At 37.5% G+C, this 288358-nt stretch overlaps 1 protein-coding gene and 1 pseudogene across 2 annotated transcripts; one reads left to right on the top strand and one right to left on the bottom strand.

The window, feature by feature from the left end:
- Window positions 1-130092: 130092 nt before the first annotated feature.
- On the top strand, window positions 130093-280656 carry CALCR (calcitonin receptor). Of its 2 annotated transcripts, XM_049715139.1 has the most exons (15): window positions 130093-130160; window positions 130345-130564; window positions 213298-213378; window positions 219232-219388; window positions 222714-222824; window positions 227758-227870; window positions 233557-233648; window positions 241556-241682; window positions 260018-260171; window positions 266263-266323; window positions 266404-266470; window positions 268710-268928; window positions 271346-271387; window positions 278394-278648; window positions 278721-280656. In XM_049715139.1, the coding sequence occupies exons 2-15, from the start codon at window positions 130535-130537 to the stop codon at window positions 278784-278786; spliced, it is 1575 nt and encodes a 524-aa protein (XP_049571096.1). In that variant the 5' UTR covers window positions 130093-130160; window positions 130345-130534; the 3' UTR covers window positions 278787-280656. The 2 variants fall into 2 exon arrangements, with proteins under 2 accessions (XP_049571096.1, XP_033276364.1); XM_033420473.2 differs by having other exon boundaries at window positions 278394-280656.
- Window positions 261323-262232, bottom strand: LOC117199833 (ragulator complex protein LAMTOR3-like; annotated as a pseudogene).
- Window positions 280657-288358: the final 7702 nt, after the last annotated feature.

The raw sequence follows: 288358 nt of genomic DNA, 5'->3' as shown, positions 1-288358 counted from the left end.
CCACTGTGTCACTTAACCAAGGCCTAAGAGATACGACAAGCTACTCCAACCACATTTTCTGAAACTAATATGAGTCTGTCTGAAATGTCACTTAGAATCACCTTTAGATAAGTCTACTTGCTAATAAGGCAGGGGATAAAATACAGTTTTGCACTTAAATGATTATTTTTGACTATGTAAGCAGCCAGTAATGTCAATTCATGACAGAAAGTCAATTCTTTATATCAATAATTTAGCTGCTCTTTTCATTGAGAGTGTACATACTTCATTCATTTAAATAAATATTTATTGTATATCTATTGTTTTTCCACTGAGGATGTACAGATGAATGAGGGAGCACAGTCTCTGTGTGTGTGTTACACAGAGAGCTTACAACTGTACAAAGGTTAAAAGGAAAAAAAGTGTCTATGAGAATTTCTAATGAATAAACCTTAACTAATACAAGGTATCATGGAAGCCTTCCACAGAGAAATTATCTTTAAACAAAGATGTGAAAGCTAAGTAGAATTTGTCCAGGTAATTAGTTAAAGAAAGATATTCCCAGGAAGAAGAAATAGCATATGCCAAGGCTCTGGTTGGGGATAAGGGGGGTTTAGGGAATTCAAGGAATGAAAAACTCTGTGGAAGAAGCATAATGAGGAGGGAGACAGGGCCAGATCATGAAGGAATTCATAGGCCAAGTAAAGTATTTTAAATCTTAAGAGACGGGGAAAGTCACTAAAAAATTTAAGTGAAGCAGTATCGTGGTTGATTTTTATTTTTAAAAGATTACTTCATATCAGAGCCATGTTGCATATAACTCAGGAGGCACCATTCATGTTCACCATTCACCATTCATAGGGGGTTCTGCTCCAGATACTATGTTCTGCTCCAGAATGGATCAGAGGTGATGAGAGTGAAAATAGGACTATCAGGGAAGAGAATGCATTGGTCCAGGCAAGAGATGACAGTGGCTTAGATTTAGGTGGAAGAAAAGTAGTGAAGAGAAGTGGAAGTATTTGCAACATATTAAGGAGATAGAATTCATGATACATAATGTGTGATTATGCGAGCTGATATAGAGAAAATAATCAAGAATGATTCATCGCTTCCTGGTTCACTGGCTGTGGGTACAATTTGGGGGTACAGGGAGCATAAGAGGTAGAGGGAATCATAACTTCTTTTGGAGGCATGGTAGTTTTGAAGGACCCATGAAACATATGGGTGGAGATTTAGAATAAAACGTTTGGTATTTTGTTCTGGAGCTCAGAAGATAATTTTGAGCTAGAGATATAAAGTTGAGAATAATCACTATAGAGATGAAATTGAAGTCACCCAAGTGGCAAAAATCAATAAGTTAAAGCAGGTAGAAAGAGAACAGACGGACTGGGGTAAAACCATCAGGACTCCTACAGTTAAAAGTCTAACAGAAGAAAAGTAGACAGGGAGGTGGAAGCAAAGCCAGGAGAGGGGCATGGAGTAAAAGGAATTGAGTCTTTTAAAGCAGAATGAGTGTTCAGCTATGCCTAAGGCTGCTGAGAAGACAGAAGGAGTTTCCATTACATCCTGTGACATAGAGGGCCTTATCCACAGGTGTGCCTAGGGCAGCAGTCATACTGGATTGAACTGAGGACTGAATGGGGGATGAGGACATAGGGAGGCCAAGAAACTTGACAGTGAAGTGAGCATGATAGAAACAAACTGGGGAACAATATGGAGTCCGAAGATTTCTAAGTGGGATGGGAAGTATCTAGTACAGAAGGAGGTTTTGAGTATACATGAGTAGCAAAAGATCACCCATGAGAGCAAGAAATAGAGAGGGAAGAGGATTCCAAGCACAAGAATTGGGCTTTGGGAAGAAGGAGGAATAATTCCTCCACTGGGTTAGGTGGAGAGGAATAAGGGAGGTATATTTAGCTGGAAGAAGTTGTACTGGGGGTGGTTGTGGGACCACTAGCTTCTGTTTTCTCTGCAAAGTATGGGCTAAAGAGTTAAATCACACATGCAAAAAAAATAGTGTAAAAGTTCTCAAGAGAGCAAAGAATTGTTTATCTTGCGTGGAGATTGGAGATAAGTGACAAGAGAAACATTGCATGGCCAGGTAATGTTCAGGGCCCAGTTTAAATTGGGAATCAAGGACCAAAATAGCTAGTACCTTAAAGAAAACAGAAGTGCAAAACCCCAAAATCCTGAAGAGTCAAAAAAAATTATTTTACTGAGCATCAAATACATAGGGCCTGGTGCATGTCTGTAGTACGTGGAGATGTTCCTGTGTATTACATGTGTCTGCGTGTGTACACATGTGTGTGTGTATATATATGTGTATATGCAGGAAGTATAACCCTAACACAATTTTGATCCAGATAACCTTAAACTTCCAAACTGGAACAGTGATACTGATTAGCGAATTATAAATTGTATCACATGAGAATGATCAGTAATTGCATACTATCAGGGTCTAGAAACCAGGATTCAGGATAAATGGAAGTGTTCTGGGATTCCCACAACACCATAATTGTTTCTTAACTACTTTCAAATGGCCATTGCAAGACAGAATTATTAAGGCCAAGGAACTCAGGTTTGTCATTTTTTTTTGTAATTGTGAGGAAAATTAATACTGCAAAGTCTCTCAGAAGTTACCATTTGGTTATGTGGAGAGTTAAGCCATGTCTCACCTCACAGCCAAGAGGAGATAAACCTTACTCTGTGAGTCAACAGGCTATCATCCAAGAAATGAGAATGAAGCAGATGAAGACGATTATCCTCCCTAAATCCAAATTCACTGTAATTATTTATTCCTTCCTCTGAATTTATTCAGCATATTATTTTTAACTCTGTTTAGGATATATATTAATCTTCCCTGTACAGCAATTGATTATTTATATGTCTTAGTCCTCTGCTACATTTTTCCTGGACTTGAATGACAATGTGTTGAATGAATATTTCCGCATGGTTTTGAAGAGTGCCTTATTCAATAATAAACCTTAATAATTCATTCAACAATTATTACTCATTGCCTTCCGTATGCCAGATATTGTGCCACACAGACAACACAGTAGGGAAACAAAACAGATATGTTTCCTGTTCTCATAGAATTCACAGTCTAGTGGGGAAAATAGGCAATAAATAAACAGATGCAGAACTGAATACGTAATTGAAAATTTAGATGAGTTGCTGAGCAAAAGAACAGCATGATATGAGAGAAAGTGAATTAATTTTATATTAAGTGAAAACTTTGAGAAAGTCACAGATAAACCAGGCTTTCTCAACCCCAGCATTATTGACATTTTAGAATGGATGATTCCTTGCTGTAGAGAGCTGTCCTGTATGTTGTAGAATGTTTGGCAGTTTCCTGACCTCTACCTACTAGATGCCAGCAAGCACCATCCCAGTTGTAACAACCAAAAATGTCTCAAGATATTGCCAAATCACCCCTGACAGAGAACCACTAATTTAAATTGAGACCAAATGTATAAGTAAGAATTTAGCAGGAGGAAAGAAGGTCAGAAGAGCGTTATTCTAGGAAGAGGAAACATCATGAGAAGTCCATGGGGGCAGAAAAGAGCTCTGAGCATTTAAATAACTACAAGAGGCTGGCATGGCAGGAGTATTTTGAATGAGGGAAAGATTGGTGCAAGTAGGGTGGGAAAAGAAGGCAGGACAGGTTTTAAAAAGGGTCTTTATAAGTATTATAGAGGAGTTCAGAATGGGAAGCTACAGGATAGTTTTCAGTAGGAGAGTGGCAAGATCAAGAGATGTAATTCATATTTTAAACTCTCCCTCTCTCTGTGAGAGTGGAAATGAGGAGGCCAGCTAGGGTCTACTGCCATTTTCCAGGATGATGGCTTGGCTTACGGTGGAGGATGAAGAGATGGTAAGGAGTAGACACAGCAAAGCTACATTTTGGAAGAAGAAACAGCAGGACTTACTGTATACATGACTGTTCAATGAAAGGAGGAATGAAAGGAAAGAGAATTATTTGAGACCTCCATTGATTTGTAAATGTATATATTGGATTTGTGTTACTTGTCCAAAATGATAAAATTTGGGTTTGGGCTTAGTCCTATGCCTTTAAGATATTAAAGATATTAAAATTAAAAAATTCAAACTTCTTTCATATAATAGCTTTACAAATATCCTCTAGCTCACTACGTATACCACACCTGATCTTCTCTACAGACTAAAATACGAAGGACTTTCAATAGCTCAGTTCATTGCATTGTTTGCTGTTCTCTTAACCTACTCTTGTATGTCTATTAAATTGTAGCCTCTAAAACAGAAAGATTTACTCTAGTATTGCTCTCAAAAAAGTATAAAGGGGAGTGAAAATATTTCTGATAGACATATTACACTATTCATTAATCTTGAAGTTTCATTAATGAATATTCCTGTCATTCAAACATGCTGCTAAGCCATATCTTTCTCATTCTATACATTTGCAATTGGAGTTATGCCTTTAAATGTAAGATTTCATGCTTAATGTCTTTATGGCATGTTGTATCTGTCAGAGTTCAATAATCAAAAGAAACTACTCTCTGCATTCCATGTATAAATTGTTATAATAAAGGGAATTATAGCTTTACATGGACTTGGTAGGAGAGGGGAGTAAAGGTCAGCAAAGTCACCACTAACAAGCTAGCCTACAACCTGCCCTCTGAAAAGGCAGAGAAAAGATATCATTATGTCCACCTAATTATTTTGAGCTCCCTTTGAATTGGATGACTCATGAGAGTGCACATAAAACACAAATATCTTTACACTCTGATCATTCTGAAAAGTCCACTCATATATTAGCTCTAGTATCTATCTATCCATCCATCCATCCATCCATCTCTCTATCAATCTATCTATCTATCATGTATCTCTCTATCTATCATTTATCTAAAGTTTCAACTCTTGCTCCTTCTCAACCATATCCTAAAAGTCAATGTAAAATCACACTTATTGCAATTTCCCTTTCCCATACTCCTTTAGGCCAACCATGGGATGTGGTAAGGCTGCAAATACTAATTTTCAGGTAGTACTACCATACCATATGGATTCTGTAAATCAGTCTTCAATTTCTTTTCTTCTATATATTATAAACCCTATACTATGTTTTTATTTGTTCTTGTTTAAGCAATCAGTAGTATTTTAAACAGATTTTCTAACGAAAAAAATATTATATTTACCCACACAGTCACACTTACTATGCTTTTTTGGACCTTTTTGTAGATTCATATTTTCATCTGGTATTATTTTCCATCTGACTGAAAAACTTCCTTTGACTTTTCTCATAGTGTGGGTCTACTTGTGATGAATTCTTTTGCTTTTGTGTGTCTGCAAACATCTTATTTTACTTTTGTTTTTGAAAGATGTATTTGCTGGGTATAGAATCCTTGGTCAACAGGTTTTTTCCTTTCATTAAAGATGTTGCTTCACTATATTCAAGCTTGTATTGTTTCTGATGAGAATTCATGATGTGCCTTGTGATTTCTTAAGCCTCTTAGATCTGTTGGTTTATAATTTGCATCAAATTTGGAAAATTGTTGACCATTATTTCTTCAAATATTTTTTCTCTCCTCCTTTCTCTTGATTATTCTTTAAACACTTGTTATTTGTATATTAGGCTGCTTGAAATTGCCCCACAGCTTACAGATGTTCAGATCATTTGGTTTTGAATCTTTAGTCTTTTTTTTTCTCTCTGTTTCATTTTAGATAGTTTCTATTGTTATGTCTTCAAGTTCATTTATCATTCCTTTAAAAATGTCTAATCAGCCTTTAAACTCATGTAGAATTTTCTTCATCTCAGTCATTGTAGTTTTCATCTCTGGAAGTTTGATTTGGGTCTTTGTACATATTCCCTGTCTCTATTTAACATGTTCTTTTAGCTTTTTTGACAAATGGAACACTGTTACAGTAACTGTTTTAATAACTCTGCTATATCTAACATCTGTGTCTGTTCTAGGTTGGTTTCAATTGATTGATGTTTCTCCTCATTATGGATTGTATTTTCCTGCTTTGGGGAATGCCTGGTAGTTTTTGACTGGATGCCAAACATTACACATTTTACCTTGTTGGATGCTGAATCTATTTCTATTCTTGAGCTTTGATCTGGACTCTAGTTATTTGGAAATAGTTTGGTTACTTTAAATTTTTCTTTTAAGATTTGCTAGATGGAATCTAGCTTAGTCTAGAGCTAATTATTCTCAATTACTGAAGCAAGATCATTCTGAGTACTCTATCCAGCGTCCTGTGACTTAAGAGTTTCTCCAGTCTGGTTAACAAGGAAAGACACCATTCCTGGATGCAGTGGTCTCTGGGTACTGTCACCTCTAATCCTTTTTGGTAGTTCATTCCTAGCCTAGGGAAGAGTCTATATTTACCATTAATCTTCTAAATACTATCCAAATCTCTCTCTCTATTCAGCTTTCTCCTCTCTAATACTTTGTCCATGAACTCTAACCACCTTCGTCTCTGCAGTTCTCCTTAACCAGTGAGACTGCTGGGCTCTACCTGGATTTCCCCTCCTCGAGCCACAGCTCGGTACCTTTCTCAGGGTGGCAGGCTGGGTTAATCATAGGGCTCACCCTGTTCATTTCTCGTATCTCAGATGTTATTGTCCCTTATAGTCTTATCTCTAAAGTTTTGAAAATTACTGTTTATATTGTTGTATACAGTTTTTAGTTGTTTCAGGTGGGAAGGTAAATCTGTTCTCTGTTACTCCATCTTCATTGGAAGTAGAAGGGACTGTGCCTCTTTTTCACTAGCAGTGATTGCAGGATGTAGTAAATTGCCCTTCACTTTAGGAGAATGTCTTCTGTATAATTCATCTTCATCCAGTTCATTCACAAAAATACTGAAGAGTTCAGGATCAGGGGCAAAGCTTTGTAACTTATCAGTGAGAATACACTTTCAAAACTTACATAAACCCTTTACTCAAAGTTTTTCATTTTATAAATTTACCTAATTGTCATATTAGCCTATATATTTGCATCTAGCCATTTGTTTTTCATTAACTAACTGAATCTATGTTTAATTCTACTTTAAATGATTAATTGTAGGAAAAATAAATTAATTCTCCTGTGTGGTAGGCATTAATTCTGTTCTCTGAATATTTCAGGTCCTTGGCCTATGGTAGAATTGCACTTCCTGATCCACTTATGGGTAAGAAGCACCATATGATTATTTCTGGACTTTCAGTTGTGAGTAGAACTTTTACAAGTACTTGTAGGTCAAAAATTTAATTGCCAATGCAAAACCACTAGACTTCCCATTATCCTCTAGCTTTTAAGACAGTGGCTGCTCCATCAGCCAAAGTTCCCAAGTAAATTAAATGAACAGTCACTTCTACCATCCCATGATAAACAAGCAACATGAGTATAAAATAAACCTTTGTTATTTTAAACCACTGATATTTAGTGTGTGTGTGTGTGTGTGTGTGTGTATCTTGTACTGAAACAGTTTACAAAAAAATTATAACATTGCAATAAAAATTAAAGTTTTATTTGAGTAACAAATACAATCCCAGTTTTCTCCACTCTGTCCCTGGAACCATTTAATAATAGTTATAACTTTTTGAGTCTTCTTCTCGGCATTTTTCCTACTTCTCTCTCAAGATATAATGGCTAATTTGCCTACTCTCATAAAAAGTATTTTGGATATGTCTCTGTTGATATATCAAGACCTAGTTCATTCCTTTTAACTATCATATAATATCCCATTATAAGAATATACTACTTTTTTCTATTCTATTTTGATTACCATGTATATACATTTGTCTGTTATAAACATTTAGGCCATTTTCAATTTCATATCTCCATAGTAGCAGATCATCTATCTTTCTGTCTCTCTTTCTTCCTTTCTTTCTTTCTCTCTTTCTCTCTTTCTCCATTTCTTTCTTTCCTTTTCTTTCCTTCTTTCTTTCTTTTTTCTTTCTTTCTTTCTTTCTTTCTTTCCTTCCTCCCTCCCTCCCTTCCTTCCTTCCTTCTTTCCTTCCTTCCTTTCTTTCGTTGGCCACGTCAGGTCTTAGTTGTGGCATGTGGGATCTTCATTGAGGCATGCAAGCTCTTTGTTGCGGCACACACGCTTCTCTAGTTGCAGCATGCAGGCTCTCTAGTTGTGGCACACAGGCTTAGTAGTTGCAGTGCACAGGCTTAGTTGCCCTGTGGCATGTGGGATCTTAGCTCCCTGACCAGGGATCGAACCTGTGTCCCCAGCACTGGAAGGCGGATTCTTAACCCCTGGACCACCAGGGAAGTCCCCAGATCACCTTTCTACCTATCTCCTTGTATACACATCAAAACAGGACCTCTGGGTTGTAGGATGTACCCATTTTCAGCTTTAATAAATACTGCTAAACTCTCCTCCAACGTGACTAAAGCACTTTATACTGCAACCATTTTTGTTAGGTTTATTCCTATGTTTATTGCTTTGGTTTATACAATAGTTAAGAACCTGATTTATTCCACATATAAAAAAACCCATTTGAATGGTGATTATGATCTGGCATTATTAAGGACTTTAGCAATATAAAGATAAAGGGCACAATTAAGGACCCATCACTACACAAACAGTGTCATCTTGAGATTCTTTGCATTATGATTTATTAGATAAAATTGGGCTAATATTTTCTTTAATTGTAGTTGCTCATGAAAATAAGCTTTCAAATATGGTACACTTATCTATAACCTATTTTCTCCATCTTCAAACTGAGTAACAACTTATATAAAATTAGCCACTTAAATGAAGAAGTTTTGTAAAATATTTTATATAAGCTTATATTTCATTGTGGTTTTATCAGATGATGGTCTTGATAAATGCCAGGAAGAGTTTACTTTTACTGAAAATGAAGACTGATTGGGAATATTCTAAGTTACTTTCATACACATGAAAAGGTACAACACTATTTGAAGATGGACTTAGATTATTTAAAAGGTATATTGTAAACCTTAGGGTTTATATATACACTACCAAACATAAAATAGATAGCTAGTGGGAAGCAGCCGCATAGCACAGGGAGATCAGCTCGGTGGTTTGTGACCACCTAGAGGGGTTGGATAGGGAGGGTAGGAGGGAGGGAGACGCAAGAGGGAAGAGATATGGGAACATATGTATATGTATAACTGATTCACTTTGTTATAAAGCAGAAACTAACACACCATTGTAAAGCAATTATACTGCAACAAAGATGTTAAAAAAAAGAAAAGTTTTAAAATGAAGCATGATTGATAAGTCAATAGATGAGAATCACAAAAGATGCTCAAATGAAATGAGAGAAATCAAAAAAAGAACAAAGACAAATGTAACAAATAGAAAATAGCAAAACAGTAGATTCCAATCCAACTATCAATAATCACTTTAAATGTGAATAGTCTAAACACACTTTGTTAAAAGAGATTTTAAGACTGGATAAAAAAGCATTACCTGAGTCCATACCACCTACAAGAAAGTCAATTTGAATACAAAAAGTTATATAGATTAAAATAAAGGGATGGCACTGCTGTAGAAAATAGTTTGGCAGTTCCTCAAAAAGTTAAACACAGAATTACCATATAACCCAGAAATTCCACTCCTAGGTATATATCCAAGGCAATTGAAAACTTGTTCACCCAAAAACCTGTACACAAGAATTCATAACAGCATTATTCATAACAGTCTAAAAACTGAAACAATCCAAATGCCCATCAACTAATTAATGGATAAACAATATCTGATATAGCCATACAATGGAATATTGATCAGCCATAAAAAGCAATGAAGTACTGATATATGCTGCAAGTGGAAAACCTTGCAAACATTTTGAAAAATGAAAGAAGCAAGAAACAAAATGCCACTTAAAGTAGGTTAGTGGTTGCCAGGATCTGGAGGGAGGGGGGAATTGGGATTAATTGCTGACAGACTTAGAAGTTATTTTGGGGTAATGGAAATATTCTGGAATCAGAAAATACTGATGGTAACACAACATTGTGAATATATTGAAAACCACTCTACTGGACACTTGAAAATGGTTAAGTTTATGTTGTGTGAAATTTATCTCAGTAAAAAACTTTAAAGGGATGCAGAAAGTTATACCATGCAAAACACAAATCAAAGAAAGCTGAAGTAGCTTCATTAATTTTAGACCAGGCCAACATCAGAACAAGGAAAATATTCAGGAATAAAAAGGGACATTACATAATAACAGAGGGGTCAGTTCTCTAAGAGGACATAACAATTCTAAACAAGTGTGCACCTAACAGTAGAGTATCAAAATGCATGAGGCAAACACTGACAGAACTAAATGGAGAAATAGATAAATCTACCTTTATAGTTGGAGACTTCACCACCACAAACAAGCAGGCAAAAACTCAGGAAGGACAAATATATAGCCTTGAACAGCACTATTAACCAACTTGGAGTAATTCACATTTATAGAACACTCTAAACACCAACATTAAAATGTACATTTTTCTCAAGTGAGCATTAAACAGTCACCAAGATAGACTATATATAGTTTATAAAATAAACCTTAACAAATATGAAAGAATATAAATCATGCAGTATGTTCTGATTCCATAATAGAAATGAACTAAATATCACTAACAAAACTAGAAAATGCTCAAATACTTGGAAAATATACAATATATTTCTAAATAATCAATCAGTTAAAAAAATCAAAGAAAATTTTAAAATATTTTGAACTTAATTATAATGCAAATACAACTTATCAAACATTGTGGGATACAGCTAAAGCAGTGCTGAGAGGGATAGCTACAGCATAAAATGAACGTATTTTAAAAGAAGAAAGACCTACCAATCAATCAATGTCCTAGGTTTCCATCTTAAGAAACCAGAGAAAGAAGTGCAAATTAAACCTAGCACAAGCAGAAGAATGGAAATAAAAATAAGAGCAGAAATCAATTAAACTAAAAACAGGAAAACAATAGAGAAAAATCAATGAAACCAAAATCTGGTTATTTGCAAAGAACAATAAAAACTACCAAAGTTCTGCCCAGGCTAACCAAGAAAAAATGAGAAAGACAAAAATTACCAATATTACCAAAAGATGAAAGAGGGGCTATCACTATTTATCTCACAGATATTAAAATGATAAAGGAATGTAAAGAACAATTCTATGACCATAAATTCAAAAATTTAGATGAAATGAAACAATTCTTTAAAAGATGCAAACTACTAAAATTCACTCAAGGGGAAATAGATAATCTGAATAGTCCTATATCTATTAAAGAAATTAAGTTATTACTTAAAAACCTTCAAAAATTGAGAGTAAAAATACCAAACCCAGATGGTTTCATTGGTGAATTTGTCCAAATATTTAAGGAAATCACAGTACCAGTTCTATACAATCTCTTTCAGAAAATAGAAAAGGGAATATTTTCGAGTTCATTTTATGAAGTCATAGTTACCCTAATATCAAAATCAGACTAAAAACATTACAACAAAAGAAAACTGAAGACTAATACCACTCATGAACATAGAAGCAAAGATCTCTAACAAAATATGTGAATTAAAACTCAGTGATATATAAACAGCATAATACATCTTGCCTAAATAGGGTTCATCCTAGGACTGCAATGCTAGTTTAACATTCATAAATCAATCAGTGTAATTTATCATATTAATAGACAGAAAAAGAAACATCACATAATTATATTAATCAGAGCAAAAAATTACTTGACAAACTTCAAAGTCCATTCATGATTAAAAACTCCCCCAAACTTGGAATAGAGTGCAACTTTTTTAAGCTGATGAAGGATATATAAGGAGAACCTACAGCTAACATCATATTTAATGCCAAGAAACTAAATGCTTTACCTTCAATATCAGACCCAAGTCATGGATATCCTTTCTCACCACTCATACTCAGCATTGTATCAGAAGTCCTATCAAGTTCAGTAAGGTAAGTACATATTGCAAAGGAAGACATAAAACTCTCTTTGTTGGCAGATGACATGATTGTCTATGTGGAAAACCCCAAAGTCTATAAAAACCTCCTGGAACTAATAAGTGAGTTAAGCAAGGACTCAGGAAACAAGGCCAGTATAGAAAAGTCAGTTGATTTCTTATATACTAATATTAGTAGCTGGAATTTAAAATAGAAAATAAACATTTACAATATCATCAAAAATGAATTATGTATAAATCTAAAAAAGAATATGCAGGATCTATATGCAGAAGAACTATAAAATACTGGTGAAAGAAATAAAAAATATCAAAATAATAATGCAGAATAAATGCTCACAGATTAGAAAAATCAATATGGTCAACATGTCAATTCTTCCCTATTTGATTTGATATTTAACATAATCCCAATAAAATCCGAGAAAGCTTTTCTGTTGACAGCGACCATTTTTAAAACTTATGTGGAAAGCAAATTACTAGAATAATCTAAAAATCTCTGAAGAAACCAAAATTAAAAGACTCATTTACCCAATTTCAAGATTTCTATAAAGCAGTAATATAGACAGTGTGGTATTACTAAAAGTATATATACACAGATGAACAAAACAGATCAACAACATAAATAGACCCCAAAAATATAGTCAAATGACTTTTGACAAAGGTGCCAGGGAATTCAATGGAGAAAGTGTACTCTTTTCAACAAATGGTAATAAAACAACTGGAAGAGCGTATGCACTTGGATAGGCTTTGACAGGCAGTTCTTTAGTCAAACACCAATCTAGATGTTACTGTGAAGGTAATTTTTAGATGTGATTAACATCTAAATCAGTGGACTCTGAGCAAAGCAGATTACCCTCATCCAGCAAGTTGAAGACCTGAAGAGAAGGAATTCTACCTCCAGACTGTCTTCCGACTTAAGACTAACATCAGCGCTTCCCTAGGTCTCTAGTCTACCTGCTTTCCTTCCGGATTTCAGACTTATGCATGTGAGCCAATTACTTTAAACCAATCTCTTGAGAGAGAGAGATAGAGAGAAACAGACAGACAGATTATTTTTTTCCGTTGAATTTTGGTGAAAGGTAAATCAATTTACTCCACTCGAAATTATTGGTTTTAGTCAAAAGTAGAAAGACTGGGTTGTTGGTTTAAATTTGATAAACACTATTATGTCATATTCCTAGTGTTTCTGAATGAATTAGGGGTCAGACATATGCTCCTCAGGAAAAAAAAGACATTTGCCAAAGGTAGAAAGAGTGTATTCTCAAAGAATATCCAGAAGAAGAAACAAATCTCCCCTTATCAGAATGGATACCAAGATCTGCAGTCTTTAAACAGGTGCTAAGCTTGTTATTTTGTACTCTAGGTCTCTCGCCAAAAATATTTTGTGGTGTTTTTAATTTATGCATTAAGAGTAATAATATCTAACATTCCCTCCTCACATCTGGCAAGAAACAGCTGCTGTAACAACAGATGACATTATCTTCAGCTGCTGAGTGGACATTGATTCCCAGGATGTAAATAAGAATACCTGAGGATTATCTACATACCCACACAATGGGTAATAAAACTGAAGGAAAGTAATGGTCATCTGTTTCCACAAGATAATCTTATTTGCCCCCAAATTCCAGAAAAAACACTCCACAAGCAAAACCTCAAAACCCTAACAAAGAAAGGTACCTTTCAACACTTCATGTGATTGCTTCCAAAAAGTCTTTAATCAAAATTAAGTGCTATATGCAAGCTCAGAGAAACACTGTGGCTGAGTTACACCTGCAGTTTCTAGTCCCCCAGGTAACTAGAATTTCTTCCCCCTTTATCACAGCTTCTGACTTCTCCAATGGAACAGTACAGAACTTGGAGCTTGTTTGCTTTAGGAAAGAGTAAATGAGCCCAAACGCTGATCTGTTTATAGCTTCATAAAAGCAAATATAGGCCAATTTCCCAAATCTAGGTGCTAACCTAAAATAACCTGAGGGATGAAATATACCCACATTCTTGCAGAGAAAAAAATCATCAGAGTAGTCAGACTTACTGGATAGTCAGTCATGTGATGCAGACACAGCTTTTTGGTCTTCTCATCATTTTCAACTGAAGATGTCCCAGGAGCCAGTCTGCAGTCAGAGATGGGTCAGCACTGGAGTACAAAAAGAAGTCTCTCCAGCACATGGAACCCTAAGGAAGGATCAGTAAGATTCACCATAAGAGATCCAAATAAACAGAGAGGAAAATGGGGAAAGGATGCACACTGTTAATGGTGGTACCTCTATTGGATAACCCATCCAGGCTCATCATCCTCTAGCAGGAAGCCTTAGGGCCTCAGTCTCTTTATATACCCATATGGTAGTTCCTTTGATTACTAGGATATACACCCAAAGCCCAGACTATTCTTTCTCCGAAGATCTAGCCATCCTAAGTGCCTCACTCATCTTAATTTCTTCCATTCCCCCAAAATGACCACTTCTCCATTCCTAAGCTGGGCTTACTTCCTAGTCTCAATTTTAGAATTCTGTTCTTTCTCTCCCGTTTGTGTTGCTGAAAAGGGAGAGTTCAACCTTAAGTTTTGGAAGAAAGAGAGGTGGAAAAAGTCACTGAGATGGTCTGGTCTTCTCTAGGAAGCTTATTTTTTTCTTCCTCTACTGAATACTCCAGATAGTTACTTTAAAAAAGAAAACATATTGTTAGATCCCTTATTACGCTCAAAGAGTTTTTTATTTTGCTTTGTTTTTGTTTTGTCCTAGTGGGGAAGTATGTTATAAAGTTCACTTGTGTTGCATCTTCCTGATTTGGGGAATAATTTGTTTGTTTACATGCTTGCTTGTCTACTGAAATTTATGGGAAATGCACCATTCTATCACATGTAGATTAATTAAATATCCCTGTATGTGGTAAGAAACATAACTAAACAATGCAACTACTGAAATGTCAGGTTCTTTGAATATACAGCAATAATGTATTATACCGATAATTCTTTTCCCATACTTTCACTGGACAACTGAATTCACAACAATAGCGTTCTTTAAGACAATAATTTGACATCAGAAAATAAAATAACCAAGGTGATGACTGTAAATGTTAACTGGGTGATTAGTGATTCCTGGCTAGCAAACAAATTTCCTCATCAGTATAATTCTTCTTTAGTATGGAACATCTTTCAAGTTATTAGAATCTCTTGGTAAAATACAAATTGAGAAAAAAAAAGAAATTGGCCTAGTTTAGCAACTGCTGTGTATCATCGTAAGCTAGACAGAGTCATTATTCCATATATATCAATTATCTAATATTTTCCCTAACAATAACACTTAAAAGCAGGGCAACTCAGTTCTGAGACTCAGATTATGCATTTTATACATAATGGTCACAATGACTGCCTACCTCAAAACTTATTTTGTGGATTAAATAATAACCATGAATGAAAAGAACCCCAAATCATGGGAAATATTATAGTGTTAAAAATTGCTCATATTATTTTTTTTACTTTCTGCAGAAATACCTATGTACTTTATGCTTATACTATTTTTTGCCATAAAGTGGAGTTTATTTTTATTTTACACAATGCCTCAATCTTTTCCTTTATAGTTCATGCTTTTACAAAGCTTAAGAAATCTTAAGCTTATAGTTTATACTTATTATGCTTAAAAATCCTTTCCTTCTCAAACATTATATAATATCCATGTATATTTTAATCTTAATTTTTTTCAGTTTCTACATTGTAATAGTTAACCCAGCTACAGTTTAATTTTGTTATAAAGTATGTAATTTAGTTATCTAAAATATTTTTTTTTCTGCAAATGATTACTTTTGAAATGGCAGGACCAAGAATGCTACCCCCATTTTACAGCTGAGTAACAAAAGCACAAGGAGGTAAAATGACAGACAGTGGTGTGAGAGCCAGCTCAAACCTGCTCTCAAGAGCTGATTGTAAACAGCATTTCCCAACACCACAGTCAATAAATCAGACATAGTGGAAATATTTACACCAGGGAAATCAGTAAATACTACAAACCAGCGTTTTCTTCCCTTTCTTCCTTCCCCCCTTCCCCCTTCTTTCCTCCCTCCCACCCTCCCAACTTCCCTTCCTTCCTTCTGGCAGCCAGTTTATCACATACCATTCGCAGTGGACCATATGCTATGCTAGGGCATTAACAGGGTGATAATATAAACATCGTCTATCTTCCGAGAGTATCATTTGATTTAATGGTAACATCTTTAATTATAAGAAACACAGTATATTATAAGGTAGGAAATAAAACTCACATGACTTTCCAAGATTTAACAATATTACCAAAAAAAAAAAAAAATTGTGTCCTGTGGCAAACAGGTTTTATCCATATCCCCAACTCCCAGTACAGAGGTAAAGAAGATGTATCAACCCTCCTTGTCTTTTAGGATATCTTCGGCAGAGAAGTTTGAGAAGCAGTAAACTAGAATATTTATAAGACAGTCCTCCTACAACCTCTAGCTTGTACATCCTATAGTTTTAAGTGATTAAGCTAGAACAAAACTGCAGGTCCTCTGGCAGTTTATCGGTCTTTCAAAGACAGTATATAATTTCCCACTGCCTCATTATCAGTGTACACTTAATGTAAATAAAGCAGAAAATATGTGCTGCTTGCCAACAAACTCTAAATATTTAGAGTATAAGCAATCATCTCTGCAACAGCAACCTCTAAGATGGTTTCCCATTGTCCTCACCTGTGTATTCATGACCTGTGTAATCCCCAACTCTTGAGATTGGGCTGGATTTATTGACTCACTTCTAATGAATAAGTATGACAGAAGTTATGGGATATCACATCTGTAATTAGACTATTAATAGTCTGTGGCTTGTTTTGGGCCCTCTCTCATTCTCTCTTGACTCACTCTCTGAGACAAACCAGTAGCTATGTTTTAAACTATAGAGAGATCCAAGTGGCAAGGAATTGGTATCTCCAGACAACAGCCAGCAAGAAGGACTGCTTACAGAAGGGCCCAAGGTGTACAACTGTGCAAGTATGCAGTGACCCCACTCTCAGTTTTCATATTTTTAATTTTTAATTTTGTCCTCTCCTATGTTTAAATGGCTTTGCAAGTACTGTTGCTCTGTACTTTGTGTTTGGGATGTAGTTTTAAAAATTAGCACAACTTATGCAGTGGTGATTCTCTCTCTTACTGTATTATGCTTCTCTAATTTGTCACTAGGACTTACTGGGGCCACTGGAGGGCTGGAGTTTCAGGACTCGATGAGTGTATGCTTAGGAAGAGATGCTGTCAGCTATTCATTAGAAGAGAAAGCTGCTGTCCAAAACTTATTAAGCCATTACTCATAGGTCAGGAATATGGCCTTGGATTTAATATTTTCTGTTTTTGCCTTGCAATGGAAAGAGCACACCAAATATTTCTTCTATTTTCTAATCCCTCACAAAATAGACTCCCTTCAGAAAATCATCCTGACCTCCACTGACATTGACTGCAAAGATTTTGAAAATTCAGATCACTTTTCTCTCTCTGGTCTGACACTACATGCTTGGCCTTGCTCAGCCCAATTGGCTGCCACTTTCACTGATGTTTATACTATATAAAACAGTTCTATTAATCAGTCCCCTTGCCTAATAGGTTCAAACAATTCTGAATCACTGTTGGTCATTATCACCCTGGTCCCTATGCCAGTGCGACCAACTTTTGCAAAGAGGTCTTTGTTACAGCTTAACCTTTGATGTGTAAAACTGAGGTGGAAGAAGCCTCTCTGACCATGTGCCTCTGATTTGTTGTCTGAACTGTCTAGGACTAAGACCTCTTACTCCTGTGAGGTAGCAAAACTTTCTTGCATGGGAGGATAAACCTGAAGCTACCACATATTCAGAGATGTGTTTAAGCTGGATGGTGGTGAGAGAGGACCTAGGTCTTCTATCTGCCCACATCTTTCTCCATCTTCAAAGCCCTAATTAAATACCAGCTTTTCATGAAATTATACCAAATTCTTGTAGTTGGAAGCAATGTCAACTACCTAGGAGTTCCTTACCATCTTGGTTGTCCCACTCTCATCTCAAAATATAAGCAGCTTGCTTTTTAGCTACTTGTATGCATCTTTACCTCCCCTACCAAAGCCCTGACTTGAAATCAATGACCAATATTTATTTTCCTTTGTATTGCCCCACAGCTTCTCACATAAAAACTTACTTATAGAAGGAGTCCAATAAATATTTGTTAATTGGATGAATGAAAAAATGAATGAGAAGAAGGAAGCTACCTTGACAAGGGAGGAAGCACCGGGCAATGAAAACCATGAGCATACCAGTTGAAAGTACAGATGAATCATGGAACAGGGAGTCAGGAGGAGCTGAAAGCAATGAGGGTACTGGGGAGGCAGGTGCAGGTACAGGACAGAACCCAAAGTTACACCTAGCTTCATCAATTTAAAAGATCTGGTCTATTTAAAGTGGTATATTTTCAGATTTTTGTTTGTTTTTTGCTGCCAGTAAAGTTTAGTGTAATAGTTAATTCCTGGGGTTGTCTAAGCAAAGGAAAAAGAAACTGTTAATAACTATCAAACATGTGAGTAATGGGCATTTATTTGAGCATTAGAATTGAGCTAATCTCCACAACAAAACACAAAGTAGCTATAATAAACATGTATTTCCAAAGATTATAGGCTATTATTATTATTACCTTGTGAAAATAATACTAGAGATTAGTACTTTCAATACTTGGATCACGCTCAGGTTGCAATGCTGTGATGTCACTTCTATGTACTGACCATCCTTGAGTTTCTAACAGTGTAAGACACTAGAAGCACTGATTAGATTTGGAGGATTATCCAATTGTGTGACTCACCAGCTGTATAATTTCAGATAAATCCTCTAACTTCTCTGGGTTTCATCTTCCTAATTTTAAAATGAGGACATAGGCTGGAAAATCCATCAATTCCCTTCCAGGTCTATTATTCATTGGTTCTAGGATCTAGGAATTAGCACACAAATGTGGACAAAGACGTCCCTTTCTTTCTCCTCCTTCCATCTGAACAGGCCTCTTCACTTTCCACCAGCCATGGATTTACTCAGGGTTAAGAGGCTTCCTGGCCACCTGGGGTACTCTCTCATTATATAGCTCTCCTTCTAGTTCCTAACCCTTGGGGGGATTACTGGCACCCTAGAGAGACTTCCTTTCTGTGATGTTTTTACTTAGCATTCAGATATTACTTTCTAAAATCTTTTCTCACATAACCATGTACTTTTTCTATTCTCTTCCAACTCTTTGACAATTACCTCAGGAAATACCTTTCTTTCTCTTTTCTTCCCTTCTACTCTTTATTTCATTTCCCTCCTTGTTTTACTTATGAGATAAAATAGGGTGACTGATTTCATTTTCTTAATAAATTGTTTTCTAAAAAGTTTAATAACTTTTTTTCTGATTATACAAAGACATTCATGTTTATTATAGAAAGTTTGGGAAACAATAAGACAATAAATTATCTACAACATTGTTATCTAGAGCTATTCACTAGAAATATTTCAGGATGTTTCCTTTTACATTTTTGTATATATATGTAAATAACTTTCAAACTTATAATTTGAATTATGCTACACTTTTGTTTTTGTGTTTTGTAACCAGGTATTTTTCACCTAACGCTTTATACTTTGTTTCCTAAGCATTTTCCAACATCAGCATTGATTAAACATTATATCTCATATCCTGAGTCTAATAATAATATTATTATTAATGTATTAATGTAATTAATATAATAATGTATTAATAATACATAATCTAGTGATTACTATGTGCCTGGCAATATCCTAAGCACTTTATATAGGTTATCGTCTTAAGTCCTCAAAATAACCATGTGATATTGACACCGTTATTATCCACATTTTAAAGATTTGGAAACTGTCACAGAGAGATATTAAATAACTCATTCAGGATAACACAGCTAGCAAATTCTAAAGTTGGGATTTGAGCTCAGGAGTTCCAGCTCTGGAGTTTGTATAAATAATTATTATATATACCACCTCTGGTCAGCATTCCTGTCAGCTCGAACTTCAAAATATATCCAGCATTTTACAACTTCTCTCCACTTTTTTACCACTTCCCTTGTCTAAGGTGCCATCATCTATTACCTGGATTATTTCAAAAGCTTCACATCTGGTCTTCCTGTTTCTGACTTCCTGCTTTTGGTCTTCAACACTTCTGAAGCTGCTTCCGCAACTGTCCGTCTATAGGTGTTTTCAACTTAGTAGCCAGAGATATTCTTTTAGAACATAAGTACTATCGAGTCAATTCATTGTTTAAAGCCTTTCAATGGTCTCCATTTGACTCAGAATAAGAGCCAAAGTCCCTTCTGTAATGGCTCTCTGTGTTCACTATTAAGCCCCCATTCTCCTCCTTACTCATTGGCTTCTCTACCCCCACCCTACACTGGCCTCTTTATTGTTCCTCACTTGCACCACAGGACATTTGTACTTGCTGTTCTCTTTGCCTGGAACATTCCTCCCCAGAAGAGCCATGTGACTTGCTTTCTCATCTCCTTAAAGTCTTTGCACACATGTCACCATCTCAACATAACTCTCTCTGACCATCATTTAAAAATTTTTTCAGCCTTATTGAGGTATAATTGAAAAATAAAATTGTAAGATGTTTAAAGTGTACATGTGATGATTTGATATACACATACCTTACGAAAGAATTCCCACCATGGATTTAACATATTCATCACCTCACATATTTTACCTTTTTCAAGAGTCTCCTATGTCACCATCTTGCTCCCTCACTCCCTAACCATTTTTCAAATTTCAAGTATTCTCACAATTCTCCCTTGCTGCCCCTGGCAATACCATCTCTCCTCGCTTAGTTTTTATTGCTATATTAATAAATTACTGTATTTAATATAAATATAGATATATATTATTATTATTCTTTGTTTTCTGTCTCTTCTGACTAGAACAGGTAGAGATGTATGTGTGTTTTCCCATCGCTTATATGTCAAAAATTTTCTTTCACAAAGATTAGCTCAATATTATATGTTCTAGATTTGTATGTTATTCTTAAAAATATTAATCCTTTAATGCATCTGGAACTTATGCTGTATGATACGAAATAACTTTTTTTTCAAACTATTTGATAACTATAGTTTATCTCATCCACATTAGGTTGTGATACTTATTTTACCAGATACTAACAAGTGTCTTTATTAATCTCTCTGGCTGGAATTATGTAAAGCCCATACTCTTTTTTTTTTTTTTTGCGGTACGCAGGCCTCTCACTGTTGTGGCCTCTCCTGCTGCGGAGCACAGGCTCCGGATGCGCAGGCTCAGCGGCCATGGCTCACGGGCCCAGACGCTCCGTGGCATGTGGGATCTTCCCGGACCGGGGCACGAACCCGTGTCCCCTGCATCGGCAGGCAGACCCTCAACCACTGCGCCACCAGGGAAGCCCCATACTCTTTTGATGATTGCAATTTTTAAAATGTTTAAATAGATGATAGGGCAAGTAAACTCATCATCAGTGGTGAGTTAACTTTCTCTTAAACATTTTCTCAGGTACTTTCATCACTTTATTCTTACAAAGTTAATTTAGAACTATGTTGCCTACTTCCAAAATAGAACTTTGATTAGAATTTCATTAAAACTATAAATTATTTGGGAAGAATCAATACCCTCAGGCTATCCAGTGTTTTTTATCAAAGAATAAGCTATATTTTATTTATTTATATCCATGATTTGTTCCAAAAGGACTTTAGGCAGATTATATCAACTCATAAATTATAAAATCTTCAATAAGAGGACGGGAATAATAGGACAAGAAGAAAAGAAAAACAAAACATAAGATGTAATTAGAAGTAAGCTCAATATACAAAATGCATTCAAAATGCTTCTGCACACTCAACGAAGTGGATTCACAAATCTGTTTAAGTTATGGAGAAAATATTGCAAGGACAGAGCTCAACTGTTGCAATAAGATTAAAAAATGTTTTGAAACCAGAGATCAGTTTCTCCCATTGCTGGACTGCAAGTGGGCCCTGAGTTGTAAGAAACAGCACCTTCAAAGACATTCTTAATCTAACAACAATTTATAAGTTAAATACCACATATTGTAGATTATCACATAATGTCAAAATTCATCTCACTTAAAGTAACACCACTCAGAACCAAAAGGATATGATCCACCTCCACAGCTCCTAGCGGACTGCCTTAATAGGCGAGAAGTTTTAGAATCCCTAGATTATGGGGTGGCAATGAGTTTCAACTATAAGCAACAGCTGACTAGTTACTGGCTTTGGTGAGAACACTTCTGAAGCTTCCCTGAGGCTTAACAAAATGGGGTTCTGAGATCAATTACTGATAACCAGTGGTGGTTCAGCAGTGAGTGGGTATCAATCCACAAGCCATTAGTTCACCTTATATTAGGAATGAATGTGTATACAGTTTCTAGAAAAGTATCTACAGAAGCAATTTGGTGAAAGATATAAAATTGCAGCTTGAAAAACTAGGCAACCCCAAACTCGATAATTCAAAGGAAACCACATCTAGAAATTTTATAATCAAACTTCTGAGAAATGAAGACAAAGAAAAAGATCTTGAAAGCTGCTGGGGGTGGAGGTGGTGAGGAGGCATCACATTATATATAACAGAATAATGTTTGAATGACTTCAAATTTTGCACCAGAAACCATGAAAGACAGAAAACAAATAACATTTTTAAAGTGTTGAGTAAAAAGAACTGTCAACCCTGAATTTTATATATAGAAAAAAAATCTATCAAGAATGAAGGCAAATAAAGATATTCTCAGATAAAGAAAACTAAGAGAATTTGTCTCTGTTGATCTTCCCATAAAGAAAGTCTCCTTAGGCTGAAGGAAATGACACCAGAGGGAAACTTGGAACTTTAGAAATGAAAAGGAATGACAGAAATGGTAAACATTTTGGAAAATAGAATAGGTTGTGCTTATTCTTAAGTTTTTTTTAACATATGTTTCATGGTTGTAATAAAAAAATTATAATATTGTCTGGGGAGAGTACTTCAATGTACATAGATGTAATATACTTGGAAACGGCAACATAAGGGAGAAGACTTGTTTCATGGCCTAACATGTGGTCTACCTTGGAGAATATACCACATACATTTAAGAAGAATATGTATTCTAGCGTTGTTGGATGAAGTGTTTCTGTTTATGTGTGTTAGGCCCAATTGGTCTATAGTGTTATTTAAATCCTCTCTTTCCTTGTTGATCTCCTGAATGGTTGTGTAAGCCTCTATTTTTTACACTAAGTAGTAAAATACTAACTGTAAGAAGGCTATAAAATTAGGTATGTATATTGTAATTCCTAGATTAACCATTAAAAAATAATACAAAGTGGTAGTAGCCAAACACCAATAAATAAATTAAAATTTAATTGCTTAAAATAATTCAAATACCCAAAAGAAGGTCTGAGCAGAACAAATATCAGAGGAGAAAAATAGAAAAATAATAAAATGGTTGACATAGTGAACCATATAAATTATTACATTAATGTGAATGCTTTAAATACAATTATTAAAAGACAAATATTATCAGATTAGATTTTTTTTTAAAGGACTCAACTATAAGCTGCCTATAAAAACCCAATTTAAATACAATTATATAGACTGAGTAAAAGAAAAAGGATAAAAATGTTATGCCATATTTATGGAAAATCAAAGGAACCAGAATGGCCAAAATTTTTTAAATAAAATAAAATTGGAGAATTTACAGTACTTAATTTAAACCTTTGAAACAACAGTAATCAGTGTGGTTTTAGCAAAAGAATGGGCATATAAATCAGTGGAACAGAATGGAATCCAGATATTGACCTGTACACAAAAGGGCAACTGAAGTTTGAGAAAAGTACAAAAACAATTCAATAGGGAAATGACAGTCTTCCACAAATGATATTGGGACAATTGGTCATCCATATTAAAAAAAAAAAAACACCTTAATATGTACTGTATATCTTACGTAAAAATGGACTCAAAATGGATCACAGACATAAATGTAAAATATAAAATGTTCTTAGACATGACATCAAATGCATAGTCCATAAAAGAAAAATATGATTAATTGGATCATCAAAATTAAAAATATTTGGTCTATGAAAGACAGGGAATGAAAAAAACCACAAGCTCAGAGAAAATATTTTTAAGTTACGTATCTGACAAAGGACTTGTATCCAGAATATATGAAGAACTCTCAAAACTCAACAATAAGAAAACTCAATAACAATGGGCAAAAGATTTAAACAAATACCTCACCAAAGAAAATACACAGATGGCAAATAATGACATGAAAAGATAATCAACATCATTATTGACTATGGAAATACAAATGATAAATAGAGTAAGATTCCACTACCCATTTATTAAAATGACCAAAAAACAAACAAACAACAACAAAAACACCTGCAAAACTAAGTTCTGGCAAGGGTGCAGAAGAGCAACTAGGATTCTCAGACATTACTGGTAGAAATGCAAAATAGTGCAGCCACTAAGGAAAATATCTTGTCAGTTTCTTATAAAGTTAAACATACTGTTACTCTCTACTCAGAAATCCCACTCATAGGTATTTATGCAAGAGAAATAAAAACATATGCTCACATAAAAACCTGCTGACAAATGTTTATAGCAGCTTCATTTGCCAAAAACTAGAAGCAATCCACATGTCCTTCATCTGGAGGATGAATAATCAAATTGTGTTAAATCCATTTAAAGGAAAACTACTTAAGAATAAAATGGTTTACTGAAAACAGTATGGTACCTACAACAACATGTATATATTTCAAATATCTTATACTGGCTGAAACAAGTTAGACTAAAAAGTCTACATACTATGTATGAATCATTTTATTTGACATTCTGGAAAATGCAAAACTATATGGGTAGAAAACAGATCAGTGGTATCAAGGCTTAAAGAAGTAAGTCTGACTATAAAGTGTCAGCCCAAAGGCATCTGGGGGGAGACTGTTAAAATTGTTCTGAATCTTGATTATGGTCATGGTTACTTGACGCTGCATTTGCCAAACCTCATAGTACCATGCAACATAAAGATTGAAGTTTACTGTTTATAAATTTAAAACAAATTTGAAAAGATTGAAATCCCCCCCGCCAAATTTCTATTTGAGCCAAAAAACTGAATACAGATGAATATATAGTGCTTTTTCTTAAAAGAGAATGAAAATTTCACTATTTTTAACCCTGCTTACTATTGTAACATTTCATCTTACCAAAGAAAATAATTCCTGTCTTCCTATTATAAAGACATCAGTGTACTCAGCAGTGTTGTTAAAACACTCTGTCAGAGAGATGGAGGCAGAAAAGAAGAGATTATGTGCTTTTTGATAAATCTTTGCTGCTGCATGTGTGGTTGCTCTGTAAGTAAGGGAACCTGCTATCCTGGTAGTTTTCTGAATAGAGCTGTCTAACAGGAAGGATCAGTGAAGTTACCAGCTGAATAATGAGCCTGAAAACACAGAATGCTGCTATCTTTATGAACAGTGAAAAAGTATAGACCTTAAGACTAAACAGAGTGAAAGACATATTGTGTGATTCATTTTCTCTAGCCCTAGCTCACTGTTCTCAGGAACCTACTTCTATCTGCATGGTGATGAAAAATAAACTTTAGTAAACAATATATGGGTTTTTTGTTTTTCTTTGGTTGGTTGTTTGGTGGGAAATGAGGTTGTAGTATTGTGGGATCAGGTTGATTCAACCCCATAAACAATGTCTGATGTAAGCAATGTTAGCCTTTGAGCTTCTCAGTGTTTTCCTATATCATTATCTACTTTACCCTATCTGTTTCGATTTCTTTTGTCCAGCAGAAGAAAAAAAAGCTTTAATTTTAGGTATGTTATGGATTTTGCTAATTCCTACCAAAAGCCACCAGTATTAGTGGAACAGGCAACTAACTCCATAAGGGTCTTAGCCAGCTTGAAAGCATTCCCTAAAAGTAGTTAGTCAAAAGGAAAATCATATATCAAAGTGGATATATAAAAATCATATTCAACTGTTTCCCTACCATTAATCTTCTGTTCTCCATCCTTTTCTTCCCAATGCCCAGGTTGTACTGTTGTGGCCATGAAAATATTGGGGATAAGAGGAATTGATAGAACAAAACTGAAAGCACAGACTTTATATACAAGTATATGCACAGAGCATAATCTCTTTCCTTTGCATCAGACCACTCTTGTTCACACAATTTCTCTAGAAACAAATAATATAATGATCAATTTTCTAACTTGAATAATTTTCTGAGTACCTAGGTGATGAACTCTAAATTTAGTGTTGATGAATCAATATGAGGAGTTATTAAAAGGTGAAAAACATGACATTTTCTCCTTTGACCTGATTTCCCAAGGAGCACCTCACACATATTAAGACCCATGTTTATGATGAATGCCAGTGTTTAGGACCCAGAGATTAAGGAGAGGAGATGTGTGGCCCACACAGGAGGAAAACATAAGGTGAGGACCACGGAATGGAAGAAGTGATCAACCTTGTAGACCTAGGGGAAAATGGGGAGACAGAGTGGCCCATCTGGAACCCAGCGTTCCCCTCAACGCTGCCCTACTAGAAAACTCAAATCTACACTCCTTTGCCTACTTCCAGAACTTCTGCCCACACCCATCTTTCCCCAATCTCCTCCCAATAATCTTGTTCCCCTTTCCTTCCAGCTCAAGTTCCTGTAACAGAACATTTTCAGTGGCTTAGATCACAGGGAGTCTCAGCTTTTACTACCCAGAAGGTGGTACATTAATGGAAAAGATCAGCTATTTCTCTACTAGAGTGGGATGTTTCTTTGACAGCCAACTTAGAATATCTGTTTCCCATAGAAACAATGCATTATTGTTATATTTATACAATACTATACTTCAGATATATTTAGACTTGACCTCACCAACAGACATAAATATTCTATATAATAGTTTCCCCCCCAAGAAAAACGTCTTCTGAACAACTGATACATAATCAAACTTTTGGAACCCTACCCATTTTCGTAGTAGAAATTTCAAGTAGTTATATTTGTATCTGCATTATTTTCTTCATTACTATAAATTTCTGGGCACTAGGGATAAAGCTAAACTTTTATTAGATTAGTAAGGAAGATAGAGTATCTACTTTGTGCCATAAACCAGGCTCTAGAGAAGAGAAAATTAATCACCATCAATTGTTTATTATGTACAAATTTGGCTGTGGTCTATGCTTGGCCATTTCAAAAGGAACTAAACAAATCTAGTCTCTTCCCTTTGGGAACTTAAAATTAAATACAAGCTATTCTAATAAAGCCATAGAAGTCCAGGAAACATGTAAATTAAATAAGAAGTATTTAACAGTCAAAAAAAAATTTAATTAAATGAGAGCTGATCTCAGAAAAATAATCCTCAAAGTGTCCTGAAAAGTTACTTTGCGACAGAGTGAAGGGCTGAATTAGCGATGCTCTCTTTGAGGCAGTTTGCTTTGCCCACCTCCCAAACTGAAGACTTTTCCCTGCATCTAGAGCACTGGGAACATCAAGGGTATGCTTTGTCTTAACACTGCACCTGTGAGGAGAGCATAACTCTTCTCTGACCAGCTCTTTATTTATAGTCATTCCAGACTTGGAACTTTTCCTTCCATTTTGAAAATAAGGAATTCCTTCCATTGTGACATGTTGATTTGGTTGAAGGACATAAAGAAGAAAATCTGGTTATACACAAATACACAATTAGAGAAGGGAGAAGTATTTTAGTAGCGTTTTTAAGGTAATCTGATACCAAACCAAAGCCTGATAAGTGGTAGTTTCTTAAAGGTTAGTTGCAATATAGAATCTGAAGCCATATCAAAAAATAATCTGTATGATTGATTTGTCTATGTTGAATTTTGAATAAATCTTTTATCCATGCAAGATTTGGTAACAGCATACATTGGTCATTTGGAAAACATTGGACCATTGAGTTATTTAGACCTTCTAAATGTTGACACATTTCATTACACAATGTAAAACTTACATTTGTTAATATCTCTAACAATCTTTGTGGAAAAGTCTTTATGTATTGGGAAGCTGTCAGACTCATGTTGGTGGATACTAATTTTCACTTAGAATCTCTAATTGTATCATTGGCACTGTTTTCAGTAGTGTGCAATAGTTGGTTTGCAATGGTTTATGAGACCCAATTATCTACTCTTAACTCTGTGTTCAGTGACATCAAGTTGGTAGTTTGAAATCAGCCATGCTGGGAGTATTTATAGCACAGAAATTGGCTATAAATCTACAAATTGGGACTTTCTTTGTCCCCCGAGGGCTAGTTGTTAAACATTTATCGGAACATCACTGGTTGGTTGTTTTCCTTGAAGTGACAGGTTTACGGTTTGTTGAAGATAAATTTTCTGCCAAGTCCCTTAAATTTGAATAATGATAGGCTGTCTGACAGTTTTTCTTTAAAAAAAGAACTGTTCCATGAAAAAGCAGTTTATTCATCTCACAGTTCAAACTATTGAACAAATGCTTTTCCTCTGGAAAACCTATGTAATTTTTAGTACGCAATATGCTTTATGCATATTTTCCCTTCCTTGAAAAAAGAATAATAAAAAAGACATGTTTTCAAGTGTCAAAATGTAATAAAATTAGTAATTTTTACTGCTTCATCAAAACATTCTTAAGGAGCCAGAAGTTTTACCCATCATTGCTTTTCAACACCTGTACAAATGTCAGTACAGTGGAAAATGAAAATAAGATCTTAGTATTTTTATGAAAAGTTTTATGAATCCTCTGAAAGTAACTCAGGATCCCGAGTTCTATAGTGTATACTTTGAAATCCACTGTTTTAGACAAACAGAAACCTAGAATATTTACTACCAATATACTCTCACTTAAGTCTAAAGAAAATAAAGCCTCAAGAAACAAATATCAACATCAGATGATATCAGAAGGAGAATTTGAGATGCAAGAAGGGATGATAAAAAAAATAAAATGGTAAGCATGTGTTAAATGAAAATAAATACGAAATAATAAGCATGAAATAAGAATGTATATGTTGAGGGATTAAATAAGAAAGAGAAACTAAAATAGCAAACAATAAAAGTATTTAACTCAGGAGAGAAGGTGTATGAAAATAAAATATTTGAAATTCTTGATTTGTTTCAGAAGATGGACAAGATAACTTGAAACTATAATTAAGTCAAATATGAATGTTAAAATTTTCAAGGGAACCACTAAAATATTAGAAATATCATATATATCTTACATTATATTTTGAATAGGCAGAAGAGAAAAAAGTAAAAGAGTAGGGCCTTCCCTGGTGGTGCAGTGGTTAAGACTCCATGCTCCCAAAGCAGGAGGCCTGGGTTCGATCCCTGGTTGGGGAACTAGATCCCACATGCGTGGCACAACTAAGAGTTTACATGCCACAACTAAGGAGCCCAGATGCTGCAACTAAGGAGCCAATGAGCCAAAACTAAGACCCGGGAAACCAAATAAAAATAAATAAGTAAATATTTAAAAAGAGAAAAAAGAGAGTAAAGGGAGGAAAAAGGACTGAAAAAGTCATAACAAGGCACCTAATATCTTTGTAATTAAAACTAACAAAAATCAATTAACTTATCAGGTTAAAAGGGAAATACTGAGAATTTTCACTTTCATCTATGATAGAGTACTTTGTAAAAGACTAACTTTCACATCAAGAATAATTGTTGACTGTAAGGAAAATGAACAAACTACTGTTTGAACATATCAGAGAGTAGTACCATTGACACCCAGAGCTTGAAACAGCCTACATGACAGAGAGGATGGAAACACTTTTTGACATGGCCATGACATTCTCTGCCCCATTTCTCCTTGAAACATATGCCAATAATAATTGTTGTCAACCTAGAGATCTTGCAGAAAGCAGTTCTGAACCTTTAACATTCTCACAATGCTAGGCAGACAAATAGAGTTTAATACTATGAAGTCAGCAAGAACTTGAGGGACCAAGATCCTGGAGTTTAAGAAACTAGAGAGAATAAGCCTGACATTCTGCACTTCTTTTTCTCTAGATACATTTTCCAAATCCCACACTTTGTAGGATAAGAGATCTAAAAGTTGAGAAACTAGTTCTCTTGTGAAATTTTCCATCATGACATCTATTTTCTTGAATATATTAATCACAATTATTTTAGAGTTCACATAAAATACTTCCAAAATGTAGTTCACCTATGAGTATATTTTTATTACTTTTTTTTTTAATCATTTTGTCACTGGGCTAGTCTCATACTTTTTTATGTTTTTGTTTTTTTTTTAATTTGGGGTATAGTTGCCTTACAATGTTGTGTTAGTTTCTGCTGTACAATGAACTGAATCAGCTCTATGTATACATATATCCCCTCCCTCTTGGACCTCCCTTCTACCCTACCCCATCCCATCCATCCAGGTCACCACAGAGCACCAAGCTGAGCTCCCTCTGCTATACACCAGGTTCCCACCAGCTATCTGTTTTACACGTGTCAGTGCACGTACGTCAATCCTAATCTCCCAATTCATCCCACCCTCTCTCCCCCTGTGCCACGTCCACATGTCCATTCCCTACATCTGTGTCTCTATTCCTGTCCTGCAAATAGGTTCCTCTGTACCATTTTTCTAGATTCCACATACATGTGTTAATATACGATATTTGTTTTTCTCTTTCTGACTTACTTCACTCTGTGTGACAGACTCTAGGTCCATCAACATCCCTACAAATGACCCAATTTCGTTCCTTTTAATGGCTGAGTAATATTCCATTGTATATTTTTACCACATCTTCTTTACCCATTCATCTGTCGATGGACATTTAGGTTGCTTCCATGTCCTGGCTATTATAAATAGTACTGCAATGAACATTGAAGTGCATGTGTCTTTTTGAATTATGGTTTTCTCAGGGTGTATGCTAGTAGTGGGATTGCTGTGTCATATAGTAGTTCTATTTTTAGATTTTTAAGGAACCTCTATACTGTTCTCCATAGTGGCTGTATCAATTTACATTCCTACCAACAGTGCAAGAGGGTTCCCTTTTCTCCACACCCTCTCCAGCATTTATTGTTTGTATGTTTTTTGATGATGGCCATTCTGACCAGTATGAGGTGATACCTCATTGTAGTTTTGATTTGCATTTCTCTAATAATTAGTGATGTTGAGCATTTTTTCATGTGCCTCTTGGCCATCTGTATGTCTTCTTTGGAGAAATGTCTATTTAGGTTTCCACTCATTTTTTGATTGGGTTGTTTGTTTTTTTCAATATTGAGCTTCATGAGCTGTTTGAACATTTTGGAGATTGATCCCTTGTCAGTTGCTTCGTTTGCAAATATTGTCTTCCATTCTGAGGGTTGTCTTTTCATCTTCTTTATGGTTTCCTTTGCTGTGCAAAAGTTTCTAAGTTTAATTAGGTCCCATTTGTTCATTGTTCTTTTATGTTCATTACTCTAGGAGGTGGGTCAAAAAAGATCTTGCTGTGATTTATGACAGAGAGTGCTTTTCCTATATTTTACTCCAGGAGTTTTATAGTGTCCTCTCTTACATTTAGGTCTTTAATCCATTTTGAGTTTATTTTTGTGTATGGTATTAGGTAGTGTTCTAATTTCATTCTTTTATATGTAGCTGTCCAGTTTTCCCAGCACCACTTATTGCAGAGACTGCCTTTTCTCCATTGTATTTCTTGCCTCCTTTATCATAGATTAGGTGGCCATGGGCACATGGGTAGTCTCAGACATTTTTATTTTAATACTGAACACTGCATGTAACATTGTAGAGTACCTATTTGTTGCCATTTTCTTCTGAGGGAATTTAATTTTCTTTTGTCAGGCAGTTAGAATAAGGCCACACCATACTTATAACAGAAACATTTGCGTATTGATGAAAAGTTTAAATCAACAGAAATATATAATATTTCTAAATTTATATATATCTAATAGCATAATTTAAAAATATATCAAGCAAATATATAAACAGAACAGAACAAAAATAAGTAATTAGACAATTTAACACTTATTCACTTATAGCTCAAGAAAACAGTCCCCAGTAAGCACAAAAATTGAACCACAGAACTAATAAGTTCAAACTAATGAAAATTATAAACACCATACCATGTGTGTATGAAGCCAGTACATACTCCTTAAAAATATACATTTTAGGTGGGGAGGGGGAAGAATGGACAGGGAGTTTGGGGTTAGTAGATGCAAATTTAGAAATCTGTATTCTAAATTACATTTAGAATGGATAAATAAAAAGGCCCTACTGTATAGCACAGGGAACTATATCCAATCTCCTGGGATAAACTATAATGGAAAAGAATATTTTAAAAAATGTATATATGTGTATAACTGAGTCACTTTGCTGTGCAGCAGAAATTAACACAACAGTGTAAATCAACTATATTACAAAAACAAATATATATATATATATATAGACACATTTTTAACTGAGCCTAGAACATTTCCTAAAATTGGCCAGGCTTTAGGCCATTAATCAAGTCTCAATAAATTTCAACACAACAGACTATTTTTTTATATCAATATGCAAATGAGATAGACATCAATAACAAAATATATATTTAAAAATGACACATATTTGGATATTTTAAAACCTTCTGAAATAATTCATAGAAATTCATAGAAAATAATAGAAAATAATCATGAAAAAATTAGAAAATATTCAGAACTAAATAATGAGGAAAACAGAAAATCTTGAAACTTGAGTGTGATAAATAATCTTATACGTCAACTTGACTGGGATAAGGGATGTCCCAAGAGTTGGTAAAACATTATATCTGAGTGTGTCTTTGAAGTATTTCCAGAAGAGTTAACATTTGAATTGTTGAACTAAAAAGAGCAGCTAGCCCTCCCTAATATGGATGGACCTCATCCAAGTTTTCAAGGGGCTGAATAGAACAAAAGGGCAGAGAAAGGGTGGATTTGCTCTCCCTGCTTAATCTAAAACAGCCACCTTCTCCTGCCCTGACACATTGGGGTGCTCCTGGTTCTACAGCTTTCAGATTTAAATGAGAACTTACACCATCAGATGCTCCCTCACCCTGTCATACTAGTCATTCTTAGGACTTCAGACCTGATCTGAATTACACTGCTGACTTTCCTGGTTCTCCAGCTTGCAGAGGGCATGTTATGGGACTTTTCAGCCTCCATAATAGTGTGAGTCAATTCTTAAAATAAATCCTTTCTTATATCTGCTTAGTTTGTTTCCCTTACTAATGAATAATGGGATGCATCCAAAGAAATATGAGGAAGAAATTTTATAGACATAAATACTCATGTTAAGCAAAAAGAAAAAAAACAAAAGAAAGAAAAAACGAAAGACTAAAAGTGAATGAGATAAGCTTCCAATTTACTTAGGAAAAGAATCACAAGATAAACCAGAAAAACTAGAGAGAAGAAATAAAAAGACCACATAAACAATTAATGAAGTAGAAAAAAAATAAAGAGAAAACATCAATGTAAACAAAGAATGTCATCTGCCCTATCAGTAAACAAAGGATGCTGTGGCCATCAAGCCATCAGCCACTGCAGCGAGCCCCACCACTGTGCAACCTGAGGGGATTCAGGGTGGAGAAAAACAGGATACTGGACCTGCAGAGTTAAGGCGCATATCAAATGAATGATTTCAATGAGCCCAGACTCTTGCATCTACCCATACATAGAAAACTACTAAATTCATTAACTTGAGAGGTCTGATTTTTCTTTAATTAACAGTAATCTTGGAATCCATATCAGAAAAGAAGTAAAGCTGTCACTGTTTGCAGATGACATGATACTATACATAGAGAATCCTAAAGATGCTACCAGAAAACTACTAGAGCTAATCAATGAATCTGGTAAAGCAGCAAGATACAAAATTAATGCACAGAAATCTCTTGCATTCCTATACACTAATGATGAAAAATCTGAAAGTGAAATTAAGAAAACACTCCCATTTACCATTGCAACAAAAAGAATAAAATATCTAGGAATAAACCTACCTAAGGAGACAAAAGACCTGTATGCAGAAAATTATAAGACACTGATGAAAGAAATTAAAGATGATACAAATAGATGGAGAGATATACCATGTTCTTGGATTGGAAGAATCAACATTGTGAAAATGACTCTACTACCCAAAGCAATCTATAGATTCAATGCAATCCCTATCAAACTACCAATGGCATTTTTCACAGAACTAGAACAAAAAATTTCACAATTTGTACGGAAACACAAAGACCCTGAATAGCCAAAGCAATGTTGAGAAAGAAAAACGGAGCTGGAGGAATCAGGCTCCCTGACTTCAGACTACACTACAAATAATCTTGATAATACTGTAATCAAGACAGTATGGTACTGGCACAAAAACAGAAATATAGATCAATGGAACAGGATAGGAAGCCCAGAGATAAACCCATGCACATATGGTCACCTTATCTTTGATAAAGGATGCAAGAATATACAGTGGAGAAAAGACAGCCTCTTCAATAAGTGGTGCTGGGAAAACTGGACAGCTACATGTAAAAGAATGAAATTAGAACACTCTCTAACAAAATACACAAAAATAAACTCAAAATGGATTAAAGACCTAAATGTAAGGCCAGACACTATAAAACTCTTAGAGGAAAACATAGGCAGAACACTCTATAACATAAATCACAGCAATATCCTTTTTGACCCACCTCCGAGAGAAATGGAAATAAAAATAAACAAATGGGACCTAATGAAACTTCAAAGCTTTTGCACAGCAAAGGAAACCATAAACAAGACCAAAAGACAACCCTCAGAATGAGAGAATATATTTGCAAATGAAGCAACGGACAAAGGATTAACCTCCAAAATTTACAAGCAGCTCATGCAGCTCAATATCAGAAAAACAACCAACCCAATCCAAATATCAGATAAAAAACCAACCCAATCCAAAAAACAGACCTATCTCCAAGGAAGATATACAGATTGCCAACAAACACATGAAAGAATGCTCAACATCATTAATCATTAGAGAAATGCAAATCAAAACTACAATGAGATATCAGCTCACACCAGTCAGAATGGCCATCATCAAAAAATCTAGGAACAATAAATGCTGGAGAGGGTGTCGAGAAAAGGGAACCCTCTTGCACTGTTGGTGGGAATGAAAATTGATACAGCCACTATGGAGAACAGTATGGAGGTTCCTTAAAAAACTAAAAATAGAACTACCATACGACCCAGCAATCCCACTACTGGGCATATACCCTGAGAAAACCATAATTCAAAAAGAGTCAGGTTCCACAATGTTCACTGCAGCACTATTTACAATAGCCAGGACGTGGAAGCAACGTTAAGTGTCCATCAACAGATGAATGGATAAAGAAGATGTGACACATATATACAATAGAATATTACTCAGCCATAAAAAGAAGCAAAATTGAGTCATTTGTAGTGAGGTGGATGTACCTGGAGTCTGTCATACAGAGTGAAGTAAGTCAGAAAGAGAAAAACAAATACCGTATGCGAGCACATATATATGGTATCTAAAAAAAAAAAAAAATGGTCATGAATAACCTAGGGGCAAGACGGGAATAAAGACGCAGACCTACTAGAGAATGGACTTGAAGATATGGGGAGGGGGAAGGGTAAGCTGGGACAAAGTGAGAGAGTGGCATGGACATATATACACTACCAAATATAAAATAGATAGCTAGTGGGAAGCAGCCGCATAGCACGGGGAGATTAGCTCGGTGCTCTGTGACCACCTAGAGGGGTGGGATAGTGAGGGTGGGAGGGAGGAAGACACAAGAGGGAAGAGATATGGGGATATATGTATATGTATAACTGATTCACTTTGTTATAAAGCAGAAACTAACACACCACTGTAAAGCAATTATACTGCAATAAAGATGTTAAAAAAATAATTTTTGTAGTTTTACTAACTTTAAAAAAATACATTTGAAAACTTAGGTCAAAATATATTCCAAAGGAAAAGATAACTTCACTAAAACAAAGCATAGAAAAGGAGAATCCTTGAACTGTTTTTAAAAAGTGAATAGTTAATATATACCCACAAATAAAATACCAGGTTCAGATGGTTTTACGATGTATTCCACCAAAATTGAAAGGCAGTTATGTCCATTGTTTTACAAAGCCTTCTAGAAGTTGTAGAAGACATTCTCCATAAGACAAGTCGTTTTATGAGGTAAGCATTATCTTACCCTAAAAGTGGATAAGAATCTTATGACAATAAAAAATTACAGACTAATCTCAAGTATGAACATAAATCTGAAATCTAAGTAAAATATTAACAGATATAATCCATTAATATGTTTTAAAAAGCTGTATTTTTTCCAGAAATACACAATTGAATCAACATTAGAAAATCTGTTTATGTTGCCAACTTAAAAAAAAAAAAAGCACAACATGGGAGCTGTGATTTAAGTTTTATTTGGGGCAAAATCAGGACTATCGCCTGGGATACAGTACCTAAACAGCTCTGAGAAACTGCTCTAAAGAGGTAGGGGGAAGGTCAGTATACATGTGATTTTGGTGAAGTGGGAGTACATGCAATCAAGCACATATTTCTGCAGGTTCCTGCTAGTCTCGTGACAGTTACTACTAGTCACAAGGAGCAGACGTAACCATGAAGGATTTTAGTGCTTTTCTAGATATGAGGAGATACAAGAATTGGGCATACAAAATTGTCTCCCGAAAATATCTACCTATCTGAAGACTTGTTCTGTGAGTTTTTCCCAGAGCACAGAGTGCCTCATTTCTGATCTCCACCCTGAACTCCTTTCAGGGGGTGTTGAAAGTCAGCAGCTTCAGCAGCGCATGATTTAATCCTTGTAGAGGTAGATGGTAAGTTCCCATGGCAAGTGCCAATTTGGTTTTGACAATGTTAATCTTCACATTACATTGTATGATCATCTCAGTAGATCGGGAGGGAAGATCAATACAATTAAACATTAGTTTGGTTAAAAATTAATCTGATACAGGATATCTTCAAAAACCCTAAAACAAACAGCATACTCAATATAAATGCAAAATCAGTCCTTTAAAATCAGGAACAAGACAAAAATGTCCATTAATACCCCATCAATCTCACATTGTACTGAAAGTACTAGACAGCTCCAAAGTACAAGAAATGGCAGGCACATAAAAGAAATAAATGGAAGCAAAACTAAGTATTTTGGGACTTCCCTGGTGGTGCAGTGGTTAAGAACCCACCTGCTAATGCAGGCGACACAGGTTCAAGCCTTGGTCGGGGAAGATCCCACATGCGTGGAACAACTAAGCCCGTGTGCCACAACTACTTGAGCCTGCGCTCTAGAGTCTGTGAGCCACAACTACTGAGCCCACATGCCACAACTACTGAAGCCTGCGTGCCGCAGAGACCATGAGCCACAACAAGAGAAGCCACCGCAATGAAAGTGCACCTCAACGAAGAGTAGTCCCCGCTTGCCACAACTAGAGAAAGCCCATGCGCAGCAACAAAGACCCAATGCAGCCAAAAATAAATAAATGGATAAATAAATTTATTAAAAAAAACTTAATATTTTGTAGTTGATATAAATGCCTACTTAGAAAACCCCCCAAAATGCACAAACTATTAAAATTAATAGGAGAGTTCAGCTGGAATAATAGACAGAAGATCAATATGCAAAAATCAATTGCATTTTGATACCAATAATAAGGTATTAGAAAATGTAATTTGAACAAAAGATACTATTTTCAATAGCAACAAAGGCTATAGGGTGTTTATGGTACCTAGGAATAAACCTAACAAAAGATAACATAAACACTTTTGGAAGATATTAGGGACCTAAATAAAAGAATAACCAGAGCATGGAGATGAAACTGACAGAAGATGAGCTGGAGATGTAGTCAGGACCATATCATGATGGGATCTGGGGGTCATATTAAGTGGCTGGAAATAATTCTGAGAGCAATGAGTATCCACTGAAAGGGTTTAAGTGGGGATAAATATGAACTACATTAGACTGTGATCATTCTGGCAATGGTATGGTAAATAGATTGAAGAGGGGTAACATTTGGGATCAGGAAACAAGATAAGAGGTTTTTTAAGCTGTCCTGTTAATAATGAAGGTGGCCTGAACTAGGGTGCCCAGAAGGTCCTTCGTGGTCTGGTCCTTGACTGCCTCTCCAGCTTCACTCTTTATCAAGCCCATCTCATACTCTGTGTTCTTGCAGTCCAATGAGCTCCATGTGGTTTCTCATACCTCCAGACCTGTTATGAAACCCTGCCTGCTGGGACACTTTCCAGACTACCTTTTCCTGACATTGGCTTGGATAATAAATAGTCTTTCAGATCTAAGCTTAGCTGTTGCATCCAATTGGAAAACTTTTACTGTTCCTCCAAAGCTGAGGCAGTTTGTTCAAATAATGTTATTTTCATACTTCCATTGTAAAATCTTAATCACTGTATTGAAAAGGTCTCTTTATTATGCTTCCTCCCCTATTGACTGAAAGCATCTCTATTTGACTGAAAGCATCTCTAAAGCAGAAACCTAGGTCATATTCCCCAATGTATCCCTAGAAACTTACATATATTTGGGCTTCAAAAAATATTTATTGATGTGAGAAAAAGAGATGGGGGGACAAGGGCAGAGGAAAGAGAGAAGGAAGGAAGAAGGGAAGGACAAACAGGGGTCAAGAAGAAAGAAATTCCATATATTGTTAGATATGCCAAAGGTCTTTTTCAGATCCTAAACAGAAGACTCTTGATAATCTGTTTAGTGCCACTGCAAAACTTAATCCTGTCTAGAAAATGTAGCTCATGGGATTTCTACCTGCACAATTTTAATCCTGGGTGGAGGAAATGGTAAATTTGGGCCCAAGTGAAAGTACAAAGCAGCAGTTGGCAAACCTGTAGGCCATGTATGATATCTGTTTTGTAAATAAAATTTATATTGAAACACAGTCATGTTTTAAAATTTTATTTACATATTGTCTATGACCACTTCCGTTCTATAACATCAGAGCTAAATAGTTGTGCTGTAGACTATATGGCCCACAATGTCTAAAATATTTATTATTTGGCCTTTTATAGAAACACATTGACAACCCTTGGTGTAAAAAGCCAGAGCTCACATGATCAACTGGGAGTGGATTAATTGAACAATTAACTGAACAACTATGACTATCTCCTGATGGCAGAATAGCACAACAGAACACCCACTCTCTTTCAGGTTCAGTCCTGGGTGTAGTGAATTGGGTTAGGCAATATGACAAGGCACCTTGGGGTAATAAATTATTGTACAAAATTTTTTTAAAATGAGACACAGAGACAAAGAAAGATGGAGAGAGAGGATAAATGACAAGAGTTACTGGCTGAACATCCTCTTGATAAAGAAAAAGAAATTCTTTCCACTGACGTAAAATAAGGTGTCAGACATAGTCATCATAACCAGCCTATGGTTTCCTCTTGTCATTTTAGAATATTTCTCATGCTTATGAAAGATATAAGAATGGTAGTCCTGGAGGCTGTTCTATTTTTATTTTAGAAAAATAGCTGATCTTGACTGAGGCTATGGAGCTCTTATTATCAAAGTGCTTCCTCTCATAAAGATTCAAAGAGTTTTTACTTTTTGTGGCTATGGCACATTTATATCAATTACAGTCACTTCTCAAAACAGGCCCCATTACACAGATATTTCCTTAAGAGATCTTGACTCAATGCAAGCAACAGAGCACTTCAAAAAAAAAAAAAAATTATATATATATATATATAGGGAGAGAGAGAGAGAGAGTGTGTGTGTGTGTGTGTGTGTGTGTGTGTGGGGCTGCAAGTTACCTTTTTCAAGAGTTCATATGGAAGCCTAGGACTATTTTATGATTGGGAAAGTCACACTTAGTACTATTTATCAAAAATTGGAAAATGATGACTCTAGAAATATACTGATTAGTTTTACTTGGATGCTTCAAAGAATAATTAAACCATCAATTAATCATTTTTCAGTGACATAAAAAATAACTCCATGAGATAAAAATTATCACAGTTCTGAGACAAGCTATTCCTTTCAGCTGTCCTTCTGGAGGTGCAAAATTACGTCTTTCAGTATTTCAAGAAAAACATTGGTACATTTGTTCTTTACTAAGCAGAGTTTATATCATTTACAGATGGATTTTTTATATATCTTAATGTCTTCCTAAAAAGTTGTGTATAAACAGAACTTCTAGTAACATGTGTCAAGAATATATGTGTGTGTGTATATATATATATATATGAAAACCAGATTAAAATCCTGCCTCTTGTAATGTGTTTTAAGAGGTTCTGTAAATTACCTAATCTCTCTGAATTTTAGTTTCTCATCTATAAAAGGGGGCTAGTGAGGGTATTTATCTCATAGGATACTGTGAGGATTTAAATGAGTTAACAAATGTAAAGCTATCTCATATAGTCTGGAATATGGTAAATGCTGAAGACAATGTTAATATTATTAGGCTACCTGCATTGGGGAAGCTAACTATGGTGTTTCACCACAAGTAAAAGCTCCTTGATGAAATCAGCTGTTATACCAATAAGTTTCTCCTGCTTGACTGAGTTTTGCTTTTTTGCGGTACACGGGCCTCTCACTGTTGTGGCCTCTCCCGTTGCGGAGCACAGGCTCCGGACGCGCAGGCTCAGTGGCCATGGCTCGCGGGCCCAGCCGCTCCGCGGCATGTGGGATCTTCCCGGAATGGGGCACGAACCCGTATCCCCTGCATCTGCAGGTGTACTCTCAACCACTGTGCCACCAGGGAAGCCCTTGATTAAGTTTTGATTTTCATGTTTGGTATTTGAAATTTTTTGTTTGTTTTGTTTTCTTGTTTTTAGTAAGTATGTGTTTCCTCAGTGGGTATTCTTAAAGTAGGCTAGCTTTACAAAGTATTATTGGTAGACTGAGCCTTGGACCATAACTACTTGGCAATTCCTTTAATAGATATGGCAGATCTATAGCACACGCACCACCACTTCACTCTCCCACTCCAGGAAAGACATCATTAATCGGTGACAACACTTCTTTTCCACCTGAGTTCTAATGCAGGCTCAGAATACTCCTCAATACATCATTCCTGGAAGGCAAGAGCAGTAGATCAAAGATAATATATGAACTTTCTGGTTGGCATCCCTGATGGTATGTTATATTTTCATCATATATATCATTTATCCTCTGATATCTTCCATTCCTTCTCTTTCATGCCTACATTTTTACTTGCCTAAGTCCTGGGTCTACCCGTGGTTGCCACCCACACCATAATATCTAAGAAGATCTACTGCTAACATTGATATTAAGATATTATTTACTGAATTTCTATACTATAGGGAGCTACCTAGAAAATCATACCTGCCCTTATGGAGTTTACAGTGTAGTATATCACATGAACATTGACAAATAGTTACATTAAAAATTTTATATTACAGTTGAATTAAATGCTATGAAGAAAAAGTATATAACAAAAGTCCTGACTAAATCTAGCAAGTCAAAAAAGGCTTCCCTAAGGTAGTGATGTTTGTGCAGAGGTGCAAAAGATAAACAGGACTTAAACAGAAATAGGAGTTGGACAGAGGTAAAAATATTCCAGGGAGAGAGGCCAGTGTGAGTGAAGGTTTAGGGACAGGAGGAATTCAGTATGTTTAAAGACCTGAGAAGGCCAGTAGTTGGGACTTAGATTGAGGGGAGGGGGAAATGCGGCTAGACAGGTAGGCAGGGGCCAAATCATTTAAGGGCACTGGGAGTATCTTAAGTATTTGTGACTTCATCATAAGGACAAGTTGAAAGCATTGAAGGGGTTAAGCAGGAGAGTAGCATGATTAGATTTGTGTTTTTAAAGATTATTCTGGGCACCATTTTGGTAGACTGATTAAAGTTGGTAAGAATGCAGGCAGGAACTCCAAATGGGAGGTGATAGAGTAGTCCAAATAAGAAATGATGTTAGCAGGTTATTTTAAAAAGTGGGGGAAGATAAAAGATATTTAAAAGAGAAAATCAACAGGGCATTATGATGCATTACATACAATAGGTGAGGAAAAGGGAGATCATGGATGATTCTCAGGTGTTTGTGGAATTGGGGGCATGTGATGTCATTCATTCACTGAGTTAAGGAATGTTGCATAGGAATCAGGCTTGGGTAGAAGATCATGAGGTCAATGTGGGGCAAGTTTAGCTGGCTATACATTGAGGTGTTCAAGTACTGTTAAGCATGCAGTTGAATACAAACATCTGAAACTCAAACAAGAACTCTGACATAGAGATAAAACTCTGTTAGTCATTGACGTATAGTGGCAATTTAAGTTGTACGTGTGGATGATATACAAGAAGAGAGTAGAAATTATAATTAGCAATGGCCATGGAACTCAGACTTGAGATCTCTGAAATTTAGAGGTCAGGTGGATGGAAAGAAGCCTATAGAGCGGTGAAGTGTTTAAATAATAAAAAAGAGAATTTGGAAGGAAACCTGAACAATGTAGCATCATGGAAACCAAAAAAAAAGAGTATTTCCGAAAAGAAGGGAAAATTAAGAGTATCAAATGCTGCTGAGGTAAGTTAAGGTGAAGGTTTAGATTTCAACATAGAGGTCATTGGGAGATCTTAAATGTGAGCTAAGTGGTGGAGTGGGAAACCAGATCAGAAGTAGCTGAAGACCGTGCGATACATATGAGGAAATGAGGACCACAAATTGGAAGAGAATTGAGGGAAGGAAGAGGGTCAAGAGAGCCTTGGCTTTTTTTCAGATGGGAAAGACTCGAGTATGTTCATACTCGTGAGAAAGAACCTACATGGAAGGAACATCTGAAAGTACAGTAGAAAGGAGAGTGACACTAATGTTCCTGGGAAGGAAAGGGCAGTGAGGAAGTCAGAGCATAAATGATGGTATTAGTCATAAGCAGGAAGAGGAGTACCTCCTTTAACATGAGATGAGGGAAAGAGGGGAGAATAGGACAGATGGAGGTGGGTGTGGCAGCACAATCAGAGGGTTACACGAAAGGCAGAGAATACAAGTTTGGGGTTTTCCTCACTAGACCAGCTTGAGGTCATCATTGCTTATGTGAGGTAAGTCTAAATCTGTGCTCTAGAGATAATAACATCCAAACTTCTCCTCCTTAAAAAAATAATCAGCAGACTCTTTTTCTAATGTGCTCTTAGGAACTCAGAAAGCAGGAGACAGAGAGTTCTAAAATCTTTTGGTCATTTTAAAACCTCCACATTTGCTCTTCTAAAACTACAGAGAAACTGAATCCTCTTCAAATTGGCGGAGGCGGGGAAAATGTTGATGTGGCTCTGCCTTCCCCCGTCAGCTGGTATAAAAAGTTTTGCTCTTTAAAGCAATACAGCTTGGCCTCAAAAGCTACAGGAAGGTTTACTTAATACAGGCAGCTCTTATAAAACAGTATTTTCCTTTGGACTTGAAAAGACACACCTTTTAAACTTGAGTAGGATAGAGATGTTACGGAGGCAACTTCAAAATTTATTTCTTTGGTATGGAGAGAAAGAAAGATGACAAAACAAATTAATATTTGATCAGGCGTGCATATGGAGGAGTATTAATTTTAGGAAAGTTGAGTCATATCACCACCTATCTGCTGTTGTGGCAACATAGGACTGGCCTTGGTGAGAAACTATTGCGCTGACTTGAATTTCACCAGTCTCTCATGTCCTTTTTTCCTACCTCATCTCAAAATAACTGACCACAGTATGTTTCAATTAGAAAAAACTTTGTGATCTCATTACCAAATAGCCAGAATTTTAAAGGACAATAGGTCTTGATACAGTAGTCCCAGGGTAGCCTACAAAAAGTTCCCCAATATTTTGAGCACTGGGGACTTTTCTGCAAAGGAATAAGGGAGAGAGTTTCAATTTCCAAGAACTTGCTGACAGAAACTTCCCTTCACCTGGGGTAGTTCCTCCTTCAGTGTCTATTTAACAGAACAAAATCACACATTTAAACTACTTTATTACTTTGTGGGGTACTCTCAGTAAATAATTTAGGTACATACTGATAAGCAGTATCATTAAATCCAGCCTGATGAATCATTAGATTGGGCTACTGACATAGCTTTGCTCTGGGTTTCAGTCTCTGGTCAGCTAAAACTCCCAACAATCCATTTACAGATTCCTTCTTGATGGCCCAATCCTCACTTCTTTCCCAGCTTGAGATTGCTTGTTCAGTTACCCAGACCCTGACTCATTGGGTCTATCTACTTGATTTCCAGGTGAGTAAAGGTCTTCCTGCCTAAGTTGTTCACAAGTTACTTTTGCCTTTATATTGAACTATGGGTCTGTGCAACTCCTAAGAAGTTACACTCCCTCCATCCTCTCTATTCTCTATATTGCCTCCAATTTGAACACTCAAATGTCTATAGACACCTAGCAGGTGTCATAAATAAGCGAAGTGATTGGGTTGTAAGGCAACAGGAGAACTAATAAATAGAAGGGGCTTGGCTACTCAGCTCCACCCCAATGCAGCCACAGTTTTGCTAAACTTTCCATTTTATCAAGAAAATCCAGAAATCCAGAGTATGCAAAATACCTTCGGTATTAAATGCAGACAAATAGCTCAAAATGTAGTGCAGTCAAATTTATGCATAGATTTGGTCCACTGGTTGCAGCTTTGTTGCCTTTGGCCATCACGTTCATGGAACAGGGCCAGTTCTGACGCTGTGGGCGGCTCAGACTCAGAGGCCCTTAGGACCCAGCCCCACTGATATATTATGTTTCTGAGAACTGTGACTGAGCAGGAAGGTAACGAGAAAAGTTGCAATTCAACCTGCACATGGTAGAACCAGCAAGGACCTCACCCCAGAGTGAACAAATGCCCATTGGACGGTACAGGTTCAAGCTCTCAACAGCAACTCTGGGTGGTGACAAGGGGCAGCAGTAGTAAATTGATCAGTCTTTCTCATCTTCTGTTTACTTGGTACCTGGAGAGAGGATTGATTCCTCCTTCATCCCCTAATTTTAGTGCCTGAATTAGCCTGTCATGTTCTTGGGAAATTGAGGAGGATGGATACCCTCAAGAGGGTAATGCTGAGCTACTACAATAATATGACATATTTAAAAGTTCATTTAAAACTAGGTATGATTATGTTTGTAAACATATTGGTGAAAAGCACATTAATAGTAAAAAGCACATCAATAATACATCTAAAAATTCAATATACTTTTAGATTATTCTTAGTAACAAGGTGACTGTCAAACTCATGTAAGTGAGGGCTTTTATTCGTCATATGTTGTGTAAGTTAGGATTGTTAACGAACACCACTATTGTGTTAGACAGATTCCATCTGGATCTCCATCTGCCATGCACTGATGTTTAGAATAAATTCCTTAATGTTTTGCAGCTCACTTAAGAAATAGGCTTTAACCAGGAGTTTGTAAGGAGAACTTACAAAACTAAGGTCATGTATATTTCAACCACCCATCATCCTCCTACCCACGGGCAAATGCGAGCCTAAGCAATCTTCTGAAACTCCAGATGAATCCAAGTTGAGTAGAGAGAAACTGTCTCCTACCCATTGCTCTCATTTCTTGTGGGGGAAGCAGGAAAGCAGCCTTCTCAGGCAATATGGAATTGAGAGCCAACTATGTATTGTCATGTAGTTCACCCAGACAAATTAATATTCATTAAAGAGTGATATTTATACTTTATAATGCCTAATATGAGCACCTGAATCTTGACCACAGTGGCAGAATACAGGTTCCAAGTTTGGAAATCTCTCTATATATTAATATTTAGAGAGGCTCTTTAACTGGAACTCCTGTAGTTGACAACATCACCGAACCTGTACTCTGAAAAGAGAACTATATTTAGTGTTCTTGACATTTAACACGTGCATAATTTTTTATAGAAAATGATGTGTTGATATAAACTTCCAATTCCTCTTCACCAGTGATTGGTAAACCCAATCTAAAATAAAACTAAGAGTACAGTCACTCTTCTGAGAAAATAAGGATTCCTATTCAAGTAGGCACTACAGACCCTCTTCCTTGTCTCTGCTGAGTTTGCCCTAGGACACTGTCTTTTTATATCAGATATCATTACCATCTGGAATAAAATTTTAATCTTGGCTTATGTGCTTCCTCAAAGTTCCATTTCAATATAGAAATTTTATAGCTTTGTTATTAAGGAGGCATTATTTTCTTCCATTACATTCAGAACTTGTGCTTCTCATCACCTATTAAGCTGGGAATGACTAGTTTCTTTGTGATGCATAGATGCTGTCTTTCTTTTCTCCTTTCTGAATATTTTGGCTTTGAATACTTTGTGTCCTAATCTGTTTGAAAATTCCATGTTCTACTTGAAAATTCAAATGTTCTGTTGTAGTATCTAATTAAAAATTGACCTCCATCTCACCTTCATCCTTATTCAATTGGTCAAAATTGTGGAAATGAAACACAACATATCAAAATTTATGGGATGCCACTATGCCACTAAAACAGTATTTAGAGAATATACAGAAAAGTTTCAAAACAATGACCACAACTTGTACTATAAGAAATTAGAAAAAATGAGCAATTAAAACACAGACTTAGGAGCTTCCCTGGTGGCGCAGTGGTTGAGAGTCCGCCTGCCGATGCAGGGGACACGGGTTTGTGCCCCGGTCCGGGAAGATCCCACGTGCCGCGGAGCGGCTGGGCCCGTGAGCCATGGCCGCTGAGCCTGCGCGTCCAGAGCCTGTGCTCCGCCACGGGAGAGGCCCCAACAGCAAGAGGCCCGCATACCGCAAAAAAAATAAAAAAAAACAAAAAAACAAAAAAAAAACCCCACAGACTTAGGGCTTCCCTGGTGGCACAGTGGTTGAGAGTCTGCCTGCCGATGCAGGAGACACTGGTTCGTGCCCCGGTCCGGGAAGATCCCACATGCCACGGAGCAGCTAGGCCCGTGAGCCATGGCCGCTGAGTCTGCGCGTCCAGAGCTTGTGCTCCACAACGGGAGAGGCCACAACAGTGAGGGGCCCGCATACCGCAAAAAAAAACAAAAAACACAGACTTAGCAGAAGAAAGAAAATAACAGATAAAAATAGAAATCAATAAAATGGAAAATAATAATATAAATAACAAATGCAAGCAAAATCTAGTACATGAAGCATATAAGTAAAGTTTACAAACCTCTAGAAAGACTAATCAGGAAAAATAGAAGATCCAATGAGTAAGTGATATACTAATAGATTCTACAGATATTAAAAAAGTACAAGGAAATACTAAAAACAACTTTATAATGTCATTAAATTCACCAAATTAGATGAAATGGACAAATGCCTTGAGAGACATGAACTACCTACCACATAAACTACCAAAGCTCACTTACAAAGAAATAGATAAAATAAATAGCCCTCTACCTATAAAAGAAATTCAATTTGTGGTTTAAAATCTTCCTATAAAGGAAACTCCAGGCCCAGATGAATTTGCTGGTGAATTTTAACAAATATTTAAAAAATAAATAATATCTATTCTACAAAAACTCTTTGATAAATTCAAAGAGGGGAAGTATTTCCCTACTTATTCATGAGGTTATGTTTACCCTGATAACCAACAGCAGAAAAAAACTATACAATAAGGAAAACTACAAATTAATAACTGGATCAATACAGATGCAAACAAAAAATTAATACATTGAGCTTTATAAAATATGAAAACGTCAATACATCAGAAAAAGTATCAATAATATCTGGAATGCAGAGCTGGTTTAACATTAAAAATTCAGTCATTATAATTCATCATATTAACTACCTTAAAGAGAAATCTCATAGATCATTTCAATGGAAAATATCCACCTTATAATCATAATAAAAACCTCCCGCAAGCTAGGAATAGAAGGGAATTTATTCAATCTGATAAGGGACATCTAAGAAAACCTTACAGCTAACATTATACTTGATGCTTTTGCCTCAAGATCAGGAACCAGACAGGATGTTAGTTCTTGCCACTTTATTCAATACTGTGCTGAAGATTATAGCCAGTGCAATAATCAAGAAACAGAAATGAAGGGGATTCAAGACTGGAAAAGAAAAAGCAAGATGCTATTTATTCACAGATGACACGATCATCTATGTTGAAATTCTGACAAGGATGAGAAGAAAATAAAAGCTTCATTTATTGCTAGCAGGAATGTAAAACAATACAGCCTCTTTGAAAAACAGTTCGAAAGTTTTTTAAAGTTAAAAATAAACGTACCTATTATTCTGCAATTCCATTCCCAGGTATCTACCTAGGAAAACTGTAAGCATATGTTCAAAGGCTTGTATACAAATATCCATAGCAGCATTATACATAATAATCCCAAACTGAAAACAATCCAATGTTCATTAACAGGTGAATGGATAATCAAAATGTATATCCCTACAATGGAATACTATTTGCGAAAGAAAATTAACAAACTACTGATACGTGCTCAACATGAATGAACCTCAAAAATACTACATTAAGTGAAAGTAGTACACTATATATTGTATGGCTCTATTTATATTAAATGTCTAGAAAAGGAAAATTTACAGAGACAGAGAGATCAGTACTTTCCTGGGGCTTGAGGTAGGAGCAGTGATTGACTACAAACAGGCATGAGAAAACTTCCTGGAGTGACAGAAATACTTTAAAATTTCATGATGTTAATGGTTCTACAACTCCATAAGTTTACTAAAAATCATTGAATTGTATAGTTACAATGGGTGAATTTTTTTGGTTGGTAAATTATATTTCAATAAAATCTTTTTTACAAAGTCAACAAGGGGTTGGGAGTGGGAGGTTTTGATGAAATAAATTTGGCAATATATTTAAATAATTGTTGATGCTTAGGTGAGGGGTAATTGGGATCCATTGTACTATTCATTTTACTTTTGTGTATGTTTGAAATTTTTCAGAAAAGTAAAAACAAAAAGAGAATAAGTGATTCATATTTAGATCTAATGTGCAACTTTTTAACATAGTCTGACCAGTGTGTTACTACTATATGCTATTCATACCCCTAAGCTTCCACATTCATTTTTAACCGATAGATATGTTGACCTAAACTTCCTAACATTTCCTATCTTGGTCATTTATCATTCTTAATAAGTCTAGAGAACCACTTTTTATTAATTTCTCTGTTCAATTATAAATGAACCAAATGCCTGATTTTCACGCATTTCCACATTTCAACAGTTTTATTCAATACACTATGAGACACTGAGGGCTTGGGCATTGGATGCTCTGTGCCAATGCCAACAGAATGGAAGAAAAGAAGTTGTTTTCCATACTGCTTCCAAGCTTCCTTCTTACTCTTATTTTAGCCATTGATTAATAGTTCCCTATGAAGTTATACTATGCCTTAAACTATTTTATAACCTTTTTCCATAAGGAAATTATGAATACTTGAATTCAATCCCATTCCCCCAGCTGCTCTGTTGGGAGTTCCTGCGAAGGAGTTGCTGATTTCTCACTCAGTTCTGCCAACAGCCTGTAGTGATCTTGGATAGGTAGTAATCTCACTTCTCTTTATCTGAATTGTCTCCAGGATTGGGCTTACAATTCTTAGATCCTACCTCCTTTCCTTAGAGACTGAATCTCTATCAATTTTGTACAGGCTAAATGTCACCTTTCTGAAGTCCTCTATGTTTTTATTCTACAATTAGAATTATTCATTCCTTCTGAGTTTTGATATCATTTGGATTATAATTCATCCTCAAATTCATCATAGTGTGACTTGTATTATAAGAAGAGAATTTCATGCCTGTCTCTCCAGTGAGGATGTGCACTCTTTGAAATACATGACTTTGGAAAAACCACATTCTATTAATCTTTGAATACCAGCAGTTAGTATAGTGATCTCTCAAAAATGTTTGAATTGAACTGAATTGAATTAGAGCTCATCTTGTCGAATGTCTACATTTCAGAGGTAAAGAAACTCAAGCCTAGACTGGATAGTATTTCCACATCTTTTGCATTTTTTCACAACATGGCACACACAGAAAATATTAACATTTGTGCAGTAAACTAAGGTAATTGGATGAGACCACACCAAGGAAGAAGCTACTTCCCTAGAAGCTCCAGGAAGCCCAGGCACTCCAATTCCACCCGCATTGTCCTCTAAACACCTGAAAAGCTAAGCAGATCATTATCTCACTCTGTTTGTAGCCCATTCACAGCATACCCCTGTGCCAGAGGGAGAGAGGCTCTGCCTCAAGGTATCCAACTGTCTAGCTTCAAATACGTTCCATGCTCAACTGCAATTAAATGTGCAATTAACTTTGTATAGCAATAAACTGATTTCTGAATAAAACACTTCCTTTTTCATTCATATGGTAGCCAACCCCTCTTGGTTTATTTCTAATAACACTCTATAAACAAAATCATCTCAAGCTATGCTCTCCAAAATTCAAGTGGAATATTTTGAATAAATATTGGATTTTCTGTATCCCCAAATGCAATGGTTCTATCCATCCTAGTTTCAGGTCATGGACCCTTTCCTTCATTAAAAAAATATGACAAATAAAAATGATCTTCTTTGGTTGTGCTGTATAAAGATGAATGTGATCCATGCTGGATTCATTCTTATATTTTTTCTTACTTTAAAGAAATTATACATAAAACATTTTCTTGGGCCCTATGCACTGTGCCTAATGGAAAAGTTGGCTCTGCCCAATCCATTAATGATTTCTGGCTTTGAAGTTCACCCACACAGAGACCCTTTAGTTAACCATCCCATGGGCTAAATTTCTGATGTCTCCAGCAGCAAAACAACTGGTCTTAGCAATGATTGGACAGAAAGGTACCAGAGTTGAATGTGCAAGACTGAAAACAATACATTCTAATCTCTATTTGATAGCACATTAATGTGCCCTTGGACAAATCCATTCAATTTAGCCTAATTACCTCTGTTTGTTCAATTAAAAATAACTCATGGGAGGCTAGGTTGGAGCACTCTGAATCATTATATAAGACTTTATATGGTGAATAAAGTTGCCTACCTGACTGCTGTTGAGTAATTGACATCTGTCACAGAAACTGAATAGAAAATCTGAATTCATAGGCTGTATAGAATCTGATCTCTCATGCTTCTTAGCTCATAATTATTTTCAGCTGGAAAAGGCTCTCGTATTTTCCAGCAAGCAAGTGGCCCTGAATTAGTGTAAAGCATGATAGATGGAGAGGAACAAAGCGGCTTAGTTTCTGTTCTTAGCTGCATTACAAAGGCAGAAAGCCCTTCCTTGCTTTTTCCTTTCACGCGCATTTTATTCAGAACTCTTTCTCAGCAGTGTGCCCACGTAAAAACTGATGTTAGGTGAAGACTTTCTTACCTTCACTCAAATTCCATTCTGGGAAGTATCACTTCCAGGTGGGCTCAGATCTCATCAAACACTGTTAGTCAAGCCCCCCCACCATAGCTCTTTTTTCTACGTTCTTTGATATGCACAATAGGGCAAAGCTGCTGCTGCTAGTGTCATAAAGCACTAATTTCCACAAGGAATCTGACTATTGCCAATCTTAATGCCAGAAAGACTGAAGTACTTTACACCATCATGTATCCCATTTACCTCAATGAACTGCTTTCTGAAGAGAGCTCAGCACCTCTTCACTGCTGGGGCCTCAGATTAGGTGCTGACTACTTGTGAGGGCTCTTTCTCCCTTCAAAATCCTCAGAAACTGCCTTTACTTCCTTTACAATGGCTCCCAGAGGTTGTTCAGACAACAGTTCTGCATTCACATGCATAACTGGACTGCAATCTTTTCTCAGTTGCAGTATCTGGGGTGCAGGGTTGGGGGGGTGGAATTGCTAATCAGAGCAGCTATTGTATCAATATTTGTGGATTTTAATGTATTCATTCACAACGTATTTGCGGATTTTAATTTACTCATTCACAACTTATTTATTGAATACTTACTAAATACCAAGGTTTAGATTCCAATACACAAAGAGGAAAGACAGTTTCTATTCTAAGAGACTTCATATAATCTGAGGGAAGAGACAATAAGAAACAACCCTTATACTGGAGAGAGAGAAACGCTATGATTAAAAGTCAGAAAAAGATCTGTGCATGCTCTACAAAAGAGAAATATCAAATTGGTGACAACTTATGGTTAACACCAGATATATTCAGATTATTTCTTTATTTGGGCTTAATGTTTTTCCTAATTCCTGGTTTCTATAGGTGGAATTCTATAGAATTCTCTGATTCCTGCTGTTTCAATTTTGTTTAATATCATCTGGTGTCCTGAATTCTGTTCATTTTAAAACTCATCTTTCCCCAATACCATTTTCTTATATTCCTCTAGATTTTCTACCAAAGAGGTAAAATGTTCACTTTAAAAGTTACATAGAAAAAATATATATGCTTTAAAGATGAAGAGGCAAGGAACTGCATTAGTTTCCCATGACTGCTGTAACAAATTACCACAATCTTGGTGGCCTAAAACAACACATTTTTTTTCTTTCAGTTCCAGACACCAGAAATCTGATGTCAGTTTCACTGCGATGAGGTTAAGGTGTCCCCAGGGCTGTGTTCCTTCTGGAGGCTGTAGGGAAGAATCCATTTCCAGGTCTTTTCAGCTACTAAAGGCCACTTATATTTCTTGGCTTGTGGCCCCTTTTTCTATCTTCAAAGCTCATCAATCCAACCTCTACTTCCAATGTCACATGGCCTTCTCTCAGATTCTGTTCCTTCTACACGCTCCTTATAAGATCCTTGTGTGCCACTTGGATAATTGATGATAATCTCAAAATCCTTAATTGCATCTGCAAAATTCCTTTTGCTATGAAAGGCAGTATTCACAGGTTCCAGGGATTAGGTTGTGGATGTATTTGTGTGGCCTTTATTCAGCCTACCATAGATATTTTGAGCTCAAGGAATTTATGGAATACATTCAGGGCTTATGTTTCCCAGTGGCATGTTCTATGCCACCACACACATTTTCCCAGTCCTCAGTCCATTCCTGGATCTTGGTTCTGTATCAAAAATAGATAACCCTGCTACGAGTGGTCATTCTTATTTATGTTTTCCATTGTGAACATTTCACAATTTTCTCATATTTTAATTTAAAATATATATGAACATTTAAAAAAATGCAATTGGGGTGATTCTGCTTCACTGACATTTAAGTCATCTAAAAATTTCACTTGGGAAAATGTCGTACATTCACAAAACTGGAGCTGTTTCTCCCTCAATTCATGGTCTTAAAAAGTAAATATGGTAGTTATTAAATCAGAGTTGAGGAACTTCCCTGGTGGTCCAGTGCAGGAGATGTGGGTTCAATCTCTGGTTGGGGAGCTAAGATCCCACATGCCTCATGGTCAAAAAACCAAAACATAAAACAGAAGCAATATTGTAACAAATTCAACAAAGACTTTAAAAGAATGGTCCACATCAAAAAAAAAAAATCTTAAAAAAAAAAAGTGAGAGTTGAGAGCCATGGAAAAACAGACACAGTTTCCAGAGTTTCACTTCTAGTGAGATTGACCTTTGCTCTAATTTTACATTCAGTTAGTCTTCAATGAGGAAAATTTTTTTTTCTAAATTAACATCATCTCAGCATCAACAAAAGAAGAGTGTGTGTGTGTGTGTGTGTCTGTGTGTGTGTCTGTGTGTGCGTGTGTGTTTCAAATGGAGAAGCACTTCTTGGTTTTTCACTGAGCAACTGCCCATGAGGTTATAGATTTAATCAGCATTTGATAAATCCAGCTTTGCTAAAGCTATTTATACCTCCTCCCTCCAGCACCTTAGTAGGCTTGCAATGGCGAGATCAAGTTATGCAAAACGGTTCCAGTATTAGGAATTCACCTTATTCTCATTTCAGTATCATTTTTTTAATCTATTAATGAGCAGCATCAATCGAAGTACTATGTACTGTTAGAAACCAAAATGTTTATTGCACATCACTGGTGATTAGAGAAATGTTAGTGATTTTTATAAGCAGTACATTTGCAAAAGATTAGGATGATAAAATGTGGACAAGGGCATCTAGTATTTAAAGTTAAAAATTACATGCACATTTACAATTCCTTTGGAAAAATCTGTTGTTTATATTACATATACTTTGCATTTTCAGTTTGGAGATCCACCATTAACCAAACTTAGCTAAATATTGATAGTTTTGGAAAATTTTGAACTTTAATTAAAATTGACTATTGCTATGACAATCTTGTCATTTTCTTTCTTACATTTCAATTCTAGTCTTTAGGGAGGCAATATTGGGAGGTAGCTAGAGCAAAAATAGGAGGCTGGATGCTGTCCTCAGCTTACCTGTCACCACTTGGCAAGTTGTTCAGAACAAACACTGCAAAGTATTCTTGCTTCCAACATCATAATGCCTGGTGAGATGCTATTCCCAGTATGTTTACCTGGGCTTAAAAGCCCTACAAAGATGCAAAGCATCTGCATTTATATTTAGACTAAATTATCATATTTTCTTTAATATTTATTGTATTTTACTTTCATATACACTTCAATGAGTGATCTGGACAGGCCTCACGGCATTTTAAAAAGAAATACCTCAAGAAAACGATTCACATTTGGCTTTGATTCTGACTCATTAAGTCCTCAATTGAATTGATACCAGTCTCTACCATTTTCAAGGTAATCAATTTTAGATGAGAAACAAAATCACCTTGGCCTCAGATGTGAAGCCACAATTACCATTTCCATCCTTAGTACAATTTCACCATGGCTATCTATACCTAAAAAACTGTCAGCATAACATCAAAATGTCATGAAAGAGAATATGAAGTCTCTATCTTTATACTAGTATTATCAGTTCTATTGCCACCCCCAAGTCTTACAAATCTTGTTGATAGGTTGACTCTGCCATCCTTAATTTCACTAATCAGGTGGGAAAAAAAATCACTGTATATATTTCTCATTTATTTTTTTCTTTCTACTTTGTTGGTTAATCCTAGCTTTACCATAGATTATGTAATTGATTAGCTTCAAGCTGTTTAAACAAACACACAACTAAGACTTTGTTCTCTCTGTTATGGAGTTTCCACTCGATTCCTTCCTTAAGCAAACATTTTTACACCGTCAATATAAATACTAATATGTGCTAAGACATAAGTGCAGTGAGTGCAATAAGGGAAAAACTCATGATCAGAGAATAAGAGACAATGCGGCAAGTTACTTTCTGAAGTCTGGCTTTTCAGATATAATGTGGGATTTATATCTACCTTGTAGAATTGCTGTGAAGATGAGATAAAATGCCATAAATGTCTTATGGCAGTACCTAAGGTCAGGATCAACCCCTCAAAAGTAGTAGCTCTGTTTATTATTAGTAGTAGTAGCATTATCAAAATCATTATTATTTCAGGGACTTCTCTGGTGGCACAGTAGATAAGAATCCGCCTGCCAATGCAAGGGACACGGGTTCAAGCCCTGGTCCGAGAAGATCCCACGTGCCGCGGAGCAACTAAGCCCGTGCACCACAACTACTGAGCCTACGCTCTAGAGCCCGGGAGCCACAACTACTGAGCCTATGCTCTGCAACAAGAGAAGACACCACAATGAGAAGCCCGCACACCGCAACGAAGAGTAGCCACCACTCGTGGCAACTAGAGAAAGCCCACACGCAGCAACGAAGACCCAATGCAGCCAAAAATAAATTTAAAAAAAAATCATTATTATTTCAGAGTCTTTCTAGGGAAATGAGTGAAATGAATGCTGAGGGAGATCGAAATGTGCCTATGATTTGGTTACAATAAAATTGCATAAAGTCAAGAATCTTTATAACCACATGTACAAGCCCCTTTATTCCTGAGAAATTCAGGCATTTCCCTCAAGATTTTGAGTATAACTGACAGGACTCTGAATATGCTGGTTTAAATAGTTTAAAAAAAGTGGTCACTGTCTTATGATATCTTTTGATCTTCTAACGAAGCTGTGCAAGCAAGCCTGTCACCTTGTCTTTTGTGCTTATTTTGTCTCCTTTATTTTTCACGAAGTGCCTAGAGAAGGGCACTTTCAATTTCAGCCACTTATTATTCTGCAGTAATCTCTGAAACATTCATAGGAACGTGGTTGAGGAACTGAATACAAGTGTGACTGAAGAAAGCAAGTAAGGTCATATTAGGACTCCTGGCTATGAATGACAGAAACTCAAACCAGCTTTTTTCAAAAAAAAAAAGGAAAGATAATTTATAGGCTCTCTTAACTGGAAAATTTAAGAGCTGAGTTTTGGAATTGTGATTGTTATGGAAGAGAGAAAATTCTTATGGTGATTAAAAATGAGTGTGAGAACCTGCATTAATATTGGAAATAGTTATAGGCCAGTGAAAGTTTCTGCTGAAGCAAGAATGGTGGTCAAATTTGAAGACAGTCTTTCCAGTAAGGAAGCAATTCATTTATTCAGCAAACTTTGATAATGTACATGGCTGGACCATATCTGGCTGCCCCTCTACATAGACTTTCTGCCTTCTCCACCCTACTATGTGCTTCGGGACTGACTCATATGAACCGGGCTTCCTTGTCCTCCACTTTCTGATTTGTTTGGTCAATGTGAGGCACTGTTTGAGAGTCTAAGAGTAGAAGGAAAAGAATTCAAGGTATTTATTCCCATAGCTCCTCCCTGCTCTGCTGTGGGTTGGCTAACACACTGTGTTCCTTGACCAATTCTTCAGCTTCTTTCAGATAGGTGTTTCCTACAGTTGTAGGTCTCAGAAGATTCCAGCAAACATTTGCTGCTTTGTCCTTTCAAGCCTACAGGTGATGGCTGCTTTCTGCTTTTGCAAGCTCATGGGTATTTTACCATTCTTTATTGGTTTTCTTTAAACCTGGACACATAATTGTAAAAAACTGGTTTATTAAACTATTTTCAATAACTCCTTATGATGTCGCTATCTTTTTTCCTGCTGATTTCATGCCTGATACAATAATTTATATCAGCTATGGCCCCTGAAAAAGACCTTCAAAGTGTAATTCTGTAATTGGGTTGCTCTCATGTTGGATGGGTACACTAACCTCATTGCGCAGATGGGAGGATGAGCTTTACTGATACCAATTCTTCATCTCCCTGCAATAGAATTGTGCAGCCATCCTCTTGCCATGACTCAAGGTGGGCAGAGTGAACTTCCTCACTCTTTTATGAAAGTAGATAAGTTTTCAAAGGCATAGACCAAAGACCACTAGGGTCACAGTGGTTTTGTGGGTTATATGTTCATAATCTTAAATCAAAGAAAGCAGTAGCATCTATCCTGCATGTCCCCTCAAGGTTCAGGAAGGCTTTAACCTCTATAAATCTTTAGCCAACAGAATAATTACTTTTAGATATCAATTCCACAGAACAAGAATTTAAAGAATTAAATAAATGCCTTTGCTCCATGTGGAAAAGTATAAGTATCTAAGTAGTCAAAGCAAGATGAAATTTTCCAGTAAGCATTTATGTGGAAAAGGGAGTAAATTGTTTGAGTTGCAAAGTGTTTGATGAATGTTTTTATACTTCTCTGGTAATGAGAGGACAGTGCTGTGAAGTGGGGAAAAGCCCTAAATCAGGCATAATGTCGACTTTGTTACAATCCTCAGATTTATATGTAGTATCATTTCTGTTGGGAAAATCACTTAATCTGTGTCATATCAGTTTATCTTTTTAAACTGAGAGTTTAAGGGACCTCTAAGTTTGCTTCTATTTTTATATTTCAAACGCCTAGGACAGTTTTTAATTCTTTTTGAAATTTGTACCTTCCAAGAGGTGCTCCAAGGCCTCAGCAACTTGGTGAAGTCAATCAGGAACACAGTGTTCCAAGTAGGAAGCGGAATGTAAACATAGGCTATCTCAGTGACCTTTAAAATAGTGGCACCATGCTGGTTGCAAAGTAATATCATACCACAGCACTGTCAAGACCATGAAACAAGACATTTAAACTAAATACCAACAAATCAAAAAAAAAAGGGCGCGGGGGGGGGGAGTACCACTGAATAATCTCCTTCACTGCATTCCAGTCAGAATCCAAATAGAAAGTTTTGGTAGTTACAGACTTCTCACAGGCAATTTCAACCTCATGCACAGGGAAAGTATGAATAGTCTATTGGCAGGATCGGAGAAAAGCAAAACATTTCCTCTAGCATCCAAGTAACTCCCAACATTGTTGGAAAGCTCTCTGGGCTAACAGAGAAAAGTCTGCAAAAACACAAAAAATGCTAACAGAGACAAGGCAGGGCAGCTGGTGTGCTGGCCTTCGTTTGCTAGAGAATGTGCCAACCTCATTTATTAGGAGGAGGACTTGTTTAGGGCAAATGTGCTGACCATCTGGGATCCCTCAAGGCTAGTGCTGGGGTTTGTGCTTTCTTCCCCAAAGTTAAAACGCACGGCATTGGGCTACCAAATGGTTTATAATGGAAAAGGGGGCTTGGAATGAGCATCGGGTGCCAAAACATAGACAAAAATGGGGGCCAGAGAACCAAGAATACAGGAATAAGGAATACTAGATTTAAATGGAGAAAAGAGGTGAGGAAAATGTGAACAAATTCTGGAGCCAGAGGGTCATTGCTCATGACAGAACTTTTAGACCCTCCCAACATATGTGTGCATAATTCTGGGATGAGAGAAAGGGATAATGCAATAAACATCACATCTCTTCACCATTCAGGTTCTGAACAGTTGAAAAATAAAATAAACAGTAGTTATGGAGGATAAATTACCACTTTTATGAACCAGTGTCTAGGCTGGAGGACTTTTAGGTGGGAGAGTGAAGTAGGATCACCAGTATTGGACCCCTGAATTAGACAGCCATAAGCACCCAGTTTTTAAGCCAGCAGAGGCCTCCTTGCAATGTGGAGATTTGCCCAAGTAGGACTCAAGTGTGAAGAGGTTGAGGAGGACCTGTCTTGTCGTAAGCAGGCTTGGTCCTAGAGAGAGATGTAGAGCTGAGCCAAACCTGTCTAGTAACCCTACCCAAGTTCACCACTCAGATAAATCATTCTTCTTCCTCAGGACCGAGCAAGTAAAGCACAGGAGAGAGATCTATGTTCTACTGGTTGAATTCCATTCTCAGGAAGCGAGTAGAAATAGGGAAAGCACCTTCTCTACTTACAGGAAGTGGCCTCAGTTAGATGGAGTGGCTTGGGCCAAGGTAGAAAGAGCTCAAAAACATATGGAGTATCAGCCAGGGAGGGCAGAAGTCACAGTGCTGTGCTCTAGGACCTGGAAGGAACAGTAATTTTCCCAGTACAACCTCTATGCAATTGATATGTTTTTAGGAACCTTGAAAACTGAGCCAAAGATAAAAGGTATTAATCAACCACAGTATTTTCATCATTGCATTCCCATGTCTGTTCTTCAACACTTCCCTGTAGCTGCTTGTTACTTAATACTTTTCAAAATACTTCCACGTATTATGATTTTGTTTATGCTAATAATCACCCTTTTTGGGGAGGCAAAACTTTCATGATCATTTCTGTTTTATAGAAAAGTACAGAGAGCTAACATGTCATTTGGAGGGATGATATTTAATAGAAGAACTAAAACAAGAACATGGGTTTCCTAAAAATTGTATGAGTGGAATACGAAACTCGATTTACTTGATAATACAAGTAGAAACTAACAAAGAAAACTAAGATATGTCTCTTACACATTGGCCTTATTTTCAGAATATAAAAATTCAAATATCTGGAGTTTCAGCTAGGGAAAAGTTGTCAATAAACATCTTGTGTGGAAATCTTTGACCTATTCAGTACATAAGCTAAAATTTTATACAGTACTATATAGAGAAAAATCAGTTTTGTTTTGTTTTGTTTGTTTTAACAGATCTATTAAAGGCAGATTTACAGATATTTTATTTCAGATTTCCTTTTGCTAACTCATGGTAATATAGAAAAACCTTTCTGACTATTATTTTTAGGAGAAAAAGAACATTTATGAGTAAGCCAGTCACTTACTCACTTATGCTGAATGCACAATAAATGCCAGGCTCTATGTTTAGGTGCCTATTAAAACAAAGAAGAAAAAGACTTGTATTTAACTGAGTATATTCAAGTCAGAGAAATGGACACACAGATGAACTTAACAAATTATTACAGCTTAAATAATTGGGGGATATACAGCCTGCAATGTAGCACAAAGGATAAAACAAAGATAATTTGATTTAAGGTCTAAACTTTTAAATTTTCTTGGAAATTTTATATAACCTATACATTCTTTTCTACCAGAATTTTACTTTACAAATTGTACAGGAGCTGGTTTTATCCGACTTAGCTTATACATAAAAATGATTTATTGTTACTATCCATAAAAATTGTTTTAAAAGAAAGAGTAAATGATTAGTATTATCACTGCATGATTCATCACTTTAGCATTTCACTGGTTATCACAGTATCATGAGGGTAGGGATTAGGAGAGAAAAACACTTGGATCCCAGAGCAGTTAGAATAAATAAGGACTGAATGATATGTTTCTAAAAGAAAGCATGTTTCATTATCCTAGCTGAGAACAGAGTGACAAGTCCCTGTAGAATCTCTACACTGACCTGGCAACAACACATAATTTAATGGATCCACAGAAAGGATATACTTTTATGATTTTCTCTCTGCCTATGGAAGTATTTTCAATGAAACACAGTATGTCCCTAATCACATAGGATCCTATGGAAATGACTGATGCCATGACTGAAATATTGAGTCATCTTTCAAAAAAACAAATACTTTAGTAGTGTTTACATTGCAGGACTCTTCATCTATGAAAAGTTCTTTAGAAAGTCTTATTCTGGATAGGAAAATAAGCCTGTGTTAGTTTGCCTGATGAAGCATTCTTAATCTCCCCTGTCAATTGAATAATTCATTCCATTCAAGCAGAGAAGATCCCAGGGGGTCTTGTCTATCTTATGATGAGAACATAAGCCATAGTTACAACACAACTGCCCAGTTCTGAAGCACTCAGTTCTAAAAATATTCCCCTCTGTCAATTGGAGAGCCACCTGAGAAGACATATCAGGCACAATTATCCACCGTTTTGTAAGGGCTCTTCATTATGATTCATTATCTTTTCCAAATGGGTTTATATCCCATCATGTCTTTTTGAAGTGAAAAATCTACCCATTGTGTGTTTCTCATAGACAACTGAGATAAAAACAAGTAATTCATCTACTTGATTTCCTGAGTTTGGTAAAACTCTTGAGACACTCACTGGCTTTAGTGCTAATAAATGTACTACAGTAGATTGGAGCATGCCCCAGTGAGGTCATGAGTGGCTCCACAAAGCCAGGTGGGGAAATATCTGAGGTACAAAGTCACTAGGCAGCATTTTTAGAAATGACAGGTCATTTGTCACATAGTGAGAAGTAAACAGCATTAGGCTGTAGGTGTAAAATTGGTAGCAGAAATGCAGAAGCCTCAGGAAGGGCAAAGAGAGAGGAAGGAAAGTATTAAGCCAAAGGCTTGATTTGGGGCATTCACTAACAGTCTGATAAGATCAAGCTTCACAGTGCCCAAATAAGGGAACTTAATAAGTAGACACTTAATCAGTGTTAGTTGATGATGATAATAAGCTTTGAGGACAGAACCAGCCAAGTCTAAGCTAGGTAGTGCAGGTAAAAATACTACAGGTAGCACTGAGTGTATAGGTAGTATTGAGGGTCCCAAGAATGGAAACCCTAAGTCAGGAGGAGGATGAGGAACTAAGAGGTCAGCAAGTGTTATGGACTGAATGTATGTGCTCCCCTCCCCAAATTTATATGTTGAAGTCCTAACCCCCAGTGTGGCTGTATTTGGAGTAAGGAAGTAATTAAGACTAAATGAGGTTATGGGGGTTGGGAAGTCGTGATCCAACAGGTGTCCTTATAAAAAGAGGCACCAGGGCTCCCTCTCCACTCAGTCACTCATTGCCACACCCTCAATTCCTAGAGCATTGGAGGTGTTTAATAAATATTGGCTGAGTAAATTTCACCTTGCCAAAACTGGCCAGAAACCTGCAATAAGGGCAAGTGGAAACAAAAGCAGAGGATAAAATAGCTCCCAGTACACTGTTTTGCATGCAAAAGACACTGGACTGCTATTATATCCCAAACAAACAGTTGCAGAAGCTATCACAATAACTTCTCCAAAGTTTCACAGTAAAAGTCATTCTTTAGACTACTAAACAAATGCCTACCAAACAAATGTCTTTGGGCCCATTTGGTTGTCTTTTGAAAGGCAAGAGGTAGAAAATGCAACTGATGAAAGGCAGCTCATTCAGGATGAACATAATGGACTTCCTCATTTTTCCAAGAAAATAGCCACTGAGTGATCATGACCTAACACTGAAAACAAATGTGGAAGCAATATGCAAAGGCCAAAAGTGTGTGTGTGTGTGCTGTATGGTGTGTGTGTGTGTGTTTATGAAACACCTCATAATTCACAGATTGTTCAGATAACTCAAATTAAATCAAAATACAGATTATTAATATAGTGAATGTCATATGCTATATGTACATGTAAAGGAATTTTATAGGGAACTACTGGAAAGCTTAGGAGCAAGCTCCACAGTATAAGTCTAACTTAAGCCACTGTTTATGTCATGTACACTTACATGCCATTAGTCAAAGTAAATCCTAAATAACAAGCAAAAAATCGAGGAGTGAATACATTCATTTTATACACCAAGAAGTCATGGCAATGATGTGCACGTGTAATCATATTACAGGGGAATGAAGTGTTGGAACCAGTAATTCGATCTAATACACTTGGTATTTCCTGACTTTTAAATTTTTTGAAAATCTTTATGATTATTTGTGTTATGCTACTGTAGCATTATTTTGTGGGAGTATTATGTATATATTCCCAAATCAAGTCAATTGTCCCTTATATGTTTTGTGTACATCTTCTCTCACATCTCCTAAACTGGTCTGTCTTCACTTTTTTCTAATACTTACAGAACCAAAAAATTTCACTGTTAAGTAATGGACTTTATCACTTTTATGATGGATGCTTTTTCTATTTTTTTTAAAGAAGTTCTTCACTACTTCAAAAATTACAAAAATATTTTTCTATATTAATGTCTTTAAAACAGCAGTTTTACCCTTAACAAGTAAATCTTTAATTCACTTGGGAATTTTGGAGGTTGTGGTGGTCCAAATTTTTTTCAATATGGATTTCACCTTTTGTTGAAATATCTGCATTTCTCCACTGATCCGTTACACCATGTCTCTCATATATCGTGTCCATTTACACATGACTTTTTTTCTGGGCTATTTGTCCAGCCCATTGTTCTACATGTCTGTCACTGAAGCATATGGTTTTATTTATTAAAAATTAATAATAATTTTGATATCTAGTTTAAAAAGTCCATGTGCTTTGGGAATAGGGCAAGTTACAATGTCCCAAAATTCACTGTCCTTACTGTGAGCATCTGTTTTTCTTGAAACTCACCTCCTCACTAAATTGTAATAATTTATCTATCAATATATTTGGAATGCCTATATGTACAATCATATCATTAGTGAATACTGACAATTCTGTTTCTTCTTTTCCATTCCTTATAATTTTTTTTTGCCTTGTTAATGACCTCCAATACAATGTTTAATAAATGTAGTAAGAGCAAGCTTTCTGGTCTTATTGCCAATCTCAAAGAAAACCTTTTTCATTTTGTTACTAGGTATAATGTTGCTATATATAGCTTTATTTAACCTCTTTCAGATTAAGAAATTTTGCTTTCTTCCTCAGATTTCTAACATTTCTATCTTATATGAATATTGAATTCGTCTACATGTACTGAAATGAAAATATAATTATTATCCTTTAAGCTCTTAATGTGGTGAATTGCATTAACTGATTTTATAATATTAAACCAAGCTTTGATTTCTTAGATAAATTCAGCATGGCTGTGATTTCTTATTCTTTTATGCTTTCTGTAGTATATTTGCTGATATCTTGTAGAATTTTTCATCCTTTATTCACAATAGAAATTGGTCTGAAATATTTCTTCTGCATTCTATCCTTTTCAGGTGGTGGTGGCATCAATATTATACCAGACTCAAAAAATGACTTGAGAAGTTTTTCACATAATCTGGAATATTTTGTGTAAAACAAATATTTTCTTCCCTGAGAATTTGATAATACTCAGCTGTGAAATCATTGAATCTTGGATTCCTCTTGTGAAACAACTTTTGATTGCTGGTCCAATTCTTCAATTCAAATTCAGGTTCTTTACTTCTTCTTAGTTGGTTGTGGTAGCTTATATTTTTCTAGGAATTTATCCACTGTGGTTAAAATTTCAAATTTGTTATTATGATGTTTTCCCTGGTTCACTGTTACATTTTTTGATGTCTGTGTCATTTATAATGACATCAGCTTTTTTATTCCTGATACTTGTGCCTTTTTTAAAATCAGTTTCACTGGAATTTTTTCAGTTATGTTAAGGGTTTTTTTCCCCAAAGAATCAAATTTTCTCCCTGTTGATTTTTTCAATTGTATGTTTATTTTCTATTTTATAATTTCTTGTCTTATGTTAATTTTCATACTTTTACTATTTTTTAATTCTTATTATGACATCTTGAGGAAGATCTCAGTTCTTTAACTTTCACCTGTTCTTTTTTAAATACTATACATATTGAAGGCTATTTTTCCTTTAATATGTAAAAATACATATTTATATTTTATCCAACATTTTGAGTTTTCAAGCAGAGATTTAATATGAATAACTTGATCCAACATTTTGCCTGAAGTCAATACTCCACTCCTGTTGATGGAACCACCACCTTGCTCTTGGCTTGTCCTATTCTTAAAATTGTTAAAAATATAGCATTTTCTATCTTTCTCCAACTTGTTTTTATTTTTCCCAATGCCTCCTTGATTTCAATAACTTACTATATTCTGCCTCTACCAAGTAAGCCTATTATACTTCTCTTATCCTATACAGTAGATTTGCTTTCTGATCAGTTTATCCAGCAATGATCATCTGGGATCATTGCATAAAGATCAGAAGATACTTCTAGATTTCCTGGTCATTTAAATTCCTTTAACATGTACAAGTATGTTTAATCCTTACATCCTGAGTTTCATTAATTCACATCATCTTTATTATGAGATTTAACTTATTTAATTTTAAATACAGAGCTTCCTAGGTTCATCTTCTTTTTCAGATTTTTCAAGTCTTAAGAGAATATCTTACTTACCCTAAAACCCCAAAACAAAACAATCTGGGCAAGTTTCAAAATCATAATAAGCTGAAGACACAGAGAAAAACAAATGAGCTAAAATAAAGAAAGGGATAAGATATTCATATAATTCTAGTGAGAAGAAGAATATGCCATGTAAGAGGTAAGAAGAAACAGCTGGAATTTTAACAGTTGCATGTAGGCTAGTGTGACATAGTAACATCCTGAGGAACCTCAGCTACAGATTAAATCTGTCAGCACCAGCCAATTATTTTCCTCAGCTCTTCACCAAATATTCAGCAGTAGTATACAAAAACCTGGGGATAGAAAAAAGGAGCTCAGAGAAAGCCTTCCTGCATGTTTAAGGCAGTAACCTTAGCAAGTGAGAGGTCAGGAAAAGAAAGATGAAAAAAATTTATCAGTGGTCACTCAAACTTTCAAATGTCAAAGACTGGGGACACACCAGTAGAATTGAGAGAAATACATCCAGGTCAAGCTAGGTCTTCACTGAGAGGACAGCAGCTGCTCTCTGAATGTCATGGTGAAAACTCAAGGCTCAAAAAGATCTACCAAGGACCAGCAAACACAGGGGTACAAGTAGAAGCCAAACACAGAACAAAACAAAAAACTCCATACCTGCTCTAAACCCTAGCAGCTGGAATGCAAAGCAAAAGAAGACAACCCACATAAACAAAAATGTGTAGCTCATTTGTAAAACAGGCAGATTTCCAGAACGTCACTAGTGCTCATATACCAGATTCTACTAAAGGGAATGCCCTGATCTTAGCCTCAATATGCTTAAAGTCAGTGGTAAAATAAACCAAAGCCACAATAAACCTCAGAGCCAACTCATCTATGGATCAGAATGACTTCGAGAACTCTCCAGCAGTCTGAAAGAAATGATGTGCCCTTTCTGAAGGTAAATACTATTTAATTCTGTCTCGACTTATATTTTATACAAAATTATCAGTATATAATTTTAAAAAGTATAGGACACATAAAAAAGGAAGAAAATAAGACCCTTGTTCAAGACAAGAAATAGCTAATAAATGCAACCCAGAGATTTCCAAGATGGTAGAACAGAAATTTTTAAATAATTGTGATTAAAATGCTATAAGTTCTAGTAAAAAAGGTAGATAAGATGTGCAAAGAGGTGGGTAAATTTATCAGTGTAATAAAAACTAAGTGGAAATGCTCATAGTGAAAATCACCAAGTCCAAAATGAAAAATTTATTTAATGGACTTAACAGCAGAGGAGATGATCAGAAAACTTAAAGATAGGTTAAATAGAAAGAATACCAACTAAAACTCAAAGATTTTTTTAAGTGAACATAAAAAAACAATTATATGTAATTGTAGTCCCAAGAAAAGTGAAAGGATGAGGCAGAATGAACATTTGAGATAACAGCTGAAAACTTTCAAAAACTAGTGACAGACATCAACCCATTGATCCAAAATTCTCAGTGAAGCGAAGCAGATAAATACAAAGAAAACTATACCTAGGTACAGCATAATCAAATTCCTAAAAATCAAAGATAAAGAACAATTCTTAAAAGTAGCCAGAGAAGAAGAGACTCAATATAAAGGAAGAAAACAATATAAATGATTATTTTTACCAGAAATAATAAAGGTCAGATGACAATGGAATGATGTCTTTAAAGTGCTAAAAGAAAAAGATAAAAATTGTCAAACCTAGAATTCTATCTCCTGTAAAAATATCCTTTAACTATGTAAGTAGTATAAAGATGTTTTCAGATAGCCAAAAGCTAAGAGAATTCATCTCCAGCAAATCCAAATTCAAAAGAGAAAGAAGGGAGAAAGGAAGGAAGGAAGGAAGAGAGAGAGAGAGAGAGAGAGAGAGAGAGAGAGAAAGAAAGAAAAGAAGTTATTTCAGCTGAAAAGAATGCCAGAGGAAACCCAAGATCTTCATGAAGGAATAAAGAGTATCCAAAAGAGTAAATTGCTGAGTAAATATAAAATGCTTTTTAAATTACCTAATTTACCTGAGTAAATATAAAATGCTTTTTAAATTAACTTTATATAATATTTTACATTTCTAAAAGACTTGATCTTGATTTAAAAATGGTAACAAAGATTTCTGGAGGTTTAGAGTATTTGTAGAAGTAAATTATAATAACCTAGGAAAGAGTGGGGAAAATAAATGGAATCATACTATTACAATTTTTATAAGATTTTTATGCATGTCTTGATATGACGCATTATTATTATTTAAAGGTAGACTGTGGTAACTTAATGATTCCTGCTGCAGTTTCTAGAGCAATGACTAAAAAATAAAATAGACATAGCTAAAAACACCAATACAAGAGAAAAATTAGATATAAAAAAGTTATTTACCAAAAGAAGGCAAGAAAGAAGAAACAAAGAAATAAAGTACAAATGGGATCCTTAATTGTTAAATGGTATATATGTGAAATTTGCTTTTAAGGCAATATTATTAAACATTAAATTCAAAGATATATACATATACAGATATACCATGAATTTCATGACATTCTGATCTGAAATTATGTAATATATTTGATTTAAATATAAAAATTCAAAAATATTAATTTAAAAAGTTTACAATAGATAAAAAGATTTTAGATAGACAATGATGGATAGATGGATAGATATATATTTGGGATAAACTTTTCTAAATTTGAGAATGCTGGTTTATGGTGTTAAAGCATGTAAGTATTATGGGAGAAGTCATATTCACAGATTAATAAACATCGTTATAGTTAGGGTTTTTTTTCATCTTTGATTGTTAGTAAGTGACAAAATGTAATGACTGGAGCTTTCTCCTTTTCATTCTTTCATTTAGTGCTCTTTGATATCAATAAACAGCTTAAAGAAGAAAGAAAATGACCCATAAGCTGTAGACTGCATGATCAGCCCAGGAATGATTTACATATAAGGAGTTTCCATTTATTCTTAAATTGTACTCTTTATTCTTGTACCTTTCTTTCTCTGTATGTTTTCCTTAAAAACAGCACAATGGACAAAAGCAACAAGGCTGCCATTTTGTCATTTAATTTGGAGTGGGTACCTGCTTACATTTCTACAATGTGTTAAACCATTTCCAAATTAACCTTAGAACCTGCTTCTGAGATAATCCAATTTTTATCTCAATAACTAAGGGATCATTTTATGCCCTGGAATCAAGGTTTCGTTTTGTTCTCCTTTTTTCCCATTTTATTAATGAATAACCTAAGCAGACACTCATGCCTGGCCAAACTAAGTTGCTTTATGTTCTTCTTATACGAGGCAGTAACGGTGATATTGATATTATTGGTTGGTGCTATAGACTGAATGTGTCCTTCCAAAATTCATATGTTGAAACCCAATGCCCAAGGTGACAGTATTGGGAGGTGGCCTTTGGGAGGAGACTAAGTCATGAGACTAGAGCCCTCATGAACGAGATTCATGCCCTTATTAAAGAGTCCTGAAAGAACTCCCTAGCCCTCCTACCACGTGAGTATACAGCTAAAAGTCAGCAATCTGCAACTCAGAAAATGGCCTTCACCAGAATCTGACCATGTCGGCGCCCTGATCTTGGACTTTCAGCCTCCAGAAGAGAATAAATTTCTGTTGTTTGTAAGCCACCCAGTCTGTGGTATTTTGTTATAGCAGCCCAAAACAGACTAAGACAGTTGGGATGTTCCCACATCAATTTTTTTTTTTTGCAGTATTTTTATAATAGAGCTCTTGACATAAAGTCCACCTACGTGAAATAAATAAATGAATTTATTTTTGTTCTGTAATGTCTTTTTCCCTTCAATAGGTTAAGAAAGAAAATTTTCTAAATATTCACTAAAAACATATCCTGAAATAGGAAAATCTTACTAAATAAATAAGTACCACAGAGAAACAACAGAAGATAGTGCTCAAAAACTTGGGGTTCTGAATTAGGCAGACCTGGATTCCAAAGAATTTTCCACTTAGTAACAGTATCACCATGGAGTCATTTAACCTCTCTAAGCTTTACTTTCCTAATCTATTAAATAGACAAATTAGGGTGGTTATAAGGACAAAATTAAATTATAAATAAGAAAATTAAAATGTACTTAGAAAAGTGAAAGAAGTGATTCGTTAGTGTTCAATAATGGTTAACTTCCATTCTTAAAAATTACTATAGCTCCATGAAATCAGTCTTTTTTGGATCTGACTCCACAGGCCAGGGCAACAAAAGCAAAAATAAACAAATGGGACTACATCAAACTAAAAAGCTTCTGCACAGTGAAGGAAATCATCAACAAAACCAAAGGGAACCTACTGAATGGCAGTAGATATTTGCAAATGATATATCTGATAAGGGATTAATAACCAAAATATATAAAGAACTCACACAACTCAATAACAACAACAAAAAAAACCCTACTAAAAAATGGTCAGAGGATCTGAATAGATATTTTTCCAAACAAGACATACAGATGGCCAAAAGGCACACAAGAAGATGATCAATATGACTAATCATCTGGGAAGTGCAAATCAAAACCACAATGAGATATTACCTCAAACCTATGAGAATGTCTGTTATCAGAAAGACAAGAAATCTCAAGTGTTGGCAAAGATAACAGATAAAAAGAAACTCTGTTCACTGTTGATGGGAATGTAAACTGGTGCAATCACTACAGAAAACAGAATGGAGGTTCCTCCAAAAATTCAAAATAGAGCTACCATATGATCTAGCAATTTTCTAATTTGAGAAAAATATATGCGTCCCTATGTTCACTACTGCATTATTTACAATAGCCAAGATATGGAAACAACCAAGTGTCCACTGATGGATGAATGGGTAAAGAAGATGTGGTATATACAAATACAGTAGAATACATACTACTTAGCCGTAAAAAGATGGAAATTCTATCATTTGCAACAAGATAGGTGGACCCTGAGGATATAATGCTAAGTGAAATAAGTCAGACAGAGAAAGACAAATACTGCGTGATTTCATCTATATGTGGAATCAAAAAAAAAAAAAAACCCAACCAAACAAATAAAACAAAACAAAGCCCAGATTCACAGATACAGAGAACAGACTGGTGGTTGCCAGAAGAGAGGGATGTTGTGGGGGAGGCGAAATGGGTGAAGGGGATCAAAAGATACAAACTTCCAGTTATAAAATAAATAAGTCATGGGGATGTGACGTACAGCATGGGAGAATACAATCATTAATATTGTATTACCTTTGTATGGTGACAGATGGTAACTACACTTACTTGGAGACCATTTTGCAATGTATCCAAATGTTGAATCACTATGTTGTACACATGAAGCTAATATGTTGTATGTCAATAATATTTCAATTTTTTAATTACTATTATTTTTTTATTACTTTTTGCCAGGTTCTAATAATAATATTTTGTTTTCATTATTTGATAAAGTATTGGAGTACAAAGATAAATGAAATTAAGACACCAGAAATGGTCTTGTGCAGTTCACAGCCTAATGGAGGAACAAGACATGCTAACAGATGGTTATCATACAGTGAGAGATCTCTATCTGGTATTTCAAGGGAAGAAGATATCATAGATTAGTTTCACCTCAGAGTAAGAGAAGGTAAAGGGTGACAGCTGCTGAAAAGTTGGAAAGAAAATCTTCATTAATTTTATGACATTTAAGCTTCCTCACAAACTACCTGGACATTCGAGTCCCCCGTTTTCCACAATGACTATTTTAGACCCTATCCACTCCTCCTCACACCTATAATGCCACCTTTCCTCCCCACATTCTCAACAGATGACAATGCTTCATAGTTTTTAGAGCAAAGAGAAGCCAACAAGCTGGGACTCCATTAATTTCATTTTTCCTAATATGTAAACCTGTCACCTGTCCACATGACAACATATCAATATCCCTTCATTCCTGTGACACTAAAGGAACGTAACCTCTATGTGTCCTTTGGATCTCATCTCCTCCATCTTCTCAGGAAACTGCATTATCTATTCTTCTTTCTCTCTTGCATATTTAACAACTGCTTTTGCCTGATTCCTTCCAGTTGGCTTTTAAATATGTTAAGTGTCTGCTACAGAAAAACAAAAGAAAACAAAACAAAACAAACATCCCTAGCCACTTCCTGACCTTCTTCCCTTCACAAGCAAACTTTTTCAGAGTTTTTAATACTTAATGTTTTCTTTTCCTCACCCTCACTTTTCATCTCACTCCAGTCTGGTTTATGCCTCCATCACTTCATGCTAATAGCTCTTTTTAAGGTAACCAATAAACCTCATTTGACTAATCCCAAGAGAAATGTTTCTCACTTGATATCTTAGGAGCATGTCACACTGACAATGCTCTTTTCCTTGAAACACTTCTTTTCTTGGATTCCATGACACAACACTTCATTTACTTCCACAGCTGATTGCCTTTCTGTCTCTATGTGAGCTTACTGACCACCACTTGGCCATTAAATATTAATATTCTTGAAGTTCCACCCTCTTATGCCATACTCTCCATAGGTGATTTCAACCATGCCCATGACCTTACTTATCATCAATATACCAGTGACTCATATCCAACTGCCTACTTGGATTCTCCTGTTAACTGTCTCAAAGCCATGCCAAACTCTACACATTTAAAGCCCAATTCCCTGGGGCTTCCCTGGTGGCACAGTGGTTGAGAGTACACCTGCCGATGCAGGGGACATGGGTTCGTTGCCCCGGTCCGGGAAGATCCCACATGCCACGGAGCGGCTAGGCCCCGTGAGCCATGGCCACTGAGCCTGCGCGTCCGGAGCCTGTGCTCCGCAACGGGAGAGGCCACAACAGTGAGAGGCCCGTGTACTGCAAAAAAATAAATAAATTTTTAAAAATAATAATAAATAAAGCCCAATGCATGCGCACCACTTTCTCATAATCCAATTAGCATGGTGGTCTTCCAATGTGTGACAAACCATGAACTGTGACAAACCAGACACCTGCTTTAACTAACCCTTCTCCCTTATTCCCCAATCTGTCACAAAGTCATATCAATTTTAGCTCCTGAATATCTCTTACTTCTGTCTCTTTTCTTCTCTATCTCCACTGCCCATCACCATAGTCCAAGCTGCTATTATCTCTCACTCCAATAAGTGCAATGTCCTTTACATTCATTTTCTATTGCCAAGTAACAAATTACCACAAACCAAGTGTCTTAAAACAACACCAATTCATTAGCCCACAGTTTTGTGAGGCAAAAGTCTAGCCTGAAGCAGGCATAGCTAGGTTCTCTGCTCAGGGCATAGTGCCAAAGGCCAAAGTGCCAGGTAGGCTGAGTTCTTATCTGTAGGTTCTGGGGGACAATCTACTTCAAAGTCCATTCTTTCTTTTTTTTTTTTTTTGCGGTATGCAGGCCTCTCACTGTTGTGGCCTCTCCCGTTGCAGAGCACAGGCTCTGGACACGCAAGCTCAGTGGCCATGGCTCACAGGCCCAGCCGCTCCACGGCATGTGGGATCTTCCCGGACCGGGATACAAACCCGTGTCCCCTGCATCGGCAGGCGGACTCTCAACCACTGCGCCACCAGGGAAGCCCCAAAGTCCATTCTTATTATTGGCAGAATTAAGTTCCTTACAATTGTAGGACTGGGGTTCCCATTTCCTTGCTGCCTGTCATCCAGCTCCCAGAGGCTTCCTTCATTCCTTTCTCTCCATCTTCAAGGCATCAATGGAACATCAAATCCTTCTGGTGCCTTGAATCTTTTGACCTCTTCTTCTTCAATCTGCTAAGGAAAAGTCTGTGCTTTTAAGTGATTTGAAGGTCAGGTTAGAACCACAAGATAATCTGCTTATCTTAAGGTTAACAGATTTAGGATTTTAATTCATCTGTAAAATATCTTCACAAGTGTACCAAAATTTGCATTTGAACAACTGGAAGAAGGTATGTGTACACCAGAAAACAGGAATGTTTGGGGCCATCTTTAAGATTCTGCCTACCATAGTCTCTATACTTATTCTTATCCTCTCCTACAGTTAATTCATGCTTCAGCCAAACTAGTCACTTCACACCCCATCCTTAACACTTAGTATACTCCGTGTATTTTTTTGTTGGCATCTATATAAGATACAATGGAAGATAAATATCTGAGCTTTTGTACAATTTTGATCAAAGAAGCATAATATAATTTGCAGACACTTGGATAATAATCATCTAGCATAAGGATTATTAGCAAGAAAGGACTGCATAGGGCTCAAACAAAGTATCCTCAAATATTCAATTACTCCTTATTTTATAATGACATGATAGTTCAATTATCTGAATTATAAATCTAATTTGAACATGTAAGTAGGCAGTTCTGGGAACCACCTTGGGGGACAGTTTGTATAGACAACTCAGTAAAAGCTGAGTAGAAACCTGCTAGAATAAAAAATATATATCAAACAAGAGGGGTTGGAGTTTTGTATAAACATGCAAATTCAAACTTTCATATTTAGAACTCTGTGATACTGCAGACCTGTTTCTTCTCCCACTAACATGGTTGCCCATGTCAGTGTAAATAAATCATATTTTCCATGGTTAAACCATCAACCAACTGGTATGCTTACAAAGACAATTTTCTTTTAGATGAGGAAAAAACAGACGTTGCTTCCTTGGAAGGAAAATGAATTGAAATGGGATTTAATGTTGTAGACAACCAATAGCTCTATGGAACAGCTCTGTTTAATTGTTATGGTGACCAAAGGCTGTAGGACTGCCTAACAAATAAGCTAGAAAAGATACTGTGAACAGACGTAATTAAAGTACAGATGTGCAGAATATGGGAGGAACTGCAAACAGCTTGGAATAAAACAGAAAAAAAAAAAGCATGAAAATAGGGAGAAAGGCATATTTGAAATATACGGTCAAGAATCTCATTTTCCCTGAGTATTGCGGAGAGTTTGATACAGGCTGAAACTCAGGGACAGAAATGCAATGGTTTCAAAGATTCTCCATCTCACAGCATGCTATGACATCCTTCGGAGATATTCCCCAGAGACAGGGTGCAGCAGGGACTGCCATATGACTGTTCTTCTCCCTCCCTGCCCCATTCCCACACTGACTTTATTTTCTTATGGCACAAGCTGAGCTAGTCTTTGTAGAGTTTGGGTTGAAATAAACTTCTTTGACATCTAAAAGCCTGAACTGAAGTGCCAGCTGCTCAGAAAAGTACTAGAAAAGCCAGGTGCCTACCATCTGGAGATACCGGCAGTTTCTCCCACTGGGAACAGGAGACCTTAGTCCCTTAATCCTTTAATTGGGCAACTCAGAAAGATCATCCAAAATGTTATTGGAGAAATCCTGACTACATCTCCCCACATCATACTAACAGAATTATACTTTATTCTCCAGGGTGTGAGAACCATTGGAGGTTTCCAAACAGGTGACAGAAATGATGAAGTCTGTCTTTAAAAGAATAACTAGCAACAATGTGAGAAATGGATTTGTTAAGAGAACATACATAAGAGGAAGAGACACCATTAAGTAAACTACAAAATAAACCAGGTCATAAAGTAGGCAGATATTCTGGAAGAAAAAGAATGGATTCTAGAGATATTCTGGATATCTGACAAAACATTAACTCAGTCATCCTGATTTTCATTAAACCATCACTCAATCATTCAGTGAGTATTCCCTTTATACTCTTCTTGGGACTATATTTAGGCTTGTTGTTAGGGTATTAGCATCATCAAAGACCCAAGGAATCCCATGGAACACCCTTAATTTCTTAGATATCAATCTAGCCAAGAAATATGTAAATATAGGCTTCATACAAAATATACATTTAACACCTGACCGAAATATACAGTAATAAAAGCATTTTGAAAGCTGTAAAGTATTAAACAAATGTAACAAATTCCTGACGTCTAACCTTCCCTAGGTAGACTCAACCTCACTCCCATCTAATCAACTGATCACACAAAACTCAGAGAAACAGATAAATCTATGCAGGTCTTTGTATTTCCTTGAGTATCAGGATGGTCCTTGAGGTAGCCCAGAATACTGAACTTTACTGAATGATATTCTAATCAGGAGACATGTCCTTTGGTCCCTCCTGCTTTCTCAGTAACAGGTGACTGCTCACTCTTTCTGATCTATTGGCAGCTTCCCAGTCTGCTGATTATTAAGCATTTACTATCTATGCACCATGACATGCTAGATGTCATGGGAGAAATCAATGTTAAGTAAGCAACAATTATTATCTTCAAGTAATCCATAATCCAGTGAAGAAGACAGACATAATCAATTAAATGTAAGGTCAAAAGTGAAAAAAGTAAAGGCGCATATAGAGTGCCATGGGGCATAGAGTAGATATCAAATTGTTACCTTTTTTTTCCTATAGTAATTTTCCAGGAAGGCTTACCAAAAACTGACATATGGATTTATTTTCAGAAGCAACCCATATTGAAAAAAATATAGAATGAAATAGTATGAGAATGGTTATTATTCCTAACATTATCAAAAACCAAACTTTCCAAATATCTCCATATGAGACTAGTTTTGTTTTAATTATACATTGTTCAGAAAACGCAGAATGACAAAAAAACTTTTGCCTTTACCTTGGTCAATAAATCATAAATTAAATTTTACATACATCCATTAGGGAAAAAATGCACTGCAAAAAAATCTTTTTAATCATTAAGGTATTTCCCTTTAATTTAATGGATATTTAAAATTAATTATTTTAATTTTACTAATCAAAGGAACATCTATTTGTATCTGACAAATTAAAGTGCATACATATGAGCCACTTTCAATCAATAGGAAATATCTGAAGTATTTAAGGATTTACATTTTCTTTACAATTCCAATAACTCTACAGGCACCCAGAGATTTGAAGTATGTAATTTGAGAGTCACTAGTCTAGGTGGGCTACAGTTCAGAAAAGGAATAAGAACAGTTTGGATCTCTGGGGCACTGAAAAAGAATTAGAAAGTATATGAAAAGCTAGAAAGGAAATGAGAATAGTCACAGGTGTTTTACACTCAGTCATTCTGTATGCGTCTCTAATACAGAAAATTAAAATTACTAGGGACATTAATGATTTTCTTTCTTGGTCCTTCTCATTTTACAATGAGGAAACTGCAACTCAGGGAATTTAAAATACTGCTAAGAGTTACCAAGCAATATTACCAAAAGTAAGACCTAGGTTTCATGGATAAAACAAGTATATTGTTTTATCCAACCCATTAAATTAAAGGAAAATGCCTTAATAATTAAAAAGATTTTTGTAGGGCATTTTTGTCTAAGATACTTGTAAAATGTAATGTGATTTATTGACCAAGGTAAAGGCAAATTTTGATGTTATTTGTATAGAAAAGAAGACAAATTACAAAGAATATAAAATCTATATTGATAGTAACTTGTATACAAATAAATTTGATCGGAAACTTGAAAATATAAATTGACACATTTTCCTTTCCGAGAATGGGAACCTGAAATAAACTACAAACAAATTAAAGCTTGCTTCCTCCAAGAAAGATTTGTGTCTATAGCTCATTGAGCATTCTAAGTCAGAATAATTATGCAGGAGAAAAAACATTGGACAATACAGGAACTGACACTTCATCCCTATTCCTACAATAATTACTTGGCTTTATTTCCTAAAGTCTTAGTTGAGGAGCTAATTTCCTTTCTGTTGTTCTGACTATAAATGAGATTGTCATTTGCTTCTGCTTAACTCTGATTAAAAGTAAAAACCACTTAAGTATGACTATTTAATCCAGTTTTGATCAAAATCACCTATCACCACCAATAATAGAATTTAAAACATGTATTATATATTTATCTAAGATTCTTTGTGTGGCTCAAACAAGGAAACAAGTACTACATTGCATCTCTGTAAAGGGCACTTATATTCTTTTACAGAATAGACCAGTGCTGGGTTTTGTCACTCGTAGTTCAAAGTTCAGGAGGGACAGGCATTTACATCATTTTAAAAGAGACAGTGGAGACGCGCCGCCCTGACCCCGCCGCCGTCCGCGTGGGCTGTGGACTCTTAAGGCTTTCGCGCGGGCCGTGGGGCTTGCGCCGGCTGGTCTACTCCCGGGCGGGGCCGACGAGACAGGCGCCCGGCCTAACCTGGCTTCCCTGTAGCTGCTTCTCCCTCTTGCGGTCGTTGGCGAGGCGGAGTCATGTTTCCACATTCAGAACGGTGTTCAAAAATGAGAAGACAGAAAAACACACAGCAGATAAAGGAGCAAGATAAAAATGCACCAGACCTAACAAATGAAGAGGAAATAGGCAGTCTACCTGAAAGAGAATTCAGAATAATGATAGTAAGGTTGATCCGAAATCTTGGAGATAGAATGGACAATAGATTGGACAAAATGCAAGAATCAGTTAACAAGGACCTAGAAGAACTAAAGATGAAACAAGCAACGATGAACAACACAATAAATGAAATTAAAAGTACTCTAGATGGGATCAATAGCAGAATAACTGAGGCAGAAGAACGGATAAGTGACCTGGAAGATAAAATAGTGGAAATAACTACTGCAGAGCAGAATAAAGAAAAAAGAATGAAAAGAACTGAGGACAGTCTCAGAGACCTCTGGGACAACATTAAATGCACCAACATTCGAATTATAGGGGTTCCAGAAGAAGAAGAGAAAAAGAAAGGGACTGAGAAAATATTTGAAGAGATTATAGTTGAAAACTTCCCTAATATGGGAAAGGAAATAGTTAATCAAGTCCAGGAAGCACAGAGAGTCCCATACAAGATAAATACAAGGAGAAATACGCCAAGACACATATTAATCAAACTGTCAAAAATTAAATACAAAGAAAGCATATTAAAAGCAGCAAGGGAAAAACAACAAATAACACATAAGGGAATCCCCATAAGGTTAACAGCTGATCTCTCAGCAGAAACCCTACAAGCCAGAAGGGAGTGGCAGGACATACTGAAAGTGATGAAGGAGAAAAACATGCAGCCAAGACTACTCTACCCAGCAAGGATCTCATTCAGATTTGATGGAGAAATGAAAACCTTTACAGACAAGCAAAAGCTGAGAGAGTTCAGCACCACCAAACCAGCTTTACAACAAATGCTAAAGGATATTCTCTAGGCAAGAAACACAAGAGAAGGAAAAGACCTATAATAACGAACCCAAAACAATTTAGAAAATGGGAATAGGAACATACATATCGATAATTACCTTAAATGTAAATGGACTAAATGCTCCCACCAAAAGACACAGATTAGCTGAATGGATACAAAAACAAGACCCTTATATATGCTGTCTACAAGAGACCCACTTCAGACCTAGAGACACATACAGACTGAAAGTAAGGGGATGGAAAAAGATATTCCATGCAAATGGAAGCCAAAAGAAAGCTGGAGTAGCAATTCTCATATCAGACAAAATAGACTTTAAAATAAGGACTATTAAAAGAGACAAAGAAGGACACTACATAATGATCAAGGGATCGATCCAAGAAGAAGATATAACAATTGTAAATATTTATGCACCCAACATAGGAGCACCTCAATACATAAGGCAAATACTAACAGCCATAAAAGGGGAAATCGACAGTAACACATTCATAGTAGGGGACTTAAACACCCCACTTTCACCCATGGACAGATCATCCAAAATGAAAATAAATAAGGAAACACAAGCTTTAAATGATACATTAAACAACATGGACTTAATTGATATTTATAGGACACTCCATCCAAAAACAACAGAATACACATTTTTCTCAAGTGCTCATGGAACATTCTCCAGGATAGATCATATCTTAGGTCACAAATCAAGCCTTGGTAAATTTAAGAAAATTAAAATTGTATCAAGTATCTTTTCTGACCACAACGCCATGAGACTAGATTATCAATTACAGGAAAAGATCTGTAAAAAATACAAACACATGGAGGCTAAACAATACACTACTTAATAATGAAGAGATCACTGAAGAAATCAAAGAGGAAATCAAAAAATACCTAGAAACAAATGACAATGGAGACACAACGACCCAAAACCTGTGGGATGCAGCAAAAGCAGTTCTAAGGGGGAAGTTTATAGCAATACAAGCCCACCTTAAGAAGCAGGAAACATCTCGAATAAACAACCTAACCTTGCACCTCAAGCAATTAGAGAAAGAAGAACAAAAAAACCCCAAAGCTAGCAGAAGGAAAGAAATCATAAAAATCAGATCAGAAATAAATGAAAAAGAAATGAAGGAAACAATAGCAAAGATCAATAAAACTAAAAGCTGGTTCTTTGAGAAGATAAACAAAATAGATAAACCACTAGCCAGACTCATCAAGAAAAAAAGGGAGAAGACTCAAATCAATAGAATTAGAAATGAAAAAGGAGTGGTAACAACTGACACTGCAGAGATAAAAGAGATCATGAGAGATTACTACAAGCAACTCTATGCCAATAAAATGGACAATCTGGAAGAAATGGACAAATTCTTAGAAATGCACAACCTGCCAAGACTGAATCAGGAAGAAATAGAAAATATGAACAGACCAATCACAAGCACTGAAACTGAAACTGTGATTAAAAATCTTCCAACAAAGAAAAGCCCAGGACCAGATGGCTTCACAGGCGAATTCTATCAAACATTTAGAGAAGAGCTAACACCTATCCTTCTCAAACTCTTCCAAAATATAGCAGAGGGAGGACCACTCCCAAACTCCTTCTACGAGGCCACCATCACCTTGATACCAAAACCAGACAAGGATGTCACAAAGAAAGAAAACTACAGGCCAATATCACTGATGAACATAGATGCAAAAATCCTCAACAAAATACTAGCAAACAGAATCCAACAGCACATTAAAAGGATCATACACCATGATCAAGTGGGGTTTATTCCAGGAATGCAAGGATTCTTCAATATACGCAAATCTATCAATGTGATAAACCATATTAACAAATTGAAGGAGAAAAACCATATGATCATCTCAATAGATGCAGAGAAAGCTTTTGACAAAATTCAACACCCATTTATGATAAAAACCCTGCAGAAAGTAGGCATAGAGGGAACTTTCCTCAACATAATAAAGGCCATATATGACAAGCCCACAGCAAACATCATCCTCAATGGTGAAAAACTGAAAGCATTTCCACTAAGATCAGGAACAAGACAAGGTTGCCCACTCTCACCACTATTATTCAACATTGTTTTGGAAGTTTTAGCCACAGCAATCAGAGAAGAAAAGGAAATAAAAGGAATCCAAATCGGAAAAGAAGAAGTAAAGCTGTCACTGTTTGCAGATGACATGATCCTATACATAGAGAACCCTAAAGATGCTACCAGAAAACTACTAGAGCTAATCAATGAATTTGGTAAAGTGGCAGGATACAAAATTAATGCACAGAAATCTCTTGCATTCCTATACACTAATGATGAAAAATCTGAAAGTGAAATCAAGAAAACACTCCCATTTACCATTGCAACAAAAAGAATAAAATATCTAGGAATAAACCTACCTAAGGAGACAAAAGACCTGTATGCAGAAAATTATAAGACACTGATGAAAGAAATTAAAGATGATACAAATAGATGGAGAGATATACCATGTTCTTGGATTGGAAGAATCAACATTGTGAAAATGACTCTACTACCCAAAGCAATCTATAGATTCAATGCAATCCCTATCAAACTACCACTGGCATTTTTTACAGAACTAGAACAAAAGATTTCACAATTTGTATGGAAACACAAAAGACCCCAGATAGCCAAAGCAATCTTGAGAAGGAAAGAAGGAACTGGAGGAATCAGGCTCCCTGACTTCAGACTATACTACAAAGCTACAGTTATCAAGACGGTATGGTACTGGCACAAAAACAGAAAGATAGATCAATGGAACAGGATAGAAAGCCCAGAGATAAACCCATGCACATATGGACACCTTATCTTTGATAAAGGTGGCAGTAATGTACAATGGAGAAAGGACAGCCTCTTCAATAAGTGGTGCTGGGAAAACTGGACAGGTACATGTAAAAGTATGAGATTAGATCACTCCCTAACACCATACACAAAAATAAGCTCAAAATGGATTAAAGACCTAAATGTAAGGCCAGAAACTATCAAACTCTTAGAGGAAAACATAGGCAGAACACTCTATGACATAAATCACAGCAAGATCCTTTCTGACCCACCTCCTAGAGTAATGGAAATAAAAACAAAAATAAACAAATGGGACCTAATGAAACTTCAAAGCTTTTGCACAGCAAAGGAAACCATAAAGAAGACCAAAAGACAACCCTCAGAATGGGAGAAAATATTTGCAAATGAAGCAACCGACAAAGGATTAATTTCCAAAATTTACAAGCAGCTCATGCAGCTCAATAACAAAACAACAAACAACCCAATCCAAAAATGGGCAGAAGACCTAAATAGACATTTCTCCAAAGAAGATATACAGACTGCTAACAAACACATGAAAGAATGCTCAACATCATTAATCATTAGAGAAATGCAAATCAAAACTACAATGAGATATCATCTCACACCAGTCAGAATGGCCATCATCAAAAAATCTAGAAACAATAAATGCTGGAGAGGGTGTGGAGAAAAGGGAACACTCTTGCACTGCTGGTGGGAATGTGAATTGGTTCAGCCACTATGGAGAACAGTATGGAGGTTCCTTAAAAAACTACAAATAGAACTACCATATGACCCAGCAATCCCACTACTGGGCATATACCCTGAGAAAACCATAATTCAAAAAGAGTCATGTACCAAAATGTTCATTGCAGCTCTATTTACAATAGCCCGGAGATGGAAACAACCTAAGTGCCCGTCATCGGATGAATGGATAAAGAAGATGTGGCACATATATACAATGGAATATTACTCAGCCATAAAAAGAAACGAAATTGAGCTATTTGTAATGAGGTGGATAGACCTAGAGTCTGTCATACAGAGTGAAGTAAGTCAGAAAGAAAAAGACAAATACCGTATGCTAACACATATATATGGAATTTAAGAAAAAAAATGTCATGAAGAACCTAGGGGTAAAGCAGGAATAAAGACGCAGACCTCCTAGAGAACGGACTTGAGGTTATGGGGAGGGGGAAGGGTGAGCTGTGACAGGGCGAGAAAGAGTCATGGGCATATACACACTAACAAACGTAGTAAGGTAGATAGCTAGTGGGAAGCAGCCACATGGCACAGGGATATTGGCTCGGTGCTTTGTGACAGCCTGGAGGGGTGGGATAGGGAGGGTGGGAGGGAGGGAGACGCAACAGGGAGGACATATGGGAACATATGTTTATGTATGACTGATTCACTTTGTTATAAAGCAGAAACTAACACACCATTGTAAAGCAATTATACCCCAATAAAGATGTTAAAAAAATAAATAAATAAAAATAAAAGAGACAGTGGAGCTGGAGCCCTTCATAGAGACATGTCATTTATCACAACAACAGTGGGATGAGACCCTCCCTCCCAAAGCCATCAGACATTGTAACTACTGAATCAACACCACAGAATAAATATGTATAGTAAGTTAAAGATATAAAATAAGAATATGAAACAGAATAGAAATAAGTGTAACAAAATTTAAAACATAATGAAAAGTTAAACCACAAAAAGATGCAGCTTAAATAAAAGTTATTAAATTGGGAGCTAGATATTGACTTAGGCATAGAAAATATTTAAAAAGTATTAAGAAATATAGAATGTATAAAGACAAAACCTATTGCAAGTTAGTAGGAGTCCTAGAAGGACCTGGCAATGGGAAGAAAACGGCAGTGTGAAAAACAAAACAAAATAAAACAGAGCTTTACTAGGTAAAGTTCCAGAAATCAGAGTTCAGACCTGGGAAAGAAGCTGGTATAAAGGGGGAATCATGCCAGTGTAAGAACCAAAGAGAAGTAAAACCAAAATTCAAAGTATAAACTGCCCAAATCACTGTTAACAACTACAGTAAGCATGATGGAGTATATTCCAAGGGACACAAAGGAAAAGCTAACAGAGACCACAAAGGAAATCTACTCTTGAAAGGTACACAATATGGAGCCAGATCTGTGAGGTTGCTGCTTTTCTTGACTTAGTGTCATACCCAGAAAACCCAACAACCTTCAAGCAAGATTTTAAAATAAAAATAAGAGCTCTTCATAGACACATCATACTCAAACTGCTGAAAGCCAAAGATCAACAGAAAATCTTGAAAGCAGCAGAGAAAAATGGCACATTATATGCAGAATAACAAGGATTAGATAACAGATGATTTATCAGAAACTCTCCAAGCCAGAAGATACTGAAATGACATAGTCATAGGGCTGAAGGAAAAAAGTTGTCAACTAAGAATTCTATAACCTGGGAAGAGAAACTCCAAGATAAAATAAATAAATTTTCATATAAATGAAAACAGAGAATTTATAGCTCATAGAGCTGCACTACAAGAATTACTAAAGAAAAATACTCTAGAGAGCAACTGACTCTACAAAAAGAAATTTTAAAAACCAAAAATGGTAAAGGTGTGAATATATATCAGCAAAGACACAGAAGACTGAATGACACTAATAACCACATCAACCTAAATAGTAACTGGGTGAGGTGGTGGATATGTTAACTAACCTTATTGTGGTAATCATTTCACATATATATGTATACCAGATCATCACGTTGTACATCTTAAATTTACACAATGTTATATGTCAATTATATCCCAATAAAACTAGGGAGAATATAACCACATTAACCTAATTGCCAATTATATAGCACCACCTCCAATAACTGAAGATGAATATTATTTTGAAGTGCTCATAAAATGTACACAGAGAGAGACCATATGATGAGCCATAAAATAAATCTTTAAAACATCTGAAAAGATGGAAATTGTATATAGTATGTCCCTGACCAAAGTGGAATTCAATTATAAATCACCAAAAACAATAAATGTAGAAAAGCTCCAGATATCTGGAAATTAAACAACTTACATTTAAACAACTCATGGGTCAAGAAATCACAAAGAAAATTAGAAAACATTTTGAACCATTCATAATAAAAGCACAACACATCAACATCTTTGGGATGCAGCTAAAGCAATACTTACAAGGAAATTTTAGTCATTAAATGCTTATATAAGAAAGGAAAGTCTCACATAGATGGCCAAAAAGCACATGAAAAGCTGCTCAACATCACTAATTATTAGAGAAATGCAAATCAAAACTACAATGAGGTATCACCTCACACCGGTTAGAATGGCCATCATTAAAATGTCTACAAACAATACTTGCTGGAGAGGGTGTGGAAAAAAGGGAACCTTCCTACACTGTTGGTGGGAATGTAAACTGGTACAACCACTATGGAGAAGAGTATGGAGATTTCTTAAAAAACTAAAAATAGAACTACCATATGACTCTGCAATCCCACTCCTGGGCATATATCCAGAGAAAACCGGAACTCAAAAAGATACATGCACCCCAATGTTCACTGCAGCACTTATTTACAATAGGCAGGACATGGAAGCAACCTAAATGTCCATCAAAAGAGGAATGGATAAACAAGATATGGTGTGTGTGTGTGTGTGTGTGTGTGTGTGTGTGTGTGTGTGTGTGTAATGGAATATATCTATCTGTAATGGAATATTAGCCATAAAAAGGAAAGAAATAATGCCATTTACAGCAACATGGATAGACCTAGAGATTGTCATACTGAGTGAAATAAGTCAGATAGAGAAAGACAAATATCATGTGATATTGCTTATATGTGTAATCTAAAAAAAAAAAAAAAGGTACAAATGAGCTTATTTACAAAACAGAAATAGACTCAGATGTAGAAAACAAACTTATGGTTACCAGGGGGCAAAGCAGAGTGGAGAGGGGAGGGATAAATTGGGAGACTGGGATTGACAAATACACACTACTGTATATAAAATAGGTAACTAATAAGGACCTACTATATAGCACAGGGAACTCTTCTCAATATTTTGTAATGACCTATATGGGAAAAGAATCTTAAAAAGAGCTGATATATGTATATGTATAGCTGATATACTTTGCTGTACAGCAGAAGCTAACAGAACACTGTAAATCAACTATACGCTAATAAATATTTTTTTAAAAATTATATATGTTTAGGTTATACAACATGATTCTTTAGTTTGTACAATGTAATGATTTAATAAATGTATACATTGTGGGGAAAAAAAAAGAAAGAAAAGTCTCAAATCAATGATCCAAACTTCTCCACTATAAACTAGAAAAAGGACAGTCAATTATATCCAAAGCAAGCAGAAGAAAGGAAATAAATACAAAACTGAAAACAGAACACCAATAAATAAAATTAATGGAATCAAAATTTGTTCTTTAAAAAGATCAATAAGATTGAAGACCTCTAGTAAGGCTGGTCAGGAAAAAAGAAAAACACGAATTATCAGTACCAGGCATGAAAGCAAGGAAATGACTACAGATCTTATAAACATTGTGAACAACTTATACCAATAAATTAGAACACTTAAATTAAAAGAAAAATTCCTTTGAAAGACACAAATAATCAAAGCTTACTCAAGAAAAAATACATAACCTGAATAAATCTATACCTATTAAAGAAACAGAATCCATATTTGAAAACTTTCTCACAAAGAAAACCAGCTTCACTGGTGAGTTCTACAAAATATTTACATAAGAAATACCAATTTTACACACAATCTTTCAAAAAATTGAAGAGTAAGAAATACATCCCAACTTATTTTATGAGGTGAGCCTTATTGTGATATCAAAAATTAGACAAAGATATCACAAAAACTACAGAACAATGTTCCTCAAAAAATATAAATGCAAAAAATAAATGTAAAATATAAAGGTTCATGAGAAAATTTTAAAGGAACAGAGAGAATACAAAAAGAAAGGAAGCTGTTGGATACCCAATTTCTACTGGAAGGAAGCAGCTTGACAAAATTACTCAGATACCTGCACATGCTATCTTCCATGAAAAAGGAAATATGACCAACAGGGTAAAACCCAAAGCAGAAAGAGCATCACCAAGACACTCCAGAGCACAAATGAGAGCTCAGGAGCACAGCAGAGAGCTGTGAAGGATTATTCCCAACCTGAAACCTTATCAAGGAACTCAGGCTACAGTTTGCCTGGCTAAACTTCAGAACTGCATTGGACCAATGATTCTTTTTTATCTTCCATTTTTGCCCTTTTTGAGAATGCCTATAATTTGTTAGCCTGTACTTGTCCCACAATTGTATGTAGGGAGTGTTGGGGGTTGGGATTATACAAGTTGTCTTTTAGCTTTACAGGTCCACACAAAGATTAATTTTGCCCCAAGAGTCACACTTAAAGGATTATACCCAGGGGCCTCATTTGCATGTGATTTAGATAACTTAAACGTTGAGATTTTGAGATAATGAGATTTAGAGAAGATTCTGGATTTGACCCAGTGCTGTAATAGGGGGAGAGACCCATGGAATCCTTGGGAGGGAATGAATGTGTTGCGCATTTGACAGGGGCTTGAAGTTTTGGGAGTCAGATGGCAGACTGTGGTAAGCAGAATTATAAAATATCCCCCAAGGATTACCACCCGCCTCTACACATGCCCTCTATAATTCCTGGGACCTTAATATGATGGATTTTACTCCAGTGATTAGGTTATGTTACAGGCAGATATCGAGGTGGATCTGACCAAATCACATGAACATATAAAAGCAGAGAATTTTCTTCAGCTAGCCACAGAGGAGACAGTCAGATTTTCAGAGCATAAGGAGGATTTGATATGTCATTGCTGGCTTGAAGATTGAGGTTATTAACGTGCCTTACCTAGAATTATAGAAGATGGAAATGGGGGTGATAAGGAAGGAGAAAGAGGGAGAGTTATAGGATCCAATTATATGTAAAATTATACGTCTGTGGGTGTGAATGAATGCACGAAAGATATATTAAAAGCCAAGTTAAAATGTTAGTGGTAGTTATTTAGGGATGGTGAGACTTCAGGAGATCTTAAATTTCTTATATTTGTATGTATCATTTTAATACTTTAGAGATGTATTATTTATTTAATACTGAAGAAAATGTAACTGTTTTTATTGTGGAGAAAATAAAATTTAACTCTAATTGTTTTTAAAATAACACACAAAAAAGAAATTGTGATATTACAAATAAAATAAGACACTGGAAGATGGGGGCAGGGGTTAAGGTGGGAGAGAGACAGAGATTCTGTAAATCAATAAGAACAAAGTCAAACAACCAAAGTGAAAAATACAGCAATGGACATAAACACAAAATTTTTCACAAAAGTAAAACTCAATATTAAAAAAGTATTTTCCAAACTTCTAATAATTTTTAAAATAGAAATATGTCTAAAATTTCCTGGTGCATATTAGTTAATAAAGCCTCCCTTTATTTTACTAATTTTACTATTATTACTAAGCTGCCAAAGTTCTATTAGGGGATCATTTGTTTGATCATAATTTCATGAGGAACAGAACTCTAACACTAGATCTATACCTAACAATAGATCAAACCAAGGTGCAGTTGAACCAGTCATTTTAGCTCTCTACAAGATTAATACCAATCAGTACAATATTGATTGGAAAACAGGGTCAGATATAGATTGAGAAGCTGGAGGAAATGATTGGCTCAACCTGATTCTATAACCAGTATAGAAGTGGCCCAAGGGAAGTGAAACAGCAAAATCCTTCCAAAGCGTCAGATGAATTAAATTAATTTAGAATCCTACCCTTCAACTTTTCTTTGATTATTAATCCTCACTTCGTTTCCCGGAAAGACTTTTGCTTTTAATTCTGCCTTTTTGGCTCAGAAATGACAACATCATTTCTGAAGTTTTACTGTATCCATTTTCCAAAGAGCAGGTCTGATCTATTCAGGCAATACAATAAAGGGGATGTAGTTTCCCCTATGATGAATTAAGAATCAGAATTTAAAATCCAGAGAAGGCAAATTTGGTAGACTCAAGACTGCTGCATGAAAAAGGACAAAAATGTAATATCCTAAAATTTTATAAACTACAATATTACTACCTAATATACATTTTCCTGAAATTTGAGTCTTTATAATGAATGGATACCTTTAAATACCCTGTGGCATATGAAAATGTTGATTCATTTCTATACGATTATAATTCACTACTAGAATTGGAATGCTTCAATGGTATGACTGTGATATACAAATAGAGGATACAGTGTGCTTTCATGGCATTTAAAATGCAGTAGGTAAAGATATTCAGTCTTCTTTTTTTATCTGCTTAAGCCAGTCCCCATATTGACACATGGCATTGTGGATGCAGTAATTTGTGGTCAGTGAAGGAGACTGAAATAACACAATCTGGGTACCCAAAGTAGCAGGATTCTAAATATCCTGCAAAGCAAATGACTCTAATATTCTGCTTACAAGTAATGGCATCCAACTCGTATCGCAATTATACATACATAATGTCTGCTGCTCTATAAAGTTTAGCAAGCAGCCTTCACAATAAGGAATGGCAAAATTCTATTTGAAAACTTTTTTTCCCCAAGTTAGAGGAAAGAACTAGAATACCCCTACAGAACTCTCTGCATCTAAGCCTTAGCACAGCAACGTGGGAGAGGTAATCTGAGCATGCCTGCAAAGGAAAGGATGTAGATCCCATTATTCATGGATACCACCTGCTGGTAGACATGTGGTGTTGCTACACAGAGAAGGGCACAGAGGGGAAATGCACAAAGAAATGGAAAGACCAGAGGACACCAAATACAGAAATAACAATATTTAGAAGAGAGTGATGAACTTCAGCAGGTTTTATAGCAACCTGGTGACAACATCTCACTCCTTTAAGAACTTTTCTAACAAGATTCTGAGTTTTGACTTTGAAACGTCTGTAGTAGTAGTGACACGTAGTCATTGGCGCCACTTTATAATTTTTAAGTACAAATAATTGTATATAAACCCAAGACTTATAGCTATTAACTCTTATTTATAGAGCAATGATTCTCAAAGGGCACAATTTCGCCACTCATTGGGAAACTGGTCAGTGTCTGGAGACAACTTTAGTTGTCACATGGGGGAGGTGCTACTGACATCTAGTGGGTAGAGGCCAGGGGTGCTGCTAAACATCCTGCATTACACAGGCCAGCCTCCACATCAGAGAATAATCCAGCCCAAAATGAAAATAGTGTCAAAAAAAAAAAAAGTATTACATACTTCTACCATTAAAAAAAAAAAAAGAAAATGGTGTCAAACTTGAGAAATCCTGACCTGGAGGAACCAATTCAAAGATAAAAACACTCTAATATTAAACTACAACACTTACACCTTCTGGCTTTTATTTAATAAACATTTATGTAGCACTTACTATGCATCCAGTGCTAAGAACTTTACCAACATTAACATAGTTTATTCTTATAACAATCCTAAGAGGTATATATTATTAATAGCCCCATTTTAAAACTAGGGAATCTGAAACACAAAGAGGTTAAATAGCTTGTCTAAGATGTCAGAACTAGCAAGTGCTGGAGCCATAATTTGAATCCAGGGAGCCTGGCTCCACAGTCCATTGCCTGAACTAGGAAACTATGCTGATCACCTTCCAGCAGACATATTCTTTTAATTGAAGGAGATAGCCAAAAGTAGGATTGCTGTTTCAATGATTTTCCTGCCCACCTCGAGATTTTCTGCTAGAACCTGATGAAGTCAATGTATTGACAGTCAGTGCACTCTTTGGTGTCCCTGTTTCAAGGGAGTAGACTGGTATAGCAAGAAAAACAAAACTTTGGATTTTAAAATTCAAAAGATATGAGTTCAAACTCTACTTCTATCCCTTAACTCTATGGCCTTCACCAACTTTCTACGCCTCAGTTTCCTTCTTGTAAAACAGAATTATTAATACTTGTAGACTTGTTGCAAGGAATAGAGATATGTGGTGTGCATAGGGCATAGAACATATTAAAAGCCATTAAAAGCCATTACAGCCAATAAAAGTGGTTATTCTAAGTATCTGTCTATGTAATAGACTGGAATTTCTTACTAATATCCAGCTGGTTCCACATTTTCTCTTCCTTGTACTTCTCTACCTCCCTGCCCATTCAAATCTGAATATCTAATCGTAGAAAGATTCTGACCCTCCTAGTTTGCCCCACTAAATGAAGTTAATTCTTCCATTTCCCTGGTTATGTAACAAGTAGAGTCACCAGGAAAATGCATATAGAAATACCTCTCTGTGGTTGTGGTATGAGTCTCTTGAAAAAAGTTTCTTTATTCTCCTTGTTGCTATGTTGGATTCTTTATCTTAGCTGGTTCAGATACAAATTCATGTCTCCTATATTATTCCTTTATCTGAAGCAAGACAACTCCCTGGTTTCAGATGGAAAATAACACTATACATCATTCAATTTGTGTGTTACAATGTCAAATTTGACTCATTAGATTGCCAGTAGTAGAAAACCCACCCAAGGTAGCTCGGTAAGAAAAGGCATTTATGTATTAATTCATACCATTGGGAAGTTTGGAAATGTAGCTAGGTCCCGGGGTTTCAAGCATGGCTAGATAGAGGATACTACCTCTTTGGCCATCTCTTAGAACCTCCTGTCTCTACTGGCTTTCTCTTTGGTTTCTTCAGAATAAATAAGATGATCAGTGGTAATCCCTATACCCCACACATACAGGCTAATGGCTCTGTTTTTCAGAGCCTTCACTAACACTCATAGCTGAAAAAAAAAAAAAAAGAAAGAAAAATCTGAGAGACTCTGATCAGCCTGAGTAGGTCACATGCCTATGGCTGAACAATCAAAGTGGCCAGCGAGATATGTTACTCTGATTTACCTGATCTATGACATGTTCCCTGTCCCTCTGTGGCCAGAAAGGGGAGAGCTATCCTCAATTAATCACAGAAAAAGTTTCCAATAAGAAACAAAAGTTTCATCACCAGAAAAGATTGCAGACACATGCTGTCCACTACCATCACCAAAAAATTCAAGCTTGGTTTATAAGGGAAAAAGTTTTGGTTCTGTATTTGCATGTACTAGATTCCAAAATCAAGGCTATTTTTAATGTTCTCATTCTCTTGTCTTGAGAACTTATCTTGATCCAAAAGATTAAATGTTGTAGAAGTACTTGAAGAACCAAATGAGAAAAATATATTCAACCACTAGGACAGGGCTAAAGCCAATGGCAGGAATGGGAATGGATAGAAACCTAGTTACAGGGAAGGGAAGCCTAGCCAAGAACGGCATAGGATTTGTAAAATATAGTGACAGGTAAAAAGTTGTTTCCAGATAAGCAGTTGCCATCTGAGAAGTTTAGTAAGGTAAGAGTAAAGCAAACTAAAATATATGGGTTGGCAGGGATCAGTAGTAAGACTAAGCAAGTCCAAAAACCTATCCCACCCCTACATGACTATTTTCTATAGTCTTATACCCACAAAGGCTAGAGTAACAGAGGAAAACCCAAGAGTATAGAGACCAACATTATAAAAGGAGGTTATAAAGGGGCCTTTTGTAATGCAACAAAGGGTGGATTAGAGACATTCTTCCAACATTAAAAAAAAAAAGTAAATAAAAGCTCCTTAAGGAAAGATAGATATTTTTAATGCTATATCACCAGAACTTTTATTAATCAACATAATAAAGAAATAAATCTTTATCTGCAATAGTAAAGGAATACTACTAGTCTTTCAGATTCTTCCTTTTGCGAGAATGACATCAGGGAGGTTTCTGTTCCTTCCCCCTCGGTTTTCAAGATCTGAAAACCCTCTCTCCCACCCGTTATGCAATGACAGAATAAGAAGTGACTGAGGATGACTAACAACCCAAGCTAGAAGACAGACTTTTCAGCAGGAACCAAAAAATTAAAAAGCACAGAGAGCTCTAGGGGCTGACAGAAAGAAAGGGTAGTGAAGAGAGTATAGAACTAAGAATCAAAGCCAGAAGGCGAAAGCATGGGGACGAGCTGAACGTGTCAGAGAATCCAGTTTTGAACATTCATCACCCTGTGGACTCTGTATGTATTGGAATACGACATTTAAAGCACAACTTCCAGTGAAACAAACAAAACGATCTTATAATCGTGAAGGACACATGGTTCTATTGAGACAAATTTTAGGAGGAATACTGTGAGTAAAAAAAAAAAAAAAAATGGGGGAATTCCCTGGCAGTCCAGTGGTTAGGACTCGTGCTTTCCCTGCCAAGGGCCTGGGCTCAATCCCCTGGTCAGGGAACTAATATCCCACAAGCCACCAGGCGGGGGTAATCCAAATACTGTTTTCATCAATTACTAATTTAGAGAATTTACTTCCATCTTTTATGTCAGCCTGTTGAAAGAAAACTATAATTGATACCACTGTAATCTCAAGGCACTTTGCCTTCAGCCTCTAAATATACCATAATGCTTGGTTTTCACTGCCATGTTTATAATCATGATTCCTTAAACCCAAGAAATGAGAACCACTGGGACAGATGTTGGACTTTCTTATAAAAAATGTTGAACGTATGTTCTCTTAAGGTAATCCTACCTCTTGAAAAATTTGCTCTTCAACTTTCTTGACTCTTCAAGTTGGAGGCTGAGATAACAATAGATCATAAGTAATTCCCACAAGTGGAAGTTTTTTTTTTTTATTTTTGCGGTACGCGGGCCTCTCACTGTTGTGGCCTCTCCCGTTGCGGAGCACAGGCTCCGGACCCGCAGGCTCAGCGGCCATGGCTCACGGGCCCAGCCGCCCCGCGGCATGTGGGATCCTCCCGGACCGGGGCACGAACCCGCGTCCCCTGCATCGGCAGATGGACTCTCAACCACTTCGCCACCAGGTAAGCCCCCACAAGTGGAAGTTTTGAAAAATTATAAAAACATGTTAGGTATGTAGCCATACTCTCATCAGCTTATTGATTTCACTTATGAAGCTTATATCCCTGGGGAAAGATTCATGGAGTTGGTGTGATGGACTCCTTTAATAACGTAATCATTTTATGATGAGTCCTGGTTTTAAAGGAAGTTAGGACATGGAAACCATAATATGATAAACTTCTCACAGTAGCTTTTCCCTACTCCCATTTGCTTCGTAAATAAAGAAGACCCTTCAGAAGAACCAAAGATTATTAAAATTATCGTTTTCATCAATATACGCTCAATTCTCAGGTGGATAACCGGCTTCAATTAGGAGATTGACAAGTTTCCGATTCAAGATGGCGACCTTACAGGACCCTGAACTCACCTCCTCCCACAGACACACCAAATCTATGGCTACATATGGAACAACATCCTCTGAAAAAATATAAAACTGGCTGAGCCACTCCTACGGTCCACATCGAAGCAGGTAAGAGAGGCTGGGTCACAATCTCGCCACAAACCCCACCAGCCCCGCCTCCCCCACCCCCGTGTGGAGACCCACAGCTGCTCACTGAGGAGAAAAGGCTTTGAACCCCACATGGGGCACCCGCCACTTTTAACACCTGCACCTGAGAGGCGGCCCTCAAAACACGCAGCGTTGTAAACCAACAGGGCTCTGTCCACAAGCCCCACGCTCCACGAGGCTCTAGGGCCGTGGCTCTTAAAGGGCTCACGCGCTGGGACTCACCAGCCCCAAGGCCCCAGGCGAAGCGCCAATCCAGGGTGCCGGACTTGGTGTGGGGGAGGCCCATTTGGTTGTTTGGAGTGTTGGCGGGGGTAGGCATCTGATCTGACCGGCATTTGGGGGCCTGCTGGCACTCTCCGGGCGAGACTAGCCGCCGCCATCTTCGCTCGCCCTTCGCCGCTTCCGGGGGCCGGGATCCCCGGATTGGAGCTTTTATGTGCGTCTGGCGCCCAGTCTAAGGCCGCCGGTGGTGGAGGGGCAGGGGGCCACTACTTGATCGCGCGGTTCTGGTGGCCAGAGTGGCTTGCGTTCCTGGGTCCCATGGGGGCGTGGCAATCTGAGAGGTGGTTCTTGGCAGGCTACCACCCGGGGCAGGGCAGTGCATAGAGAGCAGTTGGAGGTGCCCGCAGGCTCTCTGTGAAGGCGGCCTCTTTGCCAGCGTCGGAGCTCTGGCCTGAGGGTCAGGCACACCCATAGGGCCCTGTGGGCGTGAATGTACTCTCAGGGAAGTAGGCTAGTGCACCGTCTTCTTTGCCTCTCCCTCTGCCTCACTATAGCTGGCAGGTAGCTCCCAGACAGGAGCTTAGACTCTCATCTTGAGCCCCAGATTTGGGGATTGCTGCCCAGGGGACACCTCAAGATGGTGACCAATGAGGTATAGGCATGCAGTCCCATAGGACTGTATATACTTGCATGCTTTATCTTTTTTTGTTTGGAAGAATAGTTGATTTTAAAAGTTGTGTTAATTACTGCTGTACAGCAAAGTGATTCAGTTATACATATATACATATTTTAAATATTCTTTTCCATTACGGTTTATCATAGGATATTGAATATAGTTCCCTGTGCTATACAGTAGGACCTTGCTGTTTATCCATCCTAGATATAAAAGCTTACATCTGCTAACTCCAACCTCCCTCTCCATCTCTCCCCCAACCCCCTGCCCCTTGGCAACCACCAGTCCATTCTCTATGTCTGTTTCTATTCTGTTCTGTTCCTGTTTCACAGATAGGTTCATTTGTGTCATACTTTAGATTCCACATATAAGTGATATCATATGGTATTTGTCTTTCTGACTTACTTCACTTAGTATGATAATCTCTAGTTGCATCCATGTTGCAGCAAATGGCATTATTTTGTTCTTTTTTATGACTGGGTAATATTCCATTGTATGTATGTACCACATCTTCTTTATCCACTCATCTGTCAATAGACATTTAGGTTGTTTCCATGTCTTGGCTATTACGACTAGTGCTGCTATGAACATAGGGGTGCATGTATCTTTTTTAATTATAGTTTTGCCCAGATATATGCCCAGGAGTGGGATTGCTAAATCATACATTCCATTTTTAGTTTTCTAAGGAAACTCCATAATGTTTTCCACAGTGGTTGCACCAACCTACATTCCCACCAACAGTGTAGGAGGGTTCCCTTTTCTCCACACCCTCTCCAGCATTTGTTATTTGCAGCCTTTTTAATGATGGCCATTCTGACTGGTGTGAGGTGGTACCTCACTGTAGTTTTTGATTTGCATTTCTCTAATAATTAGTGATGCTGAGCATCTTTTCATGTGCCTATTGGCCATCTGTATACGTGCATACTTTAAAAGCTGTAGCCTAAAGGTCTGGCTTCTTAATCACATACCACGAGCTAGCACATTAGAAAACTCTAAATAAGAAAAATAATCTTCCACAATCTCAGTAACAATCCTTGACTTTTTCATTTATGCCACTCTTGAGTCCTTGTCCGTGTTCATTTTCAGAATCTGTATTGACTTTTATCTTCTTGTATGGTGATTTTAAAATACAATATTTGTTTAACAAAGAAAGATCTCTCTTAAAGAGCTATGCATAAGTTCTACCAAACACAGCATTAGTTTCTAATATGTATATCATGAATAAATTTACGAATATCATGGATTACCCTCCTTGTGTTTCTTGTGCTCTCCTGCAGTAGTTCATGGACTGACTTTGCTAATCGGTGCTTGTCAAAATCGATATTTTATATTCATCTCTTCAATTCTTGCTTACTAACCTTCAGAGAGTCAGTGGTTCCCCGTGATATATTATTAAGAACAATTAACTTGCCATTTTATTTAAAAGAACAAAATTCTCATTTCAAAAGCTGTTCATGCATTTACCGTTATCATGTGGGAATATTTTTAAAGCTGCTTTTAAATCTTTTGCGGTTCCCCTTCTAACTTTGCCAAATATAGTGTTAATAAATCTCTACAATAATTAATTTTAAACAAAGTTGCTTACTTTTTAAAACAAGTTTGGAATGTTTTACTTATATAAGCCTTTTTGTAAATGTAGAAAAACATTGGGCATCTTTGAAAGTAATATTTTTAAAAATTGACCTAATAAATTCTCTGGTGCATGAACTTGTATTAATACTTGTATAAATGCATACCACCACCTCTTCCATTACCATAAGGTTTAATGATTATGGTCTTAGAGTAACATTAAACATTTCTTTTAAGTAAGCAGTACCCGATATCTTTTTGAGAACATTTAACTTGTTTTACTTGGAGGCAGTATGAGGGATTGGTGATTCTGATCATTTACATCAGATTAATTCTAATGAGTATCCTTCCTTAAAGTAAATGAGTTAACCTTACCACTAAATCTTATTTTGTTCTAAATGCTCTTTGTGGTCTTGACTCTTTGAATTACACATACCACATTGTAGCACATTAGAAAACACTAAGTAAGAAAAATAACCTTCCATACTCTCACCAGCAGTCTTTGACTTTGTCATTTACACCACTCTCCAGTCCCTGTCCATATTCATTTTTAAGTAGTTGTTGTAGAATTTTGAACTTTCCAGGCTCTATGGCAGGAATATAAGGAAGTTATTTTTCATCAGACCTCTTTTCCTTATTCTGCCCAAAGTTCATGAGTACGTCTTTTAATTACCTCTTTATTCTGAACGTGTTTTTCCTTAAAGAAATGTATTCCCATTAATGAAGCTTACACAGCACAATATTTACCATTGGTTAACATTCATCTTCCCATCCAATGATGTCTCATTTTTCCTGGCCCTGCATCTGATGTCCTATATAGATTTTTACCAAGTTCCACTCTAATTCTATGTTATCCTTTAAAATCGTATGGTAGAAGAAAATATTCCCTCAAAATTGCTCAGACAAGATATACACCCAAGAGTTGGTCACTAAAGACCATTCTTTTTGGCATCATAACTCCTTTTCTGAAGAATGGAAAACTCGACCAGATGGGACACAAAACAACATATTATTAAGTACTATTCTAACTGCTTTTCATGTATTTTAACTTTTCAAACATTCACAATCCAATGATGTAAATACTACTATTAATTCCATTTTGCAAATAAGGAGACCGAGGCAGAGGAAGGTTAGACACATTTCCCAGTGTGAGCAATCTAGCTCCAGAGTCTATTGGTTTAATCACTGCACATGTTGCCTCTTGATATGATTAACATTGTCACCTTGACCTCGATTTCTAACAAATGCATCCACAGGGCTTAGTCATATTTGAGAATACCTAAATAGACATAAGCAACATCACCTTAGAATTTTCTAAAACTCTTGAGCTAAAAAAATGTGATTAAATATTACATTTTCGACATTCTAGATTTTAAAAAGAATTTCAGGAATTTTCATTCAACTTCAGAAGTATTTGAGAAAATAGCAAGGGGATGATTGAAATATAGAGTAGCATCTTTCATTTAATTGTAGTCCTAAAACGTGGTACAGCAGACAAGGAATTAGAAGTCAGAAGACCTAGCTCTGGTCTTCGCATTGCCCCTAGATTTCTGTGTTAGTTTAGATAAGTCACTTTCTTTTTTAAATTAGTTTCTTCATCTGATTAAAAAAAAAATCTGAACAAAAGTGTATGCTTTGCCCATCTCACTGACTTGTTCTAAATACAAATGAGATAATGTGTTGGGAGCACTCTGTAAACTGTACAATGCTACATAATGGAACTTACTATCAAATATGGTTAAGAGCAGGCTCTAGTGTCTTTTTCATATACTTCCTAGCTATGACCTTGGCCAGATTCTGTAGCCTCTCTAATATTTCATTTCCTCAACTTTAAAAAGTTTTAAGAAGGTTTTATGATAGAATTGACTTCCTAGGATTTTTGTCACCTTTTATAAGATAACACATGTATAATTTGAGTTTCCTCAGATGCAGGTCCTAAGACAAGGATTCAAGTGCAAGCAATTTAATGGAAGGTAGGGAAGTTGTACAAAGAAGACAAGGACACAATGAAAGGTGATTATCAGATAAATTACCACCCTGGGTTACTGGAACTTAATTCTGCTGAGGAGTTCTGAGTCTAAGGAATGGCATAGACAATATACCATATATGTTCTATATATAATCATTTTGCGTCATTAAAATAAGTTCTATTTACTCATCTTCAAGTTAACTAATCCTTTCACTTCTCATGTCCAGTTACCAACCCATCAAATGAATCTTCATTTCTTATATTAGACTTTTCACTTCTAGAATTTCCACCTGTTTCTCTCTTAACAGTTTCCACTTCACTGCTGTAATTCTCCAATTGTTCACCTGTCCTGGTTAATAACCTGTCCTGGTTATTACTGGTTATTATTTCTGCATAATAAATTCCACACTTAGCAGCTGAAAATAATCATTTTAGTTTGCTCATTATTTTATGGTAATTCAGGAAAAGCTCAGCTTTTGTTGTCTCACATGTGGTTCTAGTAAGATATCAGCTGGGACTGCAGTCCTCTGAAGGCTCAACTGGGCTGGATATCAAGATGACAACCCATAGCAGACAGTTGATGCTGGATGTCACCTGGGAGCTCAGCTAGGGCAATTGACCTAAATACCTGTATGTGCCTGCTCCAGGATAACCATCTGACAGTAATCTAACTCTTTACCTGGCATTTGGCTTCCCCCAGAGGAAGTATCCCAAGATGCTGCATGTTTTTTTTCTGATATAGCCTCAGAAGTTACATAGGATCACTTCAGCCTTACTCTGTTCGCACTGTCTGAAGCAGATAAAAACCTGTCCATATTTAAGGGGAGGTGAAATAGAGGTAGTTCTCAATGAAGAGTGTCAAAGAATTTTGGGACCATGTTTTAAAACCATTACATCCCCTTTATCTCTAAATTATTTAATATTTTGTCCTAGTTATTTTAAAGACCTCTTCAGCTAATTTCAACATCTGTGTTATGGATGGGTCTCCTTCAACTAGCTCTTTCTTCTCTCACCTGTGGGTGACATTGTCTTGCCTCTTCATATATACTGCAAGTTCTAACTAAATACCACATACTGTGTCTAAAAGGAACAGGAGGGACTAATATAGATAAAATTACTCTAGGAAGTGACATACTCCTTCTTCAGAGAAACCACTAGGTTGAGCTGCTGACTGAGTATAATCCATGGTTATGTAATCTGTCTTGGCTTTTAGTGCACTTTTATTGGATCCAGTTCACCACTGGGTTCAAATATTTTGATGGTGAGATCAGGTCTTTCCTGAGCGTAGGAAGATGCTGAAGATTTCTCTGTACTTTACAGCACAGCTGCCAGCACTACAGAGAGTGCTAGGGAGATTTCTTTGCTTTCTAACTTTCTACCTTTCTTCCCTGGACCCAGTTTTCCATGGGCTTATGCTTGGTGAAGGTTGCAAGCACCTCTGGGAAATCTCTCTGGCTCTCCTGCTCTGCCCTCAGCCTCCAGCCACCTGTTTCCTTGCACTTGATGAGGGCTCAGTATACCTTGAGGATATACCTCTCAGCTTTCTTTCCCTGTACCTCACATTCATACACTGTTGCTGTGCATACAACAAAGGTCCCATGGGAAAGAATTTATGGCTATGTGTGGAGTTGCTTTGTCACTGGGATTTTCAGAAATCTAAACACTCATTGCCATCTACATATAGCCATTAAAAGTTCATTAAAAATTTGGCTGTTCTCCTTACTCCCATCTATTGGAAGCTTCTCCCACCACAGCCCCAGGGATGATAGCAAGGCACAGACATCTGCTCTCCTAAAAAGGGCTAATTTCTTTCTAGAATTTAACTCACTGGAATTGTTTTACATTCTCAGCTCTCTGAAGAGTTTCTGAAAGACTATGATTTTATAGTAGCTTATATGACATGTTTTCGTTGTTAGGGATGGGAATGACGATCTCTTTTAATGTGCTACATCAGGAACTGATTGAATGGGAAAATTTTCCCTGCTATATATAGCATGACCTTACTCCACAATGCTAAGGGTCTGCAATGGGATTCTTCTACTGGGGCTCACTAGAGACTCCACACATTATATAATTTGACAACATATCCCTGGTGCAAGGCTATAAATGTCTATTTTTGTTCATCCCAAGTGAATGTAAAATGCTTCTAATCCTTTTTCTTGATTGGGATTGAAAGAAACATTCTTGTGAGATCAATAGTCTCATACAATGTGTCAGTGTATTGATCTCTTCTAATAAATATATAATATCTGGAATGGCAGCTGTACTTGGGGCTATCACTTTATTAAGTTTTTGGAAGTGTACCATTAGGCACCATGATCCATCTTGTTTTGTCAGGGCAGTATCTGCATTCTTTAGTTTTTGAAAGTGGCACTAATCTCTGCCAGTATACCTAGGATGCTTCTGATTTATGATCTTGCATGGTGGGATGCATTTTAAGGGGCTTTCACATGTCCTCTCCCACTCTAATGGATATTATTATAAAAGTCAAGGAATCAACAGAGAGTTCCATCAGTTGCTAGATATATCCATCCTTTTAAGCACATAGGTATTAGATAAATAACTACAGGTTGATCCAGAGAGCCACTGAATCAACTGTCAGACAGACTTAGGCCATGGCTCTATTTTATACCTACCTGGTCTCAGTACACTTCACTCAAACAAGAGAGTCATCATTGCATTCATGTATCTCAGAAGCAATCTCTGAGACAAGGTGAATTAGTTACCCTATTGCTGTGCAACAAAATATTAGCAGTTTAAAACAACAAGCATTTATTGTCTTCCATAATTTCTGAGAGTCAGGGATCCAGAAGCATTTTAGCTGTGTGATTCTGGGTTAGGACATCTCATGAATTTGCAGTAAGATGTTGCTAGAACTGGAGCCAGGGATGGGGGTCTGCTTTTTGATAGTTGACTCTCATAGCTGCTGGCAGGAGGCCCCAATTCCTTGATTCATAGATCTCTCAGTAGAGCTACTTAAGAATTCACATAACGTGGCAGCTAGCTTGTTCCAGAGCAAGTGATCCAAGAGCGATAGCAAGGAGTATCCTATGATGTCTTTTACCCCTACACACAGAACATCATTTCTACCATATGCTATTGGTTAGAAGCAAGTCGCTAAATCCACGCAAATTGTCAGAATTTGGCTACATCTTATAGGAGAAGTAGTGTTTGAGCGTTGTGGGCATATTTTAAAACCACCCCAGGAGGGTTTGAGTGCAAATAGTATAGTTGGAAGACAATCCTAGGAAACACCAGAAAAAGAGAAGAAAGTAAGAGAAGCAGAGAAGGAGAAGGTCCGGTAAAGGATATGTTACCAAGTAAGTAGGCAACTGAAGTATAACACCACTGGGAAAACACATCTTAGAGTTAGTTTTCCTACCCAAGGAGTGAGAGAGCAGAGTAAATATGCAATAGCTCCCATAAGTCATTGGTTGACACCTATCATTTATGTCCACAAGTCATTGTCCAAAACCAATTAGTGGCCCCAGCCAACTTCAAGAGAACCAGAATGCCAAAAAGTGCAATTCTGCCGTTTTCCAAGAAGAAGAAAAATATTCACCTGAAACAGAGGGTAACTGGATATTGATGAACCCAACTGGAGATGACCACAGCTCTCAAGAATCAAAACTTAACCCTGGGAAAAGCAGGGCCTAGAGTTTTTTCCACAATGAGATATTGGAGAGATAATGACAACAAATGAGGATCCTGTGGGACTGGTCCTGAGGGAAAGGAGATGTTAAGATATAAACTTTGAGGTCACAGGGCCTGAGGGGAAGACATCAGACAAGGGGGTTTCCCTATCCCTCTGTTACCTTTACCAGTGAGTCAGAGAAGGCCTGATCCAACACCTAGAGATTGATTATTATCATCCTAGCACTCACTACATGTTTCCTACATGATTAGCCACATTATCTATTCATACCACTATCTGGTAAGGCCCTTAATCCATAGCTTCCTTCACATTGCCTACAGAAGAAGCAATGCCTGAAGCTCTGCTGAGTCTCTTCTGCACCACCCCCATCAGGATACCCATTTTTTATAACCAAAGGTGCATCCTTGATAGCTATAGAGGCAGTGATATTATGTAAGAAAAGGAGGTGTTCCCAGCCATTGTACTTGGGAGGACCAGACTGTGATGAAAATCAACTCTGTTATTTTCAACTTTTCTCCTAACCAATGTATCTGGTTAATGAAATTCTCCATTTCCCACACCATCCTAGGTATCTGAAAATGTATTATGTCAAAGAAATGTGTATTGAGCTTCTAATAATCCCATTCATTTCTATCACTACTGGTTGAGTATTTTTCAAATGAGGATCTAGACCTTCTGTGATATTAGAGATTTTGTTACACTTTCCATGAGATTGACATTGCTAACCCCAGTGCCTTGCTCAATTCAAATGAAAGTCATTATATTTTGTCTCAGTCACCTTTCTGAATTTGTAATCTCAGAGGGAAAACGATTTCTTTTTTCACAACTTGGTCTATGGTTCTGTGCATTTTTAGAGAGTTCCTAAGTTTGTCAGTCACTTCAAATTTCACATAGCAGTGTTGGTTTTTAACCAAGAAAAAAATATGGGGAATATTTCTTTAAAGAAGCCATAATTAACAATGTTGCCAAATTACATCAACATATTCAGCGTTGGGTTTTTGTGTGACTAGATGGATATTACCAGCTTCCACATTACCATAGAAGTAATCATCAAAATATAGTAAAAGATAGCATGTTTCTCTAATATGGGAAAGGGGGAATATTAGCCAAAGATCTGGCAGGTCCAGGACAGATTTTCCTCTAATCAAAAAAAAAAAAATAAATCTTTGAAACAAAGTAATAAGGCCAAGCAGAAAACAGATGATTTTTAACTCACTACTTCTTGACTTACCTCAGAGTTTTTAGGTTTTGTCCACCTAGAAGTTTCCTACTGAGAGGAAACTTCTTTCTGAGGAGGCAGAGTTCATATCAGTCCCACCTCTCCCTTGGTTATTCTTCACACTATTATTCCACTTTTCAATATTACTAATCACATTTAGGGATGATGATTCTGTGTCCTGGTTTATGACAAATAGCACAGACAGAGGAGGTAAGGAAAGTGTGAAGACTGGATGTTAACCACAGGGACTTTACTTTCATATGTCATTAAATTCATCTTTTACTTACATTATATTGATAGGTCATCTCTCTTCTCTGTTTCCCGAAAATCTTTCATAATTTGACGATGTGTTTCTACAACTGGCTCTAAAGCCCTTGTTGAAAATATTGTAAATATTCCTTGCACGGGTCAACTTATTTTTCAAAAAGTTTGCTGTGAGAGTGAGAGCATAGAAAGGGGAGATACTGGAAATATATGGTAAGCAACACAGCCTGGGCTCTGCCTATCAGAATGGATGTTCCGACTAATAAGAACCCTGGTCATATTAGTGCATCTATATCTGTGCCTGATTATGCAAACTGAAGATGAAGGTCAACAGGATAAATTACTGGGATGTAAGAATAATGATGAAGACGTGTGTATTTTTTTAACATCTCAGCAAAGCTGATATGGTGTAGGATTATAAACTGTAGTGAGAAATACTACAGTCCTCATTCTCTGACCAAAAAAGGAAAAAGAAAACAGTGAAAGAATCTTAAGATAATAAGATAGATGACTGATTTGAATGTAAAAAAATGTTTTATAATGACTAACATGGAATAACGGTCACCATTTCTAGGTCTCTAAATTTGTTGTAAGATTTTACTTGGTATGCAGTGCATACGCCAATGAATTCATGTCCCATGTCAGTAATCATTTCTCCATCAGATAATAGGACTTACATAAAGATGAGTTTCATATGAAAACTGATTTTAGTTTATTGCTAGCAATAGATAATTTGATGAAGTCTCCAGCTATGCAAAGGAACTGCCCACGATGAAAAGGACTCATTAATGCCAGTGAACGGTGGACAGGATGCTCAGTAATTCAAAGAAACTTTCCGAATTTCAAAATGGAAAAAAGCAGGGTGACCAAGGAGGAATAAGATACATTTTAAAGTCATTTCAAAAGAGTAAATGCCCTAAGCTTTCCTGTACTCAAAATAAAAATCATCTATAATATTTTTAAGCTTTACATTGGATAGAAACAGGTCATGAGATAGCAAAAAAAGAAAAAAATGAACAAGAAATGAAAACGGCCACTCAGTGAAGCCTGGGCCGTTTAAATTCTTGTTTGAGAAAGTAACCACAATTTCTCATTTGACCTTCTATCACTCCCAGTCACTCTTTAGATGTCTCTACAAGAAGAGAATGTGCTTTGTCCAAAAGATCATTTCTGTTCACGAGATCCTGAACAACCCATGCCATATTCAATAGGCCTGTAGAAGACAGAATGTGTGTATTCTGAGAAAATGGCATATTTCATTTTCTTCCTTTCTTGTTAACTTTGATAGCACTCTTTCTTGCATCAAACTCTTTACAAAGAGGAAACCAGTATTTATAATCTCTTGCCACTTAGGTGTGTGTCTATCCAGTTAAGATGACAATTTTCTTGAGTTGAATCATTGATCCTTTGTAAAGCATAACATCTATAGAATCATATTATCATAAATCAGTTTTTCAAGACTGTTTTTCACCACATCTCAGTAAAAGATACATTTTTCACTATGACCCACTAAACATATTCATATTCTTACATATATTGAAACAAAGACCCTCACTATACAGTGAAAGCTAATATTCTTTACTCTGTGGTAGTTGGGATACTCGTACACTACTATATCTTTTATGTTTTAGTTTTAATTGCTTGTCATTACCTACCTACTAGATTGATCTTACAACCCATCTATGGCTTGTGTTTTTCAATTGGGAAACAATGCTTTAAAGATCTCAAGATATTATCTTGAACTTTGTTCCAAATGAGAAGAAATCAGGAAAAGGGGTTCTCTCCTAGAAATGATGAGTTCTTTAGAAAAAAAAAAAAAGCACTCTTTTCTCTGAGATGACCTACCAAGCCAAGTGAGTAGGAATCTGTTTCAGGCACAAGGGCATATCTAACTAAATACCTTTAGATTATCTCTAAAGCTTGACTGTCAAAGCCCAGAACATCACAATATTGTGGGGAACTCTATAATACCACACTTGAATTCACCATGTAGTTCCCCTTTATTGTTTCCAGAGATGAAGGTATGCATTAAATGCAGAAGGACCAAAAGAGGCAAGTGCCTGGAATAAGGCCTTGGGGAAGAACAAGGAGCATCTTAAAGGCTGTGAGATAGCAGTATGACCCTGATATTGTGACATTATTATCAGCATCGTGCTATCAATATCCATGTCAAATAGGATGGGTGTTGCTGTGAGTAGCTGAGGGAAGTAAAAGCCGCACAAAATGATCGTGTGTTTCTATAAGCCTACCAGGACATACTTAATACTAGCTTTATATTATGACAAAAAAAAATATTTGGAGCATTTTCCTAGTGTCTACAATTGGTTAGCATTTACTTCATTTGAATTTGCCTTTGCTTTTTCTAATGTTCCACCGTATTCTTATGCCACAAGTTCCCAGGGATGCTTTCTCTGTTTTAACCATATGTAAAGGGTATATATATTCTTTTAAATTACAAATTAAAACTTTATGGACCCTAAAGCCCTTGTAAAAAAAAAAAAACCACATGCACAGCAGACAGTGTTTTTCTTCTCTTCCTAAAGAAAAGGTAACAAAACAGCATGACCAGAAGACTTTTCCTCATTTAGAATATTTTTTCTGGGAAAAACATTGTTTGTAGGGTCAGAAAAGGATTTAGTGGCATGGCTTACTCAATGTGGTCCATTATCTGGCATTATGCATTATCTGACTGTGGATTATATTCTAGTAAAAAGGGAGTAAAGGGATCACTTTTTAGAACCACATTATGTTATTCAGGCTTTTAAAGTGTTCATGCATATTGAAGAGAGAGTTTTGGATCCCCAAAGGTTTAATGCACCCATATTAAATAAAGAAGAAAATCTCTTCTTCCTAGTAGGCTTAATGTGGAGAGAAGAAAGACCAAGTGATAAGAAAATTCAATAATACTGAATTTAATAGGAACATGTCCAATCATTCCAAACAAATACATTTTGATACACCTGAAAATTCTAATCAACTGAAAACAGATGTGTGAACACCAGGATCATCTTGTTGCACAAAGTCTCATGTTTATGTTCTCTCTGGCATAAAATGGGAAAGTAAGGAAAAGAAAACATATATAAATAAGGTATAAATGTACCTTCAACTCTCAACAAGATACAGAAACAAATAGGTCATTTTACTGTTTTTTTAAAGTCTTTTAGTAGACTACCTCAGTGAGAAATATAGTTTATTTACAGTTAAAATATTTATATTCAATAGGATATGATTCAGTAAAATCAATACAAAGCACATTTAAATAATTACTTATTCAACAAGTAACTTGATATTTATCTTATGTCCTCTCACATCCAGATTTTTATTATTCATTTGAATGAAAGCTACTTGTTATTATAATAATATTAGAATTTTTTAGATGGATAAATACTGCTTCTAAAAGCAAAGGCATAAATAAAATTAATCTGGTTAATAAAAATATGTATTTGATGTGCATTTATACTTAAATATATATTCTGTGGTAATTGTGTGTGTGTGTGTGCTTACACTGGCAATATTACTTTTCTTTTCAGCATAAAATAAGCAATCTTTAGTTAAAGACAGCATTAGCACTTGTAATATTGCTGAGGTTAAATCTTCTCAATAGTGATACTGAGAGTCTTAGAGTTAACTGGATATTGAAAACAAACTTAATTACTTTAGTCTTAAAAGAGACCCTACATCATTTCTCACAAAGACATTGCAAGTCATGTGTGACTTGGTTCCAAATACTATAGGTCTATATTATTAATCTTTGAATGCCAGACCAAAACTTAGAATTAAAAACCTCCCAGCTGCAAACCTTTATCCTTAATCATTAGCAAATATTTATGATATAAGCTTGGTAGAATATCTGAGGTTGCTATTTGTTGTTAAAACAGTTTCTTTTTAATTATATAAGTGTTGCTCACTTTCTTAGACTGTGTAAAGCATACTGTTAATTAGTGTCATGAAAAGGCATCCGCTGAGTGGACAGGAAACATTAATATATGTGTGCTATTTGCCACAAACGACTCACGGTTCAGGAGCTCTGTTCAGACACTTCCCTGTGGCCTCTAAGAAGACCTGTTTGAAGTTCAGGCAAGACCAAGTCAGTAGGTATTAGAGTAAAATCTAAAATTCCTTTTTTGTTGTTGTTTTTGGTTTGACTTTCTTTGGTACAGTGAGAGTGGCATCTCAGTACATTAGACTGGCAAATTCTGGGAAGATGGAGCAAATGACTAAAATACAACTCATAGCCTGCTTTGGCTAAAAGCTGTTTGGTCCCACTGGGTTAGGAAAAAGGACTCCTTCATACACCCCAACCTAGAATTCCTGGATTTTGAGACAAAACCCCAGTTAATATAAAATATTGCATCACCCACTTTGTCTCTTTTGTGCATGGATTCCTTTTAGGGGGCTGAAAGGGAACTAGGGGTATTTGTTTGGTATTCAGTGCGAACATTATATGTCTGACATTGTTTCAATAAGCCAGCAAGTACATGCCTAGGAATGGACATTTGGAGAACAAGTTACAACGTGGACAGATTCCTGTATTAACAGTTGCTTTTTCCTTTTAAGCCTCAAAATGAAAGTGTACCTTTTAATATTAATGGGATCGGGGATCCAGCAAATATATAAGACTATTTAAAAACCTGCTGAATGACAGTCACTTGGGAGGAACAGGCATCTGACCATGGCCAGAGCTATGTTTAGGGGAATATGGGGGACTTATTCTTAAGCTTCAGACTAAAGGAGAAGCTGCTGTTCTTGCAGCCTGAATCCCACAAGAAGTCAGCAGAGCTCTTGCTAAATTCTCAGTGGGTATTGAAGGCTGGAATTTGTTTCTAGGGTCAAGGGAGCATCAGTCCAAACCAAGGATATGGACATTGGTTGGTGTTGGGGATTTTGCCAACCTCACTTATTTTGTTTAGGTTTTCCCCTTTATTGATTTTTTTTTTTAATCAGCACTGAGAACTTTCACATTTCTACATGGGAAGTCAGGTTGTGCTCCAATTAGAAAAAAAAGGATGTAGTAGAAAAATAGTATTGTATTATAATAAAAACTTTTCATTATTTTTGAAAAAACGTTACTGAGCACCTAGTATGTGCTAAAGTAGAGTTCACAGCCCAAGAGAGTTGAGATGAGATCAGGAAATGAGAAGATAGGAGTTCAGCATGTGAGAAGGAGTACGGTTACAGCATGAGACGTTCAGAGGATACATTGCTTCAGACTTGGCCCTGAGAAACCAGTCTCCTGAAGGAAGCATCTGGGAGCACAGCTTTCAGCAGCAGAGACTTGATCAGCTCCTTCAGGCTTCCAAAACGATTGTAGGTGAGGGCAGACAATAGAACAATTAACCTCTTACTGTGAGATTTCTCTCAAACGTCTCTTAACATCTGGAGGATTTGAGTGACAGCCTAGAAAAGCTGAAACCAAGAAACTCTCTCTATACAATATTTTCTCTATTTTTCTCCTATCTACTTTATTCCTTCAAATAATGCTAATGCTCTTTACTATCAGTTTCAGACTGGACCTAGATTTTAATATGTACTGATTTGGGGAAATTGCTTTGCTTGGGAATCGTTGAATAAGAGAATCAACATTTAGAGTAAAAGTTGCTTCTGGATTCTGGGGTTATTTATGATTAAATCACATGGGTATCATTCCAGTGCTCTAGTCCTGTGTTATTGATATCCTGGAACCTCAAAAAGTTAGAATATATGAGAAACTGGTCATATTAGTTAATTACTGCTGCACAACAAACAACCCCCAAACAACTTTTATTTGCTCACAACTCTGTTGGGTGACAATTTAAGCAAGGACGGCTTGTTTCTATTCCATATGGTGGAAAACTGGGCTCACTCATGTGTTCACAGTTAGTTGGCAGGAGGGCCAGGGTCTGCCTCCTCCTAGATGGCCTTACTCACAAGGTTAGGAGTGGTTTGGGCTTTCAGCAGAGGTGCTTTAATTCTTTCCCACATGGCCTCTTCACACAGTTAATTCAGACTTCTTCACCCAGTGGCCAGATTTCAAGATGTCATGGCCCAATGCACAAACGCTCATCAAGCCTCTGCTTACACCACATATGTTGAAGTTTAATGGGACAAAGTAAGTCATGAGGATAACCCCAGAGTCAGTATGGAAAAGAACACATAAGGGCATGGATGGTTAGAATCGTGACTCTTTGGGGGACATTAATTTAATGATATGCCACAGTTGTGGCGAGGATAATCCCTCTTTAGTGATAACAAAGTATCCATATTAGTTCTGTGCAAAGTGACATGGGCTAAACACACACACACACACACACACACACACACACACACACACTCACTCAGTCATTCACTTGAGTGAGACTTGTTTAGGTAGAGCCAAACAGAATAAGAAGAAATCTTAAAGGGCATACCTTTGAATTATCATTTGTGAGCAAAGAATTCCTCCTTAGCAGAAAGAAGTAAGAAAGTTAATTTGCCCTTTTCTGTGGAGGTAGGAATTTTCTTGATAATTAAGAAATTATTATCAATTATTATTAATTACAATCCTTTGATTATAATTACTAATCAAAGGATTTTGATTGCATTATTTGACCCGTAGTATCCATTTCACAATGTTTAACACCGTCTGGTGAGTGTGGTTGGACAGCAGGAAGAATTCTTCAAAGTAGAAAATAGAAGAGAAGGGGAAATTCTTCACTCGACGCAACCTAAGAGTTAACTTAATATTTTATCTGGGTCAATTGCAGAAGCTTCTGAAGGTACTGTAAAAGATCTGAGGGTGTGGTGGTTTTGAAGTATGTCCAAAACTTCTTTGATAGCCCTTCCTTCAAGTGGCAGAGTTGTATTTTCCTCCTGTTGAGTGTGGGCTTAGTGTAGTGACTCACTTGTGACAACATGCGGCAGAAGTGATGGTTTGTGACATACAAGATTAAGACATAAAAGACATTTTGACTTTCTCTTTGATCTCTCCTCTTGAATCACATACAATGGAGGAAGCAGTGCCATGTCCTAAGGGCACTCAGGAAGCTCTATAGAAAGTTCCATGTAGTGAAAGACGGGGGCATCCAGCTGATAGTTATGTGAAAGAGCCTTCCTAGAAGCAGATTCTCCAACCCCAGCCAAGCCTTCAAATGACTGTAGCATCCCCTGGTATCTGGGGTACAACCCTGTGAGAAACTCTGAACCCAAACTACCCAGCTTAACCATTCCCAGATTCCTATCTCTCAGAAACTGTATGAGGTAATAAATGTTTGTTGTTTTAAGATGCTAAATTTGGGGATAATTTGTTACACAAAAATAGAGTACAGAGGAGCTGAACCACCTCTATCTTTAATCCCAGATGCGCAAAATAAAGCACCGAAAGTGCTCAAGAAAATTACCCCAGCGATGCAGGTAGGACTTACTGATGTTTACTGACCTCTTCCCCACCCAGAGAGACAGCCTCGCCCTTAGCTCATCATAGACTTGACCTTTAACTCCATGGAATTAACATAAGAATGAATACAAAGACAACAATTTTGGCTTCTGGGGAAAGAAACTAAAACTCCTTCTCAGCCCCTCTCATCCTTACTACACCTCAAGGATGAATCCATATCTGGTGAAAAATATTCTACCACCAAAATAAGTAGGTACTACACTGAATTTCTTGGGGAGCAACCACTAGTTAACAGATCTGTCACGGAGAGGTGTGACCCCATGTAGACAATTCCCGTGAAGCCTATGTGGTGATAAGCCCAGGGCTACTGCCACAGAGTAGGGCCACACACTCTTCACTCTTTCTTTCAACTCTTTTTCTCTTCTATCCACAAGTCTGAGGGAAGCCCAGAACTTGTTTTCCCTCAGAAAGCAAAACAAAAGCACAAAAACAAAACCACACAAAAAAACAGTAGCTATCTCTTTCGCATGAAGCCCAACTTACCTACTACTGCTTTACACTGGGTTTCAGAGCAAAAACCCCAGCCAAGAATGAAATAGCACTTTTCCTTCTTTGTGCTTTTTTGTACATATGTATGTCTTTGGGGCTTTCAGAGAAGAAGGCAGAAGCAGGGTTCAGATGTTAGTTGGTTCTAAGTGACCACTGTTTTTTTGTTGTTGCTGTTTTGCTACACAATTATTTAGTGAAATGTAGGAATCGTTTGCTTGCATTAATTCGTGGGTCAGGTTAAGAAATAGGTACAACGTCATTAGCCTAGACTGTCTGCCAAATTGTCAGTTGAGCTAATGCTCTGTAAAATGTGAGGAAATGCAGAATATTCCAAGCAGGAATTGGGCACCGTAATAGTAGGCAAAATTTCATAGTGTCAAGTTCAAAGTAAGGCACATTGGAAACAGCGATTTAACATCCTTTGTCCTGATTTTGTAGTTTCCTTACCAACTCCCATATTTGAGGAGGCAGTTATGCCTGAGTATGAACTGTGGAACTGGATCACAGCTGATAAGCCGTGAAATAATTTAACCACTTGGAGAAGAAAGAATTTTAAAAGACCCAAAAGTTATCACTGTCATGACAGCTTAACAAAGTCTTCTGTTTGCTGTGAAAAGAACTTTAAAAAGTAAAATTCTATGCAGTCTAAAAAAGTGCATGTATTAAAAGTATGCATTGAGTGTCTGGTAAATGCCAAATTCATTAAATAATTATCTCATTTAATTTTCATTAAAAATGCCTGTGAGGGCAGCACTATTATTTCTATTTTACAGATAAGGAGACCAAGACTTAAAGAATTTAAATATGTTGGTCATGATCACATAGAGGGTCAGGAGGCAAGTCTAGATAGGCTGACCCCAGAATGTTAATTCCTAACCACTTCACTATAGTATCTCTAACAGGAATGAACCCTTAACATATTGAAGTACTATTAAATACCACCAGCAAATTCTGCTAAAGGATTACGAGGTTTCACTCATAGAGATACTTAAGATCTGATTATTTCAAAGGAGAGAAATAAAGAATTTTATTATGTCTTTTCTTGGCTACCAGCCTGGTAATATTATGATATTAGTCTGCCTGTCTGTCTGTCTGTCTTTATGTCTTTCTCTCTCTTATTCTCACATCACAGGTTATGGAAACTTCAGCCCTTTCTCTCTGATTCAAAGCTGTGTATCTAGGAGATAGTCTCTGTGTAGCTCAAAACTGTCACTTTCTTCCATATTCAAAACACAGCCTCAGATCAAAAGCACATTGCCCTGACCAACAGTTCTCAACATCCTACAGAAAATCTATATGCTGCACCCATCATTGTTGCCCAGTGAAGCCTTGTAAAATGTTCTTCTCTTCTACCTGCATCACTGAACAGATGGGTTTACTATCCACTTCAACTGTTCTGGCACTAAATCCACAAAGATAGCATTGCTCCAAGCCCTCAGCTTTGTACAGGAATATCAGCGACATCTGCTGTTTGACTCTCTGTATTGTTTTCGCCTTGCTTAAGAACTCTGGCATGGAGCCTAAGGGATCTAGCCAGACAATCTGAGTATCGCTTCACCATGACGAAACAAAAGTGTCATGAATGAAATATCGTGAAGATAGTTCTCTCCCAGTCTTTATGATAATCAAGGAGAGTGGAACAGAGCTGGCTGTCAGCCCCCGGAACAGGTACTTGTTTTCTCTCTACCCGGCTTCTTGGTTCCTCATGAAAACATCCCCTGGCAGGTCCACTAACCAACCCTCAGAACATGCCCAGATGAATATGAATCTGCAAGAAACAGAGTTAGCTTATTATTCCAGCATTCCGGATGTGTTGTCAGAAACCCATCACCAGTCATCTGCAAGATAGCCAGTATATTATAATCTACTCAAGTATCCATTTTTTAAATGTATGCTCTAGCTTGGATCAAATAGGATGTGAAAATATTAAGTATTTTGTTTATGATTAAGCTAAAAGCTTAACAATTCTAGCAGTTCTAAATTACAATCTGTATATTTAGGAAATCTTTCAATTTCATTGCAATATTAAAACATCATGGAAATTATAATATTATCAATGTATTTGAGCGTCGATCAAAGCATAAATATAATGCCAGTTGAGGACATGTCTAATCATACAGGCAGCATTGATAACATCTTGATAAGATCTTGGTTCAGAAAGAAGCCCCTAGAATACCTTCCTTGTTATGCAAATAAAAAGTAATAATTAGGCATATATTTACAGGGCAAGTTTGTGTAGAAAGGGGGTAAAATGACCTTTTTTGAATCAATTTAGGTTTTCTTGTCTGACAGTCCTAGTATGCAAAGCTCATCAATGGAATGAACAGCCAATAAGCAGAAAAAATCTAACAGCTTTTGGGAAAGAAGAACTTGAAAACCCATCCTCTGCTTTCCAAGACTATAAATTAAGGAAACCTGGCAGAACAGACTGAGTTGCCTTCTCTGAGGCCCACTGGCAGAAATGAACTCTAAAGGTCCCCAAAGGAAATGAAACAAGTGCAGAAGGGCAGTTTGGCCTGTTGACATGGAACCTCAGGGTTCACCAGCAACAGGTGAGGGCTGGAACTGGAAGCCCTTTGGGACCCAGCATGCATATGTGAAATAGGATACATGAGGATAGGAGTTTCCTTCATACAGCAGCCGTTTATAAAGAGCCTACTCTGTTACCAGAAAGTTTCCTAGTCTTTTTATAAGACAAAGCAGGTTTTTGTACCTGCTCTGAAGATAATCACAGTGATGATTGGAATGGGGGAATATTGGACATCAGCAGTTTCTTGTGGTGTCTTGGTTAATTTTCTCAGCAACTCAGTGAGGTAGACATGTTCCTCGTTATTTTCCAGATGAAGAAGTCTAGGCTGAAAGAAATTGATCTATCTGTCCATAGTCATAGGAGCAAGCGATAAAGCTGAGATTTGGACCTTGATCTGCATGATTCTAAATCTCATACTTTTTCGGAGTCAGATCTTAGAGATGTGGTGTTTCCTGAAGATCACATATTCTAAAGATGCATTCAGATGAATACAAGCCAAAGTGAGTTGAGACCTTTGGAACTAAAGATAGCAGAAATTGATGAAAGTAGATGATGAAAATTCAGAGGAGACGTTACCGTACAAGTCTACTTAGGCGGGTCAAGTACTGGTTACTGAAAACACAGGGGCAGGGTCTGTGTGAGAGCAAGTGGGGTATGCAGTTAGAAGGAATTAATAGATAAAGGCAGACAGGTTTGACAGAGGGTTTTATAAGTGGATAGTGGGATTTGAAAGAGGAATTATTTTTCTTGATGGCAATGTAATAACTTCCTAAAGAGTTAGGGATTTCTTCCCATATTACATTTAATCAATGCCCTTTTTTCTGAATTAAATAATCTTATAGATTATACTGCACTGATTTTCTGCCATTGGGAAACAAGAATCTATATTATTTGGTAAACTGAAATCTCAAAGCACTAAGTTAGAGAACGGGATACTTTAAATTCCCATCACTGGCTTGAAAATTAACTTAGTAAGTTTCTTATACTTTATATTAAAATAATAGTGTGATGGTATACTGACTGTGACAGGGTTGTTAATTGCCTTTTCCAAGATCCATTCTCTGCATTCACCCTTAATAACAGAACTCAGTTATATATATCTCTATATATTTCTCTTCCAGTTTTACTGAGATATAATTGACATACATGACTTCATAAGTTTAAGGTGTACGGCATAATGATTTGACATACCTACATCATGAAATGATTAGAGAATCCAGTTTTATTTGGGTGATCAAGTTACTAGCTAAAAGACTATATTTTGTGTCATTTTTTTGTGAAAAGTACAGCTCAAGTCCATAAAATGGAAGCAGAGAACTTGTAAGACTTCTTAGAAAGTATAGTTTGTCTCTGAAGACTCTGAGGGTGGCAGAGTAGCAAAATTAAGGGAGACTGGATATCTGACAATCCTGGAGTCATCACAATGCCAGCAGCTGCCTCCCTCTAGTCTCCTCTGTGAGTAAGTTAAGACTCTCCTTATGTAAGCTCCTATTACTTTGGGTTTTCCCATTTCGTATGGCCAAATCTGATCCTAACCAATGTAGAACTAATTAGATTAAATCATCATTGACTTGAGTTGTTATTAAATGCTAGATAATCTTAAATTAAAATTGTAGCAAATGATAAGTAGATGATTCGAGTAATTTAAAATTTATAAATGGAGTTTGTAACTGAGTTTGGTCCATGAGTAGAAAATATAATAATTATCTGAAAGCTGATCTAAGAAGAATGAGTCAAAGTTAGGTGATAATAGATTAAAATTTTCCTGAACTTCTTTCACATTTTGAGTATTTCACACGCAGAGTGTAAGCAACAAAGACAACAAAGTGTTTGGACTATTTCCATACGTAGTTAATGTTCTTATGGTAAAAAGAAGATGTTCAAATGCAACAGAAATGCAGGAATTCACTTTCATCTCCAGTACTCACTGAAGTATCTATTCTGTTAAATCTTATTGTTGAAGAAAATGTGCTATTTCTAAAGGTAATATGATACTTGAATATAATTCTTATGATAATCTACCATACATTAAATTAATTAGAAGATTATGGAAGAGTCATGAATATCCTTGCTTAAACTTCTTCCCCAAATTTTGCTGCAATTTTGGCTACGGTTTTTCTGTTTCATCATCTACATGATGTTCCTCACCTACAAGGTAATTTCAGACAGAGGGAAGACATCAGGAGACACTGATCATAGGATAGAGTACTTCCAGAAGAAAGGAGAGTGGGAGAAAGAAAAGACCATAGGACAATACTAAGTGGGATACCATGCATACTTTAAAAATATGCTTGTTAATTGTAAGAAGGGAAAAATAATAATTACTTAGAGAGAGAATGCAGATAATCAAGCCCAATTTCTGTCAGGGAATGGAGAAGGAAACTCCAAATAGCAACCTCCTTGGCTTTGAAAAGGAACAAATCCATTTAAACTGCCACCCTAATCAGAAAGTGTTATTTGCGTCCTCATTTTATCTTGTTTTATGCTTTATGCAAAGTAATTTCTCTAACCCCAGAACCTCAATCATCACTTATTTATAGATGAATCCCAAAGGTCCCTCTCCAGGTCCCACTTCTGCCCTGAATTCTAGATCTGAATACTGTTATTATCACATGGATGTCAAACAGACCTCAGTAACCCAAAGACATTAAAAGTGAAAAATAACGATTTTCTCCTACCGTGTTTCCAACTCACATGTTCTCTACCATGGTTACGTCATCATCTTTACTATCCATTTTTACCTACTCTCTCTCTCTCTTATCCCTAAATGGACTTACCTCTGCAAGATTCCTTTTCTTTATCTCCTCCTTTCTGTTGTCTCTGACTGTGATCTAAATTAGCCACCATCACCCCGATCTCTCACTAAAACCACTGGACATTCTTATAACTGGTCTCCATCCTTCCTGTCGCTTTCCCCTTCAACTGAAGACAACTTATTTCCTAAACCCAGATCTGCCTATACTTAACCTCTCCTTAGAAGCCTTCAATGACAATCTGTCCCTAACCACCTTTATATTTTCACCCCCTGTCATTTATTTCCCGTGACCTTGACTCCAGCAAGATGAAGCAATTCACATTTCTTCAAACAAGATAGGCACTTGAGGCAGGCCTCTATGACTTACCTGGTGCTCTTTTATTTCCCCTCTATGCCTGTTCCTATTACCTGTATGTGTATATCTATGGCACCTTTTTTGTGCTTCCCTGTCAGAATGAATTGTTCTCCTTAGTGCTCTTAAAGCATTTAGTACCCACCACTATATTTTGTGTGGCGCTTCATTCTTCGTTTCCCTTTTCACAGCTAGGCTGTGAGTTCTTTGAGATCAGAGACCATATTTTACCCATTTTCATATCCTTAATATATAACACCCTACCTTGTACATAGTAGGTGCTTGATTTTTCTGAATTGATATAAGATGTACTGTCATGTTACCCAAATAAAGGTTTTTTTTTTTATACATTTTTCTTTCTCTCTGAAAAAAAATTACCCATTATTTTTGGTTTTTTTCTCAAAAGGTAATGACTTGAAATAAGCAGGGAACCAAACCTGGGAGACACTTGTACCGCTATTGCATTTACACAGCACATTTTAAGTGCACCATAGTGCTTAATAATCACCCTAATTATTTATTAAAATTTAACTCTCTTTTCCAGTCAATTAAACTTGCATTCGGTAAAGCTATCCAATTTTGGCAGATAAGCAGCTTTTTTTATGCATATGTATGTGTGTTAAAGCCTGACTGGATACAATGTTAGCAGCAGAAGTTTTCAAATTTTTCTACCTACTTAAATACATGGCAATATTGCTTCTTTGGTACAGTAAGGCTCTCCCAAAGAAACAATGAGACTTAATCTATTGCCTCTAAAGGGGTAAATCTTAAATAATTTAGAGACCTGTTATTTTTTCCTTTAATATTCACATGCTTATAGATTAAAAGTACCCCTTTTTTAGAAAACAAAAACATAAATATTAAAAGAGCCTATGGCATGGTGTTTGGTCTTCCTAAATAATTTATCCTACTATGAGTAAATGATCTGGATTTTATGCCGACTAAAAAATGCAGAACCCTTATTACTTCAAACATTCTCATCTCAGAAATGTATCAATCCCAACGTAGTACATTCCTTTTCTAGGAGACATTTGCCTTCCTGTTTTTGGATGCACGTGCTATTTTTTGGAGTACACGAGCAGAGGCAGAAACATTTTACAGATGTGCAGAGTCTCTGGAACTGCTGATATAATTCTGGAGCTTCAGTCACAAAAATATCACACTCCAATAGGCATCAGTCTGCTCAAGGCACCATTCTGTAAGGGGACATCCAAATTGGAATGGCACCAAAATTTGATTACAATATATTTTTTAAAGGGGGGGGGTGGGATGTAATTTTTTAAAACTTTTTAAAGTTATTTAATAATAGAATATGTTAAATATACCAAAGAAATACAAAAAACTAACAGCCTTCCATATACCCACCACCTGCATTTGACAGGTGTTAATATTTTATCACAATTTACTTAAGTTTTTTTAAGAAATAAAACCATACTGATAAATCCTGTCCCACTCCCCACCCTTTCTCCCTCTCTCTCATTAAGTGATAATACACAAAATAGTAGTATATCTTATTTATGGATACACCTAAATGTAATAAAAATACAAAAGGCTTCTTTTTTTTGTTTGTTTTTTGCGGTACACGGGCCTGTCACTGTCGTGGCCTCTCCCATTGCGGAGCACAGGCTCCGGACGTGCAGGCCCAGTGGCCATGGCTCACGGGGCCAGCCGCTCCGCGGCATGTGGGATCTTCCCGGACTGGGGCACGAACCCGTGTCCCCTGCATCGGCAGGTGGACTCTCAACCACTGCGCCACCAGGGAAGCCCTAAAGGGCTTCTTTTAACTAGCTACTTGACAATAACAAAAAAAGAACGGATTCATTCAAAATTTGTGAAGCTATACCCTAGAGTCTAGAATGGAACCTGGCAAACTTTTTAGGTAAAAGGCAAGATAGTAAATATTTTAGGTCTCTGCTGCAGCCAGTCATCTCTGCTTTTGTAGTATGAAAGCGGCCATAGAAAATACACAAATGAATGAGCATGGCTGTGCTCCCATATAACCTTATTTACAAAAACAGAGGGCAGGCTGGATTTGGCCCACAGGCTATTTAATTGTATTAAATATTTACCTAAAATGCAATTACATAGAGAGTAAGTTATAAATAATACTCACTGTAGTTCTTGTAATAACTTCTCTGAAAGAGATCAAAATTGTCCCCAGTATCCATTCTCTCCTTCTTTTATAATGATATCATTTTTAGCATATGGTCGTCTGGAATGCAGATCGATTCTCCCATATGATTTTTCCATACTCTTCTGTAGTTTGTGGCCATATGACTAAGTTGTGCCCAATGAGCTATAAGTACAAGAGTCACATGGCAGCTTCTGTGAACTTTCCTTAAAATAAAGTTGGCAAACACCCTTTGATGTCTTTCTCTTTGCTTCCTGCATCCTCCTGCTTGAAATGTGGTTGCAGTCATTGGAATTCTATCTTGGCTCGTGAGGACATGAGCCTCACCATAGGAATGGGAGAGCGACGAGTTCCAAGGAGCCCAGATCTTTGGGGACTTGGCAGGAGCAGATCCTGTTAGCCATGTTATCCCTCAAATGCCCATCTCAATATTCCTTCGGATGGGAGAAATAAACTTTAATAATATTAATCCAGAGTTATTTGGGATTCTTGCAGCCATACCTAATTCCTACTGATATAACTCTCAGGCCTATTCAGTAGGCAATAGGCAAAACCCTCAGATCCACCTAGCATCAATATTCTTATCTAACAGAGTTTCCTCCCTCCTTATCCAGACTCTGCACTGCTCACTTCTCTTCGTCATGGAAACTGCTAGGGGACTTATCATGTTTACTTACATTAGAAAGTTATACAAAATGTAAAGAAGCATCAGTCTCCTCTGTACAACCCTCAGAAGCATAGACTTAAAATGCTTTACAGAGACTCTATCTCCTTTACTTCCCTAATTCATATTAATACTAATACCTATAGCAGATTCATGCAAATGCTAAAAATTTCAGTGTGCTTTGTTCTAAATGTTCGTGCCTATTACCCTGGATAACAGACTCTCTTTAGCTACACTGCCAAGTGTTGTTTCTACACAGTAGCCACTATAATGGTAGTTGATGTTACTTGTGCTGCCATAGTCGAGGCTGGAAGAAAATAGATTCTAGACTGGGCAAAACCTGGAAAGAGTTATCCCAATGCATGAAAACCATGTCACCTCTACTTTGAACTTCTTATCATATGCCCCCCTAGATATAACACCCTGGGTTTGAAGTAATTTATTTCACATCTGTTTTTACACCACTCTTACTCATCAGATCGTAGATAATGACTAGAGGAAGTAAGTTGCAAAGGGAAATACAATCTCAATTTAAATGTAATTTAAAATAAGAGAAAGATAAGCAGATACAATTAATATTTCTAACATGGACAAACTACTTGGGAGAAAAGAACCAGAATGTTAATGTTGCTTATCTCTGACTGGTGAAGTTATAGGTGATTTATTTCTTCCTTTTTATTTTCTAAATATTCTGCAAAAAACATTTATTACTTTTGAAAACAGAAAAAAAAATGTATATTTCAAGTTCCTGAAAAACTCAATTTAATGAAGAAAACAAGTAGGAGAATGAAAAATATGAGGAAAATCAACATGGCACAGAAATTAAGAGCAAATAATAGACCAACAATTCTCTTTTATCTGCAGTAAAGTAGGGTGACAAAGATGTAGCTACCCAAAGAGCAAATGATTCTGCTTTGGTTGGTTTTGGAGCTCCCGTCCAATTAACCTTCCAGTCTCTTATTCTCTGAGCCTTTGAGCCTCAGTTTTTCCTCTTCTATGAAATTGCACCCATCCCTCAGAGCTGCTGAGAGTACAGAAAATTGATGTGAAAGCACCTGGACTTCAATTTCTAGCAAATGAATAATCAGTTCCAATAATTGTAATAGCAGATTAATTCATGAAATGCAATGTGAGTGAGCACCATTGTTGAGTGGGAAACAAAGATGAATGGGAAAGTCTCCCTGCACCCAAGGATGTCACAACTGAGTTGGAGGGATAAGAAATATACCCAAATAGTTTCAATGCAATGTTCTTTATCAGAAGGGAACAAATTACAATGAAGTTCAGAGGCAAATTAAGAAAAGTTTTACAGGGCAGCTTATTCCAATGTGAAGATGTAAAGAAATATTCTGGTAAAGGAAGTGAAAATCCTGAATTCTAGAGTTGGCTGTCCCAGCAACAGTGTGGCGCAGGACAGGGTTACAAACCCTCTCTAAGTTTCAGGTTCATCATTTTTCCAATTAGGAGGATTTTCCCAGATGATCTCTAAGATAACTTCTGCTTTTATAACAAATACTGATGATAGTGTTTTGTGTGAGAACTGAACTTCACAGCTACAGATAATGTGTGTGTGTGATATAAGCACATACATATGTTTAATCCTCATAAACATGAGGACACAAATATAATTATTATCATTCCCATTTTTTCAGCTGAGGAACTGAAATGAAGTACAGAAAGAGAAAGTAAATTGCCTAAATCCTAAAGTCACATGACTAGGATTCAAATCCAGGCAGTCCCCAGGCAGTACCATTTGAGTGAAGTCTTGAAAGGCTTTTAGGATTTTTTTTTTTTAATAATGAAAAAAAAGTACTTTCCAGAATGGAAACTCACTGTGAGGAAAGGCAGAGAAGAAGGGGAACAAGAGAGATTTAGGGAGGCAGCATGAGATCCTGGAAAGAGTAGGCCTTTGGATCTAAATAAATAAATAAATACTTTGGATCTAAATCTAAATCCTGGAAAGAATAGGCCTTTGGAATATTTATTCATTTTGTGACATTAATAAAATTACTTAAATACCCTAAGCTTTAATTATCTGTAAATTAAGGGCAATAACATGTTCCCTATAGGGTGAAGTGATGATCAAATAAGAAAATGCATGTGAAATGCTAAACACAATGTCAGGCACATTATGGGCACCTAATAAATTGAAGCTATTACTACAAATGGATGAATGGTCTAGTTTGGCCAAAGCATGTCAGGATACGGTGAGAACTGGACAGTAACTGTCTACAAAGGTACAACTTGGGAAGATCTTGAATTCCTGACCAGGAAGTTTAGATTTTTTTATCGAGTCAGAGTTTTCAAGGAGGAAATTTTGCATGTCTACAGCCAATATTAAACTTGTTTGAGTCTCCTGAGCATTCACTTGATGGGCAGGAGGAAGGTGGTATTGAGGAGGATCCTGGGCTAAATAATAAAAATGTATGGAAAATAATCCACATCCATTTACAACGATCCTGGCTCTGACCTCCCAGTTTACGGGATTGTTGAATTTTCTGAATAGAAATGTATTATTATATTTTAGAAGTGCTAAATCAATTTCTAAAGTGCTGAAAGTATAGAAAGATATTTTTAAATAGGAAATAACTGCCTTTATTCATTTATCATTGAAAGATCAGTGTCCAATCTATGACTTCTCACTCTGAGCAAATGAGTATGTGACAGAAAGAAAATATAAAAGAAAAAGAAAAAAGTCTGAATTCAACCTAGTTGGACAGTTACAAGTTAAGAATGAATGTGGAGTTGGGCAATTTCATCAAAAATCAATCAACACATTTATTGAATATAGGCTATATGCCTTACACTTTGCTAAAGGCTTCATGTGCTTTATTTCAGTTAATCCCTAAAGCATACTCACAGTTAAGTAATTATCACCATTTTTCAAATGAGAAAACTCAGGCTCAGAGACATTAAGTAATTTGCAAAAGTACACAGAGATGTTAAATGGCTTGAATCAGAATTGAAAACCAATCTTTGCTGCTCTGCTATTTAGTGCAACCGATACCAGCACCTTCACTACCACCTTTACCCACATCTCAACCACCTGCCACCATCACAACACTAACACTACCACCATCACCGTTATGACTACCACAACCACTTCCTCCAACACTGTTGCCACTACCATGACTATAACCACCAACAAGTCACCACAAATACCAACACTATCACCATCATCACCACCACCACCACCATCACAGTCACTAGTACCACCACTGCTACCATTATGTCTACCACCACCATCACCATTACCGCCACCACCAACAGCAGCATCAGCACAATAATCATCACCACCATGACCACAATCACCTCCACCATCACCATCATACTAACAACAATCACCATCAAATCACCACCATTACTGCCACCATCACCACCACAACCATCTCCACTGCCACCACCATTGTCCCCTTTACTAACACCAAAACCACCATTACCCCCAAAGCCATCACCATCACAAGCATCACCACCAATACCAACACTAATACCAAGCATCTCCACCCCTACCAACACTCCCTTCTGCCTCTAACAGAGACTAGTTTCTTTAAAATCAAATATCCTCCCAGGAAAAATAACTGATGTGCATAATATCTCCCAAGAGTAAATTTCTTTCCCAACTTCCTCCTACACAGGAGTCATGTCTTCATCAACAAAACCCCTCTCCCAGGACAACTGTCCCCAGTACTTCTACTACAGATAGTTGCTAAGATATTTTTAAGTTCAAGAAAACCAGAATTAGTTCTATTTTCCATGGTCATGGCAGTAATGTATTTTATAGCATAAAGCATATTTCCAAATTTTAAAAGAATAAAGTTCATAAGATGATGTGCATATTTGAGGGGAGTGATTCTAAAGCCTTGTTACTTAAAGGATGATCCATAAACCAGCATCATGGGCGTGGAAGCTTGTTAGAAATGCATAATCTCAGGCCCCACCCCATCTGATAAATCAGAATCTGCATTTTAACAAGATCCCCAGGTGATCTGTGCCACATTCAAATTTGAGAAGCACTTCCCTAAATCTCTTAATCAACTCTGTCATTCTGCATATAACAGTGGGTGATTTTTGTCCATTTTTTTGAAGAGCTCACCATAGACTCATTTGAAACATAAAAATATTGCCTTTTAAATAATAGTATAGAGCTGTTTTCAAATAGCTGAGAATCTAGTTGGCTGATCATTGAGTGATGAAAATAAAAACCAGTTTTCTTTCTTAGGAGAAGGCAGGCTTCAGTAAGTGGAAGAAATTTTGAGTATATGGAAAAAGGATATCAGAAAAGGGTTTTAAAAAGAAAGGTAAAATATGACCAGATATTTGAAAAACAACAACAGAGAGAAAACATTCTTTAAATAAAACAGGAATAAAGAGGACGTGGAAAAATGCTGCCCCCCTTTGAAGTAGAAAAGGGAAGACTGGTAAAGGCTGATGCTCAATTGGCAGATGTTTAACGAGGTTCTGAAGATGTGTTTTTCACCCCCCACCCCCAATGTATATGTATATAGTATCTGTAATCAGTTTAGTACTCGGTAGTCAGTTTTTAAGAACAAGAAACTTGGTGAAAAGGGTAGTTTAGGAATCACCCCAGGGATGAAACACCTAATTCCTCATGGTCCTTTCTCTCTTTTAACCCTTGTTCCTAGTCATGCTTTCTCTTTATGCTAAAAGACTCCTTTCTCTTTTCAGTTTACACCTTTGAAACATGCGTGCTCCCTTGTCGTCATCTTCCTCTCTAACATATTCGATTAAAAACAATTTCTGAAGTATTTATAGATGCCTACCAGGGGCCTATTCTCCTGTCATTTAGAGTCACAGAATTTTAGGACATTAGAGAGGCCCCCCTGATGTAAAGCAGTCCTTCTGTTTCCCTTATAAACTGTGTCCCTTATAAACTGATGTCTCTGTTCTCTCCCTCCGTCTCCCTGCCAGCCAGGGTTGATGCTGGTGGGGCAGTAGATTCCAAAATTTATACAAACATTTTCATAGATTTAGACTCAATTTTGGCAATCGGGTCAATTATTTCTCTATTTTTATTTTGCTTTAAGAGTATCTCTTCTCAATGTTTTACACTGATTCCATTTTATTTTCTACCCTTTAAGTGCCCCCATTCATGTAAACTATCATCAAAATAACATTTTTGCTTAAACTACAAACTGGAAAGAATCTGTTATAAATGTTTAAACACAATATCCAAAAAAAAGTTGTATGGACAGTATATTCTATTGTTACATGATTTTATTTATGTATATTTACCGTGTAATTTAAAATATCACCTCATTTAACACTGGAAAAGGGAAAATTCTATTTCTGGGGCACATATAGCTCTGTGTTTGTAACACTCACCCACCCACATCAGAGTCTGTTAGTGCCAGAGCATTAGATTTCAGAGAGACAATAACTAGTAAAAACAAATCTCTTCCCAGGCAGAATTAATCCCCTCTCTTCCAAGCTCCCAGGGCACTGGAACATATTTCTGCTGCAGATCTTTGCATTATTATTAATTGTTTAAATGGTCTGACTCCTCTATTAGGCTGTACTGTGCCTGGAAGGCAAAAATCCGCTAGGTGTTCAGTTTGTAGTTGGCTGAAACAAAATATTTTTTGAAAAAGAAAATTTTGTGTCATTTAAAAATACATGAATCTGTATAGAATTGCCTATTAAAATAATCTTATGCCTCACTATTTTTTTATCTATAAAAAATACATATCTCTGCTGAGCCATTACTGAATTAAAGCCAGTCAAATATAAAGCCAGTCAAATGTATATATAAGGGCTTCCCTGGTGGCGCAGTGATTGAGAGTCCGCCTGCCGATGCAGGGGACACGGGTTCGTGCCCCGGTCCGGGAATATCCCACATGCCGCGGAGCGGCTGGGCCCGTGAGCCATGGCCGCTGAGCCTGCGCATCCGAAGCCTGTGCACCGCAACGGGAGAGGCCACAACAGTGAGAGCCCCTTGTACCGTAAAAAAAAAAAAAAGTATATATAAGCCAGTCTAATATATTAGATTTCCTATGTTAGAATCCGGGCTCCTTTGTCAAACCATTAAACATCAGTATCTGCATCTCTACGATGAGAATAATAAGCATACGTACTTCACAGAGTTAAAATGAGATGATACATTGAAAGCTTAGCAGATAGTAGGTGGTAGGTGTTCATTAAAGCAAATTCAATAAAGCTATTGATTTTTAATCAGAAAATGGAAAACTAAGAATCATAGATATTAAAGGTAAGTTTTGCTTTAGTTCTGAGGGAAGTTGTATATTCTCTTGCATTTTAGCACTCTGCCAGCATAACCTGAGACAACCGAAGCCAAAAGGCTAGTGTCATGTTAGGGTTCTCTCCTAATTTAACTTCATATGGACCAGCCCCCAAAATACCTAAAATTACTGCTCCCTATCCCACTTAGTGCAAGTCAAATACCTCCCATTTCCGATGTTCCTGATCACAAATTAAATACAACTAAATTACAGAGAACCCTTTACACATACACACACACACACACACACACAGCTACAAAAAAATAGATTCCAGACCCTAGTGGGACTTATTTTCATTTAATGAGGGCTGAAGCAGCATTGTATGAGGATTTTACTGGGGAGCTCGGAATGGCTAGCTCCACCGCGTTCACATCTCAGCTCAAGGTACCTCGTGCCTGCCTGTCGGTCCTCTGCCTCTGATCTTCATACTATTGTCAGTATCTAAAATCAACAACTTATTTCTTATTTTGTTTATTATATATCTCCATCCTCCCACACGAATGTAAACATTTGAACTCAATTATTTATTAAATGAATTAATAAATAAATGCATGCACGATTTGCTTCTGCAGTTTTCCTCCTGGGTTCTGAATTTCTCTGTAGAATTCTTTCTAGAAGTTATGAAATATCTGGATATTTCCTGACTTTAGCAGTGATGGGACAAGTAGTTTCCACTGCTACTTAATGGTGTATGTCCCCACCATCCCCTCCTAACATGAGTTATTTATTCATAAAGTTAACAGTTAATCCAAGTCAAGTTTATGTAAGCACAATCTGGAAAGACACTTCCTAGTTTAAGTGAAATTTGTTTTTTCCCTGCTAGGAGACACATTCTGCAGAGAAACACAACTGTGTTACACCCTTTGAAAGATGAAGAGAGAAGAGACACAAGTGCATCGGCTCCTATTTCCAGAAAAGAGGTATAAAATCAAAGCAGGAGACTACCCTCAAGAGAACATAATCTATCAGGTGGAAGTTCAGATTGTTTAAAAAAGAAAATATTTCTTTTTCACCAAGGTGAATTATTATTCTCTCTGTCATGATGAGGTCTATAAAGCTGTGATGGGTAATTATATAGAGGAAAATCACCAGCTGTTGTCTATTTGGAAGGAGGCTAAAAGAGGAAGAAACAAATGTCCTCAAATAGATTGTGGGTTCCTTGAGGGTAAGGGCTACATATCATATTTTTGGGGTCCCCCATGGGTGGATAGGCCAGTGTGTTGTGACATAAGGTAATATTAAATATGCATTAAATTGTGTGTTGAGGGATTGGGCTGTATTTCCATGTAAGAAAGACTTTGCTGACTGGGGAGTTACCTAAAGCTAGGAATTGGGTTCCTGAGAGAGGCCAGAAATTTTTTCTTTAAATTTCTTTTCAAAAGAGAATAAACTCGAATGCAGTTATCCTGATAAATGATTTTTCTTCCAAATATAACAAAACACATACATTTTTATATACATGACTTTTCTCAGTCCCTCCGAAATGTGACCTTCCCTTACATTATCATATTTAACAAGAACAAGCGTTAGTAGAGTTAGTTTTTAATAAAGGGCAATCTTCCTTTCACTCACTGCAATTCAAAAATGTCATGATTTTATGGAAAAGTCACTGGAGTCTAGAACCATAAATCGCATTAAAGTGATACAGCCAAAATCCTGGTTTTGCGGAAGAGTAAACCTTGTCCTGGAGAGACAAGGTTGAGAGGTCTCACAGCCTCTCTCTCTCTTTTTTAAAGAGGAAAAAGGGACAGAAGGAAAGGGGCAAAGTCTCATAAAGACAGAGAATTTAAAAGTCATAAGTAATCAGAGAAAATTTCAGAAATGTTTGATTATCACATTTTAAGATGCTTATTTCCTGAATGCCTCTTTGAAGAACTAATTTTATTTGAAGGCTTATTTGCAAATATAAGGTATTCTATTTGAAGCACGGCTTATTATAAACAAGTATCTTAAGATACTTTTTTTTCCCAACAGAATCTTTTTTAATATAAAACAAAGATAAAACACACCTCAACCCCGCAATCTGCCAGCATGCCTTGCTTCTGCAAGATGCATGCTTTGTGAGTCAGAAAAAGAAATATACTTTACTTTGTATCTCAGTACACACATACAGACGTAAGTGTCAAGAAACCATTCTCACACTTGTCACAGGAGATGAACTCTGTATTTTCTTTTTTACTCCACTTCAGTTTTAAAATACAGCTTGTGCCCTCTCAACTGGTTTCAGAACCCAGTAATGGCCTCACGGCATTTCTAAAAACACTGCCAAGCCCTCTTACCAGACCATCCCCAGGTTAATACCCACCCTCCAAGGATCTACAACACTGTATCTACATAGAAATATTTTGTTAGTGATAAGACAGCAGTAGAGTTAAATTTCTGTAAATGCCAAGTACTTCTAACAGGTGCAAACCCCTTTGGTGTTCAGTAAACGTCTGTGGCCGACAGAGTCAATTTTAAACTCTTGAGAGACCAGAGACCCTCATCTTTGATCCCGCTTCTCCTCTGTCGTCTTCCCTGAAATCTTCTGCCTGCAGAGAACTCTCCTTTTTTTTTTTTCCCTCTCCAATATTGTCTCTAATACACTTAGCACTTTAATTCATCTGGGTCTTTTATGCTTATACCACACACAGTTTAAGGTTTATAATACACTCATGCCATTTTCTCACTAATTCTTAGACTTTTGCTTTGTCTCTCTTATGGTTAAGGGTTGTGTTCCACACACCTTCAGTAGCTTTATGGAACCAAGCCCCATCCTGCTCTCAGAATACCAGTTGTCAGTCAGTGATACAGGATGCCCTAAGATTAACCCCCAACAGAAGAATCTCCCTGTGCTGGCTGGATCACACAATGCAGAGGACAGCAATACCCTCACTTATCAAAAACTCTCCCTGATTCATTATTGCCATGATTCGGGCTACAACAAGGAAATGTTCAATGCTTAGCCCCCAAAAGTTGACCATAGGAGATACTCAAACAACTTTAAAAATTCTCTGCTTGTTTGCATCGAAAAAGGGTAATTAATGTTATGTAAGAGAATTGTTAAAGGAGGGCATGGTCAGGTGTTGGCTGGTCAGCCGCAGATGGGAAGCAGGGAGCCGTTGAACCAAGGACGATGTCAAAGCACAGAGTGAATACCCATATCTACGTCCAGAATTCAGATTTCTTGTATAGGTCTTGTTTGTATTACTGTGTGTGTGTGTGTGTGTGTGCGTGTGTGTGTTCCTTTGCAAGATTCCTCTCCCAGTTGCCCATCTACCTTTCCTCGTCACATCTTCTACTGCTAAATACACCATTCCTACTTAGATCCTCAGAACCAAGGGACTGTAGAATATTCCCCAGCAGGGGTGGTGCTGTAGGGTTTGAATGCATGGTGAGTCACACTCAGCCCTCTGGGTCACCAGACTGGAGGTGGCAAGGAAGGGGGGGTGTGGTTATGGAGGGGAGAAAGAGCCTGGAAAAACAAAACCCCTAATAAGGTCTGGTTGGAGAGCCCATCTGCCCCTGGACTCTCTCTTCCCCTGAAAACCCCCCATCACATGAATTAAGGGTCCCTGAAGTCCCACTAGGTTGGGAAATGGGAGTTCAAAATAGGACAGAAACACACGCACCTTTTGCCTATAGTGTAATGTCTTCAGGGAAGGGATCAGAGAACAGGTGGGTGCAGGTTGCAGTCCCATTCACAGGGTAACTCTGACGTCTGAGTGTTTAGGAGAAACTCGGACTGCCCCGGAAAGTGTGCTGTGTTGCTGTCTGGCTTTCTTCCCGTCCTATTTGGTTGCTGTTGCCATTATTTCTTTGCTGAGTACATAATGTTGGTAACCTGGACAGTCCACGGCCACCTTGCAGTCCCGGGACACGGCAGGATGTTGCTTTCTTAGCCCAAAGTCCGTCGAACAGAGTTAGGAAAAAAAGTATCCGCTGCTGCCTTGCCCTATCCAGCGGTGGGCTAAAGGTTGTTGAGGGCTGTGCGTCCTTGGAACCAACTTGCCCACCTTCCAGAGCGCTCCCGGCAGCAGCCGGAGTAGCGCCCTGCCTGGAATCGGATTGTCCCGGGCTCCTCCTGGCATCAAAGGCTTCGAGGGTGGGAGTAGAGGCGCTCGAGACCCCCGTCTTCCTCACTTATTCACTGTGCTCACTCCCGGTAGGCGACTGTGCCCACCAGCAGCCCCTACATGAAGGGCGCTGTTCCCCCCAATCCAGCCTGCGCTTTCAGCCCCAGGCAGCTGCCCAAGTCTGACCGCTCTACCAGCACTTTCCGGACCCCCATGGCCCCTCTTCTTACCTCCGGACTCCCAGCTCCTTCTCTTGCTTCCTCTCAGGACCCCAGTTCCTAGCCAACCGTTTTCCCACCCATCTCTATCCTACTTTCACCACCGCGCCCACTAGGGACCCTCTCTCCACAGGCTCCCAGGTGGTGCTGTCCCCCGAGCAGTGGCTGAAGGAGCCAGGGTGGCACGATCTCTAGGGGTAGGTTCTTTGGGAAACTCACCCCTCCGGAATTTGCATCCTCTGGGGAGGGGGACAAGGTTCCCAGAAAGCTATCTCCGGGGACGGACGAATCCCCCAGCCCAGACTGTTGGGTCTCCCCACCCATTCTCCCCCTCCCCAAAGTCTAACGGGTCCCTCTCCTGCTTCCCGTGTTTACGCCGCGTTTTACTCTCGGGGGCTCGTGGGGTGAGCCCCAGCCGGCACTCGAGCAAGGCAGCCGCGGCGGGCGCAGCCCCACTCGCGGTACAGGGCGAGAGGGGCTGGTGCGGAGGCGCTCAGAGCTCTCCTGCTTCCCCTCCCTCTCCAGGGACAGGAGCGGGCTGACGGGGGCGGGGGGCTGGCGCTCATCAATTCCGCTGCCACCTCCTCTGCTGCCTGGGGGGTGGAGAGGGGGGTGTGGATGCGGGCGGGGTAGGGCGGGGGAGCGGACGAGGATAAGACTTAAGTCGGGAGAAGTTTGCGCACAGCGCACAGCTGGGAAGGAAGGCGCCGGGAAGGTAAGCCTCCTGGACTTTGGGGAGGTTGGAATCAAGCATGGGGATAAAGCAGATGCCTTTTAGCTTATAACACAAGCTGGGGTTAGGTATAAACTATCACTTAAGGCAGAAGTAAAGTGTCAGGAAATCAGGAGGGGGGCAGGAGAAGGAACGCTCCGGACTAACGGAGTTTTCTCTCCACTAGAACGGCTAGCCCCCCAGACACTGGGTGGGCTGCGCCGCGCCGCTCGCGGACCTTCCTGGGTTGGAGAGGTGCGCACAGTCCGCACCTCACCCAGCGGCTGCCATCTCCTACTCAGGAGATGCGCACTGGAGCCTGAGTTCCTGAGTCTTTGGAGCCACCACCTGCGAATGCCCTTCGCTTCTACTGAGCCATGTCGGGCAGCCCAGTGAGATTACTCCAGGTAAGGAGGGTCTCGGAATGAGTGGGACTTAAAGCTTTGGGATGTTCTCCGGGATGGTTAACAGTGGAGATGCACCAGATATCTTGTTTTTTGATTGCAAAACTGCAGTTTGATTGTAATGTTTGAGGTTCTGATTAGGGTCAGCTTAGTCGCAGTCGCCTCACCTTACCCTTGATTATAGGAAAGCTAATTGTCCTGGGAGGGTGCTGAAACTTAGGGTTTCATACTGAAGAGTCCTGGGATTTTGTGTGAGTTTTACTATGCTGTTAATATCAATGTTCCCACAAAAGTTTTATTCTCCAACTTACTGGGTATGGAAATTACGGGGCTGAAAGTTGTGGATTTTTTCCAAAAGGTGTTTATTAACTAACAAACAGATAATATCGGCGTCTATGTGATGTGTCATTGTTGTTCTTGATATTGGAAATGAATACAGTGTAAATGGAGTTGCTTGTTAAGTCATGTTTTACAGAGAATTATTTTCCAACAATCATTTATGCATAGCAGCCATTCTTCACACCTATTAGGAAAAACATGTTGTGTGCATAGTTTCCAAAAGGGTACTCTTTTTTCATGATGTTCTTTCCAAGCCTGGGTGAAAGACATCAAGAAAAGCTCTAACATATTAGTTCTTCTTCCCAAAACATTCATTTTCCTTGAGGTCCAAGGAAATCCATTCAAAGTAAAAAATCAACAGTCCAATTAGATTTTTTAACCCATTATTCAGGCTTTATTTTGCAGATCTACTTAAGAAAAGCTCTGTATGAAAGCTTGAACCTAATATTACATAGTACATGCAAGACTAGAAGGTAGGGTTCTACTGCCGATCTTCAGGAGACCCTGACGGCCATAGTTAACCTGAACCAAAGCATCTGTTCAAGGCTATTTGTTAAAATTATTGGGTGATTGAAAGTGAAATGTTCAAAATAAACCAAAGTGTGACCATGTGGTTTCTGAAACTAATCTTTAAATAGCAGAGTGTCCAAGTTTGAGTGTGTCTTAAATGATAATAGAAAAGCAAATAGTTCATACATTCGGGCAACCGTGACTTACCCTTAGAGACAAAGTAAGAATGCTTTTAGTGTTGTGGGATTTATAAAGTATCATTTGTAATAGTATATTGCTAGCCTACTATGTGACCAGTTGCAGCCCAGCTTTAAAAAGTCAAAATTGCTGGTTTTCTACACTAGCATTATGAGAGGCTCTAAGGTGATTAGATTTGCAAAACATCTTTGCAGTTTGTCAGTATTCTCAGTGGGCACTCATTTTTACTCAATATTTTAACATAGCTCAAAACCTCCATCAGCCGGGGTTTGCTTTGTTTCCATGCCTCTAATCTACAGTTAATTTCAGAAACTATAGCCTCAAGAATAATAGTAAGTCATTGTCAAACACTCTAAGATTATTTATTGACCACAGAAACATACCCAATATAGTAAACATGAAATTCTTATTATAACTTATTCATAGGAACACATAAATAATCTTAGAGTTGTATTGTTTCATGATGCTTGGAGTTGAAGAAAACTCTGTGCTTGGTGAACTTCTCAGATTCTTTCAATGTTGACATGAATGAAGATATTATCTACTGTTGGTTTTTATTAGAGTAAAAATGAAATGGAAATAAGAGACTGGTGATATTTTCAATGATAACCTAAACCAGTGTTCTCAACTCGGGCTGCAAATTAGAATCAATGGGAGAGCTTTGAAAAAAAAAAAAAGGATGCCCAGACCCTACCCCAAACCAATTAAATCAGGTTATCTGAGGAAGGGGTTTACATTTTGATGCTTTTTTATGTGATTGTAATGTGCAGCCATGTTGGGAACCACTGACGGAGGTGATTCCTGTCAGGTTTGGTAGAGTCAGTTAATGTTGGAGGGTGTTGGAACATAAATACCATATGTTCTATTGTCAGTCTAATTTTTTTTAATATTTATAACTTGATATCCCAATTAGAAGAAAGAGATTTTTTTTTCCTTGATGGTAGATGTTTAAACCATAACAGTTTCCGGTAAAAACATTTTTTTTTTTTCTAAAAAACAAGCTATTGAGTTTGAAGCTTATCTGACTGTCCAGAAAATGGTTTAGTAAATTAAATCTAGTTTTAAGAGCTGTTGAAAACAATGTTTTATGAAACACAGAATTTGGTCTCATTTTACTGATACTTACATGATGTGTAATGTGCAAATATATACCCTTTTGAAGGGAGAGAAGAAGAAAATACAACTGTGCTCCTCGGCACAGCAAATAACATATCCTGGGTGCTGATTATGTTCTAGAATTCTCACATAAATTAGTTTCTTTAAAGCTTACAGTAGCCTTGTGAGGTACTAGCTTTTATTCTGATTTTACATATGAGGAAATTAAGGACCCATTAGGTTAATGAATTTGCTCAAAGCTGCAAATTGAGTAAATCTAATATGTATTTGAACCGTGGTCTTCTTATTCTAAGTTCAATGCTCTAATAAGATATGTTTTATATACATACATTATATATATATATATATATATATATATATACACACACATACATATTTAATTTAAAGACTGCATTTTTCACAAAACAGTATTGATTAAGAGTACGGCTTGATTCTGACACGGCTCTGCTTGGGTTTCATGCCCGACTCTATAACCTTCTAAGAAGCTGTATGGTTTTGGGCAAGTAATCTAACCTCTGAATGTCTTAATTTCCTTTATAAAATGGGGTTTTTCTAATGAGAATTAATGAATTAATAATTGTAAATCACTTTGGGTAGGTTCCTGGTGCAGAGTAGGTTCTATGTAAGTGTTATATTTTTTAAATGTCATTTATTCAAAAAATATTTTTGATTATTTGTGACATGCCAAGCAATGCATTAAGCCTGAAGATACATAGACAAATAAGATGTGTTCCTATCCTCAAGGAATTGGTCAATAGAGAATCACCAATACATAAGTAATATTCCACTCAGTTATGAGATTTTATTCAATATTAATTATAATTAAAGGCGTTATTTTGTGTGACAACTATGTGCTTTTCAATGTTAGTATGATCTTCCAGAGGTCTATATGAGTATTACAAAATCAAACCAAGTGATAATATTTTGTGTTGTCACCATGGTATTAACTTGTTTTCAATTCTATCAAAACACAGAAAATAATATTAACATATGTTTCTGGCTTCACTTTATGAGTTTAGAAAACTGGTAATATGGAAAGGTTTTAGGTCTTTAAATATTTATTTTAGAAGTAAAGAATTGAGAGGGGAAGAATTGATAGAAAATGTCATCAGAATCTATTCCTCAATATTCATAAGTGCAATTTTCTTGAATTGCTTTTCCAAAAAGTGTGTTGTCTGATTGGAGTGTAGTTTAGTTTAGGTTTTTTTTGTTAAGAAAAAAATTTTAGGGTAGGAAGAGTGGCTCAAAGCGTACAGTGAAAGGTCTCTAATACGGGCCAGCTGGGCCAGACATTGGAGCTGGCTGTACTTCTCCCACTGTGCCTGCGGCTGCATGCCACTGACCTGTACTGCACGATACCCCAGGGTACCTCTGGATACCTGAGGTATAAGATTATGTCTTTGTTCAAATGAAAAGCCACTCTTTATTAAAAGTAGCGTATGAATTGGTATTCTTTGTAAAGGAATAACACAAATACGCTAAACCCAAGGAGCTATTTCTCAAAGAAATTAAGTACCTGGCTCCATGAAATATTTTCTGCTTTTGTAATCAATATGTAACCATTCTATTTCATTAAAATTTCTATTTGAAAATGTGTATCTTTTTTCTCTGTTATTAAGTCTCAAGGCTACTCCCAATTTTTCCCATGGATGCTGCATTTTATTCTTCCTAGTTTCACTGCCACCCCTCTCGTTTAAGCTTGCATTACCTTTAACAAAATGCTTAAATATTCTCCTAATATTTAGCCACATTTAGTCTCTCTGTGATGCATTCAGTGTTACACAACACCGTCAGACTTGTTTTCTAAGCTCCCATTTTGTCACTCTCAACTCATAATTATTCAGTGATTGCCCCACTCGTCAGCCTAGCATTGAAGAGGTTTCATGATGTAATCTCATTTTATCTTTCCTATCCAAGTCCAGTAGAAAACCGCAACAGCTCCCTAATTCCAGTTCTGAAGCCATAGTGATGCCACAAAAATTGACTCCAGTCCATCCTTCATTTTCAGCCCTTATGCCAACAACTTGTTTATATTCCATTGCCTCAGAATTGGGGTATGTTGGGGGAGAACTCTTTACATCAGTGGTTCAGTTGCAGAGCTGCTTTGCTTTGGTTTTGATTTCTTTCTGCAGCTCCATTCCCAGACCCTGCCTTTTATTTATCTGGTAGTTCAGAATTTGGCATTTCAAATCTTACCTTCCTCTGTCCCTCAGAATGTATTCATCATTCCCCGGTAACACATCTAACAAATTATCATCCTTATAGTTTCGTTCATATTTAAAAACTCAGTAAATATTTACTAAATGCCTGTTGCATCCGAGTCAGGGCATATTGTGACAAAGCCTAGTTCCTGGCTTCATGGGCACGGGAGGAGACAGACAAACCAACAGACAATTACAAACCCGTGTGGTAAGTACTCCAGTAGAGAAATGCCATGAGCGCTTTGGAAGCAGGGAGGAACAGCACCGAGCTGGACATCAAGGAAGCTTTCTGAGGGAGGTGACCCTAAAGGGGACATGATTCAGCATTTAAATGACAAAACAGAATGAACCAGATAAGGAGGGGAAGAGATGAGTTGTGTTAGAGGCAGGATACCAGACTCTAAAAAAGCCCTGGAGGCTTGAAACAACATGGTGATTTGGGGGAAGCCTCAGGTATCCAGAGGTACCTTGGAGGTACCGTACGACGCAGGGCAACAGCATGGAGCCGAAGGCACAGCAGACAGCACCAATGAGATGTAGTCTTGCCGAGCCAGCCCTGTATTAGAGCAATGAGGCTTCCTTTTAATTTGTATCCATCCACCTTTCATTCTAATATACTTCCTAGCTTTCAACCAGACTGATCTACCAGAATGGCGGATCTGATTAAAAGTCCCCTATTTTAACTCTTTCAAGGACCCCCATTGTCCTCATGATGACATGCAAACTCTTTAGCACAGCCGGCCAGCACGGAAGCCTCTCTGTGACCTGTACCTTGCTGACCTCGCCAGGACCAACCAAAATACTTTATTGCAGTAACAGAGAGGAGAAACAGTTAGTGACCTTGGTGGAGATAGAAAAGGAAAAAGAAAAATCAAAACAGGAGATTATAGGTGTATGTAGGGGTAGTTGGTGAATGATAGAAATTTGAAGTGGGATAAATGAGGGAAATGGACGATTGCGAGATCAATTCCAAGTTTCTTTCACAGATAATAGGAGAGATGGATGTCATTCACATAGAACAAGTAATATTTCAGGGACGGAAGATAAAGAATTTAATTTGGAACGTGACGCATTTGGCTTAAACAGGTGGCAATGTCCAGTAGAAGTAGATACTGAAATTTGCGTCTCAAGAGAGAATTCTGGGGCTTCCCTGGTGGCGCAGTGGTTAAGAATCCGCCTGCTAATGCAGGGGACACGGGTTCAAGCCCTGGTCTGGGAAGATCCCACATGCCACGGAGCAACTAAGCTCGTGCGCTACAACTACTGAGCCTGTGCTCTAGAGCTCGCGAGCCACAACTACTGAAGCCCGTGCATCTAGAGCCCATGCTCCTCAACAAGAGAAGCCACTGCAATGAGAGGCCCGCACACCTCAACTAAGGGTAGCCCCCGCTCGCCACTAGAGAAAGCCTGCACGCAGCAGCAAAGACCCAACACAGCCATAAATAAATAGAGAATTCTGTACTAGAGGTATAGATTTGGGAGACATAAGTATATCTATTTCAGCTGGTGGAATAGGAATGGAGGATATAACCTACAGAAAAGAAAAAAAGAAAAATGAAGGAAAAGAAACAGGCAGACAATTAAAAAGAAAAACATCTAAGATGGAACCTTCAGGAAAACCAATTTTTTTTTTAAGGGACAGCAGAAAATGAGCCTGCATAAAAGACTGAGATGGAAGGCTAGATGAAAGGAAAAACACGAGAGAAAGCTGTATTATGGAAGCCAGGGAGGAGAAAGTGGGCACCCAAACAGAATGTTGTAAGCAAATCAAATGGGGTAAGGGTGGAGAGATCGCAGCAGGATTTAACTAAGAGCAAGAAATGAGGAAATGGAAGCCCTGAGTTTACAATAATTTCAGTTTGATATGCACTCCTTACTTCATCTCCCCTTTTTGAATTCCTACAGTCCCCTCTAGTTTAACTTAAATGCTACTTCCTTTTTTTAGTCTTGCATGTGGCCAATTCCCCCACTCCCAAGCAAGGTGTAATATCACATCCTGTTATCTATTTCCTTAGGGCTTCTAGAGGTACCATGCGTGCACACTTGTGTATATGTGCCTCTGTATGTATGAAGTATTCTTCCCTTTTGTCATTCATTCATTTAAATAAACTCTTAATCTCTTTATTATATTAGTGTATTGGGAAGAATATGAGTTTTATAATCCCCTTCCTCAGGGATTACAATCTAGAAATCCCAGTCTTTCAGCATCCAAATGTTTCCCAGAATATTTGTGTACTCAGAAGTTGCACAGGTGAATATACCAATTTTGGATCACAAATTATACCATTTTATATTTGTCTTACGGCATTTTATTCTCCCTTTTCTGTGTGGATATCTGTTTTTTTCTTATTTCCCTCCTAGATTAAAAAGGACAGAGTCACATATTAATCCCATATCCAGCACACATAAGAGACCTTCTCTTCTCTTTGTGAAATGGGTTAAATTTACCTAAACGTGGTCATAAATATGGCGCTTTTATTTCCCTGAAATTATTTTTGTCACATTGAGGCTTAGAGTTTTCCTCCTTTATGGTATCAGCTCTATATTGCTCCAGAGATTTTAGCCCCTTCTCTCTCAAATCAATAATCCATTCACATCTTGAACCTTCTTACACCCACACTCTTGTTTCCGGATTGAGTCAGTGTTGACTTGAAGAGCCAACTCTGTTTTTTTTTATCCAGCATTTAAAGCAGAGCTTATATATTCAGAACATAGCATTTTGTTTAGGCATGCAGAACCGTTTCCCACCGGCCTCTTTACACTTTCTTAATCACAAAGTATATACCTCTACTTCTCCCCTGCCTCTTGCACTAAGCTGAAGCTACTTAAGTGGTATTTATTTTCTGTAGGAAGGAAAAAAACAGGACTTTCCTTATCATATTCCCACTATGGACTGGAGTCCTGGAAGCGGTTAATTCTAAATTGTTTGAATAACGAATCATCAGCAAGTTAATACCTTTTAGACTTTAGGAATATAAATAAAAGAATAACAAAACAGCTGCAACTCATTGAACGCCTACTGTGCTAGATACAGTGATGTGCAGTCACTTCTCATGACAGTCCTGTGGAATATTATCAATCCCATTCCATAGGTGAGGAAGCAGAGATGCAGAAAGCCGACGCGGCTCGCCAAGGTTCACGTATCTCGGAAGCGGCAGAGCTGGAACTCAAACCTGTTTCCCTAATGCCAAAAGATTAGGCTTATTCCACGACTGCAGTCAAATGACATTTTGATGATGACTTAGAAATCTTTCTATTATAATTGTGTATATTAATTGTCTTGAATGATCAGAGCCTTTAATGACGGACGGAATCAGGAGCCCCTCTCCATGGACATTTAAGTCAGTCTCTCCAGAGGTGTTAAGCTCAGCTTTCCCACCCACTGGGGCTGCAGGAACAGTGGGTCTCCCCATAACCAAAGCCCAGCAATTTCGAATAGCTTGCAATACTCCAGGTTCATGCAATTATGTCAAGTGGACATTCTAGGTAGCTACATACATAAGCAGGAATTTCCTGCACAGCAGTGAAAACGTGACATGTGACATAGTTCTTCTAGGATTTTAGGCTTTCATGTCTGACCCAAATCTATTTCTATTAACTAAACAAATGAGTTTATTGTAAACAAATGTGAATTTGGTGTCAGCCAACTATGAAAGCTATATTTATCCTTTCCTGGAGCCCAGAAGTAACAGCACTTATCCCAGAACTAGACTAGGAAAAAATTATCACTTTGATAATAATAATTTTTAAAGGAAAGCTCTGCCATTTTAGGAAGTTTCCTCTCTAGTGTTTTCATAAAGTCAACTTGGGCAACAAGGGAAGAAAGGACAGGCTAAGTGCTCTGGTGCCAAATTTAAATTTCAAATTGACTCGACTCATACATTAGTTAACCCAAACTTCAGCATAATTATTTGTTGCTAACCTTAAGTCTGACAGACAGAATTCTTGAAAGCGTAAGACTGTAGAAAATGTTGGCGTTTACGGACATTGAGATGGGGTCTCTTTAGCCCAAGATTCAAAGAAGTTCATGGCACAGAGAGCAAAATAATGCAGATTGCTTTAGCACCTCATTCCCTGGGCCCACTACAGGGCTAAAAGGTCAGGACAATATTAGAACACTTTTTCATTCCTAACATCCTATAGACTGCAAAGATGGCATTAAAGCAAAATCCCAGCAAAGTGGTGAGCCATCATTGCTGCTCGAGGGCCAATTCAGGAAAAACAAGAATTTACTGGGTTGCTTTTTTCCCACTCAAAATGAAAATAATTTTATTGCATCCAATGAGGAAAATGTATATTCTTACAATTTAGATATATCATTTGAGTGAATAGAAAGTCAATGAGAAACTTGGCATTTCTTCTTAGCTACTAAAATGTTAATAATCCGGGCATATTTGAGTAGTAGCAACTTGGAGTCAGCAAATATCAACACTGGAAGTTGTCTCATTGAGCTGCATTTTAATTTGTTAAAGAGGCATTCCTAGTATTTGAGGAATGCCATACATTTTCTCGGTAACTAATATTTTATCCTTATTTTTGATCTGGAGTCGAATGCTTTTATTAAAGAGCAGACTGAGGCAGAGATGACACATTTCCCCACCAGTAGGTGACAGTGCTGCCGTGAAAACTCCAGCCTTCTGACTCCAAGTCCAGTGCTCTCCCTGAAGAGTCTGCAAAGTTGCAGGGAGTTGTGGGCATTTGCAGACAAATATTTGCCCGAATGTACTTACAGATGACCACATGGAGAGTCAAACACATAATGGCCCTGGACTACATTGCATAAGAGGCCGAGCCTGTCTCTAGAGCCCCCTCCCTTCTCTTAGTTTCCCAAGCACCTACTACGCATAGTATTCCCCTTTATTCCAGAAAGCCTGCTCTCCTAAGAAAAAGCCCCACTGCTTGAGTCTTTCCACAATCTCCCATCAACTCCCTTTTGCCCCTGCCCCAAATCAATTGCTTTTCTTTTACCCTATTCCTACAAACCCTGCTGTCTGCAGATAATACAGTAGTAGAATAAACCTTTACTCTCTTCAAGAAAAAAAAAAATTGCATTATCAATGATTCAGGAGGTAATTCTTGAACCTGGTATTTCCTGATGTGTGTTATTTGACCAAATCAAGTTGGATCTTTATTACCAAACTTGAAGCTCTGTCCTACACGTAAGCATATTAAAAGCTGTGAAGTCCATTTTGCTGCATAACCACCACAGGCAATGTAGCCCAATCACTGCCATCCCTTGCTAGGACCCCTCCAGTGGCCTCCTGGCTGGCCTGCTCACTAGCCCTTGCACCCCTCCCCTACACATTCTCTGCTCAGCACCCAAAATAAATTCCTAAAAGGTAAATCAGAGCAGTGTTCCCCTCTGTTCACAACCATTTAAGGGCTTTCAACCACACCTGCACCCACGCTCCCACACTCTTCGCCATGGCCTCCTGGTCCTCTGTGCCCTAGCCGTCACGGCCTTATTGCTCCTGTGCCATCTATACCTGGACCATTCAGGCCACCGCACTGATCTCGATCCATTCGCTGGAGCACATCTTGTGTTTTGCCTCCGCACTCCCTTCACAGGAGCTCTTCCTTCCATCTGGGATGCTCTTTCACTCATTTTCACATGTCTAGCTGCTTCTCTTACGTCAGACCTTAGCTTAAATTGTCACTACCTCAAAGAGGTCCGCTACAGTCAATCACACTTCCTAAAGTATATGTTGCCCTGTTAATCTCTCTCTTTCTCTCAGCTCCTTGAATATTTCCTTCCTAATAGTATAGTTTGTAATCATTTTATTTTTTTTTGTTTGTTTTCTGTCACATGCATTAAAATATAAAGCCCATTAGGTCTGTCCTGTTGACTCTTCATTTCCAGCACTTGATTAATATCTGTTTAACAAATGAAGGTATATATTCATTTAATCTTGTCCTCACAGCATTTCTCAGTTTACATAGCCACAAGACCCTTTTGTGATATACCAATTCTTAATATCCTGCTGAAAATCTTTGGGAAATCTGCCTTTTCTGAAATTTAAGATAATAGCAGGAAATTTAAGTACTGATGCAAGTGTGGCTTGGGGCAGGTGGGCCTTTTTGGTCATCTTCGAATCCCCACTTAGATGCAGCTTTCACATATCTGATTCACAGCAAAGTATAATTTTTAGTTTTCAAGAAAATATGTATTAAAAACTTTCCAAAAACTTGGATATAAAATAGATTTATTGAAATATTTCAATAATGATAGTATTATCTGACACTTACATAGCACTTACTATGAGCCAATAATGTTCTAAGCCTTTTATAGATATTAATATATTTAATCTTCACAGCGACACTCTCAGGTAGGTACAGTTATCCCCTTTGCACAATGAGGAAACTGAAGCACAGAGAGGTAAGTGACTTATGGAAGCATGCACAGCCAACCCAGGACAGATTTGGAAATGAAACCAAGGAGGTGTGGCTCCAGAGAGTAAGTAAATCCTAAAAGAGAAATGTGCTTCTCGTACATTTATGTTAAAAGGTTAACAGCCAAAGTTATGTTATCATGATGTAAAATGTCAACACAACATTGTAAAACAACTATACTTCAATAAAATAAACTTAATACATAAATAAATAAATGATGTAAAATGTCTTTCACTTTTGCATTTTTTCCAACAGCGGGTCCATGGATTTCTCTCTTTTTCTTAGAAAATTAAAGAAATTAAATAGTGGTTTTCCTTGTCTGTTCTGAATCTTAATCTCTACAGCTGTCAAAGGCTGCACCCCTGCTGATAGTATTCCACTCTGCCCTGTGGTTTACAAGAAGGGGAAATTGCACTTTGCCAAGTTGACATCTCATTCATAAAAAGCAGAGTCAAATGCAAAAACTTAATCTGTTTTATTATTGTAAAAGTTCAATTTCTACTAAAAAAAAAAAAGCAAAACACAGCTTTTCACAAAACATGGTTTTAAATAGAATTTCAAAACTATATCTTGATTACTTACATGAAAGTTAGTCAGAAACCCATGATATATATGGTTTTAACTAGGTGGAGGAAAAAAAAAGTGCTCTAAAAATGGCAAGTACAAATACACTGCATTTTAATTAGCCTAAAAATGGTCAAGTTTCCTACTCACTCACTTGGAGATGATAAACTTTCCAAGATCTATTTTGGAGCATGGCAACTCTTTTCCATGTGTTCTAAATGGTCTTATTTCCCTATGAGGTGACTGCATTGGCACTCTGTGTACTTCTGCAGGGGTGTGGGGCAGGGGATGGGGGCCTTCCGATACCCAAAGGAAAATCTGTGTGTACTTCCATGTTCAAGCTGCTCAGCCTTTTGCAAGTGATTTTCATTTACCACCTTGGATATGTTTTTAACTTATTTACCATAATCTGAAGTTATTTTCCTTTCTAATATGAATTTTAACTCTTTTATTTACTGGTTTTAAATTTTTCATGCATCCTCTTGTGTGATGTATTTGAGTCTGAAGCTTTTTTTCCCTCCACTGTTATGGCTCATTTTAAGAATAATGAAAGAAAGAATGGAAAACATGTGTTTCAGGGCTATTTCACAGAATATTGATCTAGAATCAGTTAGGCTTTACATTAGATTATCCAATTTCCCTGTGAATCAGGTCATTTTTCCAGCAGTAGGTTATCATTTTAGAGGCAAGGGAAATGAATACACCAGAAAGTAAGAAGGTTTTATCCTCCAAAGTTGTATAAAGTGTAATCAAATTCATGGAGAAAAAAAATATGTATACAGCACAAGGAAAAATGGTTTTATTTTATTTCAATCTAGTTGGAAAAGAAAATCTACTCTTAACATTTCTTCTGTCAATTTGATATGATGCTACATTCTAAGTACTCAAGAAGAAAAGGGCTCAGGATGGTCTTTGCCCTTTATCAATCTCAAAATATTACAGAATAATATTTCTATAACCCTCAATAATACAAAATATCCTCTTAGGACAGAAAAGAAATCACTTGATTTTTAACACAGAAACTTATCTTGAATGCTTTTGAAGATTGATCAGTGTCTCTAGCAGAAGAGGAATGCTTATCATTCTATTCTGTTTAGGTAACCTTCAGATAGATAAATTATTCTAATCAACTTAGCAGAAGCCCAATGTTTCATAAATATTGCCTTATAGAATTCATTTAGACCCAGCCTAAATTTTTCTCTGCAAGAAAGCCAAAGAACAGTCTGGTTTACAAACTAAGGAAGGTTATGCTTCAGAGCAGACTGACTCTGGCGATAGCATGTGGGACCTGGAAAGGTGAGAAAGAACCTTTCTTTGATACTTCTCTGTTGATTTAACAGTCAGATTTTTCCAAACCCCCTTTTGTTTTCTATTTCCAGTCTGTAACACCTCTTAGCATAACAAGGACAATACATTTGAGCCCTTCTTCATATTTATTTAAATACCCAGCTAAATGATTTAGAAGAAAACCCCAAGTTTTAATAACACCAGGTTTTGTCAATAAAAGTTGTCTCTCACCATCAATTTTACATATATGTGCCCATTCCCAGACCTCATTCAGATTCTTAAGTCCCAGTTATGTTCGTTTAAGTTAGTCCATGATCTACTTGTGTGTTTGATGAATTTTCAGACAAACATAATACCTCCATATCATGCTCCCTCTTCTTCTCAGTCACTTGTAAGTCTTCTAAAACAAACTTCTACCTTTTCCCCACTCCTTAGCACACATGTTCTTAGGGATAATTAGAGCAGATCTTAGAGGTCCTAATCCAACTCCTTCATCGTACAGATAAAGGAATAAAAGAGATATAACTTCTCCAGTATCACATAGATATTTCCCCTTATCCCCTCAGTCAGATGTTTTGGGGGAACAGGAGAGAATAGCTATTCTAGTTCCATATCATGGTGCATTGGACAATTTTAGATTTGAATAGAGAGGTATATATTAGAAAGAAAATAGGTCATTCTTCATTAAGGAGTCCAGATCATAGCAATATACACTGAATTTATTCCTCCTGTTGATGTCATCACTGTCCAGAATCTTCAGCTGCCAGACTCCACCCCACATTAAAGAAAAGAAGGGGTTGGGATCCAGACATAACCCCCATGGTAACTAGCCGGCAGAAATGTGAGCGATAGATAGCACCTTGGGTGGACTCCCTGAGTTATCCAGGCTGATGAACATGAAAATAGAGACTTAGGAGAGAAAACAAGCTGGTCTGGTCTTACCATTACTCTTTTGCAAGCTGGAGATTTTTTTTTTAAAGTCTCTGTCTTTTTTTCTTCCCTCTTCACAATACTTTTAAGCTGAGCTCCGAAATAGGTATTGCTGAATGTGTTTTCAGGTAATCATGAATGTGTTTTGCTTTTACGATTTCTCAGTGTGCTTGTTTAAATAACATTCAAAACTTTCCCAAGGCAGTTTGCTTTCAGGTGCATTCAGGACCTTAAGGGACAAATAGATGGAACAGATAGGTTTTTAGGCACATGATAGAGGGATTGGCTGTACAGACTTTAAAGTACTACACCAAAGAGGGGCTTGGAGAAGCCAAGGGCCATCTGCCGACTGTGAATGCACTAGGGGAGTACGGAGGGGAAATGTCACAAAAAATAATAATGACTACCACATCATAGGCTTCTGATCAGTGTCATTCTATGTACAAATACACATTATCTCATTTAGGCTCCACAGCAAATGAGCTCAGCTCAGCTCAAATGAGCACAGCTCCCTGCAAGCTAGCTATTTTTATTTCCATTTTACAGATGGGAAACCTGAAAATCAAAGAAGCTAAATAAATGAATAATAAGAAGAAATAAGAACAAGTTATTAATAATAATATGTTCATAATAAATTAATTTAAAAACTAACATTTTTGAGGGCTTATTATGTTGGTTCTTAAATGAATTATCCCATTTAATTCTCATAATAATTACAAGCATTATTGTTATACTCATTTTACCTCCAGGGAACGGTGAAGCTTAGAGACTTAAAGAAAGATGATGTAACTAGAAGCAGAGGCAGGATTTAAACGTAAACAGCCTAACTACAGAACCCACGGTAGTAGCACGCTGTCCTGTGCCACAAAAAGCAGAACATGCTTTCTCACCCAGGTCTGTTTGCTGCTCAGTCATGATTTTTCAGGGTCCCACATGGCCTTTAAAATAGTAGTTCTCAAATCTCGTCTGATGACCCATGCGGATCCATGATGAGATTTCACTGTCTGGCCCCAAAATTAAAATATCAAGAGTTTGTCCTACCACTAAGTGTATTCACTTTAAAGCACTGCACTTTGTTCTGAGATATATTCTTCCCTTTCTGGAGCAAAAATATCCATTCTTTTTATCTAATGATGATAACTTATGAGAGGGTGTTAAAAATACTCTTTACTTAAAAATTATGAATTTGTCAACCCTATGCCCCTTACCTCACATTGGGGACAAATGACAGAGGAGTTGTACTTATTCATAAAATTTAAAAATCAAGGCTCTCCTAATAAAAAGAAATAGAATGCTGCTAGGAAATGAGGAGTGGTACAGAAAGCAAACTGCAAAATTTCCCAAGATTAACCCTTATTCTAGTAAGTACCACTTTATAGTTTTTAAAGAATTTTCAAGGAAGCAGGTTATACTTGAAAGAAATTCGTATCAGTGAATAAATATATTTTTATGGTATAGCACTCTTAATATACAAAACACATAAGCTTTGGTTGAGTAGAGCACACATCATCTAGGAAGTACTTTCACATTTAGTGTCTCGTTTGATCCCCACCCAACACTCCCTGAGGCAGTGCATACTTTAAAGGATGCAACAGGATATACTGCTTATTAGTATTGTTTGGCCTCTCTTAGCCTCAGTTTCCTTTAAAGAAGGAATTATTTATATCTTAAAGAATTATTTCATGCATTTAACATAAAGTAGGAAAAGTGCCAAGCATGATACAGGATAAACAGCAGTCAGTAACTGCTATCTATTTTATAATTATGATCCTCATTTTACAGAAGAGAAAACTATAACTCAGATGAAAACATAAGCTAAAGTAGCCCATTTAGTTAAGTAATAGAGTTGGGGCTTGAGCCTAGCTCTATTCACATCCCAAAGCTTCTCTTGGTTACCCCTCACCCACAATTTTATGTGAATCCCAAACCTTCTTTTTACTATCGCACACCACAATTCCAGTAATGGTAAAAACCTGAGAAATCCCATTGATTTAAATATGCCTCCATCATTCTGTAGATGTATGTTTTAGATGATGCTGTCCGTATGGGCACAACACATAAACTTCTCAGTAGGAAAATCAGATGAAATTAAAATGATTACTTTTATATATATATCAATCCAATAAAAATAACATTAAAACAAATACAAGTGGGAATGGAAACTGGAAAGATCACCAGAGGATACGAAAAGTAACATCTTGTATTGCATAAAGGAGGCAGTACTGTAGGTCATCAGTTTAATGGGAAGATAAAATCTGAAAGTGGAGTGGACCCATGATTTTTATATCTATAAAAAAGACCTCATTGTGTGACTGGTACATACTAGCAGATATGTTTTTCTAAATTTCAGACACTGAGAGTCAGTGTATTGTTTGTTTTTATTTAAATTGCCTGAAGAGCAACTTCATCTCCCTAGAATAGAGGGTGGCTTTAATTGCCGATGGAAGATTAGAAAAAGTCAGCATTTCACTGATTCCTTAGGCAAAAGCTTTGTTTTCATCATAATCCTAAAGAATAAGAAGTTTCTGTCTTTTTAAAGAGAAAGGAGAAGTATGACATATTTCAGTCCTCAGAGCAAGCAAATGAGGAAGGAAAGCCAATTCCTTTTCTTTTCTTTCTGAGGGGTTTTCTCTTAATATAGCACACTCTAATTGAGTTCCATCTCTTGTTTTGAGCTCATTAGTGATCTGGATCTTAAGTAGCTGCTTCTAATATATTCAGACCCAAGTGTATACTGAATACACACTGTGTTGTGAAAATAAATATCTTGAACTTAAAGAATTTAACAGTTATTAATTAAGTTTCATGTCTTCCTCTGATTTAGGGTGTAGTTTTGCAGGAGAGATCTTGTCACATGGTCTGTCAGCCACCAGACAGGGAAGATAACAAGGCTGGACCTCCAAAGGGAAGTTAAGAGTTGTCCAAGAGACAGGGACACCAGTGAGAGGATGACAAAGAGAGAGAATGTTTAAGAATCTCAATTTCTGCACTGATTATGAAAATAGCTTGAAAATATTTATATTCAAAGACCAACGTATTTCTTTAAAGATTAACTTTGCTCCATTAAAAGTTATGAGTAGAAATATTCAAAATGTTTTTTTCAAGTACCCAAGCATCTTGGCCAGAAACTCACCACCGCACCTAAAAGTGAGAAGGTGAAGGAGTCACAGCATTTAGCTTTGGGCCTTGCAGATTTATTTCAGGTAATAAAAAACATTTTAGATGAAATAATCGACTTGACTTATAATACCAATAAATCATTTTGCTAGGCCACAAAAGAGCAAAGGCCTTGGTACATAACCCATCAGAGCGTGGAAGGTATTTCTTTTCATTTGTTTGTTTCTATTCTCATCACTTTTTTTAAACTTTTTTTTTTTTTGTAGTGAGAGTTCTGACGATCCACTTTATTAGCAAATTTCAAGTATACAAGTGTACAAGACAGTATTTTCAAACTGTAGCCACCATGCTGTATGCTGGAAGGCTCTTCTTAATAGACAAGCTATAGAAAACCAGATCACCCCAATTGTGCTGGACAGCAATCATAAGAAATGATTTGTTGTCTTGGAGGGGGTGGGTAAGGGAACAGAAAAGTTTTAGATTAGTGTGTGAGACTCTTGCTAAGAGGTACTGCAGAAACTTGCCTAACTTGCCTACCCATTTTTAAAGTTACCATTTGCTACCAGTCTTACCATATTTTCTCAAATAATTTTCTCAACTACTCTTTTATATTCATGACATGGAAGTTGATGCTACTGACAAGGATTTTATTAGTTATGTTTTTTAACCTCCCATGTTCTCTCCTTACTGCACTGAAGTGTTAGTTCTCACACTTCAGCCAGCAACAGAATCATTTGGAGGGCTTATTAAAACAGATTTCTGACCCCACCCCAGGGTTTCTGATTCAGTCTAAGGTGGGGCTCAATCATTTGCATTTCTAGTAAGTTCCCAGGTGATGCTGATGCTAATGGTCAAGCTGTCAAGCTCACAAATACCTCCCAGGTATCCATTCAACACGCTCTCTTCCCTAGCTCTTCCATAGTTCAAGGGTTTTCAGTTTGACTACTTCGTGCCCAATACCATCTTGCCTTATATTTGCCCCAGCATTTTCTTGACCACTGTCAACAGAGAACCAACGATAATGTGATTGCGTTTTGAGTGAAGGATTCCAGATGCTATACTTCCTCACTGCCCATGTTTCTAATGTTTTCTTTCCTTCCAATACTTCCAGTACTTTCCAGTATTTCTAAATTCATATCAAAAAGAGCTGGGTGAATAGGAAGAATGGGTTTTTTTTTCATTTATTTTTCTTTATTCCAGTTAAGTGTTGATTAATATAATGAAAAGAATTGCCTTTATTTAAAAGATAACAAGATGTGAAATCTGCTCTCCCCTCTCAACATCTCTACTGAGTCTGAGAGATACAGAAAAAAACTGAAGCTCTATTTATTTTAAGTGACATTCTTCTAGCCCACTAAAGGTGAAAGTTCCAGGAAGTAGCCATTTTTTCTTCCTAAAACAAATGGCAGAATAAATAATGTCCTTTAAATAGTACAAATAAATAAACAATTATCAGACCTTGGTATATAAAGAAATAAAGATCCCTACCAACGTGACAGCTTTTAAAACTACTACTGCTGTCATGATAATTATATGAAAGGCAGAAATTGCTTTATTTCTCCCTAAAAACTGGATATAGGGCATTAGTTACAAGGGTGTTTTTAATTTTGCTTTATGTTGTTTTCTATATTTGTTGAACAATAAAAAAATTTTAAGAAAAAGAAAAAATATGGATGTAAAAGAGACTGCTAGATTTAAGTTTGTTTATTCAAGCCACATTATCGACTGCCTACTCTGGACTAGGCTTCGCTTTAGGCAATTGAAATACAGCAATAAAAGACAGACAAGGCCATGCTTCCCGGGAAGCGTTCTAATGCAGAAGATAGGTGATAAACAAATAATATAACCAAAAGATTAAAAGGAGTCAGGATCTCGCCTTATCATAGGTCAAAATATGCCATGAAATTGAAATAGCTAAAATACCATGGTATTGACACAGAAAAGGATAAATAGATGAATGGAACTAAATAAAGAGGCCAGAAACACCTTGGAATTTAGCAGATGACAGCATTAGCATTTCAAATCAGTGGTGAAATGATGAGAAATTCAAAATGCATGTCTGCACTGTACCATACTCGTGAACAAATACTGTTGTATTTCAGGTCTAAGTGTAAAAATTAAAAGTGTAAATGTACTAGAAGGAATAGAAGAGAATATATTTGTTACAATCTAGGTGTTGTAATTCTAAGCTTAATACAAAACCCCAAAGCCCCCAAAAAGGGTGGAGAAATGAAAGATTTGACTATGTATAAACGGAGAATTTCTATAAAGTAATAATTTCTGAAAATAAAATTGTAAGTCAACCAACAACATGAAAAAAGTATTTGTAACATATAGAATAATGTTTATTGAACACACACTCTATACCAAGCATCATCCTAAAAATTAACAAACATTGTGTTATTTTTAAGACTCAAAAAAATCCTACCAGGTATGTAGTTTTATTATCGTCATTTCTTATCTAAACAGTCTGAGGATTGGAGACTTAAGTAAAATGTAAAGTCATCTAGCAAGAAACAGGCAAAACTGGGATTTAAACTCAGATCTCTCTGACTCCAGAGTTTAAGTTACTAAACACTGAAATACAAAGAGCTCCTACAAATACAAAAGAAAAAAATAGTCCAATTTTTTTTAAATGAGTAAAGATTATAAATCCATGGAAGATGAACCACATGACCAAGGTCATTATAATAAGGCATTTAGCCTCACTAACAATCAGGGAAAAGCAGGTGATTTAGTATTACTAAATTACAAAATTACAAATGCTGATATGCTTTGGCCTAGCATTTCTATTTATTATCTACCCTAGAGAAATGAGGGTCTTTCTGTATATATCCTTCAGTACCTCTATAATATTCCTTGCAATATTATTTGTAATTCTTCAAAGATGGAGAATCACTCCCTAAACACCAATCAACAGGGAAATAGTTAAATGTATTATGACATACCTGTGTTGTGCAATACAAAAAGCCATTAGAACAGAATGAAGTAGATCTCTATGTACTGGCATGGAAAAACGTTCGTATACTAAGAGAAAAGAAAGTTTCAGGGGAGTATATTTAGATAGATAAATAGATCCTGTTTTGTAAAACTGTATGTTCTACACACATCTTTGTGCACATGAAAATATCTAGAATGGTAAACCTCAAATTGTTAATGGTTTCCACTTTTGAGCAGTTGTGTTGGAGAAGTGGGATGAATATGAAGGAGAACTTTAACTTATATAATATAAAATAAAGTAAAAAAAGTTCCTTTCAGTTTAGGTTTAGTGATTAAAAATATGTATTTTGTTAAAAGCAATAAGAAAAAAATACAGTGGCAAATATTTTAAAAACAAATTTTAATTAAAAACTAGAGAACATATTGAACATATCCATGTCAAACAGCATACACCATTTTTTCCTGAACACAATATGTGAATGCAAGGAAAATGCCCATGTTCATTTCTGAACTGTTTGCAGGATGTAGTATTTGGTTAAGGTAAGCCACGCAGGGTGAAATATCTGTTCCAAGCATTTGGCCATCTGAGTTACTCACCTCTGTATTAACAGATTAATTTTATTCTTGTCGCAGTTGGTGAAAAGGACCTCAGTGGATATGGGATATTTTAATTAGATTTAAAATTGAGCAGAAATATTCATTCATAAATGTGATAAACCTCCTCTGTCTACCAATCAAAAGATGTGATTTCAGATGAGATTTAGCTTGATGTTTCTATCTGTTTTAATAAACCTACAATAAGCTCAGTGCTGTTGCTTGACCTGTTTCACTTTGATATAGTCATTAACCTGCATCAATAAACTGTTTAACAAGTTTTGAATCCAATGTGTCCCCTTTGATAAATGTCTATCCCTTCAAAATAACTTGAAAGGAGACATCACTCGAAACGCTTGCATTTAATCTGCTCTGCAAGTGATTTTTTGCTGTTTAGACCACTGTCATATTTATTTGGGGCTACCAGCCTTAGTCCCATCCCAGCTTTTCCAAATGATGACCCCAGGAGTATGCAGGCCTGTCATTTCTTCTTCACAACCAGTTTGAGAATAATGAGCAAATCTTTCTCTAGCCCACCCATAGCCCCTAAGGGCCCTGAGTTAACTGTGCCTGCACTGCTCTGGAGCACAGAGGGTGTGGGGCATTGCTGGAGCCTGATCAAAACAAAATCCCCTCTGACTATCAAGTTCCTGACCTTCTATTCATCTAGAAGTTTCTCCAGCAATTGACGCTTGAATAGTAGTATTGACGCTTGAATAGTAGTTCTGTTTGACATTCTCTGTCATCTGGGTGGGACCTGCCTGCATTGAAGTTCCCACTGGCCCTTGGACCCTAGGGAGATGGGACCTGGCAGTTACCTCATAACCACAAGGACCCTCAGTGTAGTAGTTAAGTACAGAGACTCTGGAGTCAGACATTCTAAGATCAGGTCCTGGCTTTGCTGGTTACTGGCAACATGGCCTGGGGCAAACAATTTAACCTTGCAATGCCTCATTTTTCTCATCCATTCAAGAGGAATATTAGTTCCTACCCATCAGAGTTATTGTGTCAATAAAGATTGAATGAGTAAGGCTCTTGGCACAGTACCTGGTACAGAATAAGTGCTCAAATATTAATGACATTATGTACTTTATAAAATGACATGTACTTATGTATGGCCTGGCAGTTGGACCCTCCACTATCTCTGACTTCAGAATTCTGCATTTATCTCATCTCTGCAGCTGAGACGTCCCTTTGAAACATAGTGCTTAGAAATAGACTAGAAATAGCCTGCTGCTACTTGGTTGTAAACTTTCATCTCTTCCCAACAGACTATTGCTGGACTCTGTATCCTTATAGTTTTCCTAGGTCCCTCATTCCCTCTAGGTTTAGCTATCTTGTTCTAAGAAAAGGCTGGTAATAAATATCAATCCCTTTTCCGAAACAAATTATGACAGGGTCATCTTTAGGTCACTTGTGCTGTCTAACTTCTTTCTCCTTTGATCTCTTTGCATGTAGATTTCCTTTCTTTCAGGAAAGTTTGCATTTCTAAGATGGTTCTTAATCTGTAAGGAATAGGAAAAATCTCTTCTAGCAAGTGTTGAACACTTTCTTGCTGACCGCTAAAAAATGAAATATGAAAAATAAAAACATACACTGTCAAACAGATGATTTATAATAGAAATGGTACCTCTAACAAAGCACATTTTTATATACCAATTTTCATGATGGTTTATTAATAATGCACATCTCTTCATATGAAAAACTAAACAGATAAAACCAAAATCTTGTGGCAATTTACAAAGGCCACCATGAAAATATCACACTGAAGCAAAAAGTGGAGTGGATGTGTCAGTCTGAGGTTTATCCATTGATCATGACAGGTTTCACAGTTAAAGTTTAAATTCTAATGTCTTGAACAAATTAACAAAAGCAGAAATGGCAAATAAGTTTCTTCTCACTTGTCTACTCTAGAGCCCTGTGTTGAGAAGGATGCTGACATCACATCTAGGCACAGTAGCATTGGGTGCCATGCTAGAAGATTAATATCTGTCATGGCTACAGGAGTGGGAAGTCATGGGATTTGTACCACATAGTCACCATCCCTGCTTGTTTTGGGATTACACATACATTCCCGTTGTGTAGTCAAAGTAGGGTGTGTATTTTGTAGAAAGGGAGAGTGCACCGACACTTGAGGAGGGGGGCATGCAGGGATTATTTTGAACCAGGCACTGTATCAGAGCACATGCACTCACTCAGTGAATCACTATAATAACACCAAAAAGTACATACTATTATTAACCACATTTTACAAATGGGCAGATTGAGGTACAGAAAAACATCAGTAACTGCCCAAGGTGATACAGCTAATAATGAGTAAAGCCCATTGGCAGAGCTGTCAGGAAGTCTGGTTCCACACTCTGCGTCCTTACCACTGTACTAATATGCCTCCAAAGTTTTTTGTGCAAAAAACAATAGAGAGTAAATGTTTATGAATATCTTTCTACAGCATGAATTTTGTAAACCTAGAACTATGGAATCTTAGTGTGAGAAGGGATCTTGCTGGTTATCTGGACCAAACTTCCACCTGTTAAAGGATCCAGTCCCTAATACCCAGTCCCATCTTAGTATCTCCAGGTTCTCACCTTATTGAACAGCTCTGAAAACTCTTTGATATATACTTCCCTATGAGTCACACCTTTGATCCTACATGTGTCCTTTATGGAGCGAACAAACCATTCTATACCCTCTTCCACAAGATGGCAACATTTTGTCAGTGAAGTCTTAACCACCATGGCTGAAATTTGATAAGCAAGGAGGCAGCAGATTTTAAAAACAATCCATAGTTGAGTGAAAGACCATTTTCTCTTAAAACTTTCCCCTTCTAAACCAACCCTATGCATTTGAAAGAAGAAGGTGGTTAGGGGTTCATATTCCCATTCGCTAGCTAAAAATGATATATACTTTTGCCATTATCATAGAAACAGATTCCCTGTTTATCCCACCCAATGAGGAAGAACTGCTTTGTTTTTTTCCCAAGGGTTGTCAGACATATTCTACTGAAGATGGTCCACCATGTCTAATGGGCAAAAGTAATCCCTTTTTTATGGGGGCAGGTACTACTTAGAGAAGAGGGAAGCTCTACTTGAGCATTTTTTCTTATGATGTCCCTCAATTGCTTGTTGCTTGAGATTCATAAATTCTCTTTGATATAATAATCTATAAATGGGCTATACTTCATATATGAAGATAGTGCTAATCATCAAAGATTAACTTTGAAATTAATCTAGTTATGTCCTCCAGAGAGGACCAAAGAGAGATAATTACAGAGATGTGGTTTAATATAAAGGTTTAATATCAAACCTGATCCACCCATACTTCAGGTCATGGAAATGACTTTCTAAAGATGGGGCTGAATAAAATATGGACAATCAATTAATTCACAAAGGTCAGGCTTTGACCTTGGTTTAGTTGAAGTCATGTGCATATGCCCATCAATATGCATACCAGTGGAGCTGAATCTTATTTTTTACATTATTTTTAAAGTTTTGAAACAGTGCAGTCTTGGAAAGGGCATAACATAAACAGTCAGAACACCTGGGTTCCAGCTCTAGCTCTGCAGAAGGTTTTGTGGCTTTTTTTGAGATTTTATTTTACTAAGCACCAGTTAGTCTTTGAGAAATCGAGCTGGGTATTTTATTTTAATATTCATTTAATCTTCATAGCCACTTTCTAAGTTAGATCACACATTTTCCTTGTACAGATGAAGAACTTAAAACTCTGAGAAGCTAATTAACAATGGCCAAGATCACTTAGCTGGTAAATGACAAAGCTAGGGTTTGATACAACCTTTTCTCTGCATTAAACTGTTTCCATCACTTAACCTCCTGAGTTTGTTTACTTGTTTGTAGAAGTGAGGTCTACCTGCTCTCCATGTACTTTGAACTTTGACATTCTTTGACTTTGGTATAAATATTTAAATATAATGTCCTGTTCTATTATTATAATAATAATATTATTATTTTCCATTTCACTGCTGGCCAGCCTTTTTCTTAATTTGAATTATCTACATTGAACATTTATTTCAGTTGGATTTACCAAATTATGTAATTTCTACTTGGGTTGGCTTCATACATCATGATTTAGTCTTACATGTATTATATCTGTAAAGTTAAATATTACAGAATTTGAGTCTTACAGTTCGAAGTTACAGGTTCCCCTTGTTGAAAGTAGATGTACTGGCACGTTCTGTCCACTCCATCCAGGAGATGCCCCCCACAAGGATGGTCCTCTTGTTTGTTTTCTCAAAGGGTAGGGGGATAAAAGCCCCTACGACCTTTTGCCAAACTCCTCTTCACTTTTGCTGTCACTTTTGGCCTGGTGCCTAAAAGTAACATTGTTATTCTCTATGTGGGAATGGACTCTAATGTAGCTGGCACCTAAAAACCTGTTGAAGGAATTTGTTGTGCTGTTGTTTTTATTGCTGGAACATTAAGGGATTGATTCTGAGCATAGGAATCATGTTGGCAAACAGCCTTCCATAATAAATGGAGAAATAGCTTATTGCCAAACGGGGTGGAAAAGTTTGCCTGCATGTATCCCAGAGCTTTATTCCTACCAAATGCTGTATGTAGGAAGCCTTGCTCTTGAAATACACTATTCGAGTTCCTGAGCGCATTTCTTGGGAGTTGACAAGTCGTCCAGTAGGTGGCAGAGTGCTAACACTCTGTTAATGGCTTTTCCTGTTAAAAGGAATTTTCTTAAACTTGGATGAAAAAACAGTCTCAGGAAGGACTTGCTTTATATGTATGTTGTTAGAGTATATTTACTTCATTTCAAGCATATTTGTTTCATTTTTGGAAATAATTCCAAAATTAAATAATTTTTGAGCTTTTGTATCTTGTTTGCGTGTTTGTTCGTTAACTTTATACTGAGTCATTATGCCTCCTTCCTCCATATATTTATATTTTACACTTCCAATTATTTTTTTCCTAGAAATAAGTAGAAGCAGGTGTAGATTGAAAGTGGGTTTTTGAATATTTCAAGTACGTGTTTTGTCATCTTTAATCCATCCAGTTACGGTATTTGTTTAATACACTTCCAGTTGCTCCAGTCCCCACGTCTCATTTTCTTGCGCACACGCGCATGTGTGTGTTTAGCGCAAATGAAAATTCTTGGTTACAGTAAATGTAAATTCTAAAGATATTAAAATCTGCCAATCTTGATCAAATGGACAAACTTCTCCACTAACTTCTCTTTAAAGAGGAAATAAAACCATACACTATGTACACTATGTAGTATACACTGTTTAATCGAGTCATTATTTTGGGAAACAAAGCTGATCAAATGTTCTTACTGGGAAAAATAATAAAGACTCCACCTCACATTTTGACATATTGTTGTATTTAGCTAAAGTGCAGCAAATGATGAACTCTATCATTGTGTTCTGAAGCAAATCGTCGCGTTTAATTATGTTGCCAGTCAGATTCCTCCAGAAGATAAGATTTTTAGTGATTAAAACTGAATTGCCTATTTGCACTGTTTAAAGCACTGCTCCCTCAGCAGCATATGGTGGTTTGGGATAGATTAGCTCCTGGATAGCCTTTCTTAAATGTACTTGTCATTGTAATAATATTTAAACACTGTTCATGGTCTTTACATCTCAATTGAGTTACAAAGATACAGAACGACATTAGCTTTGCATTTCCCACTCACTCTACTTAATAAGGTCTCTGGCAAGCCTTCAATCTGCAGAGGGTTTATCTAGTCAGATGATCTGAATAAATTCTAAGCTCAACCTTTTAATGTTTTTACTTCGATCTTCTCATCTTGATACCCAAACCACAAATCTTATAAAATGATTCTCCCAGTAAACTTTCTATGAAAAATAATCAGTCACTTCAGCCTCCAGAGTAATTGTCTTCATATTATCTAATATCAGCTTCCTAAGCTAGGTATTTTAAACGGTCCAAAAGCTGAGAATGCTCAAGAAACAAACTGGAAAATTTCACAGTTGAGAAGATCTCATTCTTTCTTTTGTACCAGATATCCCCTTTTCTCGCTCTCCCTTCCCTGACTGAAAGGGGCATCATAATTGAGAATTATGAGCATCACCTGAAAAATGTTATTGCCCTTAAATATAAAAGACAGGAGGTCTAAGAGTACTTTATCATCACTTAGTCTCTAACATTGATTGATGTAAATCTCCCGGCCAATCATAGTGCCCATGCACTGTGTGGTCTTGTCTCATTGTACACTGGAGACACATAGAGCAGCGATCAGTTTAGTTAAAGATAGAATATTAAAAGTAACTTTTTGGCTGGACCGTATTATTTTAACTGTTTTAGGCAAATTAAATTGGCTACATCTAATTGCACATTTCTCATAGTGAATCACTGGGAAATTCAATAAGTCTAACCAGAAGCAAGCCCTCTGTTCCCTGGACATAAGTAGAAAACTCCAAAGTGGTCAACATTTAGAACATCTGCTGTTACCTAAAGCAAACATCCTACCCCAGAGTCTACTAAAGCTACTACTTCTTGTTCTTACATATCTAGCAAAAGAGCTGATCACACTATAAATTAATACATGAACAAGCTCTGACTTAAGGCTACACCACTACATGAGGTTGAAGGCTAGAAATATTTTTTTCTTTTCAGTTACAATTTTTGAGTCAGAAAGGGCCTTGTTGAACCCCTGGGCCTCCAAGGGGAGTCATTTTCCATATGAATTCTTCCTGCTGTTCTTCCAAGGTTGCCATGGCAATGAAGGAGAGGACCCAGCCATGGCCACAGCAAAGTTCCACCAGAGCAACTCAAGTTTTCCATTCCCCACCTAAGATTGCTCTGAGTAAAGAGTTCAGCAGCTAAAATAATAAATGGATTTCATCTAACTCCTTCATTGTAAACATGATTAAAAAAAAGGCACAAAAAGGCTAAATGGCCAGCCAGACATCCTTCCTTGAATAATCAGTAGAAATTTAACAATTGGAAATTCTACCTCATTTATTTTTGTCATATGCTTTTAACTCATATTTCCATTAACTTCCTGCAAATAAGGAAGTAATTTGTACTCAAGGTAACACCCTTTTTACTTGAAAATAATTTTTACTTGAAAATGTTGATAATCGTGCCATTACAGTTCTCTGAAGGAGAAAAAAAACTGTACAAATAGAAATCTAAATAAGAATCCCAGGGAATAGTAATTTCAATATACACAAAAAGAATTTCTTCTAGATTGAATTATCATTACAATTATTATCAGTTAACAGCTTCACAATACAACATATCATGAATTTTAAAAATTACTAAATGTCTAAAGTAAAGCTTTATTGCAAATGCTTCTCTTAATGAGACAGATGAAATGTTTTGTTTGTGGGGTTTTATTTTTCTGTTTTCCTTGTCCTCATTAGTTCATAATATCCACTGGTAAAGATTATATATTGATAGAAGTATACAGAGTTCAGTAACCAATTCTATTCATATTTTTGGTCTTTCTGACCTAGATGCTGAGAGAATTTATTAACATTAAAAAGCAGATGAAATAGAAGCAGTTTTATTATAGTTCTGTCCCTCAGTTCTTTGAACTCCTCCTTAGTTATAGGTCAAAATCACATGGTGATTGACCATTAAATTAAGAATTATGTCTGACCCTTTTTAAGCTTAACAACTTATTTAGATCCTCCTACGGTTTTATGGAAAGATAAGACTTGCAAAAATATTTGTTAGTCAGTCATTACAGTCATTCACTTTACCAATCCAACACTAATATTTGGAGCCAGCAAGGTTCTTTACACCCCAAAAGATGCACTAATGATGAAAGGTAGACTTTTGTGTTTTGTTTGTTTGTTCTTTTGTAAAGTAGAAGAAGGTTGTTTGTGAACAGGGGTTAGAGAAAAAAGAACTTGGCATACCTCAGACAAATTCTAAGGCAGATCAGTCTTAAGAAAGAGTGTATGTAGAGAGGTTGAGAATCTAGAAATTTAAACCCCAAATTATTCATATGCCCTCTACCTTGAAAGTGTTTGCATAGCCAGGATTACATGTATACCTATCTGAAGGCCACTGGCTTGGGGAAATCTCAGGGTGAGCGACGTTCTAGAGTCAGAGGAGTGTGGCCTTGAAACAGTCATTTATTCTCATTCTTAGCAACCAGGGTGATTCCACAAACTCCCCCCACAGTATTGTAAGACCTTGATGAGAAGGCACATCTGAGAACCCATGATACATACAGAGGTCAAATGGATCCAGAAATGGCTGATGCCAGCACATCGAGTTGCTGGGACTTGCATTGAATACGTACTCAGGCGTGACTTTCCCAATATGATGGAACATAATTGCATGGGATTAGCTGGTGCTGTGATTGGGAGAAGAGCATCCTCATTCTCATTCAAACTCCGCATGCCTGACCTATATGACTTCTAGCAGATCACTAAACTTATCCATTTTCCTGTCCATAAAACAGAGGAGTTAATTAATTGTGGCCTGCTTCAAATTCTCTGTTGAATGAGGAATAGTACAAATGTGGTTGTCATGGGCAAAACTGCACAAAATAAAAATTACTCAAATAAAATATTATGCTCCTCATTTTTAAGGCACTGGAAGTTTTAAGGATCGAAAATGTAAGCCAGTTAACATAATAACTGACATTTTAAAAATACACTTCACTTAGTACTCTCCATTTATTTCTTTTTACACCCAAAATGTCGACATTAGGAGTTAGAGATCAACAAAAAGCAGTGCTACCTATTACACTATGTATAACATAAAGTTCAAAGGAAAGTGTGTTCTATAAATTAACACGTAATGTCCTCATGTCACACTAACTGGGTGTCCTAGCTACCGGCTAGAATATTAGAACTCTAGTTTTTAATCCAAGTCTGCCTGCTAATACTTCAAGAGTAGAGTTCCCACAAGCTACATAACCATTCCTGAGAGGTCTATACCATGAGATCAAGGGGCTTTTTCCTTGCTTCCAGGAGGTTGCTAGGGTCAATGGGAGAATTTCCATCCCAGTTCTGTACTTTCTTCTGCAGGCTAGCAGACCTGCTCTTTCTGAGAGTATGTCCTTTTGTACATTCTTTACCACTCTGTGAGAGAAGAGAGATGAGAAGGAAGGCACACAAACCAGCTTATCCCAATGAAGAGAACTTAAATCTGAACGTAGATTCTGCTGTACTCTAAGAATATACTGTAAATTAGAAGTCACTTAGCTCTTGGGGACCCGCCATGGCAAGCTCTGAAGCCGCACTGCCTGGCTTTGACTTCCAGCCTCTGCCATTTACAAACTGTGTGGTTTCAGATAAATTACTTAACCTTTCTATAAATCAGTAACTCATCTGCAAAATGGGGATCATAATAATATCTTTCTCATAGTTTTTATTAAGATAAAAGATAATAGTTCTCATAAATAACATGACCATATGACTTATTCAAACTGATACACTTTTGCAAGTGAACAGAGATGTTACTAATAATTACGTCAGAACAGCAGGAATAAGCCAGGACTTTCCTGGAAAATCCAGGATTATGGGGTTGCCTTATCTTAAAACACCTAGCATGGTGCTTGGGACCTTGTTAGAATGAGCTGTTAATATCCAATTATATTGCCTGGGGAATTATGGTGAAAAAATTTCTGAGAATATGGTATTCCATATTAGTATTTTCAGTTTGTTAATTCGTAGCAGTGCTTTTTTAAATAAAGGAAAGTATACTAAAATGATATGTTTAAAAGGGTCCCTTACCATTATTTCACTTATTTAGTCCCTACCCACACTTTGTGCAAGAGGAACGCAAGCCTGGAGAGTAGCAAGGAGGCTCCCTGTGTTCCTTCCAATCCCCAACCTTGTCTGATGAGGAAAGAGGGGTGATATGAGGTCGGTCTCACAGTAGCAGCAGGACTAAAGTTTAACTTCAGGAAGTCGATAGTTATTTTTGTTTAGATTTTTAAAAATTAAAAACACTGTGTCAAAAATCCAGCAAAAATAATTGGTAATAGAAGCAAAGACATTCCAGACTCAGAAGTCCCATGAAGTCATCTCTATACCTCTTGCCAGCATAGGGTCTTTATAAAACATGTTCTCAGGGTCCTGGCAAGCCTAACATCAGCTGCCCCAAAGATGGGGCTTCCATCATTTCTTTGGCAAAACATCATTGAAGTCCAGGAAGCAAGGTCTTCTGACCTGGATTTCTCGGTTTAATATATTTCCAGTACTAAGAGATACCACATTTCTGTTAAATGCAACTTCTTAACCAAAATTTGCTTCCTTTGAGCCTGTGCACCTAGAAGCAGAATTTTCATTGCATAGTTCAAATTCTTTTAATATTTACCGTCAAAATCCTCTTGCCTTTCTAAGTTAAATGTAACAAAACCAGCACTCTACACTTAGTAAGAGTTCAGGACTTTTCATCTCTATGACATGAAAAACAGCATACAAGAAAGTCATATTTTATTGAAGTCTAATAGGTTCCTTTTTTCCTGGTAATAATATCAGCAGGAATAGCATTTGAATAGGGCTCCCCCAGTTGACAGAGTAAGCCAAGATACATTACCTCATGGGTATTTTATTCTTTCGTTTCCACCAAATTAACATGCAGCAGGTCCAACCTCTCGCATGAAGCAGCCTAAAGAGAAAACCCAGGCAGTAGTACCAGGCAATGTGTTTTCGGCCCTTCTCTGGCAGTCCAGGGAAAGTGTGGGACAGCTTACAACTCGCAAAAAGATGAGTTCATGTTCAGCCTGGGAAAGCTGTACAGCAGCCTTTCCTGCTGCTCGGCATGAAATGAGCCATGAGCAGCATGAAATCACTGAGCACAGGTGTAGAGATTCACAGTGACATAAATATCCTTGCTGTTTAGCAGTTGGAGGAAGGCTGTGGGAAGATTTGCCACAAGCTCCTCCTGGCCAAGTCTGCCTTTATAAAGAGATGATGAGTCTCATCCCAACTTCCAGCTAAAAGACTCAGAAAGAATTAGACAAAGATGTAGGTGAATACTTATCTCAGACCATTCTAAAGAAAAAAGCAGAAGAAAAAAATCATAAAGTACAAAACTGGTGTGTTTGACCACAAACACTTAAGTCTTCTATGTGTTAAAAAAAAGTCACCAGAAACAAGATTTCCAAAGACAAATAAAGGCAAAATTGTCATCTATATGTCAGGGAAATTATTAACAATACAACTATAGGAAGTGTTGTAAAATTCTTTCAAATAATGAATTAAACTTACATGAAAATATGCAAAGAAAATGGAAAGCGAATCATCGGCGGGGGAGGGGAGTCTAAACAAAATATATGCAAATGTTCAAATTCACTGATAATATGTAAATTAATGTCATAAATATACCATGCTTGCCTATAAAACTGGAAGACTTTTTTTTAAATTATAATATCCAGCCTTATTTAGGATGTAAAAAGGGGAGAATATACTATCTGATTTCAATTTTCAATGCTTCTTCCATTTTATTTGATATCAGATTGATTTTATTTATCCATATTTACTTTTTTAACAAATTTATTTTATTTATTTATTTTTGGCTGTGTTGGGTCTTCATTGCTGCGCACGGGCTTTCTCTAGTTGTGGTGAGCGGGGGCTACTCTTTGTTGTGGTGCGCGGGCTTCTCATTGTGGATGCTTCTTTTGTTGTGGAGCACGGGCTCTAGATGCTCGGGCTTCAGTAGTTGCAGCACGCGGCCTCAGTAGTTGTGGCTCGCAGGCTCTAGAGCGCAGCCTCGGTATTATGGTGCACAGGCTTGGTTGCTCTGCAGCATGTGGGATCTTCCCAGACCAGGCATCGAACTCGTGTCCCCTGCATTGGCAGGCAGATTCTCAACCACTGCGCCACCAGGGAAGCCCCTATTTATCCATTTTATGTTTTCATTTCCACATCATTGTGTTTGGTTTCTTATCAATGTAAGCATGGTACAGTTGGAGTTTTTTAACCAAAGTAGAAGTTATTGTTTTTAATGGAAAAATATATTCCAACTATGTTTGTTGTCATAATTGGCATGATTGTTCTTAATACTGTAAATTTTCCAGTTTCCCTTTATTCTGCCATTCCTTTTTGTTTGTTATTCAGTCTGTGTTTTGTTTACTTTTAGTTCCATTGAAATTTAAAAGGTGGAAATCCTATAGCAATTATTATCACATATAAATATACCCTAATTATGAATTGTAATAATTATGAAGAGACCATTAACAGAAAAAAATGCAAGTAACCAATAATAAAAATATTAAATATAGCAGGTTTGACACAGTATTTGTTATTAGTAATTTTTTATTTTAAAAAATTGGCATGGAAAAAATCTCACATTGTAATAAAAACTTGACAAAAAACTAGTATAGTATGACCACAAATGTGCGCATGTGTGTATATACATATATATGTATGTACATACACATATGTATTTGTATTCATAGAAAAAAGACTGAGAAGTAAATATATCAAAATGTCAACAATGGTTATTTATCAGTATGGGTGATTTTTTCTCTATTGTACATTTTTTAATTTTCCAAATTTTATGTAATGAGTTCATACTGTTTTTATAATCCAAAATTAACCACTAAAGTAAAATTTAACATAATGCTTATCAATGAGCTTCTCAGAAAGCACAAACATTAGAAACTCTTGCAGGGGTGGGATGAATTGGGAGATTGGGATTGACATATTTACACTATTGATACTATGTATAAAATAGATAACTAATGAGAACCTACTGTATAGCACAGGGAACTCTACTCAGTGCTCTGTGGTAACCTAAATGAGAAGGAAATCCAAAAAAAGAGGGGATATATGTATACATATAGCTGATTCACTTTGCTGTACAGTATAAACTAACACAATATTGTAAAGCAACTATACTCCAATAAAAAAAAAGAAAAGATGAAAAAAATTAAAATTAAAAAATTTTAAAAAAAAGAAACTCTTCTAATGCCTTGTAGCAGACTATGGGGATTGTTTAGAATTCCAGAGATCCCATTTATAGTGGATGGGCACAGGCCAAGCCCTTTCAGAGGAGTGGCTAGTTCCAGCCACACAGTAAACTCCATATTTGTGGATAGACGAATGGATGGAATAGAACTTGACTTGCACTTTGCCAAACTGTTTTCATGCGTTAGCATGCAAGTCACAACCTTGAGATACCCTCTAGCCCATAGATTGTCTGACAGATACCAAGAGAACATAAAACAAAACACTCCAGCAGCTCGTTTTTTTTTTTAACATCTTTATTGGGGTATAATTGCTTTACAATGGTGTGTTAGTTTCTGCTTTATAACAAAGTGAATCAGTTATACATATACATATGTTCCCATATCTCTTCCCTCTTGAGTCTCCCTCCCTCCCACGCTCCCTATCCCACCCCTCCAGGCCTGTCACAAAGCACCAAGCTGATCTCCCTGTGCTATGCGGCTGCTTCCCACTAGCTATCTACCTTACGTTTGGTAGTGTATATATGTCCATGCCTCTCTCTCACTTTGTCACAGCTCACCCTTCCCCCTCCCCATATCCTCAAGTCCGTTCTCCAGTAGGTCTGTGTCTTTATTCCTGTCTTACTCCTAGGTTCTTCATGACATTTTTTTTCTTAAATTCCATATATATGTGTTAGCATACAGTATTTGTCTTTCTCTTTCTGACTTACTTCACTCTGTATGACAGACTCTAGGTCCATCCACCTCACTACAAATAACTCAATTTCGTTTCTTTTTATGGCTGAGTAATATTCCGTTGTATATATGTGCCACATCTTCTTTATCCATTCATCCGATGATGGGCACTTAGGTTGTTTCCATCTCCGGGCTATTGTAAATAGAGCTGCAATGAACATTTTGGTACATGACTCTTTTTGAATTTTGGTTTTCTCAGGGTATATGCCCAGTAGTGGGATTGCTGGGTCATATGGTGGTTCTATGCAGCTCATTTTTTAATTATAAAAGTATTTGATATATTGTTCTGAAGTCAATATTTAATGCAAATGCAGCAATAAATGTATCTTCCCCCAGTTTCTATAAGTTAACTTAAATTCTGTTGCTCTTTTATCTTAAAAAGAATTCAGTGCTCAGTTTCCTGTTTCATTTACAAGCAGTAATTTGATTTTGCTAATTTGGAGTTTATAATCCAATCTGTATCTATTGTTCAGCCCAGAGTGAATTTGCACTGCAAATTTGCACATGCAATTTGCATGGCAATCACAGGTTAATTATAAACTCAACACACATCTGAAGTTTTGCAGCCTTTACAAGGCTACAGTGAGTTTTAATGCCAAATCACTTGTTATTTTTCTTAATGAAATTGAATTTTTTGCTACTGATATTGAACTGTTTTCTATTAAATCCTTCCTGATTGATGATAAATGAGGAAGAGAGAGGTTGAATTAAGTTGATTTACAGAGGAATGCTGGTGTTTATATATTCCCATTCTCTGTTATACCACTTAAATATAAAGAAGATGTATATCTTTTCTTTAGAGTTGTCTTCAAGTTTGAGCATTTGTTTTTTAAAAAGTGGACGAGTGGGGATAAAGCAGAATACAAATTGTTTTAAAGGAACAAGAAAAAGTAGACTTTACTAGGCATTTAAAATAAATTATCATTGGACACCAAATTTGCCTCCAATTTTCCTGTAAATAAATGAAATAAAGAAACACATTGGGTTACATAAAGATCAAAAAAAGTTAGAAAGTGTATCAGCAAAGATAAACTCTTTACCGGATCTCACTTCAAACAAAATTTTATCTCATGGTTCCATTTCTGAAAAATGTTGAGCTTCAGTACAAAATACTTTCAACTACAGTTTTACCAAAGATAGAGTGACTGTATTTAAGTGGACAGTGTATTCACCTGCCCTCCATGCAAGAGAACCGTATCCTAACTGTTGACTCTTGTCTTCTTACTTACTGTACTCATGGGACTGTTTCACAGCTACCAAAAACTCACCAAGTCCAAAACTGAACTATCAGCCCCTCAAATCCTGCTGAATTCATCAGTATTTTTGATTGCTCAGAACAGAAACTAATTTGCAGTCTCCTTAGCAACTAGTATTTTGTTGGAAGCCTCCTAGTACAGCTTACAGAAACTGAAAGCAGCTACCCTCTCTCTGCTCCCACCCCGCCCTCTAGGGAATGGAACTAGACATTGAAAATCTGCAAGAAGCCTAGCAGTACTTTCTAGCTCTCATCTCTGCAGCTCTCTGCTTGTCTGCTTTCTTCCCCTGCAGACCTGTGATGTCCATGGCACAGAACAACTGCCCTTCTTTGACATGGGTCCTCCAGTTCAGGCCATACAAAGACATGGGACTGCCTCTTTCTTCTTACTCTCTAGAATCTTGTCACAGGAAAGCTTGCAGTTCCCAGAGCACACCATGCTCTCTCCCCATCACAGCCTTTGCCATGGAATGTTCCCCACCCAGCAAGCCTTTGCCTAACTAACTCTTAGATCTCTTGGGCTTTCAACTTAAAAATCATTTCCTCCAGGAGACCTTCCCTTAACTCTTAGAGCATCCATTCATTCATTCACTCAACAAAAACTTACTGAGCACCTGCTATAGGCCACACGTAGTACTGGGACTGGATGAACACTGGTCTGTCTGTGAGGAATATTTAAATATACATGATAATAAATGCAATAGAGGAAAGCAATAGGATAAAGAATAATAGGGTGGTCAGAGAAGGCCTACCTGAAGAGGTGATACTTCAGCTGAGCCCTCTGAAGGACAAATCAGGGTTCTGATCCAAAGAAAGGAATCAGAACATGCACCAGCTCTATGGTGCATTTGAAGAATTGAAGGGAGGCCAGTGTCCCGCAAGACACTGAGAACATGAACTAGAGAGTGGCCATGACAGAAAATGAGATCACCCCCAAAAAAGGCGGTGGAGTAGAGGTGAACCATTAGTGACCAGCACACAAGATTTGGCTACAGGTTCATTTTGTTTGACTGGTAGAATATTTTAATTATCTTTTTAAAAATTTTAATACATTAGGCAGGGCAGTACTCCAAACTCCACACTTAGGTCAGATTCAGACATTTATGCTTCTTGCCAGTCCCCAGAATTCCATTTGGAAGGCACTAGAAAAAATTGGACTGGCTTTTGTGCATTCTGTTTCTGTGGATCTGTGAAAACACCTTATGCAATATTTAAAGTCATTGAGGTTGCTAATATAGTGGAAAGAGCTGAGTGAAATCCTGGAGCCACAGTAGAATCCAGCTCAAGATAGTCATAAGAACTGAAATCAATTGCTCGGCCTGATTGTAGGCTGGCCATTTCATTTCTCTGGATAGTAAATGCTCCCAAATTATTTATATAAGGAGATAACTTAAAATAAATGCTCTTAAAAGTTTTACATCTTTCAATCTCACACATATATTCTCAGAATTGATTGTTAATTTTTCCTTCTTTTTATACAAGTTTTCCATATCAGTGTAATTTGCTGCATCCGTACCTTCACTGCTTTCAGTAAAATTCTAACTCAGTATGTAGCCCCTGCATCTGATCTAGACAAATAATATATTTTTAAAACTACCTGGACCAATGTCTCTCAAATTTTTAAACCTAAGTCTAACACATCTCAACTAAGTGATGGTCTTCCTATAAACCATTTAAATACAAATAATAATATTGCTTTCAGGGTTATAGCTAATTGTGTTTTTTTCTTTTCTTTCTTTTTTTTTTTTTTTTTGTGGTACGCGGGCCTCTCACTGTTGTGGCCTCTAACGTTGCGGAGCACAGGCTCCGGACGCGCAGGCCCAGCAGCCATGGCTCACGGGCCCAGCCGCTCCGCGGCATGTGGGATCTTCCCGACCAGGGCACGAACCCGTGTCCCCTGCATCGGCAGGTGGACTCTCAACCACTGCGCCACCAGGGAATTAAAATATATTATTCATAGCTCATGTGTGTATGCTGTGTAGTATTTTTCTTTATCAAAGGAATTCCCATCATATTCCCCCTTAATTGTTCCTCTATGAGACTAGTGATACCTGGGATTGTTTATGACCATTTTCTATCAATTATCAGTCACATTTTTGTAAATGCTTGATGATAAAAAAATCCCACATTATTTTGATGTATCTAATAATTAAATCCTAGAAAAAATTATTTGAAAAATACCTTGAAGTGACAATTGTCAGTTACAAAGGGAAAACATTAAGAAAAAAAGACACCCACTCAGACACTTAAAACTGTCAAAATCAAAGCTGAGCTGAATTGAAAGCTCAAATGGAGTTGTGCAAAACTAGTTCTAGCTTAATGTTCTACATAAAGGACATAAATATACTCTTTTTGGATTTTTTTCTTCAGCAATTAGGACTAAAGAATATAATGAAATTCACTAGATCTTCCATGGTTTTCCTTTAATGCTATTTTTTTGCATTCTCATATGTTTTGGTGTATGTTCAATATCTGACAAGGCAGGAGAAAATAAAATAAGGATCCAACTTTACACCTGCTTTATAGCCTAAATATACATTAGGTTCCCTGGGGAGGTACTTTTCAGTGGACTCATGTACTTTATTTAGTAAAGTGAAACACTGTAAATGCTTTTCTTTATTAAGTTGCTGAACTGAAAATGTTTAAGTTAGTAGTGGCCAAATTATACATTCACAGTTCTAAATTACACCTATATACTCTATCTTTTCAAAAGGCTTGGTTAGAATTGCAGCTATTCTACTTTTGGGGTGATGCATATCTTTATTAACATAGACAAAGGACCTGGAGAAATTCTAAATATCTGGCATTCTGCTATAAACTCTAACATTCCTTTGCTTCCTGCCCCTCTTCTAAAAGACGGCGGCTTCTCAGAGAGCTTCATAAGCGCTGGTACAAGCTTAATCAACACTTCCCAACTTCAATCTATTTCAGTTTAATATGGAAGACAAACTCTAGCTGTCTCTGTTTGACTGATTATTTTCCCTTTTTAATTTATATGTGTAAATCACTGAGATGGCAAAGCAAGAATTTAACTCTGGGTTTGGTTTTTGTGGTTAATAATATAAAATGATCCATATTTAGAAATTTTATTAGCTGTGTTATGTTGAAAAGAATGTCTTTAAGTAGAGACTGTTTGTACACACAGCTAAGACGTGTCATGATTCCATTATAGAAGCGCATTCAGAAATATGTTCCATTGTGAAAACGTATTAAACATACAAAAATGCTTCAAAATGTATTGATTGTGTGTCACGGAAAAGGGGGGCCATAAACTATTTCTTGATGAAACACTGTGATGTTGTATACAATGAATAATTAACATATATTTGGTTCTGGTGTTGGGAAAACCAGCTTGGAATGCCAAATCACAATAGGAATTTTAGAGGAAGCATATACAGAAACAGAAAGTGGTTCATTTACCTATTCCTTTCTCTTATTTGCAAGTACCTTTTTTTCAGATTTGAAAACTTAAGGTGTAATTTGTGCTTTAGCCAACTTCAGTCAGCACTCACAAGCTTTTTAATGCAATGTATTAGTTTTCTATTGCTGCTGTGGGTACTCTGCTTGGGTGGGGTCTCCCAAGGTTGAAATCGTGGTATCAGTCCTGCTCTGATCTCATCAGAGTTGGAGTTCTCTTCCAAGAATGTTTCAAGGTTGTTGGCAGAATTTAATTTCTTGTAGTTGTAGGATAGAGGGTCCTGTTTCCTTGTTGGTTGTAGGACTGATGTCCCCATTTTCTTGCTAACTATTGGCAGGGACTGCTCTTAGCTCCTAGAGGCTACCTATAGTTTCTTGTCATGTAGCCATGGCCATAAGTCCCTTTATTCTTTAAATTTTCAATTTCTGGAAGGGTACAATTCCTTTAAAGACCCACCTGATTAACTCAAGCCCACCCAGGAAATCTCCCATTTGATTAACTAAAGTCAATAGATTTGAGACCTTAGTTATATTTGTAAAAACCCTTTGCTCTTGCCATATAACATAGCCTAATCATGGGAGTGAATTAGAATTTATTCACAGTCCTGCCCCAACTCAATGACAATGGATTATACCAGGACAGTACACTTGGGGGCAGAAATTTGGGGGCCAGCATCACCAAGAAATCAAAAAACAACTAACTCTTACTGAGTACTTGCCATATGCCAGCACTGTGCTGGGCATTTTTGCCTCTATTAATTCATTTTGATACTCACAACAATTCTGTGATGGAAATGTTCTCATTATCCTTGTTTTACACATGGGAAAACTGAGCCTTTTAGAGGCATTCAGTAGCTTGCCCAAGAACACACAACAAACAAATATCAGATCTGGAATGTTATCCTAGGTCACATATATCTGATTCCAGAGACCTGTGCCATGTGGAAATGACTCCTTGGATGTCATTGGCCAAAGAGTACATTGTCAAAGACTCTTGAGGAGAATTGATTTCAGAAGAACATGTATTCCTTTAATCATGCATTTATCAACCAGCAAAGATTTATTAAGTGTTTTACTTTTCCTGGGACACTGGGCTGAGCAATCAGTGGTTATACGGATCTGTACTAGATCCTTGTCCTCAAAAGTTTGTGATCAAAATGGGAGAAATAAGATAATCATATGCCTCCTCTAAATAGCAACCAAGATCTTAAATACATAAACATAATAGCTTTGCCAAACAAGTGATACAGTCAATAAATGTAAACCATTAGGAGCTTAAAAATTCACAGAAAACTTCAGAGAGGAAATGGGACTTTGATATGTGATTGGGATTTCATAAATCCTTACCCTGGAGATATGGATTAACATGTTATATACTAAATAAAGTATGTAAGGTCTCTATGTTTAGATTCTTCTAGGAGCTAAGAAACGTAAAACCTGGAGAGAACATAGAGTGGAAATTCTTCATCTGAGGCTCCTAGACTCCAGAGGAGTACGGTGCAGTCTTCATATATCTCAGAGTATGGCACAATCTTCAAACATCATTGTCACCTAGAGTTTATTAAAATGCAGATTCTAGGTGCTTATTCAGTTGTCGCCAATTAGTACTCAGGGAGTTAGCCTCAGGAATCTACTATTTACACAACCACCTGAGGAGATTCTTATTTCAATAGCCATCATCTGAAATGTGCACTATATCCTGAAATGTGCACAGACTCTTGAATGGTTGCCTGTCTGCCTGGAGAGAGACTCCATGGCTTCCATCAGGTTCTCAAAAGGGTCTGCAAACCAAGAAAAGATTAAGAACCATTAGAGTACAGGAGAGAAGACTAACGTATTTTAAAGATAGAGAAACCTAACATTAAGCGGATCAGAACTGTCTAGTCCAGGAGAGAAACACTAACCTGAGGGTGGATCTGAGCACACAGTGATGTCAAATGGATTGATAATGCTAACCAAATGTTCACCACCTCTACTGAAGGTGCAGGTAGAATAACTGTCATAAAACTGTAGCAGAAGGAATTCAGACAGGAGATAAACACTTCTTTGCACTAAAAATGCTAGGAATATCCCAGAGGGCAAGAATAAACCATGTAATCACCTATCCAGAAAATCAAACACACTAAAAGTTTATCCAGGTCTGTCTGCTTTTTCATCAGAACATATAATTATACATTCTTGATTGCTTTTGTTATTACAGTAACCACAATTGTCCCAATGAAGGAAGAGACTTTATGACATTTACATATTTTGAATGTTTAGGTTGATTAAAAATTAAATTGTAAGTTAGTACCCTATTACGTTTTCCATGTCCTTCATTAGTTATCCATCATCATAGCAAAGTGATCACTGCTACAATTTAGTAAATCAGTTAGGTATTTTTTTTTAAGGCACATGTTAAGCACATACTACCTGGCTAATATTCTACTAGACAAAAATTGAAAAGTTTTATATTTAATAGTACCCATTCTAAATAAAGTAAATTTACATTTATGAATGGAATAGTATGAATTGTCTTAGGCCCTGACTAAAAGAGTCCCATAACAACTAGTCAACTTCATTAATTTGGTAAGGCGGAAAAAAAACTATCAAACATGTTATTTAACCTTATGTAAGAGAATAAAAATGTTGACTTGTCATCCAGATGGTTTGAATTCATATATTGTAAATTTTATATATATTTGAATATTATACATATATACATATATATATAGTAAAAAATGGTTTAAAGCATAGCATAGGATTATAAACAAGGACAAGAGGTTTGTAGAAAGTGATTCATGGAAAGAATTGTAACAATCTGGTTACATGATTGATAGGAGAATTATATTTGTTAATTTTAAAAATAAAATTATTTTAAAATGATCAAATAAGAAGCTAGTTACATAGACTAAGCTAAAAGTAATAATAATAGGAAAAACTAGAGAAAATATTTAACTTGGAAAGCATGGGGTTCTACAAAATGAAAAAGGGATGAGACATATAGTTATACCTATAAGTACTCATTTATGTTTTAGATATGAAAAACATTCAATTGTATTACTACCAAAAAGAAAAGTTGAAAAAGTATAATGTAAGACTAGACTAATAAAACGCTATACAAAGTTGATATCCACAAACCTGCAGGACATTGTCCAGTGCAGCATCGTAAAGAGACAAAAGCCTGTTCGGAAACATGGGCTCTGTGCCCCCTTGCACCACCAGCTTTTGTCTTAATCCATTCCTATACACTGTGGTTCTATGGATAACCTAACAAATGAGCACTTTCTCACTCAAAGTGCTAAATTATATTCTTCTCCTCTAAAGCACTAAACATATTAGAAAATGGTGTCAATGAGGGCATTTCATTTTAACCTGAAACCTGGAACAGAACTTAAGAGAAAAAAATCTTTCATTACTTCACAGTTTAATAAATGTTTTATGGTTGCTCGTTTAAAATGATGAAAATTGTTTCACAACTATTTTAATATTAATTTAAAACTTATTTTCATAGACTTTCAAATGTATAAAAAGTGGCAAGAATAGTACAAGGAATTCCTATATATCCTTTACCCAGATTTACCAATCCATTGGCTTTATCATTATTTTATGATTATTTTTTGGACATTTAAGAGTAAGTTAGAAACATTTATGCCTCGTCACCCTGAAATACTTCAGTGTATATTTTCTAAGAATAAGGATATCCTCTTACATAACTGCATCTGAGTTCTCAAAATCAGGACATTTAATAATGATACAAAACTATTATTTAATCCACAGTCCATATTTATATCCCATCACTAATATTTTATATCAAGAATCGCTCAAAAGAAACTTCATGAAAAAATACAAGAGAGTTAAGAAATCACTAAACATATATAAGAGAAACAAAAAGCTTTCCTCTTGGGGAAAAAAATAAAAGATGATGCTCTCTACTATTCTCTATAATTTTTAGAGATTGCTTTTTTTCCATACTGTGAGAAGAGCTCAGAATTTTCTCAAAGTCTCCAGGTTTTCCTTCCAAAATCAGTTAACAGGAAACATTTCTTAAATAGAGGTGCATGGCACAGTAAGAATGATATCTTTATAAAAAAGTAAAGCAGAGGGCTTCCCTGGTGGCGCAGTGGTTGAGAGTCCGCTTGCCGATGTAGGGGACACGGGTTCGTGCCCTGGTCCAGGAGGATCCCACATGCCGCGGAGCGGCTGGGCTCGTTAGCTATGGCTGCTGAGCCTGCGCGTCTGGAGCCTGTGCTCCGCAACGGGAGAGGCCACAACAGTGAGAGGCCCGCGTACCGCAAAAAAAAAAAAAAAAAGTAAAGCAGAAACTAACACACCATTGAAAGGCAATTATACTCCAATAAAGATGTTAAAGAAATAAAATAAAATAAAAATTTAAAAAAGAGTGATCTCTAAGCTGATCAGTAGAGCAAGAAAAAAACTAATGTCCAGGACTAGTGGCAAAGTGTGCCACTCACTTCCATGAAATAGCATGTGACTGTCTGAGGGCAGAAAGCCTTTAGCATAGAAAACAGCTCTAGATTTATTTTGCACTTTTAAAATGCTCTTATACTTCCTCCACACACTCGAAGCTTAAAATCAATGACTACAAGCGAGAAAGAACTTCTGGACAGCTTTACCAACTAACTTATTCCTTCTCCTCAGAATAGCAAAATACTACCCTGGATGCATTTTCTGTTTTGGTAGATGCATATAAACACATATGATATTAAATAATTAGGTAAAATTATTTAATACAGCAAGGGTTAATAAGGTACCTTGAAAGATTTGAGAGGATGCAAATAACTATTCCAAAGTTAAAAAAAAAATTGAGAATTCTGTTTCTAACCAGAGAATTTTAATATCATGGCATTAGCAGACAGAGCTCAGTATGGTTTAGCAGTTCAAAAGCCCCACACTGGCTCAGTTTATGCCTAACTTCATAATTAGATCAGAGAAATAATCAAGCTGCCTCTTAGGCCAAGGGCAACTGCTTAAGGAGCATATCCAGCCCTGAGTAGGTAAAGCAAGTTTATTTACTTCTGGTTTTCAATATGAAATTCTTTCAATTTTGAAATTCTTTGGCAATTTTCTATATACCTCAAGTGACAACTACTAAGCCAAGGAGAGGTACCTTTTGGTCTCAGTGAGGACATTAGTTCATTCACTCATTCAAAAACCGCAAACTTGAGTGTATGTTAAACAAGACAGGCCTATGCACTTAAGAAATTTAAGCTTCCATGGTGAAGTACCCAGCCAGGTGGAATTTTTTTTAATATGAAGAATAAAATTTGCATTTCATCTTGTTTGGTATAAATTATCCAATAGATTTCAGTTATGCCATTACCAGGATTTCATATAAGCTATGTCTTACAATTAGAAGAAATGCTGATTGTACATGGAGAAATAGAGCATAAGCATAGAATTTAAAATCACAGGTCAGCAAGATTCAATGACAGTGAAACTTAACACTTATTTTTCTGTGTATTCACATGAGGAATTATGGGCGAATTACTATGAATAGCCATAAAATAATCTGTAAATAATGTTGAGAGGCAACATAGTTTACTGTTAGGAAGATTAGCATCACAGCTCTATCACTGACTAATTTAATATTAGTAAGATTCCCTGAATCTCATTTTTCTCGTGTATAAGATGAAGTAATCAATCTCTCTCTCTTGGTTTTTATATAGATTGAGACAGTATACATAAAATACCTAGTATAACTCAGGAAGTGTTCTCTCTTTTGTGTATTTGAATAGTTTTGTATGGGATTATTTATCTATTTCTAAACACTCTAAACACCCAGTAGGCTCTCTGGACTTGTGTAAGGGTAAATATTTATTGTAGCATCTGTGTCTCTCTTCAGTAAAGCCTTGTGAATACAATAATTTTACTGAAGAATGAGGGAGGAAGAGAAAATGTAATAAAACTTGTTTGACCTCCATATTGTGCTCAGTTCTGCAACCACTGTTCTATAGGTGTTTACTAATCCCTCATTATCATCATCAGAAATGCAGACTCGGGCTTCCGTGGTGGCGCAGTGGTTGAGAGTCCGCCTGCCGATGCAGGGGATGCGGGTTCGTGCCCCGGTCCGGGAGGATCCCACATGCCATGGAGCGGCTGGGCCCGTGAGCCATGGCCGCTGAGCCTGTGCGTCTGGAGCCTGTGCTCCGCAACGGGAGAGGCCGCAACAGTGAGAGGCCCGCGTACAGAAAAAAAAAAAAAAAGAAAAGAAATGCAGACTCTTCAAAAGAATGGTTTATCTTGATACCATAATTAGTTAAACTTAGGAATTTTGGGGGGAGGGGTACTAACATGGATAGAAACAAATAATGTCTAACTGCATTTACATCTTTATTCAAAAGAATGACAGTTATTTTTGAATGAGCCAGGTTTGCAATCTCTGAGCACTTGTGAGTGAGGAGACCCCATCTTAAGAGGCATCATGGTACAGAGGGAAGTGAATGGGCTTCTCCTAGTTTACAAATCCTGCCTCATTTATTTACTCCTGTGCTTTACTCAACAGGAACTACTAATACCTACTTTTTGGGGCTGTTGTAAATATTAGAGATAATGTGAAATACTTGCCAGACATTTGATGGATGTGTACTAAGTTGTGTTTCTTTGTTTTGTATTTAGCTATTTTGATACAGAACTTTATAACATTGAGAAAATGTCCATAGTCAGCTTTCTTCTTTCGATCATTCTATTTAAAGTGGCATCTTCAAAATCATCCTTCTATTAGATGGAGGGATCTTTTGTTAACCAATGGTGCTTGATTTGTTTTCCACTTTGAAATGTGGGACAGAGAGCTAGTCTCTAGGGTAACAAGAGTATCTATACCAACTGCTAAATAGACATCAGGAAGGTAAAAGCAGACTGCCACCAAATTTGTGAGCAATGACCCCCAGATTTATTTCCCAAAGAAATAACATTTGTGGCAGAAAAAAAAGTTGAGTACTTTGAAAATTTACTGGACAAGGGGGAAAAAGACTAAAATGTTGGTGGCTTATCTCTGTAAATTTTAGATCTACTTAAACCTCATGAGCAAAGGCCCCTACTTCCTACTCTTTTTCATTCAGAGTGAACCCACAGTAAAATGATGAAATGAACACCCTTTTATATCAGTGTATTTCCTCACCCTAACTTCCCAGTTTGTGTCTAAGCATCAGCAATGCCAAGTCTTTTTGATCTTTTCTTCAATACCATCCCCCACTGAAACCTCAGCTTTGATGTTTCATTAACGCAAAAACATAAAAACCAATAGCCACTTAGCACTTTATCCCTCCCATTGGTCTTGGCATTTCAACAGCGGTCAAAGGCCAGTATTTCAGTTGAAAATATGAAGCATAATTTGTAAAACGTGTCAGGCTTCTGGAGGAAAGAGTGCCAGATTAGGAAGGTGATTAGAACTTCCTGCAAAAATAAAGTCATATTGGATAATTAGTGCTGAGTCATCTCTTGGGCATTTTACTTAATATAATAAAAATGAGTGTCCATCAGACACACTTTTGGCTTGTTCAAATGAAAATCATGTAACTGAGTCCCTTGGAAAACGGAGTATTCTTCGATTTAGATTACCTAAATTTTGTTAAATAAAACAAGAATAAAAATGAAAAAATTGGCACCACTTTTATCCCCTAAAATGTTAGTCCCCAGGTGACTTTTAGAGAAATACCATCTTTAATCCCTCACCCTTCACAAGATGTGTTTCTAGGTATTGTCCCTCTAGAATGTCAGAGTCCTGGGAAGTAAGCACCATTATCACACTTGTTTTGTGAAAGTTCAGGAAAGAAAAATAGTTAAGGTTGAATAGGTAGTTATCAGCAGAGCTGAGTTTAGAATTAATTTATTCTATTCAGTAGACTATTTACTGAGTGACTATTATGACCCAGGTCCCCTACCACCCAATGCTACTGGGCTTTCCTCTGTTATTGCAGGATTTCCTGTCTGCTTGTCCTTGGTTTGGCAGAGCGTTGCAACATTTCATTACACTAATGCCATGAGTTGACCAAGGAGAAAGAGGATTTTCGCTCCTCCAATTTACGTTACACCACAAAGCCCAGGAGACACGGTCCATGCTGGGTGATCTCCCTGGCTGTGTTCCCTGGGTTAGATTGCGTGTGCCTAAGAGAAAAAAAAAAAAAAATCAAAGCTCTTCTCTTTGATCCTAGAACTGTAAATCCTTTGGAGGCTTTTATTCCATGTTGGTTCTTTAAGTAGAAAGGTAGTATTTGAAACTGGCTAAACTAACTAAAGGAGTTGCTAGTCCTTTATGAACATATGATCACTTTCTTTCTAAATTTTAAGCCCAGCCCTAATTTTAACCATGATCCGAAGAAGCCTTGGTTCTCTGCGGCTCCTGTGTATACCAGAGTCATATGAAGGGAAGCCAGAGCACTGTTTTCCCCACTAGTTTGGCAGTACATTTATCTTTTATAAAGCATATCAGCTAAATGAGTTGATCCTACATGTAATTTGACAAGCATTCCTGCATTGACCAGGAAATGGGAAATTATCTTTCACACCAATGACATTGAATACTCACGTCTTTTTTTGAGATTTTTCTACTTTGGATGTGAGCAATCAAGGCTCTCTGATATAGATATGTATTGAATTCCTACAAAGTCCTCTGGGTTTATTGGCAAAGGAACACCCCTGCCATTTTTATTCTAAAGAATTGCTTTCATAGGCCACAATCTGTCCACCATTCCAAAACCTAGCCAGATGGACTGTTAGTGGATCTGTTCTAATTTGGGAACCATTCCAGTTCTGAAACAAAGTGCCTTAATTTTGTTCCATATGTATCAACCATTGACTGAGGTTTTGGCCCACCACGAAGAGCAATTATGCAGCTTCCTCATTACTATCATTATCTATCTGTAAAGCATCCTGTCAATAAACTACATTCTCTGCTGCTTGAGATCTTTTTAAACCCAACCTCCTGAATATCTGCCTAAGGTAAAAGGAGATGCAGCAAACGTTGGCCCATACAACAGAAGCACTTATACAGATACATTAATGACTAGTGGATAGTGAAGGAGACTGTGAAAGGCTGAAAAGAGGTCCCTTTCTGTCTTCAGCACCATCCCACTCTTGGAGCTAAACCCTTCCAACACTGGATATAATCTCTTTGGGGCTCGTGTGTATAGCTATTTGTTATAGAGCCTGCACTTGCCTTTAGAGAGACTTACTCATGCAGTATCCTTCCCAAAACTGACAAGGAGGAAAATATTGAAATAACGAGCACTTTGATTAATTTACCACTACTTTCTTTTATTCATATCACACAGTTATGGGAATTAGTTCTGCATGGCTACCTATAGATAGTATTTGAGAGTATTCAACAGGGGTCATACTAACAAAACTCATATTCCTTCTACAGTTTGTATAAGTTGTTTTTCTAAAACCTCAGAAAGAATGAAATTTTTAATACAGTGTGAATGTTAACCATATTATTAGCTTTGCTGATTTATTTATTCAGTATACTAAATAGTCTTCAGCTATAATTTAAAATCAACTTTTGTGATAATTCATTGATGATGATTTCATCATATAAAAAATTTAGCTATAATTGAATTCTTATTGAAGTATAGTTGATGTACAATACTATGTAAATTACAGCTGTACAATATAGTGATTCACACTTTTTAAAGGTTATACTCTGTTTATAGTTGTTTTAAAATGTTGGCTATATTCCCTGTGTTGCACAGTATATCCTTGTAGCTTATTTTATACATAATAGTTTGTACTCTTAATCCCCTACCTCTATATTGCCCCCCCCATCCCCACTGGGGAAGGAATTTTGATTAAGACTTTGGCCACCAAATCTTTGGGTTGTTTCAATTAACCTAAAGCTAGAGAGTTCTTTTTGCTGGTTTGCTTTTAAGCTTGCATTAGCAGTGGCTTTTACAATTGGCACTGCTGACATGGAAACCAGTATAAAGAATGAACAGAATAAAAGAAGTAGGATTAAAAGAATGCAAATATAATTGTATGACCACATATATTTATATGTCCATGAAATTCTGGAATTGCTTTGAAGCATATATAAAGATAAAATAAATTCAAGTAAAAGAACTATTTTTCATATTGGCTCCCTAGATTGGCAATTTGCTAATTTCTTCATCTTCCAAGATGGTTTATAATTTTCAGCCCTGGTTTTTTGATATGTAAAGGAAATGTATGATTCAGGGAAATATTCCTGAAGTCATAGAGCATGCAAGATGGACATATGGAACACCAACGGCTATAATTTAGCATCTCAGGTCCCTGCCAGCCTGCAAAGACTTTCACAGTAACTCAACCTAGGTTACCACATTCAATAACTTCCATTCCACCATTGCCTAAAGCAAATTCTTCTTCACAGAATGAAATTGCACTTAGCATCCATATAGTTCTATGTTGATGAATTATTAATTTAAATACATTCTAATGAGCTCAAAATGAAGAAACACTGTCCATGACCAAATGATGTTTTATAATTTAAATATAAGTTATAATACTTTGTTACATTCCACTGTGTTCTCTCTGGGGAGCCTTTTTTTCCAGGCACCTCCACGTAGCTTATGGTAAAGGTTCTCAAAATTTAGCTTGCATGGGAATCATCTGGAGGGTTTTGTAAAAACACTAATTGCTTGGCCTCACCACCAGTTTTTGGCTCAGTAGGTCTGGGGTGGAGCCAGAGAATTTGCATCTCTAACAAGCTCCCAAGCAATGCGGATTCTGCTAGTCCAGGGACTACACTTGGAGGACCACTGGCTTAAAGGACCATCTATTCTGCTAGGATGGATTTTCCATCACTCAGCCATTTGGAAAACTCTAAAATGAGCAAAAATTTTTATTTTTTCCCAGCTTTATTGAGATATAATTGACATATAACATTGTGTAAGTTTAAGGTGTACAATGTGTTGCTTAATAGCCAAAGAATTTATATAAAGATCTAAGAAAGTTGGAGTATTGATAGGAGATGCCTTTAATAATAGTACTATTTGTTTCTGGAGATTCAGAAGTTCTTTTCATAGATGGTACTGCTCTCCTCAATCACCAACACCTGTGTGATTAATTGCCATCTGTGCTCCCTGGAAACTTGCTAATAGAACATGTCAGGATCTTTAATGAATTTTAAAATGCACCACTTATGGATAATCTTAAGCACTTTTTATATAAAGGAAATTATGGACCTCCTGTCTAATATATTACATTGATCCAAATAAATGAAATTGAGCCAACCCTTTTGTGTAATGTGACATTAAAGTTAAATTAAAAGGTGAGAATAAAGTCTATAGTTACATAATCTATATAGTTTCTAGAATGTAAAAACTGGTCCACCTGCTGAGTCCCCAGATAGGTCTAGCAGTCAGGAAGGGAATAAGGAGTATTCTCCACTGTCAGGACAGAATATATCTAATGTTCCAATATAAAATTAGCAGAATTGGTCATAGCTTACACTAAGCAAAAATTTGAATATTTTGATTTATAGATTTACAACCTCTGTCTGCCACTGAATTCCTGTGAGGACCACTTAACCTCTCAGACACTGTATTTTCTCATTTCCATAGGAAGGGACAATTATATTGACCTGCCACATAATTACATGAGAACCCCATTAATGGAAAAGAGCTCTTTTCAAACTTAACTTTCTAGAATATAAATAATGGTCAAAATACTTATTAGTATAGCTTTGCTCAAGTTGGTTAACCAGTTTACCTGAGAGTTTATGCTGTAAAAGATGAGCACCGATACAGAGCAGTGAAAAAAAAAAACGAACTCTGTTTTACAGGTAGAAATGTAGACATAGTGATGTTTGTGAGACTTTGCTATTATAAAAGGAGGGTAAATTGAATGGTTAATCTAAACACCAAGGAAAATTTTACCTTCACATATATTAACATTAATTTTATTGTACTATCTTTCCAACGACTACTGTAAATGTTTTCGACTGGTAGCACTGACTTTGCCCAAACCTTAGTCATCCTTCCATTCATTGATTCATTCACTCATTGAGCAAACACTAATACCTAGTGTTCTGTTTGAACTGTGGTTGGAACTGTGCCTTGACCCTACATTCTATCAAAGTTATGTAAGTCCAAGATACAAGATGTTCAAACATGAAATTAAAAGAAATTTAAAAGAAACATGAAAAGATACCCAGCATTTATGGGGTGATTTAAAAATAAATGAAAAATCATATTAAATATGCAGCTTTGTGGCTCTTCAAATTGTTGCTTTATTTTGAAACTAAATACGTACTTACATCTTTACTGTATGTCCACTTGTCAGATTTCATTCATTAATCTATTTATCCATGTATGCAACAGACATTAAAATAAACTAATCTTCCCACAGTCATATTACAGGCCAGTTCCTACAGCTGTAAAACACAACATTCCTCCAAGAGAAATTGGAGACCAAGGTTTCCTGTAGAAATAAAGCCAAACATTCCTCTTTCACAAAATCTCCAATAAAGTTGGATAAATACTATATATCAGTTTCAGCCTAAGTTAGCAACTTGAGTGAGGGTAAATCAGAAGCCTCATTCATGAGGCCAAGTATTTTGGGGTAAAATAGAACATTAATGTTAATGAACTGTGACTTTAGGAAATTTCAGAGTAACTTTTTCTTTGTGTTTAATTTGTTCCTTAAAGGCTAAGTTTGAGTAAGATGTATTTCTAATTCTTTTCTCAGTAAAGTCTTTTAAGATTATATTACATTTTCAAATAAAATAATCAATTTTGATATATTTAAATGGAGAATAATGTTTTAGAGCTTATTTTTATATTATATCATAAAATTTAAAATTTCACAGCAATTTCCCAAACATTATTGAAGGTGTACTTTGGACCAAACACTGTGCAAGGAGCTGGTTATACAAAAATGAGCAGTGTCTGGAGGGGACCTGAAAGTGATCAGGCTAGTGTTAACCTTTGTTGGTAGTGTACAGAATTTATATAAACATAGACTTAACTTTTGGACTAATCGGAGGTATCAGAGCATTTACTGATCAGTTTTAGACTCTTTGAGAAAAAAACCCTAATATTGCAGAGCAGTAGACAATGGTATCTTATACTCTGGAACCTAAAATAAGAGGTTAGATTACTATGCTTCTTTAATAAGCTTACTAAATTGAATTTGAATTGTTCACACTTTGAGGCAATGAATAACAAAAACTTCACCTCTGTAATTAAAACTGAGAAGGTCTGTTTTCTCCAAAGATGCCTCAGCTTTAATCATTTTAACCCTGAAGATAGCATTTCCTTTCCCACTAGGGCAAACCCACATGAAGTAGCACAGAATTCTGCCCTCATGTAATGGGCTTTTATTTAGTGAAGTGCTTCTGTTGTTCATGCTTATCTTTTATAATAGCTGTGGGCCACTGTTTTGTCCCAGAAGCTTATGTATAGAGCTATCCCTAGACAATATTTTGAAGTGGGCAAAGATTGTTTTGGATACTCTCCTTCGAGAACCATTCAGTCATTTTCTGAAGATGTCTACCTACTTCAGTTGCTTGTCATGTTTAATCAGATGACAATTTTTTGAAATTTTTTGAAGTATAAAACTTATTACTCAAAAATCACAAAACTAAATAAGTATAAAATAAATTTAAGTAATTAAATTTTCAAATGATGTTTTTATAAGTTAATAGCTTTATAGTTTGGAAATCATTAAAGTTTAAAATTATATGAAGATCCTTAGGATACCCTGTAAATGGAGAAATGGGTAATATTTAAATATAAAATTTAAATATAAGTGTATACCTTTTAATGAATACATATTAACTTATAAAACATATATCATACATATAAAGTTGTATAAATATGTACTTATGTTTATTTTAGTATATATAAATATATGTAAAATATGACATAAATATTATCATATACATACATACATACATATATATATATATATCTCCTCTGAAATTCATTCATTTGCCAAGCCACCTATTTGACAGAGAAGGAAGAAGATATGTTATCAAGCGAATTTGAAGTTCTGTTAAAAGCTTTAGAGCTACGTTTGTATACAATCACTCCTTATAAAGAAAAATACATTTCATAATACAAATACAAATTTGAAGAAAAAAAGCAATTTTGAAGAAAAAATAGATTTTTCTAAAAACTATTTTATTCTGACCCATAGTTTTATGCTCTTTGGAACAATTTCATTAACCCTGTATCAAAAGATAGCTAACCTAATGCCATGTATTCTGGAATGGAGTGATCCAAACTAGAATTTTGGTATCTTATACTTGTTCATAATCTTAAACTGTCAAACATAGACTCTCTCTCCTTAATCTCATAATCTCTCCTAGGATTAAGCACTGAGTTTTTTCCCCATACACAATAATTCTTTTCCCAAGAGCACTCAGTCGCTTTTAAATTAACATGAAAAAGTCTCTAAAGCACATAAAGACATTACAAAAGAAAAAATTCTATAGTCAAAGAAATAATCAGTGAATGGAAGTTATACACATTCTACAATGCATGTAATGTTTAAGAACACTTGTAATAAGGATGTTTCTTAGAAAGCAAGAAAGAAAGGGAGGAAGGAAGGAAAGAAAGGAAGAAGGAAGAAATAAATAAACACATTGTCAGTCTAATTCCTAACTGGCCGTTAAACTTTTAAATTGATAAATTCAAGATGTAGATCCCTAGAATAAAATCTCCAACCTTGATCTCAATGAGTAAACTGTGGTACTGATATCCAGAAGGGATAGATTGCTGTCTGGCAAAGCAAATTGAGTTCCTGGATCCTGGCTCCTTTCGCTTTGTGTTTAATATATACACTACGACCTGCTCTACGTCATCTTCTGCTCTCAACCTCAACTTGAAAGGCTCTCTGCCTGTGATGGGCTAGTTATTTTATGTTATTAGTCTGAATATAGTTCTAAGACATCCTACAGGTAGCTTCTAAGGTAGCCTGCAAGTCCCTAGTAGGCCTACAACTTCTGTTATACTAAATCCATGTTCTATAAGACAGTCAAAGAATTGGAGAAAAGTACAGCAGAGAGTCAGTGTTAAAAGGTCATATTTTTCAGTATTTTTTGGTCAACTGAGAAGATAGGAATGTGTAGAACAGGGGCATGATAGATATGTTTAAGTGATTTCTAAAAGATTATTATTTCCAAAACATTGATTATCATTTTCTATTTAACCGAATCCTGGAAAAGAAAAAAATTTTCAGCCTCAAGATTTTGAGATTACTTTGAGGTTTGACTATAAGACTTTCCGAAGAGTGATAATCATAAATGACATTTATGAAACAATTTCTATGTGCTAAGGCACTCTCTATGTATGCATGCGTTAATTGCTTTAATTCTACAAACAACCCTGTAAGGCAGATATTTATATTAGCCTTTTATTTTTAAAGATGAAGAGACTGATGCTTGCAGAAGTGATATGACTTGCCCTAAAATTTTCAGTTTTATAGTGTAAACCAATAGGGACACAAAATTGACTTTAAAGGTTATATTATTATGAGTGTCTTTGGAATGAATTTTCTGAAAAAGACTGTAGAGTCTCATTATCTACTTAGGGACAAAGGGCTAAAGTACAGATATTTATAAAAATTATACACATTCAGACATACACACATACATCATTTTCATCTTTATTTATTTTGTTCCCAACCCTAATATTTTGATAATTCTGTGAGATCAGTTGCATATGTGAGCTCCTTTTAAGAGGAGAACATAATCAGTACGTTTATGGAACGAATTGGAATTGTTTGCTTACTTAGTACTAGAAAGCATTTTTCTCCTCAAACAGAAATAAAATTAATAAATAAGATATATGAGATATAAGGTTATAATCTGACTATAACTTGGAAGAAAAAATTATAAATATATGTACCAAAAATTTGGGAAAAAAATAGACCAAAATATTAGAGGTGATTGTCTTGGGGTGGTAGGACTCTAGCCAATGTTCTTCTTTATTCTACACATGTTTTCCGTTTTATTTAATGAGTGATTGTTACCCCTATGATGAAAAATATTTAAGTATGGAAATAGGAAATATAATTACCTAAGGCTATAATGAGAGTCCTAGAGTTACAAATATATTATTAAAATAAATTTCTATAAAATATGGGCATCCATTATAGAAATTTCTAGGCAGTAATAAGCACATTTGTTAGATTTGGGATCTTAGAAACTCACTACTTCAAAAGGAAACCTATCTCATTATCAAAATATTAGATATTGTAACTACATATTAGATTTTTAATATCTACTTATTGGAAACTTCTTTATATTGACCTAAATTTTATTTCACTATTGTGGTTTAGACTTAAAAATATAGAAAAAATCCCTAGGTTTAAAAAAGCAATCAAAAGGAATGTTTTGCTGCTTTACTAGTACTTTTTTTCTCTTTTTTTTTTCAATTTTACTTATTTATTTTTGTCTAGTACTTTTTTACTAGTACTTTTTTTTCTCTTTTTTTTTTTTTTCAATTTTACTTATTTATTTTTGTCTGCATTGGGTCTTCGTTGCTGTGTGTTTTCTCTAGCTGTGGCGAGCGGGGGCTACTCTTCATTGCGATGTGCGGGCTTCTCATTGCAGCGACTTCTCTAGTTGCGGAGCACGGGCTCTAGGCGCATGGTATTCAGTAGTTGTGGCATATGGGCTCGGTAGTTGTGGCTCGCGAGCTCTAGCGTGCAGGCTCAGTAGTTGTGGTGCACAGGCTTAGTTGCTCTGTGGCATGTGGGATCTTCCCAGACCAGGGCTCGAACCCGTGTCCGCTCCATTGGCAGGTGGATTCTTAACCACTGTGCCACCAGGGAAGTCCCCCCTTTTTTTTTTTTTTTTTTTGCGGTACGTGGGTCTCTCACTGTTGTGGCCTCTCCCGTTGCGGAGCACAGGCTCCGGACGCGCAGGCTCAGCGGCCATGGCTCACGGGCCCAGCCGCTCCGCGGCATGTGGGATCTTCCCGAACCGGGGCACGAACCCGTGTGCCCTGCATCGGCAGGTGGACTCTCAACCACTGCGCCACCAAGGAAGCCCCTCACTAGTACTTTTAAAGTGCAGCTTTTTTCAAGGTACTCTGCTAAGCACTGATTGTGGCTTACCAAGATCAATAGAATATGTCCTGTCCTCAAAGAGTTCTCAGTCTATTTGAAGTCCTGATGGAGAGAAATTTACTATGTAGAATGAAGTAGGCAACTGTTTTCATTTGGAACTATTGGAGAGAAAACTTAAATCAATTCTCAATTCTTCTAGGTTTTAAGTAATAAGAAGAGAAATAGATTAGAACCTGATTAAGCCAGGGACACACTCATGGATGAAGTATTCTCGCACATTCATTTTAACAAATAACTTTTAAATTACTATATTCTATTACATTTCAAGGAGATCAGTGTTATGAAGCAACATTTTTAGTAATGCTAATTTAAAATATTAACATTAATAATCCATCTGACTTATTTACGTATTGGGAATGAAGAAGAAACCAAAATTTTTCCCAAATGGCTTTACAGTTGTTCCAGCATCATTTATTAAGTAATCCATCTTTTCCCTACCAATATAAGATGCTACATTTACCCTACAATAAATCCCCATGGGAGTTAGACTTATTTCTGGATTTTCTATATAATTATATAAAACTATTCCCTTTTAAATTTCTCCTTGGGTCAATATTGTGCTCAACAAGGTTTCCTTATCTTGGATAGAAAATATATCCTCATTAAAGCCATGAGATAGAAAGTAGTCCTAAGGAGTCAATGAGTCAGGCTGCCTTCATAGACACAAAGAAGTCCAGTGTGTGTGTCTGTTTGATATTGTTATCAATTATTATAATGTTATATTTAAAAGGCCTTTTTCAAAAATAGAAACAGTAATCATTTATGTGTACTCATCATAGTTTATAATAATAATTATTTAATCTTCCCAACTATGTGAAGAGGCATTGTAATTATTAATACCATCTCAATTTTATAGGATGGATATCTGTCTCAGAGATGCAAGTCATGAGCCCAGGACTAAATGGCTAGCAAATAACAAAAAGAGATCTCAAATCAAACTCAGATCTTTTGACACTAATTCAAAGCTGTTTCTAGTACTTCAAATTTCCTAGAGTTAGAAGCATTTTCAGAGTTTGGGCTTTGTGCCTGGCACTACAATAGGTATTATGTGGTAGGACAAAAATCTTCAGTTCTGACTCCCTAGGTTAAGGTGGAATCACCTCTGAAGTCCCTTATAGACTAGGCAGAGGCAAAACTGTGAAGTAGTGGCTTATCTTGTCACCCTCTTGGCACATTTATAGTATTCTCTTTCAAACACCAGCCATTTCATGCTCTTACGGTTCTAATAAGCAAACGACACATCAATGTCCTATTCAAGCCTACCTCTTTGGACTTAGTCTCATGCTGAACCACAATTCCTTTTCACTTTCAATGCTGTGAATTTACAGCTCTGCATCCTAAAGTGGTCTCGTATTACATCATAATTTAAGAGTGATGCAACGCAATCCTCTTTTTTATACTTTATGAAGGACTTCTAGTAATTGATTATTACTTTTTTATCATAAAGAAATATAGCATTATGGGAAACTTCACCCATCATCCTACAATAAGATATAATCTTAATCTTTACACAGATAGATAGGAAGAAATAGATATAGATATATAGACAATAGAACAAAAATAAAACAGGCCTTCAAGTGGAAAGATTTGGGTTCTAATCCTTTCCTTAGCATTTATAACTTGGGTAATAATGGCAAATTCCTTTGGCTCCTAGTCCTAAATCTAGCCTTTGTACATACGGTAAAACATGAAGTTCCACTTTTCTAAGCCTTATTTCTTTATCTATAACATGAATATATTTGCATTTGCTGTCCTCATTAAGGGTTGTTGTGAAGTACAATTGAGAGCATGTGTATAGAAATCAATTGCAAAATATAATGCAGCGTTAAGATTCAAAGATTTAGAACAGGCACTCTTAAGGATGCTAATCTTTGTAGGAATCCTGCTCATACTTTTCTGGTCTCTATTGGCATGTATGGAGATTGAGACTGACACAAACAAATGTGCTCATTATTCTGCAGAAGGATTGGGCCTTTAAAGTGAAAATTCCATTATTATAACATGGAATAACAAAGAAGCTTTCCATCTCTTCCCTTGCTCTATGAGTTAACCAACAGTTTATTCTAATTATGTCAAAGGTGGGCATAACTCCCCTAAAATAGGACTTCTTTGTCTTGGCCACAACTGGAACTAATTTTTTTATTAGGCCAGTATCACAGCAGAAATAAATAACCCAGTCAGCAAACAGAGCGGAGCTGATTCAATCTATAGGATGTCAGTATCATTTTCTGTTTTCAAGGCAAATGGAATCTCTCATGCCTTCGTTTCAATGACTAAGACAAGAAGCTGGCCTTGTGGGTAGAGGTCAAGTGAAATTTGATAAGGACCTTGGTCTCAAAATATATTAAAGATCAGAACATCATATAAAAGATTAGGATGAAGTTCCCTGAGCTGTTACAAGAACTAGAAAATGTCAAGTTTCAAGAGACCTTAGACATCTGCTAATAAAGCCCTTTCATTTTACAGATGGGAAACTAGAGCAGTGTGTTGATTAGCCTAAGATGATATGGGTACAGTGAGTGTTAAAACCAGAACAAAAGTATGGATCAATAATATCATTTGAATATTAATATTTGTAACTTCAGTAATTATTTACACTCTTTGTTTCCTTCCAATTGTAGTTATAAATACTGCTTCGTAAATACTTAGGGCACTCCCTAAAATGCTTTCTTCATCTGCCTAAGATGCAGAACTGGTTCAATATATGGATTACATACTCAAAGGAAGCTTTCCATGGAGAGGAGAGAGAACAGAGATAGGAATGCTGTGATTCTGTTGCTTTTATTGTCACTCTCCCTTTCTTCTTATTTCTTTAATTTGAAAGGTCTTTGCTCAGTTGCATCCAGTATGTCTAAGGCAACATGTTTTAATATTGATGTTCTCAGGACATGCCATGTCAATTACTCTTTCTTCTCTTCTTAATCTCTCTGTGCCTCATTTTTTTTCATCTATAAAATGAGGGTGACAGTAGTACCCCGTCTGTGAGAATTAAAAGAGACAACATATATAAAGCATTTTGAACATTGCTAATACATAGTAAATGCTAATAATATTAGCTATTATTATGACCACTGTTTTTATTGTTATTTGCTAAAACTTTTCTTCAGACACTGTCAGTGAAATACCACTTTTTAAGGTAATAAGGCTATTCACAGGGCACATGGAAAAATCTGGCCAGATAGCCTCGATATATTATTTGAGATTGTTTTTAAAAGCCAGTTTAAGAGCAGAATAATTTTCAGATCCCATTGAAGATTGTTTCTTATAATTATAATGACAGACGATGGCATAAGGGATACTATGTGTATGAACAGAATTTTTTAATGTGTAAAATTTTAAATTAGGTTACAAAAGGAAAAAGTTTACCAGCAATGTACAAAAACAATCCCATAAATGTGTGAATCTCTCCTAATAATCTTATTGCACACAGAGATAAAGGTTTTATCATAATTCTATAAGCTTTCTAAGGACTTTCCACTTCTCTGACTGTATCTGGGCCCTATCCCTGATTTACTGGACTTTCTAGAGGCTTCACTATTAAATTACAGTTTATTCTCAAAACGAAATGGAACTTGCCCAGACAACAATAAAAATAAGTGTCTATGTAGTGAATGTTACTGCATGTCAAATGTTTTATGAACCCAACCTCCTTGAAGTTCATTTTAACACTGCAAGACAGGCATTATGATCCTCATTTTTCATATGAGAAAATGGAGCCTCAGAGAGATTGACTGACTTTCCCAAGGTCACACAGCTCATGAAGGCCATAACAGAGTTTCAAACCTAGCTTGGTCATTTGCCATGTGGAAAGTTTAAGGGGCTTTATTGAAAAAAACAGCATTCTGAAACTATTATCTTTTAAAACATATATAGAAATATTATGAATAAAACATAAGAGAAAAATGAATGGAAATATAAAAACGGAAGAAATATCTTTTTAAACCAGCTGTTCTGTGAGAAACCAGTGGTTCTATATTGCAGTATTTAACAGCAGATAAAAATATGTGTATGTACTTTTACTGTGAGTAGCAGATGTTGTTAGATTTTTTTTTTCAATTCAACATTTATTAACATGAATGATTAACTTGATCTTCCTTGAAAATAAATTTTGAAAATATTTTTTGTGGAGCATTTGAGACTTCTAATTGTCCTTTGGGATTACTTGTATCCCAGTTTCCTTTAAAGCCAGTATTACTTTAGGAACATCCTAGAAGCATAGTGAGAGGAGAGGGAATCAGGATTCATATGCAGGTAAAGACCACATCTCTGGGTTTTCCAGGAAGCACAGAGCAACATGGAAGAGTAGCAGCCTCCTACAGCAGCTCTGTGTCTGGATTTGAGAATGGACATGTATTTGGAGAGTGTTAATGGTCACTTCTGGCCTTCATGGGGCCTTTGGTTTGCCTTAATTTTTTTTTTTTTTTTACGTAGCAGGCTCTACTGCCTGGTAATATTTAGATGCCAGTTCCCACGTACAGTAATCATATAGTGGTTATCATAAAGGATGTCAGTGTTGCCATTTATTGAGGAAAAATATTTTACAACTGCTGTTTAGAACCAGAAATGTTCTGTGGAATCATATGGTACTCTTGTGTATATAAAGGGGCAGATGCAATCCAACTGCGTGGAGCTCTTCAAGACCTACTGAAGAGCCTCATCCCTTTTGAAAGAGAGTTGCTTTTTAATAATTCTCAGATTATCTGTATAAGTCATAGTAATTCATACTATCAAGAATAAAATTATCTTAAATATTTTAGGATCTCCAGCTGGATTTAATTAAGCAAGAGGGTCCCACCCCTGTGTTTATGCTCACCAAATGGTTGTCAGTTCCATGTAAATTTTATGAAAGTCTTATGTATGTTTTTAAGACTCTGAATTAATTTTATTACCAATTATGATACCATCGAACAAAAGACGTGCTTTTCTAAAGTGAGGAGATTATCATGAAGTACTGATAAAATGAAAACAGAGTGTAGATTCAGAAAAATTTAGGTTTGAATTTAGACTACCTCTTACTAAATGGAAGACTTTGAATAAGTCTCTTAATCTCTCTGGGATGCAGTTTCTTCCTCAATAAAATGAAGATGCCACATACCACATAGGGTTGTTGTGAAAGTCAAGAGTGTGATGCCTGGTCATACCAGGTCTCCAACAATTTTGAGTTTAAGGCAGTCGTTAGTAGTACCCTATGGATTCTTCCCCAATCTCACTCCATTCCCTTCCCACTGAGAGGCAACTATTATTTGTTATCCTAGAATTTCTATCACCATGACTTACTTAATGTTTTGTGTCCCTGAGCAATACATATATATTTTTTTCCACCTTGTATATTTTCACTTATCTTTCTATTCTCAGCTCAAGGTCATCTTCATGAAGTCTTCCTCAGTTCCCCAGGCCCCGCTCCCTGACTGTCCCTGCCTCTAGGATTGCTCTTCTCCAACCCATTCTCCAAATAGAATCCTGTCACTCTCCCAATCAACTCTAGAGACTCTCCTGTTCTCCTGGTCCATGCTTAGAGATAAAGGAGTTGATGCAACACATGCAAACCACAGTGTTATTCCTAGGTTTTCTCAAAAGACTGATTAAAGCCCCCCTTGGGAAAGCCTTGCTACTCCCTGATGGATGCCTCCCTGGCCCTCTAGGAGAGGTGGCGTCTTCATAGACCTGTCCCAGAGAGGCCTGGATGCTTTCCGACAGTGAAAGATGAACCCCACCTTAATATTTACTGGGACCTTCTCCCCATGGCTATTGGACAGATCTTTAGCTCCTGATGTTCCTCTGAACCAGGAAAATGTGGAACAGAGAAATGCTGACCTACTCTGACTTCAAAATATAGTTTTAGGGGAAGATACATTTTTATGTCATTGGTGCAAATAATTACAGAGTACTCACTACTCCGAGTTCCACTTGATCAGTGAAATAATGTAAATGAATGCCTTTGCTCATGACAGCGAAACTTATAGGGAGAAAAAAAGTCTCATAAGCTTTTAGAAAAGTTTTTTTTAAGATATAGGTCATTTCAAATCATCTCTGAAAATCCCTTCTATATTAAAAAATTAGTAAAAGTATATAAAAATAATACCTAACTAATATGATTATAGGGAAGCTTTAGGTCAAACTAATGATGTAGGGAAAGTATTTTTCTTTGTATTCAGCCTGTAAGTATCCACATTTTGGAATTAGAATTAAATATTACTAATTTTACCATAGAGATTTTTTAATTCTATATTTATACTTTCATGATATACTGATGTCGTATATATAATTTACTTGATGCTGAGTCCTTAGTCAGGGACATAGTCTAGAAATGCAACATTGTGCCTGGAATAAATACGATTCACTTGATGGAATGATTTCCATTGAGGAAATAAACTGGAGACTTCTGCACTTGTCGGAAAGTTAGTCTCCAAATGCAAGTATTCCAAATGTTGCTCTGGACAAAGTCTTTAGGAAGAAAATAAAACTAGTTTGTTCTCTGAAAGCAGTTGACCTCAAAAGTTTTAGATTGATTCTAAATTGGAATTTTTTGCTGAGTCGTCTTGAAAGTTTTTTCATTTTGTTTTCTTTTTGTCATAGGTACTAAAAGGTCCAAAAGGACCTAGGGCATCTGTTTATTTATATTATATAATGTTAGGAAGCCTGTTAGTTCTTAAATACACTATTAGGATCTTCTCTTTCCCAGACAACAATATCATATTTCAAATAACTTGAGTCTCAGAGTTGCCAGCTACTCTTGAGGATGACTCTCCAAATTATTAGATTTTCAGCAATATGCAAGAAAAGACTTCATCATTTCTTGTCTAAAAACCAATATTGTTGCGACAATTTAAGAGATTTGGGGGAAAGATCTTTGCCTGGGAATCTTATGGGATCCCTCTCTGCCATGCTTTTATCTGAACCAACATGCACCACTGTGCCTTGCTCTGCCCTCAGCTCAGTCACAGATTCTCAAAGGCAGGTTCCAACTCCTAGAAACAAAACTTCTTCTCTCTCATCAAGACCAGGTCACCCTTCAAGTGAAAACATTCAATCTAATTTGCTAAAGGTCATCTTAATATTTCCTGGGCAGATGGGCTGGTGTTTCTGAGACTGACAGATTGATGCCAACTTACCTGGAGTGGATCTTCATTCAGGTTCAGTTGAGTTACAGCTTCACAGTGTAGTTTTTTCCTTATGTCATTGTTCATTTCTGCCACACAGGATTTTTAACATAGAAGTTGGATTTTCTATGATCCAGAAAGAAGAATCATATAGGAAAGAAACATTCATGTAATTTTCTTCCCTTAAAATAACTATTTCCCTTATTCAGTTAAGAATCATTTTGTTTTTAGAAATTAAAATTAAAAGCATACCAAATGCCTCCTCAGAGAAGTCCCTCTTTCCTCTCTTCTCTGTTTCTCTTCAGGTAGAGATCTCAGGGAAAGTGAAAGGCAAGTGTAAAATGAAGCACTAAAGTTAATTTCTAGCCATACTTCTCCTTAGGAACTTACAGGGATGTTTCCTTACCCACACCTGGGCCACACCCAGTGAATCAGAATCTTGAATGAGAGGCCAGGAAACCAGTGTGTTTTTATAGCTCCCTAGGTGATTCTAATATGCATCCAAACTTGAGAAGACCTAGTGTTTCCAATCCTGAAGCAATATTGAATACCTCTCCTGTCCCCAGCTTGCACTTGCTACTACGTATTACCTATGTGACTTTTAATACTGTCTATCCTGTTTTCATATCTGTAAAGTGGATGTGGTGAGTGGTGGTGGCTGCTCTATATTTCTTCATCATGAAAACCACAAGCAAAACCATTTATCTTCCATATAGCAATTCATTCTGTTTGAGGATATTGTAAAATGCAGCAATGTGATTAGGATAATCAGTACATCATTTCCATCCCATTCACTCTGTTTAGAACTAAAGCTCCCAGAGTATTTAGTTAATGGCTATTATATTATTTTATTTTTAAATTTTTCATTCATTCATTTAACAAATATCTATTGGGTATACCTCATGATATACCCTTATGTAGAATGGCCCATCACAGAATCATGGATCCTAGGGCTGAAAGGGACCTAGTCCAATTTTTCCCAATTAGAAGATGGAAAAACTGAGATCTGGAGGGTATTGTATCTTATTCATGACTAGTTACATTAGACTAACACACCTACTTAGTGGCAGAGCTGGAACTAGACCCAAATACTCTTCCTCAATCTTTTTCCTGAGCCCTTAAGGCGTATTTTATTACAGTTACCTGTTGTTGCATAAAATATTACCCCAACATTTAGTAGCTTAAAGCAATAATCATCATTTATTATCTCTGGCTGTTTCTGCATCAGGAATTTAGACAGAGCACAGGGGAAACAATTTGACTTGTCCCTTGATGTCTGGGGCTTCAGCCTGAAGACTTATAGGTGGGGGACTACAATCATGTCAAGCCTCTTTCATCACATGCATGGCAGTTGATGCTTGGACTGTCAATTAGAACACCCGTACTTGGCCCTTCTATGTGTTGTAAGCTGAGCTTCCTTACAACATGGTGGCTGGGTTCCAAGGGCAAGTGTCTCAAGAAAAAGAGAGAGCCAAGGAGAAACCAATAGCCTTTTATAGCTGAGCCTATGAAGTCATGAAGAATCATTTCTGCCATACTCTGAAGGTCAAGTCAATTACTAAGGTATCCCCAAATTGAAAAGGAATGAATGTAGACACAACCTCTTGAAGGAGGAGTGTCCACATCACATCATAAAATGATGCGGGATGAGATTTATATTGGAGCTGCCATTTGGGAGAATACAACCTTTCACAAGTCAGAGCTTATTTATGGGAGCCTGGTACAATTTGAAAACCACGTCCATCACTTTTTTTCTGTAAAAGGGCAAGACAACACAACTCCATCAAGAATACATCCCTGAAAAGCTGAAAGCCAATCATGCTTTAACAACATATCTCAAACATACACACACACACACACACACACACTATATATGTATATCCCCTCCACATTTAATATTCTGAGTTATACTACATCTTCATGCTTATTAATGCTACATGAATGTTAGTAGTAAGATCCTTGAAAAAATGAACAAGAACTCTTTATTATTTTCCAGTGTTTGGAAAGTGGGAGGAACTTTAGTCCCATCATATGGACCCTCAAGAAATCAGAAAAAAATTATATCTGGAGATTTATTATATAAAGTCATATTAGAAAATCTCCCATTATTTTAGAATATATTTCTGAATGTTAAGAGACAGGAATCATTGACAAACTTTAAACCTAATAGGAATTATTTTCTGTTGTGATTAACACAAAATAACCAGAGTGGCTAAAACATTTAAAATCATTTAATCTGATTTCATGACAGAAAATCTTAGTTTTACTTTTTATTTTTAAAACTTACTACATTGACACCTTGTTTTGGAAAATATTTTGTTTTTGTCAGTTGAGCAAATATCAACATAATTTAGCAGATTTAAACTGCTTCAACTTGCAGTTACTAGTTCAGGGAGCCACTGTTATTATCTTATTTAGGGACCATCTATCATATTGCATGTAATAACTTAAGTGAATGCATAAAGATAGCATTAAAAGGTAAGATGAAAAAATCTCTCTAAGCCTTTCAATTTAATGTCAAAGTTAATTTGTTGTATACGTCCCAAAGGAAGGACATCCTTATTAATTCATCCTTTCTAACCACTGAACGTGTAGATGGTCTAAGTCCTTGTTCTTCTAATTTTCAAAACTCTATCAATTTACTTGGGAATTATTTTCTAAATATTTTTAGAATTTTAAACATAGTCCTTGAATTAAAAATGTAGCTGGAACAGAGTCCTTGATTCAAGTATCATTAATTGAATAACCCTTAAGTCAAACCCCAACTGAAGAGTCCTTTAAAACTAACTTGAATTCTAAAATACATTCCTAAAGGAATACATGTATAAAATTTTTCTTGATGTTATAGCACTACAAAGGCAATGTGGAAATATTTATACATTTCCCAATCATGACAATTATATATTATATCCTATAAAAATGAAAATCTTGGATCATGTTATATGTGTCTTACCACCAATTTTTCAGAGTGCTGTACTCCATAATTATGATGTACCTAAAGCTGAAAGACCTGTTTGGAAAAATATCTAGTATTGTTAGCCTACAAATGAAGGTCACAAAGCTTTTATAGATGGTTTATGAAAAATTTTCTTGTAGCATCAGTGTTTATGATCTGTTTGTCTATAATCACTGTCCACAATTTTATTCTTAGCATGAACTAATAACATTTTTTTCTGTCGAGTCCAAAACAGAATATGTATTTATTGAGTATACATTTGTGCACACATACATGCAGTAGAAGGCATAAATGGATGGGACAAGTGATTCTTGAATTCCTTTGCCACTCAAGTTACCCATTAACTGAAAGTGAGAGAACCACATATCTACACAATATCTAATTCCTTTTTGCCTGAAATTTTCACTTCATTAATTGATTCACTCTCTTCTGGCACCTGTTTTGGTATAATATAAGTGCAGTCTCTTTGAAATTATTTCCCAAAATATTCATGATTGCTGAGTGCATAGGTATGTTAGTCATTTTGTGAGTCGTGAGAAGTAGGAAAGTCTTAGTTTTTTCTGTACTGAGTACCTAGTTTATTTAATTTTGAACAAGGGAGTAGGAAAGAGGAACCCAAATCCCCAATTTTTAAGCCAGCTCTATAGAAATTAAAATCAGGAAGACATTACTGCATAGTCGCTAAGTACATGGGCTACAAGACCTTCGAGATCTGATATTGAATCCCTGCTCTGCCACTTTCTCACCTGCAAACCTTCTCTCTTAGGATTGTTTTGAGAGAATTAATTTACGTGATGAGAATAAGGCCTCAAGCACCCACCATTCTAGGCACACAACTATTGTCATACAAATAGGTCTTCACAAAAGCAGTACTCTACCTGTGATGCCCTAAGACCTGGATTTTCATTTTAAACAGGGTTAAGTAAAAATATTTCAATGACCCAACTCAGTAGACCACTCAACTACTATTTACAGTCGTGGCTTTCGTTTTGTTTGACTTTCTAACTGTCACGTTAGAATACAGTGTCAACAGAAGCAGAATTTAGGTTTAAATTCAACTAAATTGTATTAAAAACAATTGCATTTATGCTTTAATTGGAGTGTGTTGAAAAGCCCACCCTCCTTTCTGAGTCCACGTGCCCTCTGACAGCCACACTTCTGAGATTGTAGTATATCCAACTGGAAAATATATTCCATTTTGCTTTAACTCATTACCCCCCCTTCTGCTGACTGAAAAAATTTCTTTGGGTATATTCCAAATGGCAATAGAAGTTTTCATTGTACTTATTAGCATCTATGCTTCCATAAGATTCTTTGAGGATATCCAATGACATATTGTAGCTTTAATCCTGGAACTCTTAAGCTAATCAGAGATTCGAGGTTTTGTGAAATTTGGAGCATTGATTCTTACAGATAAAACTGGAGAAGAGGTAGTTGTCTTCATCTTGTCCATGCGAACAATTGCACGCGGGAATGCAAACGTCATCATCCTGATTCCAGTCCTGCACAAACAATGATGTAGGGGTGGTTTCTTGTGCTTGCTTTCTCGGTAATTCTTTCTTTCCTTGGGACCTGATTCAACTTCCAGTCTGTCTCAAGAACCCCAACGTTAAGAGCGTGTATAGGCCTGCCTTACCTGACCATTCACTCTGCCCCTTTCAATCCTAGCTCACTACCCTTCCTGCTTTTCATTGCTCTGCCAGCTGGTGGCCCTTCTGAAATGCTGCTGTTACACTAATGCTTTCTCAGTCAGGTGTTAACTGACATAACAGCTTCACACATCCACTTTTTACCACTTCCTCACCCTATTGTATGTTAACTGTGTGTGTGCTCAACAAGGGAGTGTTCGGCTGCCTTCTAGTTACACTGCTTACTCTTCATTTTCACTAAACTAACCCTAATTTGGCTCTTTGGGACTTTATTCTTTTCTGATATTAGCCACTTTCTGGAGAAGTTTTTGCTTAGGAAACTAAGTTAGAAAACCGAGACCCTCCAGATCGCATACAACCCTGAGTAAGAGATTAAACAAAGACTTAATACAGAAATCTTTAGTTGTGACCAAAATGTATACCACAAAATGGTATACATTTCACCATTATTTGGTTCCCACACAGGCAGTACATCTGTAATAATTGTTAGTAGTTCATTCATGACCTCTGGCCATTTAACTTATTTCCATTGAAAATCTTATTATGTGTTTCTTTGTCTTAGTTTATGATTCAATTTTGTCTTATGCTTTTTCTTTTTGCCTTTCTATGATGATTTCAATACTCACCACACATGTGCTTACTACTGGGGCAAAATCACCATAGTGAAGCATTTTAATGACAGCACTCTGTTGTGTTTTTTTTTGCGGTACGCGGGCCTCTCACTGTTGTGGCCTCTCCCGTTGCGGAGCACAGGCTCCGGACGCGCAGGCTCAGCGGCCATGGCCCACGGGCCCAGCCGCTCCGCGGCATGTGGGATCTTCCGGGACCGGGGCACGAACCCGTGTCCCCTGCAACGGCAGGCGGACTCTCAACCACTGCGCCACCAGGGAAGCCCTAGCACTCTGTTTTTGATGGTAGCGCAAGGCAGCTTGTTCTTAGTGCTCCTTCACAAGGAATTGTGCGATGTCCCAAGGAAAAGAGAAGAGCTATTAAATAGCTGATAGCCCTGATGCAATGTCTTCTATTTCTTGGCCACATTCTGGAGCTATCCAGGAATGGATGTCCTTAATGACTTCTTTCCAAGAAAATTCTCCAGAGAAATAAGGTATCTTCCCCTCTCTAAGCAGTATTATTAAATGGAGCTTTTGTCATTTGGCACACTGCCATTCAGAGGAGAGCTGTGATCTTGCCCCAGTGGGAGACAGAAGAGTACAAAATGTATCCTCTGGGTCCCAAGATCCTGACTACAGGTTAGAACACAGGAATGGTCTGTCAGCAGTTTTCTCCCACAGAAAAGTCCCTTCAGTTTCCTCCTTCTTTCATCCCTGAATACTGAGTGTTGCAGTGCCTAATACTCCATTCTGTTGTCGCCATCCTCCATCTTTATAGAATTGTAGAGTTACTGAAAGTTAGGGAGCTTATAGTAGTCTCTCATTTTCCACATCTCGCCAAATTTCCCACAAGTAGCTAATAACAGGGCTGGGACTTGAATCCGTATCTCCAGACTCCCATTCAAGTTATTCCCCCTCAGCCCCACCGCAGTCAGCTACTTTATCCTTTCCCACTGTGTCAGTGATGAGCTCTGAATGATGCCAGTCATTTAGAGCTTTTTTTTGATGTCTTTATCATTTTTTATTTCTATTTTTAATTGTGGTAAGATACAAGGATCATAAAATTTTCCATCTTAACCATTTTTAAGTATATAATTCAGTGGCCTTAAGTACCTTCACATTGTTGCACAAGCATCTACCTCCAGAACATTTTTCATCTTGCAAAACTGAAAATCATACCCATTAAACAGTTAACACCCCTGGCCCCATGCCTTCCCACTGTGGTGGTATCTCATTGTGGTTTTTATTTATGTTTCCCTTATGATTAGTGATGTTGAGCATCTTTTCAAGTGCTTATTGGCCATTTGTGTATCTTCTTTGGAGACATTCTATTCAAGCTCTTTGCCCAAATTTTAATGTAGTTTTTTCTTGTTGAGGGTTTTGGTTTTTATTTATTTACTTATTTTTGGATAACTTATATAACACTTGTCTCTTCCTGAGAAATGTCATGCTAAAAAAAAGATATTTCAAGATATAACATGGGTGTAATTTACATAGAGTTGCCAATCTGGCATTTTTTATCAAAGATAGATTACAAGCCTAGTCACTGAACAGTTTAAGCATTTATCTTTCTTACATCTTAAAATGTAAGGATTATGGTAGACATAGAGGCCTATCTTTTGTACAAGTACTATTTGAGTGTCTGCTCAAGATGGCAGATCACAGATTTCACATACAGTGGGAGAAAGAAAAAAAAATTACTGAACAGAGGAAATAATATGTGGTTAAAGAATTCTTTCTGGTGCTTCCCTGGTGGCGCAGTGGTTGAGAGTCCGCCTGCCGAGGCAGGGGACACGGACTCATGCCCCGGTCCGGGAAGATCCCACATACCGCAGAGCGGCTGGGCCCGTGAGCCATGGCTGCTGAGCCTGCGCGTCCGGAGCCTGTGCTCCGCGGCGGGAGAGGCCACAGCAGTGAGAGGCCCGCGTACCACAAAAAAAAAAAAAAAAAGAATTCTTTCTGACATTCTTTGTGTACCGGATATTGCTGAGGTTAAATATGGTAACTACCTTATAGTCTGTTATTTTGCCTTTATTTCAAACACAGATGTTGCAAAATTTAACTACTCAGCTACATTTAAATAATGTTACAATGATAGTGTATATTAGTAAAGGCAAATGTGAATGTAAGAATTTGTTGTTCTCTCCCCTGCTGGTGGGAATTTCCAAAAAGCAAAACGGTCATAAGAAGTAAAATGGAAAACTTGGGCCATATTCTATAACATCACTGAACCTGTTCTGCCTTTGTTTGTGTTTTGTTAGGAGTTGTTTTTATCAGTGTATTATGACTATTTTTTCACTAGTCATTGTGATTCATTTCCCTTTATAGTTTAGTAATTACATTTGTGAAATATATTTTTAACACCTAATCACCATCAGGGCACTCTTAAGAGATGAAATTAGAAAGACCATCAGACATTCTGTCTTAACTGTATTGCTAATTTAGTACTAACTCATTTTTTTTTATTGCAACTTGCTATTGGTATCATGAATGGAGCTTTAATTGTAGAGAATGGTCCTCGCTGAAATGGCACTCCCCTTGATTTAAGTGCCTTCTTTTAATTTATGGAGTATTCCTTTTGGGGGATTATTGTCAAACATTTTTTAATTATACTTCCAGTTACTGGAAGACAGATTGAAAGCAGGGCCAAACAATTAAGGTGTGATGAGCATAACTTTCCCGCCTCTCTACAGCTTTCTTATTCTGTGCTCCAAAGCTCCACCCCAGGGAACGTTCCTATTAGCAAGACTAAATAAAACCCGGAACCTACATTCCTAAACCAAATCACATTCGTTAAGTTTACTTCTTTGGTGTTCCTAATTAAATTTATGATTAGATAAGTCTTGTTTTATGTACCGTAACTTCTTTATATACTTAATTTTTTAAAAGTCATAGACTTTATGACTTGGCAAAGCAAGTCATAAACAAGTTCATCACAAAGACCAAACTTTCTTTAATAAAGCAGGTTGCAAAATGTTCTCTTCACCTGAAATATTAGATCGCCACATTGAAATTGACTTGGACACCATCTATTTAGATAAGTGTTCTTTAGATCAGAACCTTGAACATCAGCTGTTGGGGTCATGGTGGGAAACAACTGCTATGATGGAAACTATATCATCATGGCTGACAGTTAGGGATCCAGTTTGGCTGACCATCCCTGATGTCATTAATCCTGCTTAATCTCCCTGCTTTTTCAAGGGAATCCAGCTAATTTTACAGAACCTTTGGAACTGCTTACACAGTCATGCAAAAAGGATAATTTCCAAGGTGCTCAAATGTCAGGGAAATGGATCCTTAAATAATTGAATAAGAAAAGGAAAGCTTTGTAATGATTAAATTACATTTGGTGGCACTTTCCTCTATCAGTAAATATATGCTACTGGAATTGGAAATACAGGGGCAAGCTTGTCCCTTGTAAGGTGGTAGGTAAAATATCTTTGTATGGAATCTCAGGAATGTGGGTGCATAAGGGTAGCTCTCACTCAGGCATTCTCTGTAGTGCATAATGGCTCATAAGAGCAAGAAATGCATCTGGCTTAGTAATATTTAATGAGTGAATTTATAAATACAAAAGTGCTCTCTTTACAACATGAGGAATATAGGCAATATTTTGTAATAACTATAAATGGAAAGTAACCTTTAAAATTGTATTAAAATTTTTAATTAAAAATAAATAACTAAAAGAAAAATATTCTTAATCACTAGAATCAGAGAAATTAAAATTAAAAAAAAATTTTAATTAAAAAAAATAATGTTCTCTGCCTCATTCCACCCCACCTCCATTTTTGCAAACACAAATGTAGAGATACATGCACAATGAAGAGCAAGGTTATGGAAGAGAGGAGGGACGTGGAGAACGCCAGGGCTGGTTTACAGCTGGCGAGCATTGGTATAACAGTGCCCGTGGTTAACAGCCAGCAATTGTTCTGACTGGTGGATGTTTAAGTAGCAACAGTTGTTAAATATGTTGAATAACAGCACAGGTTATTTCTTTATTTAACCCATTTTGTTCCAGGCTAAGCACCTTCTACCCTAAGATATCCTTGAGATCAGAACCAAACAGAATTCCTGAAGGTAATTAAGAGAAATTGAGCTGGGCAGGAGAATGAACTGTGGTCATGGGTTACTTCTATCCCAACTAGACCAAGCCTCAGAGGCTTCACTGGCAGAAGGTTGAATCCAGCTAGGGAAAACCTTTGATAGGGGGCAGGGTAGTAAGTTAGAGTGTACACTAGTTTGGGAATCTATGGTTTAAGTTTAACCAGAGCTCTTTCACGAACTTTCTAACCAATTTAAGGGAAGTCATTTCAGTGGGTTTTCAGTGAAAAGTTTGGAAAATTTGAACTTTAGAATCCCTTCCAGTTCCATCATCTAATCAAATCAGGCAAATCTTTTTCTAAAAGAGGATTTTTTTCAATAGTGTGTATAAGGACACAGTAATATGTATATAAGGACTAAAACCATAAACCTACCATTTTAAACTCCTGTTGGTATTTGTAGAATGGTTTGATATGTGTATGACATTGAATTCTACCTAAATATTTTAAAGTTTGACTTAAAGGGTTATTTGTGAAAGTGGACTTTCAAAACAAAGCACCAACTCAGTCATCTAATCGTCAGATTTTCAATAATCCAGACAAGTTATGGCAAAGTCCTGCAATTTCTATTCCAATATAACAAAGAAATGCTAATAAGTCTGCAACATTTGCCTATAACTACAGTCTTTTCTGCACATAAAGAGAAAGCAACACACCTTTCATTCACTGAAATCAAAAGCCAACTATTAGCCAAGCTTGCCTGTTCATTCCTTGAGTATTGATTGCACATTATTATTGGTAGATATAATTAGTAACAACAGCTAATTTAAATGAATTTAAAGGATCCATTGTTGCAGGACTTCTCAGAACCTTTAATATCCTAACATAAACATAAAACTTTTCCAGAAAAGAGCACATGGTATTTCACATTTCTCAAACCTTTTCCCAGTGAACTATTCCTTCCTTTTATTTATGAGTTATTAAATAAGTGGTCACAGGGATCATATTTTAGAAAACACAATGTGGGAAATGCTGTTTATATTAATTTTCTATTGAAGGGTCAAACAGACCCAATATTTACCTAATTGTTATGCTACCTCTGTCGGCAAAAAACGTTTTTTATTTTATTGCAACTCAGAGCCAGTATTGGAGTAAGAAAAACTCTTAATTATGATCCAATTGTCTAATTTTATATTGATGTCCAGAAAGGTGCAGTAATGTGCTTAAGTGTCATGTAGTGAGTTTGAGGTGGGTCTAGGATTGGAGTATAGAGACTTTATTCCTTAGCCCAGTATTTTTTTTCCATTACACTTCACTGACTCCTCTTCCCATATCTGTCGTCGCTGATCTCAACAGAAGTGCTTATAAAGAACATATGAAGACGCTAATAACGATCAGGTGCATTTTAGGGTCTCCAAATAGAAGACCCTGCTGACAATTCAAATTCCATTTGCCCAAAACTGAGTTTGCTTCTTTCTTGTTATACGGCAGTGTATATGTAAGGAATAAGAACGTGGAGTTTGGAAACAACTCACTTAGATCTTCTTCAATATATTCAGTGATTCCCGCATCCTCGTCTTTGTTCATACTGACCCTTTAGACTGAATTGTTTTTCTCCCAACCTCTCACATATTGAAATTAAATATCTTGAGATGGCATTAAAGCACATGTAATAAGTTCATGATGTATTTTTAATTAAATTTAATTAAACCAAACAGTTTCTATCTCCCCTTTCCCTCTCACGGCTGCTACTGGAGATCCAGTACTAGAAAGTATCCACGAGATTCTGGTGCCCTTCCCTTAAATTAATTTTAATTGGCCTAATTTTATCTAATTATCCATTAATAATATCCATTTGAGTAGTGGCACACTTCCGAACTGCACAAGATTCGGAACCATTTCTCCAAGATCTCTCTATTTATTAATGTTGCCTAGCTGACTGCTTAGAGACTATTCTCTGTTTCAGTCAATAAATGTTTGTTGAGCACTTACTATGTCAGGTCATTGATGTGAGTGAAAGAAAAAGTCTTAATTTTTTTCAATATGGCATCATTTTTATTCTGCTTCACTTCTCATCTAGATTCTTCCTTTTACATTGTGTGCCAACCTATTTACCAAAAAAAGCTTCCCTATTCAGAGGGTGCCAGTTTTTACCAGCTAGACTAGGAGCCTGGATTTAGATGGGATTTTAAACTCATGATGAGCAGCAGGAAGGCACTCTGTTTTGCTTAATGGAGCCACATAAATTGGGTATGACCACATTATGCCTTGGCAAATTAGTTCTTGTACTAGTGAAGAATGATTTTCTAGTAGGTTATATAATCAAGGAGTTGTCCAAACAGAAGGCACTGGTGAGGCAGCAAACCATCATACCCTGTGGTTCCAGGGTTCCACAAAATTCACTTACCTACTCACTTGGATTGTATCTACAGGACCATATTAAATCGAGTTGTCTTCAAAAGAAATGCCAAATTTCAAATCTGAAACAGGTTCTAGGCCTTGGGGGACAGAATGCCACAGCTGTTTTTATTTTTTTTATTTCTTTTTGTTTTTTGTTTTTTTTTGCGGTACGCGGGCCTCTCACTGTTGTGGCCTCTCCCGTTGTGGAGCACAGGCTCCGAACGCGCAGGCTCAGCGGCCATGGCTCACGGGCCCAGCCGCTCCGCGGCATGTGGGATCTTCCCGGACCGGGGCACGAACCCGCGTGCCCTGCATCGGCAGGCGGACTCTCAACCACTGCGCCATCAGGGAAGCCCCCACAGCTGTTATTAGATAAGCAATGCCTTCCTCCTCCTTTCTACTCTTTGCCCATACCCCTCCATCTTACTCCTTGTTCTCATAGCCAGAGAAGTAAAGCAGAGGCTCTTGACAAATAATGTTCCAGAGGAGCAATCGCCTCTGAGATGCCTTTTATAGCTTTGGGCTTTGTACCAAGGCTGGGGAATATTTAAGACCTCAGAAATTCCACTTTTGCTCCATGGAGAAGAAAAAAAGAAAATTTTAAGTAAAAGGGCAGTTCTTTCTCATGGCTTGCAGGCTTCATTCACTATGGTGGGTTAGAAATTGCCATTGAGCCAAAAGAGCATTTTCCAAAGTATATTCTGTACATGGATCAATAATTGTTATTATTAAAAATGTTTTTCAGGGTCAAACAGGTTTGGAGAATGAAGAGTTAAAGTCAAACTAGTGTTTTCGGTACAGGAAAATTAGCTACTTTAAAGTGCTCATGTCTCTGGTACATCTCTAAGAGGAATATAGAAAACGCTTAGTTTCCTAAACTTCTTTGGCCATGGAAACTTTATTTTATGCTGCTTCTCATGGGATTCCCACTATTCTATGGAGTACACTTTTGGAAATGCTGATCTATGAGAATAGATACATTATTTTCAGACATTGACGTTTCATATTCTTCCCCCAAAATAAAAATAGTGTAACTTTACTTTCCAAGGAAATCTGTTCTCTTTAAATGAAGAGTAGTCTATTTAATCACCATCATTGTATTAGCGATTTAGATGCTATTTATTCACTGGAGGAGTGGTTTCCGCTAACCAGCACACCCCTGCAACACAGGGATACAATTTTCTAGAGATGAGTGATGGGTGCTCATTTGTGGATTCAGAGCAATGCATGTTCTGTTGTCCCCCTCAGTGACTGAACCACTGTCCAAGGTTACCTTATTTCTGTATTCTAAACCAGGCTCCCCAATCAGGTGTTTAGATTCCACGTCCATCTGGCTTATATGTGGGCTTCCACAAGAGCTTTTGTTTAAAAAAAAAAAAAAGGTTAAAAGACATTTTGGAAACCACTGCCCTAAGTAGCTAAACTACTGAGACAGATCCAGGGGTATCAATTTGCTTTACATATGGAAGTGTATTCTTCTCCTATTCAAGGAGGATATGGATACAGAATCGGTATGAAACTGGCATAGAAGTGGAGCTTTTTGCCCAAAACTAAAGAAATAATAAAAGCAGAAGCCAAAATAAGAATCTCTTGGCTCCATATTATTCTTATTGGCTCTTATTATTCTTGGGTAAAGAATAAGCCTCCCTGCCTTACCAAATTCTGACCCTAATTCATCCCTTAAACAAAGCAACCAATATTTACTGACCATTTACTATGTTCCAGACTCTTTTCTAGGTTCTAGGGTTACAAGACTAAACAATGTCCTTGTTGTAGAGAAGAAATAGGAGAAATATCAAGAAGCAAGTAAATAATCTGATGTCAAAGTTAAGCTCTGTTCTGGCTTTCTTGGAGTCATCTTCCAGGTGTACCGTATGACTGTCTGATCACAAGTTCTCTGTCTCACCTGTTCCCATTACAATTTGAAAGTTTCTAAGTTGCATTTTTATCTCCATTAGCTAATGTTTGCCTGATTTTGTCCTTTTCTACCTGGGTCCAGGTTCAACTTACTAAGCATAGAAAGTTAGAAAATTTCTAGCTTCTAAAAAACTGAATTAGAAAATTCCCGCCTATCAAAAATTCCACATTAGTCTTTCTCTAGATTCCACCCTGAAACCTACCCATCCTTTAATCATCTATTCAGCTAATATTAGGGCTCATTTTGGGTTTTCCACAGCTGTTACTCTTATTAACTTTCTTCACTCTTTTTTCTCTTTTTTTGAAGAATCCTAGAGAAAGTGAATTACTTCATTCCTCATTCTGGTTCTACTCTTTTTTGCCTTGTTTATCTCCCTTAAATTCTTAAAGCCCTGTCTTTCTTCACAACTCTACCTATGCATTCTTTCTCCTATCTTCACAAATCACCATGAAACACCACAACAAAAATCCCGTGTGCTGCAGCTAAGACCCAGCACAGCCAAAATAAATAAATAAATAATAAATAAATATTTTTTAAAAAACATTTTTCTCAAAGAGAGGCATATCTACAAGGTACTGTTTAACCCTGGACAATTACAGTTGAAATTTTCTGACTAGAGGCAGGTGCAGTACAGCCCAGATATACTATAAAGTTACACATGAGGAATTTGTTAAGAGTTCAAAATAATGCAAGACCATTTAAAATTACAGACCTCTTCACTTAATAGGAAAAAAGAAAGGACTTTGTTTCTTGGCTAAACCTCTCTGTCATTTCCAAGTGTTCAGTCTCAGATCTATTTTCATTCACCTTAGTTGTTCATGGTACAAATGTAAACACGGTATGTGGGGCTTTGAAAGCCTGGACCTCCCCTTTCCTAGGCCAAGATGACTACACAGCTCCACTCACCTTAACGGTGACAAGTCTCCCACCGTTTCTATTGCTCTGCATTGTAATGATACCGTTTAGTCAAAACCAAGCAACTGATACTTTATAAAATATCAAGTGACATCACATGTGACTTAGATAGAATAAGCCAATTAACTGCCTAATCGCCCCATATTCACCGTCATAGAGAAGCTGGCTTCTCACTGTGCTTAGCTCTCACATTTGGAATTAATGAGCAGGACTTTCATGGGAAGAACAGATCTGGTTTTTAATTCTTAACACCTGTAATGTTCCATCCATCCTGCTTCTCTCAGGGAGGAAATCCTAGGACTATCATACTCAACAGACCCTTAGAAATTCATTGTATGTCTATGATTTCCTTCTTAAAAAGTAGGGGGCTTCCCTGGTCGCGCACTGGTTGAGAGTCCGCCTGCCGATGCAGGGGATGCAGGTTCGTGCCCTGGTCCGGGAAGATCCCACATGCCGCAGAGCGGCTGGGCCCGTGAGCCATGGCCGCTGAGCCTGCGCGTCCGGAGCCTGTGCTCCGCAACGGGAGAGGCCACAACAGTGAGAGGCCCGCGTACCGCAAAAATAAATAAATAAAAAGTAGGATCTAACTAAGGAAAGCTGTACCAATTTCACAGGTATGTGAACACTTCAAAAGTCCTACCTTTTACATCAGGAAATAAGTCTCATCCAGTACGCAGGTAATAATATTCCCAGTTAAGGGAGAAGAGCTCTTCCTCTTCCCTACTTCCCCTTGCTGAATTCCTTCATTATCTGTCCTTGTACCGAAGCTAGCTATCTAGGAGACAACTTTAATTTCTCCCTTTTTATTCCCCTCCATGATCATATTGGTGCTTGTTGCTAAAGGGGGCCCTGTATTACTACATTCCTAGCCAAGGGTTTTATGCATTTACTTAAAGTTTGGAGGCAATCACTGAAGGAAGATACAATTACATTCATTTTGGTATAGGAAATGGGTTGGAGGGATGGCGACTTGAAGTAGGGAAACTGGTCATGAGGCTGTTGCTAGGGTCCTGATGAGAAAGATGGAGCTCTGAACTAAGGTGGTGGAGAAGGGTGAACACTTTAACAAGATACCAAGGGCTGATAGAATGGGAGTCATAGAGACTAGATGTCAGGTATAAGGAAGTGGGTGGAATCAAGGACCATCCCTGGTTTCCTATTTGGACAGTTCATGGATAATTGTGGAAGTCACTGACATGGGAGTACAAGGAATCAAAAAGGGAAAAATAATACATTCAAGAGAGTTCTGTGCTTCCTAGAATTCATCAGACCACAAACCACCATTATTATCAAAAATAACAATCACGTGTGAGTGATTGTGTGACGTGCCAGAGATTTATAGATAGCTAAAACATAATCCTTTTCTGAAAGAGGTTTCGCATCAGGCCAGGTTGTTAAGTTGTGTACATACATAGATGAAAATGTGTGGCAGGCACACAAAGTGCCAAAAGGTGGTTTGGGTGATAAATTTTCTAGGCACTCAAAACCTACTTTTCTACCCTTATTTTCACTTCCTGAGAAGCTCTCAGCTCCAGCTAAATTACAGTTTTGTATTCCTTATTCTTCGGCTACCCCTAAATTTTTCTATCTCCACATCTTGTTTTTAATCTGCTTTCTCTGCCTATGTAGGTCTTTGTTTCTTAAAACCCTATTCAGTTCTCAAATTTTAGGTCAAAATACAAATCCTTCTCTCGTTCCCCCAATCAGAAATGATCCTTTATAAAGCTCTGTATTTGTGCCATTTTATTGAACTTTTTACCCAGGCTGTATGATAGTTATTTTAGCACATGTCTTACATCATTCGTGTTGCTCCCTGCCCCCATCCCCCCCACCATGCTCAGTTTCTTGTACTGAAACCACATCTCATCCGTCTCACCCATATTTGCATCCCTTGTAATGCCTCGGCTGTCAATACATGTATGTGTTTTCAACTTACTAGTGGGCTTGAAGTGTCAGAAACAAGGGGTAATGATCAGCATATAAGATGACACTTGAAAGTTATACTTTCCCAATTTCCTGGCATGCTAATATGTGAATTGAATACAGTTTACTCTTGGGGACAAGTATATTAGGCACTGTATGGTCAGGCCACTCAAGATGGTTGTTTTCTTGCTCTGTACATCTCCTGATCCACCAAGTCCTGCTTCTCTCACATGAATATCCAATCCCCTTAATTATAGGGCCTAATTAGTAACTGCCTACGTGCTCACCCCCTGCCCCAGCTGCTGATTTCCCTGGTAACTGAGCCAACATGACGTCCGTTCCCCTATAAATGGTAGCCTCTTTCTGTGCCCGCCCCGCCTCGCCCCGCCCCACCCGGTAGTGAAGGACGCTACCACGGCTTGCCTGCCTGCTCGCCCTCTGCTGTAAACAGTGGGGTGTCGCTCCAGGACCTTTTGCTTAAGAGTCCCCGTCCAAAAAACCACTGAGTCTCTGTTGCTGTCTCCAGGCTCTTTGGTCCCAAGGCTGGGCAGCTATAAGGCTTGCAGTCCTGCGAAGTGCAGCCCAACCACTGGTGAGCCAACCAGGAGGCCGAAGAAACTCCCGTGAGTGCCGAGATGTCGGAAAATAAGGCTGGGGTATGGAAAGTTGCAGAGGTGATCCTGAGGAGGCCGTCCACTAGCAGGTGGGGCTCTGTGGCAGCTGACTACCATGGGAGATGTTTTTCTCTTCCGTCATACTGATGACATCCTGTTAACCTTAGAGCCTTCTTCCGGTGTGAAAGTAGCAGCCCCGTGCTCGTGGCTCATCTGACTGCGTGGGGATGGCTGGTGAATACAAAGTGTAAGAACTTGGATTATCTGTCAAGTACTTGGATGTTAGCTGGTCGGGTAAGACGAGCGTACCCCCGACCCACCACCCCTAAACAACTACAGACACAGGTTTTAGGGGTGTTACCTCGGGACAGGCTTGTCAGTTGGAGGTGGCCAGTCCACCAGAGGGTTTGGCTGGGGCATGTGGCAACGGCAGAATGTCCTTGGCTTCTGGTTCAGCTGCGGAAGGGGGCAGAGCAACAGTATTGTTTCTTGGAACAGCTGTGTGCAGTCTACAGTGCGTTACAACAGGTGGAAGCCATTACTCGAGGTCTACGGAGTCATAGAGTAATGCAAAAAAACCCCACTTTAGGGGCTTCCCTGGTGACACAGTGGTTAAGAATTCACCTGCCAATGCAGGGGACACAGGTTCAAGCCCTGGTCCGGGAAGATCCCACATGCCGTGGAGCAACTAAGCCTGTGCGCCACAACTACTGAAGCCTGAGCACCTATAGCCCGTGCTCCGCAACAAGAGAAGGCACTATGATGAGAAGCCCGCACACCGCAACGAAGAGTAGCCCCCGCTCGCCGCAACCAGAGAAAAGCCTGCATGCAGCAATGAAGACCCAACGCGGCCAAAAAAAACCCCTACTTGTCATGAAGTTCAGGAATGGGCCAATACAAATGCCGTACACTGACATTTCCCCCTGCCCTACAGCCCCTGTGCTGCTGGGCTAATTGAAAGGATGAAGGGACTACTCAGCAACTGACACAGAAAACTCTCTCTTCCAACATGAGGACATGTCCCAGGAGCAATCGTCCCAGTGCTGACGCCCTGTTAACCCAGAGGCAACTAGTCAACACAATCCAAGCTCAACTGTCGACCACTAACGACTGCTGCCAAATGGTCGATCAGGCCAATAACTTGCTTTTGCCCTTGACACAGGATCTACCCCCAGGGGAACACATCATAAATGATCCTAGGACTGGCAGGTAAGTCCCCAGTGGTTTGGGTTTGCTGCCTTGTGGGGAAGAGGATTAGAAAGGGATTTACAGATCTCACCTGTCTTCTACCCAGCCCCACCTAAAACTACTAAGGTAATTAATCCAGGCCCCCTACTGGAGAAAGTCACCATCATATTAACCCCGTGGTCCGTTGCTACAGGCCTCTCCAGTGTTCGGCACTGGCTGTGGGGACTGAGGATGGAGAGGTGGTGGGGTACTGCAGGCCAGGACGAAAACCACATGCAGGGGCAATGTGATCTCAGCGTGCTCTTACTGCTTGTATTTTGCTTAATAGTCATGATCTCCCCTGTGTTGTGCCTGTTAAACATCTTGCCTTCCCTCCTTAGTCTAAGTGGAGGGAATCTGTGGACTGGGTGACAGTGGTGGCCTCACTGTGAAATGAGTTTGATTGGGTCCCTGTCGCGAGAGGACATTTTCATCCTCATCTGGACTTCCATGAAAAATTGACCTGATAAGCGCCTGGCTCCAAAGTTTGCCCACCTCTTGGATTCGTGATACTCTTAAGCCTCTGGTGTCTGTATTGCATGTGTGGTATTTGGTTGGAGTGTGCCTCTGTATTCCTGACCCCAGAGATATCACGGAAAAGGGGCGGATCAAGATTGTAAGGCTCCTGCAGGGTGTGTAGGAGTGGAGTGTATCGTCAGGCCATTCAAGATGGCTGCTCTCTTGCTCTCTGTACATCCCCTGCTCGAGCAGGCTCTGCTTCTCTCAGGTGACTCTCCAATCCTCTTAATTATAGAGCTTAAGTAGTACCTGCCTATGTGTTTGCTCCCTGCCCCAGCTGCTGGTTCCCCTGGTAACTGAGCCAACCTGATATCAATTCCCCTTATAAATGGTAGCCTCCTTCTCCTCCAAGTTGCAAAGCTTGCTGTCATGTCCTGCCTGCCATCTGCTGTAAAACGTGGGATATTGCTCCAGGACCTTTTGCTTAAGATACCCTCTCCAGTAAACCATGGATGTTTCCACCGCAGTCTCCAGGCCATTTCTTTGGTCTCAAGGCTCGCAGGCCTGCAAGGTGCAGCCCAATAGGCATACAGTGTAGATACTAACTGAAACCTAGCAGAATATGTAAAACCTAAAAGTGGTGCAATGAGTAGAGTGTTAGATGCAATGATAACCATTCACCCCTAGTTGAAATCGTTTTCACACAAATCCCGCTGATGAAATGTATATATTTAAAATTTCACTCCTTTATTTTTCCTTGTGTAAAATTACCTGCAGAGTAACAAAGAACTCTTATTTGTGACAAAGCAGCCTGTTTCTGACTGTTGTGCTCTTGAGTAGGACTGGGGACCTCTTAGGGAACAAACAAGCCTTACTATGGAATAAATTTATTTTTAATAGCAACTTGATGCTTGAAGAATTTGTAGGAAAGAAAAATACTCAAGGCTGCAAGTAAGACTGCGTAAATAAAAGTTGGCTTTTGATTACCTGGAAGGCATAGCTATTAATACTTTACAAAGCACAGATTTTATTCATGTCCATTTAGGTGATTTTTGTGGATGTTTCCATTGAAAATTTTCAGCAGTTCTTCTGATGCCATGTGTTAACTGAAGTTCACATTGATTGCTCTTGATTTCTCAGAATCTTTTATGTCCTGATATGTAAAGGGGGCTCCAGAATTTCTTAATGGGAGAACTTTAGACAACAACCAGACAAGTCTTCCTGGCTGAGAGGAAGGGCAATGGAACATGCTGCTGCATTTGCCTCACAAGCTTACTGTACTTACATGGATTGTATTTAGGGTGTCTTTGGGCATTGATCTTCTTCAAGTCAAATAGACAAGAAAAAAAGGCCACAGTCAATATTAGAGCTGTATTAATTTAAACGTCTTTGTTACTTTTATATTTTTCTAGGTCTTAGAAGACCGTCTTCAGAAGCCCAAGATGAGGTTCACACTTACACGCTGGTGCTTGACCCTCTTCTTCTTTCTGAATGTAAGTGAAACAAAGTTATTTTAAGCTATGTTAATCAAGAATGCTGAAGTAGTATGATTATGATTGGGCATTTGCAAGGGTAGACATTGTTCTCCAAAAACCAAACTATAATTTTCTTTAATGTTAACAAATCTCCTCTTAATATTATTCAAGGAAAACTATTACTAACATTTCATACATGTTAACTTAATTTTAAGGGAATTTACATTTTGTAATGTTACACGTCAAACTTTATGGGAATGATTGCTAATGTAGCCCTTCTGTACCTGTTTGAATGAGGATAGTTTATTTTATTATGTAAGGCTGTCATGTTATTTTAATCTTCAGATAAAGTACAGTATAATTTGCTAAAAGTAATCCAGTACTTGGAAATGTAGGTACCTTCATGCTCTTCGAAATAAATTTTAAACAAGAATATTGTAGAAACTACTGGAATATTTTATCTCGTCTGTAAATGTCTAAGCCTTATGTCATATTCTATAGATGCAGAAATATTGGTATATTCTATTCATACTGATATTATTCATCTCAAATGAAATCCTATGTGATCAACTATGTGTACATATTTTTAAATTTCATAAAGCATATAACTAGACATAGATAGAAGAAATCATAAAGTAACTACTAGATAATAAGAAAGTTTGAGTATTATCCAGTCACCGTTTTTTGTTTCTTTTACAAAGAGTATATAACTTTTGGTATGTTTAAAAAAAAAAGTCACTTTTCTCAAAACTCTTACCTAATACATTTTAAAATTAAAAGACTGAAAGAATTTCATATATTTGCATGAGCACGACAGGTGCCTTATGGTTTGTGGGCATTTTTTTTTTTTTTTACTAGCAAGCATTGCATAGGGTACTTAAATGGCTTTGTGCTCTCTTCACTGTAACATAAATTTTGCTTCTGTGTGTTTGGATTACCTATTGGATTTGGAGGATTTGTCCATAAAAAATTTCATACATCAGTTTCCTTCTAAAACACTCGTTATGTTCCACATTGATGCTCTCTATAGAAAAGAAAATTTTTAAACGACGTTGACCTTAATTATTCTAAAATGTCACTTCTTGGATACATTACTAACCACTACCAATATATTTTTGAATTCTACTGACCTGATTTCCAAATGGCCTTTAAAAACTATCAGTTTGTGTCACCGCATTCCATTAGCCTCATCTACTTTTACCAAAACTACCCACTCACTTTCTCTTCTTACCTGCAGTAATACAATAGGCTTAGAACAGTGCTTGGCACTTAGTGAGTGCTAAAAAGATGGTAGTGATGACAATGACAACAATGATGAAGACATAATGCTTCTCAGAAGAACCTACTTTATGTTGTTGTTGTTCACTTAGCTGTATTCCCCTATTTGTGTTGAGTTTATGATAATATACGGCAGTTTTGTTTATATAATGCTCAGGTAGAAAGTACATAGGACACCAACCAGGCATCTGATCCTACCTGGAAAAAGCAGGGCTAACACTTTACAAAGCTCTATTTTATCCTTTGTTATTTTGAAAAGTATGAGTGACTGAAAGCTACAAGTAATCTGAACGTAGACATTATCATTATTAAGCATGGTGACATGGAAAGTTGTTTACATCAGCTTGTGGATTCTGGATTCATAGTCCTGTTAGAGCAGTTCTGTCTGTGGCAATCAATAGGAATGTCTCCCTTCAACCCGGTAGCATGGATCCCCACATTCAGTAGGTTTGGACCATTCCTCAAAGTTCTACACAGAACAGCTCTCTACTTGTTCTGTCTCTGTACTTCTAGAAACCACCTGGAACACACAAGGAGGCTGATTGTCTTAATCAAAGTAGGAATTGCTTAAACACAAAGTAGGAATTGCTTAAACACACGGCCATTCAAATAGATTGCTTTACCTCTGGACCCCATGATTAGTGTGGATGAAACTTTCTAGAATGTAAGCTCCATGAGGGCAGGGACCTTGCCAGTTTTGTTCATTGCTGAATCTTCAGAACCTAGAACAGTGCCTGGCATGTGGGAGGCACTCAAAATATTAACTGAAAGAACAGTGATGTTTCGGCTGCGGACTACAGCTGTCAGTGGCAGCTTGGTGGTCGTATGTGTGGCGCCATCTACTGGAACCTTTAGGAGTGACATCACATATACGGTGGCTAAACTGCTACGTAGGACAACAATTAAGAGGTGGTTTTTGTTTGATTTTGGAAGAATCATGCAAGATGGCTTGAATGCAAAACTTTGAATTTCAGTCTTTATTCAGAAAAGCAACATGCCCTTAATGTCTCATTTCGATCTTCATGTGAGCATAAAATTATATATTTACATTCCACAAATACATAGAATAAACATAACACTTATGATAAGCTGAATATTGTTTTTCACATTGCTTGGTGGTTTAATCACTACTGCTTCTGTTTTACCCCTTTACTGCTGAAAATTATACCACCTCACTAGCTATTTTTAACTGTATGAAATAATTAGCAGAAAGTTAATGAACTTTATGAAATTTACATGTTATTTTAAGCAGTAGTAATTCCATGATCAGAATTATATAGATGTAATGGCTATATATTTATATCTACATATATCTGTATGTTATATACATAACAGATACAGAATGCCTCAGTGTATATGTTATTTTCCGAAGAAAATCACTGAAACATTCAGCTACCACTGGAAAAATTGCATCGTCAATGCTCAAACATGAACCAGACCAGGAGTGGCCTCAGATTATTATGGTTCTTCTAAGGGCAGAAGTTCTGATTCCTCGTTCCCTCAGTGTTGAAACAATCTCTGCTGAACCAGGTTACAGGAAGTTCACTGGAGTTGTTTCAACATTGGAGGAACGATAAGATCGATGCTAGTGTCGTCTACGTGAACTACACCTACTTTTTGAGATGGTCATATCTCCGCTATTACTGGTGTTAAAACTGCCTTAAACCAAATAATGTTGTCATTGAAAATACAGTTATAGGGTTTCCAGTTGGCTATTCTTGCACATACTGCCTCCCCATGGCCTCCATGAATTTCCAACTAACACAGGAACATTTAATTGGTTGCTTAGTCCGTTTAAAAGTAGAATTCAGAATGTTACTTCTGGAAAGAGTGTCAAACTTAAGCAAAGTAGTTCCTAATGTCTAAAATACCTAATAAGTGACAGAAAAGATTTATATATAACATCATAATACATCTTCTAATTTGATTTGAAGATGGTGGGCAAATGACCCAGAAATAATATCAAATGATGATTTTCATATCAACTCAAGATTCTAAGAATAGAGCCACAAAGAATCAAATAGATGCATAAGCTGAACCAATCATTTGTATCTTATTGTGAGGACACTGTAATCAATTAAAGATCATGGTTACATGATCTGTAGTCAAATTATTAAAACACACATTCATACAAATGTAGGCTAATAAAATCCAAAAAGAAGCCTTTACATGAAATGTCTTCAAAATACTTTTCCTTACTCCCAAACCATCTCTCAAGTCCTAATGGAATATCTGAGCATTTAACGATTAATAATTCTTTACCTTTCACAGTTTCTGGTGTCTGGAAATATGTATAGCGTTGGTCTTTCTTGTTGGACTGTAAGTTCCACGAGGGCAGGATCTGTGCTTGTTTTACCCAGCACCGTATCCTCAGCCTCTAGCTCGATACTTGGCTCATCAAGTTCAATGACTATTTGCTGACTGACTGATCTTAAAACCAGTGGGAAAGGGGTCATATTACAACATAATGTTGTTCAGCTACATTGGTAAAGGATTTGTACACCTTTAATAATCTTTGTCGGTTCATTAATTTCTTGTCACAAATTCTAGAGGCATTAAAATTAGAAATAATCCTAACACTTAGTGTCAAATATATTCACAATAAGTATTCATCTACAGTTATAACAGTAATGTTATAACAATAAGTATTCACCCTCTTCTGTTTGCAAGTGATTTCTACTCAGATGACTTGCACCCCCAGATCTAGTCCAAAAGAGAACTTACCTTTTCCTCCGAGTAAGGTTTTCCTTTCTTAATGTCTTCTCTTTCTCAAGACGCTACCTTTTTTTTTTCTAGCTGTATAGGCTAAAATATCTGGGCTATTTGACTCTTACTGTTCTCCATTCCTTATATTCAAATATACCTCGGTGCTTTTATTACTTGAGAAAGTGCTGAGTTGCTCTCTCTTGTTCCATCTTAAGGTGATCTAGTCCATGCCTTCAGCTGCCTGGCTGGCCTCCCCAGCACTAATCTGTGGACATCAGATGCCTACCACATGAATTTTATTAACATTCTCCTTTCGCAACCTTCACTGATCAAAAAACTGCAAGACAGCTTTATTTCATCATGTTTTTAAAATATTTGCTAAAATATATTGAGCCTTTCATGTCCCAGACGTTTTGTATTCGTTCTCACAGGGCCCTGTATTATCTGATTTTCCTTGATTTCATATCTTACCCTCAGTATGGTTTCAGTACAGTGTTTCACACATACCATTTCCTTCCTCTAGACTTACCTGCATACCTTTCCTACCATCCACAAAGCCTTCCCTCTCCTCTCTGCCTATGTGATGGTACATATACTCAAGATCCAATTCAAATTCTACCTTGTATCTGTAGTCATTCCCAACTCTTCTTCCCCCATGCTCTCTCTCTACTCTGAATTTTTATTGTTTAGTGCTCTGTACAGTTTAGCCTTTAGTGATAGGCTGTCTCATAGGACAGGATGCCCTGTCTACACAATGAGATACACTGGAAAACAGTGAGGCTCTACCAGGAATATCCTGGGGTATACAGGTCAACTTAAAGATGTTTATTTTAGAGACTGTGGAGAATAGAGAAAGGTACATAACACTATTTCTGCTATCAGTACATTGGGGAAACTTCAGTCTTAGAATAATTTAAACAGAATAAGGCCAATTAAAAGTGTTTCAACAGGTGTAATAGAAAGCAAGGAGAATTTCTAACTTCAGAAAAAGTCAATGCAGGCTGAAGCTTGCAAGTCTTCTCCAAAGAACTCTATACAGAACATGGATATAAAAAATCAGATTCAAGCACTACTAAAAACATCAGAGCCACAAAAGAAATTGAAATCTATCTAAACACAACTTAGGACAATTTGTCAGAGATTCATCTTTTCAGATACATACACACACAACTTAGATTAATGGGACCTATGATGGTAGTGAAAACTAACAGACTGGCAAACCTAATGTCAGTCTACTGAAAATTCAAAAGCTCTAAGAGAAATATTTAAGATTTACATTGATTTTCAGCAGTGAAAATAATACCTTGTATAGGTCATCGGCTGATGAAACCAATTTAAAGAGATTAAGGCCACTTACCTAAAGCAGACTATTTCAGAAGAACAGATTTTATTTGTTCTGTGGAATAAATGGGGTAAATTTTTGGCAGTGTGTGCAATCTAAGTACAAACAAATCAGCTAAAAGGATCCAATTAAAACGTATTTATTGCACTAATATAGCTACTTTAAATGACATGATTCGTGATTCTTAGGAGTTCCAAACAAAGCAAAGTTGATTTAATGTATTTTGGAAATCAGGTTATTTGCTTTGTTTACTTCTAAACTTTGATAAAATTAAAACAATCTTGTAAAGAGGTGCATGAGTTTGTGTGGGTGCTCTACATTTTCAAGAGTGAACAGAATGAAGGCAAATGGGAAAACTTTAGGTAGAATTTATAGATGAAATGTAAATACTTTTTAATTATAAAGCAAAAATATTCCACATGGAGACCATGCATAATTGTTGCTTACAGAAGGAAAAATAAACGTTTTCATATTTTTTGATTGTTTCATTATGTATTCACCCATCTCTACTCCCCATAAGTAACTCAGTTTCCTTTCTAATACAGCGCCCAATTCCGGTTCTTCCTGCCACTTCAGAGGTCACCCACCCTCCAACAATAGAGCCGGAGCCATTTCTCTACCTTTTAGGAAAGCAGAGACTGTTGGAGGCACAGCACAGATGCTATGACCGAATGCAAAAGTTACCCCCATACCAAGGAGAAGGTAAAAAGAAAGATGTATGTGAATGTGTGTTTCAAACATCAGGAAAGGCTTATTTTCTTCTGTGGGTAAATATGTGTTGACTAATTTTAATTTAATATGCCAATAGTTTTAACAGTGGCTTTCATACCGTGGTATGTTTGAGTATTTCATACAGCAGACATGCCTAGTTTCTTTGCTCAAGTTCACCTGACTGCTTTTTGGCGAATATCTGCATTTACGACAAAATTACTACACATAGCCCAGTATTCACCCATGGCGAGCAGGAACAATATAGGACTATGTGAGGGAAGGAAGTAGAGAATAACAGGAGGAGAGTTGGAAAATAGTGGGCAGAGAATTAGCCTGAGGCAGAGCCTATCAAAACTGTCTTGCTTGGGTTAATTAGGTAGTATCTTCCCTTACCTGTCAATTGGGTGGCAACTCATGCTAATCCTTCTCCTTTTCTACCCCCAGTTCCCAGAGGAATTAGAAAAAGATATCTCCTGGGCAGACGTTGTTTATCTATCACCTTCTCTAGAATGCTCTGTGTGACTGCCCAACTATTCTTAGCACCAAGCATATTCTATTAGCTACAGAGGGCCCAGGGGAAAACAAAAGAGAGGATGTGATGACCAAGCATTGCTACATTCATTTAAATTCTCTCCCCTGACCCCTAAAGCACTTGAAAAGACCCAACAAGATCTTTTACACCCTACTGTATTCTAAGACAACACACTGCTTCCTAGGGGGAAAATTAGTTGAATATACTCTATTTACTACACATGGTTTGCCATCAAACAGTTAAGGTTTTAATTTGTAGTTCCTATTTTTAGCATTTTCCTTCAAACAAAAAAGTGAGTCAATTGAAAGACACATGTCATTCTTCTGTCTGCAGCGGTTTCAGTGTTTAAGAACCTGAAAAGGCATTATATGTAACTGCCCGAACAAACCCTTTCTCTGAAGCTAAGTGAAACAACAGAAACACAAAATTGATACTTTTAGAAACTGAGTGAGTGCAGTCTCCTTCGCTTTGGTCTTAGTCATCTTGGGAAGATGAACTTTTGTGCTACGATCATTATTTAAAACTTTTTTTATTTTGAGAACTGCCTTCAAAGCCTGAAGCTCATTCTTTTGAATAGCTTTACGTTTTAGGGTAGATTTAATTTTTTTCAAAGAAAAAATATTCCTTTATTTGAAATTGAGAATTTACAACAGGCTTCTATGCAATGAAATACCTTAAATGCAGTTATTCTTTCACCTAATCCTCTCGGTCCATCTCCCATACATTTACTACACATTTCCACTTGGCCATTTCGCAAGTACAATATTTTCAAATCCCACCATTACCTTACTCATAAACTCATCCCTCCTGGATACTCACTTCGGTATGTGACACCGCCACTGAGCCATTTACTCAGGATTAATATTTAATTTTTTTACATCTTTATTGGAGTATAATTGCTTTACAATTGTGTGCTAGTTTCTGCTTTATAACAAAGTGAATCAGTTATACATATACATATGTTCCCATCTCTCCTCCCTCTTGCGTCTCCCTCCCTCCCACCCTCCCTATCCCACCCCTCTAGGTGGTCACAGAGCACCGAGCTGATCTCCCTGTGCTATGCAGCTGCTTCCCACTAGCTATCTATTTTACGTTTGGTAGTACATATAAGTCCATGCCACTCTCTCGCTTTGTCACAGCTTACCCTTCCCCCTCCCCATATCCTCAAGTCCATTCTCCAGTAAGTCTGTGTCTTTATTCCTGTCTTAGCCCTACGTTCTTCATGACATATTTTTTTCTTAAATTCCATATATATGTGTTAGCATACGGTATTTGTCTTTCTCTTTCTGACTTACTTCATTCTGTATGACAGACTCTAGGTCTATCCAGCTCATTACAAATAGCTCAATTTCATTTTTTTTTATGGCTGAGTAATATTCCATTGTATATATGTGCCACATCTTCTTTATCCATTCATCTGATGATTGGCACTTAGGTTGTTTCCATCTCAGGGCTATTGTAAATAGAGCTGCAATGAACATTTTGGTACATGACTCTTTTTGAATTATGGTTTTCTCAGGGTATATGCCCAGTAGTGGGATCTTTTTTCTTTTGTCCTACCCAGGTACGTGGGGGGTTTCTTGAGTTTTGGGAGGTGTGAGGTCTTCTGCCAGTGTTCAGTAGGTGTTCTGTAGGAGTTGTTCCACGTGTAGATGTATTTCTGGTGTATCTGCTAGTGTTGGAGGGTCTCGTGCAGAGCTGGGGGGAGGCTGTGGCTTACCGCGGGGACAGGGGCAGTGGAAGTTCTGGGAAGTACTCCTTGGCTTGAGTCCTCCTGGAGTCGGCCATTATCCCCTCCCTCAGGATTAATATTTATGAGTCATCCTTGTATTTTCCTGTTTTACATCCACACCCCATTAATTACATTTCATTAATATTCCTAAATACACTAATGGTGCCTTATTTTAGACATTTAATATCTCTTACCTGGACTGTTACAATAGTCACCTAGTTTGTCTCTCTTTTTAATCTTATCCTTAAAAGCCTTCTTATTCTCACTAAAATCTAGATTTGTTCATGTCATTCCCAATGGTTCCACCTTGCCTACAGGGGAAAAAAAAAAACCCAGACTCCTTAGGATGGCATTTAAGACACCTCATGATCTGACCCCAGCCTCACACTAGTATCAATAAGAAGGTGTATGAAAAAATAGATACTTTTACAATTGCACTAAAAGTTTCTCCCTTCAAGAGTAGATTTAATTTTTGAAAGCAGTGAGAAACCACTTGGAGCCAATGTTGAAGAATACATAAAGTGATCAAACTAAGCATTATTTTAGTCAGTAATGGTGTGATTCTAAACTAATAAGACTGTTTTTGTATGTAGCCCATTAACTGGCTGCAAATGCATCTCCTAAACAAGTGCATCACCCTTGGATTAACAATAGAACTACCTAAGGCAACCCCTTTGAAGGTTAATGGTTAGTAGGCTACAAATGTTCCAAAGCCTTTTATCCAGGGGTAATATTGCATATACTTTCACAAGACTTTTTTCATAGCATTTCTGGAGATATTTTAAAGGAAAGATTTTGGAGGAAATATTCCATACAGATGACAAATATGCCTTTTGAGGAACAAATGGAGAATGTCCTACAAAAGAAAAAAAAGGAAATTCCTTAGTACTTGGAAAAGTTACTACCTTTATTTTGTTGCTGCTGCTGCTACTGTTGTTTTAATATTTCCATGTCCAAGTGGAGGGTCCCAGAATAACTGCCTATGCACTGTTAAATCCTGCTGAGGATTCTACAGTTTTTGACAAGTGTAATATTTCTTTCTAAATGGCCAGGTTTGTATTGCAACCGTACCTGGGATGGATGGTCCTGCTGGGATGACACACCGGCTGGAGTGCTCGCCGAACAGCACTGCCCAGATTATTTTCCGGACTTTGATGTAGCAGGTAGAGTATTTATTTTTATTGTATATTTTGCTATGAATCTTTTAGTGTTTTTCTAGTTCTGAAAAGAAAATCAGATACAAAATATACTACCAAGTCATATTCTATGCAGTTTAGCACATTCTGAAGAATTTCCATAAATGAAATATTACCCGGTTGTCTAAGATTGCAAGCTGCCCTTATTTTTTAAGTCACATTGCTGATCAGTTATGCCCCTTAGTCATAAATTATATTAAATGTTAGATAAAAATGAAAATTTTATATATTTTAAATATTTAATATTAAATTTTAATAAAAAAGTAATATTTCTAAAACTGACCAGTTTTATTTAAATGTGTAGTTTTTAAAATTTTTCAGTTGTCTCACATTTGATGACTTATGCAAATGCTTGATGTAGAGTTTGTGCGTACTGGGCTGGTAGAACAAGCATAATGGAAATTTGATGTAACCTTGAAAATGGTATAAAACTGTCATGTGTAGGGAAGATAAATTAGAAAGTGGTAACTCTAGACATTTACCAGATTTCTGCTCCAACAGTAGATTATTAAAATATGCTCAGTAAATAAGACCAGTTAAATTAAAATGGATTGTAGTAACCCAGCTGTGTGCCCAGCCCAACATGAACAGCCAACAGATGTGTGTTAAGTGAATTTGGTGTTACTTTTATAACTAAAGTTAATTAGTAACATGGGAATATTTTCACTGACTATCATTTTTTAACTTTCCAAAACATTTTCATATGTAGTATCTCATTTTATACTCACATAATATTTGACATAAAACCACAAGTGAACCCAAGTCTCCTGAGCTCTTACCTATCCCTTTCTTTCTAAGTAAGGGCAACAGTCTTGGAAAAGCATTTGAGAAATAATATTTCTAAATCACCGTACAAACGTATGCAGGTTGAAGTACTTTCAGAACTTTCAAGGGGGAACATCGTTTTCCTTCAGGCCTCAGTCTAGCCTCACTGTTATGGTTAGAAGTTGGGCGGCGATGCTTAGGCAGGAGTACCAGGTGCCAAGTGAAGTGAGAAGCTAGGGGCCGAAGTTATGCGTCTTAGTATTGTCGTCTATCCAAATAGAATGGAAGTCTGGAATCCAAGATGCTCAGTGGTGAGTGGTCGGGAGCCAAGGCAAAGGGATGTGTGAAAAGTAGGTATGTGGTTGTTCAACAGCCTCAGTCCAGAGATTAGGCACTTGGGGCTGGGAAGTGGGATTGGATAGCTGCTAGTAGTAAGTGATTCTCAACTTGGCTGGGAAGCTGGGGAGCTTTAAAAAATAATCCTCATCCCTGGTACCATCCCAGATATTCTGATTTAGTTAGTTCGGAGTGCAACCTGGACATCAAGATGTTTAAATGTTCTTGTGACTAAATTGTGCAGCCAAGATGAAACTGTGTTAAACAATAAAGTCCAGATAAGCAAGTGGCTGGTACCAGCAAAGCCCAGCCAGTGCACTCAATAGCTCTTCCAGTAAGAGGCAGAGCACATTATCCGATGAGACTGATACAGGCCATAGAGGAAAGAGGGTCCCCGAGGAATAAAAGGTAGTAGCTGCCCAGCTCCAGGAACTGTAGGTATCAGGGCCAGAAAAGTTCCGTTCTAGGAGACTGGACAGAAAATCTGTCCCATTGAAATAAACCTGGGATTAAGATACTTAAAAAGGAATATAATCTTCATTACAAAGGAGACCCTGATGCTGCAACTAAGTGGGTCCAGCTACAGACACACTGCATAAGTCCCTGTTAAGGGGTGAGATTTGTTCCTGAGAGTACAGCAAGCCTGAGCCTGTAGGAAGCGTTCAGGTGGCTCTAGGCGTTGAAACTAGAGTCACTAGTTGACTGGTGTGGGGACTGAGCTCCCAGAACACAGGTCATTCCACTTCAAGCTCCGTATCTCTTCTAATAAGATGTGGAATAACAGAGCACAGTAACCCCGCCGCACCTCATGGTGCTCATCTTCTTCCTCCTTCCTTCAGTGACCTCTAGGGAGTAGGGCCGGGGAGAGAGTTAGAACACCCAATTACAGGAAGGGGACGCCAGGGTCCTGACAAGAGAGGATCTTCTTTGAATTATCTGGTCTGGACTAGAGGTAGCATTTTGAAGAGAAGACTCAGTGTTTGTTTTTTGCTTAAGAGGTTATGGAAAAATCAACCTTCTCTTTCAGATTTTTCCAAGACTTGTTGGGTCAGACCTTCTACCACATTTCAGGGTTAACCAGCCCATCTGGTTACCCACACTTATTGTCTGTGAATGACGAGAGGTTATTTCCCGCAGACTGAAAGTGAGGACATGAGTTAAAATGGAAAACAGCAGTCATACAATAAAATTTATGCAAGAAAGTTTCTGGAATCCAGATTAGAGCAATGAGTCTATCCCTGAGACAATGTTTGGGAGATGCTTTTTGTGCTTCCTTCAAGAATGAGATACAAAGTGCGGCCCCAGTGAGAAGAGATAATGGAAATGGGATTGCAGTGGGGCACTTTTAAAACCAGCTCAGGCCAGCCACTTCTAGGAATCCTCATTTAGTTGGAAGAGTTGGGATGTGAAGAGAGAAAGGGCTTAGTGCTATGCCCTGCTCAGCACTACCTTCCTGTAAACTCTAACCAAATGCTATTTGATAGTAGTCCCCCAGGTCTTTATCGACTGTTCCCAATAAATGATGCTTCATTAATCTTGATCTGACAGCCACATTAGAGGTAACATGAGTGGCACGAAGAGCTGTCTTGCAGTCAAGGCTGCAAGGCCGGTTCCAAAGCAGCAACGGGCCCTTGCCAAAGTGGCTGTAATTATTAACTAAAAGGCAAGTTTGGGGTCACAAAACAGAGATTTCCAGGCATAGATCCATATTTTCAGCCTGATTTTTAGATTCCTCTCAGCTGGGGGACAAATCCACTTTAAAAGAAAGGCAAACCTTAAAAATACCTATATTCAACAAATTTAAATTCTTTAGTATTTTACCATCGACCCAAGCTGTACCTTGATGATACATACAACAGTTGAATGAAATGACAGATTTCATTTTAAACAAAGTGCTTGGTAAAAGACGGGTAGGTAATGAAAGAGTGTATAACAGTATTGCAATTGCAAAGAGGCTGAGAGTCTGAAGGAATATGCTAGAGTATAAAAAGCAAATCCTTATTAGGAGGGATTTAAGGGCAGGAGTCAAACACTCAATCAGCAGTAATGAGACAGAGCCAAGGTGGCCAACATATGGCTGAGGACAGTGATTCTCAACCCTGATACCCTTTGGAATCAATGAGCTTCTTAAAGATGCTGGTGTCTGGCACCTCTTCAGATTAATGGAACACAGATCTCTGGGGACTGGGTTTTGAGCATCTGGAAGAAGCTCCTCCATGTGAAGCTAGACCGAAGGAAGCATGCTGCCTCTTCACCGGGCAGTTCAAACTTAGTCTAATTTTAGAGGGAAGTGCCAATCTCAGAGCACATGCAGAGAGGCTTCAGGCTGTGAGGGGACAGCATGTGTGGTGAGAGTGAATAGGGGTGTTTGGTTTAGAGAAGGAAGTCAGAGTAGACGTAGCCTTCCGTCAAATATTGAAAGATTTGCCAGGTGGAGGACGACAGATTCTTGATAGCTGCAACAGTTAGAACCAGGAAATGCCTAGATCCAGACCTCAGTTAAATCCAAACAAAACAATATTTCCTACAGTGCCGTCCGTGATTGGAAAGGACTTCCTCAGGAGGAACACCCTCTTCCTTAGAACACGTTACCCTATGTAGCTGCATAACTTTGTAAAAACCAAATTATATTCATTTCAATAAAACAAAACTACTTTCTAACAATATGTTAAAGATAAAATGCTGCATTACAAACCACTTTTTTTTTAATTGCAAGTAAGCTTAGAAAGGTCGTTGACAAAGCATTAACTAAATCATTGACCAGTTTTCAACATCAATTTTTCCCTGCTGATTAGTGCTAACCCTTTTGGAAACATTGTTGGTGTCCAGTGGTGATTCTTTAAATAGTTTTTGTCCAATGGCAGTCACAGTAAATTCGCAATTTAAAAGTTTTCTACTTAACATTGAAACAGATTTACATTAAGCGATGATGATTCTAATAGGCGCTTTAAAACACCTTTTGTTTGAAAAATGTGTTTTTTCATCCATTTTAAATCATTGTTGGAGTAGATATATTACAAACAAGTCTACAATTTTCAGTTTAAATCTTGTGCTGAGTTTGGTAGTATCTGTTTCATTCATACAATGAAAAATTATGAATTTCACCCTAAAAACTGGCAAAGTTAAAATAATTTTCATACTAGCTCTTAGCATGTTGATTTGACTAACCGCAACTTCTGATAGAAAATTATTTTAAATGTTATCAGATCTAAGTAATATTTCAGCAAAATAAATTTTTTAATATTAATTGTTTCTTAGCCTTTAAAACAATGACAAATATTAGTATGTGATTCTGATTTCCATATCCTCGTGCTAAAAGAAAAACACCAGAAATCATATATAAAAGGGTTTTCCATAGGTGTGATAACTCTTTGCCTTTGCCAATGAAGAACAATGCTTCAAAAACATTATCCCTATGAAACTATCAAAAATAAAAACTATGTGAGGATTGCAAACACACTGGTAAAATCTCTTTTCATATTTTACCAGTTCAGGATTGTTATATGATCTCTAAGCAATAAACGCATTGGAGAGGTACTTTGGAGAACTAGAAAAAGTCTGAATAACTCAGAATAAGTTTGTCAAAGCAAAATGGAGATAACAATGCTTCACATGACTTTGCTGAAGCTAAATTGAAGCAATGCATATTAAAGCATCCTGTCTAATGCAGGATTCGAGGTAGTCTCTATTGACGTTCAAGTTCTATAAAGTGATTAACACTTTGGAATGGCTTTTAAGCTTTAATTTATTGTTTTTCCTTCTTGTTATTTTGAGATAGTAAGTTTTCTTTCATTAACAGAAAAAGTTACAAAGTACTGTGAGGAAGACGGGCTTTGGTACACGCACCCTGGCAGCAACATATCCTGGTCCAACTATACTATGTGTAACGCTTTCACTCCTGAGAAGATGCAGGTAGGTTCTATTTCAAATTTCAGTATTGGGTGAGAATGCCATCATCTGTGCATGGAAATTTATGCCTAATTGTAAAACACCTGCTACCAAGACGCCAACTATTTTGTAGAAGGAAATCAGATAATGACCTCTCAATTCTAGGGACTCTGAAGTGGCACTAGAGAAAATGATGTTTTACTTCTTGGTTGGCATTCTGTCAGTGAGAGTTCTGTGAGCATGTGGAATCAGGCCATTTGTGGCAAGGGGAACGTGTCCACGGAGCAAATGATGGGATTCCCTGCAGTGCCAGACATTAGGCAGCATTTCCAGGAACTGCCTTAACATCTCTTCTCCTGAAAGAGGTCCAAAACTACAGATTTCTCCACAAGTCACCAGCTAACGGTTGTCCACATCCCTGTCCTGAGATGTCTATGACAGTTTTACTATCAAGCCTTGAAGGAACTCTAAGAATGGGGCTTCCCATCAGCCCACTGATAAGCGTGTGGCTGTTTAGATTATTTTCAGTGGAAGTCCATTCTAACTTGCTACTTCTTGTGTCTTACTGGCTGTTAAATATTTTTACTATCTTAGCTTAGAAACATTTAAGCCAGTGGGGCGGGGCGGGGGAGTGGGGGGCAGATAGCTACTGCCTTCTTCAGATGCTTCAGAAATCTGAAAAGATCATTAAGTCTACCACCAGCCTCCTCTCCCTACAGAGCTGGGAGAAACCGTTGGTCAGCGTTTAGCACACAGGGCATCTCTGCACAGCCCTGGTGGCTACAAGAGAAACCTATTATTTCCTTCAAAGATAGGCCTGTATGCTCAGTTATTGCGAAGTTGGAAGCTATACGCACATCAGTGCTTTTGTTTCCTATAAAGAAGCTTTATGAGTATAGAAATTTTTCCTTCCATTAAAAACAAAATAAACAATTAAAAACAAAGAAGATGAATAGATAGCTTAGAGACCAGTTGACTAGAGGGACATCTCATCACAAGCACAGGCTGAGGGCACCAAAGCCAGTTACCGCTTCCACAAATTGCTAAGTCACCCCTGAGAGTCAAGACACATGCCTACATCCTAGAGCTATTTATTTAATAAGGTCTGATTGAAATGACGTGTCAATGAGTAAGGAATTTCCTGAATGAATGCTGATTACTTTACAGCAAAAAAATTTAACTCTTTTAACTGAATTGTTAGAAAGAGTGCACATCAAAATAAACAATTCTCAGTGCTGCCACATTTGACCTCTTCACACACTCTGGCCACATCTGAGAAGGAAATAAAGTATTTTAAGAATAAATACTCCCCTCTAGGCACCTAACATAATGATTGAAATTATATGCACAAATCTTCCATCTATATACAGGCAAAAAAAAAAAATCAACCTAGAATTTATTTAAATAAAAAAACAAACACTTCTCAGTCTTACGAATGATACAAAAATGGCAAATAAATTATGAGCTGTTGATTTAACCTTACACATTTAGACAATTCTATTTCAGAAGCATAAATATTTTTTAAAGTATTCTAGAGGCAACTGAAAGAAAATGAATTAAATTATATAAAATTTCCTTACAAATAAAATATGCAGAGATAAAAATAAAATCCTGGCATGCCTATATATCCAAATTAAAAACAGTACTTTAAATGGCAAGGGGACTCAATATGGTAAACTATTTAAAAGGAAAGACTGTTAGAAAATGCTACACCTGTTTTTGTCTAGTGGTAAAGTTAGAAAAAGAGTCAGAAAATGAATTCCTGGGGAAAAAAGACAGGAGCTGAGTGTTTTCTTGCAAAGATTCCTAAATACCTCCTAAGAAGGGACCTACAAGCTATACTGAAGTTTTTATCAGTTCTAGGTATAAACCAACTATTCCAGATTTACTATCATTACCTGCAAGGATAAAAAGCACTGTTAGCAGAGCAGTATCAACAATGAAACTGACGAACAATATGTAAATGCCTAGTGAAATGATGCAACCACAATTCAGGATAAGTTGACACGTTCATTTTGAAACTCTAAGGCCTACAAGGCAATACTTGTTTCTGTCTAGCAATAATGCACATAACCAAACAAAGGGCTCTGTTTTGTGAGCCTTTTAAGCAGAATTAGTGTTTCAATCTCAGACCCTTCACAAGGAAATTGATAAGAATCAAAATGTTCAAGGGTAATGATTTGTACATAAATGGTGCATTTCTCCCAGGAATTCAAAGAACTCCATAGAAATTTTCCAGCTTATCTACACTGCATTCACATTCATACCAGGACCCAATAAGTTACTGAAAATACCTTAAGTTCCTCCCGCAACCCAATAACCTGTTGTGGGAGGGAACTTAACACCAGAAGCCCAGAGATTATGTTGTCCTCCTTTCAAGCCATTGCCCTCTCTGAGTCTCTGGTTTTTTTCACCCGCAAAATGGATATTACAGTCTCTTTTTCTCCCAGACAAAATAGAATACAGGGTGCCCAGCTCTGAAAACAAGTTAGGTGCTTAGAGAGTTCTACCTATCAGTAAATAAAGAAGGAAATGATCCACTATTGTCAGAGAAGTGTCATAGGTCCACCTGCCCCTAAATGTCTCTCCCATTGGCATCATAAACATAAAAGGCAACGTTGGAAAATATAACAATGTGGAATAACATAAGTAAAGAACTTAGATTTAAATGCTGAGCTATGTCTACTGCTGGTCAAAGATTATACCTAAGAGGTGCTATTTCTTTTCAATTTGGAACACACATTTTAGTTTGTTGAAAATTAGAGTTAGGGATTCATTGTATTTTTTTTTCCATATCACTGTTCAACTGACCCAGCAACATTTATTGAAAAGACCCTCCTTTCCCTACTGCCCTATAACATCACCATTATCATATATCAAGTGACCATACATGTCACTACATGCTTCTGGACTGCGTTGCACAGGTCTATTTGTCTCTCCTTGCACCAGTATCACACTGCTGGATTCCAGTGGCTTTATAACAAATCATGATGCTCCATAGAGTAGGTCTTACCACTGTGTTCTTCTTCAAGATTGTCTTGGCTATATTTTTTCTTTGTATTTTCAGTGCAAATTTTAGAAGCAGTCTGTCAAATTTTACATGCAAAGAAACCTTGTGATCAGTTTGAAAATTTTGAGATCTTTATCTTCCAAACATTGAATAGAATATATCCCTCTATTCATCTCTGTCTTTAATATTGCTCAATAATGTTTTATAGATTTCTGTGTAGAGCTCACACGCATCCTTCTGCAGATTTTTTTTTAAGTTATTTATTTATTTTTGTCTGCGTTGGGTCTTCGTTGGTGCGTGCGGGCTTTCTGTAGTTGCGGCGAGCGGGGGCTACTCTTCTTTGTGGTGCACAAGCTTCTCATGGTGGCTTCTCTTGTTGTGGAGCATGGGTTCTAGGCATGCGGGCTTCAGTAGTTGTGGCTTGTGGGCTCTAGAGCGCAGGCTCAGTAGTTGTGGTGCACGGGCTTAGTTGCTCCGCAACATGTGGGATCTTCCCGGACCAGGGCTCAAACCCATGTCCCCTGCATTGGCTTAACCACAGTGGCTTAAGCCACTTAACCATTGGATTCTTAACCACTGCGCCACCAGGGAAGTCCCCCTTCTGCAGATTTATTCTCAAGCATTTGATTTTTTAATGCAATTGTAAATGCCACATTTGAAATTTTATTATTTGTTGTTTATGTATTAAAACTGTTCTCATTTTTATATCCAACAATTTTTATAAAACTCACTTATTAATTTTAGTAATTTATAAATTTTATATTTTATATGTATTGTATTATATCAGCTGCAAATAATAACAGATGGATTTCTAGGTAGCCATTAAATTAATCTACTTTCTGTCTCTAAGAGATTTGCCTTTTCTGGACATTTCATATTAATAGGATTATACAATATGTGGGTTTTTGTGACTGGCTTCTTTCACTTAGCTTGATGTTTTCAATGTTCATCCATGTTATAGCATGTGTAAGTACTTCATTCCTTTCTATGGCTGAATAGTATTCCATTCTGTGGACAAGCCACATATACCAGTTGATGGACATTTATGTTATTTCCACTTTTTTTTTTTTTTTTTTTTTTTTGCGGTACGCGGGCCTCTCACTGTTGTGGCCTCTCCCGTTGCGGAGCACAGCCTCTGGACGCGCAGGCTCAGCGGCCATGGCTCACGGGCCCAGCCGCTCTGCGGCATGTGGGATCTTCCCGGACCGGGGCACGAACCCATGTCCCCTGCATCGGCAGGCAGACTCTCAACCACTGCGCCACGAGGGAAGCCCCTAAACATTTTGTGTACAAGTTTTTGTGTGCACATATGTTTTCATTTATCTTGGGTCGTCTTTTTCTTGATCAGTCTTGTTAAGGGGTATTGAAATTATTTTTTTTAAGAACTAGGTTTTGTCTTTGATCCACTCAATATATATTCAAGTTCTCTTTATCATTTCTATTTCCTTTCTTTTACATTCTTAAAGTTTAATTTTCTTTAGATGGAAATTTAGGTCATTGATTTTCAATCTTCTTTTCTCACATATGCATTTTAGTCTTTAAACTTCCCTCTATGCACAGCTTCATCTACATCCAAAAGGTTTTGGTGTGTCGTTGTGAGTTCTTCTTTGATCCAGTGTTTATTTAGAAATATGTTGTTTGCTTTTCAACAATATGAAGGTGTTTTTTAAGTTATCTTTTTATTAATGATTTCTAGAGTATTATGGTCAGTGAAGATGCTATTTAAGATTTTAATTATTTGAAATATATTCATTTGCTTTACTGACTAGTGTATGTCAATTTGGATATTCTTTGTGCATTTGAAAAGAATGGGTATTCTGCAGATGTTGTGTGCAATGCTTATTATATGTGAATTAGTGAAGTTTGTTGAGCATGTTGTTCAAATCTTCTATAGCTAGATTTTTCCTCCCTGTGTTCATTCCGTTGATTACTAGGAGCTGTCAGTTTTTGCTTTATGCTCTGTGTGGTTTGAGTTTATATTATTAGGTGCATAGACATTTAGCATTGCTGTATCATCCTGACTTAACATCTGGACTCGTATGATATCACACCAGTTTTCTTATGGTTAGTGTTTACCTGGGCCATCTTTTCTCATCCTTTCACATCCAATATTTCTGTATCCCTGTATTAAATCATGTTCCTTACAACATATAATTGCTTTAAAAATCATCTATTCCAACCTCATGATTTTACAGATGAGGACTACTGCAGTCTGGAAAATTGAAGTGACTGGACCTATGAGTGTCACACAAACACTTAACGATAATACTCTGAGTAAAGAACGCTCTGATGAATCCCATCTTCTATTCTTCCCACCATGTCATGCATATTCCAGTAAAACTGATATTCTTAGGAAAGTTAATCTATTAATCCAATTTATAATTCAATATAATTTAATCCTCTGAAATATTTGTTATCATTTTAGTCATTTTTTTAAAGGAGAAAAACATTTGTTGATTTACACTATTTAAAAATAAACGTTTTCGGGCAGAAATTGAGACACAGATGTAGAGAACAAACGTATGGACACCAAGGGGGGAAAGCAGTGGGGGGTGGTGGTGGTGTGATGAATTGGGCGATTGGGATTGACATGTATACACTGATGAAAACAATAATAATAAAAATAAACTGTTTTCCCTCTTCTATAATAATTTATTCACCTATCTGCTTTAGTAACTGGTTTTGTTGTTGTTGTTGCAGAATGCATACATTCTGTACTACTTGGCTATTGTGGGTCATTCTATGTCGATGTTCACCCTGGTGATTTCCCTGGCGATTTTCATGCTTGTTAGGTAAGTACACCTATAGCATCTGCCTTTTATTTTCTTCTCTTAGGTACTAAAATAAATGGTATACTCTGCAAGAGTGTTGGGCAGGGAGAAGTCTGCTGATTACAAGACAGGTAACACTGGGAGTCATGAAGTAGCAAGAAAAATGAAATTAATTAAAATATGTTTTTTAACCCTATCTTTGAGGAAAATAGGATGGATACATATAATTTTCAAAGGCGATATGCCTCCTTCCCAAAATGAAATAATCCTGTGAGCCCGTAAATACACTGCATTAACATGGTAAAGTTCCACTTACCATGGCTAAGCTTCCATGAAGTATTGAGGAAATAATTCTCCTCCTTCTTTTACCCTCACTCTAAAATATGGAGGTGGCCACAAGTTCAAACACACCCTGCTTAATTGTGAGCTGTACTGTAAGTAGATTGGGCCAGAAGAGAAGTGGGGCTGGTAAGGCCATGATCATGTTCAGCCAGAAAAGGAAGTTTCTTTTGGCCTTAACTAACTCAGCCAGAGTCAAGGAGAACCTCTAGAAGAAGATGGCCTGTTGTCAAGTGTCAGTTTTTTGCCCTTGCACACCTACCATTGTTAACTGAAAGTGTCTTCTAAAAACTGTAAGAAACAAAATTCCAATGAGCGTTTCTATTCTGAGGCTGTGTCCATACAAATGATTGCATTACCTATTGCAAAATGATTAAGTTGATATAGATACTGATTTTACAATAATGGAGAATTTAAAATATTCTATAGTTTTAGGAATGACCACAAAGTATGTGAGATAGTAACATGTTAAATTTGATCCTAAAAACATGTCCTAAATTTCGTGGCATTTTTTTAAATCAAAGGCAGGAGGCATGCTACAGTGCTATTTCCTTCCACTGATACTCTTTTTAGTGATATTATACAGATGATTAAGAAAAGTTCATAGGCACAGACTACAAATAATTCTCCACACTTAAAAGATGTGATATGTAATTAAATGTATAGTGATTCATATATAAAATAACAATCTTAATTTGACTTTTGTTAAAATATTGCCATGATAATACTAGAAAAATTAAACCAAGGGGAGAATCACACTTACCACACCCTTAATACAACTACAATTATTCTTTCCCTTGACCCTATTTTTTTTTTTTTTTTTTTTTTGGCGATACGCAGGCCTCTCACTGTTGTGGCCTCTCCCGTTGCGGAGCACAGGCTCCGGACGCGCAGGCTCAGCAGCCATGGCTCACGGGCCCAGCCGCTCCGCGGCATGTGGGATGCTCCCGGACCAGGGCACGAACCCGTGTCCCCTGCATCGGCAGGCGGACTCTCAACCACTGTGCCACTAGGGAAGCCCTCCTTGACCCTATTTTTAATCTTTGCCTATAACTTACATCATAATTACGTATTGTATTATGTCAACATCATCAATTTATGTTGATTAAGCAATATAACTGAATAGCAAGTTTTTAACTGAATAGCAAATAATAAATAAGCAGAGAGTGAGCTTCTTCCATATTTGGTTTAACAGGAGAAAGACTGATAAAGCAACAAGACATGAAGGATTAATTATTAGAATAATTTTTTCAATTATAATCAGAATACAGCAGAGTAAACACATAGCATGATTAATCTTTGAATGTCTATTCATTTTTCAACTACACTTGACCACAGAGCAAAAATACATCATCATGGCTCTCATATAACTTTGATTAAAAAGTCTGTCACTAAAAGTCTATTCTTTAAATTTGTAACTCTGCAATTAATAAATGTACACAGGACTTTAAAGATTAAAAAATGTTGAGGGAGATCTCTTAGTTCTTCTCCAGTCACTTAAATAAGTGATGCGGTCTGAGAGCCAAATCAGCAAAGAAAGTAAGAATGTTCTTTAAATAATTTCTCTATTAAGCCACTAAAGATGGGTGTTTAAAAGTGTAGCACATAGGCAAAGTGAAATATTTCTCAATTCCAGTTAGTCCCAAAACAAAATTAATCTGGTAAAATCCTTGGGAGTGGGGGCATACTATCTAGGAAGCACAGATTTTGCCCTTACTGTCTCTCTGTTTCAAGAACCTTCCAAACAGTAACTTAAGTCTTGGGTGGAAAAACATGTCTTATTGAGGTAGAATCTGAATATAACAATGGGAAGACACAAAGTGAAACAGTTGGTTCTCTAGGGTACACACAGTAAAAGGTGACTAGGATACAAAAAACACACATGCTGAGATGCTAAATATTCAAATCCAGAAGCAGTCATGTCTGATTTTTATACCTGTTCTTAATCTTACCTTAAATCTGCCCAAACTAAAACTATCAATGCCATCTGTTTTCCTTAAAGTAGGTTTCTAATTCGTCACATTTTTTCTTACATTTGGATTTCAGAAATATTCAAAGTGACTGTGAAAATAAAAATAACTGAATTATGACTGCATTTTATCTTTTAATTAGAAATATTTTCCCAGGTGTTTTTCAAACACTCAACATCACCCTTGTGATATTTACTGCACATTACAAGGGGCGGTTTTACAATTTATGTACTTAAATGGCATCATCTGTGTGAAACCTGAGCAAGCAATAATCATCACTCCCTTGCTTAATTCTGCACGCCCAGGGTTGAGTTATTTTGCAAAATCCAAATAATCAATTTCATAAAACATTCATGAAACCAAAATGAGAAGTTACACTCAGCTCTGCTTCTGAGACCTAATGCCTCATTCATAATCATCCCATTGAAATCTCACTCTAAAATCCTAACATGTGCCTTCTAGGGTCTATGAAAAGGAATAACCCTGCAGGTGTCCTTCTCAAACCAGCAGGCCAGGAAGGCCTGCAGAGGAGTTACTGAATATATGGGAGGCTGTAGAACTGCCAATACTTTGCTAAAAATCCTGGGGTTATTACTCAGAATGAGATCATTACGGCATGCTGCTAATCTTAATGTTATTTTACTGTGAGCATTCAGGAGAAGATAAAAGGCAGGACTGTGTAACCTGAAACAAATAAGAATCACGCTCCCTGTGCTATTGGAAAATGATTGTAGAAATATATATAAAGTCTTCGTTATTTTAAAAGAATAAAATTGAACTTCTAGGCCCTCTTCAAGATAAAGGAAAATTTTTTCAGTGATTTAAATCATAGAAAAGGCAATACTGAAGATCTTAACTGTACAAAGTGGCAGAGTTAAAATAATATTCAGGATGATATACAGGTTACTTCTGATCCACCAATTAAAGGTTGAAAACAGCCTTTTTAGGATATTTGGTTTAGGACCTATACTGGGAAAAATAGTTAGGAGTAGTACCATGGAGAGGAATTAAATAGAACCATCAAATTACTTAAGACTCCTCACGGCTAGATGCCAAGAGTTAAATGTCAATAAGAGGGTTAAAATGAAAATACCTTTACAGAAGACTGGCTTGAGAAAGTCACATAAGTGGACATTTGGGTTTGTTTCCTGCCATTTTAAGCAAGTTTGCAATAAATTCACTTATCTCATCAGTTCCATGTACAATTTATCAATTTACATTTCTGCATAATAATTCTAAATACTAAAATATCTCACTGTTTTTTCTTAAGGAAGGTCCAATAATAGAACATTCATTAACATCCATTTTGACTACTTGGTACCAAAGTACTACTTGCTGATTAAATATTGTGAATATCAATTACTCTTGCCTGAAAGTTAACAGAGATATATGCTGAAAGAGAAGTGTGTTCATTGCATTACATTTTCTACATTACATTACACTGACCACGTTGGCCAAAAATACAAAAAGTTTTCCACTGGGACCTCTAAAAGGAAGATTGACTCCTCTATTACTCAGTATTCCCTATTATTCTATTTCACATCTTTATAGAGGACAGATAGATAACTATCTTATATAGTATCCTACTATACATCTCTGGCTGCCTTCCTGTTCCTCCAGAGAAACCATTAAATCAATGGCAGCAAAAACAGCCTCCTTTCTCCCAACTCACCCTTGACATGGCAGGACACCAAAGGTAACTATTGGTCATCACTTGGCACATGTTCACTCATAGAACAGTAGTAATAGGAAAAGAAGCAAGAGTTATGATTGAAAGGGAGTTCCTTAAGGATAAAGATTTTGTGCTAAATCCAAAGATATAAAGTCCTTGTCAGACAGGAAAGATGTATAACATACTGTTCTGAATTTTTCTAGGAGTTTTAATGCAATCCATTTCACATTCCCTCCTTCCCTCACTCCTCTTGTCCATCATGAACAAGGTATGATACCTAAGTAAAGGAAAACTTAAAGTTGTGCCTTGTCCTGTGATATCAAACTGATCTATACAATCTGCAAGACTCAAGGCAAATATTAATCACCTTCTCATACGACTTCAAGATCCTGCAGGCACACCTATACACGCGTGGGATACCAATAACTTGAAACAAAGTTTTCAATGTGAAAGATTTACACCAGGTAAATTAAAATCATAAATATGACATTCAGCTTTAACTTTAAAGTGTGACATCTTGAGATTCATATGAAAGTAAATCCTTATCCTCACATGTGAATGACACCTTGATTGGGCCAAGACAGGAGTAGATTATATTGTCTTATCCTCCCACTCTTGGAGAATCTGTAGTACTTATAGTTCCCTGTCACTCAGAGTAAGCAACATCCTCTCTATCTAAATACCTGTGGTTTTTTTGTTTTTTGTTTTTATCAAGAGGAATAAAGTAGAGCTATTTCTATTTCATGCCATTTCTACTAAAGACATTTCAGGTCTGACAGGAAAATGTCCGCTTCTCTCATGTTCATTCAGGCAACAGGATATTTGTATTGAGAACAATTAAACACATAATTTCTTAAGTTCAGTTAATCTTCTTCAGCATCCTATACCTCTTTCAGAACATTTATTATAATAGTAAATAATTATGTAATGTGTAAGGTCCCAGAAAGCAGAAGCTGTCTGTTTTGTTTACCCATATATCCCTAGCATCTACAAGAGGGTTTGAATCAGAGTTGGATACACAGTAATATGTGTTGGATTATTGAAAGAATTTTAATAAATTTAAAGTACCTTTAACTCGCTTCAAAAAGCTGAGTGTAAATGTCATCAAGTAAGTGTAGTAAAAATTTTAAAACTCAATAAGGGGAAATTATATTGAAATCTTCAAGAAACAGACTCATATATTAGTCATATTCTTCCTTTGGAACCTGACAGTTTATCCAGCTTTAAACCATCACTTTCTCATTGTGTACATAACACAGTACTGTATATAGGTTTTACGTAATGTTGAACAACAGGATAATGTCCAATATTAGTTAAGAATCTGGCAAATGTTCAGTATGATACAAAGTATGAAATACGAGATCATCTAGCATTTAATGTAATTCTCTGTACTGGAAAAACTGTTTAGTGGTCACGGCTCAAAGAAAATTGCTATTATATAAAGATTTTTAATGCAAAAAAGAGTATTAAGCCCTACTGTGTGTCAGAAGCTGTGCTAGGTACACAAAACAAATTCCTTTAGCATTTCCATTCTAGTAAGAGAAAATAACAGGCAGTAAACAAATATACGATATGTCAGGAGGCAGTAAGTGTTAAGAAGAAAAAAAAAAAACAGGGATACAAGGACCCAAGAGTAAGCTGGAGGTGGAGGGAAGTATATTTTATTTAGGGCAGTTCTGGTTTACACAGGAGACTGAACATTAACCAGTTCTGTAAGCTAATATCCATTGACAGATTATTGAACCCTACCCAATCCAAAGAAAATCAGGCATGAGAATAACAATGCTGAATGATGCATTCATCCATACTCCTTAGTTATGCATAATGTCAACTGTCGTTGGTTTAAGCCAGGCTGAATCCAATAATGAGAACAGATATTTGCCTCCCAGTGAGAAGAATTATGAAATGCTATTACGACTGTATGAAAAAGGGCAGGTCAGATGTTTAACAGTTACTTTATGGGAAGAGTTTATGCAGTATAAATGGGCGTGATGTTTTACATAAATATTTTTTTCTTTTTAAAGCCTTAAATTTGCATCCTACTTTTTTTTTTTTTTCCCGGTACGCAAGCCTCTCACTATTGTAGCCTCTTCCGTTGCGGAGCACAGGCTCCGGACGCGCAGGCTCAACGGCCATGGTTCACGGGCCCAGCCGCTCCGCGGCATGTGGGACCCTCCTGGACCGGGGCACGAACCCGTGTCCCCTGCATCGGCAGGCGGACTCTCAACCACTGTGCCACCAGGGAAGCCCCCTGCATCCTACTTTCTATAGTACTGTTAAAAAACCAACTAGGTTCAGTTTATTTAACAAAATTTTCTGCTGCTACATAAAGTAGCACATGGTAGTGTGTGTGAGAAAAAGAGAGAGAGGGAGAGAAAGTTCTCCTCTAAACTCCATCTTTACCATTGGCTGCCTCCTGCATTCTACTCCTGCTCAACAAGTTGAGGATTTTAAAATATTCTGTATTAACTATTTACTAATACTTGTGCTTCCTGAAGAGTTGAAAAAGGTAGCTAAAATAATCAAAATATGCTCTAACAGTTGCCCTTATTGCTTAAAGTTACTTTTTACTACAGATAATTGACAACTCATTTTTCCTTTGATTTGAAAATATAGGAAAGCATTTTCATGACCCATTTTTCCCCAGAATTTTCTTGTCAAAATGCCTGGGATTCTAGCTTTACTCCATGAAGATTTTTTAGGAGTAGTTACTATGATCACTCGTTGGCATTATTAACTGAATGTTAACGTTAAATTTCTCACATTATGCTAAATATTTTTTGACTGGATCAAATATGGTAAACACGAGATTTTAATTCATCTAGGATAATCACTCCAATTTTGTTATAGCCGTCCTGCAGGGTGTCTACATTTGCATCAAAAAGTGAAATAGGAGGGGCGTCCCTGGTGGCGCAGTGGTTAAGAGTCCGCCTGCAGATGCAGGGGACACGGGTTCGTGCCCCGGTCCGGGAAGATCCCACCCGCGGAGCGGCTGGGCCCGTGAGCCATGGCCGCTGAGCCTGCGCGTCCGGAGCCTGTGCTCCGCAACGGGAGAGGCCACAGCAGTGAGAGGCCTGCGTACCAAAAAAAAAAAAAAAAAAAGTGAAGTAGGATATTCAAACTAATGTTTATTTAGATGAACATTCACACAAGTACACAAGTACAAATTTATGAAGTGGAGGAGAAAGGAATGAAAAATGCAGCAAACCGTTTAGTACGCCAGAGGTGGGACATGGCTGTTCCAACAAGCAGTGCATTTGGATAGATCCCAGGTCCAAACCACACTGTGCCTCAGCACAAGATCAGATTTGAGACTAGTTAGAATTCTCTGCCTGTGTCTGAGCTCCACCATCAGGAGGACATGGAAAGAAGGAGCCATAGGGTTGATTTCCAGTTGGAATACAAGAAATAAGAAGGTATTAAAAGAAATGGTGAAAGAAAAGGATGACAGGAGACTTAATAAAATCTGTGTATGTGATGGGCCAAGGACATGGATTCAGTCAGGCTGTCAGGCAGCCTTGTTTCTGACTTCAGGCTCTGTTATCCCATTTGCCACTCAATTTCTGCCGGGTTACATCAATAGAGAGTCGACATTTCATCTGAAGCACAATTCCAAACCCTAATAGTTTCTCTTGTAAAAGTCCTTCTGTTAATTAATTTTATGACATTTGTTATCATTGAAAGTGATTTTTATCACTCACTCTTTTAGTTATTGTAGGAAGTCACCCTGAGGACTGAAAACTATGAGCTACCGGGAAACTGTCTGTAAAAATCAGGCAGAAAGATAGTAATGAGTCTTAAAGATGAAAACAGCTTCACTTATTTCTATATGTTCTTTCCTCTGTTGCTAAAGAAAATATTGAAAATATTTACAAAGTGGGTTTTTTTTTCCAGGTACGTCAACATTTTGGCACTGGTTAATGCTTTCTGTTACTTTTTCCTTCCAGGAGCCTTAAGTGCCAAAGGGTGACTCTGCACAAGAACATGTTTCTGACTTACGTTCTGAATTCTATCATTATCATCATCCACCTGGTTGAAGTTGTGCCCAACGGAGAGCTCGTGAAAAGGGATCCGGTAAGCACTACATGATTTGTTTTTAATTTTATTTTCAAGGATATAATAAGTATAAATAGTGAACATGGTATCATTGTCTTACTTAAGCAGCTGTTTATATATATAATAATATTTTACAGTTGAGTTTTGCATTTAACAAGGCACATCATTTCTGTGTAATTATTGGAAGTAATGGTTATGTGCTATAGTAAAGGGCTGGGAATGATAAAGTTATAGCCCAATAAGAATCATACCGTAAATAATGAATTTTCATGACTAATCAATAATTTATTAACATCTATGGGAAGTTCACTGAGCACATATACTAGGTGTACTAAAGCAGTGCTTTGCAGTGGCCCCAGTGTGTCACTAATGGGTTACAGGTGTGCATAGGTATTAATCCCTCAGCATTCTGGTGCCGAGCTGGTCTTGGGCCAGTCACTTCAGCTGCAAGTAGCTATGCATTTACTCTAGTGATTCATATAAATTTTATCATGTTCTATGTTTGCATGACTTAGAAAAAAGATTTAAATGTCCCTAGTTCAGGCACTGTCATCTCCCAGTCTCTGCTAATGGCCCCCATTAACTGAGCTCAACCAGAAATCAGAGGGCGAGGAAGCCCTGAAGGAGATGTGCAGAGCAATTTCTCCAGGCCCAGGAGCTGGGTAGAGAGTGCATTTGAAAGCACAAACAGAAGTTATCCAGCACACAATGAATGGCCAAGGGATATTTTCATTTTTGTTTCTCTGCTTAACTGTGTTATGCAAGCATCTGTAGATAGCCTCATCTTTCAAAACTGGCATTTGACAGCTCTGCCAACCCAATGACAAAAATGCGTGAAATCTGCCCAGGGCATGCATCCTGCGTGACAGTGGCATGGCATGGGAAAGCAGCTTAATTTGGCTTCTAATGGATCCACAGTGCTAATAATTTTTGCAGTGTGAATACATCCAGAAAGGCATTGTGATCCATCTTTTAAAACCATGGCATCTGTTATTGAGACAGATTCCTGTCTTAGGTGCAGAATGGGTTTACCTTGATGAGTTTTCGTCTTTCATGTCAACTGATTTTAATAAAAGTAATCTCATTTCACTTAATCCTCACAAGACCCCAGCGAAGGGTGGATATTCTCCCCATTATTTTTTTTAACATCTTTATTGGAGTATAATTGCTTTACAATGGTGTCTTAGTTTCTGCTTTATAACAAAGTGAATCAGCTACACATATACATATATCCCCATATCCCCTCCCTCTTGCGTCTCCCTCACACCCTCCCTATCCCACCCCGCTAGGTGATCACAAAGCACTGAGCTGATCTCCCTGTGCTATGCAGCTGCTTCCCACTAGCTATCTATCTTATGTTTGGTAGTGTATATATGTCCCTGCCACTCTCTCGCTTCGTCCCAGCTTACCCTTCCCCCTCCCCGTGTCCCAAGTCCATTCTCTGCATCTGCATCTTTATTCGTGTCCTGCCATCTCCCCATTACTATTTTTTTTTATCTTCTATTTTCTTTTTTTTTAACATCTTTATTGGAGTATAATTGCTTTACGATGGTGTGTTAGTTTCTGCTTTATAACAAAGTGAATCAGTTATACATATACATATGTTACCATATCTCTTCCCTTTTGCATCTCCCTCCCTCCCACCCTCCCTATCCCACCCCTCCAGGCGGTCACAAAGCACCCAGCTGAACTCCCTGTGCTATGCGGCTGCTTCCCACTAGCTATCTACCTTACGTTTGGTAGTGTATATATGTCCATGCCTCTCTCTCGCTTTGTCACAGCTCACCCTTCCCCCTCCCCATATCCTCAAGTCCGTTCTCTAGTAGGTCTGTGTCTTTATTCCTGTCTTACGCCTAGGTTCTTCATGACATTTTTTTCCCTTAAATTCCATATATATGTGTTAGCATACGGTATTTGTCTTTCTCTTTCTGACTTACTTCACTCTGTATGACAGACTCTAGGTCTATCCACCTCATTACAAATAGCTCAGTTTCGTTTCTTTTTATGGCTGAGTAATGTTCCATTGTATGTATGTGCCACATCTTCTTTATCCATTTATCCGATGATGGACACTTAGGTTGTTTCCATCTCCGGGCTATTGTAAATAGAGCTGCAATGAACATTGTGGTACAGGACTCTTTTTGAATTTTGGTTTTCTCAGGGTATATGCCCAGTAGCTGCGTCATATGGTAGTTCTATTTGTAGTTTTTTAAGGAATCTCCATACTATTCTCCATAGTGGCTGTACCAATTCACATTCCCACCAGCCGTGCAAGAGTGTTCCTTTTCTCCACACCCTCTCCAGCATTTATTGTTTCAAGATTTTTTGATGATGGCCATTCTGACTGGTGTGAGATGATATCTCATTGTAGTTTTGATTTGCATTTCTCTAATGATTAATGATGTTGAGCATTCTTTCATGTGTTTGTTGGCAGTCTGTATATCTTCTTTGGAGAAATGTCTATTTAGATCTTCTGCCCATTTTTGGATTGGGTTGTTTGTTTTTTTGCTATTGAGCAGCATGAGCTGCTTGTAAATTTTGGAAATTAATCCTTTGTCGGTTGCTTCATTTGCAAATATTTTCTCCCATTCTGAGGGTTGTCTTTTGGTCTTGTTTATGGTTTCCTTTGCTGTGCAAAAGCTTTGAAGTTTCATTAGGTCCCATTTGTTTATTTTTGTTTTTATTTCCATTTCTCTAGGAGGTGGGTCAGAAAGGACCTTGCTGTGATTTATGTCATAGAGTGTTCTGCCTATGTTTTCCTCTAAAAGTTTGATAGTTTCTGGCCTTACATTTAGGTCTTTAATCCATTTTGAGCTTATTTTTGTGTATGGTGTTAGGGAGTGATCTAATCTCATACTTTTACATGTACCTGTCCAGTTTTCCCAGCACCACTTGTTGAAGAGGCTGTCCCTTCTCCACTGTACATTCTTGCCTCCTTTATCAAAGATAAGGTGACAATATGTGCGTGGGTTTATCTCTGGGCTTTCTCTCCTGTTCCATTGATCTATCTTTCTGTTTTTGTGCCAGTACCATACTGTCTTGATTACTGTAGCTGTGTAGTATAGTCTGAAGTCAGGGAGCCTGATTCCTCCAGCTCCGTTTTTCATTCTCAAGATTGCTTTGGCTATTCGGGGTCTTTTGTGTTTCCATACAAATTGTGAAATTTTTTGTTCTAGTTCTGTGAAAAATGCCAGTGGTAGTTTGATAGGGATTGCATTGAGTCTGTAGATTGCTTTGGGTAGTAGAGTCATTTTCACAATGTTGATTCTTCCAATCCAAGAACATGGTATATCTCTCCATCTTTTTGTATCATCTTTAATTTCTTTCATCAGTGTCTTATAATTTTCTGCACACAGGTCTTTTGTCTCCTTAGGTAGGTATATTCCTAGATATTTTATTCTTTTTGTTGCAGTGGTAAATGGGAGTGTTTTCTTGATTTCACTTTCAGATTTTTCATCATTAGTGTATAGGAATGCCAGAGGTTTCTGTGCATTAATTTTGTATCCTGCAACTTTACCAAATTCATTGATTAGCTCTAGTAGCTTTCTGGTAGCATCTTTAGGATTCTCTATGTATAGTATCATGTCATCTGCAAACAGTGACAGCTTTACTTCTTCTTTTCCGATTTGGATTCCTTTTATTTCCTTTTCTTCTCTGATTGCTGTGGCTAAAACTTCCAAAACTATATTGAATAAGAGTGGTGAGAGTGGGCAACTTGTCTTGTTCCTGATCTTAGTGGAAATGCTTTCAGTTTTTCACCATTGAGGATGATGTTGGCTGTGGGTATGTCATATATGGCCTTTATTATGTTGCAGAAAGTTCCCTCTATGCCTACTTTCTGCAGAGTTTTTATCATAAATGTGTGTTGAATTTTGTCGAAAGCTTTCTCTGCATCTATTGAGATAATCATATGGTTTTTCTCCTTCAATTTGTTAATATGGTCTGTCACATTGATTGATTTGCATATATTGAAGAATCCTTGCATTCCTGGGATAAACCCCACTTGATCATGGTGTATGATCCTTTTAATGTGCTGTTGGATTCTGTTTGCTAGTATTTTGTTGAGGATTTTTGCATCTATGTTCATCAGTGATATTGGCCTGTAGTTTTCTTTTTTTGTGACATCCTTGTCCTGTTTTGGTATCAAGGTGATGGTGGCCTCGTAAAAGGAATTTGGGAGTGTTCCTCCCTCTGCTATGTTTTGGAAGAGTTTGAGAAGGATAGGTGTTAGCTCTTCTCTAAATGTTTGATAGAATTCGCCTGTGAAGCCATCTGGTCCTGGGCTTTTGTTTGTTGCAAGATTTTTAATGACAGTTTCAGTTTCAGTGCTTGTGATTGGAAGATTTTTAATGACAGTTTCAGTTTCAGTGCTTGTGATTGGTCTGTTCATATTTTCTATTTCTTCCTGATTCAGTCTTGGCAGGTTGTGCATTTCTAAGAATTTGTCCATTTCTTCCAGGTTGTCCATTTTATTGGCATAGAGTTGCTTGTAGTAATCTCTCATGATCTCTTTTATCTCTGCAGTGTCAGTTGTTACCTCTCCTTTTTCATTTCTAATTCTATTGATTTGAGTCTTCTCCCTTTTTTTCTTGATGAGTCTGGCTAGTGGTTTATCTATTTTGTTTATCTTCTCAAAGAACCAGCTTTTAGTTTTATTGATCTTTGCTATTGTTTCCTTCATTTCTTTTTCATTTATTTCTGATCTGATTTTTATGATTTCTTTCCTTCTGCTAGCTTTGGGGTTTTTTTGTTCTTCTTTCTCTAATTGCTTGAGGTGCAAGGTTAGGTTGTTTATTCGAGATGTTTCCTGCTTCTTAAGGTGGGCTTGTATTGCTATAAACTTCCCTCTTAGAACTGCTTTTGCTGCATCCCATAGGTTTTGGGTCATCGTGTCTCCATTGTCATTTGTTTCTAGGTATTTTTTGATTTCCTCTTTGATTTCTTCAGTGATCACTTCGTTACTAAGTAGTGTATTGTTTAGCCTCCATGTGTTTGTATTTTTTACAGATCTTTTCCTGTAATTGATATCTAGTCTCGTCGTGTTGTGGTCGGAAAAGATACTTGATACAATTTGAGTTTTCTTAAATTTACCAAGACTTGATTTGTAACCCAAGATATGATCTATCCTGGCGAATGTTCCATGAGCACTTGAGAAAAATGTGTATTTTGTTGTTTTTGGATGGAGTGTCCTATAAATATCAATGAAGTCCATCTTGTTTAATGTATCTTTGAAACCTTGTGTTTCCTTATTTATTTTCATTTTGGATGATCTGTCCATTGGTGAAAGTGGGGTGTTAAAGTCCCCTACTGTGAATGTGTTACTGTCGATTTCCCCTTTTATGGTTGTTAGTATTTGCCTTATGTATTGAGGTGCTCCTATGTTGGGTGGATAAATATTTACAATTGTTATATTTTCTTCTTGGATCCATCCCTTGATCATTATGTAGTGTCCTTCTTTGTCACTTGTAATAGTCTTTATTTTAAAGTCTATTTTGTCTGATATGAGAATTGCTAGTCCAGCTTTCTTTTGGTTTCCATTCGCATGGAATATCTTTTTCCATCCCCTTCCTTTCAGTCTGTATGTGTCTCTAGGTCTGAAGAGGGTCTCTTGTAGGCAGCATATATATGGGTCTTGTTTTTGTATCCACTCAGCCAATCTGTGTCTTTTGGTGGGAGCATTTAGTCCATTTACATTTAAGGTAATTATCGATATGTATGTTCCTATTCCCATTTTCTAAATTGTTTTGGGTTCGTTATTGTAGGTCTTTTCCTTCTCTTGTGTTTCTTGCCTAGAGAAGTTCCTTTAGCATTTGTTGTAAAGCTGGTTTGGTGGTGCTGAAGTCTCTCAACTTTTGCTTGTCTGTAAAGGTTGTAATTTCTCCATCAAATCTGAATGAGATCCTTGCTGGGTAGAGTAATCTTGGTTGCAGGTTTTTCTCCTTCATCACTTTAAATATGTCCTGCCAGTCCCTTCTGGCTTGCAGAGTTTGTGCTGAAAGATCAGCTGTTAACCTTATGGGGATTCCCTTGTGTGTTATTTGTTGTTTTTCCCTTGCTGCTTTCTTTGTATTTAATTTTTGACAGTTTGATTAATATGTGTCTTGGCGTATTTCTCCTTGGATTTATCCTGTATGGGACTCTGTGTGCTTCCTGGACTTGATTAACTATTTCCTTTCCCATATTAGGGAAGTTTTCAACTATAATCTCTTCAAATATTTTCTCAGTCCCTTTCTTTTTCTCTTCTTCTTCTGGAACCCCTATAATTCGAATGTTGGTGCGTTTAATGTTGTCCCAGAGGTCTCTGAGACTGTCCTCAGTTCTTTTCATTCTTTTTTCTTTATTCTGCTGTGCAGTAGTTATTTCCACTATTTTATCTTCCAGGTCACTTATCCGTTCTTCTGTCTCAGTTATTCTGCCATTGATCCCATCTAGAGTATTTTTCATTTCATTTATTGTGTTGTTCATCGTTGTTTGTTTCATCTTTAGTTCTTCTAGTTCCTTGTTAAATATTTCTTGTGTTTTGTCTATTCTATTTCGAAGATTTTGGATCACCTTTACTATCATTATTCTGAATTCTTTGTCAGGTAGACTGCCTATTTCCTCTTCATTTGTTAGGTAGGTCTGGTGGGTTTTTATCTTGCTCATTCATCTGCTATGTGTTTTTCTGTCTTCTCATTTTGCTTATCTTACTGTGTTTGGGGTCTCCTTTTTGCACGCTGCAGGTTCATAGTTCCCGTTGTTTTTGGTGTCTATCCCCAGTGGCTAAGATTGGTTCAGTGGGTTGTGTAGGCTTCCTGGTGGAGGGGACTAGTGCCTGTGTTCTGGTGGATGAGGCTGGATCTTTTCTCTCTGGGGGGCAGGTCCACGTCTGGTGGTGTGTTTTGGGGTGTCTGTGGACTTATTACGATTTTGGGCAGCCTCTCTGATAATGGGTGGGGTTGTGTTCCTGTCTTGCTAGTTGTTTGGCATAGGATGTCCAGCACTGTAGCTTTCTGGTCGTTGTGTGAAGCTGGGTGCTGGTGTTGAGATGGAGATCTCTGGGAGATTTTTGCCGTTTGATATTATGTGGAGCTGGGAGGTCTGTTGTTGACCAGTGTCCTGAAGTTGGCTCTCCCACCTCAGAGGCACAGCACTGACACCTGGCTGCAGCACCAAGAGCCTTTCCTCCACACGGCTCAGAATAAAAGGGAGAAAAAGTAGAGAGAAAGAATTAGTAGAAGTAGGAAGAAAGAAAGGAAGGAAGGAAGAAAGAAAGAAGGAAAGAAAGAAAGGAAGGAGGGAGGGAGGGAGGGATGGTGGGAGGAAGGAAGGAAGGAAGAAAGGAGGGAAGGAAGGGAAAAAGAAAGAAAGAAGGAAGATAAAGTAAAATAGAAAAGTAAAATATAATAAAGTTATTAAATTAAAAATAACTATTAAGAAAAAATAAAAACAAAAAAACGGACAGATAGAACCTTAGGACAAATGGTGGAAGCAAAGCTATACAGACAAAATCTCACACAGAAGCATACACATACACACTCACAAAAAGAAGAAAAAATCATAAATCTTGCTCTCAAAGTCCACCTCCTCAATTTGGGATGATTCGTTGTCTAAAGGAGGGAAGGAAGGAAAGAAAGAAAAAGAAAGAAAGAAAGAATATAAAATAAAATAGAGTATTAAAATTAATTATTAAGAAAGAAAAAAATTAAAAACAAAAAAACGGACGGATAGAACCCTAGGACAAATGGTGACAGCAAAGCTATACAGACAAAATCTCACACAGAAGCATACACATACACACAAAAAGAGGAAAAGAGGAAAAAATCGTAAATCTTGCTCTCAAAGTCCACCTCCTCAATTTGGGATGATTCGTTGTCTATTCAGGTATTCCACAGATGCAGGTACATCAAATTGATTGTGGAGCTTTAATCCGCTGCTTCTGAGGCTGCTGGGAGAGATTTCCCTCTCTCTTCTTTGTTCTCACAGCTCCCGGGGTTCAGCTTTGGATTTGGCCCCACCTCTGCGTGTAGGTCACCTGAGGGCGTCTGTTCTTCGCTCAGATAGGACAGGGTTAAAGGAGCCGCTGATTCGGGGGCTCTGGCTCACTCAGGCTGGGGGGAGGGAGGGGCACGGAGTGCGGGTTGAGCCTGAGGCGGCAGAGGCCGGCGTGAAGTTGCACCAGCCTGAGGCGCCGTGCGTTCTCCTGGGGAAGTTGTCCCTGGATCCCGGGACTCTGGCAGTGGCGGGCTGCACTGGCTCCCGGGAGGGGAGGTGTGGATAGTGACCTGTGCTCGCACACAGGCTTCTTGTCGGCGGCAGCAGCAGCCTTAGCGTCTCATGCCCGTCTCTGGGGTCCGTGCTTTTAGCCGCAGCTCGCGCCCATCTCTGGAGCTCCTTTAAGCAGTGCTCTTAATCCCCTCTCCTCGAGCACCAGGAAACAAAGAGGGAAGAAAAAGTCTCTTGCCTCTTCTGCAGGTCCAGACTTTTCCCCGGACTCCCTCCCGGCTAGCTGTGGTGCACTAACCCCCTGCAGGCTGTGTTCAGGCCGCCAACCCCAGTCCTCTCCCTGCGCTCCGACCAAAGCCTGAGCCTCAGCTTGCAGCCCCGCCCGCCCCGGCGGGTGAGCAGACAAGCCTCTCGGGCTGGTGCGTGCCGGTCGGCACCGATCCTCTGTGCGGGACTCTCCCTGCTTTGCCCTCCGCACCCCTGTTGCTGCGCTCTCTTCCGCGGCCCCGAAGCTGCCCCCCTCCGCCATCTGCAATGTCCGCCTGTGAAGGGGCTTCTAGTGTGTGGAAACCTTTCCTCCTTCACAGCTCCCTCCCACTGGTGCAGGTCCCATCCCTATTCTTTTGTCTCTGTTTATTCGTTTTTCTTTTGCCCTACCCAGGTACTTGGGGACTTTCTTGCCTTTTGGGAGGTGTGAGATCTTCTGCCAGCGTTCAGTAGGTGTTCTGTAGGAGTTGTTCCACGTGTAGATGTATTTCTGTTGTATCTGTGGGGAGGAAGGTGATCTCTGCGTCTTACTCTATCGCCATCTTCCCCTCGTCCCCCCATTATTAACTGAGTAAATGGAGGCTCAGTGAAGGCACGTGTCCTACACACCATGGATAGTTAGACGTAGATAGTTGTCCTACACACCGTGGATAGTTAGATAGATAGATTCACACCCAGACCTGTCCCATGCAGAAGCCCATCCTCTCTCCTCTGTACCACATGGTGCTCTTGATTATCTTGATTTCTTTCCTTAGGAAGATTGTTCTTAAAGATATTGGCTCAGCCATTTCAAAGTAATGGTTCTTCATAATTAGACAAGCACACTCCATTTCATTAGGGAAGCTGACTCCCACTAAGATTAAAACAGGTGTAGAAGCCATTAACCGAGAATATCTCAGCAAAACTCAAATTTGGAGCATCCCATTTCCCATTAAATATGAAAACCCTGAGAAAGTTACTATCTGTACAAAGTAGACCAGGAAATGGCACTTTAGTTATTGAATAATCAGCCCACCAACCTGGGAGCAGAGGTCTTGTAATTCTTGAATAGACTCTCTCCCATCTCTCTTGTGCGGGGTCTCACACCCACATGTTATGCCTCCAGCCCACCCTCTGGATGTAGGGTAATGGGGGCTTTTCATCCATCATGAGATCATACTAAACCTGTTATCCTCCTGAAATAGTATACATTCAGGACTTTTTCTGAGTTCACTATTAAATTGTAGAAGCCGTTTAACCTTATCCATCAAATGAGAGTAATAGAAACTGCTCTTACTTCCAAGGGGTTGTCCCAGAGTCCCAAAGAAGCATAAAGCTTTTAAAAATTCCCAAGAGCGTGATATTGCAAACGATTGCTCACAAGGTTACTGCTAACCCTTGCCCTGTGGCTAGCTCCCTAGGTCTCTGCACATGACTTTCCCAACCAATCTGTTACTCTATTCGTTTTCTTAGACAGGTAAGTTATCATTGGCGGATGTTTTCACTTTCATAGGTACTTTAGGGACAGACATTCCTAGGTACTCTGGCAGTCACAGCACACAGGCTGCCTCCTAGCCACCAAGCAGCCAGCTCGGCTCTGCCTTCCAGCTCCCCTATTGCCTCGAAACCTTTAATAAAGCCTGTAAGCAGGTATCTAGGGGCCTGGCTTAGCCACAAAGCAGCTGATTCCCTGGGAGAATGTGAGCATAGGGGAGTCAGAGAAATTAATAGGAAGCTTTCTTCTGGATGTGGAGATGGGAGGGTGGCTGTCTCACATTAGGCATTCTCAAAGTGACAGAAGTTTGAAAAACTGAAAAGAAGTTTATCTTTATGGCATGACTAACCCCGGGTTCTCCTAATCAATATCTTTTTAACCTAACAGACTTGGGTTTTTTTTTTTTTTTAACTATGCAAGAGTAAACTTCCTAGGAAAAAACTATAAAACTCTTGAAAGGTAGAGCTTCATCCAATCAATCAAGTGTTTATTGAGCACCCCAAACTCAAATTTTAGTCTTCAGGCTGAACTAAATTCGTATCATTTGCGGGAAATATTTATTTATGACATTCTCTTCACAATCCCTAGGAATATGCCCAGCCTCACATGGAAACAGCTGCCTATGTCTTGCAACTATATATGTGAGACTCAGTCATTTATCTACCTATTTCAAAGTGTGTGTATGTCTCTTTTTTAGTGGAAAACAAAGGAGCAAAAAGTCTGATTTTGCTCTGTGTGCCTGAATGAGAAGTCTCCTTTCCTCTAAGATTCAAATGAGAATAAGCCACCAATCACAGCCCACTTACAGTGGAAAACGGAGCCTGTGTGAGCACACTTCGCCCTCTTCCACATTTCCAAATGTCTGTTTTCTTCCACAGGACAAAATCTGGAAACATGTGCCTTTCACCAAATACATATAAATAGCATAGGCTAAAAACCAAAGACCACAACGACAAAAATTAATTGACGTTTGTAAATTGTGAAGCATACAACTGGCCCAAAGGAAAAAAACTAGGACATTTGTTGTTAGTACTTTCTCTATTTGAACAGTCTTTGTTTTCCAGTGAGATTTTGGTACATCTCTTATCTAATCCTCCACATACAACACAGGACTGCTTTCTCTAGGCAGGCAAAATTAGTTCAAGAAAAGGGTAGGAAAGAACGCTCAAGTAGATATATCTTGTATGTTATTCATTATTGAAAATGCTTATTTACTATTTCCAAGAGAGATATAGGTCTTAAACTTTGTATTGTACCTTATCTTGAAAATGCATATTCTGTCATAAATGCTATCATAGAAGTCTAATTTCTTGAGGATCTTTTCCTATCCAAAAGACTATTAAAGTAAATTGCAGTTGGAACTACAAATGCAGGCATTAAGAATAAAGGAATTTTCCCTGTTGTAATATATTTGAATACCCAGGGGATAAACAAAAACTAGGAAAGGTTTAACCAGGTTTAACTAGAAAAGCCCCATCTTTCCGAGCAATAAAATTCCCCACCTTTAAAAAGACAGAAAATAACAGCCAAATATTGAGAGTATTACTAAGTCATGTGCAACATCAGATATTTTAAATTACTCTAAATAAATTATATGAAATACTGCATTTTTCTTAAAAAACTGACATTCCAGAAAACACTAGATTAAGGTCCTCCCTAGCCAAGAAAAGTGGAGATAATAAAAACCCAAGAAAGAAGAGACAGACAAAAAAATTAGCAGAAGAAATTTTTGAAAAAGGGAAGATATCAGACATTTTCAGTCTACAAATATTTATTGAAATTGCAATTAACATGAAAAACATAACCAAAGTCATAAACTAAAGCACATCCGTCAGCACTTCATCTCTGTGATTCAAGCATATCTCTTTTCTATAAAAAAGAATACATAATTTTCTATATAAAAAAGAATATATAATTTTTAAAGACTCTTTCTTAAGCAAACTAAAGACAGAATTGTGGGTTTTTTTTTTTTTCATTTTGACCCAGTTCTCAGGTCAGTGAATCAGTAGTTAAGAGGCAAAAATACTTTCCTTCCCAGTGCCCAAGGGGATATATTAAAAAGAGTTATTTCTTGTAAAAGGAGGCTGCATTATCCCAGTGCTTTCACACTACTTCTGTAAGGGTTTATTTTGTTGGGGGCAAAAGAAAACAGTGTTCTCACTTCTCAGCAGGGAATCCCAGTGGGTTTATGGTCCCTTTCCCATCGAAGTAGTCAGTCTCTTCCCTTGAAAGTTTTTTGGTTGGGCAGATTCTCTCCTGTAAAACCAAGGGTGAGATCTTACTCCTTCACACAACTTTTTTTTTTTTTTAAAGTTAAACTCAAAATAACTCATCGAATAAATAAGGGCTGAATAAATCCTCAGTTTATTGAGTGATGTGAAAATTGCCCATTGTCATTTGTGTCATTTGAACATTTCATTTCCATAATATCTAAAATTTCATTTTCTTGTTCTGTCTGCTTATTCGATGATCTTCATGTAGAGAGTTAGGAGGCAGAATTAAAAGCATTGTTCTTGCTGCATCTAAAGGAAGCTGGCAGCAGACTAGTCATTTTCTAGAAAGAAATGTTTCTCTGAACTTTTTATCTGAGTCTGAAAGGGACAATACAGTGAGATTAGTTTTTACTGGGAACCTGAGCATTTACCTCAAAAGCCAAAACAATTGGGTCACATTTTCTACAGCCTCTTATATAAGTAAAGTCAAATGAGTCCCAAGTTCTGAAAACCAAAGTGAGTTTCTTCTAAGTCTCCCTTGTTCAGGACAGTTGAGCCAATAGGCTATGTCAGAACGTCAACCTAGTCACAGGAAGATCAGCTTGGAATGGATGCTCAGAAGTGAGGCACTAGAAACTGATGAAACCACGGGTGGAAACTTGACTCCTCCCACCTAGCCCAGAGGAGGCTGGTGGGAGGGAGACCATGTAAATGTGAGGGAGGTGACAGCGATAGCAGAGTTTTTGAGATGAGAGATCAAATGGCAGATAAAACTGTATTGGAATTATCCATTTTGGTAGCCTATGAAGGACATTAGATTGAGAATGAAAAAGTATGATGGATTTGAGGGACAGTGCAGAGAGAATAATGCCAAGACACGGTAATGAATTGAGGTATCTTACCCTGGTCATTTATGCTATTTCACTTTACTTACATTTCAAAGCCAATAAATGGTCTTTTAACCAAGATCATATGGTACAGAAAAGTATAGAGGATTTCTTTATTCCTTTAAAAATTTCTTATTTATAATCAACCATGTTTCCATATGGATTTGAAGAATTTATTCCTAAAATGGCTATAAACATCAACCCAATCTCCAGTTTCTCTCACCTGACCAATCTGGGTGATACCTCTGCACGAGAAATTAGTCACCTACAAATGGTATCTTGTGGTGTGGTTTATGTAGTGAGTCTTCATCTCAACATTTGCAGCTTGTTTCCCTTGCTTTGAGAAGGCTGTTATGAATGTCATGCAGCACTTCTTATAGATTTGTTTTCATTCTCAAAATTTCAGTTGAGTTACTAGAAGTTTTGTACACTCCCTTGGGGTATGTTGGTTAATTGCTAGAAAGCTGTGGAGCAATAATCAATTTGATATTAGCTGTGTTCAGGTGGATCGCTCCAAATACTACAGCATTGTTCTCGCTGAACCGCAGGATCTCAGATCCCAGCTCTTCTACTTACAGACTAATGTTGAGCAAGTTACTTAACCTCACTGGGCTTCACTTTCTTGATAGAGATATCAATAATAATAGTACCTTTCTCAAAGAGTTGCTTGTGAGGATTAAATGAACCGATACACCTAAGATCCATAAATCCATTTAAGAGTCAGAACTCTCAAATGTTAGCTATTATTATTTATACTAGAGTTGTTACCATTGTCAGCGACGTAAGCACTCATCATTTTCTAACTGTGGTACTCAGTTCCATTTCTGTGTCAACACACCATGGGAGGTGTGGAAACTCAGAGCATGTGTAAAATACTGCTTAAATCTAAAAGGACTAAGTGTGAAAGCAGAATGCACATACTCAGAGGTTTTAAATCACAAATAACCAAAAAGGGCTGTGGCCTAAGCCTGAGCATTTAAAACTCATTCAGTCATGGCTTGAAAATCCCCAGTGAAGAGTGATAATATCCTCATTACAGCATGTAGGCAAAGACCTGTGAGTATAGCAAGTTGTTAATTTTTATTCCCCTGCCACATTTCTAACAGGCTTTCCCCCCCACCCAATCATGTTTTCTGTTTTCTCTGGCTTCGTTTCCTGAACACTTCTGGAGTATTTCCTTTGCCAATTTCTGGATAATTTTCCAGTGTATTTATCTCAAATGGGACTTTTTTCTCCAGTGTTTTTTTTTTTTTTTCTAAACACACCCAAACGTGACTACAGTTGCACAGATTCAAGCTTATTTTCTCTGAGGCTTTGTCAGAAATCAGCCCAGGATTGCATGACAGACTCACATTTAATTGAAAACGTTATATCTTTAAATTTCTCTAGAGAAGGACTGCAGTAGTTTCCTACAAAGTTAATGCTGACTTTCTGACTGGGGGATTTTTCTCCTTCATTCAACTAGCTTTAAAGACTGTACAGGTTGACCGCTTTCAAGTTGAAATGAAAGCCTTTTGCCCTTTGGTTTATCAACTGCACTGGCATCTTGACAAAAATTTCTGTAATTCCTCCTCATGAAGTTTTAGTATACATGTGCATCAAAGTCAGGACGTTTCTCATTGCATTGCGAGTCTACTGGAACAAGAAGCTTGTGCTCTTTGATGGTTAGAGTTATCAGTACTGGAAGGCCAGCAAGTAACCAAAACAGGAGTCAGGTACTGAGTAAACTCCCTCTGTACCCTAAACCCATTCAAAGTGTGCTCCATCGTCCAATAGCATTAGCATCACTCGGTACTTAACTTAGAAATGCAGAATTTACCACCCCATGCTAGATCTTCTGAATCAGAATCTCTACTAATGGGACCCAAAATCTGTGTTTTAACAAGCTCTCCCAGTGATTCTGATGCATGCTAAAATTTGAAAAAGCATTACTATAAGCTTTTTCATTATTTATATTTGAACTGGATATTTTTGGAGGGATTCATTATTACATCACTGCTTTCAATAAGCCATGCCCACACCCTTTAGAGTGTAATTTCAAGTGGTAGATGAAAGGGCATTTCAAGCTTGTAAGATGTATGAAGGAATGGAGAGGAAAAAGGTAAGCCGTATGTCCTTTCTAGTTCCCTGTGTATCAAAATCACTCTCACACTTCAGAAGAGAGCTGGGAAAAATTACTGACCTAATCAAATATCAGTCTCATTTGATCCATTCACTTTTATAGACAAACAAAAGTAGTTTCTTTCCACAGTATTTCCCACTCTAGTTCTAAGCAGTTCAGGGAAGATAATAGAGTTGCAACCTCCATTCCCCAAAAGTGTATGCCCACGTGAGGCGGAACGATATACACACCACTGAAACAGAGGCAGAGCAACCTATAGACACAGTGCTGGAGATCACCAGAACCTGCACCAAAGTTTATTTCTGCTTTAAAACAAGATTTATCAGAAATAAACTTGGCAGCTTTGATTCTGTACAAAGTATTATGGAGTTAGTACTCTTTAGACCATTTCAAACTAATTTTTCACTATTTTTAGTTATTTATTAATATATTTGTATAGTGGAGGATGTGGTTTTAACTGTTTGCCGTAAGTTTTCAAACACGCTCTGATAGCCCCCAGTAACCAAAGAGAGACCATCCTAGCATACTCTTCATTTTGCTACAATATTGTTCATGCAAATTCGAGAAGTAAATTTATAGTTAGCCACCTCTTTTACTATAAGTTAGTCTGTATAGCAGCCCCCAAATAATGCAAAAATTGGAGGAAGGGCAGAATGCTTGACAACGCTTAATAATTTGTTCGACTTTGGCAGAATCTACTAATTCATTCCTTGTTAATTTTCTCACAAATTGAATGGGTTATTTAATGTTAATAACACAAACCCCATTAGTTTGATTCATTTATTTGCTATGATCTAGGTGCCAGGCTTTATGTACCTGAGAAAAGAATTTTTAATGGTATTAATGTTGATTACAGAAATCACCTTTTTTAGAAGTCATTGTGCATGGCTGCATTTATGTATTTCTGTATTCATCTCCCCTCCAGAAGATGACTTTCTCAATTGCAAGCACTGAACTTTGTCTTCGCAATTCTAGGACCTAGTCCAGGATTGAACACACAAAAAAATAAGCATAGTTTCTTCATGAAATTTAGCCACCATTTTGAAAAATCGAAGGATCTTAAATAATGTGTTTAACCAAACTCTAGCAGAATGTCCTTTAAGAAATAGTTGGTTGTTATTTTGAATTCTCCCTTGCCAAATTTTTTAAAGCCAAACAAGAACAAAACATCTCACAATTTTTTCCTTAGTATGCTACTGTATCTAGCCATATAGAACATAACTACAGTGAATAATGAGGATTGGCTGCATATAAAATGTGAAGTCAAAGCTGCTTTGGATGACACAGAGTCCCAGCTTTTCCCTGGGCCATCATCTTTGCCCTCTTCTTATCCCTTCCTCTGCAAATGGCAGCCACCAAAGCTTCTGCTCTGGACCTCTTGATCCAGAAGGAATAGGGTTTTCAAGTAAGAGTAGTCTTTAAAATGAATCCAGAGTATCAACTGAATTTCTTATTTTAGTTGTTTGTCATGTGCACATAGCAAGTATTTGCTTAGCAAATGCAAACTAATAATATTTACTAATGCCAATTAGGAAGGCAATCAGATAAAGTCAGTGCCTTTGTAAGCCAATATAAATTACTTTCAGATTACCTGATGTTTTGAATTATCTGCACTACTGTTCCACTTTGGTCAGAATCAGAGGTTGATTCTATCTCTGAAAATACACTATCTGACTTCTCATGGACACAGCTGGCTGCTTCTTAACGTTCAATGAGTTCTGAAAGGACTCAGTGCATCAGATTCCCAATAAGTGAATTACTATTGCTATGCATTGAATAGAAATGAGTGGTCCTGCAAAGGTTACTGCAATACTGAAAGTCACTTTCAGGCTAATTTGCTTTGTAAAAAAGAAGGCCTGAAATCCAGTCAGATTCAAACTGTAAAGCAGAGCATTTGATAAAATAATAATGCAAATAATCATCCCTAATATGTAAAGTCTTGCTAAATTGTTCTTATTTTTGTTGTTGTTAGAGGGAGTCAAGCACAGCTAAATACCTTAGGGTAGTGTTCCTCAACCAGGGACATTTTCCTCTCCAGGGGACATCTGGTAACGTCTGGATTTTTTTTTTTTTTTTTTTTTTTTTTTTTTTTTTTTGCGGTACGCAGGCCACTCACTGCTGTGGCCTCTCCCGCTGCGGAGCACAGGCTCCAGACGCGCAGGCTCAGCGGCCATGGCTCACGGGCCCAGCCGCTCCACGGCATGTGGGATCTTCCCGTATCGAGGCACGAACCCACATCCCCTGCATCGGCAGGCGGACTCCCAACCACTGCGCCACCAGGGAAGCCGTGGAAATATTTTTGATTGTTATGACTGGGTAGGGGATGCTACTGGCGTCTAGGGGATAGAGGTCAGGAATATTGCTAAACACCCATCAACACACAGGACAGCCCCACGACAAAAAGTATCCAGTCCAAAACATCGATAGTGCCAAGATGACAAGCCCTACTCTAGAGGTGACTAGGAAACTATTTAGGGTGTTTTGTTATGTAGTTTAAGCAATAATTATTTCTGTACAGACAACAATATGTAGTTAAGCTTGATTGCTCCAGAAATGTGGATCCCACATCAGTACTGAGCACCAGGCGAGGTTTCCATCCTTCTTTCTGTGTCCCAAACACATGGACCCCCATATAGAAACTAAGGCTCCCTTATGAAAGCAAAATCACATCAGTTGGGCTCAGCATAGCTCCTGGCTCATATATGAGAAATTAACCACCTGGTTCTCTCCTCTTTTACTGCTAAGTAAACATCACTAACAGATCAGTGAACTTCAGGAGAGCATTAACAATTTCTGTGTTATTCTCCTCACTGGCCATAGAAAAGGGGCCCTAAAAGTTATGTGACGAATCCTTGGATGCTATCAGAAATTATGGGTCTCAGACACACTACAGGAAAAATAAACCTGTCTAGTTTATATCAGTAACCAGGATGTAATGCGAAAAGAACATTTGGGAGACTAGGCTTCCATTGCCCTAGTTGGCTGTTTGTGTACATGTAATACTAAGAACCTATGAACTATTACTCTGATTTCCAATTCTAGAGGGTGACACGTTGATAGATGTTTGGGGAAACTGCCTTTCAGACTGAATGCAGATACTTTGGTTCATTCTCACGTTCACCCTCTGTTCTCGGCCAAATTGTTACAGATGTCTTCCACTGAGTATCTCCATTTCTTTCCAACAGCCGATCTGCAAGATTTTGCACTTTTTTCACCAGTACATGATGTCGTGCAACTACTTCTGGATGCTCTGTGAAGGGGTCTATCTTCACACACTCATCGTGGTGTCTGTGTTCGCTGAGAGACAACGCATGTGGTGGTATTATGTCCTGGGCTGGGGTATGTATTTTCTGCAGCTGAGTTTTGAGCCACCTTTACCTCTGTCTGTATATTCACAGTCTTCTTCTAGTCTTGGTCAGAGAGCAGGCAGGGGCTGAGGTCCTTTGAGGAGAGACGGGACACAGGTGCTGGCAGGAGTTCAGTCTCCAGGAGAACTTGGTAGAAGCTTTTTAACAAGTTCACATGGACTGTGATAGCAGGAGAGTGAGTGCAGCGAAGGAGGGGTATGACTATGAGAATGTGTTCAGGAAACAAACCCAGTTAACAGATGGACTGAAAACATGTGCTGATTGAGAGATCTGATTAGACCCCCTTCAGTTTTATTGATCACCTGTTTGTAGAGCAAAGGAGAATTTCACATTTTGAATTCTGTACTCCCCTTCCCTGGACCCACTTCCCTTCCTCAAGAGTGTTCCTTCCTGTCAATCCATCAGCAGGACTCCTCTAGTGAAGGTTCAGGAAGTGGAGTCCAGCTAAGCAACAGACATAACCACATGGGCCTCCAAGTAGAACCTACCTGACCTCACAGTGCATGGCAATGGCTTTGAAAAGCTTATGGTGGGACTGTTTGAGGTGTGGCTGCTGCTGCTTCTTTTTTTTCCAAGGTTCATGGATAAGGTTTATTTTCCAATTGACAGTTTATGTTAGGTGAAACAGTCTCCATACCAGATGAGAAACAGTCACTTATTCATGTGGTTGAAAGAGTGAATTAAGTTAATTGTAGTCTTTAAACGTTTAAAAACAGTCTGGGGGAAAAAAACCTATGTAGTGCTCAAACTGTACTTTTAAAAATACTAATTTATTTATACTCAAGTATGAAAAAAAGGGCTATACTACCATGTTTACATACATACCAATATTGGAAACAATTCAATAACGAATCACATCTACATTTTATAAAGAATACACAAACATTAAAAAACACCGATTGGTTATAGAAGGCAGAATAGAAGAAAAAACGATCAGCTATCATTTTCATTTCCATTAAAGAGCAGCACCCTCTGAGAAGAATCAAATCAGTTAGTAATACTCACCTATACTGCGAAGTAATATATACAAAGGAAAGTTAGTGATTGTACCGATTCTAGTACTTCTACGAAGCCATTTTAATCTTCCTCACACTCAATGCAAAGAAAATAATATGAAGAAAAATATGTTCTCACCATTCACAATAAAAAGAGTCTGCTTCCTTCTGCAGGCCTGGCATATTGTACAGTAGAGAGCACTTCATGGCTCAGGTGGATCAAAGTATCATTTTGATTCTGAGCCACCGAATAGAATCTCATGCATATTTGGTGACTGGACTAACTCCATAGGAGCTGTGATAGATTGAACCATTTCTGTGGAATCCCCAGATCTCCCAAATAAGAAAAGGCCCTACACAAGCAAAAATGACCATCAGTCTGTCCATAAATTCTATCTATAGGCTCTTTCTCTAGTGTAAGGTGGAAAAAGGGGCCCTTTCTTGAGTACATGGATACAAGTGTTGCTGTAGTCTACAGATTGCTGGATTGACACTGTGTCTATCATAATGAAGATAAGGTATACCTAGAAACCACTGCCAGATTAAGAAACTTCCACAACTTGTCTCAACTCTTCAAATAATGGAGCAAGTTCCTTTTCTAGGCTGACGATTAGTCCTGTATTAGCATTGCTGCTGGCTATGAAACTCACCACCAAAGGTAAACGACTGAATTGAACCAATCTGGTAGGTGTTATAGTAACAGGTGATACTTTTATTTTTTGAAATCCAAGTTTGCTCCCTTGGTCTGTTGCAAGGGCAAAAGTAGACAAGAAACCCGGTCTCAAAGCATGCTCTGGGGCATTATCACTGGCCACTTTAATGAAAGGCACTCCGCCTGTATCCGATACAGCAATACCATGGAGCCCCTCAACACGTGGTGATTTTTTCTACAGGAATCGTTGTAGGTAATCCGCCATCATGAACCCCTTTCTCTGGCAGGATCAATCTCCACGCCTGGGTTTCTGGGCTGCCTGCTTCTCTGAGCTGTCACTTCAGAGGACAGCTTCTGAGACAGCTTCCTCTAAAAGCCGCTGTCATGTGATTTGTGAGGTGTGGCTACTTCTGTACAAATTGACTAAGGGTGCTGAGGTCCCTGGGGACTCTCTAGAATTGTTCCCTTTCCCCGAGGGCTGCTAAAAGAACAGCTCCACTGGTGGAAGGGAAGCAGACAGATAGTAAGGCAGTGAGAGGGAAAAAGCTCTGGGACAAAAACACATGCCGTGAAACTTCCGTAGTGGAGGAGGATCCCGAGGGCCATTCCACACTGTCTGTAGAGCCAAGAGCTGCCCTGACTCTCCACTGACAGGGTGACTATGACTCTTGGAGCAGAAGCTGTGGATTGCCTTCAGCTAAGCCTGACTTTTAATGCAGCATTTGGGGGAGCCCCTAAAAATATCCATAAGAGAGGCAAAATTTCATGAGGAGGGAGGATAATCCGAAGACTTTCTGAAAACATCACACTTTGTAGTTAAACCCCTGCCCAACAATTATTGTTACCAACTGTAAACAAATGCCTCAGGGAAGCCATGTAAGCAGCCCAAAGTCTTCTCCACAATTTACTCCAGGGATGGCCCTATGCAATATTCGTTTACTGGTCAACCCTCCCTCATAGGAACACATGGATTTTAACCAAGTATCAATACATTACCCAAACCCAATGGGATAATCCTTTAATGGTGGGTCAATAGGGCAGATATTTGGGTTGCCTCAAAGTTGAACTGATGATGCTACAGCTCTTTGGTTGTAAGTAACAGATAATAAGATGTTCTAATTTAGTCAGAAAGAGAAATTCTCACACTCTAGAGTATCTCATGGAAGTCAAGAGCCAGAATGCAGCAGGGCTACTGAAAGGGCTGTATCCTGGCAACAGCCCGGCATCCTGGATTTTTTAACCATCCAGTAAGGTTAGAAATCAAGCTTGTGACTATCCTGCCCATCCCCCTCAGGTGCTAGGTCCTCCTGTTTCTCCCTGTCCTCAAAACAGGCCAGCATACAATCAAACTTGTTTTTTGTTGTTTTTTCTTTTACTCCCAGCCTTTCCTTCCCCTGCCCTTCTCAGCTTCATACATACCCTCCCAGTGATCTCTAGTCTTCTGAAACTGGTCATGCCAGGAATCAACTAGCTACAATTTAATTCCCCCCAATAGCAATTCTGATTATCACAATAATAATGATTGGTACTGGTCAGATGCCTTCAAACTGAAAACCTGAAAATAACATCCCCCCGGCCCCCCCCCCACAGACACCATTCCTGTCTGATCTAGTTTACTTATTTCCTTTGAAGTAAAATGTATGGCATACTTCTTGTCCCAATTTTGACTATTTAAAAACATCTGTCTGCCACACTCAGAAAATTTCTCATGGAAGGAAAAAGCTGCAAATTTATTCTTGCTTGTGACATTCAGCAGAGATGAGAGCACCCTGGAAGGAGCAATTTCTACTGCTCTTTCCATACTGATGCACCGTGAATTCGTTATAAAACTTTTAGCATCATCGCAGTCAGCTCTTTGAAGACATCTGCTTAACACACATGTTCATGTGTGTTACAATTCAAAGGAAAAAAGAACAAGCTGTTGTATCAAAAAGAAGGTAATGAAAATAAGTAAAATATTTATGGGATATCTTAATCAGAGAATACTTAAAACTTTATCAGAATGATTCAAGTAGAATCCTAAGGAACATCACATTCAGTAAGGTAAGCACAGAATCGTCCATTTAAAAGAATGAGAAGGATTTAAATTCCCATAGATGTTTAGAAAGATAGTCAACAAGTATAGTTCTAAAATGTAATTATTATTTTTTTAAACATGCCTGGGCTAAATCGATCTTTCTCCACTCCTGCACACACTAAATTCCACCAAACTCTTTACCATTCAAAAATCACAGTACCAAATCTCACTTCTGAGAACAAAATTGTAAGACAGCTATGATGACTTCTTTTAAAGCAATAGCCTTCTCTTAGAACTTCAGGCAAGCATTATCTTTGGATGGGAGGAAAACAAGTAAAATTAAAACCAAAATAAATTCTCAACAAAAATAGTTTCACAGAAACTTTAAAGAATTTAATAGAGCAGAGAAGAAATTTCTAGTGGATATTTTTATTGTCCTTTTGAAATTATTTTCACACCAAAACAGTACGATGGCTTCTAAAATTTAGGTCCAATGCCATGAAATAAGGTGTAACCTATGTTTTGAAAAGAGTTTGAAAGTGGGACAGCAGAAAATTTGACCCAAGAAAGCTACGTCCTAAGACCTAACTTTGTTTGCAGGTGACGTACATCTCATCCATTCATTTCAGCTGTAATATTCCCCACTCCATCTCAAAGAATTGTAAGAGACAGTATGAACATCACCCTCTGGGTGAAAAGTATCTGGTGGTGAACTTCCCCACAACAGAAAATGAAAAAAGGCTTCTTTCAGTAGTTACTTCCTTACAAGTCTGCACTGGATGGCTTACTGGTCAATTTCTCTCAGATCGAAGCAACTTCAAACACTGAAGTTTAGTTCTCAGAAAAATCATTTATTTTACAACCCTCTTCAGATTGATTTTTCGCCTTGCTGTTTCTCCCATTGTTATAAATCAAAGAAGGAACTCCCCCACCCATGGGCTTTTATAATGAACAAGTAGAATTTATCCAGCACTCCTGAAGAAGAATCCTGGGGAGAGAGGATTATTCTTACTCTGACCATCTTTAGTGGGCGGGAAAGGTTGTTATGACGCTTGAAGCCTGGAAGAAGAGGAAAAGGAAAGAAAAAATAAACTGTAAAAAGTGACATCATGGCTAGAGGCAGGTGAAGAGCCCTAGGAATTAAGAGATATGGGTCTATACTCTTCTCTGTATTAAGTAAGAATCACATTTTCCTTTCTACAAAATGACAAGGTGGAAGTGAAGTCTCCATATTGCCTCTCTTGCTGTCTAATTCTAAAATGTGTATTTCAAAGTAAAGTCAGAGAGTGAATTTCTGATTCTAAACCTGAGTGGGATGTTAGAACTGCTGTGAATAAAACACAATCATGTTTTGTGTTAAATAGACTCAAAATTCTTCGAAGTCAAACATTTGATGGTCCTATTTTGAATTATATGCTTCATGGGTTAAGAAGCTGAGATGGTTCTTTGGTGAAAACTCAATGTTCTGAGTCTCTTTTTGCATATAATTCACAGAAAATAAAAGTGTGGAGGTCTGATTCACTTCTGAGACACATTTCTTAACTGATAGTAGTTTTAAAAACTCTGTCTACAAATGTGTCAACCAAATCAAAAAGTTTTCTATCGTGCATGGGTATATTTGAGAAAAAGAATTTTTTTTTTTTTTTACAAAAGTTACAACTTTACTCTAGATTACTTTTATAGAATAAAGGTTGATTTTTAAAAGATTCAGACTGACAGGATGCATCGCCAGCAGCTATCTCCATCGTTCCATTTATAAACTCAAAGCTGTTTTTGACTCGTTCTTCAAGTTTACTCAGGGAAGTAGATTCTGAGCTGCTTTAATAAAAGGTCCTGGAGCCAGAACTTACAGAGGGTAGGGTATGTACTAGCTACTCTGAAGTGTTCTTGTTGAAAGAAAATAGGATCAATGCACATGATATAAACAGAAAAACAAAAAGCCCGGAAGAAATACTGAGAGCACAAAGAAGTCTTTGGAGCAATCAGACTATGGCTTTTATATGCCATCTCAGGTCCCTTCCCTTCAGGACAACCCACCTCCCCTGTGTAAGAGAGCCCAGTTCACACACAATGAAAAGCATTCTGGTCTCAATTAATAGTCATCATCATCATCATAGACATAACAATGGTATTATGGTCATAGTGAGAGTAATAATGTACCTACCACACTGGATAATTTGTGAAAGGCTTTTAATTATCTGGATGCTGTTAACCAAACTCTCTAACAGCACATGATGTTCTAACTAAGAGCATTTTTACCTGGTTTGACCAAAGATAATCTGCACAAAAACATCAGGGCAATATGTTGACAAGACATTAAATTTGCCACTATTCTTGAAAGTAAACTACAATTTCTATAAAACTGTAATTATAGCTTTTGTACTTTTTCACATTTTAGGGCTCCCGCTGGTGCCAACCACTGCCCATGCTATCGCAAGGGCACTGCTATTCAATGACAAGTAAGTATTGTGGTTCTTAGTTAACATATTTGAAAATAAAATGCAATTGTATTGATGTATTCCTTCCTCTTTTTTTTTAGCTGCTGGCTGAGTGTGGACACCAACCTGCTTTACATCATCCATGGTCCTGTCATGGGGGCATTAGTGGTGAGAATTGCTTTTTAAATCCATTATTAACAGTTAATTCAATGATAATCTATAATAAGAACAATTTGAGCCTTTTTAAAAATGATTTTTATTTACTACAATTGGGTGGAGGGGCATAAGCTCATTTCTATACAAGCCATAGCAACAATATAGGTGTTTTTTTTTTTTCAACAATTCTATAAATTCTCCTAGTTAAAGACCAAAGGTCAGGATGTTGCTGATAAGAAAGCGAAAGACCACAAAGTCCCCCTGCAGCATTTTTCCCTGGGCTTTGCCAAACTAAACCATCTTCCATTTCACCTTTGGTCCATGAGCCATCATCATAACTACTACTGAACATGCACTTAAAGCATTTCAGGCGCTTCACATACCTTGCCATGCTGTTACTAATAGCAGACCTTCCAAGTGGATACATTGAGACATTTTACTCATTAGGAAAACTAGACCCAAAGACTCAAGTAAACTCACTTAAGATCACATGACTAAGTAAGAAGTTGGGCCAGGAGAAAATATGACTGTCTGAATCTATATGCAAGCTCTTTATTTCCACCCATGGTTTACTGTATGTTGGCCATCATCAGAACCATCAAATTTAAAATTTAGACATTATTTTCCCCATTAACCTCAAAGATAGTGTTTTCTTCAGGTAAGAGTAAGAAAAATAAAAACAGAGTCATAGACCATATTCTGCTCCTGCACTGAAGCAGCATCCATTAGTAACTGATCAAATTGGGTTATCACCCGGGCTGTCTCCTAACTTTCCTGGCCTTTCCAATGCAAATTCAATTTCTTTTGCCATTTTTCAGAGTAGTGGTGTACTTACTAGTTCAACTGCGCTCACAAGGACCTACTAACGTGGGTCTTGAATATTGACACAGCACCCCATAAGAATTCAATTTTTATTAAAGGTCTCTTTCCTTTCTTGAATTTTTGGGGTAATAACATTTATTTCTATTCCAGGTAGAAGAATTATTCTAATTATTTTAAAATAAATGATCAATTAAATTTTAAAAACAACCTTGGTTTTAAAACTAATCTTCACAGCCAAAAGTAATTTGTGATCCACTAGAATGGCTGATATTAAAAAGTGACCGTACCAAGTGTTGGCAAGGGTGAAGAGCAACTGGAATTCTCATATAATGCTGGAGGGAATGTAACATGAAGCCACCTCTTTGGAAAACAGCGTGGCAGTTTCTCAAAGTTAAACATACACTTACCATATGAACAGGCCATTCCACTCCTAGATACTTATTCAAGTGAAATGAAAACATGCCCACACAAAGACTTGTATACAAGTATTCACAGCATGTTTATTCATAATAGTCAAATTTTGGAAACCATTCCAATTTCCATAAACAGGAGAATGAATAAACAAATTATGTATATGTATTATTTATATAATGCAGTACTACTCAGCAGTAAAAATGAATGACATGCCAATACACACAACACAAATGAATCCCACAGATAGTATGTTAAACCAAAGAAACCAGACACAAAAGAATACACACCATATATTACTCCATTTCTGTGATGATAGGAATCAGCAGTTGCTGGAGGTGGGGTCCGGGAGTTGTTGACTGCAAAGGGGCGAGAGGGGACTTTCTGGGGTGGTGGAAATGCTCTTCTCTTGCTTGGAGTGGTTGTTACACAGGTACATACATTTGTCTAAACTTCCCAAATGTAAACTTAAAATCTCCATTTTATTGAACATACATTATACCTCAATGAAGTGATTTCTTTTGAAAAGTGTTATTGGAAAAAAGTCTGGGTTAGCTTTCTCCACTGCATAAGCTTTACAGATAAATTTTTCAGCCCTCATTTTACTTTTAGTTAAGTAGTCCTGCCTAAGGGAAAAATCTTCATAATGAAAAGATAAGAAAGAGAAATCTAAAAGTGTCATTTATGACTTCCTTTGTAAAAATTATAAAAACCTAAATAAAGAATAAAATACCTTCCTTAGAGTTGAACCTTATATACTTACATATACAGGAAATTATTTTCTCATATAGGGAAAAAGGGGGGGAAATGTTAATTCACGTCTGTAAAGAGTATTTGGCTCTACTGATGCTCCGTGTTTTCGTAACACGGAGCCGATTATATTACCTCTCAGGCAGTCACTTGTGTCCCGTGTAGGTGCTATCTGCTCCCCACACTGGATAAACGAGAACTGAGGGAAGTGGTGTCCTTCAGGGGTGCTGACCTGGAGAATTTGCTCAGAACGATCATATCTTTGCAGATCAACTTCTTCTTTTTGCTCAACATCGTCCGGGTGCTTGTGAAGAAAATGAAGGAATCCCAGGAGGAGGAATCGCACATGTACCTGAAGGCGGTGAGGGCCACTCTGATCCTGGTGCCCCTGCTGGGGGTCCAGTTCGTCGTCCTTCCCTGGAGACCTTCCCACCCAGTGCTTGGAAGGATCTACGACTACGTGATGCACTCTCTGATTCACTTCCAGGTAGGGAAAGCACTTATTCAACCACTCACTCAGCTAGTTGGTGCAGGGCCCACAGTTTTCTGGGGCTCCTCTGAGATGAGAATGACCCTTTAGAACACGTGTTACCCGGAAGGTAACACGTTACCTTCTCTGTCTCTCTGTCTGCTTTCCCACGTTTTGAATCTTAAAATTGGGCAAGGAGACAGGAAATAGGAGGTATGAGCTTTGAGAATACATCTTTAGAGAACAAATATATTTGTCCAGAGACTGTCCCACTGCAGAGTTACTCCCACAGTGCTTTTTTTCATTCATTCATTCATTCACTCATTCATTCACTTATTTATTTATGGCTGCGTTGGGTCTTCATTGCTGCGTGCAGGCTTTCTCTACTTGCAGTGAGCGGAGGCTACTCTTCATTGAGATGTGCACGCTTCTCATTGCGGTGGCTTCTCTTGTTGCAGAGCACGGGCTCTAGGCGCATGGGATTCAGTAATTGTGGTACTCAGGCTCAGTAGTTGTGGCTCATGGGCTCTAGAGCGCAGGCTCAGCAGTTGTGGCACAAGGGCCCAGTTGCTCTACGGCATGTGGGATCTTCCAGGACCAGGGCTCGAACCCGTGTCCCCCTGCATTTGCAGGCGGATTCTTAACCACTGCGCCACCAGGGAAGTCCCTCCCACAGTGCTTTTGACCTTTCCTTCCCCTCCCCAGCATCCGAGGGCCATATTTGGTTTTGCTTTATTGAGGGGACTGTTGAAGACCAATGTAACCAATGCCAATTGGCTTTCCAACCTGGATTATTATCAGTATAGTCGCTAATGCCATGAAAACACAGGGCAGAGAAGCAGATGTTTCTATCAGTGTGAAATGCCAACACTGGACCCCGAGCTGGCATCTATATCCCTCTTAAACTGGAAGCCAGTTTCCAGTCACTTCACTTCATTGCCTTGGCTCTGATTAGAGAGGTCAGAACCTTAGAATACCTATATTTTAGCCATCCCTACAATGTCAGGCAGACCACAGAGAATGGGTATGGCTGACACTCTCACGTTGTCCAATCAGAAATCATCATAATTATAGCTACCATTCACTAATATGTAGCACTTCATGTGTGAGGTAAGTATTCTCATGCCTATTAAGGATAAGGAAATGGGCTTTTCTGGTTAGTGGCAAAGTCAGGAGATATAACTCTAAAGCTGACCTAAAATCTCGTAACTTACAGCCTCCAAGCCAACAGCCAAAACTGTGAAGGAAACCAGGTTTTGTGAGCACTTTATTGCTTCTGCTTTCCCATTACTCCCAGGACCCTCAGCTGGTCCCACCCACGCATATACTCTGTCTCCCATACAGTAATTTTCAGACCCTCTTTTCATAAATACACATTGAATTGTTTTTCCAGGAGCTGTAATGAATTTGCACAGAGCATCCACGCCTCCTGCTCTGTCACCCTCCGTCTGTCAGAGGGGTGTCAGGAATCCATCTTTGACAGTTCAGTGACTACATAGGGAAATGTATCCAGGTCTCTTCTCATGTGGGAGAGAATGGAGCAGCCTCTTGGGGGTCGTCCCAGGTGGTCCCATGTCTGCCACACAGGGGTGGAGAGTGGCTACCTTGTTTCCGTTCACTTTGCTTCAGATCCAAAGCCTCGTTGAAGGCACAGTGTGAGGTACTTTGAAAGCAAGGGTGGGACATGGCGTGTCCTAAGGTAGAAGTGGGTCTGCTACAGGCTCTTAGGCCAGAGTTCTGCTATCTCAATTACTCATGTCCAATTAGTTTTATTTTCTACTGCTGAGGCTTAATGTGAAGAAAGAGGTCAAGATTAATAGGGCTTAAAATTAAGTTTAGGAATTATTTTAATAATCTGATCTATTATTTTGGCCATTTCTATAGGCAGTTAAAACCTGGACACAAGGAATCTTCTGAGTAGTGACCCGAACCTCAGAAGTTACTTAGTCCACGTCCTTATTGGAGAGATGGACTTAGCTGTGGGAATAGTACTGCACTAGTTCACCATGAGGACACAGGGCAGAGTCAGGCCCACAGCCATGCACTGACTGTGACACCTGTGCTTGCAAAAGTTTTCTCTACTAAACGCTACAAGATCTCAGTTTTTAAGTGTTTTAGGTACAAAGATTCTTTTCAAATCCCCTGTAACCAGCATATTCTGCTATAAATCTCCACGTTAAAGGCCGTAATATGTTAACCAGATTGACGAGAGTAGTCTTTTTAGCCAAGCAATAGAATCCTAATGAGAAAAAGGCATTTCTAATGGAATATTCTTGTAGTGAAGCACTGAACATGAGTGGTAGTAACTTTCATCGAGCCCTGACTTGCTATTGCCGTAGTGAAATGTTCCTCTCCAGGTCGTCTGTTTATATGGATTACTGACAACACAATGCACACAAAAATAATTTCAACTCTCTTTTTCCTCCTCTTTTTAGGGACTCTTTGTTGCCGTCATTTACTGCTTCTGCAACCACGAGGTAAGCGTGTGTTACATGTAATACCGTCACTCGTGTATATAAAGCCAGCACTTTACAGTCTCCAAAGGGCCTCTGTGCACTTTTCATTTGCTCTCACTTCTACAGGTGACCTTACAGGGTTTCATGACTAGCTGGATCATATTTTTTTCCACTACTGCAAGTTGAATCTTACCTGTGCTTTTGTGTGGTACAACTGAAGATATTATCCAGACAGGTAGCTAAATTCTCATTTCCTTGGATGGTACCTTAAGCTGGTCGGCACCCTGAGCAGCAACACTGAAAGCTATTCTGGATTCCCGTAGAATCGAAGTCACATCCCCATTCCCTTTGGAAGACCCAGCTCCTCACTAGGGCAGAACCAATATCCAGCCAGTTTGTCCTGGTTCACTGCCCTCTTTTCCAGTTGCTTGATGCCAGTGTCATACCACTTATTCAACACTTTGAAAATCACCCTGGAGTTAAGACTCAAAAGGGAATAAGTAATTTGTTATCTGAATATTTAGATCAGTAAAATCTAGAGATCCACATGGCCAGTGTTTTAAGGGTTTTTTTAGCCAGAGTTCCCTTTCTTCCAATGATATCTTGCCTGGGAGCCCAATTTGTAAAACAAAAGTGGAGCTGCTTAAATTTGTACCAAAGAACTTCCAGGGCTTCAAAGAACATGATTTGAAAGCTCCCTCATTTTTCAGGTGAGAAATCTAAACTCCGGAAAGATCACGTGACTTGCCCAATGTCACAATCATAGTTTATAACCAGGACTAGAACCCAGATTTCCTGATTTCCAATTAAATGGACTAAATCTTCCACTGCACTGCATTATGTCTATGACTCCTTCCTGAAGTTTTGTTAGTACGCTTTCTTGAGTTATATGTCTCATAACTTTTAATGTAAAAGTATTTGTGATAATTTTAAATTAATTCCTATAAAGAATAATTTTATACCAAGGCAAATCACATTTTGTTAAAAGATCAGTGGGGCTTCCCTGGTGGCGCAGTGGTTGACAGTCTGCCTGCCGATGCAGGGGACACGGGTTCGTGCCCCGGTCCGGGAAGATCCCACATGTCGCGGAGCGGCTGGGCCCGTGAGCCAAGGCCGCTGAGGCTGCGCGTCCGGAGCCTGTGCTCCGCGACGGAAGAGGCCACAACAGTGAGAGGCCCACATACCGCAAAAAAAAAAAAAAAAAAAAAAAAAATAGGGCTTATGTCACCCCATCTTTGTATCAATTTCTGTGAATGAATATCCCTGCCTTTTGAGTTGGCTCAGGTGGCATACAAAATAAATGTTTTCATCTAAAATAATATCGATACAGGGCTAATAAAAAAATCAGGTTCAGGATGGGCATACCTTGAAAACACGAAAGGCTTGCATGCATTTGTAAAAATACTTCAATACTGATTGTGTCTTATCCATGATGCTGTCTTTGAAGTGGCAGGCGTAGAAAGCAAGCCCAGAGGTGCTCCTAACAATTGAAAGTCTCTAATTCAAGTATGTTACCTCTGCTTTTGGAAGAAACCATCCCCATTTTAGTTAGTATCATGTTACTGGGGGAATGTACCAGTATGACATTTCTAATAACACTAACTGTGTACTCTGCCAAATGTCGTATCAGCTCAGCCCCATGGATTGCAGGCATCTGGGCCTCCTGTGAGCTTACTGTCTTACAACACTGAACATGGGCAGGGCACTTACACATGCAGAAGGTGATTTCCAGCCGCATGGTTGTGATCAGGCTTTGCCTGGCTGAATGTTACATTTTAGCAGAGATCTAGGGAGCTAATATGTCAGTTCTACAAAGAAGATACAGGTTTTAATTTTTGTTTATTATCCATATGTTATCAGTGACTCCTACTATGGAAATGGATCAGATAGTCAATGGGTAGGTTAAAAGCAGGAAAGGAATTTTGAGGATTACAGTACAAGGAATCAGGAGATGAGCATGAGAGCATGCTTATGTAACAGACATTTCCCACAACTTTTCCAAGAGTGTGGACATTGACCACCCAATCATTTCAGTAAATTGTTAATTAAGTATCTAAGAGACCACAAAAAGATGATTACACCTATGGAGAGGCCCAGTTTTTCTAAGCAGTAGCTTAAAAATTGGGAGTACTAACAGCACAGTGCAGGTTTTCCATTTTTCTTGCCCATGTACTGTGGATAAAATAGTTTGTGGATCAAAGCAGCAAGGTCTAGAAGGATCTCAATTTAATAGTCACAAATTGAAATGTGTGAAACCTAAAATTTTATTTGCTGTAACTTAGCTTGCTTTGAAGAGCTCATTCCACCAGCCTCTAATAGTTTACAATAGTCTCTTTCTAGAAAATATTTAGTTCAAAAGCCTTTGAACAAATGGGCAGCTGGTTTCCAAGTATTATGCTGGTACCCCCTGTTGAAGTTCATGGTGGCTCCCCTCACTTCTGAGGACCCTAGAGATCCTTTCACTCTGCAGGCCCCAGCCCTATCCTGAGACACCAGTCCTCCCTTCCAGGCCACCTGAGGAGCCTGGAAACTCAGGCCCCTTTCTTCACCTTTGTGAAGGGCCTGTGAACCTGTCTTTAGTATGTGCCATAGTCACTGCCACTCCACTGCTCAAGCACCATGTTGGACCTGGTACCAGGCCAAGAGTGGGACTTCTTTACAAGGCTATCAATTGTCAGGACTGTGCTCTCAGAAGCAAAGAGAAAGACCTGCTATACAGGAATGTTTCTGTTATTCCTTCCTTTCTTCTCTCCATTTTTTCAAGTATTCCCTCCATGAAGTGGAAATGCAAAGTCATTTGTGTCTCTTTATAACTCTCTCTCCTCTTCCTCTGGTGGCGGGGGGGACTGGAAGGGCTCTGTACTCACCACTTCCCCTTCCTGTCTATAAGGGACTCTCCCTATGTCATATCCTGCATGTTCGCTATACTATTGCTTTTATTTCTTTGTCATATCCTGCATGTTCGCTATAGTATTGCTTTTATTTCTTTAACATCTTTATTGGAGTATAATGGCTTTACAATGGTGTGTTAGTTTCTGCTTTAAAACAAAGTGAATCAGCTACACATATATATATATATATATCCCCATATCTCCTCCCTCTTGCGTCTCCCTCCCACCCTCCCTATCCCACCCCTTTAGGTGGTCACAAAGCACTGAGCTGATCTCCCTGTGCTATGCGGCTGCTTCCCACTAGCTATCGATTTTACATTTGGTACTGTACGTATGTCCATGCCACTCTCTCACTTCGTCCCAACTTACCCTTCCCCCTCCCCGTGTCCCCAAGTCCATTCTCTAGTAGGTCTGCGTCTTTATTCCTGTCCTGCCCCTAGGTTCTTCAGAACCGTTTTTTTTTTTTTAGATTCCATATACATGCATTAGCATACGGTATTTGTCTTTTTCTGACTTACTTCACTCTGTATGACAGACTCTAGGTCTATCCACCTCACTACAAATAACTCAATTTTGTTTCTTTTTATGGCTGAGTACTATTCCATTGTATATATGTGCCACATCTTCTTTATCCATTCATCTGATGATGGACACTTAGGTTGTTTCCATCTCCTGGCTATTGTAAATAGAGCTGCAATGAACATTGTGGTACATGACTCTTTTTGAATTATGGTTTTCTCTGGGTAAATGCCCAGTAGTGGGATTGCTGGGTCGTATGGTAGTTCTATTTTTAGTTTTTTAAGGAACCTCCATACTGTTCTCCATAGTGGCTGTACACTATTGCTTTTAGTAAAGTTCTATTTTCAGACCACTTCATATGCAAAAATAAGTTTTTCTATTTAGAAATTTTTTCTCTCATTAAAACTTAGTTTTCAAAAATATTGTCTTTCTAGAGACTCAAGAAAGCTTTGGGACTCAAAGCTAAACAAGGATTTCTTTGTCCTAGACAAAGGAAAAAAAAATCAGAACTCCTGGGATAAATCCCACTTTCCATTCAGCAGCACATAACTGCAAGTGCTTATAATGAACTTAACGGGAAAACAAAGGCCAAAGATAAAAACATCCAAATTCAACCACGAACGTTCCAACCTGAGTTTCTTTTTTACAAATATAGAAATGGAGGCCCCAAATGTTACCAACCTTATACAGTTAGTTAATAGTAGAGCCAGGTGTAATAATTATGTCTTCAAGCCATCAGACCAAGGCTCTATTTTTTCAAGTTGGCAATAAATTGACATAATCGAGGAAATGTGAAGTGATCTGTGTTAATTGCTTTTATAACGAGCAATGAATTTATGTAATTCAAAACTTTGTATATTAGACTTACCCCATGGGCAACTCCTTACATTTCTGATGCTTTTCAGGAGCAACCAGAGTCTCCCCTGTATTTTTCAGATTCAATGCCCACATTCTTGTGATCAAAGCAGCGTTAGGCTCAACCTGTGGTATTGCAGGAGATAATTGCCCTTATTAAACTGTATTAAATTGAAGTGTCTTTCACATGCTGCTAAGGGCCTATTCTTACATGTGTGGTTTACAAATGGAAGCAGACTGCCATCTCCACACAAAAGGATAGGTTATAACTTTGGAATACAATTATAGGAGGCATTTATAGGAGAACATTTCTGTAACAATTTTAAAAAATTGAAATAGACTTCAAACTTTTTGGCCTCATGCTGGGTACTTCAGTAGTATGCATGGATAATCCAATGGAGATTGTTTTAAAAGGACAGATGAGGCAAAACAAAGACTTCCTTTTTTTTCCTGCTGGGCACTGTCTGCCTCGGATACCTCTAAATATCTGTGTTGCATTTTAGCTATAAAGACAATGTTGGTATTTAAGAGATGCTGAATCCACAGAAACTATCAGTTCCCTTTGTCTGGGGACATTGCTTCTCCAAAATTATGCTGAGCCAGTATATTTCCTAATTCCTCAACAGGGCACTTGATAGTTCCTAGATTATAAACCTGGCATTTAAGGACCTGTTTAATAGACGGTACAACCCAAATAAAGCATCACTATCTATCTCTTTGTTAGTCTCAACAGGAAAATACATTGTAAAGAAATCCAAAGTTCAAAAGAGAATTGGAAAGCAATTTAAATATTTACTAGATTCATGAAGGGGTACTAAAAGAGAAATTTCATTGCATGGCAAAAAGTAAAATTTACTCACGTTTTATCTGGAAGTATAACTCAGTAGGGATGCTCTTTCCCAGATATATTCAGCTGTGGTTTCATATCAGTCCTTTCTGATATAATCAGTCTAGTCTCTCTTCACTTCTGTAGCTCTCCCTACTACACAGATTGCAAAGCAAAAGCCCAGAAACTGATAGGGAAACATAGTTGTCTTCTTGGGGAGTGAAGTGAAGGACAAAGTGAGTGATGGAAGGGGAGAGTCTGAACTATTTATTCATTAATACCTTTAATAAACACCTTTGTATTTGAAAATATATTCCTAGGGTGATCTTCCCACCAAGAGTATTTTCTTTCCTTTTCCCAAAAGATCCAACAACACCCTTTTGCCAGTGCAAATCACAATGTGAAGAAAACTTTCATTTGCATTAGCATCAGATATTTTACCAGGCTGTAGAGTACTCTTTGTGGAGACCTAGCTTGGAATATATGAGAGAGAACTGAACATGAGATCAGAAACTATGTAATTAAGAGCTCTTTTTTATTTTCTTAACACTACCACCCTCCAAATATATATATATATATATATATATATATGTGTGTGTATATATATATATATATATATCTCCACACATATGACGTAAGAGTTTCCTTTAGTCTAAAGACTTGAGGCCACCATCCTGCCATAATAAGAGTATAATAATAGGAATAATAGCCTCCTTGTATGGTATTTACATCTTAGAAGCCACTTTGATTCACAGTGCAACAATTTAATCCTTCAAACAGCTAGGTGAGGTAGAAGAGTTGTACTGAAGAAAGGAGTCTCAGAGGGGTTAACTATCCTACCCAAGATTTCATGGCTAATGTGGGCAGAATCAGTTTCTTGACCCAAAGTTCAATACTTTTTCATGGCATCAAATGAGACCCAGTGAAACGGCCTTATCAGTGGAAAAGGAAAGGAAAGGTGATGTGATGTTACCCAGTGACAACCATTCCCTCCCACGCAGCTTGTTGCTGGTACAATATTACAAGTGGTTGCTTCTGATAATTTCCAAAATTGCAACCCATGGGAGCTCAAGAGTAATTCCCCAAAGCATACACCACGGCATGAGAGAGAAGACCTAATCACAACTGTAGATGACCTAGTGGTTTACAGTTCACCTCAGGGAGGAATTCAAGTCTCTTCCTCAAATTCACTCTAGCCAGTTTTAGCATCCCACCCTAATACCACCAGACGCTAAGGCACTAATTACAATACGGTCATGGATGATCATTTTCTTGGCTTAAAGAGGGAGAAAATCATTCTAGAATGGATGTTGACAACGATTCAACAAACATTTGTTGAATAACTGCTCTATGCCAAACACCACGACATCTGGTAATACAAAAATGAATAAGACATGGTTAGTTAACCACTAACCAGAGCTTTAGCGGGCACACCCCATCTCAAGCCACGTTGGATAAAGGAAAATCAACAGTATGAGGCCATTATCATAAAATCCAGAACTGTGCAATGGTTTCCATATATTTTTTTCATGACCAATAATGTATAGATTTAGATAAAAGCTTCTGCTGTATCAGAGGTTGTAGCAGATAAAAAGGTTTCAAATTCTGTCTCCCTAATATGGCGTGGATGCCATATTGAATGTGAAACCAAGTCAAATTTTCATTCATTGACTGTAAGAGCTAAGAAACCTTTGCTCAAAACAGCAAATAACCTTGGCAGTGGTAGTTGAGGCAAGTAACTCAGTTCTCCAGTTCGCAAATTCTTCTTCCAAGGTGGTATATTCCACAGGCAGAGCATTTACCACACGGCCCTTTAGATGAGAATTACAATTCAACCTCCCCTAACCTCTGAGAAGCTCCAAGACCTGTGCTCATGAACTTGGCTCAGATCATTTCCGACCATTGTATGAACACAAGGTTCTCTCTTCTCTTCCAGGTCCAAGCTGCTCTGAAGCGTCAATGGAACCAATACCAAGCCCAGCGCTGGAGTGGCCGCCGCCGCGCCAACCGTGCCGCCAACGCTGCCGCCGCCACTGCTGCTGCCGCTGCCGCCCTGGCTGAGGCTCCTCAGATGCCTGTCTACATCTGCCATCAGGAGCCAAGGAACGAGCCCACCAACAACCTAGGCGAGGAGGGGGCTGAGGTCACCGCTATGGAGGGGGTTGAGGTCATCGCTATGGAGGGTGATGAGGTCATCGCTATGGAGGGTGATGAGGTCATCGCTATGGAGGGTGATGAGGTCATCGCTATGGAGGGTGATGAGGTCATCGTTACGGAGGGGGCTGAGGTCATCGCCATGGAAATCATCGAGCAAGAGTCATCCGCTTGAATCTGACGCAAATACAGCATCGTGATCACTGAGCCCTCATTTCCTGGGAGAAAGACCAACCATGCTTTTACAGTGATTTCCATCCTCCCAGGAGCAAACATCTCATTTGTGAGAATTATTAAGTGCATTTGTCCATAGTGAACCTGAAGAAAGTTTTACTTGGTACTGTTGCTTCCGGGAGACAGTCTCAGAATGGAGTCTCCCTCTGTAGCACTTGTGAACTCCTGTGAATTCCATCTTTCATCCAGGACTGAGATAAAAACGTCACAGTAATGCAAGCAAAGTGTCCGAGTAAAACACAGTTAAATTGACCTAGTTCAGATACAGGGTGCTCCTAGTTAATCTTGAGCCATTTATACCTTTGAAAAATTAAAATCACTGTCAATGTTTTTCTTTTTAACTCTAAACCTTGAATTAGGACACTTCTGTATTTGGCTATGGATCTCATTTTTAATTTTTTTTTAATTTCTATCAATTCTGATGTTACTCAGATGTTTTACCATCCACACAATGTAAACTGCACAAATTACAATGTGACCTCCACAAGACAATGTGGCTTTCTAATATAGAGATGAGATGACCAAGTGCGTGTGGGGGAAAAGATTTGCATTTGGCAGGAAAATGTAATGCTTTAAATGAAAAAGAAATTTAGAGTCAGTTTGCTCTAAACCTTAGATGGGTCAATTTGTTAATTGGTTTACTAATACTGACGCTCATCTTGGTTTTAGATAATCCTATCTGTTGCGCAGGCCCTAACTGCTGTGAGGAATTGGCCTTCATGTTGCTAACATTTATAAATTGGGAGGTCACAAAGAATCCATCACTAAATTTTTCACAAAACTGCCAAAAATATAATTCCTAGTGGAAGAGAATACTCTCTTTAAAGAGAGTTTTCCACTTTCCTAAACTCCAGGATTTATAAAGCAAATCATTCCAAGGTTTATAAAGCAGATTACCTCTTGCCCTTGGGTGCTATCTAGCAGTAAAAGATAAATTTGTTTAACACTGGTAATCAAAAGGCTCCATACAAGTCCATTAACTGCTTTACACCCAGCTTCTAAACTTAACAAGATCTCAGCCTTTTCCAGGAAGATTCAGTAGGACTAATTAGATATCAGTTTGTAGTTGACCTCTTGTTTGCTGCTATTAGTGAAACAGGAGGGGGAAAAAATTACTGCTACAAGTTTAACTATATAACAACTCATTTAAAATAAAAATAGACTTTCTCATTAAAATCCAATATTATACTCCCATACCTCTCTTTACTTCCTGCAATATAAAATCTTCAAAAATCCCTGAGTAAACCAGTATCATTACTAGCACCTGAAATTAATTTGTGAATTTGCAACAGTAACCAGTTGTTAGTTAATTTGTATGCTAAATGAAGGGATACATTGAAGCCTTCCAAATCTCCTCTCATGTACATCATCTTATGCCACTGCCTTTCAGAAATGATATAGTTTTGGAAAGACAAAAAGTTGATTTGTTCTGGTTGCATATTTAATGCACCCAAAGAAAATTATATTCTTTCACAGAAAATGTATTTTGGATACTAAAGTAGCTTAAGTCTCCTTTACTTTTGAATGTAAGGGAGGATTTGAAAAGAGGGTATTTTTCCAATCACAGTGTTTATGTAATAGCGTTCCTATTTTTGTTTACAAACATGGAAAACAGTATTTCTGGCAGCTCTAGAACAAATGTGATAATATCTTGCTGAAATATTCTAGATGCTATTGTGCTAATATAGTAGTGGCTGAAGAAAATCAAACAGCTTACTATAGAAATGTGCACAGTGCCAAAATTACGTGAAATGCTTATGCTACATCCATGTATGAATTAATACAGAGTATGTGATAAGCAAAAAGTTGTATATGTGCATATTTTTCTAAAGAAACATATTCTTCATCTTTTCATTCATTCATCTCATCTCTTAAACTCATTCCATATTCTGTTTCATTTCAGCCGTGGGATGCTGACATCACATCCTGCTTGTATTACAGGAGAAGGCAAGATAATCCAAAAATATAGGTTAGAAAACCATATGCGAAACATCAGGGTTATTATCTTTGTTAGTGCAACCATCTTCAGTCTTCAATTTGACTAGACCCTCCAAAGCACAGTTCTCATACCCTTGGCTAAAGCAAAACCACACGCAAGTGGCAATCTATATTGTATAAGTTTGGGCAACACAGCAAAGAAAGCTAGGGCAAGAAAATATCACATTCTTTTATCATTCTTGGGGTTTTTGTTTGTTTGAGGTTTTTTTTCCACTATTGTGGGACCAGACATGAACTGTTCAACATCATATCAGATCATTAGAATCGTTACAATCATTGATTTTTAAGATAGTTTTGGCTGGATTAAAGGCAACTAATTAAATATCATTAGAATGCATAAAGGCCACTACTGGAAAGATTTTCAGGTCTGGAAATGAGGAATAAATGAGAACTATGATGAATTAATACAGGGGGACAGGAGCAATTTGTAGGGTCTTCATACTACGTGACAGCAACCAGAACTGTTGGCCTCAGGAGATCTGGGGAACTTTTTCAGAAAGGATACATCAGGGCTACATTTTTCCCTTTGTGTTCCACTGGGAGAAACAAATATCCTTACCCTCGTGATACTGAAGAACAAAAATAATTTCCCGTCATACCGTAAAATCTGATTCTTCCACAGGGTAACTGGAACTCAGAGGGTCAGCTGCCCACCTGCTTTGATCCAAAACTGGCCTTTGGATACACGTGGATATCATGGTTCCTGGAGGAGGGAAAGATGTTGGAAAAGAAATGATAGAAATGCTGTCATCATGGATCTCCAACCCTTCTCATTCATTCCTGCATTCATTGTCATTGATGCAACAGATGTTTCATACACCTTTCATTCGGCTATACAACAAGTCATCATGACAGAGTTCTTTGTGTCAAACCTGCCAAGTGAACCCATACCCTTAAACCATAACCACTGATATCTTTGGGGCGGAAGCACACACACATGGGGTTGGAGGTGGTAGCTGCGTGTGACCTTTTCTCCACATTAGTGCTGGGTGGGACAGCTAAGTTATAAGAAGTATTCTCAGAACAAGATCTCTGCATAAAGGCTTAGCAAGGACTCATTTTCTTGATGATAAGGTCTAAAGTAGTAATTCTTTCATTGGCTAGGTTACAGTTCAACATCTTATGGTTGGAGTTAACACTTAGAGTTTAAAATAAGGTTATTCATGAAGAGGATGGATCAGAAGACATATTTAGAAAAGCATATTTAGAAAGCTCAGAAAGAAATGGTCATTTGTTATTTTGAGAGTGGAAACAGGTGCCTCGCTCCTAACTTAAGCTTAGGAAAATTAATTTTACTGAACCAATCCATAGATAATTTGTATGAGGTGGGGAGGGAGGTTGGGGAATTAGCTGGAAGCATAAAGAAAAAGGATAATAATACGTGCGTGTGAAGACTAAGAAAAAAACCACATTTGAAAATTTAAAACAGTATTTCTGATGGTTTTTGTTCTTCTGGACATAGAATTAACATGTTTAATATCTGTGAAAAATAAGCACTGAAGGAGGGAAAACACGGCCATTGAAACTAAGCTAACTTAGGTCAGGAAGAGATTCTAATATCATAGCTTCCTTCATTTGGATTAGCAAACACCTCTGAAAGATTTCAGAGATTTTCCATTATCTTCAGCATTGACCAGCCAGTCTCTTAGGTCACTGATCCATGTCCATTTTCCATTCACAGACATCCAATGCATTCTACCTAGAAACCCTTCCACTGACACTCAAAACCGTCTCACTCTTCACCGATTGACCAGCAATGCCACTGCATGTCACTGCAGTCTCCTTTACTTGAGAGACTTAATATCTCATTTTAATTTGGAGAAATCATCTCCAAATAAAATCTCAGAGTGTTACTGGTGAAGTGCTAAGTACATATTCAATAAAAACCAACGGAGATGTCTCTAAAGAAAAAAAAAACATTTAGAATAGGTCAGGACATCTGTTTCCATCCAACCCTGCCAGACTGGCTAATCAAAACTAGGACACTGGTCTCTCAGGCTGAAACAGACATCCAGCTGCAAGCCCTCGAAATCTTCACCCAGCAGGATAGGTGGTTAATTCTCAGGGCAGCAAGCATTTCTCTGGATATAGCACTTCTCCACTGCACGCAGCATTATAGCTACTGTATGCTGTCGTCACAAGGGGAATATTGTGAGGCTTAATATGAAGTTACAGAGAACTTATGAAGAACATCCCTCAAATGGAGATGATTTGAGAAGAAAACAAGAACACCAATCATTGAAACACCATAGTCAATATAAACCTATGGACATTAGCTTACCTCTTCTTTATAACAGCCAAACCTGATTTTACCCCCATTTTAGGGATGAGAAAACTAAGTGGAAGCCAAGTCGAATAACATGCCCACCACAGTCACACAGCTAGTAAGTGGCTGAGCTAGGGTTTGAATCAAGAGTGCCCAATGCCTCTGGCTTTTTAAATTGCCACCTTGCAGGACTGGCAAAAGCTCTTGTTCAGTACTTTTTGTTTCCTACTAAGAGTGTTGCCACATTTTGTAGGATGCCCTTCCCTGGTGGAGATGCAAACAGGGGTAACCAGATTGGTTTAGATCCTGGCCGCAGTGCACCAGAGGGGCCCCAAGGAGCACTTGTACCTGGAATAGTAGGTGCAATGAGGCCTAGGTGAACTACAGAGTCAGGAGGATAGTACTCCAAGCCAGAGAAGCTGGTATCAAAGGGGCTTGGGAATAAGGAGGGTCAAAGTGAGCATCAGAGCCCAGGTCAAATGTGTCAAGTTCATTCTTGATTACTGTTTCTGGCTCAAGCAAATGAGTCAGAGCTGAGGAGACTGGCCAGATAGGGGTCATCTAACTGGAAGCAGAGATAAGAGACTTCACCCTGCAGCTGAGCTTTCACTCAGGTGCCTAGTGAAAGGGTGTGCAGGGCTGGGAGGCTGGTCCCACTGAAAGGGATAGAGGTGACTCATTTTTTAAAAAACTAAGTCTGAAAACCAGGAATAATTTTCTACTGCAAAATGCTAAATAAGACCTGTCCTCAATGGTGGACATTCTATACCCAGAGTAAGACAGCTGTCAGTTCCTTCTCTTCATCCAGAGCCACACAAGCCAGTATTTTTTTTTCCCAATAGGCTCAGTTGGAATCTTCAACAGCTTTTTGTAAATCAAAACAGGCTATAGCCACCATTACTCTATTAGTCAAGCAAAGATTTCCCCTGACATGTTGCTGCATGACTTGTAAAACCTAGTTAGTAGTTCTCAAAAAAAAGAATGGGCATTATTTAGAATGGCCCAAAGGGGAAATCAAAGCCAGTAAGATGAATCTGTAGGCTCATAATTCTACAAAGTGGCTATGAAAGTGTCTCTATCCAACACCTGGACAAAAGGAGTCCCAAAAGGAGACCAAAAAATGAAAATAGAGAGGGGGAATATTTGAAAAAATACTGTTTAAATCCTCCAGGATTAAAGAAAGATTAAAAGACCTCAAATAAGAAAAACTCAAAGATTGCCAAATAAATACCCCAAACTAAAATCTTATTAATATTGACAAGACTGGGGCAAGATCAACATGACAAGAGAGCAGCCTAAAGCTTTCTCTTTTAGGGGAGGAAACAGAGATCTGGATAGCTAAGAAAGCAATATGGGTGAGTAAACATGACTATGGGCCATAAAATGTGTGAAATATCTTAATATAAGATTAATTATAATAGAGTGGCCTTGGTCACCAATTAAAAACAGATAGTCCCATATTGGAGTGAAAAACTAAAGCCCCACAATGTACAGGCAACAAGAGACACACCTAAGACAAAAAGAAAATTAAATATTAAACATGGATGGGAAAGTTATGCTAGGGAAACATGAACCAAAAGAAATGTGAGATCCTCTCAATATCTGACTAACGGAATCCCCTGGCATTCCGCAGTGGTTAGGACTGCACGCTTCCACTGCAGGGGTCACGGGTTCCATCCCTGATCGGGGAACTAAGATACCTACATGCTGCACAGTGCGGCTCAAAAAAAAAAAAAAAAAAATCACAGAAGGTTAAAGAGCCTAATATGAAAGGAACTAAAATATAAATATTAAATGATAAATATATATATATGACAAAATAGAATTTAATAAGGCAAAAAAAGCATAAAGAACAGAAAGAAAATTATGTATTAGAAAAAGGGATAATTGAACAAGAAGATTATAACCATTATAAACTCATATGCACCTTAAAATACAGCTGCAAAATACACCAAACAACACTAAGACAACTTCAGGAAGAAACAGATGACTTATCAATTGTAGCTGAATATTTTAACATCCTTGTTTCAGAATCTAATAGATCATGCAAATAAAATATTAGAAGTGTTATAAAATATCTGGAAAATACAATCACCAAACTCAAACTATTAAAGATATCAAACTATACGCTCAGCAAACAGGAAACATGCATTCTTTTTTGAGTACACACAGAATGCTTACAAAAACAGCCATATTTAAGACTACAAAGGAAAGCTCTATTAATTCCAAAGGATTAACATCACTCAGAGGATCTCTGACCATAATGCAATAAAATTAAAAATTAATAACAAAATTGTAAGTTAAACAATCTGATGTTGGAAACAATAAATATTTCTGTACAATCTTGACTTTCAAAAGGATATTAAAGATTATAGAGAGTTCCCTGCTGGCCTAGTGGTTAGGATTCCGGGCTTTCACTTTCATGGCCCCGGTTCAGTCCCTGGTTGGGGAACTGAGATCCCACAAGCCATACGGTGTGGCCAAAATAAATAAATAAAGATCATAGAATGTTGACTGTCTTATATTAGTGTCATGTTAGTTTTTAACTATTAATGCTAATTAGATAAGGAAAGCATTACATCTCTAATTTTATGGGACATACCTAAAGCTGTTCCTTGAAGGATACTTAAACTTTAGATATATTTTTTCTAGAAGAAACAGAAGGTGAGCAATGGAGTAAAAGCAAGCACACACAGACACACACACGCACACACACGAAGAAAAATGTTGTGTGAGAAATTACCTTGACAATGTTGGAAAAACTGGCTCACAACATGGAGGAAAATAAAACTGGATCTCTTACTAATCCTACATAAAAAGGTAGATTCCAGGGAGATCAAGAACTAATTGTGAAAGATGAATACATGCATTTACAAAAACAATGTACAAACAAATAGCTTGAGGGCAGAAAAGATTTCTTAAACAAATAACATAAACCAAAAAACCAAAAAAAAAAAAAAGAATTTGTTTACATCAAAATAAAGACACCTGATCAATAAGGAATAGTGTCCCTTGTTAAACAGACAAATGTTAGAATGAAAGATACAACTAATAGTGAGTTAATGTCTAGAACATAGAAAGAACTCCAGTAAATCAATAAGAAAAATATTGACATGGGCTATGCAAAGGCAGGTTATAGAAGAAGTCATCCAAAAAGTTAAAAAGCATATGAAGATATCCACAGACTCTTTAGTTAGCAGAGAAGTAGTTACTAGAACAATGACACTATTAGACATGGGAATAAGACTGTTTCCAGGGAGAACCATCAGGATCCACACCTCATCTCGTGAGAGGGGAACCTGAAAAGTGGGTGTTAGGTTTGTCTGATTCAAAAGTCTCACAGATAATATATATTTTAGGAGCAAGCAGGTACCCCTATTTGGGAGAAGGCAACCCTCTTCCAGTTCATTGGAAGACTAGAAAGAAGAAAATAATTCTGAAAGTTCAGAATGGAAGCAAAGACAAAGTTTAGAACTTAGTGACTAGAAAAACACACATAGAAAAGGTAACTCTTGATCTGATTTGTGTGATAGCCATGTGGTCAGGGAGGGTGAAACTGAAGCATTTAATCAGCAATGACAACAACCTAAAAACACACAAATCTACCAGTCAATTAATAACAAGAAATAACCTGCCTATCTCTGCCCTTAGTATATGTGTTAAAGTAATTGAATCAAGGAAGACACTTCATGCATTTAAAAAGTGGATAAGTGCCTCTACATTCCAGAACAGTGAATATGTTGATCTACTGATAAACCAATCACTACATCTACACTACCATCTAAGAGAATCTGTCTTCTATGTTTAGACCAGATGATCTCACTGTCTTTGCCACAGCACATTCTGTGAGAATGGCTGTCATCAAAAAGAACACAAATAACAAATGTTGGCAAGGATGTGGAGAAAAGGGAACCCTCCTACACTGTTGGTGGGAATGTAAATTGGTGCAGTCACTGTGGAAAACAGTATGGAGGTTTCTCAAACAACTAAAAATAGAACTACCATATGACCCAGCAATTCCACTCCTGGGTATATATCCAAAAAAAAAAAACCCCAAAACATGAATATGAAAAGATACATGCACCCCAATGTTCACAGCAGCACTATTTACAATTGCCAAGATATGGAAGCAACCTAAGTGTCTACCAACAGATGAATGGATAAAGAAGATGTGGTATATATATGTATACAATGGAATACTACTCAGCCATAAAAAGGAATGAAATTTGGCCATTTGCAGCAACAAACTTGGAGGGCATAATAACAAACTAGTGAATACAACAAAAAAGAAGCAGACACACAGATATAGAGAACAAACTAGTGGTTACCAGTGGGAAGAGGGAAAAGGGGAGGGTCATTATAGGGGTTTAAGAAGTACAAACTATCAATATTAGGTATAAAATAAGCTATAAGGATATATTGTACAACACAAGGAATATAGCCAATATTATATAATAACTATAAATGGAGTATAACCTTTAAAAATTGTGAATCACTATATTGTACACCTGTAACATATAATATTGTACAGCAACTATACTTCAATTAAAAATTTTAATTACAAAATAAAATAAAGAAACGCAGGCAGACACCTAAACTAAGCAGCTACTTTTAGCCATATATGCACTGATAAATAAGAAGAAAATCAGGAGAATAGAGACGCTGAGAGAATGGAGACAGGGGACCATGATGAGAGAGAGCAAGACAGAGATGGAAAAAGTAGCCGCCTGGTTACTTTCTATCTTCCAAGTGACCTGGCTGTTTTTCCAATTGGATTCTATAATACTGCCTTGTATTCTTACAATTAATCCCTCTTTTCCTTGAAATAGTTGCAGTAGATTTCTTTCCTGACATCGCAACGTGCCCTAAGATAATTGGCTTCTTAGAGCATATGTCTAAGCCCTGAAGAAAATCTTGCCAAGGCTCATTAAATGCATCAGACATACTCATACTCCCATAGGAATGAATACTAATGTCATAAAAAATGTTCCCTGTCAGAAGGTTTTAGGTAAGAGGCTGAGGGTCATGGAAGCACTGGTGATTTTCATTTCTTCTTCCAAATGATGGTAGTAGCTTTCTCAGAGAAAGAAGGTAGAATGAGAACAGTTCAATCTGAGGATATCCATGAAAAATAGAATTTGGTTTTCTGAATCTTATTATCAATGCATCAGTACACTGGGTCCCTACTGAGGGCCTGCCTGCCCATCCTAAAGGCTGAGAGGATTCTATTGGGCAGAAAACCTACTGGC

Source organism: Orcinus orca, chromosome 9 (genome assembly GCF_937001465.1).
Source record: "Orcinus orca chromosome 9, mOrcOrc1.1, whole genome shotgun sequence".
NCBI classification, from domain to species: Eukaryota; Metazoa; Chordata; class Mammalia; order Artiodactyla; family Delphinidae; genus Orcinus; species Orcinus orca.
Note: the sequence above shows the minus strand (reverse complement) of the source record. Positions and strands in the feature narration are given on the sequence as shown.

Coding starts and splice junctions, on each gene's coding strand:
- CALCR (XM_033420473.2), top strand. CDS start 130,535: ATGTCGGGCAGCCCAGTGAGATTACTCCAG. Junction 213,379..219,231: donor CCCTCTTCTTCTTTCTGAAT/GTAAGTGAAACA, acceptor TTTCTAATACAG/CGCCCAATTCCGGTTCTTCC. Junction 227,871..233,556: donor TCACTCCTGAGAAGATGCAG/GTAGGTTCTATT, acceptor TTGTTGTTGCAG/AATGCATACATTCTGTACTA.